The 220,618-nt window shown below is 39.2% G+C and overlaps 2 protein-coding genes across 7 annotated transcripts; one reads left to right on the top strand and one right to left on the bottom strand.

Annotated features, from left to right (window-relative positions):
* Positions 1 to 52,645: 52,645 nt before the first annotated feature.
* On the bottom strand, positions 52,646 to 147,452 carry PHKB (phosphorylase kinase regulatory subunit beta). 5 transcript variants are annotated; one of them, XM_061347093.1, is made up of 32 exons: positions 147,350 to 147,421; positions 145,096 to 145,190; positions 139,414 to 139,503; positions 135,131 to 135,269; positions 132,416 to 132,515; positions 128,037 to 128,144; positions 126,021 to 126,101; positions 122,427 to 122,542; positions 106,013 to 106,076; positions 101,683 to 101,778; positions 99,507 to 99,704; positions 98,709 to 98,766; positions 95,411 to 95,488; positions 92,984 to 93,142; positions 90,514 to 90,608; positions 85,607 to 85,662; positions 85,335 to 85,428; positions 75,935 to 76,018; positions 75,360 to 75,464; positions 74,427 to 74,509; positions 74,250 to 74,340; positions 72,132 to 72,193; positions 71,879 to 72,041; positions 71,015 to 71,096; positions 67,798 to 67,855; positions 65,994 to 66,084; positions 64,446 to 64,648; positions 60,438 to 60,572; positions 57,573 to 57,702; positions 57,064 to 57,171; positions 55,638 to 55,778; positions 52,646 to 53,642 (listed from the first exon to the last, which is right to left on the bottom strand). In XM_061347093.1, the coding sequence occupies exons 2-32, from the start codon at positions 145,148 to 145,150 to the stop codon at positions 53,505 to 53,507; spliced, it is 3,261 nt and encodes a 1,086-aa protein (XP_061203077.1). In that variant the 5' UTR covers positions 145,151 to 145,190; positions 147,350 to 147,421; the 3' UTR covers positions 52,646 to 53,504. The 5 variants fall into 5 exon arrangements, with proteins under 5 accessions (XP_061203077.1, XP_061203075.1, XP_061203076.1 ...); XM_061347091.1 differs by lacking the exon at positions 145,096 to 145,190 and having other exon boundaries at positions 147,350 to 147,452; XM_061347092.1 differs by lacking the exons at positions 65,994 to 66,084; positions 145,096 to 145,190 and adding an exon at positions 66,925 to 67,015 and having other exon boundaries at positions 147,350 to 147,452.
* Positions 147,453 to 148,808: 1,356 nt separating this feature from the next.
* ITFG1 (integrin alpha FG-GAP repeat containing 1) lies at positions 148,809 to 212,403 on the top strand. 2 transcript variants are annotated; one of them, XM_061347098.1, is made up of 14 exons: positions 148,809 to 148,969; positions 150,286 to 150,343; positions 150,928 to 151,002; positions 153,893 to 153,987; positions 162,930 to 162,991; positions 165,301 to 165,385; positions 176,195 to 176,289; positions 182,598 to 182,770; positions 189,360 to 189,510; positions 189,935 to 190,043; positions 194,637 to 194,680; positions 196,149 to 196,227; positions 208,927 to 209,051; positions 212,268 to 212,403. In XM_061347098.1, exons 1-14 carry the CDS (start codon positions 148,882 to 148,884, stop codon positions 212,352 to 212,354), a joined length of 1,326 nt encoding a protein of 441 aa, XP_061203082.1. In that variant the 5' UTR covers positions 148,809 to 148,881; the 3' UTR covers positions 212,355 to 212,403. The 2 variants fall into 2 exon arrangements, with proteins under 2 accessions (XP_061203082.1, XP_061203081.1); XM_061347097.1 differs by lacking the exons at positions 194,637 to 194,680; positions 196,149 to 196,227 and having other exon boundaries at positions 148,811 to 148,969.
* Positions 212,404 to 220,618: the final 8,215 nt, after the last annotated feature.

The raw sequence follows: 220,618 nt of genomic DNA on the forward strand, positions 1-220,618 counted from the left end.
GACCTGTGGAAGATGTGATATCTGGTATTAGACACACCAGCCTATCAGCCTCATCAGTATTGATGCTGTGGACTCATGTCAGTGGTTGCTTGAACTGAAGAAAAACCCAGTTCTTGCTCCTAGGTAAATACAAGAACCCTTCTGTTTTGGAGCAGCGTGCACTTGTGTGGACATTGTGTGTGCCAGAACAGACCCTTTCAGGAGCTCCAGAAGTTTTTTTTAACCTCTTTCTTTCAGCTGCAAGACCGAAAAGGAAAGAAAGGTTTCTGCTAATGGGAAGCAACAGAGGAGAGCGGAGGTATGTCTGGTAATTGTAGCACATACTCCTCTGGCCTTGCCAGGATAGGAAATGCATTTACCCTCTGCTTTCCCCAACTGGTCTGTAATTGGCCTGTAGTTCTCCTCCCCATTTCTGCATTTTTTTATAGAATCATGGAATGGTTCATGTTGAAAGGGACTTTAAAGCTCATCCAGTTCCAACCCCTGCCAGGGGCGGGCAGGGACACATCACACTAGAGCAGGTTGCTCCAAGCCCCTGTATCCAGCCTGGCCTTGAACGCTGCCAGGGAAGGGGCAGCCACAGCTCCTCTGGGCACCCTGTGCCAGCGCCTCAGCACCCTCACAGGGAAGAGCTTCTGCCTGAGAGCTTGTCTCAGTCCCCCCTCTGTCAGGTTGCAGCCGTCCCCTTTTGCCCTGTCCCTACGGGTCCTTGTCCAAAGCCCCTCTCCAGGTTTCTTGTAGCCCCTTTAGGCACTGGAGCTGCTCTAAGGTTTCCCCTTAAGGAGCCTTCTCTTCTTCAGGCTGAACAAGCCCAGCTCTCTCAGCCTGTCTCCAGAGCAGAGCTGCTCCAGCCCTTGCAGCGTCACCGTAGTTTCCTCTGGCTCACTCGAGCAGCTCCACATCCCTCTTGAGTTGGGGCTCAAGATCGGGATGCAGGCCTTTGTTTCCTCTTAACATTGGCGTAAATGCAGAGTGACACTTTTTTAACAGCTGGACAGATCTAGATCCTGCTATAGAAATACCTGGGGCCAGTAAATCAGAGCAAAAGCACATCCTCTGCTTGAACAAGGAAGAAATTACTTTGTTCAACTTGTTTACGTGCTTAATTCAAGAAGTTTTTTCCCTTCCAGTCAGTTACATTCATGTGATTGAAAACATTGTCACAGGAAATCTCAGATTGATTTGCTTTCCTGATTTGAGATCATTGCAATGGAGAAAGGGAGGGAGAACCAGGAGCTGTAGGTCAGCCCCATTCTTTTTCTGTACTGAGGGTGGTAAAGCACTGGCCCAGGTTGCGCAGAGGGGTGGAGGATGCACCAGCCGTGGAGACGTTCAAGGCCAGGCTGGATGTGGTTCTGAGCACCCTGATCTAGTTGAAGATGTCCCTGCTCATTGCAGGGGACGTTGGACTAGATGACCTTTAGAGGTTCCTCTCAACCAGAACCATTCCGTGATCCTGTGATGAGAACCCTAGGGAATGCAGGCGTTTCCCTACAGCTGCTGAGGGTCTCTTTAATACCCCAAAGCCACAATTACCCTTCTTTCTTACGCAAGGGCTTCTCATCCTCACGCTCTTTGGTGTGTCTGGTGGGATTGTGCCCTTGCTGAAGCTCGTCTTTGGTACCTAGAGCTAAAGTGCTTTGCTGACACGAGGTTAAATTCATCTGGGGGAACATATTTTAGTGCAGCCAGGGAGGGCAAACTGGCTTATTTGAAATCCTGAGGTCTGTTCAGCATGTGGTTCACAATAAATGTTTGCTACCACAAGTAACAGTACCAATGCAAGTAACACCCAGCTCTGGGCAAATTCACTTTTATTTCAACCTATTTGAGCTGGTCACGTACCAGCATAGCAAGTATCGCATCTTGAAAGCAAAGCTCCTCTGGTGCAGCTGAAGGACCCCTGATCCCAGCAGGAGGCCTGAGGCTGCTTTTCCATTTACCTACGAGAACAATGGCACTTGAACCGCAGGAGGATGTAGAGCTTTCGTGTGCATAACCCCAAATGCATCTACCTTTCCTAGCCTGCCAGGCGTGCGGCGTCAGTGCAGGTTTCTAGTTCACTAAAGGGTATTACCTGCTAAACATTTGACAGTGACAAGGCTTCGTCTGTACCATAGCTGATGGGGTGGGGGGGGGCTTACAGACCAGAACACACACAGCCTGTTCCAGAGATTGGCTTTCCCGGCAGCCCCGGGCACCACGCGCTCGCAGGGACAGAGATGGGTATTTAGCCCCTGATGTCAAGAAGACGCCGTAACGGAGCGGTGCCTGCAGGCAGACAGCACATTTCCAAGGGACCCCTCTTTGCTGCTGCCTTTGCCGCACCCTGGTGATCACAGAGCCCTGCAGGTGATGCATGCTGCCCAGCAGGCAGTGTGATGATGAACCCAGCCGTACAGGGATAAGGTCCGTGGATGCTGCCATGAAGCATGGCAAAGTGGCACGGGAGGAAGAGGTAAGGCCACTGGGGATGTGAATGGAAAACTCTGTGCTTAGGGCACAGGCAGCAAGCGCTGTGGGCATGTGCCTCTGCCTTCCGTGCACGCAGCAGCATCCCCTCCTGTTCGGTGCCTGCTGCCAGAGCCTGTCTGCTCTGTCGGTGGCATTAGTGTCGCAGCACAGCTCACATAGATGGGTGGCTATAACAGATCACTGCTCAGCCGCTTCCCTTAGAGAAAGGATTCCCTTTGTGCAGCTGCCTCTCACGGCTTGATGAAGCTCCGTGACAGACAAGACTATGTATATTTAATGATTCCTGCTTTTAATGCAATTAAATAGTTGCCCTGAAAAAATAGATGTCATCAGGCCAGGAGCACTTGCCTTTTGTCCTCTCTAATACTCTCTTACTAAGTCTCTTCCCTTCCCGTCTGTCTCTCTTCCCTTCCTGGTTCCTCTTGTACTTCTCTCCTGTATCCTCTTAGTCTCTTCCATTTCCTTACAGTCTCTGCCCTTCCGGTTCTGTTTTCTTAGATTCTTTTATATTCTCTTTCCATATGTTCTCCTAGTCTTTTCTAATCTCTGTTCTCTTCCACTCCCTTCTCTTCTCTCCTTTTGCATTTTCTTCTCTTCCCTTCTCTTTACTGTCTTCAGTTGTCCTATAGTCTCTTAGTCTCTTCCCTTCCCTTATGTTCTCTAATATTCTCTTACATTCCCTTCTCTTTTAGATTCTCTTACGTTCTCTTCCCTTATCTTAGATGCTGTTATAGTCTCTCCTCGTATATTCCTCTTACATTATTTTCCCTTATGCTCTCTTAGAGTCTCTTCCCTTTTTCTGTAGTCTTACATTTTCTTATTTTCTCTTACGTTGTCTTATCCTATGTAGTGTTTTCGCTTATTCCCGTCTCTCTTCTATATTTGCTTACGTATTCTTCTCTTAGATTCCCTTCTTCCTTTATTTGCTTGTATACCCTTATAGTCTCTTCCGTTTCCTTTTCTTAGATTCTCTAAATTTCCCTTTTCCTGTATGCTCTTCAATTTTTCTCTCTTGTCTTCTCTTAGATTCTCTACTCTTCTAATCTTAGATTCTCTTCTATTCCATGATATTCTCTCCCCCTATATTCTCTTCTTAGATGCTCTTCAATTCTCTAATCTTAATCTTAGATTCTATTAGATCTCTCACGTTCCCTGATACTCTTTTCCCCTAGATGCTCTTCTCCAGTAATCTCTTGGATTCTGTTCCCTTCTATTCTCTTCCCCATATTCAGTTGTACTCTTGCCTTCTCTTCCATTCGATTGTCTCAGAACCTCTGCTCTTGTATGCACTCTCATTCTGCAGGAAGGTGGGAGGGAAAAAGGAGACAGGGAAGCAAGGAGGGAGGGGAAAAAAGGAAGGATTGAAGGAGGGAGGGAAAGAAGGAGCCATTTATGGTCATTTCTATCCGGGTTTTGCCCATTTCTGACAAGTTTAAGCCTTTTTTTTTGCTATTTGCAACCCGTTTTACATCTATTTCCCCATTTCTAAACCGGTTTTGGCCATTTCTAACTCAATTTTGGCCACTTCTAACCCATTATACGCATTTTTTTTTTCCCACTTCTAACCATTTTTTGATCTTTTCTAACCTGGTTTAAGCCATTTTTGGTAATTTTTAACCCATTTTAAGCCATTATTTTTATTTTTTTTTGTATTTCTAAACTGGTTTTGGCTGTTTCCAACCCATTTTTGCTGAATTCTGACCCATTTTAAGCCTCTTTTGGCTATTCCTAATGCATTTATGGCCACTTATAAACCGTTTTAAGCTTTTACTTGCTATTTCTAAACTCTTTTTGCCGTTTCTGAGCCATTTTTGGCCACTTGTAACGCGTTTAAAGCAATTTTTTTTCAATTTCCACCTCATTTTGGCCCATTTCTAACTCGGTTTAATCCACTTTTTTCTTGTTCTAACCCATTTTTGCCCATTTGTCCCCAGTTTTAAGCTGGTTTTGACCATTTCTAACCTATTTTTGGCCACTTCTAACATGATTTATGCCATTTTTAGCCATTTGTGGCTAGAAGCTTTTTTATGTCCCATTCTAACCTGTTTTAAGCCAGTTTGGCCCTTTCTAAACCATTTTTCTTCATTTTGAAGCAATTTTTTGCCACTTCCAACACATTTTTGCCCATTTCTCACCCGTTTTAAGCCATTTTCCTTGTTACCCATTTTTCCCCATTTCTAACCTATTTTAAGCTTTTTTATTTATTTCTAAACTATTTAGGGCCATTTCTATCCCATTTTTTTGCCCTTTTCTTACCGGTTTTAAGCTATTTTTGGCTATTTTAAACCCAACTTTCCCATTTCTAACGCATGTAAAGCTTTTTTTGGCTATTTCTGAACAATTCATGGCCATTTTTGTCCCATTTTTGCCCGATTCTAACCCGTTTTAAGCCATTTTTTCTCTTTTCTACCCACTTTTTACCTATTTTAATCCATTTTGGGCCATTTCTATTCCATTTTTGACCATTTGTAATCTGCTTTAAACCATTTTTGCCCGTTTCTCATGTCATTTTAGGTATGGGACGCTCATAAAAAGAGTTACTAAAGGAGACTAAAAAGCAGGGACAGCTGAAAAAAAACTCCAAATCCATACAAACGCATAAAGAGAATAAAGAGCGCAAGAGCAGAATGTGATTGTAAACTGCTGCAACGCAAGCACAGAGGGATAAAAGTGAACAAGCCTGAAAGAATCTCTAATAAAAGTTCCCTTAGCAACTTAGCCCAGCCCTGGTATTGCAAAGTCTTCAGGTCCCCAGTCGGCAGTTGATGTCCCCGGGGGATGTAAAGTGGGATGGGAGCAGCCGTTGCTCTCAGCCCTTTGCCATCCCCATATTACCATCGGCGAGTCAGAGCTTAAGGCAGTTCAGCTATCTGGGAAGCATCATTTCCTCGGATGCCACGATCGACAAAGAGATAGACAACAGAATAGCAAAGGCATATAGAGCCTTCGGAAAACTCCATAAAAGAGTCTGGTGTAATAAACACCTGAAGAAAAGTACAAAGATCAGTGTCTACAGAGCCATTGTATTGTCTACTCTTTTATATGGGTCTGAATCATGGGTCATCTACCGTCATCACCTGCGACTCCTGGAACGCTTTCATCAGCACTGCCTCCGACAATCTAAACATCCATTGGACTGACTATGTGTCTAATGTCACTGTCCTCGAACAGGCAGGGGTCACCAGCATCGAGGCCACATTGCTGAAATTGCAGCTGCGCTGGGCAGGGCACGTCTCTAGAATGAAGGATCACCGCCTCCCCAAGATCGTGTTTTACGGTGAACTTGCCACCGGTAGCCGCAAGAGAGGTGCCCCAAAGAAGAGATACAAGGACTCCCTGAAACAATACCTTAGCCTTGGCCATACTGACTACCATCAGTGGTCCACCTTGGCCTCCAATCGGGAGACTTGGAGGAACACCATACATAATGCTGTTGACTCTTTGAGAGCTCACGAAGAACTAGTCTCGAGGAGAAAAGACAACGCAGAAAGAAATCGCGCCCCACCTGTATCACCCAAGGAGACCTTCTGTTTTGCTTTTTGTAGCCGGATTGGCCTATCCCACATTGGCCTTCTTAGTCATCAGCGCGCCTGTAGTAAGTGTGGGTAAACCCCTTCCCAAATCTTCGTTCGTGAAGTCAAGCCATGATGATGACCGAAAAGCGACCGTGTGCTGCCACCACGTACCAAGAGGTCGGTACTGCAGGTGCTGTAGGTATGGGGGGGGGGACATGGCGTGGCGCGGGGCACGGTTCGCTGCTGCCATTGTGACTCTAAATTCGGTACTGCAGGCAGCGGAGATGGGGCGGGGCAAACGAGTGGCTCAGTGGAACGTTAGCTGCTGCCATCCTCTTGCCGAAAGCCGGTACTGCAGGAGGCGGAGCTGCAGTGGCACTGGAAACAGCTTGCATGCAACCCGCGGACCCCAGTGGCTGAGCAGCCCGTCAATCACCCCGAGCTCCGCCCCTCTTCCGGTCTCTTCTGGCCACGCCTCCCCCTCTGCCCCCATTGGCTGAGGCGCCCGTCAATCACTCCGAGCAGCGCCCCCTTTCCGGTCTCTTTCGACCACGCCCTCTCTTTACCCCCATTGGGTGAGGCACTCGTCAATCACCCCAAGCACCGCCTCTCTCCCGGCCTCTTCTGACCACGCCCCCCTCTGCCCCTATTGGCTGAGGCGCCCGTCAACCACCCGGAGCACCGACCCTCTTTCGGTCTCTTTCGACTCCGCCCCCCTCTGCCTCCATTGGATGAGGCGTCCGTCAATCACCCTAGCACCGCCCCCTTTCCGGTCTCTTCTGACCACGTCCCCTGTGCTACCATTGGCTGAGGAGCCCGTCAATCACCCGGAGCACCGACCCTCTTCCAGTCTCTTCTGACCACGTCCCCTGTGCTACCATTGGCTGAGGAGCCCGTCAATCACCCGGAGCACCGACCCTCTTCCGGTCTCTTCTGACCACGCCCCCCCTCTGCTCCTATTGGCTGAGGCTCCCGTCAATCACTTCGAGCACCGCCCCTCTTTCGGGCTCTTCTGACCACTCCCCCCCCTCTGCCCCCATTGGCTGAGGCGCCCGTCAATCACTCCGAGCACCTCCCCTCTTTCGGTCTCTTCTCACTCCGCCCCCCTTCTGCCCCCAAAGGTCACTGTCTGCGAAAGAGGCCCAGCACCAGATTTCCCTCCTGGCTCTTCGGCTGTGGGAACAGAGGCCAGATGTTCTTGCTCTATCCACTATTCTGCAGGACAGCCAAGATTGGGTGCTGTAGAGTTTGGTTTCAAATGGACTTTGAGGTGGGAAAGCGAGCGACATCAATGTGGGTGGCACTGTTGCAAAGCTCATTGTCTGCAGAAGAGGCCCAGCACCAGTCAATTCCAGTTTACCCCAGTCCAGCCCACTTCAGCCAAGTTCATCCCAGTTTAGCCCTGTCCAGACCAACTTAGCCCAGCCCAGCCCAGCCCAGTCCACTCTAGTTCAGCTCAATTCAGACCTGTCCAGACCAAATTAGCACAGTCAGCAGGGTTTAGCCCAATTCAGGCCAGTCCATCACACCTTAACCATCTTGAGCCCACTTTAACCCACTTCAGCCCAATTTAGCCCAGCACAGCACATTTTAGAGCATCCCAATGCAGCCCAATGCAGCCCAGCCCGCCACAGTTCAGCCCACCTGGAATTCTAACTTGGAATTCCTGAACAAGGGAATTCTGTTCTGGCAAATGAGTTTCAAAGAATATCCTCCTGCCACCTGGGAAAAACCCAGTTTAGCCCAGCCAAGCACAGCATTGTTTAACACAGTTCAGACCAGTTTAGCCTGCCCCAAACCAGTTCATTCCAGTTCAGACAAATTTAGCCCAGTTCAGAGTGGCTTACCTCAGTTCAGACCAGTTTAGCCCAGTTCAGCCCAGTTCAGACCAGTTTAGCCCAATTAAGGCTGGTTTAGCACAGTTACATTCGGCTTAGTCCAGTTCAGATCAATATAGCCCAACACAGCACAGTTTGAACCAGTTTAGCCCAGTATACTCCAGTTTAGCCCAGTTCAACCCAGTTTAGCCCAGCCCAGTTTAGCCGAGTGCACACCAGTCCAGCCTAGTTTATCTCACTTCAGACACTTCACCCCAGTTCAGCCCAGCCCACTTTAGCCCAGCCCATTCCAGCTCACCCCAGCCAGTTTAACCCACTTTAGCCCAGCACTGCCAACTTTAGCACAGTCTGCTCCAGTTTAGCCCAGCCCCGCCCAGTTTAGCCCAATTAAGCCCAGTTTATCCCTGGCCAAACCAACTTATCCCAGCCCAGTTTAGCCCACTTCAGCCCAGTTTAGCCCACTTCAGAGCTGTCCAGAACAATTTAGCACAGTTCAGCATGCTTTAGCCCAATTCAGACCAGTCCAGCACATCTTAGCCCTCTTGAGCCCACTTTAGCCCACTTCAGTCCAGTTTAGCCCAGCACAGCACAGTTTAGACCAGTTCAGCCTAGTTTAGCCCAATTCACATCTGTCCAGACCACTTTAGCACTGATAGCGAAATAGACTCCACAACTTGGTTAAAGTTGTAAAGTAGGTATGCTTTATTCAGCTGAAGACGCACGGGGGATTGGTCCTCCAAAAGGCATGTGTGCCTCAGTGCCATTTTCCTTTTACATTTATCCTGTAAAGTCAAACATATGTATTAGGTCACACAATATGCCTATACATATTCATATTCTATCCCCGCTTCGTATTATAATGAGCAAAAAGGCTCTCCACGCATGCGCAGTGCCTCCTGGTGGTCTTGGGCAGGGGTCTTCAGATGAAGTAAGTAGTCTTCCTCTTGTGGGTAGGGGTCTTCAAGATGAAGTAAACGAGTCTGCCTCAGGCTTGAACTTTTTACCTCTGGTCCTCACGCATGCTCTTTAGGAGCTGGATGGGTCTGGTCTATGTCCAACTGGTTTAATGAGCTATTCCCTTCATTAGGAAGTTTTATCTTAGTACTGCCTGATAAGGCACCTGCTGAGCTTGTCAAGACAGCTATGACTTAAGCAGTACTCCTTGTACAAGCCCCCCTATTGTCCTCATTAGGAGGTTCTGTCCTGGTACTGCCTGATAAGACATCTGCTGAGCTCGTTAAGCCAGCTATGATTTAAGCAGTACCCCCCCTGTACATTTTGTCTAACCCCCTTGTACAACTCCCCTGTACACAATAGGCCACATCAGTTTCAAGCACAGTTAAGCCAAATTTAGCCCAGTCCAGCCCAGTTTAGCCCAACACAGCCCAGCCCAGCACAGTTCAGCCCACTTTAGCCCTTCCCAGCCTAATGTAGTACAATTTAGGCCAGTTCAGTCCAGCCCAGTTTAGCCCAGTCCGTCTTATCCCAGCCTAGTTTAACACAGTTCAACCCAGTTTACAGCCCAGCCCACTACAGCTCAGCCCAGACAAGTTGAGTCCAATTTAGCACGATTCAGCCTGGTTTAGCTCAGCCAAGCCCACAGGACCTGATCAGCCACTTCAAACCCAGTATAACCCAGTTCAGGCCAGCCCAGCAAAATGTAATCCAATTCATCCCAGTCCAACCCCATTTAGACAAGCTCAGATCTGTCCAACCCAGTGAGGCCCACTTCAGCCCAGTACAGCCACTCCAGCCCAGTTCAGTGCAGTTTAACCCAGTTTGGCCCACTTCAGGAGAGTTTAGACCAGTTTGGCCCACTTCAGCCCAGTCCTACCCAGTTCAGCCCAGTCCAGCCCAGTTTAGCCCAGTTCAGCCCAGTTTAGCCCTAAGCCCAGTTTAGCCCAGTATAGCTCAGCCTCGTGTACCCCAGTTAAGCCTACTTTGGCCCAATTCAGACCAGGCCAGCCCAGTTTAGCTCAGTCCAGTGCAATTAAGCCCACCCAAGAACAGTTTAGCCCACTGCAGCACATTTTAGCCCACTTCAGACCTCTCCAGACCAGTTTAGCCCAGTACAGCCCTCTTTTATAGTTATTTTCTCATCATTTAACAGTTACCACACAGACACTTCATTCATGAACAGAAAATTAAAAGAAGCTTTACAGAAGCATAACATGCTCCACAACGGACCTTATATTGAGTGCTTGTCTTTAAATATTTCATAGAAAAAAACAGAGGAGAGTGGGCACATTCTTTATGTCATCTTTAAAATCTGTACTACAAGTACCTTAAGAAAAATGCATACACACATCACAGACATACCTTGTATTGCAGACCATGATGGAGTCTTCCCTCTGTTTTGTCCTTCCATGGCAAAACAAAGGGTGATCATGATTAAATGGTGGCAGTTGACATCCAGCTGGGAGAAGGAAAAAATACCCCCAAACCAAATTCTTTACCATCAAGCTGGGTGGGAGCCTAAAGCTTCCCTTTTTTTTTTTTTTTTTTTTTTTGTGAAGGCTACAACTAGGCAGAGGAAAAGGTATTTTGGACCACCTTTGCTACAGTTACTGAAAGAGAAATAGCAAGAAAACGTAGAGCACAGGACCAGGACATAAAGTGGTGGGGGAAATGAGAGGAGGAAGAAAGGAGAGACAAGGACAGTGGCAGGGCACAGGACATGCAGACAGAGAGAGAAAAAGGAGAGAGAGAACAAAGAGAAACAAAGAAAGGGTCAGATCTTTAAGAGTCCAAGAACAAAAAAGATCCTAAAAGCAGAAATGGGCCAGAGGACAGAGAAAGAGAAAAAAGGGCCAGGGAGCAGGACAGAGGAGGAGAGAAAGGGAAAAAGGGAGAGCCGGCTGGATGGAGAGACATAGCGAGGAATAGGCAAGGACATCGATGCATAGCAACAACAGGCAACAGGCAAAGAAAGACAGAAGTAATGAGCACAGGAAGGACAGAGGGACAGTAAGCAGGACAGAGGTGGAGAGAAGCATTGGGGCAGAAGGAAGAGACAAGGAGCAAGACAAGGTGATACAGAGAGATTAGAAAATGGACAGGGAGGCAGGATAAACTGAAAGGCAGCAGGACAGAGGCTGGAGTAAAGCCTGGGATGCACATCAGGAGAAGCATGTGCAGCAGGACAAGGAGTTACTTCAGCAGTTACTGCTGAAGCTGTTCGTCCATGGCTGCAAGAATTCTGTGTTTTATTATGTGTGTGATGTGCTGGGGAAGCAGGACCCTTGCAAAAGCCAGATTACAAAGGACGGAGGTGGATCCATTTCTCAGCCTATGTGGTAATCTCCATGTCAGCAACAGCAGCTGGTATCCTGAATACAAACAGCAGTACCTTAGCTGCAGCTGCGGAGCCCTCCTCTTCCATCCAACTGGAAGCCTTGCCAAGCTTTCTGAATATTTCTTCTCTCTGCTCCCTTGTTGAGACAAGCTGATGCTCCTCTTGGTAAAGCTTCTCCTGCAAAGAACAAAGCAGGCTTTCCTGTCAAATACCACTGAGTGTGGAAGCATAAAACCACCTAGTCACCCTCTTGCAGCTGGGCTGGACTGTGGATTCCTGGGGCACTGCCTGCTCTGACCAGGAGTTCTTCACTCAACCCTCCCAAATCTGAGCTCCTTCTCTCAGCATTACAGGAGCATGATGGCAGTACAGCAGGTGTATAGACACATGCATACCAGGTATGTGATCATAAAGCTGCAGCAACCATAATTTCACACACACTTAACATTAGTTCCCTCTTCTGCACAACAGTTCTTGAAAAGCTGTAGTTTCTTTACAGACTAAGTACAATTGTTTGAAAACACACAGGTAAGAATACAGAAGAGATACTGTGACCCTGAAGTTTAACGTGTTAAGACATGCTTGGGGAAAGTCTTGCTTTTATAACAAGTCCACATGGGCTTGCCAAGTCTAAAGGCAGCAGAAAAATGACCAAGACAAAGCTGGGGTCTTCAAATCATCTTTCCCCAGCCCGAACAACTCCCCTGCATTCAGATCAACCAAGCCGTACAAGACACTTCTACGTGCTCCCCAGGAATTCTGATTTCTTTATGTCCCTCTTACCTGGGTCTCAGATATGAGTAACTCCAAGCCATTGGTTTATTTTTCTGTTTTGTGTTTCTCTAGCCCTCTGAGCATCAAGTCTTGGGGCCTAACATGCAAAAAGAACAGGAATCAAAGGTAGTAAGTTCCTTTAGCTGAGCAGCACATCATACACATCAGTTTCTGATGACAGCAGTGCTACATGAGCCACCACCATTTCAAAGTAACTCATTTTGTTTATCTGGATCTTTAACCCAGCAGAGGCACTTCAAACACCTTTCTTCATCAGCCTCTTCATCTTTCAGCAGGTGAAGCATATCATTTACATCCAGTTCCATGGGGAATCTCATGGACAAGCTTCTGCTTCTTGGCTGCTTTGATTTTCTCTTCCTCCAGTTTGGTAACTGTGCTACCACCAGAACCTTTGGATGGTTCTTCCTCTTTCACAGCTTCTCTATTTTCTTCAGGATCCTGTTACAGAACAAGTACATTCTCAGGAAAAAGAACAGATTTGCATATTTTCCAACTTTCTTCCAGGACAGGGGGCAAACAGGAAAAGAGCAGCACACCTGAGGAAATTCAACTTCTCAAGACACCAAAATCCAAGACCCTTTCCTTCAATCTGATGCTCACCCAAGACTCCAACTTCTCACCTTCTTCGTTTTTCTGGGACTCTGCTCTGGGAGAGGTCGTTTCTGCCTGACCTGAAAACTGCTGTTTCTTTTCTCCCTATTCTTCACTAGCATTTTCCACATTGCTTTTCTGGTCTTGTTTCTCCCTGTGCTCTTCTTTACCTGTTTCTGCTAGGCATTCTTCTTCCTCCTGGTCACCACAGACAAGCAAAGGGGAAAACAAGATCGTTTCTTTAATATAGAAATGTCATGAAAATGTTTCACAGAAAATGAATGTTTTCCTCTGCAAAAAAAAAAAAAAAAAACACGTATGTATGAAAAACAGCACTCACAGCAATTTCAGCCATTAGGGAGGGCCTGTGCTGAGCTACAGTATTAACTAAGAGTCACTTCAGTGCAGGACATGACTCTGTGACAAAGCTAAGAGCCTGCTACACACCTGCAGAGACAATAGACAGGCAGAAGCCTATCCATAGAGAACCAGGACAATCTAGAAATGAGAGACTTCCCCAGAAACAAGTCCTGCAACATCAGTCCACCCCTGCTGGACTTGCCAGCAAAAGATCATAAGCTTCTTTAAATGGATGCTACGTGAAACTCAAGAGGAATATAGCACTTTCTGAAAATATTTAAACTCTTGCTGTGTTGCCAGACACCTTTAGTTCTGGTTACACAAATAACTCTCTTTAGCAGCCATAGGCAGACCCATGGTCCCCCTGCCACTAGCAATCACCCTGGAGCTCACATGAACCAAGTCTGTCAGGTTCTCTCCATCACACAGTATCACAGTATGTTAGAGATTGGAAGGGACCTCAAAAGATCGTCTAGTCCAATCCCCCTGCCGGAGCAGGAACACCTAGATAAGGTTACACAGGAACGTGTCCAGGCAGATTTTGAATGTCTCCAGAGAGGGAGACTCCTCCCTGCTGTTGGGCCACCACCTCCAAACAGGCTTGAGATGTTGTTTCCAAGTTCTGTCAATGGGAGACCAAAAATTCCAGAATATTGTGTACCCAAAGGAGGAAGGAAGCAATCTTCAGCCCTCAGTTCTTCCCCTCACAACTGTAACAATCACCAAGGAGCTCCCTTAGTCCCTAAATTAGTCACCTACACCCCAGAAACCCATCCTTCCCTGACTGTACTTCATGGTAGTGTGTGCACAAAGTGGGGCCTGTGCCACTGCTGGAATAAGACTTCTACTAAAAAGCGTCAAGCTCCAACCTCTGGCTGCAGTAGCCATCCCTACACCTCCGCTTTACATCCAAACACACAGATATAGGGAAACTCTGTGCTGTAAAATCTGAGCAATGCAAAGCCAGAGATCAGTGCATCACAACCCAAGCAAGATGAGAGAATGCTGTGGGGCTGCAGATGCAGGAATTCCTTCAGGACAGACCTCCTGAAATCAGCAGCTGTGGCTGAACAGAGTAAACACTCCCTATTTTTCAAGTTGCAATGCATGCCATGGTCACCTTTGGAGCATATGACATTTCAGAGCTCCTGGAAGCACCCTTCAGCTACTCACAAGAAGCTTTAAGGTATTTTGAAGCTGTTTGCACAATCCGAGGCTACGGCTAACTGCCATCCCCCTGTAGCCTCATGGCAGTGAGAATGAGAGAAACAAAAACCCTGATGGCACAGAGACAAAAAGAAGAGAATACTTAAGATAATAATGCTGCAGAACAGCTAAACACCTCTCACAGTCACATCTGCAGTGATGGACAACTGCACTAAACGAGGAAGTGGCAGGGTTTGGTTTGCTAAAGCATGTAATGATCTGGGATAAACTAATAACATGTCATCTTAGTTCAGGAAAGACAGATCTTCACAGCTGACATACAACTCAGTAATATGTAGAGGTTGCAAGAGACAGTTTTTTGTTGCAGGTAGGGTGCCATGTGCTGGAAACAAAATCCTTTTTCTGTGCTTTAAACTCTTGGATTTATCACCCTCAATTTCATGAGTAAACTCCAACTGCATCACTAACAGAAAATGTCTCAGCAACTGCAAACTTCCTGTATGGTACCTTGTGTCAGAGGTTTCCGCAGCATTTGGCTGCTCTGCCTCATGCAGAAGCCAGGGCACAGGCATGTGCTTATCAGCAGATGTTTCCACTTGCCTGACTTCTTATCTATTGCACTTCTACACCATAGGAGCATTATGCATGTGCCCACAAGGTACAGCTGCAGTGCTTCTCCAGCAGCACCACTCTCCCCCTCTGCTCTTGTAAGAACACCCCTGCAGTCCTGCATCCAGCTCTGGGGCAACAATACAAGAGGGATGTGCAGCTATCGTAGTTAATCCAGAGGAGGCCATGGAGATGTCCTGAGGGCTGGAGCATTTCTGCTGTGGAGACAGGCTGAAAGACCTGGGAAAAGAGAAGGCTCTGTGGAGATCTTAGAGCTGCTTGCAGTGCCTAAAGGAGGTACAAGAAACCTGGAGAGGGGCTTCTGACAAGGGCATGTAGTGACAGGACAAGGGGGAATGGCTTTAAGCTGAAAGAGGGTGAATTTAGATTAGATACTAGGAAAAAAATTGTTTAGTCTGAAGGTGATGAGAGACAGCGGCACAGGTTGCCCAGGGAAGCTGTGGCTGCCACATCCTTGGCAGTCTTGAAGGTCAGGTTGGACAGGGCTTGAAGCAGCATGCTCTGGTGGAAGCTGTCCCTGCCTGTGGCAGGGGGTTGGAGCTACATGATCTTTAAGGTCCCTTCCAACCGAGACTGTTCTGGGCTGGATTCTATAATTCTATCATTCATATCTCTTTACCTTAAACCATTAGAAAACTCTACTATCTACTTTATAAACAAGACTATGGTTTTGAAGCAGTGTGAAAGGAGAACCTGTACTTCTTCAATGTACATATGATGCAAGCAATTACTCAGTGTAAGTGCATTATTATTTCTGTAACCTTTCCACATTAAAACTATTCACTTAATAAAACTGTTAATTCTTCAGATTTTGCTGCAGAAATGTCCTGGTTCTCTACATTTTTAGGGGCATCCATCAGGATTCTGGCAGCAAAAAGCAAAGAAAAAGGAAAGCTTGACAGAATAATAAGGAGAAGTAGAGGTATATATGGTACAATCTCCATTCTTCTCTTTGCTCTTCCAATTAATTAGCCACCTTTGCAGACTCATTGGCAAACATCTAAGGCAGCATGATGGGACAGCAGAAAAGAACCCTAAACCCAAACACCCCTAGGGGAAAGTTGCAAGTATCCTGAAGGTATTTAGTGACTCCCTAGGGAGCAAGAATACACATATCTAGTATGCATCAGTGTTCTACTGTAAATGGCAACACTGCAACAACATAATGAATATTCCCTTTCCTCAGCAGATTTTCATATCATTACTTAAAAATCACCCTTCCAATACAATAAACTTTCAGCAATTTCATTGGGTTTTCCACACAACAATAAAAGATTCAACATTCATGCAACTGCCAAGATGAATGTAAAACTTAAACTAAGCATTAAATTTTTTGTTTTTAAAAAAGGCAATGGATGTTTTTCTTTGTTCCAGTATGAATGCACATAACCAAATTTCCTCCATTTCCTAATATGATTTGAAATCATTGCAGATTCACTTTGAAATAATTATCTTTTGCTTTTTAATGCCTTTTGCACTATCTCATGGTGCAGAAATCTTGAAGAGTAAACTGCGACACTGAATTCCTTTGCATAGCTGGCTTTCAACCTCATGAAATATTATTTGCACTTCTTCAGGCATTCCTTTTCAAATAGATCAATGTATAGGCTAGTTCCCTGGTCCTGCAATAAGCATCAAGTATTTGTTCAGAGGGAAAAAATATGAACTATTGTAAGAGCTAGTAAATAGATACAAATTACAGCTTCAGGTAAGATTCTGAAAAGCAACACTGATAATCCTTTAAAAGGAAGCAAAACAAGATTTAAAGATACTGCAAATATAGTTTTTAGAGCAAAGAAAATACACAAAAATATGTAATGAAAACTTATGAAATACAGAAAGGTAGGGAACCCCTGAGGTCACTCATTATTGCACAGGCATAGGAACTGTCTGTATTACAGGAGGAAATAAGAGTGAACAGTAATGACAGCTACTAATCTGTGATGCATTTAGTCACCAGGGCAAAGCAGACATAAGGCATATTTTTCACCAATGGTTTGGAGAGTTTAGAAATAGCTATTCAATCCATGTTCAGTGGAAGGGAAACATTAGAAAGCTTCTCAAAATTAGCAGAAGGCATGTTATTCAGTCAAGGTTCTTAAAGTTTCCCTTCTTCCAATACCTTATATATGAAATCTTGATAGCTTATATATAGCATTGTGCAAATTTCTATGGATTATCAGTCAGTGAGAACTACATATACACTGAATGTATGCATTTATTCCACTTTTTACACATATATGATACCTGTATGTACCTGTTATATCCCTAGTTAGCATCTGGCTTCTGCTTTGGGTTTTTGTTCTGAAAGTCAACAAACCTGGTAGCATCTCTTGCACCATGGTGGAACATTGAAATCATTGAGACTGCAGTCTTCATAATTCTCTTAACAGATGACTGATGATGGATTGTGTCTTGGCCCTGAATTGTAAAGCAAAGAGAGGAGACCATCTTAAAAATCTGAACGTGCACAAGCCCATAGTTCCTGATGAAATCCATCCGCGGGTCCTGAAGGAGCTGGCAAATGAAGTTGCTAAGCTGCTGGCCATCATATTTGAAAAATCATGGAAGTCAGGTGAAGTTCCCGATGACTGGAAAAAGGGAAATATAACCCCCATTTTCAAGAAGGGGAAAACGGATGACCAGGGCAATTACAGCCCAGTCAGACTCACCTCTGTGCCTGGCAAAATCTTCGAGCAGATTCTCCTGGAAGGCATGCTAAGGCACATGAAAAACAACAAGGTGCTTGGTGACAGCCAGCATGGCTTCACCAAGGGGAAATCCTGCCTGACCAATTTGGTGGCCTTCTATGATGGGGCTACAGAACTGATGGACAGGGGTAAAGCAGTTGATGTCATCTACCTGGACTTGTGTAAAGCGTTCGACACTGTCCCACACGACATTCTTGTCTCTAAATTGGAGAGACATCAATTTGATGAATGGACCACTCGGTGGATAAAGAACTGCCTGGATGGCCGCATACAAAGTGTTGTGGTCAATGGCTCAATATCCGGCTGGAGACCAGTAACGAGTGGTGTCCCTCAGGGATCAGTGTTGGGACCGGTCTTGTTTAACATCTTTGTCGCTGACATGGACAGTGGGATTGAGTGTGCCCTCAGCAAGTTTGCCGATGACACCAAGCTGTGTGGTTCGGTTGATCCGCTGGAGGGAAGGAATGCCATCCAGAGGGACCTTGACACGCTTGTGAGGTGGGCTGATGCCAACCTCATGAAGTTTAACCATGCCAAGTGCAAGGTCCTACACCCGGGTCAGAGCAATCCCAGACACAGCTACAGGCTGGGCAGAGAAGAGATTCAGAGCAGCCCTGCAGAGAAGGACTTGGGGGTGCTGGTCAATGAGAAAATGAGCATGAGCCAGCTTCAGTGTGCGCTTGCAGCCCAGAAAGCCAACCGTATCCTGGGCTGCATCAAAAAGAGTATGACCAGCAGGTCGAAGGAGGTGATCCTGACCCTTTACTCTGCTCTCGTGAGACCTCACCTGGAGTATTGTGTACAGTTCTGGTGTCCTCAACATAAAAAGGACATGGACCTATTGGAACAAGTCCAGAGGAGGGCCACGAAAATGATCAGGGGACTGGAGCACCTCCCATATGAAGATCGGCTGAGAAAGTTGGGGCTGTTCAGCCTGGAGAAGAGAAGGCTGCGTGGAGACCTCATAGCAGCCTTCCAGTATCTGAAGGGGGCCTATAGGGATGCTGGGGATGGACTCTTCATTAGGGACTGTAGTGGTAGGACAAGGGGTAATGGGTTAAAACTTAAACAGGGGAAGTTTAGATTGGATATAAGGAGGAAATTCTTTCCAGTTAGGGTGGTGAAGCACTGGAATAGGTTGTCCAGGGAGGTTGTGAATGCTTCATCGCTGGCAGTGTTCAAGGCCAGGTTGGATGAGGCCTTGGGTAATATGGTTTAGAGCGAGGTGTCCCTGCCCATGGCAGGGGGGTTGGAACTTGATGATCTTGAGGTCCTTTCCAACCCTAACTATTCTATGATTCTATGAGTACTTCTTTTTCAAATCCACAGTTGTAATTCTTCTCTTTCAAAGCTCAGGAGTGAATTTAAAAATCCAACACCTTTCCATAGACAGTTTAGATCTTTACAAATCTATTCTTTCAGAATCGTGCAGGTAAGAGGGGACCTTAGTCCAACATCCTTATTGCAATGGGATAAGGACTGACTGACCAGGTTGCTTAGATTTGTGTGTAGTTGGCTTAGAGAAATTCCCCAAGACGGAGATTCCACAGCCTCTCTGGGCAATATTTTCCCTCAAACCTATCTCAGTCTCCAACCTTCCCAATATCCACAGCCTGGCAAATCTAACAGAGAACAGCCTTGCAATGTCATCTGCCAGCTCTCCAGGCACACTCAGACTCAGATCCTACTTGATTCTGTAGACAAACAAAGGTCAAGATTTCTTGGGAAATTCCTGTTAACTTCCTCACGTACACACTTCCATTCATCTGGAAAATGTAGTCCTGCGTGATACAGTGATCCTGTAGAGCAAAGAATCAGATTAAAAATTAATCTCTTGCTAAAATATCAAAAGCCTAATGAGCAGAGGAAGACAATGTTTTCTCTTCTTTGTTGCTAACGTTAAGGGAAGCAAGATAGATAGCATCCCATTAACAAGGGTTCAAAACAAAGGAGATAAGCTATTTTAGTGAGGTAGAAATTTCTAAGTGTTAGATCTATAAATTCAAGACTAGATAAAGTAAGCACCTGTAAAGCATTTTTAAGTTCTTTTTTCTAACCAAGCATTGAATTTTTTTTTTTTCTTAATAAATTTTGTTCACTGGAGATAGTGTTTTAAGCATGCAATTGCAGATGAAATGTATTTTAACTGTAGGTGAAACAACGATACCACAAAGGAGAGCCCTAAGGACTGTTCAAAGTTCAGACTAAAATAAAATAGGAACTAACAGAATAGATACTGAGAAGCACTGATGATGATGAACATCACCATGAATTATAGCAAGTGCACATCAAGTATCCAATTGCAGTCAACTGCAACTACCAAATCACAGTATTTGTCAGTCTGAAGAAGCTAGACCCACTCTCAGTATCCCAAGAGTGTTTAAAACATCCCATATATGACTTTTTTTTATTTGTGCAGCTGGATCTTATATTTCGTCTACCTGAAGAATAGACCAGTATCTGTATCCACTCACTTGGATACATTCATTTCAGAGTGAAACTGGCCATGAGAATTTTGGTTTCTCCCTTTTACAGAAACAAAGACAGTTAAATAGAGAAAGTTCAGGTTTTGAATCTCTGACTTAAGTATTACAAAATGTTGTTATCTAGGTATAAAAAGCCAATAGTTTTGTGCAAATTCTGCAAGTGACCTTATTATTCTGCCCGCCTTACCTTCTCAGTCTGTTTTGTTAGTCTAACCTCTGTAACACAGTCAACACAGCAGTCTAACACAGCAAGCTACTACAAAATGAAAAGTTTTCACAAAAGCCACACTAAAGGTACAGCTGTCACCAGACTCCACTGTGGTGGGGTAAAGAAAATGCCAGAGTATATGGCAGTTTAAGTTGGATAAGCTGGCTTTTCAAATACAAGATTACGCAGAAAGGAAACCTGTATAATTGGTGTAAGCAGTAGGAGATGTAATGCATAGGTATAAATTTTAATGATGAGGTACCCCTCAGCCACTTCTGAAAGAAAGTTTATGTTCAGGAAGAACACAAGGTAGACGTTATTTCTCCTAGAATTAGCATGTATCAATAAAGGTCACTCCATAATAAAATACCATACAGGCCAAATTCTAGATTTTATTTCTCAGATCATAACTGCATCTAAGAACAGTAATTCTCATGAGACACAAAGTATCAAATGCTGTAAAACCATGAAGAAAAATGTAGACCCTTCAAGAATTTGCTTAAAAGTGCAAATGGAAAAAACAGACATAAGAAAAAGAAAAAAAAAAAAAACAACCAAAAAAAAAACCCGCAAAACCACCAAACAAAAAAACCATTAGCTAAAGTACTAGGAAGATCTCAAATTCTAATGTTAGTGCTGCAATTTACTGCTCACTTAGTATGCTGATGTGCTTAATTTTTCCAATGGAGTTTTGAAGAGAGGACAGTGCAGTGGGAAGAAAAGAGAAGACACTCATGTGAAGGACAGAAAAGCTTGCCCATGACTCAAGAATTAAAACATCTGCTAAACAGCCATTTGAGATTTCATTTTGATTTTCCCACTTTTGCCTTCCCAAAGTGTTCCAAAATGATTGCATAGACTGCAGCAGTTCCATGGGGAAGAAAACTCTTTCCAATCTGAAGTTCAGATTCCTTCCCCAACCTCTGACCACAATTATAAGTTTGCTAAGCGAACACAGACAGGTTGCAGTCAGTGAGGTACTCCAGTAGGTGACCCAGAGCATTTGTGTAAAAGAAAAAGGACTGTCCTAAAAGGACAAAACTGAGGGCTACAAAAGCAAGAGCTGCCACCTATTTGGCTCTGAAAAATGTCCTCTTCTGGTACCCAGAAATAACATTTAAAGCAGTTACCTTTTCATTTAAGGACTATTCACTTTTTTTTTTTTTTCCTCCTCCTCACATTTCCTCCCTTTCAACATGGCCATCATAACAATATATCTAAGTGTCACACATTTTTAGTGGGAAAGGCCAAGCAATTACATATGGAAGGGAAGGGACTGGAAGAAAAACAGCATTCTCAAGTGCTGAAGCTAAACAAAATAAATTCCTGCTTTTTACCACGTTCACTTACATGCATGTTACCTCATCTTTAGAGTCACTTTGATTTTTTCCAGGAAAACCCTAGGGTCTGAGCTACAAGACACAGTAGTGGAAAAATTAACCTATATAGGGCCTTTAATAAAATGCTGGCAACTGATGTAAAGAATGAATCTCTAGATAGCAAGCACAACAGTAAAACTACAATATAACGATTCAGAATGGAGGAACTCTTCCAGATGGCATGAAGACAATTTTGACATTTAATCCAGCATAGCATAAAACTAAATGAGATCTGTGGGAGTTCAAAATTATAGTTCCATATGGCTGAACCACCAGAAATTACTACCAAGTTTGTCAAGGTGCTTAAAATAAAGATCTATTTTCTAAACAAGTAGGTTATAATAATTCTTCAGATAGGTGGAAAGCCTAGCAAAGAAGTTGAAATTGAATCAGTTTAACATTTATGGTGCTACAAAGAATACATGACTGACATTTTTATAAATCAATGTCATTGAAAGATTATGTAGAAACTGATAAAAATATTGGAATAATATCAAACGGGTGTTGGGTGTCAACGTCACATAGATTCAAAGAAGCAAAAGGTGCTAAACCTAGCATGCTAAGTCCTTCATGGGTTTTGTATATTGACAAACTGTGGTTATATTTGCTTATAAAAGCATTCTACATTTAAACACATATACTTCCCCCCCCCCTCCCCCCCCAAGCAAATTGCAATCAGGATCTGTTTGGTAACAAAAGGCATTTAACATTACATTTCCCTGATCAGAAAATAGATTAAAATAACAATAACCACAAAATGGGAGACAATTTCACAACATGTGTGTCCCCTATTTCTTACGGGGCAGAAGAAACCTAAGCAAATAGCTCTGGCAGCACTGACAGTAGGAAAGATTGCAGGCATCTACTTTTTTCTGGAAGATGTAAGTAGATGACAGGGTTATAAAGTCTGCTGTGAGAAGAGCAGATGAAACCTCCTGTATTTTTTAAAGTGCATTCTAGATACCTGCTAAAAGGAAGAAGCAGGTCACCAACAAGATGTGCTAACAAAACCCAGATAAGTGATTCAGTCTGACCTAGAAGGTGAAAATCCATCTCTGAGTGCTACGTGCTCAATCAGCAATAGAATTTCCTACTTTGTATTCTTCCTTTCTTCCCCTCCTCCAAATAGATCACTCCACAGTATTTGTGTTCATCTTAATTGAATAGTGTAGAAGCATAATGTAAATAAGATTCAGGATTATGTAATTTTATGGTCTCATATCGATAGGACTCAATTTTTTTTAATTACTGTATTGATAAAACCCCACATGCTTATGTCTAAAAACTTTAACCAGCATCTTCTATCTACTTCAAAGTGTTTGTGATCTGGTCCTGTTACATTTGAATATATTTACGACTTGCTTTGTAATCTAGCTGTTCTTCCTATCTAAGTAAACACTTATTTTCACCAGCAAATCTTATTTATTTGATCCATTTATTGGCTCTTAGCTATCTCTAGTAATTTATCAATGGTAACTTTCCTTTTTCTGCTTTTTATAGTTTCTCTTTCACTGGAATTGAAGCATATAGAGAATGCTTTCTATACCAAGTCTTCCCCAAGCATTTTAAAATGCAGATACACAAACTCTGTAAAGGAGGTGCCAAAACTTAGCTATCTTAATTTCCAGTGCTGCAAAACAAAAGTGGCACTAACTAACACATTTCTCTCAATAGTTATGTTGTTGTTTTGCTTTTTTAACTACAGGCTGAAGTAACAGGAATAGCATGATGTGGTCTGAAATACACACTAGTTTATAAAATGCCATCTTGATGACTTACTACAGCATTTTCAGACATTGTAATCTGGGCATATTTACACAAAGAGTAACTAAAAATTAATCTGTCTCAAGGCAACAGCTGAAAAAAATACATTAAATACATAAATAAGAAATTGTGGAATGCAACTCAGTGTTGAGGAACAATTCTAGACAACATCAATGTGCATTCAGAAGAATAATCGTAATTACATCAGGGACAAAAGAAAAAAAAAAAGAAAGAGACACATAGTTCAGTAACAACAGGCGATATTCCCAGCCAGCCATCATATTCCATACATCTATTTCCTTTCATCACTGGGAACTGATATGCAGCTCTGAGACCATCTGTACAGTCAAAGTGAGGTTTTTAAGATGCTTTCAGTTCTTATATGCAGTACAAGAGGAAAATACTCCATTATGCCATTTAGACACTTCATTTGGCTAAACTCGTGCAGTATTCATGGAAACAGAGGATCACACAGAGCCTAAATCTAGTTCTTAAACACCATTCCAATCATCTCTGTCTTCTACACTGGCTATGAAGCATGTCTGTGAAAACTATCTGGCTAACTTAAACAGCTAGACAGTAGAAGTACTTCCCAAAATGTCCACCCAAGATTTTCTACATAAAGAGCAAGCACCACATCAAGGGATAGTATTTGAATATATGCAGAGCAAGATCTGCGTGAAGATGCATCTTTGTTCTGTTTATGTTCCTCCAACATGAAAAGATCACACTGCTATTTTAATAAACCTCCAAAAAACCCCACAAAAAAAAAAACCCCTCCAAAATGATACCTCAAAGTAGAATCTTGCTAAGGCAGTACTAAACGGCTAGAAAATCTTTTGTCATACATGAGGAAAAGTGGGGAAAACCAAGTGAGGAAGTTCCAGTAGCGAGAGTGTACTCTGACTAGTCAGAGCAGCCAAACACAAAATGCATAGTTTGAATAATAATTCAGAAGTTTCTGATAACAAGTATAGTTCATTAAAATATAAAATTATAAATGTAAGCTTTAAGATATAATTTAAATTCTCAACTACAACTTTTAATCCCACATGCCAAAAATGGAGGTGGTAGAGTGCTGATTGGTTCACTTAGTTTTCCTGGAAGGTGTTCTCTACATTCAAAAGTCTTGATGCAGGGCAAGGAACCAAACAGAAGTGAGATGACTACTGATTACCAATGTGACACAGAAGATAGATGCACACCAAATTACCAAGATCATTATGTGTTGGATGCTGATTACCAACTTGCTGAGCCCGATGTCACTTATCTGTTGCATTATGAACCTCTAATCAGGAAAAGTGTTGGCAATTTGTTGAACTACTTTTTATTGAGAACCTGTAAAGATTACTGTTTAGAACTATAAATTCTGACTGCTTCTCAACTGTTTTCTCTGTTTCCATCTCAAGAACAATGACTAATGAACAAGGGGCATAAAATGAAATAAGCAAGAATCAGATTTATCTATTTTTTTTAAACTGTGTTTTAAAAAGACAAACTGTGGATGCCAGAGACCATTCTTCCTGGTCTAATCTCATTAATTTTTCTGATCAAATCTTCAATTAATGTTTCAGACTGGGTAATATTTCCTCTGTTCCTCTCCAGGCTCCCTGTCACACCTGCTCTCTTTGGTATGTGCTCAACTTTGAATGCTCAACTGGACAGGCTTCAGCCACTTTGCCTCCTTTGTTAAATCCTTGGGAGTGTGAGAGGTGTAAGTGAGGGAAGATCACTAGGAAAAGGGGTGTAGGAAAATACTACGACCGTACTTATGGTGTTTTCTCCATAGTAATCCTTCATCACAGTGCTAAGCACTTTTCCTGAAAAGAACACCATTTAAAGCAGAAGAAGTTGCCTTGAGACTATTAGTAGCAATAATATTACATGAAATAGCTCTTGCACTTCAATATAAACATCTCCTTAACTTGTCATTCTGTATAACTGATGACAAACCAGTAAGAGAGAAATTGGCACAGAGAAATATCTAAAAAAATGAAACAACAAACTAGCTTATGAACAAAAAACATCCAGCCTGCACTTGACTAGTTTATTGGATATATCTAATTCTGTGATGAAAGTTGGAAACATACAGTCCATTTATTCTTCTCGTGAAATAGAATCATAGAATAGTAGAATCATAGAATAGTTAGGGTTGGAAAGGACCTTAAGATCATCAAGTTCCAACCCTTTCATCAGGTCCCATGAACTTGTGTAAGTTCAGGTTTTTAATATGGTCTCGAACCAGATCCTTTCCTACAGTGGGCCCAAGGTCTTCATTCTCCCAGTCCCTGCGTCTGCCTTCCACGACTTGGGTGGTGTGGTTAGAGTATTTGCCAGTGAAGGCCGAGGCAAAGAAGTCATCGAGAATGTCAGCCTTCTCCAAATGCTGGGTAGCCAGTTCCCCCTATAGCTTCCAGAGAGGGACCATGTTGTTCCTAGTCTGTCTTGTATTTGCTACATACCTATAGAATCCCTTCCTGTTATCTTTCACAACCCTATCCAAGTTTATCCTAACCTGGTCCCTAGCTTCCCGGAGAAAATCCCTGCATTCTTCCCAGGCTGCCTGTCCTTGCTTCCACCTTTTATAAGCCATTTTTTTTCCCTCTAAGTTTCCTCAGCAGCTCCTATCCATCCAAGGAAGTCTCCTGGCCCTCCTGATGCACTTCCTTCTAGTCAGGACAAAACACTCTTGAGCTTGTAGCAGGTGATCCTTGAATATCAACCAAGAGTCTTGGCCCCCCTCCCCTCTATGGCTATGTCCCATGAAAACTTACTAAGCAGGTTCCTGAAGAGGCCAAAGTCTGCTCTCTTGAAGTCCAGGGCAGTGAGCTTGCTGCATGCTCTTCTCACTGTCCTGAGGATCTCAAATTCGACCATCTCGTGATCACTGCATCCAAGGCTGCCCTGGAGCGTCATATTTCCAACGAGCCCTTCCCTGTTGGTGAGCACAAGGTCAAGCATGGCACCTCTCCTTGCCGGCTCCTCTATTACTTGCAGAAGGAAGTTGTCTTCCACACAATTGAGTAACCTCCTGGATTGCTTGTGCCGGGCCATACCGTCATTCCAACAGATGTCAGGGTGGTTGAAGTCACCCATGAGAACGAGGGCTTGTTAGCATGAGGCTTTTCCTATCTGTCTATAGAGTGCTTCATCCACAGATTCTTCTTGATCAGGCGATCTGTAACACATCCCCACAGTAATGTTTCCCATCGCTGTTTTCCCTTTAAGCCTGACCCACAAACTCTCTGTTAACTGATCACCTGTCCCCAGACAGTTCCATACTCTCCAGCGTATCCCTAACTCCCCCTCCCCGGCTGGTGGGCCTGTCTTTCCTAGAGAGCCTAGTTTTAGTTGTTGCTGAGTAATGCTTACCCTGATCAAGGACTTTCCAGTCTCATGGTCTGCCAGTGAGGAGGGGCACAAGAAACCTGGAGAATACAGAGACAGGACACCTACTCCAAACTAGCCAAAGGGGTATTCCATACCACAGTACATCATGCCCAGTACAGAAAGTGGGGATAGTTACCCTGAAGGCCGGATCACTGCTCACGTCTGGCTATCAGTCAGTGGGTGGTGAGCAATTGCATTGTGCATCACTTGTGTTTATTTTTTTTTTTACCTTTGTCCTCTTAGTTTTATGTTCTTTCCACTTGTTATTTCCCTTATTATTATTATTATTATTGTTATTATTAGTGGTAGTAGCAGTGGTTTTGTATGGTACCTTAATCACTGGACTGTTCTTATCTCAACCCGTAGGACTTGCCTTCTTTTGATTCTCCTCCCCACCCCTCCAGGAACTGGAGGGGAGGGAAAGTGGGGAGTGAGGGAGCTGCATCATCGTCCTGAGTTATGAGCTGGACTTGAACCATGACATCTTTATATGAGGTACTGTGACAGCACATTAAGGTAATGTAGCACCTTCCTTATGAAGGTGATTTCTGGTCCAAGTTTATTAATGTATGGATCATTTAAATTATATAGTATTTAGGGTATGTGGTGATAGATATATCTGAAATATTTTTAAAAATAGTATGTTTTACTTAATCTAGTTCTGACCTTTTCTAATAGTTAACTGTTTTGTGTGTGTGTGTACGTGGAGCTAAATAACACAGTGCAACAGTTTTGTTTGCATAACTATATACACTCTTACCATGGTATATTTTAATCTCATGTGATGCATGATATCTTCAAATTTTTACCACGGATAGTCACTGTATGAATATACCACATTGCTATAGATGTATTATACCAATTATCTTCCATATTGGGGAAAGTTATTTTCGTGGAAGGCAGAAAATCTTTTTAGCACTTCTATTAATCCTTTTGTTTAGAATTATCTTTAACTTGTACTGTTGTTTACATTTATTAGACCATTCTTGATTCCTGCAGGGTGATAGGTAGTCCCACCTGATCTCAACTGTGTGCTGAGAATGGCTACCATCTTCTAGGCATGAACATACTGCAAAGATCCCAAGTGACAGTAAAACAGCGATTACTTTTTATGAATTTATCAGAAATAGTTTTAAATTGTAGTATAGGCCAATACAGTAAAGATGAAATCTTGAGACTTTGGAATGCTGTTGGAGAAGCTATTTTCCTCTATAGCTTAGAGACAATACTGGAGAAATTCTGTTAGGCCTTCACTTAAAAAAAAAAAAAAATGCAAAACAGCATAGTTTTATACTCTGTAATACCAAAACACGCTAAGATGTGAAACTTTTGGCTCCAGGAAAGCTTGTTCTAAAGCAATTTGTCCAAGGGGACTTTCATTCTGCAAAATAAAAATCAGATATAGGCATCCTGTTTTGCCATGAGATCGGAGAATAACTGTTCAAACAATTACCCTGTTGACAAACAATTTTCTGTCTGGTGGATGAGCTCTCTTTATGTTATGGGGACTGTGGGATTCCATTCGTTCAGGCTCCCTGTCGCAGATCAGTGAAATACAAAGATGCTAGCTTCCATCTTTCTTTTTGTCACAGAATTTGAAGTACTGAATGAATGCCCTGACTTTTCTATGATTCTATGATTGCATTTCCTTCCATATAGCATTATTGTGCTCTACATAGGAAAGACTCTTGTGCAACAACTGTAAGCCACAGAAGTGTCACACTGTTCTGGTTTCAGCTGTAGCTATTAATTTTCTTCCTAGTCGCTATACAGTGTTTTGGCTTTAGTCTGAGAAAAATGCTGGTAAAACACCAATGTCTTAGTTGTTGCTCAGTAGTGTGTATGATGAAGGACTTTTCAGTCTCTCATGCTCAGCCAGTGAGGAGGGGCATAGGAAGCCAGGAGGGAGCTGAGACAGGACACCTGACCCCAGCTAGCAAAAGGCGTATTCCATACCACAGCACATCATGCTTGGTATAGAAACTGGGGGGAGTCACCCAGAAGGAACCGACTGCTGCTTGCGTCAGGCTGGGTGTGGGTTGGCAGGTGGAGAGCAATTGTATTGGCATCACATGTGTTTTCTGTGCTTTCATTTCTTCTTGTTCCCTGTTAATTATTGTTATTGTTGGTATTCTTACTATTATAACAATATTTTATTTTATTTTAGTTATTAAACTGCTCTCATCTCAACCTGCAGGTTTTAAGTTCTTCTGATTCTCCTTCCCATCCCACCCAGGGAGGGTAGGTGTAAGGGGAAAAGTGAGCAAGCAGCTGTGTGATGCTTAGTTACTGCCTGGGGTTATCCATGACACACCTCTAGAACATAAATATCATACAAGTTCACTTGAGAAGTCACACTGTCAAGGGCTTGTTCTTGATAAGAAGTTAAATATTTTGCATGTAGTCTTGCGCATATGGTTATAAATAGTTTTCACTGTTTTCTGAAAAGATGAATGATTCACAAGGATTGAAGTGTTCACCTTAAAGCTGAATGTCATAGAATCATGGAATAGTTAGCTTTGGAAAGGATCTTAAGATCACCTAGTTCCAACACCCCTGCCGTGGGGAGGGGCACCTGACACTAAACCATGTCACCCAAGGCTCTGTCCAACCTGGCCGTGAGCACCACCAGGGATGGATCTCTATTTTACAGAGGGCAAAACAGGTAAATATTTCTTTCAAGGATGGCTTCGCAAGTTTTGGAATTGTGCTCTCACTACTAGGTTACTTTTCTAATTATGACTTCTAGGCTCGTTCGTTTCAGCCTAAAAGCTTCCAGGTTCTCCATGCTTGATGTAAGGTCTGTAGCGGGAATCTTGCAGACAATCAGGGGGTGTAATGTATGAATGAGCAAGTTTCTTTTCTGGTTTCACTGCTACGTAACATTCAATAACACACAGTTCAGATGTGCATCAAAATGGTTTATTAAGCAGAAGTCAAAACTGCATTGCTGAAGGAAATGGAAAATCGTAAGAGCTGGCAAGCGCAGTGGTAAGAGACCTTGTGTTGCTAAAAGAAGCACGTTAAAAGCACGGGAAAGTTTTTGGAGGTAAGTTTTATAACCTGAGTGAAGGCAAGAGCCTTACTGAAAGGTTGTAAGTACAGTGAACCCAAATGGCTAAGAACTGTGTAGTGCCCATAATTGCTTACAAAAGGTTTTGTCATTGCCACATTATTCCCCCAAAGAAATGCAAGGTGCCTTGAGAGATCTGGTGTTCAGATTCACATATTCCTTAGCTGTCTCAATTATATACAGCTGCTTCCTCCCTCTTCAGATTCCTTGTACTTTGTAATGCTGATTGCAAAGGAAGTATTTAACTGTTAGTCACACTGCACCATATGTAATTTTTTATTTCAATGACACATTAAGCCATCTTTTTACTGCAAGTTTAATTTATATGGATTTAATTTACAGGCACCTAATCTAAAAACCTGCCTTTTGGAAAGAATAAATCCTTGACAGAAACTTCCTATTCAAAGCAGTGAAGATTAGAAGCATTAAAACTTGGAAAAAAATTGAGATGTATTAAGACATAATTTATAAAAAATAGAAACCCCAGAAAGTCACTTTTTTTTCCTCCTGAATTTAATGAAAATTGTTTTCTTTTTCCACGTCTACTGAAAGAAGAAGTGGAAAAAGTGAATTAATCAGGGACACCACTGGGTTGTGCATCACTTTGCTCCATTTATTTTCAGACTTTAGAACTGAAAACCATTTTGGGATTTGTCTTTAGGATTTGGGTATCATTCTAGATTTCCTAATAGCTGGCTGTTAAAGTGATGACCACACACACTAATTGCTTATTCAGAAATTCCATATTTGGCTTGGCTTGATTGATACACTGATAACATGAAAATTTAATGAGGTAAGTTTACTTGACTATTCAGTAATACGTAGTATTCAGTAAATATTCAGTAACTCTTAAAATGTAGAGACTATATTCGGTACAACTGTGTTTGTAAGAATTATATATATAAGCAATATCACACTTCTAGTTATTGGGGCTTGGGGCATTACAGCTCAATTTCTATGTCACATTTTGTTATACGTCATATAAAAGTTGTGTATTAGTTATACTATATACTAGTATCCTATCAGTAGCAGTCAAATGGTGGAAACAGTGCTAATGAAACTGTTCATTTAGTTGGTACAAACCAAGTAAATGGTACTGTTATAACACAGAATGACAATATCCTAGAATGGTCTGTCAAGGGAGAAGAGATCACATGACAGAAAAGAACATACTCCATAAAAGAGGAAGATGAGTTATGGTGGTGGTTCTCACTATTTCAGAATGGCCTCTGCACAAGTTTGTAATCAGGATATTAGAAGTCCCAACTGGTCTTTAGCCACAAGATCAGGAAACACAAAAACAGGAAAAGTTTTATCTTATGTCAAATATTTGCAGTAATAAAAGTTTACAGAAAACTCAAATATTGTAAAGACATCAATACCTTTAGCAAAAGTACAATGTAAATACATATTATATATTATGTATTATTTATTAGATATTATATAATACATATTATATTTATTAAAATTTATTAGTAGTAATAAGGCTAGGTTGGACGAGGCCTTGGGTAATATGGTTTAGAGCGAGGTGTCCCTGCCCATGGCAGGGGGGTTGGAACTTGATGATCTTAAGGTCCTTTCCAACCCTAACTATTCTATGATTCTATGATTCTATATTAATTAATAAAATTAATAGTATAATTATGTCTCTATTATATATAGTATATTTTATTTATTATATATATTTTTATATATAATATATATTATATATATTTTTGAGGGAAAAAAAATGGACACTACAAGTTTAAAAGGTCCAATTAAACTTTTCTATTCAGTTTTACTAGGGAGTAATTGCTTAATGTTATTATATAATGTCTATTGACTTGAGGTTTCTTAAGAAATCAGGCTTTCAGCATTCGTTTCTAGAAAGCCTCTTTTCAAGGGTGGGAAGATTTATGAGGCTCCCCGTATCTGATTTGTCCCATTCAGACTACACCATATTATTTTCCTTATGGTTCATCTGTGATCACACTGGTAACGGACCTCTGAGAATAATACAAATTACTTCAAACATGGCAATTCAAATATTCTCACCTTTATACTCCTTAAAACTTAATTTATAAAGTGAATTCTAGCTTATTCTAGTTACATCCTTCTCCCTTCCCGTTTCTATGGATTGTCTATAGTGCTTTTTCTTGACAAAATATTTTCCAGAAATGCGCCAAGTGTGGTTTCCTGATGATGAAAGTGAAATATGAGTGTAGGGCAGTTTTAAATATGTGTATCATATGAGTATTTCCTTTCTGCATTTGACTGTCTTTCACCTTTTTTAGAAAGTGAAGGTTAGTTCTGAGGAAAATGCAAAATATTACATACTTTTCTAACTTTGAAGAAAGATCTTTATAAAACTTGGCATGAATCAAGTTATTAGAAATATTTTTATTCATTCCAGTCATTTTTTTGTTCCCAGAAGTAGTAAACACATTATTATAAAAATGGGAATAAATGTTAACTCCTAAGTACTTGCTACTTAGAGTGAAACTATGTCTTGGCTTCAGCTGTAGCAGTTATTTTTCTCTCTCTTACTAGCTGATGCAGTGCTGTGTTTTCAGCTTTAGCCTGAGAACACTGATAACAAACCGATGTTTTTAGCTGCTAAGTGATGCTTACTCTGATCAAGGACTTTTTCAGTCTCATGCTCTGCCAGTGAGGAGGGGCACAAGAAGCCAGGAGGAAGCAGAGACAGGACACCTGACCCAAAGTAGCCAAAGGGGTATTCCATACCACAGCACATCATGCCCACTATATAAACTGAGGGGAATCACTCAGAAGTCCAGATCACTGGTCAGGTCAGGCTGGATATTGGTTGGCAGGTGATGAGTAATTGTATTGTACATCACTTGTGTTTATTGTTTTCTTATCCCCTTTTAGTCTTATATTCTCTCACTTTGTTATTTCCCTTATCATTATTATTATTGGTGGTAGCAGTAGTGATTTTGTATTATACCTTAGTTACTGGACTGTTCTTATCTCAACCCATGGGATTTACAGGCTTTTGATTCTCCACCCCCTCCCTCTGGGAGCTGCGTGGGGTGAAGAAGGGGAGAGTGAGTGAGCGGCTGAGTGGTTCTGAGTTACCAGCTGGGCTATGACAGACTAACAAAAATTAAATGAGTTTCTTATCTGGAAAAAAACCCACCTTCTATTAGAAAGGAAATACTGGAATATATGTGTGTTCAGTGCTAGAGAAATACTCTATACTGATATTTTCAGAGATAACCAGTAAAAATACTTTTCATACCTATGCAGAAAGAAACATGTTTGAGTATCCCAGAATGTTATTGAGCTTTTCTGTGTGAGTCTATTGAGTAAGTATTTATGTTTTTCTATAGGTTGTATTTGAATGTGGTTTTGTATGGATATATATATATGAACTATTTTAAGAAATTATAAAAGAAATGCTATAGCTGTACTTCCTCTGTTAATGAAACATCTTTTATGATTTTACTGATTTTCATCAGTTAAAAAGGGTGATGTTTTAACATGCACTGAATGGATGTTACCCTGCATGAAATATATCTCATTTACTAACTTCCAAAGATATTTTTTCTTGTAGAAAATTAGTGTTTCCATTTCTGTGCTTGTTACTGTAAAAAATTATGATATTGTTCACTGGAAAATTGTTTTTGAAACTTGTTTTCAGATGACCTCCATCATGTTTGTTTCAATGAAAAATTCAAGATGCCATGGCACAAGACAAATACCACTTGTGCAGCTAATGTCAGATGTTAGAGGTAACTGAAATAAATTTGTTTTAGCTGTGTTGTGACTTCCCTGCCTTTCTCTTTCCAAAGGGAATTGTACTGGAGTCATGTTTTGTTGCTTCAGCCACTCTTGATAATGATCCTAATTAGAGTTGTGATAATTAGATAGAGCTAGTTTGCAGGTGGGGAGTACCAGACTTCCTCTTCTCTAAATTGCTCTATGTGTCACCCGTTTCACAAAATAAAGAAACTCTGTATGGCCCTGACCAAAAGTCTGTTGATATATCTGAAAGACTCCACATGATTTCATGGGTATTTAGAATAGACCATAAATTTCAGTATGGTTTTTGGTAGTAATATCTGCTTTGCATAATAGTGGATATTCAGAACTGTGTGAGAACACCATCCTGAGAAAAATGCTGTTCTAGGTGAGTTATGTTGATGTAAACTCCCTCTAAAACTCCTCTAATTGCACCCTTTCTCCCCTGCCACTCAGTCCTGAGGAAAACCTTTCTCCCTGCTCATTCTCATCTTTTCACAAGCTAGTAAAGAAATTCCTTGGTCTGCAATACAAAGGGATTACACAAAAATCTTCTTCAGCATAGTTTACCGTGGAAGTATTTATATTTATTATGAATCTTTTAGATAATGAAATCAGTGATTTCATTTTACTAAGGGGGCTGCTTTGTGTAAAGGTGGTGACAGAATTGCAGTGAGAAGATTTTCACTGTCTGGGGAGGTAGGGGACAAAGCTATTCTATGTAAGTCTTTGTATCCCAAGACAAAACATTTTGCAGTTTAGTTGTGTTTTCTGCAAAGAAGGCATCTTTAGATCTGTGGCTCGTCACCTGTTAGTTTGCAAACCAGGTAAAGCGTGAGAAAGGATTGCCATCCTGGAGGCGGCTGCATTTCTGATACTTTTGCTTGAAAAGACTTCAGTGACCTAGAAAATCTGAACCCAGCCTTCATCTACATCCAAGCTTCTGTTCAGGGCACTTCTCAGATGTACCATGAGAAGTTTCCTGTTATAAAATGGCATTAAAAAGCTAACTTGATTTAAAAAAAATTAATGTGATTAAGCTTTGCAATACTGATTTGTACGGTTTAGTTTTTTAGGGGTTTTTGTATCTGAAATTGCGGCTGCCTAGAAGGCCACACTTTGCAGAATTCATTAGTGTAAAGGCTAAGGATTTAGCATGGCCTTTAAACTTAAGTAATTGCATTTTTTCTTGCTAGTGTATTCTGGCAGCACCCAGCTTTTTGGCAGTGTAATGACTGCATGGTACCAGCAAAGATGTGTTAAAAGGGGTGTGGGGGAAGGAGGAATATCTTATTTTATTGCAAAATACTTGTGACATGATAAAATTCTTCCAATATCCTATAAAGACAGACAATACTGAAGATCTGTCTCTGTGCTCTTGTGCTTAGGAACTGACATATTGAGCAATCCAAACCCACCATTACCAGAACTTAAGTGCAGCTGAAGGAATGTATCTACTGCGGCTATATATATGTCTATATTAGCACACCATGCTGCTTTCATGTTTACATACCAGCACTTGTTATGCAGTGTGCACTTAAAATTGGTTTATGGCCAATCCTAGTATTGAATATATCTCTGCTAAGCTAGACAAAGAGTCTTTCCATATTGTATTTGAAATACTGAAACCTCACAAACAGGGGTACTGCTCCTTCTTTTCTTGCTCCTTAAACCCACTGTTAATGTCTATTCTTAAAGACACGAGCATGCTGAGGAGTGAATTTGGGTTGAGTTTGTCTGAAATTGACACTGCCTTGGTTGTATTGCTTTAGACTTTTTACATTGCAAAGCCCTTTTGTCCTTTTATGTGGAAGATATTAATTCTGCCTTTATTACACACTTGAAATGGCAAAATACTCTTGTCAAAGGGTACTGAGATCCAAGGAGTGTCTTGTCCCAGGATAGTATTCCTGCCACAAGGCAATATCTTAACAGATGGACTTCTCATCAGATATTTAGGTCACATCCACTGGGACTGTTACCTTTGGATTGAGAATGAAATTCAGTTCTGGCTACAGGTAATTACTTCCTCACCAGGGAGAACTGTGAGATCAAAGGTCAGAAGTCAAAACTTGTTAGATACTTTTCATTCTGTACCATTCCTTCTCCCCTCTTGGCTGTTGCAAATACCAGCAAGTGTGGAGACAGTGCTCTCACAGGAGAATGGATATTTGGTACGTGAACTCTGAATAACCCCAAAAGATACAGCAAGACCATGAGAGGCCTGAGGAAACATAAACAAGCAAGATAAGCTGGAATTCACCGAGTTAGGAGAACTGTGGACTGTTGGCAAGATTTCAGGGTCTAGTTCTCATAAATGTACCTGAGCAATTATATGTTAGCTACTAGGGGTCTTAAGGACATATATCCAATCATAATGTGCCAAATCATTGTGCGCAAATGTAAGCAACAATATATAAGGGGTTGATATTTTGTAATAAAAAGCTTTTGGTCTGATCATATTGATCTCTGACTGAGTCTATTCCACAGCAAACAAGTTGTGCAGATTCAGTTTAATTTATATGCCTTCAAATAAATCAAGCATACCAAAAATTTCCAAAGTTCACATAATACCAGGTATTATCACAAGCTAAATAACAGGGAATAGTGTTAGCATTAGGAAATCTTTATCTTGTGCCTCACTTTACCAAGAACTTTGCTTTGCTTTTATGAGATTTTCTCTTTTGTTCATTCTGTCAAAGTATAAATTTTTCATGCCTGGACTCTCTCTTGCTTGTGTATTTGTGATGGAGACACTCCTGTGACTACAATGTAAAGCAGGTCTGCCCAGGCTAGCTGCCTTGTGGGTGCATAAAGTCTAAATCTTACCTGTTTGTCCATCTGTCTGTCTTCGCTCTAAGTATTGCAGCCAGAAACTCACTGTGAGCTATTTATTCAGCTTCTTGAGAAATTTTACAGCTTGCACTGACTTGTCTGGTCTGTAGCTAATTTGCTACTGCTGTCTAAGCAACCCAGTTTAAAGCTAGCTCAGGTAGACCATTACTGCAGAGTAGCCATAGAAGACAGAGATGCAGCCACTCAAACATTTCATTTAACAAAACTCTCAACTTATCAGTGTGCTAAATCCAGACCTTGATTATTATTGCGTACTTTCTAAATACGAGTGATATCTTAGGGTTAGGTGGATCGAAAGTTTGGGCTTTTATTAAAGGTTCTGTATTTCCTTTTGCAGAGCAAATGTCAAGTCACACTGTGGATTTCTTTGCAATAGCTATGAAGCTACATCTTCAGTCCTTGATACAGACAAAACTAATATAATCCCCTAGCTGGGGTTGTGTTTATTATTTGCAATGCAAATATTGGATATTTTTCTATACACCTTATCAATAGGGTTTTATTAAGTTTTTTTCTTGTTCCTCCTCTTTATTATCACCCATCTTTTTCCAGTTACCCTCTCCTCCACTGAGAGGACCTCATTAATCTAACATAGATGTGTTTCAAGGTTAAATGAATGTAATTGTGTTTAAAGCAGTCTACGCTATGTTGCAAGGTGGTCCAGGGAGACACCATTTCCCTGGAAAATGTAGAAGCTTAAAAATAAGCATTAATTTGTCAGGAGCAGTAACCTCATTTATTTTATCCTCTACTAAATTTCATTGTGCAGCTGGCTGATCAGCTGTGGCCCAATGATGCCTGAGAGGCATAGCGCTGTGTGATGAACCATGTTCCCGTCTTTTCCTTGAATCGCATTCTCTTTAGAATGCTTTGCTTCTGAGGGACAGAGAAAGGACTCTTCTTTTGTTTTCAAGTGAATGTGTCTCTCCTTGGACTCCCACAGAAGAACTAGGCATTAAAGAATCTTAACACGGATGTCAAGAAACCTGTAAACCTCCTATTTAGACACGCCTGAAGTGTGAAACAGTCGAACAAAAATGGGGCCCTGCCCACCTCTGGGGAGCAAGCAGGTAGAGAAGCTGCTGTTTCGATACTTCATTATCACCCAGTGCACTGAATAGGAAAACTCTGATGTCATCCTGTTGCTATAGCCACACCGTCCTTGCTTATCTCTGTTTCTCTGACAACAATCCTTTACTTTCTACTATAATCACACTCTTTCACTATAAAATTTCTTCACTGTGTTTTATATATTCATAACTCAGATCAGGTCATTCCTTAGACTCGGTATCTTCCTTACGCAGAGAATTACTGGACTTGGTATCATTTCACATTAATTTTGTAGGGTTTGAAACTGGAAAAGAAAACCAAACCATTTAGGAGGCTATGAAGAGATCTGGTAATGAAGTTGTCACCCTATAAAATGAAGTATCATTTCTCTAGGATTCATTTAAGTCTGTAGTATTTGGATTTCATTTTGGAGCTACCCTGGTTTGAACCTAGAGTCCTGGGAGTCCTTGATAGAGTTTAATGCCTCTGTTCCAATTGGCTGCTCTCCCTAAGTAGATGAAACTTAGAGTCTGAAATCACAAGCTGCTTAAGGAAAGCAACCAAATGTGATACTTATGGGCTGGGCTTCTGTGAAGAGTTCAAGTGTGTGTAGAATTAATTATAAGATAAAATATGCTACAAACCTAATCCACAGGTCCTCATCTAACCCCTTGCTCAAAGCAGATCTAATCAAATCAGGTTGCTTGAAAAATTTGTTCAGCTCAGTTTTGAACACCTTTAAGAACAGAGATTCTATCCTTCTCTGTGTGCTTGTTGCAGTATTTGACCATTTATTTAAAAAAAAGATTAAAAAAAAAAAAAAGAAAAACAATGAATGTCTGTTGCTTTGTACGTCTTGTCCTTTTGCTTGCTGTGCATCTCCAGGAAGAGTTAATCTCTGTTGGTTTTGCATTGTCCTGCCAGGCAGTTGTCAACCTGACCATCATGATGGCCCTAAACTGAACTTATTCCAGTATATCTTGTACTTCAAAGCTCAAAGCAGTTCTCACAAGTGCCAAATAGAGGGGGAAGGAAAACCTTCCCTCAAACTTCTAGCAACACTTTTGTTAACAGCCAGGGATGTAGCTAGCTTTCTCTGCTGCAAGGGTGTGTCTTTCTTACTCATGTTCAACTTTACATCCATCAGGATACCCAACTTTCTTTCTGCAATGCTACTTCCCTGTCAGTCATTGGCTATATTTTTGAATGGATTTACTAAATTCTAGATGCATTTGCTTTTGTTGAACCTTAAGGTTCTTGTCATCTTGTTTTTTCTGCCTCCCTGGGTGCCTCTCAATAGCAGCCCTGCCCTCCAATGAATTGGCCACTCCCCCTAATTTGTGGTCATCCACATGCTTACTGAGAATGCCCTCTGTAGTCATTCAGGTTGGCAATGAAGACATCAAACAGATCCCTGAGGGAAGCCATTTGTTACTGGCTGCCAACTGAACAGGCTGCACCTGACACTTGGAGCCTGGCAGTCAAGACAATTTTCAGCATACCTTATTGTCCATTTACCTAGCTGGAATGTCACCAATTTGGTGATAAGGAGGCAGATAAAGTTTAGATACTAACCATCTTCTGCCCTTGCCTTGTTCACAGTACCTGTCACCTCATCATACTAAGCAATGAATTTGAGCAGACATGATTAACATGCCTAACGGCCTTAGCTACTAGGACAAACTCCTAACCAGAAGGTGCCAAAACTAGGTTCACTTATTTCTGTCCCCTTCTCTGTTTACTTTTTGGTTACAGTGAAGGATCTGGTTCAAGGGCTTAGGCACACCAGATGGGGAAAGAGAAAGTCATTGCTTTGAGTGTCACTAGAGTTAGTATTAACCTAGAATCTTCAGAACAAGTTAAAGATTTTTCTTGCTGCCTGATAGGTTGATAACAGTATTCTCTAACAGGCTCTAACTGTTCATAGTCATATTGAAATACTGATAATTAACTGAGTTGATAGCTGAAGAGAATGTAAAGAACCTTGATATATTGTTGGTAGCAGCGACTTTGGTCATCCCTTCCCAAAGATCCATTTGATCACAGAGTTCAGAACAATGACTTTTGCTAACCTTCAAGTGAGTCTTTCATGTAAGTATTCCTTTTCAATAAAAATTTATCACTTGGTATTCTACAAGTAGAATTACAATCTGCATTGTGTTGTGTATCTGCAGAGACCGACATCTTTATGTTCCTGTAATACAGCACAATATTAATCACTGGAGAAGTAAAAGGACTATTCCTAAAACTCTTTCATTACAGCTTTTACATATAGCTCTTTTCAGATTTATTTACTGATGGATACTGTGTATTTATTTATTGATGGATACTGTGTATTTATGTATTGTGTCAACACTGGAGCAATTTATCATATAACACTGCACAGAAAAGTAATATGCTTTCTCCATATTGTCAACGCGGGAGTCACGGACAACGCAGAGATGATCAATGTGATCAGCGATTGCCAATTTATTACAAAGCTTTAACTCCTTATATACCATTTCTTACAGGCACTTACAGTGATTTGGCATATTATGATTGGATACATGTCTTGAAGACCCTTAGTGACTAGTTAGACCCTTAGTTAAGCACAGGTGTGAGAATTTAAACTCGAAAGCTTGCCAGCAGTCCACAGTTCTCATAACTCAGTGAATTACATCTTCTTCTTATCTTGCTTGCTTAAACTTCCTCGGCCCTCTCACGGCCTTGCTGTATCTTTCAGGATTATTCAGAGTTTATGTACCAATTATCCATTCTCCCGTGAGAACACTGTCTCCACACCGTATTAAGTAATCCTTGAAACCCTTGTATGTAATAGAATGTGCACACTATAAATATATAAAGACAAATGACCTTCAAAATGGATTACTTCCTCTTAGGCAAAGTAACTACTTTGTCTTTTCTGTTATTATTGCTGTCTGATGCTTCAATATTCTGTCATTGCCTGTACAATTGTTACAGACTGAATGATGGTATGAAGAAGAAGATAGAGAATCACAGAATCATGGAAGCATATAGGTTGGAGAAGACATGTAAGACTGAGTCCATCTGAAAACCTAATGCTGCCAAGTCCACCACTAAGCCATGACTTTTAAGTGCCACATCTAAACACCTTTTAATACCTCCAAGGACTGTGACTCAATCCCTTTGCCAGGCAGCCTGTTCCAATGCTTGATAACCCTTCTGGTGAATAATTTGTTTCCTAATATAGAGTCCAAGTATTCCCTGGTGCAACTTGAGGCCATTTGCTCTTGTCCAATCACCTGTTACTTGGGAGAAGAAACTGACACTCACCTCACTATAACCTCCTTTCAGGTATTTGCAGAGACCGATAAGGTCTCCCCTCAGCTCCCTTTTCTCCAGGCTAAACAAGTCCAGTTCCCTCAGCAGCTCTTCATAAGACTTGTGCTCTAGACACTTCATCAGCTTCATTGCCTTTCTTTAGCCATGTTACAGCACCTCCATGTCTCTCTTGTGAGGGGCTCAAAACTGAACACAGGACTTGTGGTGCAGCATCGCTAGTGCCAAGTACAGGCACTTCCCTGGTCCTGCTGACCACACCACTGCTGATACAAGAATCAATGAAAGGCAGTTGCTTTTTTTTTTTTTTTTTGATAGGTGTTTACTGTCAGTATATTTCTAAGTGATTTTATGAGGGAATTTAACTAAGCTAGAACTTCTCTTTAAATTTAAATAGCTAAGTAGCAGTTGATGTTCCATTTACATACAGGAAACCTTCTTGATACTCTTTGTTTATAAGGTCATTATAAGTGTTTGTACTCACTCAGCTACTAATTGAAGAGATTGATATTATCTTTTCTTTAAGTTCCTCTTCATTTCTGCACAGTGGGCAGGGCTGCACTCGGTGCTCCCTGATGGAGGTCCTCCTGCAGCAGGTGGCTGAGCTGTGGGGTGCTATTAATAGGCTGCAAGATGTCAGGGAAGCTGAGAGGAAGCAGGAATGCTTGCTCCAGGCCCAAACTGTGCAGGGGCCTCAAGCTTCCCCTCTAGCTCATAAGGGAAAGAAGGTGGCCGTTAACCCGGGAAGCTGGGAATTAGTGACCAAAAAAAAAAAAAAAACAAACAAAAAAAGGAGGAAAAGGACAATTAAAAGCAAGGGATTTCCTCCTAAATCTATTGTCCCCACGCAGAACCGCTTTGCTGTCCTGCAGGGGGGTCAGAAGGAAACACACCAGAAACAGCCGGCTGGTGCACTGGTAAATATCTCTACTGGTGCTGCCAGGAAAAAGCAGTGGATCATAGTAGTAGAGGACTACGTAAGGACAGAAGCACTCATCTGTCGGCCTGACCCAGTCTCAAGGGAGGTGTGTTGCCTACCAGGGGCACAGATCACACATGGTATCACACACAGTATGCTAGAGATTGGAAGGGACCTCAAAAGATCATGTAGTCCAATCCCCCTGCCACAGCAGGAACACCTAGATAAGGTTACACAGGAATGCGTCCAGGTGGGTTTTGAATGTCTCCAGAGAAGGAGACTCCACAACCTCCCTGGGCAGCCTGTTCCAGTGTTCTGTCACCCTCACTGAGAAGAAGTTTCTTCTCAAGTTTAAGTGGAACCTCTTGTGTTCCAGTTTGTACCCGTTGCCCCTTGTCCTATCATTGCCACTGAGAAGAGCCTGGCTCCATCCTCGTGACACTCCCCCTTTATATATTTATATACACTAATAAGGTCACCCCTCAGTCTCCTCCAAGCTATAGAGACCCAGCTCCCTCAGTCTTTCCTCATAAGGGAGATGCTCCACTCCCTTAATCATCTTAGTTGCCCTGCGCTGGACTCTCTCCTGCAGGTCCCTGTCCTTGAACTGAGGGGCCCAGAACTGGACACAATATTCCAGATGTGGTCTCACTAGGGCAGAGTAGAGGGGAAGGAGGACCTCTCTTGACCTACTAACCACCCCCCTTCTAATACACCCCAGGATGCCATTGGCCTTCTTGGCCACAAGGGCACAGTGTCGGCTCATGGTCATCCTGTCGTCCACTAGGACCCACAGGTCCCTCTCCCCTACACTGCTCTCTAACAGGTCGTTCCCCAGCCTATACTGGAACCTGGGGTTGTTCCTGCCCAGATGCACGACTCTACACTTGTTATATTTCATCAAGTTATTCCCTGCACAACTCTCCAGCCTGTCCGGGTCTCTCTGGATGGCAGCACAGCCTTCTGGCATGTCAGCCACTCCTCCCAGCTTAGTGTCATCAGCAAACCTGCTGATAGTACATTCAATTCCCTCATCTAAATCATTGATGAATATATTAAATAATACTGGTCCCAGTACTGACCCTTGAGGCACTCCACTAGATACAGGCCTCCAACTAGACTCCGCCCCATAGACTACAACTCTCTGGCTTCTCTCCTTCAGCCAGTTCACAGTCCACCTCACTCCTCAATTTAGCTGTGAGGATGCTGTGGAGACTGCTTTGCTGAAGTCAAGGTAGACCACATCCACCGCTCTGCCATCATCCATCCACCGTGTTATTTCCTCATAAAAGGCTATGAGATTGGTCAAGCATGACTTCCCCTTGGTGAAGCCATGTTGACTGCCCCTCATAACCCTCTTATCCTTGATATGCCTTAAGATGGCCCCAAGGATAAGGTGTTCCATCACTTTCCCAGGAATGGAGGTGAGGCTGACCGGTCTATAGTTACCCGGGTCCTCCTTCTTGCCCCTTTTGAAGACAGGAGTGACATTTGCTTTCCTCCAGTCCTCAGGCACCTCTCCCGTTTCCCAAGACTTGGTAAAGATGATGGAGAGCGGTCTAGCAATGACCTCCGCCAGTTCCCTCAGCACCCGCGGGTGCATCCCATCTGGACCCATGGATTTATGGATGTCCAGATTGCTCAACTGGTCTCTAACCCATTCCTCATCGACTAAGGCAAACCGCTCCGTTGACCTGACTTCATCTGAGGTCTCAGAGGTACAGGGCTCTTCAGGACTGCCTCTGGCAGAGTAGACAGAGACAAAGAAGGCATTCAGTAACTCTGCCATCTCTGTATCTTCTGTCACCAGGGCACCCGTCCCGTTCATCAGTGGGCCTACATTGCCTCTGGTGTTAGTTTTATCTGCCATGTATTTGAAAAAGCTCTTTCTGCTGTCCTTGACCCCTCTCGCCAGCTTTAATTCCAAGGAGGCCTTAGTCATCCTAGCAGCTTTCCTACATCCTCTAGCAGCAGCCTTATATTCCTCCCAAGTGGCCAGCCCCTCCTTCCATGACCTGTAAACTCTCCTCTTCCACTTTAGCATACCCAGCAATTCCCTATTTAGCCACGCAGGTCTCCTGACCCTCTTCCTTGACTTCCTACGTGTTGGGATGCTCTGATCTTGAGCTTGGAAAAAGCAGTCCTTGAACGCCAACCATCTTGGGCCCCTTTACCTTCAAGCAGCCTAGCCCATGGGATTTCCCCTAGCAATTGCTTGAAGAGGCCAAAGTTTGCCCTGCTAAAGTCCAGGGTTGCGATTCTACTTGCTATTCTACTGACCCTACCACACAAGATCCTGAATTCTACCATCTCGTGGTCGCTGCAACCAAGGCAGCCCTCAACCTTCACTCCTTCAACCAGACCCTCCTTGTTAGTGAGGATGAGATCCAGCAGCACACCTCTCCTGGTTGGCTCATCCACCATTTGCATGAGGAAGTTATCATCCATACACTGGAGGAACCTCCTGGACTGCGGCTGGGTTGCCAAGTAGTCCTTCCAGCAAACATCAGGGAAGTTAAAATCCCCCACGACGACCACGGCCTGTGACTGTGAGGCCGCTCTCAGCTGCCTGTAGAAGGCCTTGTCAACTTCCTCACCCTGATCCGGTGGCCTGTAACAGACCCCCACAACAGTATCGCCCCTGCCAGCCTGCCCCTTAATTCTCACCCACAGACTCAGTGCATTGTAGCTGCTCTCGCACATAAAGAGCAACCCCACCACCCCGCCTGGCTGGCCTGTCTTTCCTGAAAAGGACATAGCCCTCCATGACTATATTCCAGTCATGTGAGCTGTCCCACCACGTCTCTGTAATTGCCACCAGGTCATAATCTCCTGACTTAACACAGGTTTCTAGCTCCTCCTGCTTATTTCCCATGCTGCGCGCATTGGTGTACAGACATTTCAGGGAGCGAGCTGAGCACACCGATTTCACCCTAGGATTACAGGAGGCCTCCCAGTCTTCATCAATTCCGGAGCGCTGTCCCACTGAGGCAAGCCCAGCTACAACCCCATCCCCCTTCGAATCTAGTTTAAAGCTCTCCAAATGAGCCCTGCTAATTCGTGCCCCAGCATCCTTTTGCCTCTGTGCGATAAACCTTTCCCACATGCCAATGTCCAGACCGGTGCCCTATAAAACCAGCCGCTATCAAAGAATCCAAAGCCCTGCCTGCAGCACCAGCCTCGAAGCCAATTGTTTATGGACTGAATTTTCTCATTGAGTCCCACATCATCAATAGAAGATGGAAGGAGCGAAGAGAAGATCACTTGAGCCCCAGAGTCTTTCACCATCCGCCCCAAGGCCCTGTAGTCTTTCTTCATCCCCCTCAGACTGCGGGAAGCAACTTCCCCTTCACCCGTCTGGAAGACCAGCAGCGGGTAGTAGTCTGTCGGGTGCACCAGGTTGGGGAGCGCCCTGGTGATATCCCTGATCCGGGCTCCAGGCAGACTACACACTTGCCTATGATGAGGGTCAACTCTGCATATCGGGACCTCTGTTCCTCTCAGAAGGGAATCACCTACTACAATGACCTTTCTTTCCTTCTTATCAGAAAGGGATGTTGCAGAGAGGCTGCCTGCTCTAGTAAATCCCATGGACTATTACCCACTTCTAGTGATACATGTGGGTGTGAGGGATATAGGCAGTAGTAGCCTGGGGAACATAAAGAAGGACTACAGAGCCCTGGGAGAGGTGGTTAGGGGCTCTGGAGCTCAGACTTGTCTTTTCTTCAGTTCTCCAGGATACAGGGGAGGACCTAAAAAAAGCTAGGATTGGCCAGGTTAATAAATGGTTAAAAGGGTGGTGTCACAGTCAGGGGTTTGGGTATCTTGAACATGTGACCTGATTCAGAGAAAACTCCAGGAACAAACTCGCCAAGTTTTCAAGCTGACAAGCAGGTATTCTTTATTGCGGCGCCGGGAGACACGGGGATAGCTCCACCTAGCGTGTTATCTCCCTAATTGCCACACAAGCCGTCCTTTTATAGTCCCTGGGCATGCATACATATTCACGAGGCTACGTATGGATTACATCACTTTCCAGAGAGTTCCCGCATGCATACAGAATTGTGGTGGTGGTCTCTGAGGGTCGTTTACTTCTTCCAACAATCTTCATCACTTCTGGCAGCCTTTGAAGCACACGCAGTAGATGCTCATACCAGTTTAATTGGTTCGTTAGCACCAGAGACATAATAATCCTCCTGTCCTCCTACTTATCAGTTACTTTAACTGTAGCCCATCCTGGACAGCTGCCACTCCCAGATACTCCTTATCCCTGTGTCCTATTCTGCTTAAAACTGTGTCAACTATAATGATTTATCTTGTGAGAATTCTCAGTATGTTCTCTAGCTGCACTGTTTTTTTTCTCTCTGTATTATGCACCTCAGTAATTTTCCATTGCTACTGTTACAAAGCCATCAAACTTAACATTACTCAAAACTGATTCTAAAGGTTTATATATTCCATTTTGTAATTTTGTGCTTCCCCTTGTCTCAGACACAAGTTTGTAGGCCAGGCCTCCTGGGGGCTGGTGGAGCTGGTCTGATGATGAAGAAGGGGAATATGATAATGATAAGGATGATGATGAAGAAGGGAAGAGCAGTTTTGGTAGGAGGCTTGCCAGACTGGTCAAGGATGCTTTAAACTAGACGTGCTGGGGGGGGGGGGGATCAGCCAATGAGCCGGCTTCATCTGGAGCTCTATACAAACACCCGCAGCGCGGGGAGCAAACAAGAGGAATTCAAGATGTGGGCACATCTATGGGGGTATGATGTAATAGACATCACAGAAACATGGTGGGATGGCTCCTATGACTGGAGTGTTGGAATGGAAGGTTACAGACTCTTTAGAAAAGACAGGCCTGGCAGGCGGGGAGGGGGAGTTGCCCTTTATGTTAGGGATAGGCTGGAGAGCATGGAATTGTCTGGGGACAGGGGAGCAGTCAACAGAGTTTGTGAGTCAAGCTTAAAGGGAAAACAGCAATGGGAGACATTACTGTGGGGATCTGTTACAGACTGCCTGATCAAGGAGAACCTGCGGATAAAGTACTCTACAGATAAGAAAAGCCTCACGCTCGCATGACCTTGTTCTCATGGGTGACTTCAACCACCCTGACATCTGTTGGAATGACGGTATGGCCCGGCACAAGCAATCCAGGAGGTTCGTCCATTGAGTGGAAGACAACTTCCTTCTGCAAGTAATAGGGGAACTGACAAGGAGAGGTGCCATGCTTGAGCTCGTGCTCACCAACAGGGAAGGGCTCGTTGGAAATGTGATGCTCCAGGGCAGCCTTGGTTGCAGCGATCACGAGATAGTTGAATTTGAGATCCTCAGGACAGTGAGAAGAGCGTGCCAACCTCATGAAGTTTAACCATGACAAGTGCAAGGCCCTAACCCTGGGTTGGAGCAATCCCAGACACAGCTACAGGTTGGGCAGAGAAGAGATTCAGAGCAGCCCTGCGGAGGACTTGGGGGTGCTGGTTGATGAGAAAATGAACATGAGCGGGCTTCAGTGTGTGCTTGCAGCCCAGAAAGCAACCATATCCTGGGCTGCATCAAAAGGAGTGTGACCAGCAGGTCGAAGGAGGTGATCCTGACCCTTTACTCTGCTCTCGTGAGACCTCACCTGGAGTATTGTGTACAGTTCTGGTGTCCTCAACATAAAAAGGACATGGATCTGTTGGAACAAGTCCAGAGGAGGGCCATGAGGATGATCAGGGGACTGGAGCACCTCCCGTGTGAAGATAGGCTGAGAAAGTTGGGGCTGTTCAGCCTGGAGAAGAGAAGGCTGCGTGGAGACCTCAGAGCAGCTTTCCAGTATCGGAAGGGGGCCTATAGGGGTGCTGGGGAGGGACTCTACATTAGGGACTGTAGTGACAGGACAAGGGGTAACGGGTTCAAACTTAAACAGGGGAAGTTTAGATTGGGTATAAGGAGGAAATTCTTTCCTGTTAGGGTGGTGAGGCACTGGAATGGGTTGCCCAGGGAGGTTGTGAATGCTTCATCCCTGGCAGTGTTCAAGGCCAGGTTGGACGAAGCCTTGGGTGACATGGTTTAGAGTGAGGCGTCCCTGCCCATGGCAGGGGGATTGGAACTTGATGATTTTAAGGTCCTTTCCAACCGTAACTATTCTGTGATTCTACGATAATCCTTATTTGTGCAGTAAGGAAAAAAAAATATTCTAGCTTTTATTCCTTCTAATAGTAGTGATTAGACATCCCAATTACTACTAAGAACATGAGATAAACTGTAAGTGGAAGTCTGGAATCTGGAAGCATTGAGGATATTGACTCTCCCTTAAATACAGGGAGAAAGTCTAAATCTGTCATATGAATGCTACTTAGGTTCAGCTCACCTCTTTAATTGAGTAGACATAAATGTGGACCATGACAATGCTGTAAGTAAGCAGGTATCTCGATTAATTGCTGATAAGGTGCAAAGCTTGAAAAAGAACATTTTTCAAAGTAAATAGTTTTTCCTTCTGCGGTATTAGTAAATTATTTATTTGTCCAGCATTGAAAGCATACTTTCAGAGGAAGTATCTTCTCTCTCTCCCATCTGTAGGTCCTTACTTTTTCCTTGACATTTATTTATACCAAGTTGTTATTCTAGACTCCTTATCTTTTGTACTGTCCTTTTTGTGAAATCATGTATTTTAAAAAGACATAAAGCTTTTGCTGACAGTACTTGGATGAATGCTTTTGCAGTTTGAAAGAGGGGGCTGAAAATCTATTTTTTATTTAGGTGAGCAGTTCTTTTAGCAGAGAATGCTATGGCCTTTCCAAAGCTAGAAAAGCAAGGAGTGCTTGCTCTGAATTTGCTAAACTTCAAGTCTCTAATACATGTGAGGAAGCCTTCATTACATTTTCTTACAGTTGTTCAAGGAATTTGGATTAAAAGTATGCCTGCTGTGATTTAGATTACAGTGGAGAAACTTCAATTTAGGAAAAGGTTTTAAATTCAAGACTCACAGCCTGTGATGCACGTCTCAAGATAACGACACCAATCTGTTCCGCACAAATTTCATCTAAATAATTATCAATTCAAAGTTGCGAAAGTTATTTCAGGCTATAATGTCCATGTAATACTCACATCAATAATCTGTGAATAGTTTAAGCAAAAAGAATTTAGTAGTATTTTACAGCAGGTCGAAGGAGGTGATCCTGCCCCTTTATTCTGCTCTCGTGAGACATCACTTGGAGTATTGTGTACAGTTCTGGTGTCCTCAACATAAAAAGGACATGGATCTGTTGGAACAAGTCCAGAGGAGGCCACGAGGATGATCAGGGGACTGGAGCACCTCCCATATGAAGATCAGCTGAGAAAGTTGGGGCTGTTCAGCCTGGAGAAGAGAAGGCTGCGCGGAGACCTCAGAGCAGCTTCCAGTATCTGAAGGGGGCCTATAGGGATGCTGGGGAGGGACTCTTCATTAGGGAATGTAGTGGTAGGACAAGGGGTAATGGGTTAAAACTGAAACAGGGGAAGTTTAGATTGGATATAAGGAGGAAATTCTTTCCTGTTAGGGTAGTGAGGCACTGGAATAGGTTGTCCAGGGAGGTTGTGATGCTCCACCATTGGCAGTGTTCAAGGCTAGCTTGGACGAGGCCTTGGGTAATATGGTTAAGAGCAAGGTGTCCCTGTCCATGGCAGGGGGGTTGGAACTTGATGATTTTAACGTCCTTTCCAACCCTAACTCTTCTATGATTCTATGATTCTATGACAGTGCTCACCGAAGTAGGCCAGGATAACTCATTTGTATAAAATTCTGAAATTCTGATTTGAAAGGACTGACTGAAATGTTTAGGCTTTAACTGGTGGAGAGATTTCATGTTTTGTAATCACATGATACACAAATGAGCAATACAGCAGTTGTAGCTGAAAAGAAAAACGTGAGCATTTCCTAGAACATACAAACAAGGAATGAGGTAAGTGTTCTAATGAACAGTACTTGTGCAGAGTGATTCTACAGACACCTAACTGTCAAGATGAGACATTATGATGAAGGGACAGGGTAGGCACAATGCTGGTGAGCAGCAATTCTTTTGAGGTTCCTCATGAAAACTTAATATTCAATAGTTATGTTGTGCTGTTTCTCAAAGTGACACCAAAGCAATAATCTGCAGACTTTAAACGTCTTTTTGCTTACGTAATGAAATTATATGAGTGTAAATATCACAATTTAAGGAAAATTAAGAAATTAATCCTGTAGCTTTAATGTTTTTTGCATTCCAGGGCATAGTGTATTTGGGGCGTTGCTGTTGTTTTTGACGGGCAGAAGACCAATAAGCTTGCTGCATGATTTTTCTGTCAGTGACCTATTTTCTGTTCTGAAGTCTTTGACAGCAAGTTCTCAAAGTTTGTGCTTTGGGAACAGACTACGTTAAAGCTTAAAGTGGTACGTGTCTTTGAAAATGATTCTGTATTTAATAGCAACATTTGACATGAGATATAAGGGGAAAAGCTTACTTGAAGGCAGGCTTCACTACTAAATGGACTCAAATTCCTTAAGTATTTGGGATCAGGAAGAACTTCACAGGATAAGTGCATCTCATCTTCTGTCGTACATGTGATATTTAATATCATCTTAAAACTTTAATCAGTAAAGTCACAGAGGAGCATTAGTATAAAGGTTTGTCTCTGATACTGGAAACAAAGCAGTGAAATAAAAAAAAAAAATCTTAATCCTTTATTAATTACCCTACAATTCCCTAAATCAGGGAATGACGAAATCCATGAGTGAATTATTCTGTGTAAGAGAAAACAGAAACCACCAAGGGTAGCTGGAGAATTTTTAGATACAGAATATGTCAAATTTCAGACAGAGGATAGATTTGTTGTTCTGCAGAGTATATTTTAGTAAAACAGGAAATGCTGTCATTGCATCACTTTAGGAAATATAAGGGTAAATCTGGAGAGATCATCTGCATTTGGGAAAGACGTCTGACTTCTGCTGACCATTAGTTACTCGCTGTATGAGTGAAGAAGAAATTATTGTGGCTTTCTGGTTTGTTTTGATGAAATACTGCTTGCTTACTTTGAAGCACTTTCTGAGCATTGCACTCTATAATACACTATGGAAATGTAATCTGTTTTCTGAACATTTAAGGTGCTTAAACAGAGGCACATAGAAGGCAAGTGGATCAAGCAAAGCTTTAAGAATTACTTGGAAACATGGGTAAAGTACCTAAACATCTGAAATTCGTATTGTGCGATTTGACTAAAGACTGGTTCTGCAGACTTAAAAACACACACAGACACTTCAATAGAGGCTGTTTTGTGTACATGTTAAAAGGTAAAGGCCTATTTAACCCTTTGCACCCATACAAATATGCACAAGTATATATAGACACATACACACATCTATGGATCACAACACAGTGTAATAAACTGAAGCCTGAGGTGGAGAATGTGTATGCTAGAATACTGATGTTTTTGGCTCTTATGGTTGTTAGCATTGTCCTATTTCTGCGGGTTCTCTCTGATGGTTTCTAGAAATCATACACTGACTTGGCTCTCACATTTAAAAGAAAACTGAGAATTGAAAAGACTAAGAAATCTCCAAGTCAAGTTGTACATTAATTAGACTTGGTCTTTTATTGTCTTTTAAAACTATAATTTAGCAGGCATAATATGTCAGAGCCATTTCTGTCAAGCTCCTTTCTTGTCCCTGCTTCAGGAAGAAGAGAAAAATTAATGGCATTGTCTTTCCAGACATGAGGTACTTTGTAGAAGTTGAAAAACTGTCACAATTATATTTCCATAAACAATGTTCAGGGCTGTAAAGCAAAAAGAGTTTGCATGGATTTTCATTCGAAGTTTGTATACAGAAAAGTGGTGGCTGGTTTTCATTCATTTACAGTGACGCAGTTCAGACCAAGATTAGCAAATCTGAGGAGGGAAGAAGTGGTAAGTCATGTAAAAAAACCCAACTGCTATCCTGCTCTTTGAAAAATTAATGTCCAGTTATGTTTAAATCACAGGCAATTGCAAACCCAAATAACAGTGCTACTGTCTAGCAAAATGCCAGTGTTCCTGAAGTGATCTGTAGGTTTTGTATTTTGCATTTAAAGGATTGCTTCCTTTCAATAGGATTTACAACTTGTAGACAAGACTTATGTCCTGTGTTTGTAAGGCAAGAGATACCTCAAATTTTAGCGTATTTTTAAAATCACTAGAAATAGACATGCTTGCTACCAATATAATCATTGATCCATGACCAGCTGTAGATCTACAAGTAGTAATTAAAAAAAAAAATAAGGCAAGTCAAATTTATTGCATTTGATAACTCATAAGGCAGTGATGAAGTAAAAATTTTGAAGCTAGGTTGGATTGCTGTTTAAACTAGTGGCTCATTCAGGATTTTGAACTGCTGCAAAATGAGTCAGCTGTTTAATTGTAGCATTCTTGCTGGACTTCAGAGCAATGCTGCAGCCCTTCAGACAACATTCTACTATTAAATGTACTATCACACTCCAATGATGTCCCCAACAGTGAGTTACAAGTGTGTGTTTCTTCTGGATTTTTCTTCCCCATCTCTCCTTCCACCTCTCCACTGTTCTTTGAATGATAAATATACTACAGCAAGGAAGAGGAGAAGGACCACTACTCTGTTACCCCCAAATTAACGTTTCCAAACTCAATCTCCATGTTATTTGACAAGAGATTCATCTATATTTTAGTGTCCTCCTTCAACAATAAATTCTTCCGTTTTGGTTTGATTAGCATTCATTCTGTGATTCTGGAGAAGTTCTGAAAATTAGGGAAGTACTAACCACATTGCCTAAGTGTGTGCAAATAAATTACCCCTCTTATGCCCAGATTCACTCTATCACTTTTGCTAGTAGTTTTGCCCTCTTACTGGTAAGTTAATTTAAAGTCTGCTTTTATAAATATAGGAGTAATGTATTGACAGGTCAGTTGCAGCTGGTCACTATTAATTTAATTATCAAAATGTTTGAGGACCAGTTCTAAAGCTTTAGTATCTTCTGTGCTGCTAAAATAGGCACTTTAATGATTCATTCAAGGTGTGTACAGTAGCATAATACAGACTGCCACTAAAATCAACAGGAGTCTTTGCATGTCACTTAAAAGCATGTCACTTAAAAGTTTTTTTCCCCATTTTCTTTTTATTACTGTCACTAAAATACAACATATAACATACAGTGTTTTCACACATTTAGAAGTTAAATAAGTGTATCTTCAATTCTTTCATGCATTGGTAGCTTATGGAATAAAATATCTTTTCTTCATTGATGTTAATTTTAAATACAGCTTGTTTGCCCCTTTTTTTAAAAAAAATTTTTTTTGTTACCATTTGTTTACCTTGTTAACTTACAGATGTTTAAACAACAATTGGGAAACTGCAGTGATATTTATTGCTAGAGATAAAATGTTGCTTTATTAGGGTGAAAACTGTATATCAAGGTATCAACTGGTAAATTAAAAAAAACCAAACCTAAATGTATGCTGTCAACTGAATTGATGCAGAAAAAAAAGAATAACAACTCCCTCCAACGACAACCATCACCTCCAATTGGTGTGTGAAATAGAAAGAAAATAATCCAATTCTCCTACTTCCACAGTGATTAGTATGCATGTTAATTACAGCATTTACTGAATTTCATTTTGGAATTTACAATAAACTTGTTTGTAATTATAATAGAGGTATAAAGACAAAACCTCATACTGCATTTCTCTTTAAATTACCAACTATTTTAAAGGCATAGTTTAAGATCATCAATATAATCCCACTGAATTTAACCAAATATCACACGACTAACTTGCTGCATAGTGGGACAAAAGAAAAAAATAGGTGGCACTTTGTACCTTTAATGGCACTTCTTTCAACATAGTTTGCATTTTGTATTACTAGCCAGGTTTACTCTTCAATATAGTGTTAATATATACATGAAAAATACACAGAACACTAAACAAAGCAACAATCCCTATGTTGTTTTTCAAGCTTTAGCTAACAGTACAAGGATCATCATTGCTTGGTTTCATTTCCCCTTCCAGCAATAAAGTAATCACAGCCTTACTCAAGTAACTGCATGTTCCCTTTTTTCCAATTGGGTGTGTGTTGTAGAATGCAGTCATGTCATCCTGAAGGAAAGGGAAAAGATGTTTCTATTAGAGTTGATTATGTAAAACAGCCAAACACAAGCGAATGAGAGAAACATCACAAATATGCTAGAAATGCAAATGTGTTTTTCAGGCTTCTAACTTACAGTAATATAATTCTGCTCAGTTTTCAGACGTCTCCCACATATACTTACCTAAATATGTGGAAAACAGATTACTGAAATGTATTTAGTATTTTTTCTACTGAGTTTTCCAGTCCTGTAGACATACCACCACCTTATTATTTTTTAAACAAAACAGGTGTCAGAGAACAACTGCTCTCTCAAAACATGCAGTGAGAAGATTACTATGTGGTTAACTTACTGTGCTGCCACAGTATGATCGTGAGCCAGGCCCTCAGATGTACACATAGAGATACTGACTACATGTTTATTTGGAAGAAAAGAAAAATTTTAAATCAGAGAACCTATCACAGGTAGCACACTAATTCATTAATCAGATGAACAAAATAAGTGTTCTCACTGAACATCTGTTTTGTACAGTTCATTATGTTGCATGTCTGCTTATTCTCAAATCATTTATTGGCTGCTATAATAAAGGTTTAATGCTTTAATCCAGAAAATTGGTTATTTTTATTAAATCAAGAGCAGAAATTGCGTGGTGAAAATATTAGACCTATAGTTTTAGGATGTATTTAAAATCACTAGAGTAAATACTTTTGACACTAATTACATGGTAAGAGGGAAATAAGAAAGTTCAAAGTACTTGCAAGTCAATTTAATGGAAAACTGTAATTCAGACAGATGAGTTCTTTTAGTTAGGAAAACCTGAGACAGAATTATCATCAGAACAATCCTAGGAAGGCTACATTTAACTGCCAGCAGGCATATATATTCAAATATGGGAGAGTCTGATTTTAGAAAATTTTATTGTAAGGAGTTGGAATTTCCAACAACAATCTTACAGATATTATTCACAACTATAATTTGAAATTTCCTTCTGAGACAAAAAGGCAACATTCTGTGTAGATCTGGGCTTGGAAAAATTCCATCAAATCGTATTTTTGGATCAAATCCTCCCAAATGGAGGCTAGGGCAGCACCATTAAAAATTGGGGTTTGCATAGGATTTTTCTTTGTTTTTATAGCCACTGGGGACTTCCAGCTTTTCACAGAAGTCAGCAGTGTAATCAAGATACTGTGCAGAGCTGGCACGTAATAGCCATTTGTGTGGGCGGTAATTCTGATTTTGCTACAGCTACAAACGCTCTACCCCCCAAAATGGCCAGGCCAAAAGAATCAAACTTTCAAGAAAATTGTGTCCTTTTAAAAACAAAGGTGTTGTGCAAGGTGGTATGTTGCTAAGGTAGCTTGCCTTGCTTTCAAATCCTGCTATAGAAAGTACTGCAAAAAAAGTGAACCTTGAAACTTTTGAAAGAATTCTTAAGGAGCACTTCCTCATCTTTTACAGTAGCTAAATTCAGCAACAGAAGTGCTGCTGTGTATAAGGATGTTATGCATAAAGTGATTATTCAGAGCTAGCACAGGTATCTCCAAGTATATTGTGCACAATAAAACACCAGACAACAAGGAAAATCATCCTCAGTAGCACAGGGACTTGTCCCACTGCTTCACACATATTTCCTCCCTCAACCAGTTCAATAAACCTGGCTTTTGTACAGAATTTAAAGCTTTGAGGCACCAAAACTTGCAGCAAGAATGTTTATATGTCTTTAAAGGACAAAATCCTAGTTAAGTAAATCTTAAAAGCTACATAATGATTTAAGTTTCATTTATTTAAGCCCTACCAAATTCACAGTTTGGTAATAAAGTAAGTGCCCATCTTTTATCTCTGCTCTCTGCAGGCTTAGGCAGCACTTGCATATATTTATTTCTTACTTTTGTTCCATTCTGAACTCCTATTAATTGCTTTTTATTCTGAGCCTCACATAATTAACATTTATAAACACACTTCAGTAAGAATAGTAAAATCTGTAAATTAGTAATTTTTTACTTACTTGCTTTTCAAATCCCTTTGGAAGGCTGTGCTCTTTCTGAAAGTCATGAAATGCTTCTTGCACCACTTTGTCCAAGTCCACTTTGTCCTGGAACTCTAGCTCAGGATTTCTCTCCAAAATAACAGATATGACCATCAACAACTGGGAGGCAGAAAAAGACTGTAAGACTTTAAAATTGATTTATTTTTTTTAATTCAGATTACATAAAAGCACTCTTAATAATTACATATGCCTCTTTCATGCAGGAGGCCATTTAATAATGGGACAGGTAATAGTGCACAGATAATAGAATTCTGATTTTGATAAACGAATCACTGGAAAAAGCAGGCTTTTATGACAATTACATTTTTTGGTGACTACCTAGTTAAGGGCACTATGTAATGATTGACATCAACATCTAAGTTTGCTGGGAACCAGGGAAGTGATTTTAGTTTATTCAGTTCATTGTAGGGCTACACAAATGCTAATGCTCAGCCAGTGGAGAGGGTGAAAATCAGCAAACGCTGAACCCTAAGCATGTGATATTTAGAGGTATAATCATGTATGTCATAATATGATTATACCAAAGTTTATAAAAAAGATCAGTAGACACCAATGAAAACTCGCAGTTCGAGAGAATTTATATTCCTTGTACCTGGAAAGAGGTTTAAAAGAGGAAGGTGAACATGATGAGTCACCTGTCATAACTACAGGTGGGCAGCAGAGTCTATATTGGTCATCTTGGGTTTTGATAATTGTGTTATCTTTTAGCAAAAATTGGGAATGCTCCAGCAAACAACATGACCATTAGTTGTTAGCCAGAATTGAGATGGATTTGATTTTACTGTGGAGGAATACTCATAAGCACCAGCACTTGGGAACTGAGCGCTGCTGACAGCACAGATGCCAGTGACCAACAGTTCGGATGCTCTTCATCTGTTCAAAAAGAGTATGTTATATGCAGTGGTGGGAAGGAGTTTAAATAGCCTCTTACTTTACTGCTAGGTATAAGGAAAGCGAAAGTTAGTTGATTCAGTAGCATAAAGATAGACAGCCACAAAATGGGTAAGAAAATCTACTGCAGGGCAAACTGATATTTTAGAGGAGTTTTTCCTTAGACCTAAAAAATTTTCAGGAAAAGGCATGGCTTAAGGACTTGAAGGAAATCTACCCTGGAATTACTAGTTTTCACCTGTGACCTACCTGTATTAGTGCTGTCCTTCATATTTATCTATTTACTAAAGGGGAAGAACATCAAGAACTTAGTAAATTCTTAACATGTGAACAGCAACCTGACTAATCACACAAAAAAGATCGAGAAACCGATGTCTGTATTCAAAGTGCTATTTCTTAAAATATTTGAGAGCCTTTGTTACTTTTTGTTTTCCTTTTAATCTGTAACATATTCATGTACATTATAAAATTTCATTCATTATAGGCCACACACCTCTACAATAATTTGCCTGTATTCTGGTTGGTCGATATTTTGCAGCATATCTTCAACTAGCAGGGAAAAATTCATTTCATACATCGTCATATCCGATAAGGTTGGTTGCTGAAAAACAAATCATACTTTTACTCAAAATCCATTTAAGCTAAATCAAAATCACCCTCAGCTAAAGCCTATTTGCTGGCCAAAAAAATAGTACTCAACTAAGAAATATGACCACTTTAGGATCAAAAAGGGAGCCATTTTCAGAGTCCTTGACTTGGAAAGGGTCTTCTAGACTTACACTTACATAAATATGTATAAACTGACCTGCATTCTATTCTAATGGTATTTTACTCAGAACCAACATGAAAACTTGATTTTTTTTCCTAATTATTTCTTTTTTAATTGTAACAGGAATAAACCACCCTAAATAATACATTACAGCATAAAAGAGACATTAACAATAAAATAATTCAACATTAATAGTCAGAGTAGAAACAACTGATCATCTCTGCTGATTATACCTGTGGTAAAAACTTCCCTGCTACTATTAAACCATTAGGGGTTCTCTCCAAGATCTGCCACACCCGATCATAGAATCCAGCAGGAGCTCGATTAAGACACCCATCTATCTGTCTTCTGTTTAGCCAGCCTCTGTGGAAAAGAAAATTGGGAGTTTGAAGTAAGAAGCTGTTACAAATACAGAACCAAGCCACGCTCTCTCATATAAGCCAGTGAGGTAAGTGGTGACATCAAATATACTAATAATGCATATACAATATATGTTGTCCTTTCTGGCATGTTATGCTCTAAAGCAAACAAAATCAAGATTCTAAGCCTGTAGAAGTTTGAATGTTATTCTGATGTGTGGGTTTGTGGTTTACCTAACTAGAAACTTGCGAAACCTATACAGCACAGTACATAAAATATAAAACGTACATAAAATATAATTCACTGTACCTATGACAGTCTTAATTTACACACACTGGAGAAAATTACTGTGAATGAGTAGTAATGAGTGATGTCCCTCAGGGATCGGTTTTGGGACCGGTCTTGTTCAACATTTTTGTCAGTGACATGGACAGTGCGCCCTCAGAAAGTTTTGCCGATGTGGCTCAGCTGATCTGCAGGAGGCAAGGAATGCCATCCAGAGGGACCTTGACGCGCTTGTGAGGTAGGCTGATGCCAAGCTCATGAAGTTTAACCATGTCAAGTGCAAGGTCCTACACGTGGGTGGGAGCAATCCCAGACACAGCTACAGGTTGGCCAAAGCAAAGATTCAGAGCAGCCCTGAGGAGAAGGACTTGGGGGTGTTGGTTGATGAGAAAATAAACAAGAGCTGGCAGTGTGTGCTCACAGCCCAGAAAGCCAACCGTATCCCGGGCTGCATCAAAAGGAGAGTTACCAGCAGGTTGATGGAGGTGATCCTGACCCTCTATTCTGCTCTCGTAAGACCTCACCTGGAGTATTGTGTGCAGTTCTGGTGTCCTCAACATAAAAAGGACATGGAACTGCTGGAACAAGTCCAGAGGAGGGCCACGAGAATGATCAGGGACTGGAGCACCTCCCGTATGAAGACAGGCTGAGAAAGTTGGGGCTGTTCAGCCTGGAGAAGGCTGCATGGAGACCTCAGAGCAGCCTTCCAGCATCCAAAGCGGGCCTATAGGGATGCTGCAGAGGGACTCTTCATTAGGGACTGTAGTGACAGGACAAGGGATAATGGGTTAAAACTTAAACAGGGGAGGTTTAGATTGGATATAAGGAATAAATTCTTTACTGTAAGGGTGGTGAGGCACTGGAAGGGGTTGCCCAGGGAGGTTGTGAATGCTCCATCCCTGGCAGTGTTCAAGGCCTTGGGTGATATGGCTTAGTGTGAGGTGTCCCTGCCCATGGCAGGGGAGTCAGAACTTGATGATCTTAAGGTCCTTTCCAACCCTAACTATTCTATGATTCTACGATTCTAACTGTAATATTAAAAGTTGTTCCACTGAATTACAATATGCAAAAGAATTATATAAATAAAGCTCAATGAAATTCTGCTTCTATAAAATACAAAGCGCTAATAGATAATGGATTAGAAACACCTATCATACTAATTTAAATACCAGGTTAGAAAAACCATTTCAGCAGGATTGCTAAAAGTAGGGTTTTTATGATGGTGTGTAGAAGAACAAGTGTCCTGTAAATCTGGAAAATTAGACAGAATGGTTTTCTTAATCTTTAGACACACTGAGTTACATTCTCCATAAATTACAAATTTTGTTTGCCTTCAGAAGTATACTTTACCTTCTTTAAAAAAAAAAACAACAACAAACTTACAACCATGAAGTCTGAAATTTAATTTTTGTATTTTTCTTTTTCAGTATTACTACAGCAAAGTAGCCAAAATGTTTGAGGCACCAGCAACAGAACTCTGGGAGATTCACAGTACAGAATTAAGTCCTATGTAGCAGTACAGCATGTATTTGAGAGAAGTTTTCCTAAAAGTTAATGTTCTTAGTTGGTTTTAAGTAGAAAATCTATTTTATACATTAAGACAGTACTGAGCTTCCCCTAGGAAGAAAAGCTCTGACGAAAAGCAACTAGTACTTTTGTCTCTTAGGTTAATACTCCTGAACAAGGTTTTTTTTTCTAAAAGAAGTTCCGTATCTTCTCTGGTAGCAAACAGCTTTTCTATCGCCTTAATAAAAGCAAACAAATACTGCTGAAAGACCTCATGCAGGAAAGGTGGGAAATTTCTACACCTACATATTTGGATATTTGCAGCACAGGAATCAACACACTGTTATTATTTGCCACTGTAAATACGTTTAGATGTGGGGCTTTTTTTGTTTGTTTGTTGTTTTTTTTTTAAACTACACTTAAATTACTGCTTGGCAACATTGCTTTCTGTATTTCAAAGCTTTGGTTCTGCTAGGCTGCTCAAAAAGAGAGAAAAAAAAAATAGGATAATTCCATGATGAGTTTTGTTAAATTGGCTATTCTGCAGAACTTTCGTAGCCTAGCCTAGCTCAAATGAAATTCAGCACTAATATATTTGCGTTTTTTAGCTTTTCTCTCTTTGTACTGCTAGATACAAATCTGCTAGATATTGCTAGAATATGGTATGTTCAGAATAAAATTACTTATCAGTAAAATTAGTTGTTTATGTAGATGCCAGTATCCTTCCACAAAGATAAAGGTGAAAAGGGAAGATGCAATATAAAGGAAACAATTGTAGTATCTGGAAACAGGTGAAAGAAGTTAAAGCGCATCTTTGCTGTCTTTCCTTAAACAAGTATATTACTGATTGCAGATGCCCGGTGATTTCAGATGTATACAGAGTAGCTCAGAAATTAAAATTACTTGAGCAGTGAAAACAGGTGACACAAACCCACACATCTCATTACCTCCCCTGCTGCTGTGGTTGAAGAACATCCAGCAGAAGTTGCTTCACTTCACTAGGGGACATCTGGTATAAGTCCTTAGCTGGCATATCCCCAGCCCTGATTTTCAATTCATACTTCATAGCATGGATAATCCATCTGAAGTAAAGCAAGGAATACATTTATTAATTATGTATGAAATTTCCACAGAGGAAAAATTAGTCTCATAAAATAGCCCATAAGAATTCCATATGATCTTGCTATGTGGTTGTCAGGACAGGCATAAAATATCAAACAAATACTATACTACTCTTACTGTATTGTGGAATTTACTCAGATTTTGTGTTTGTTTGCAATATGGCACAAACTAAAAGGAGTAATGCATTCATTTTAAGAAATGGGTTCTGATGCATCTTTTCATAGGGAAGATATATTGGACCACATATTCTCTTACGTCCCATGTTCATTAAGATAATCATTTACCTGCCTTTTGATGTTAAAATTCCTACTCAAAATTATGCTCTGAAAGTGTATGCATTTTGCTGATCAGTTAAAAAAAACCCACAAAAGCCACATAAAGTTTAAATTATTTAACATTAAAAAAGACTTCAGGGCTTATTTATGGGTTTAGCCTTTGAAATTCCTTCTTGAAGTCTATATTTTTCTTTCTTTTGCTACTCCCTTTTGAAAAGATTTGATTAAATAAAAATACACCACCAGTGAAGATTTTTCAGCCTTAGGTATCAGAGAGACAGAACTTAGCAAATTATTGAAGGAAAATGCTGAATTTTATTCTATGTATTAATCCAGAAACTGTGCTGCATCCTCTAACATTAATGATGAAATAATGCATAGCTACATTTGAAACAAGGGAACTCAAGCACAGATCTCAGTCTCTTACCACCTACATTGATTCAGTTCAAGCAGGAATTACTAACAAAAGGGAAAAGAAACTCCACTAGTTTTTCCTTGAACAAGTCATCGTGTAACACTTGATCAAGTCAGTGTTACATGAGAGAGCCTTGCTCTCTTTATCAGAAAATGCATAATATTCCTAAAAGCATTACCTTGTCATCAGTATAGCCACATTCTTTAGGCATTTAATTATTCAGCCTACAACATACAGAATGTTTTTGTTTATGTAACTCAAGTCACAGTCTTTCTTGAAGGATTCCTAGTATTCACAGAATTCAAGGAATTCTGAGATGTCAGGCCATTCAAGGAATTCTGAGATGTCAGGCCAACTCACTCAACATTCCTTTAAATTTGAGGTTCTAGGACTATTCATTGAAGGTGCAAGATACAAGAGATTATTAGGCAGCATGGGCATTCTACATAATCCAGAACACAGAACTTTCATTTTAGTGGGTGAATAGTGTCCTCCTCTTGTTACTAAGACTAACAAACAAAACTGGCTTAGGAATTGGTTCTTTTTTCACTGATGACTCAAATTATCTGTGTGGAAGTCATTCAGTGGTCTTTTCTCTTTGCAGTGTCCTGCAAAACACAGCAAAGTCAAATGGACCTCCTACCACATTCTTCACTGGTAAGAGGTGGGTAAAAGTCCGTTGGTTCAAGTTTTTGTACTCATAGGGCTGTCAAGGACTTGATCTATTTCAGCATGAAATCCTGAAAACAAGTCAGTAATGAGACACTAAATCAAATCATTATCGAACTGGAATGATATTTCTGTTTGAGAAGGTTAATTTTGCTCACTGGAGTGAGTGATTACACCAAAAGAAAGGAAATGGAATCCATAGCACTAACCTTGGAAGAAAAGAAAGAGAAAAATTGCAAAAGGATTAGCTACAAAGAATGAGGAAAGGGATGAAAGAGTAGTAACATGGATCTGTAGGGGGTACAAAGTATGTAAGTGCAAAAGGATAGATGTAGATGCTACTGGTATCTACCACCACTGCTGAAAGGCTCTATCTTCTCTATGAAACAAATCCGGAACATGGAACACTTACTTAAGCATGTGTACTAATTCTGTAAATCTCATTCAGTAGCACCTGGCCTCCTCAAAGAAGTGCTTATTCAGATGTATGTCTCTTCCTAAATGTGAAAACATTACCAATTTCTGGATAGCAAAGTAAATGCAGATACCATGGAATATGATAACACTCCAGCACAGACTACTTGTTGTTCACCTCATCAAAGAACTAAGTAGAACAATCCAGTAGGTAAATGAAGTTTTAAACTTAGTTCAGGTTTGTGATTCCTGAGCTATGTATAGCTTAGCCTAATCTATTTAATAAAGAATTGGACAACTATTTAGCTAATGAACAGTCAAGAATTGTTTTATGTATCTATAATCGGGATACTATACAGTTGGATAGGGTTACTTGGGGATTTTTGAAAGAACAAAGACATTTTTAGCAACCTCATAGGACAAATCAGGTTTTTCTTTACCATGGCAGTTAAGCATTTCTGTGTAGAGAACTGCTCTTGAACAGTGTCTTCATTATGTGACATATCACATACTCAGGTTCACTATCAATCAGAAGCATCCCTTGGTGCCTTAAAATATTTTAAGAGCTGTAATGGTAAGTACATTTAAAGTGTAGAAGACTATTATTACAAACAGTATAAAGGAACAAGCTATCTTTTTAGGCAATGATTGCGCTAAAACTCTGAAAAGAAAGCTTAAGTATCTTGAAACACTGTTTCCAAGGGATTTGTTGCTCATGGTTGCCAGACTTCGAAGACCGATTTAGACAAGTCTCTATTGTGAGCTGAGCACTGACTAGAAACTGGAGAATGAAACTAGAGGCATATGTTGATTTGGAGGATAATTGTGTGGTTTCAGAAGGGAATTAAATTTATGCTGCATCCTTCCTAGATAATCACATTTATGTAATCTCTAGCTGTTACTAATTTGCCCCAAACCTACATGACACAGGTGACTGCTCAACTGAACAAAAAGCTTTTAAAGGCCTAATCTAGGAGCCTTAATCCTAGACTGCCCTCTTCCCTCAGTTCTTCCTCCCTCAGGTCCTGAAAATCTGATAGTAAAAGCTTTTACTGTCCTCTGTATCTCTCAGTTCTTCCCTTCCTGACAATACAGTACACCCCCAGTCTCTGGCCATGTCTCTCTAACCTGTCTTGATGGGTGGGCAGGCAGCAGCACACCTGGTGTGCCTTTGCATTAACAGTGGGGCACTGTAAAGGATGAACCAGCATTTGGTCTGGTGTAATCCATTGTGCTCCTAGGACACTATGTTGAGATCACATGCTTACCAGTAAGGAAATCTTTGCTAATTACCAGCCTTAAGCATGCACATCATACCTGTACCTAGTACAGAATAAAAAGATCTCTGTAGAGATTGTGCTGCTGCCCAGGAACAGAACTGTGAGCAGAATTTGCATCCACTCTGCAACTGGGAAACTCTGGACAGCACCCAGTGTCTGCTGCCAGGTAGGAAATAGGCAACTTGTCTCAGAAGCACCACTAACACACTTGAGTGCATACTTCACTACTTCAGGTATGCCTGTAAGGCTAGCTGCAATATGAAACAGAACCCCTTCAACCCACTGCACTACTAATGGAGTGTCACTGTGTATATGATAGAGCTACACACGGTCTGGTCAGCCAGCTGATCATGCTTCATTGGGCACTAGAAGAGCCAGGCAGAACATTCTGCTGCCAGCAGGACAGGGTGACCACTGTGCATTTGCTGGACAGAATGCACCCAACTCCGCTACCCTGTTTTTGGTTTTAAAGCCCTGACATGATAAGGGATCAAGGTCTGAAAAATCCTGTAGTTCACTGTGCTAGCTGCAGAAAAGCTTCAAAAGGGCTACTACAAGTGCTGCTCCATGCCACTTCAAGCTCTTCAACAGCAAACTTGAGCTTAGCTGTGTAACTTGTTTTGGTACACCAATTTAAAGCAATGTAGAACTGAAGTATGCAAGTTTTGCTGCATCATCTTACACAAACCATTTTTGCAGTGTAGCAGCAATCTCTCTTAAAGTCGGTATCTTCCCCTGCAATACTAGCACTAAGAACAACAAAAGATTGATTGTACTGACCCAATCCGTATCTTCAGCATGCCACTGAAAAGTTCAGGTGAATTGGAGATGATCCAGCCAATGTGTATGACAAGCTCCTGCTGAACTACAGCTTCTCTTTCATCTTGCAAATGACATTTTTCATAGATGATTTCCTTAATCACTGCTGGGGATAAGGGATTAGAAATAACTTCTTCCTCTTGGCCAAAGGCTCCAAGTGTCACCTGTGGTATATTGAAAACAATTCAGAAGATATAGACAGGAATAAAAGCACCACAGAAGCAATTCTGAAATGAAGCTTCATGAACTCTCCTTTCCTTGTTAAATTCTCACAATTAAAAAAAAAAAAAGTCAATGGCTGATGCTTGTTAATATTGTTGGATGCTATTAAAATAACATATTGCACTACAAGCCACAGTAAATATTAGATATATTTGTCCAAATGAAAATAAAAATATAAGCCCACTTCTTTGGTTTCAAATCTGGGTGTATAATCATGACTGCACACTAGGTTTAGATAGCCTTCCATTTCTGACCTTTCAGCTGTGGAGATCGCTTAAGGTCCCAAATGAAATTCATAGTTTTGTTTTCTTATTTCTTATAGCATCCCAGAAGTTACAGACTTCATTTTAAGAAAATATATTGCTGGTACTGGATTGTTTAACCACAAAAAAATGAATTCTGTTAAAGTGCAATTTGCTTTTAATGATGACAGTAAACCACAGCAACACTTCAATTTTTCTCTGACAATAAAGATCATTATTATAAAGGGATCAGTGAAGGCAAGTGAGGTTAAAAAGCTGGAAATGAACAGCTACACATCCTGCTGCATGCACATGCAGCTTCCTCTACAGCTATGTGTAGTGCCAAAAGCACATGCCCTGACCTCAGTCTGGAGTAAGACAAAGACAAACCTGTCATACTAGTGTACTGTATAGATAAGTATACATACAGATGTATTCTAATACAAAAATACATAATATTCTGTTACTATTATTTGAAAACATCTCTTCATGAATGTAATTAAAATTGTGCTGGAAGTTAAAAAACAAAAGTCCTCCTTAGGAAGGGAAAAAATAGTGATAATTAAACTTTGGAACAGAAAACTGAAATCTTGAAAGAATTTACTCAGCTGCCATCCGTATGTTACCAGAGAGAGTGGTAACATCTGAATTAAGTAAATCTTAAAAATAAGCTTTATCACTTGATTCCATCTACTTTTGTGAAATAAAAGGGCATATATATATAAATAATAAAGGGCATATATATATATATAATATATAAAATCTAAGGAATTATGGGAATCATAATCTTCCCTTCTTATGTAGACGGGGAACTATATTTTGAGTACTGGTCTGTAATTAAATAAAAGTAAATTTATTACCCCATACTATATGCAAGTACTAAATAAATCCTTATCTTCCCCATGGCTTTTCTTCTTCAGTAAGGATTTTTTAAGTCATTGGCTATTTTTAAAAGAAGCATCAGAGGCCTTAAAAATTAAAAAGCCTATTCATTTAGTTTCTTTGTTACCATTCCTTAATATATTTCTGAGGAGTGAAGACTTACCTGCTTGCCCTGAACTAAAACATTAGTAATAGATGGTGCAAGGCTGTCCACTAGTTTACCTAAAAGACTTGCTGCGAAGCGCACAACAGACCTGAGGGCAGAAAACAGAGCAATCCCACTACATATCAAAAGCTAGTTTAATGAATTCATGTATATTTGAAGTCTGCAACAGCAGAGATCTCAAAACTAACTCTGTGAATACATACATTATTTATAATACAGAATTTGGATCAGATTTTATGTACTCTTCTATGAATTTTAAGTTTTTAGTCAAGATACAGGTGAATGGATCAAAATTAAATTTCATTAGAACTCATTAAACTACCAGCTCCATAAAAAGTTTGTCAACTTTTCTCAGCAGCATCTTGAAAACAGACAGATTCTCTTCTGTGCCATTTTTACGGTTTTGCAAGATAACCTTGGTAATTTTTACTCTATTTAAGGAAGACTTATAAAGATTCTGCAAGAAGTACAACACACAACACGAAGTCTTTGTTTTGTTTTCCATGCTGAGGTAACATTTTGCGTGTGTAGCACAGAAAGTAGAGACTTGTGTGAATTGCTAGACTGAAAACCAGCTGTAACTTCTAAGAAAACATTTTACCCAGTTAATGGTTAAAGATATAAAACTTTAAAGAACAATTTGCTGACAAAATACAAACCTAACAGGCTTGTATTTGAGCTTTTCTATCATGGGCTTTGAGGTGCCTAAAAATCATTATCCACAGAGAACGACTGTGTTGTAGTCATCTACAGTATTAGTAAAAAATCCAGACAGTTGATGTTGCTTCCTGTGAAAACTGCTACGCACTTCCTGAGATCAAGAGCAAAGCATTTAAAAAAATTCATTAGCTGATACTATCAGTATGCAAATAAGCAAAAAAAAAAAAAAAATTCACAGAGCTGCATTTCAGACTTCTGGGCACTTTACCTGTTTGCCATGTACCAGTAAAGTAGTAATATGTGGGGTTATAGAAGAAGAAAATTTCTGTGCAAATGCAGCACTGTAGCGCAACACCAACCTATATGTATGTCACGTGGCAACCATGGAAGAGAAATGAAAAACAGTTTACATGCTTTATTTCTAAAAATACTTTTGATTTTTATTCTTTACAAAAAATTACCAGCAAGGTATTTTGGTTCTACCTTATTATTGCCAAAGGCCCATTTACGTGTATGAACAGACTAAAATGAAAAACGAAAATTAATTTTTATATTTACAGCCTCATTTTTTAGGAATAGTGACAGAGCAGAAGAACAGAATTCAGGACAGGCTCAACTCATTTCTTTGGGAGAAGGAAATCAGATTTCTACTGAGCTTAATTAATAAACAACATGTAAATACCAACTGACTTGCTGAAACCTTTTAAAGTTACTGTGACAAAGTCAGCCTGAATGTAAATTATTTCAGGGCACTAAACCAACTGATTTGATCACCAGCTTTGCTGCACAAAGCTATTGATACTATTTTATCATCCCCTGTAACAAATAAGAATATTAGTATTTTTTCTCATTATTAAACGAGAACTGTACACTTGCAATAGCACTCATAGCAAAACCAGCTTATTGCTCCCTTTTTGTATTTGAAAAGATAACAGTAGGAAAATGCTTTTTTATTTTTTCTTTCTTTTAAGCATTATAGACCAGATCTTCAGCTCCAGTGAACTGATACAATTTTGTTAGTAAAGCTGTCCTTTTCCCCCTGTTTAAGTGTGTAAGGATCCGTCTTCCAGCTTTACTGTATAAACACATTAGGAAGAAAAACTGGTGCAAAACAAAAGGAACATGATATATGTATACAGACCAGAGCTTTTTGCTGCCAGCTCGTCTATAGATTCTTTCAATATGTTCAGCAACAGTACCTAAATGCATTAAAAACAAACCAAAACACAAATAAAACACATGCAGAAAGACGCACATATGCATTTTATAGTAATAAGGTAAATTTGATGAGATTGGTTAACTTTGAAACAGCTTTAGTAAAGCACTTACCCACTTTAACATCTAAAATATAGATGCAATCAAGTCCCCTATAATCCAGCTGTATGCTGTTAGGCAAGAAGCCAAACCAGGTTTCAGCTAAATTTGCTGCCTGTGCTACTAAGAGACCTCTACCACCTATTCTTGCAATCTTGGGGGAAAATTAATGTATGTACAGATTAGACCTATAAAAATACATTCCTATCAAAAGGTACAGCCTCAACTGCTGTTTACATTTGGATATGGCATGTAGATACAGCCTCCACTGTCTTGTTTCTTTGTTGAGCTAAAACTGACAGGGTCTTGTCAAGTCTCGTACAGTGTAGTTCACTGAAGTGGCGTTATGTTTGGACAAAGCTCATAACAGCTGACATCCAAGACACACATTGTTTTCAGCTTAGTATATGAACAATGACACGAGTCTTTAGTTTTACAGAAGTTGGGAGAGTGTGAACAAGATCTTTTACCACTTCATGGCTCTGCCCTGAGTAACTACAATAGAGTGTCCCCCAAAATACCTAAGTGACTGTGTGAGCTAGCTTTGATGATCAGGTGTGTTACAGCACTACTCTTGTGAAACTATTTATTCCTCTTGAAAAGTACAGCAGGGAATACAAAACAGATAGATATGACATTTTATTACTGATCAATTACTCCTTCTCAAAGCTGATTGTGTGTCAAAACCACAAAGAACATTTTGTGAAGTGTTATGGATTAAAGTAGCATCATGCTGTACAGACATCACCTAAAAGTGGAGGGCAGGAAATGGGAAGAGCAGTACTTCTAAGTAGGTAGCTCAGGATTCAGAAAATGCAGGAAGTACATGAATTAGATTAATCAGAATAACAGATACCATTCTTCTGTAGCCCATAGTTGACCATAGTGCATCAGTGCGTGCTACTGACATCTCTTCAACTGTGCATGGCTCAAGTGGGGACCATTATGTTAAAGGTAAAAGTGGTGACAAGCATTCCACAATTTTGACCTTATTTGGCTTCTAGATCTTGAGCTCTTGGATGGAATGGCAGTGTTTTTCATGCCAGGCACTTACCAATGAAGTTCATCTGTAACAACAGAAGTAGCGGAAACTGACCCACAAAAATCACAGCCTGTGACTGTCAGCTGGAATTCTCAAGGTTCTTCAGCTTTTATTTTTAGATTTATGTTTTATTGATGGTGTTATTATTTAATGGTGGTTTCTGTAGTCTCCAGTCATAGGAGACTCAATGACTCAGACCATTTGTCTGAGTTACCATCATCCACTATTCCATGTGGGATGGCACCAAAAGGTCTATAAAAATTACCTCTGAACAGCCAGAGGCACAGCAGTACTATTTTTTTTTCAGGAGAGTTTTAAAGTAAGTTCTTCATCATAATCTGCTGGTCAAAACTTGCTATTCTGGTTGAATACAGAGGTCAGGAAGTCTGCCTCAATTTCAAGAGCACAGAAGAAACAACCTACAAAGGACTAAAGAAATCTATGGAGGCTTTCAAAACCTGGCAACAGCACAGGTAACAGTGGCTTCAGAGGGTACACCTGCCTAGCACACAGATTTCCGACTGTGACTCTGGGGTCATGCTGTATTTCTCCAATGCACTGTGTATCAGGCAACGAATCTTATTCCAATTCATGTTGTTTTTCATAATGTTTTTAATACAGTGTTGTGGTTTAAGCCCAGCTGGTAACTCAGAACCATGCAGCCACTGGCTCCCTCCCCGCTTTTTCCTCCTGGCTCCCAGAGGCATGGGAAGGAGAATCAAAAGAATGTAAATCCCACGGGTTCAGATAAGAACAGTCCAGTCAGTAAGGTACCATACAAAACTACTACTGCCACCACCAAAAATAATAATGATAAAGGAAGTAACAAGGGGAGAGTATGTAAAATTAAAAGGGGAAAAGGAAAACAATAAACACAAGTGATGCCCAATACAACTGCTCATCACCCGCCAACTGACACCCAGCCGGACCTGACCAGTGATATGGGCCTTCCAGGTAACTCCCCCCAGTTTATATAGTGGGCATGACATGCTGTGGTATGGAATACCCCTTTGGCTCGTTTGAGTGAAGTATCCTGTCTCTGCTTCCTCTCAGCTTCCCATGCCCCTCCACACTGGCAGAGCATGAGAGACTGAAAAGCCCTTGATCAAAGTAAGCATTACTTTAGCAACAACTCAAAACATCAGTGTGTTATCAGCACTGTTCTCAGACTACAGTCGGAAATACAGCACTGCACCAGCTAGTAGGAAGGAGAAAAATAATGCTACAGCTGAACCCAGAACATACAGCAATATGTATATAATGTATATTTATGTCAAAATGACAACTCTACATCACAAGAACCAGCTGCCTTATCTCAAAGTTATGAAGCAGGTTTCTATAACATCAGATGGCAAGTTACAGTACTTGACAAATAACTAAGATATTATTTGATCTTAACACCCCTCTTTTTTTCTCAGGTAATATATACAAAAGCAGCTAATAAGCAGTCTTTGAGGAAAAAAAGCCCAACACCAAGTTTTGTGCTACAAAAGTCACAAGTCTCAGTAGCCTCATCTGAATTATTTTACGTGAATTTAAATCCTGTGCTCTTAATACAAAACTATAACACAAGAGTAAGCTTCACAGATACACTGAACTACTTACATAAAGGGAAAATCAAAATTCAGCATAAAGCTTCACACATTTCAGTGTGTTACAGACACACAACTTGTCTTTAGTTTCAGGTTTTTTATACAAGGTCAAGTTCCCTACTTTTTGTATCTGTGTGCTCAAAATTGCAACCAGCTACAGCAATAGCCTACAAACAGCCTAGAAGAATTCATATATTTAGCTGCTCACTCCCCACTACACTATGAATTTGCATGTCCCATTTAATGCAGAAATAGCTTTAAATGGCAGAGAAAATAGCTACACAACTGCTGTAGTGTAGCTATTTATTAGTGTGGCTAATGGCACAATGGCCATTATTCATGTTCATTACAACTAAACATACAGCTGCTTCCTGAAAAACTCAGAATAGTCAAATGAAAGAAGGTCTTACCGTCCTTGGTGATAAAATTCGGTCCTTCCCTTTTAAGCAATATACTTGAGAGTAATGCTTGGCTTGCTAGGCAATTGCAGTCCTTAAAAAAAAAAAACCACAGTCCAGCAACAACATAACCACAAACAGCCTTCAGGTTTTCATAGGGCCTTTCTTTTTAAAAAATAAATACAAAAAACCCTACAGATTTTGTTGTCAAGGGGACATCAGAACAATTTCAAACCCTATGTATGCTGTATCTTTGTCACAGCTGCTTGTAGACGCTTCTCAGTGGATCAAATTAAGTTGCACTTATTTGGCCATAGAAATGTTTCCTGATTTTCTGCTCCTGGGTACAGTCATTTACAGCAAAAATGCTTGTAATGACATAGGGAACCAAGCAGAATATTTTGTGTGTTCCTACTAAATGCTGGATCTAGAAACACTTGGTGGTAGCTTTATTCTAGACGAAAAGAAAAAAAAAAAAGGAAGTGCCAGACTGGACTTGGTATCGTTAAAACGTTTCTAGTCTATCAAGTGAATACCAACTGCTGAAGTCTTTTGAATTTTAGTCTAGCAATAAAATATATAATGATACGGCAAATGGGTCCCCTTTTAGATGGTCGTTTATTACCAGAGGAAGATTTGGGTAGATGGGAGAATGGAACCCAAGAATTACAGCATGAAGTACCAGAAGAGGAAAATGTAAAGAGGAAGATTCCCCAAGCACGAAGCAGAACACTGGACCTTTCATGTTCCTAGTTATACTAACAACATTGAATCATGACACAAATCATGTTGATCAAAGAAGGCTGCTGTTAAAAATAACAGCATATTATTTCTCCTTTCATGAAGTTATACTGTATTTTTATCAAGTTTTCTTACATTAAATTTCTGCAGGATCTCATATGTTGACTTGCTTTTCCAGTCATTAATATTTACATCTGGTTGCTGCTCAAGTTCAGAAGCATTTGGAGTACTAGACTGTCTCTTGACCTTTGAATGTTTTGGAAGATCCAACTCTTCCAACCTCTTAAATACAGGCGCCCTTAAAAAAAAAAAAGCATTTGGTTTCTTCATAGTACAAAAAATATCTTGATTATAAAATATCATCATTATTACTTGCACACAGCCTTACTCTTCTGTTTCAGTGATTCTTAGGAAGTCAAGTTGTTCAACAACTGCTCCAGATATTAGCGTCTGAAAGGAAAAATGGAAAAAAATAAAAAAAGATACAGAAAGGTACATAACTATACAGTTATCTTCTGCTCTCAATGTGCTGGTTATTGTTTTCATTGAGCAATTAGTTTCTTTATTTCCATTTTCAAGTATCTTTACCCTTTCAGAATATCTTGCCTCTTAAGATCTCACTTAAGACAGCAGAAGTCTGTTGGACCTGCTGCCTCTCTTTTACTGGTGTTATGCCGTTCTTTTGCCTGCAACATACACTGAAATCAAGCAATGTCCACCCCCCTGCCTGCCAAAAAGCTGAGGTCTAATGAGAACATCTGAGATCAAGAATTTGCATATCTTAAGAGTCCTGCATGATACCCATGCTCTAGATGGTAGGTAATGCTTGTTATTTCAGGGATTGCAGAAGAATGGATAGTTTTTCCTGTCAGTCTCAGTGATGTTTCAGGAAGACACATCATGGCATTTCCTACCCTGTAGTTGTTCCTTAATCTAAGCATACCTGCCCTAAATCTGCATGTAAAATGGAGCTTACAGAGACTTCTGTCTCGGAATATGACATACTGGAAATTCAACATGGCATTTATCTGATATAGTCATTACAATTCATTAACTCCAAATTATTATGGACTTCCTATTTTGATACTGCCAGAAGAAACATGGTATATAAAGCATTTTTAAGACTGCTTTTTGCTGATTCTCATTAGCTAAATAAAACTGTAGTGTCAACTTCTACGTTTCATTTTCATTGTACAGAGGTTGCAGTAAAATACTGATCTCGTACACTGTGAAATCACTGAACATAAAACAAAGCTTTGATTTTATTGCTAGCATCATCCACTCTTTGACTTGCAGATCTGCTTGAGCACATAACCACAATGAAGGTGAAAACCAGAAAAGAGCTTCAAGTCTTCTAAGCATACGCATTTTTAAATTAAATTAGGTTTTGTATGTTTATAAGTCAAAATGAACGTTCATTCAATTAGACCCACCCATTCTGTCTCTAGGCACATTGACACATATGCATCTAAATGAAGTAGTGAAATTCACAAAGATTCCACACAGATTTTGTTGGAATAGATGAATTATTTAAGAAAACAACATGAATTAGCCACGTCCCTTCTTTATCCAAATCCTCCCCAATGAAACAAGTAACAGTGCTTAAAATAAAGACACATTCTATTGATTGAAAAATATCTCATCTTGTAATAAATCAGTTTAACCAAATGTAAGGCAAGAAGCATATTACAGTTAAAAAAAGCCAAACCAACAAACAAAAAAACCCCAACCCAACAAAAAAACACAACAAACAATGCTGTAGACAAACTGTGCACAGAACATGTGGCATTTGCTATGGTAAAAGTCAATGGGAGCAGGAGAGTCTAAAGGACCTTCATGTGATCAGTAGAAATACATCAGAATTTTTAAGATTACAAGGATATCTTAAATCTTTATGGCTCTGAGGATTTAATTTACAAATGACCTAGCTCTTCTACAAATGCCTGATTTTCTAGGGAACAAGAAATCATAACAGTGTCTTTGGCCTTTTCTTCAGTTGGTATTAACTAAGATTTAACCAGCATATACAGGTATTGTTAAAACCAGCACCTGACTCTGTAATCTTCACATTTTAATGACGTGCTTTAAGATTAATTCAAAACAGCACAGATGTTACAACTAGATCTTACTAATTGTAAGAACTTTAATATATATATAAAGCATCTTTTTTTCACTTTTCATTGATTATCTAATCGAAAGAAATCCCTCAATGTTTTACATGGTGCACTTTCTTTCAGTGGTAATACTCAAGACTGCCGAACATAAAAAACACTTTTTCCCTTCTGAAAATTCTGTATGATGATTATCACTTTCAAAAGACTCAGCAAAAGGAATGAAGATAAATGCGTGCTTCGAGATAAAACAAAAACTGTAACAAATGGCTTCAGTCTTGACTCCTTAGTTTTATGATACTAAAGGAAATAAACTTTTTTCCCCATGTACTTCTAAGTAATACATATACCAATAGTAGGAGGTAAGAACACAGCAGTCAGGAAAAATACCATACCTGTACTCTGTCAACATGAACTTTTACTCCTCCAACAATTCCCTTCCTAAAGGCTGCCAACATATCTAATATTGGATTGAATCTGCTCCCTCTGAAATTTGAAACAGAACTCCATTAATCTTGCAATTAGGTAAGTGTTACCCTACAAATAATGCACATCTTGCTCTTGCTGTCTACCTTATATTGTCTTCACGGATAAGCACAACAAACAGTGGACGACCATGCATTTTCCAATACTGCTTAATGAACTGCAGTGCATTCTAGGTAAGAAATAATACATTAGTCACCAAAAAATCTCTGAAACAAAGCAACCCCCTAAAAGAGCAAACCACAACCCACAAGCTAACGTATCAGAATATACAGTACAAGATACTAAAAAAGCTATCTTAAACTAACAACACTGAAAAACCAAACAGATTAAAAAAAGCTAATAAACTACTAACAAGACTCCTTCAAAAATTAGAAGCTGCTTTCAAACACTGGTATTTCACCAGTTTTCTGAAAATACTCCTAGTGCAGACTGTACTACGAGACAGTGTGGTGTACTGTGCTACCCGCAATGACCTAGTGAGTATGTATGGGAATGCAGGGCTTGAATCTTGGCCACTAATACAGATTAACCAATGCCACCTCCTAGCACTGAAAGTACCTGCTCCAGCAGAGGAGACATGGCAGGTCAGCTTTACTCTGCTGCCTGACTTGAAATCAGGAAGGGAGACAATCTGTAATATTTGTGCAAAGCTGAGCAATGTTTCCTCCAGGTAAGGCTTTGGTATTCCCCTTAACCAGATCCGTCTCATTCCTTTTTCAGCCAAGAGCATTTGTTTTCCCAAAGCAACAAATGATAATTTGTTTGCTGCATTACAGCATTCCCAGTCACTTCTGGGCAAGTTTTTGTGTCAGAGATTCTAGCTAGAACTCCTGCTAGGCTGACAAGGATATTCACCTTTGCAGATTTTCCAGCATAAGCTGCAAGTTTATTTCTGTACTGGAAGAATACACACTGTAGAGTATTCCCCTTTCAGTCTTTACATTATAAAACTTCACCTTTTAATCCTCTACAGACTCTATTTTCATCAGTTTCCCCAATGAAAAGTTATAGATAAATACCTTAATGTCATCAATCAGCATCATAACATCCTGAGACATGTAAAAATCACTTAGATCAAAAATGATCGAGTAGCAAACTACAGTCTTTCCTAGTATCCGATAAATCTGTGGGAAGACAAAGTTTCAATTAATCTTTTCTTTAAAATATTTGAAGCAGTGGATTAGCTGAAAAGGAAAAAAGATATTTTGAAACTATGAAAACAATACTCAACATAGAACAGCTGACTTAAAAATCCCCAAAATATTTAAGATAAAACCTACACATCTAATTTTAGGTACTCTGGTTTTTATTAGGCATGCAGGTTTACATTCTCCTTCAATCAAAGCAGTTCACTTCTCCACCATCCAGCCTGTTTTGGCCCAGTACTGCTGGAACTGTATGTCTAGGAAATGTACAACAGTTTAACACTAAAACAGAGCACACACATGCATCACAGCAAAATGCATTACAAGGACTTTAAGGTATACATGTAAGATAAAATTTCATCTCAATTCTATTTAAAATCACTCAGAGGCTGCTAATTCAGTATTTAGCTGAAATATGCATTAGTACCAATAACATTTATTGCAATAACCTTTGATGTTCCAAGGCATCCTATGGGCCTGTCCGGTCTTCCAGATAATCCCAGTTTGTCATTCACTCCCAAATGGAAGTAAGCCTGTGAGAAAGAATCAAGAAAACTGAGGGAAACCTAGACAGACGGCATTGGTAGGCTCCTGCTGGTGCTTACACAGAAAGCTGTGTGTATTCTTTCACTTAGAAAACAAAATTCATAACGTGGTCATTACTTCTATTGGGATCATCTATATAGAATAATAAATCAAGTGAAAGAGCACTGCATTTAGTAAACGCACAATTCAAAGACCAAATTGAATTCTTTTGATGATAGGCAACTTTACAGCAAAGGGGAACCAACAAAGTAATTGAAGAAAGAAACACACGATGCAAGTGCAAGCATCTTCTTCCCCTTCTTCCACAGCAGTACTCTGCTGTAGGTGTGGTTTAACACTCCCCCTCCCCTTCCTCCCTTCCTCCCTTCCTTCCTCCTTTCCTTCTTTCAACAGTGCTGGGAAGATGAAGGATTTTTACCTTACTTATGAAGAAGGAATACAATTACTATGGGTTTACCTTAGAAGACAGCTGTTCAGTAAGGGTGAGCACAAGCAAATTATGATCCTGATCCAGGATTAGGACAGGATTAGGACATATGGGTGCAACTCTGGGTTTAGGCAAAGCCCTGGAGTTCTGCTCATTTGCAGTTACAAATCCAACTCAAACTTGCTGTTTCCTCCATTATGCCTTACCTTTGCTTTCTTACTCTTACGATACTTTCTGGTTTATATAATTAAATATTTTTAAAATCTTCAACTTGCTCACTGAAATAATTTTTAAAGGATTATTTGCATTTATTGTCTGGCCAGTCTTGCCTCCTGTAATGCTTTTCCAATTGTGAATATAAAGGTAAAACAGTAATATAGAAACCCTTTAAAGACCTTTATTTTAATTTTAGTAAAGGCCTGCATCAACAGCACAAGAGGGAAGTGTCTCATTCATTGCTGATTATTTGAATTAGATTATGTAAGTTAGTGTAACTTCAACTGATATAATTTTATAAGACTTCCATGCTACAAAGAGAATCTTCACTTAGTACAGTGCGTGAGAATAAAACTATAAAAAAGCCCAACTAAGCTGTAAGCAAGACAGTACAAACATATCAGTGAAAGCAGACTGAAAGTTGCCATTTTTTCCTTATTTGGGCTGGTTCAGGTAAGTAACCCACCATGACTAAAACTTCAGAACACACAGAATTCTGATTTTTTATGTTATAGGAAGGTAATTCAGAGGGAGATGAAAGAGAGCACTTGAACAAACATAGCACAAAACAACTTTCTACTGCTGCCAGCTTGGGGCCTTCCTGACATTGCCTAGGCCTCTGCATTACTACAAGAACTATTCAAGAAGGAAAATAAACATTGCCCCTTACACCACCTGTTCATCCAGACTAAGTAACCACACTCAAGTGGGAAAGGAATGGAGACATTAAAGCCCTAACACCTTTAAATATCTCATCCATATACATAGCAAAACCAATGCTGAACCCCTTCTTGCAATAAGGGATGCTGGGGACAGCCTCTTCATTAGGGACTGTAGAGATAGGACAAGGGGTAATGGGTTAAAACTTAAACAGGGGAAGTTTAGATTGGATGTAAGGAGGAAATTCTTTCCTCTTAGGGTGGTGAGGCCCTGGAATGGGTTGCCCAGGGAGGCTGTGAATGCTCCATCCCTGGCAGTGTTCAAGGTCAGGCTGGACGAAGCCTTGGCTGAGATGGTTTAGTGTGAGCCATGGCCAGGGGGCTGGAACTAGATGATCTTAAGGTCCTTTCCAACCCTAACTATTCTATGATTCTATGAATAAATAATGGAGACCAGAAGAATGGCAGTAGGCATTGTAATTTAACACTAAATATCACAAAAATAAAGCTCTAGTAGTAGTACAATATTGTCTCTCCCTCTGAAAATTCCTTCTTTCACTTGAGACCTCATGCTGTTCTACAGTCTGCTACAGCAGTTTCACCTTCTAGTAATAGCTTCCCATCTTGGTCTGTTACAAACAAAGCATTAGTTCAGATTCAGCACCAAAATAATCTGAACATGACATTACAGGCAAGTCCAGCTGCTTCAAGCAGGCTTTGTGGATAAAGTGCTCTTCAATTCTGGAATATCAAAGCTGCTAAAAGCAAGAATGGGCTGTGAAAGCAGGGGGGACTGGGCTTGATTTCTGAGAGTGAACCAAACTAGAGTGGTCTTTCACACCACCTGTTTCTGTGTTCTGCTGTTACCAGTCTATGCCTATGGAGTATTGTGCTACTCTACTGTATTTCCACTACAGAAATACTTTATTCCTATATATTGCATACATTTTTTACCAATTTCTTGTTCTCCTCTTCCCCCTTTTATTCACACCCACTAGACTTTGTGGATCTGTTTCTGTGATCCCCAGTCTTACTTTCAATCCGTAATTTTCACAGTATCACAGTATGCTAGAGATTGGAAGGGACCTCAAAAGATCATGTAGTCCAATCCCCCTGCCACAGCAGGAACACCTAGATAAGGTTACACAGGAATGCGTCCAGGTGGGTTTTGAATGTCTCCAGAGAAGGAGACTCCACAACCTCCCTGGGCAGCCTGTTCCAGTGTTCTGTCACCCTCACTGAGAAGAAGTTTCTTCTCAAGTTTAAGTGGAACCTCTTGTGTTCCAGTTTGTACCCGTTGCCCCTTGTCCTATCATTGCCACTGAGAAGAGCCTGGCTCCATCCTCGTGACACTCCCCCTTTATATATTTATATACACTAATAAGGTCACCCCTCAGTCTCCTCCAAGCTATAGAGACCCAGCTCCCTCAGTCTTTCCTCATAAGGGAGATGCTCCACTCCCTTAATCATCTTAGTTGCCCTGCGCTGGGCTCTCTCCTGCAGGTCCCTGTCCTTGAACTGAGGGGCCCAGAACTGGACACAATATTCCAGATGTGGTCTCACTAGGGCAGAGTAGAGGGGAAGGAGGACCTCTCTTGACCTACTAACCACCCCCCTTCTAATACACCCCAGGATGCCATTGGCCTTCTTGGCCACAAGGGCACAGTGTCGGCTCATGGTCATCCTGTCGTCCACTAGGACCCACAGGTCCCTCTCCCCTACACTGCTCTCTAACAGGTCAGTCCCCAACCTATACTGGAACCTGGGGTTGTTCCTGCCCAGATGCACGACTCTACACTTTCCCTTGTTATATTTCATCAAATTATTCCCTGCACAACTCTCCAGCCTGTCCAGGTCTCGCTGGATGGCAGCACAGCCTTCTGGCATGTCAGCCACTCCTCCCAGCTTACTGTCATCAGCAAACCTGCTGATAGTACATTCAATTCCCTCATCTAAATCATTGATGAATATATTAAATAATACTGGTCCCAGTACTGACCCTTGAGGCACTCCACTAGATACAGGCCTCCAACTAGACTCCGTCCCATAGACTACAACTCTCTGGCTTCTCTCCTTCAGACAGTTCACAGTCCACCTCACTCCTCAATTTAGCTGTGAGGATGCTGTGGAGACTGCTTTGCTGAAGTCAAGGTAGACCACATCCACCGCTCTGCCATCATCCATCCACCGTGTTATTTTGTCATAAAAGGCTATGAGATTGGTCAAGCATGACTTCCCCTTGGTGAAGCCATGTTGACTGCCCCTCATAACCCTCTTATCCTTGATATGCCTTAAGATGGCCCCAAGGATAAGGTGTTCCATCACTTTCCCAGGAATGGAGGTGAGGCTGACCGGTCTATAGTTACCCGGGTCCTCCTTCTTGCCCCTTTTGAAGACAGGAGTGACATTTGCTTTCCTCCAGTCCTCAGGCACCTCTCCCGTTTCCCAAGACTTGGTAAAGATGATGGAGAGCGGTCTAGCAATGACCTCCACCAGTTCCCTCAGCACCCGCGGGTCCATCCCATCTGGACCCATGGATTTATGGATGTACAGATTGCTCAACTGGTCTCTAACCCATTCCTCATCGACTAAGCAAACCGCTCCGTTGACCTGACTTCATCTGAGGTCTCAGAGGTACAGGGCTCTTCAGGACTGCCTCTGGCAGAGTAGACAGAGACAAAGAAGGCATTCAGTAACTCTGCCATCTCTGTATCTTCTGTCACCAGGGCACCCGTCCCGTTCATCAGCGGGCCTACATTGCCTCTGGTGTTAGTTTTATCTGCCATGTATTTGAAAAAGCTCTTTCTGCTGTCCTTGACCCCTCTCGCCAGCTTTAATTCCAAGGAGGCCTTAGTCATCCTAGCTGCCTTCCTACATCCTCTAGCAGCAGCCTTATATTCCTCCCAAGTGGCCAGCCCCTCCTTCCATGACCTGTAAACTCTCCTTTATTTTCCTTAATCAACGTCTTCCCTCATCCATTTATTTTCACACTACTTTTTTTTGACACATGCCTGTTTATAAGTCTAGAGGTTTAAACTGTTATCATGTGCCACTAGACCAGTTCAAAAGTTTCTAATAAAATTAAATGGAACACTACTGAGAATGGAGAGCATCAGAATTGTAAATATTGAGATCCATGTTCTCTATGGATCAACCCTCTTTTCCCCAAAATACAGGCAACTGTTTCAGCATTAGCTTCCCTTCCCCACAAATTTGTCCTGGTAGGACAAATATTACCAGGGTTTTTTTCTTTGCTTGCTTTTTGGTTTGTATTGGTTTTTTCAATAAGCCCAGAGATACAACTTCATTTCTTGTAATTCTCATTTTCATTACTTCAGCTTCACGGCTAGAGCATTGCCTATTTTCCAAGCCCAAAAGGATGATATTCTGCATAAGGCAATTCAATAATTTCATGACATTCTTTTTAAAAGTAAACTTTGACAAAGCAGATGTACCTACCCATCATGAGTACAAAGAAAATGTCAGAATTGCCAGCAGGTCGAAGGAGGTGATCTTGCCCCTCTATTCTGCTCTCGTGAGACCTCACTTGGGAGTATTGCGTACAGTTCTAGTGTCCTCAACATAAAAAGGACATGGATCTGTTGGAACAAGTCCAGAGGAGGGCCACGAGAATGATCAGGGGACCGGAGCACCTCCCATATGAAGATCAGCTGAGAAAATTTGGACTGTTCAGCCTGGAGAAGAGAAGGCTGCGTGGAGACCTCATAGCAGCCTTCCAGTATCTGAAGGGGGCCTATAGGGATGCTGGGGAGGGACTCTTCATTAGGGACTGTAGTGATAGGACAAGGGGTAATGGGTTAAAACTTAAACAGGGGAAGTTTAGATTGGATATAAGGAGGAATTTCTTTCCTGCTAGGGTGGTGAGGCACTGGAATAGGCTGCCCAGGGAGGTTGCGAATGCTCCATCCCTGGCAGTGTTCAAGGCCAGGTTGGATGAGGCCTTGGGTGATATGGTTTAGAGCGAGGTGTCCCTGCTCATGGCAGGGGGGTTGGAACTTGATGTTAAGGTCCTTTCCAACCCTAACTAGTCTATGATTCTATGAATCTATGTCTCACCAGCTTTTGAAAAACAATTCCTGACACACAAGTTGTCACAGCTAGGAATGTAACTGATAACAATAAAACTTAATGCAGGTCTCATCCTTCTGTCAGGGAGACCAAAGAAATGATGGATGACTGAGAGAAACAATACATATTTCAACAGTAAATTTATGGAGTATCTATTTGCTAAACCAGAATTTCAGGTACAAAATTTCAGAATAAGACAGAGAATCCATTTTGAAATAATTATCAAGACTAATGAGCAAAACCGGGTCAAGAAATGAAGACATCTGAATGTATACAAGAGTGTTTATTTCCTCTTTGTTTAACTACCACTCAGAGGTTAGTGGAAGTCTGTATTTGGGGCAAGCACTTTTCTAAATAAGCCAGCAAAGTCTTGGTACATCAGTTATCCTCACAAACTGACAAAGTCTGAAATATGTTGCTGTCTTCTCTGGTTTTGATTTTGCTTTTTTCTGGGTCCTACAGATTTCTGATATGGATAATAGCATCAGCCATAAGATCCTGATACCAGAAGAAGAGAAACACAGAGAGTCTGGAACTTCAGGATTGATAAGCTAAACACATTCATTATACTGCCCCCAAACATTCAGAATTTGTCACTCTTGTTTGAGAGAATTTGCATAATTCCAAGTTAGACAGAAGCTTTATGTACCTGATTCACAATGGAACTTCAGTGGTGAAGCATGAAATACATCAGGTGCACTCCCATGATTCTGCACCAGCTTACTGGTCTGCCAGCTTCCTGCAGCTCATTGAGGCTTGTTTGTGCATAGAGGGACTATTTTCAAGAATTTTTCAGAGGCAGGGTACAGGTGTATGAGAGACAGAAGTAAATCAGAATCTAGTAATCATACAGATATTTATTAGGGTTTGTGGCAAGTTTACCTACAAATGTTGATCAATGCATTTATTGTTTAGAGCAGCATCTGTCATCGTCTTTTATATGTATTTCCAGGACAAACAGTTGTGGACAGCCTGAAGCACCTATTCAGTGTAGCAGAGTGCTTTCATATAGAGAGCACTGAATAAGACTGAACAAGAAGAGGATGCTGAAGTAGCCTGTAGCTGCCATTCATAGAATAATAGAATGGTTTGGGTTGAAAAGGACCTTAAGATCATCTAGTTCCAATCCTTCTGCCATGGGCATGGACACCTCACACTAGACCATGTCACTCAAGGCTCTGTCCAACTTGGCCTTGAATAGTGCCAGTGATGGAGCATTCACAACTTCTTTGGGCAATCTGTGCCAGGGCCTCACCACCCTCACAGTAAAGAACTTCCTAATAGCTAACCTGAATTCCCCAGTTTTATGTTTAAACCCATTACTCCCTGTCCTACCACTACAGTCCCTGATGAAGAGTTTCTTTCCAGCACCCTTGTAGGGCCCCCTTCAGATACTGGAAGGCTGCTATAAGGTCTCCACGTAGCCTTCTCTTCTCCAGATTGAACAGCCCCAACCTTCTTAGCCAGCCTTCATATGTGAGGTACTCTAAGCCCCCTTATCATCCTCATGGCCCTCCTCTGGAAGATCTCCAACAGTTTTATGTCCTTCTTATGTTGGGGACACTAGAACTGCACGGTGTACTCCAAGTGAGGTCTCACAAGAGCAGAGTAGAGAGGCAGGATCACCTCCTTCAACCTGCTGGCCATTCTTCTTTTGATGCAGCACAGCACACAGTTGGTTTCTGGGCTGCAAGTGCACTCTGAAGCCTGCTCACGTTCAGTTTCTCGTGGACCAACACCCCCAAGTCCTTCTCCTCAGGGCTGCTCTGAATCACTTCACCTAGCCTGTAGCTGTGCCTGGGACTGCCCCAACCCAGGTGTAGGACCTTACAGTTTGCTTTGTTGAACCTAATGAGGCTGTCATTGGCCCACCTCTCAAAACGTGTCAAGGTCCCTCTGGATTCCTTCCCTCCTGCGTGTTGACCACACCACGCAGCTCAGTGTTATCAGCAAACTTGCTGATGGTGCACTCAATCCCACTGTCCATGTCACCAACAAAGATGCTGAACAGGATCGGTCCCAACACTGGTCCGAGTGACTAGTGACACCACTCGTCACTGGTCTCCACGTTGACACTGAGCCATTGACTACAACTCTGTCTGCAGCCATCCAGCCAATTCTTTATCCACTGATTGGTCCATCCAACAAATTTATGTCTCTCCAATTTACAGACAAGGATGTAATGCAGGACAGTTTTGAATGCTTTGCACAAGTCCAGGTAGATGATGTCAACTGCTCTGCTCCTACCCATCAGTTCTGTAGCCCCATCATGGAAGGCCATCAAATTGGTCAGACAAGATTTCCCCTTAGTGAAGCCATGTTGGCTGTCATCAACCACCTTGCTCTTTTTCATGTGCTTTTGCATGCTTTCCAGGAGAATCTGCTCCATGATTTTGCCACGCACAGCTGTGAGACTGACAGGTCTGGAGTTTCCAAGGTCTTCCATTTTCCCCTTCTTGAAAATGGGGGTTTTATTTCCATTTTTCCAGTCATTGGGAACTCTGACATGATTTTTCAAATATGATGGACAGCAGCTTAGTAACTTGATCTACTAGCTCCTTCGGGACCCATGGATGGATTTCATCAGGTCCCATGGGTTTGTACACATTCTGGTTCAATGGAAGAGCTTGACCCTGCTCCTCAGCTAGAGTGTGCTTATTGTTTTCATTCTCCCAGTCCCTGCATTTGTCTTCCAGGACTTGAGTGACATGGCTAGAGCACTTGCTGCGGAAGACTGAGGCAAAGAAGTCACTAAGAACCTCATCCTTCTCCAAATGCAGGGTAGCCATGTCTTTCATTTCCTTCCAGAGAGGATCCACATTATCCTTCTCTTTCATTTGTTGGTACATACCTTTAGAAGCCCTTCCTGTTACCCTTGACATCCGTGGCCAGACTGAATTCTAACTGGGTCATAAGCTTTCCTGACCTGAGCTTCCTGGACAATGTTCCTGTAATCCTTCCCAGGGTGTGTCCTCCCTTCCACCTTCTATAACCTTCTTTCTTCCGAGTTTGCTCAGGAGCACCGTGTGTATCCATGAAGACCTCCTGGCGTTCTTGCCCCATTTCATTTTGTCAGGATGCATCGCTCCTGAGCTTGCCGCAGGTGATCCTTGAGTATCAGTCAGAATTCTCTGGCCTCTGCTGCCTTCTAGGACTTTACCTTCCCCTGCTGGTTTCACCTGGCCTTGATAGTCACCTGAGCAGATGCATCTAAGCCAGCATCACCTGTGAGGCCCAGTACAGACAAGGCTACCAGGGCCAGCCTTTCTAGTGAAGGGGTATAGCACTCTGGTAGGAGGGCACTTGCCTGTATAGAGAAAGGAAAACCCACAGCCTTTGCAGAGGACAAAGGAGATTCTGAAGACTTCCTTCATCCAAGTAATTTCTGACCAGAGTTCTTTAAATGTGCTGAGTTAAAGGGGTAAATGAGAAAGGGTTTAAACACCAAACTTACTGGATATAGTCAACTCAAGGGACTTCTAAAAAACAGTTACAGAAGACTGTAAAATGCCTGTTACAGGATCTACACTATGAAAGTATCTGATCTTTTATGCCTACTGCCTTATTCCATTTCTTTAACTATTGCTCATTTACTCGTTTCTCCATCACAATTCACGTCATCTACTGTGCTATTATCAAAATTCTACTATTTATTCCCTATTTGTTGAAAGTGGCTCAGGTCATAAGCCTATTCAGATAATATAGACAATCTGGACATCCATGATTCATTGAGACTCTAAAGAGGCATGTATGATTGACCAGGGTCAGCATGTCTTACAAGAGAGTTAGAAGTAACACAAAACCTTAAGCAACGTGCTTCAGGACATACAAGCCTAATTGCTTGATATAAATCGCTATTGTTATGAAAGGAATGTATAGACAGAAAAATAATTTTAAATACAGATTTCTTACTTTGACAAGTTCTTTCTGAGCCCATATCTGAATTGGTTCCACCTGTTGGGGAGTCTGAGTTTGGATTCCATAGGTGTTGAGAAAAACCTGTAGGCTACAAATGAAATAATAGATTTAATGACAAATCACAGAACAGGCATAGTTTTAACAACTATCTTGGCAGCAGATACAGAAGTAGCTGTACGCTTCCTGGAGTACCTTTAGCTAATTTAAGATGTCTGTTGTTGAACACTTCCCTAATGCATACATTCATAATAAAAGTAAATACATACCGCTGACTTTCTGCTATCAAGGCCACATGTACTACCAAATCATTCTCTAAAGGACCCTAGAAAATAATGAAAAGTATTTATTAACATTGCTAGCTATCCATTTAATTAGATATAGCATGAGTAGGGACAATGTCTATTTCAACAATTCACTAGTATGCCAGATATCACTGCAGTGTTTTTTCTTACTATGCAAACATATTGGAAGAGCAACATGGGAGTGAAACCTGTACATCTCAAAATCATGGGAAACTGGTCCTGTCAATAATACTTTGTAAGATGCGTTTTGGAGAATTAATCATAAATAGGTTTCTAGTAATCACTTGCCCTGTTTGGCTTTTTTTAATTAAAAAACACCACCCCGACATGTTAAGAAAAATGCCTGATATGACAATGTTTCAATACACATTTTTGAAAGAGTGAAAGAATTCAGCTATCTGGGTAACCAATAATACCCACTTTAAAATAATGAACTGATTATTTCAACCCTTTATTCTGAAATATTTTGATCAGACAACCTCTCTTTACAGTTATATGAGAGGTATATTACATTTTACAGGAGATAACAGCATTTCCTTGCATTGTCTGTTATACACATACTTCATGTTTGAAATGAATACTAGCTAGTATTTTACATCAGGAAACCATGCTAACAGGAATGAATTCAGCATGTTGGGAGAAATAACTGACTTGACTCCCTGAGTATGGAAATGGCTAGTCACCTTTCTTTTCACTGGCAGCATGTATCACCAGCTAAAAAATTAGATGCCTGTGTTACTCCTTGTTCATTTCTTCTCTGCCACCTCACAGATTTGCAGGAGAAATTTGTGATCACGTTTTCTCAAAAGTCTATCAGCACTACGTTTCCACTAAAAATTTTGAAGTTTTTGCCACATGAAATAAATTTATGATAGAAGTACATGCACGAAAAGAACAAATAAAGAAGTCATAAGTTCAAGTGACATTAAAAGATGGTCTGTCTCATAATCAGGAAATCATGCTACCAGTTGCATTTATACAAACTCAAACCAATTCTCTACCATAATCAGAGCACTGTGTTTATAAGATAAAAGCAAAGAACACCCCAGAACCCATGAGTGCCTCCTCCAAGACTGGACTGATCAGCAGACATCCTGTGATCTAACTTGTCTAGTGGTCTTCAAGTGAATTACCACTGGATTAATGATGCACTGAGTGGGATGGTGTAACCACAGGGTGTAAACTGAACATAAATCTGTGTATTTGCACCTCCACTGAGGCATGTCCTTCTCAGATACCAGCACAAAGTCTCTCACACCCAGAGACAGCAGTGACATGACTTGTTCATAGCAGCCCGTAAGTGGTGGTTCTAACACGGACTTTAACTAAGCAAATGCATGTCCAGCATAATGGGCACACCACAAAATCTGTGTGAAAACTAGCTAAACTTGTAAGAGTATTTGGAAAGATATTAACTATAATTTATGTGCAACAGCAGGATTGTAACCTTACACAGAAAGTTACTTTCACTGTCATGTAACATGCCAAGGCCTGGCAGATCGCAAGTAGCTGTCTAGAGAAAGACAGATCAAAATAACAGATATAATACTCATGAAAATGCTGCCCTTTTCAGTAATGATAGTGATATGCAACATTTGCTATATACTAAAAAAAAAAAAATCCAAACCCCAACAATTTAGCAGAGAAGTATATTCTCCACCACTGCTTCAAAACTACAAAACTAGGGTTGGAATATTAAAAATATTTTCCATTGCTTACATAAATCTATACCATTATGAGGGCATCAGACACATTTTGTAGTTACATTGTAGACACAAATAAACCAAATAAATCATGTTTTTCAATTGTAAGTGTTTATAGGGATTATACCCAATGCAACCAAAATATGAAAATATGACTTCATGGAAGATACATTTCCTCAAGAAATACTTCCTCAGCACAAGGCTTCAAATAAAAATATAAAAAGCCTTCTTTTTGGTACCTCACCTTCTAAAACAGCGCATCTCAACAAAATTTATATACAGGCATCTGAAATGCTTACATACTCTTGTTTATTCCTTACAGTAATGAAATTTATTAAAAGTGGAAATACTTTTCTGTTCCACTTAATCAAATATTTCTTTAGCTGTATGGAAAAGAGAAGACATCATTAAAGAGAAGAAAATACTTTTGATTTCCAAAAGCATAATTAAGATGTGGTTTCATATTTAAGTCATTTCTCTAGCACTTTAAGGCAAATACTAAGTACTGATCCTGCATAAATTAGCTGTTTGATAAAACAGCATCATCAAACATTCAAACTGCTTCACCAAATCTAAAATGTGGATTAAAATAAGGCAAGGTCAACACTCTCAGCTGAAACTTCAATTTGCTGACTTTAACTACAAGACTTTTGCTGACAAAGCACAACTCCCTCACCTTGACATACCTGTGCATCTACCTTTCATCTTTAATCTTTTCTTAATGATGACAAAACTGGAACAAACATATGTATCTACAAGTATTTTGCTCCAATCCTAACGTGATAATAAAACCACACAAGATAGACCAGCACCTGTTTCAGCAGCAGCAATCCCAGTGAAATTCCACAACCACCTGGTTAGCAGCACATGGACACCAATCACACTTGACACAAGTTCCACACTGCTGCTCAGAGGCTACAAGCACAAAGGCTTGATGCCACAGTTAGCTGGAATTCCCACTGATTCCAAAATGCCTCTCTTTGTTCTCACCCACATCATAAGCACATGCAGTATCTTGGGATAGTTTTATCATTTACATGTCAAAGAAAAGCACAGCCATCTATAGCAAAGAAGTATCATCACTTGGAATCAGAGAGGTGTAAGCAGACTCAAGTGATTCCAGAGCTTCTCCATTTACTTACCTGTAAGCTACTGAACAACAGACAATCCATCTCATCACCTCTTGCTTAGAAAAGAAAATGTACAACTACAGGAATTGCCGAATTGCTCTAAGTCAGATTTCTATGAAGATTTTTAGGTTTAAAGGGAGGAAAAAAAAAAAAAAAAAAGGAAAAATAAACTTATCCTTTCTTGATTTCTAGCTTTCAAACTTTATAACTTCAGTCTTGCCCACCAGATTACGCTCAAGGATAACCCTGGGAAGGTCCTTCTCTTTCCCCTATTCTGATAACAACGAAAATATCAGTGGTCCCACAGATGAAAATTTCTGCCAAAGCTTCAGCAAATTTCAGCAGCTAAGGCATCCTTTAAAGGTAAAGATTAACAACCATCAGCTCAGCCGAGCTGTCTGAGTAAAGCTCAACTGCTCTTTGAAATAATTCTAGACAACTGTTGAGCACTTAAAAGTGAGGAATGTATAGCCACTTGACAGTGACAAACCATCTAGTCTGATCTCCCTTTTAACAGTGACAAAGCTTTTTCTTTTTTTTCATCATTTGCAGATGAAGCAAAACATCAAAACAAAGCTGCTTAAGTTATTTTTTATTCTTTCAACACTGTTGAGCTTTTAAAGCCCCTATTGTATTGCTGAATTTTATCAGGTAACTGCATTTTACTAAGTTCTTTACTGACCCACAATGTGGCCACCAAGGAGTAAATTATGAGAAAATAAATTATTATTGTATTATTTATAATCTCTTCCAGGAAGCTCCCAGGGCAGAGGCTATTTCTCTCTGAAGATCTGGAAAGTCCCTATCATGTAACAGGTATCCCCCAGAATAGTAAAAGTATTAAAAAAAAAAAAGGTATAAAAAAAGTAGTAAAGTAAAAATGCTTTTCTGCTATAAGAATTCCTGGTAAGTCATGAAGTGTCTTTAAACAAGCCAGCATTTTCTTCGAAGTGTTCATCTGTGGTGTATTAAAAATTACTGGTTTCAAGAATCAAAGAAGAAAAAACAAAGAAGTTGGATGTGCCGCACACAGCTCTGATTTGCTATAGGCTTCTACTGGCACTCCTTAAAGGGCATGTGAATGCAGCACCTCTCACGGTCTGTAGTGTTCATCATCCCATGATGTAAGAACAAAGAAGGAAACTGGGAAGAAATGAAGTCACTGAGCTTTCATTACCTCATAATAACATGGCAGAAGAGAGCACTGTGAACAATGAAAGTCTCATTATGAATGAGACACCTCGGTGACAGGACATAGTGTTGAAGCAGGCATTTTAAGCCGCATTTGGATCAAACATGAAAAACATTCTTCATTTCTGATCTTGGAATAAATCTTAGGATAAATGCTTGGAATAAATCTTAGGGTAAGTATTTTACACTTCAATAACATATTCACAATGCTGAACAATGAACTTACCAAATATATATTCCTTATACCAAGAAATAAATGACTGAAAACATCTCTTAGCTACATGTTGCTGTACATAAAGTTCTTACCTTTTTAATAAAAGTTCCTACATATAGACCACGTTTCTGTATTGTTACCCTATCTGCTGCAGACTTGAATTACACTGTTTCAAGCATTTCCGGTCTTTGGGCACTCAGACTCACTGCGCATTTAAGGCAAAATCAGAAGCATCTTTATACACCATGCACACCAAAAAAGAACCTCATCCTTGCACCTCTTAGGAGCTTTAAATGAAAAAAATATGAATACATTGAAGTGGTAATTTGAAAGAACAAAAAATGAGGCTCATTCTTGCTTCCCTGACATATCTTAACCCAAAGAAACACACATTACCTATTAGCAGCTACTTAAACTTGAATTTTATGTATCGTTTTGATTGCACCATTTAATTTAAAGGCAAAAACTGCAATGTTATAATCTTCCTTTTAAAAGCAATAGATCATCCATCAACTACGATAGACATATATTTAAAATTTTCCTAGCACTTTAACTGTAACGTTAGAAGACCATGAGTAACACAAAGGTCACATTTTTTCAGTAAAAATGTTTTAATTTTAAGCTTATGCTTACCTGATTTGAAAATCTCATGCTAACATTCCGCTGATCTTGTGGAGCTACATAACGTCCAATAGGGTCAATATCTTTAGGACTTATTAATTTGTCAGCTGAAAGGAAATAATAATAAAAATACAGAATGATGTGAGTACTTCCCTGCAGCTTTTGCGAAGGAGGCATACAAATGTATCTTACATAGTCAGTTCTGCTGCTATAATCTTTGTTTTAGATCAATAATTTACATATCAAAAGAACATTGTGAAAAATTATGTTAATTTTAGGACTAATTACTTAAGCATCATTCTTACTACAGCTAACTTTAATACTGTAGTAAATAAAAACAATCCTTTATTTTTTTACAGAGATGTGCTAAAAGAATATACGCAGATAACAGACTCCAAAGTACACAAGTCGCATAAAAAGCCCTCAAATCCACAACTGTGGAATTATTCTGGAGTTTTAACATGAAACTTAATGGTTACCATCAAAAATTGTTTAGCTTTGAAGAAAACCAGTTAGCCTTTTATCTCAAAGCAGTCTCATAACAATGTGGAATGGGACGAGGGATATCAAAGACAACTCTCAATATGGTATCTCAAGAAGAAATATAGAAAAAACCCAATTAAGTATTTTTGAAACCTAGCACTTTCTACACAGAGTTTTTTTACATGGAAGAATACAACCCCGACAACTCTAGAACTGCATTATTTTAACCTGCTCGGAGGGAGGGACGGAGGGACAACAACAAGAAGAAGAAGTACTCCAATAAAGGTAAGGAGGCTGAGCAAAACAAATTAACCATTTCCCTGGAGGCAACAGCAGTTTCTGAAGTGGATGATTAAATGGGAAACCAGTACTTCTCCAGAGATCAAAGTGTTTGAAGTCAGTCTTCCATTTAATTAGAAAGCACCAACAAGCAAAGCAACACACATGAACTCTTTCACTAAGGACAAGATTGCCACTGAGGTAGGTTTTCACCCAGAAAAACGCAAAGTTAAATGCACCAATTATAAATTAGTATGGATAAATTTTGCCAGTAATTCAAAGTTTATCTGAATTACTGCCAAACAGATTTAGGTCTGTGATGAAGCTTCCAGACCCTATTTGCAAAGACAAAAGAAAAAAAATATTTTGAAAAAAAGGAAGGGAGGAATAAGAGGTAGTGAATACAGTGGAGGGAAAGTTTTTAAACAATAAAGGAAACAGTTAGTAATGAGAATAATTCAAAAAGAGATTTACTGCAATGACAAAAGCGTGCAACATTGTTCAACAAAGGAAAGAACTGAAACAAACCAGAAGAAAGTTATGTTACTCAAACAGCACTTAGCAAACAATAAATACAAGTTATTTAACCAGTCTTTTGCAGGCACAGAACTACACAAATGTTACTGTAAGAGGAATACTAGCAGAACTACTACAGTATTTGATATAAGCACACACATTTGAGGATTACTTGGCTAATACTAAAAAGTTAAATTAATTTTTTTTCTGTTAAAGGTGAGACTCCCTGCATTTACTTTACAGTGTTGACTAAAAAAGGAATTATGCAAGGAATACAATGAAACAAAACAGGTGGAGCACCAAACAGACCAGAGTTCCATACCTGAAGATACACCTCTTGTCAAGTCTTGCATTTTAAAGTCCCCTTCAGTGTTTCTCATTTTTACTACCAACAGCCTGTTTCCCTTCATAGTGTTCACAGAAAAAAAATTTTATAACTCAATCTACTGATTACTAGGTAAACGTTGACCACATTAAAATAAAGGAATATATCTTTCTCCCTAAAAGAAATACTTAGAAGAAGAAAATCTTAACTGTGAAGACTTTCTAAGCTTAACAACTGCTTTTGCATTAGCCTTCGAATTCTCTCAAGAAAGATCACAAGTTCATTTGTGACTGAAATTCATTATAACAGTTTTCAACGACCCAACTTTGAAATGCACTTTCACATGCTGCTCATCTAGTTTCTTCCAAAAGGTAAAAATAACGGAGACTGAAGATAACATCAACTTTTCCTGAGACTGTAACAAGGACAAGTTATTCAAAATTTAAACGTGTGTTGCTTAAACCAGTAAATTTTAATTAAATGCTACAGATCATCTACAAACATCACTGTACAGGGGCAGCTGACACAGTTAATCCAGTGTCAATGTATTTTTGCCATGAAGAAGAAATAAGAGAGAAAGCCAGGAAAAGAAACAGCAGAAAAGAAACATATGTTTAGAAGATGTAAGTATTCTGAAATATTCCAGTAAGCTTCACACTATGCTGCATGCAGCATACTGTGCTTTTAACATAAAGAATAAAAAGCAATTTTTGCCTGTCAGATACATACCAAAACAGAGTACCTAAACCATGCCACCCACAGTCCAATCGAAACGCAAGCCAATGTATATTTGTTCAGATTCAAGAAATACATCAACAAAATAAATACCCTTCATTTGGGGGTAAGTTAAAACCTGATAGAATTTCCTCAGCCTCTTACCCAGGAGTTTTGCAATGATGTAAACTGCCTGTCCCCACAAGAAAAATTTTCCGTCACATCCACTGTTACTGGGAAACCGTTTCTGACTGCCAGGGTTCTTCTTCTCCAGTTCAACGAAATCAGCTGGCACATAGTAATACTTGGGTACAACAGGACACCCTATGGAGTTTTAAAATAAGTAAAGTAAGCAAATAAATTCCACTTCCCTCATTATTTGTTTGTAGCTTCATAATAAAGCTAAAGTGGATTGAAAACCAGGAAAATTCGTATCCTAGCAACAATCTGACTGAACAGAAATGACTGCTGCCATTCACTGTTATCTTGCAAAACCTTAATCACCGTGGGAAACCCAGAGTAATAATAAACTACTTATTTGTTTACTGAACATTTCCACATAAAAAAGGACATGGATCTGTTGGAACAAGTCCAGAGGAGGGCCACGAGGATGGTCAGGGGACTGGAGCACCTCCAGTATGAAGATCGGCTGAGAAAGTTGGGGCTGTTCAGCCTGGAGAAGAGAAGGCTGCGTGGAGACCTCAGAGCAGCCTTCTAAGTATCTGAAGGGGGCATACAGGGATGCTGGGGAGGGACTCTTCATTAGGGACTGTAGTGGTAGGACAAGGGATAATGGGTTAAAACTTAAACAAAAACAAAAAAACCCAACACAAACCAAAACCACCCCACAACACACACCAACAAACACCCCCACAAAACAACAACCCCAACCCAACAAACAACATAATTCCTCCCCAGAACGCACACGCTATCTGTGTAGCACTTTACTGTGCAAGAAGAAAAACAATAAAGCAAACTGCAGTACAAGTAACAAACCATAACCGAAACAAATGAAAAATGCATCACGGTGAAACAGTTAGGGTGTTTTTCCCCACGCTTACCAGCAGCTCAATATCCAATAAATTTTAAAGCTAAAATCTTGGCCAAAAGTAGTCAACCATTTAATTACATGAAATTTATAATTTTTTGGATGTACAGAAAAACAAGTTAAAATGAGGATTTTCGTTTTGAAGCATTATGAAACAAAATGGCGTAAATTCTTCATAGGAAGGCAGCGTATCTTGCATCTAGAGTTACACCACAGCTATTACTGATTATTGTGGATCAACAACCTCTGCTTCAACATTTTTTAAGTGGACAAGACTTACGAATTTTGGAATATAATTACAATTGACTGACCTAATTATATGCAATACAAAAACAAATTAATATGCTTTTTGCAAAATTTTGAATTTATCTGGATAAAGAACATATCATGAAGAGAATGTTGTAGTGTCTATTTGATTAGACAAAAAAAAAACCCCAAACTGTCAAGAAGCTGAAAAAAATTGAAAACTGAAAGGTCCCAGAGATGGAATATTCAAATGAGTGAGGTATCAAAACACACCCAGAAATTCTGATATGAGATACTCATGATGATATTCAACAAGAGGAACCACAAGATTAATTTAGTGTCCATAGAACTTCACACATCCATTAATAATTAGAAAAAAGAAATTATCAGCAATGTCAGAGTATTTCCTATGCAATAAAAATTTGGCAACAAAATTACAGAAACTAGTTCACTTCAAGACAGTCTAGGTTTAAAGAACAAGTCAGACTAAAATATTCTGCATCTACTTCTGTAACTGTAGCACAGATGTCAAGAACAAGTGACTAAAGATGCTGAGATCTAAAATTGGATCGTCGGTATATTGAAGCTTGTCCTGTTCTCAGGCCATTTTTTTTCCCCTCCCACTCAAACTTACGGCCTTTCTCTTGTTTCTGTTCTTTTATTTCAACAGAATTTTGGATGGATGTGCCTGTAGGCCACCAATAGCCTTGTCTGCAGTTCCACCAAAATTCTGGAGCGCACAATTTAAGAGAACATTTGTATTAAAATTAACACATTGCCACTTTCACTGCTCTGAGCCAGAAACAATTTCATATGCACACACCAAATTATTTTTTAAGTCTTGTGAATTTAAGTGACAATGAATGACATGAGTAATTCTCAGCTGTATCCAGGTGGAACATTGAAACAACCTGACAGTTGGTAGTTAGTTTTTTCCTGCAAAGTCAAAGTGAACTTTGTACATAATGAAGAATAGGTGAAAGAGGGCAGGAAAGATGGGATACAGTGTAAATCTTGTATTTTATAAGAATCATTTGTATAATGTAATGTACATAATATATATGTCAATCTCACATATATCAAAAGCATTTTCCCCTATAGCATTACTTTTATTATCACACTTTATGATACAAGGTACCTACATGAAAGAGGTTATTTCACTGCTAGTATTTTTATCATCAGGAAACACTTCTCCTTTGCTCTGACTGCAGTATCCATTAATAGAAATCTCAATATTTTAATAATTTAAGATTCATAAAAAGCTACTGTGTTTCAGAAGAATGATTATCAGATAATACCTTCACATGTATGTTGAAGCAAAGGATCCAGAAGATCCTGATACTCCTTTACTTGTGCAGGATTTCCTCTAAAAACTCCTAAAAATAACAGAAAGAAAGAATTGATTTAATGGAAGAAAGAACTTTTCCATCAGCTTAATGTTCATAAGAGAAGAAAACTCTTGTGTCTATTTTTCAATGGGGTAGTGCCTGCACACTAAGTAATTCATGGAAAGTAAAAGACTAAACTGTAGATCCTCAGTTAGACTACTGTAGCTAAATCTCACAAGGATCATGAGTCAATCACATTATTTATTAGCTTAAACTGAAATTGATGGCAAGTTACATAGGGTAGTAAAGCTGTGAACTTACAGAGGGTCAGGAACAGGACACAGACAACCAGCCCAACAAGCTGCAAATAACCTCCTTAACTATAGCAGAATGAAGAAGCAGAACTTGTGTGCCGGTGTGGTGACAAACAGGCTGGTTCTAAATCTTTAAGACAGAGATGAAAACTGACCTAGGAGTGAGCTGCCTAGAAATCCTCATGAATAAATACAAAAATGAATAAGAAAATGAACATAAGCTGGCAGTGTGCGCTTGCAGCCCAGAAAGCCAACCGCATTCTGGGCTGCATCAAAAGGAGCGTGACAGCAGGTCGAAGGAGGTGATCCTGCCCCTCTATTCTGCTCTCGTGAGACCTCACCATGAGTATTGTGTGCAGTTCTGGTGTCCTCAACATAAAAAGGACATGGATCTGTTGGAACAAGTCCAGAGGAGGGCCACGAGGATGATCAGGGGACCGGAGCACCTCCTGTATGAAGATAGGCTGAGAAAGTTGGGGCTGTTCATCCTGGAGAAGGCTGCATGGAGACCTCATAGCAGCCTCCAAAGTACCTGAAGGGGGCCTATAGGGATGCTGGGGAGGGACTCCTGATTAGGGACGGTAGCGATAGGACAAGGGGTGATGGCCTTAAAGTGAAGTGGAGAAAGTGCAGGTTAGCTAGAAGTGCGGATGGTGAGGCACTGGAATGGGCTGCCCAGGGAGGTTGTGAATGCTCCATCCCTGGCAGTGTTCAAGGCCAGGTTGAACAAGGCCTTGGGTGAGATGGTTTAGTGTGAGGTGTCCCTGCCCATGGCAGGGGGGCTGGAACTTGATGATCTTAAGGTCCTTTCCAACCCTAACTATTCTATGCTTCTATGATTCTAAAAGGAATCTGAAGTAGTTAATGGAACAATTTCCCTCCAAAGACTTTTAGATGGAGTGTTTACACTGATAAGCTAATAGCTATTTTATCTTCACATCATAGAGGTTCAGAACAGCTGACACACCTTGATATATTGAACAGAATAGACAACTCTTTGTGATAATGTTTTGGGGAAGAAACTGTTACATTTGGCAGTACCAATATCTTAAATGTTTTTCTACCAGAACTTAAGTGATTCCAAAACAAATCTGATGAACATCATCAGTGTTCAGTTCATCAGAAGTTCTATGAAAAGATGTATGAAAAATACTGAAAGCATTTCTGTTCAAGCAAAACATGGATGAGCCTGACAAGTCACACTGACATTTTAAAATAGAACATTTAACACTGAAAGGGGAACAACTTAGATGAAACCTCTTCATTGCAGTCCCAACCCACACCATTCTATGATTCTACCTTTCATTTCTTTCCAGTTTTCCTTTGCAATTACCATATTCTTCCATATTATTATAAATAGCTAAGTTTCCCTCCGTACATTATCCTAGAATGCTACCATAATCCTCTACATTCAATCTGAAATTTCCAAAATGCTATTGAAATATGTCTTATCAAAAAAAGTCATGTTGATTTAGTTTAATCCATTCCCACAGCTATAAATGCATAGCTGCTACCAAGAGAGTCCTAATCATTTCCTTTGGAGAGAAATCCCAACGAGGGGAAAAAAAATTCCCCCAAAAAACCCAAGAAGAAAAACCAGCTTTTTTGAATTCTTGTGGGTGAACTCTGAAATACAAAAACAAGACAAAAGAAAATAAGAAACTAACCCACTGAGAACAAATATACCAGACCACCTTTATTACAAAAAAAGTTTAGATATGTTTTTTGTTAGATAAGTTTAGGTGTATCTGATATATATTTATCTGTATATGCACAGATGCATTTATGTATATGATGTTTAGATAACTTTGTTGTTCATTTTTAAGTTTTGAGATACTTTGTTTGTTTTTGTGGGTTTTTTACATATATGTATATTGTTACATACAATTCACAAGAAATTACCTTTTGTTATTTCAAGAAAAGCCAACGAACATTTCTACTGAAAAGACAGACTGCAATAGAAAACTGGAATTTGACTACTGTATACAGATTTCATTTCGTAGGTCTTCAACGCTCTATTAAAAACCAAAGCTTCACAAGTTTTGTTCATGACATTTTAAAATCTTCCCAAGTATATATATATATATGTATATATATAGGAAATGAAATCACTTGTTACAAGAAACAAACACAGTAAAAGTTTGCACACAGAAAAGACTGTTAAGTGACATGCTGCTGAACTATTTCAAAACACTTGAGCACAGCCAGAACATGCTCAAGTTTTCTGAAAATACGATATTCTGAATATCTGTAATTTAATCTTATTGGCTGATGCTATAGGGGATGATAAGATAACACTTATGTGATAATACAATTGCTTTGATATCAAGAATCATCTAGACAACAGTTGGATAGTAACAATCATCATCCATGAAGAATAAAACAATACTATTATAATAATATTACTATATAATAACAACACCAATATAATTACATAATACTAATATAATACTACTACTTAGTACTATTAAAAAATGCATAATCAATTCAGTAATTCAGTAATACCTACTACCAGAACTGTTTTAACTCTCCATGTCTAAGAAAACCTAAAAGGCTGTCATTGAGAAACCAGGAAAGTTGAAGACTAATTAGTTTGACTTACAAGAGAAAAGACAAGTACATATATAGTTACTTGACCATGCTCTGCTAATCTTTAAAAAAGTAAATGATGAAAGAAATTTTGCTGATGTGAAAAAACCGAGGGATTAGGGGCTATAATTTACAGGACACTCTCCTTCCTTACTGAACGAAGCACTGTCCCACCATTACACATGTAACAAAATCCAGTTCTCAGGAGTTACCTAGATATTCAGTAACTTAATACACCGCTGAGATATTTAGTGTCACTGCATTACAATTTATTTTGGCAGGACAGGACAATCATTTTGTACCTTTCCACTAAGGGCTCATCTCTCAAATGCCTTTAAAGAACAAGAATGTAAAGCTATACTTACCATCAATTATCATGAAAATAAAAAACAGAGGGAATTCACACTCAATGCCATCAAAAAGCTGAAAAGAATAAAAATTAATCAGACATTTAATCTCTTTTTTTTTGGTTTTTTTTTAGAAATATATTTGAGTATCCCATTGAATAATTTCAAAGCAACAAAATACAAACAAAAAAAAAATTACAAAGCAACAAAATATTTTTCAAAGACATCAGCTTCTCATTTAGGTTACAGCTTCTTAATTCATGGGCACTTTAACTGTCCTCTGCCTCATACTCAAGCAGAATTTTTATATAATCTATATATTTTTATATATTTTTATATAATCTATGCTTTCTTTTCCAGAAACTACTGGGGAGGAAAGAAACGTAAATTTTGATTTAGATAACCTTTACTGATAAATATTGTGGTCAAAAGCAGCATTGTTTTCTATACACTCAGGCTGTAGGCAGCCGTGAAATTAAAATAATAAATAATTTCCTTATTTATGTGAAATCAGCTGTACCCTAAATGCACATGGAAGCACATTCACTACAAAACAATCAACAACCAACTTGCTGACTTAGCACTCTCTCAAAACTGCACATGACAAACTACAAAATGCACCTCCTTTCACTTGAAGCAATTAGGCATCACTGTGCAATTCTAACTGCAAATACTGGTGGGTGTGTCTGGTTTGGTTTACTATTTCTTTTCTTTTTTGGGGGGGGGATGATGGGGAAGGGGATTTTGTTTTGGTGCAAGTTTTCTGTTGTTTTTTTGTTGTTCGTTTGTCCTTACATAGGCCACATATGCTTTTACCTTAATTTCTGCTGGTTTATAATAACGTCGCGTTTTGTCCTCCAGTGCTGTTCCATACCCATCTCTCAGAAATCTTTTAAACCCATATTTTCCTTTCAATTTTCTAATAATTTTATCTAGTGTTTGACTGAACAAAACCTCATCATCCAAAGCAAATGCAGGATAACTAAGACAGGGCAGAAGAGCTGCATCAGTATTCTGTAGAAGGAGAGGGAGAAATAGCATATGACAAATTCAATTAGATCTCTGACAATTATTTGACGCACAAAACAAAACCTGTTTAACTTACTACTGAAATATACATTTGGAACATTATCAAAACTGCAGAGCAAATACATTAGAGTACAAGACATACTAAAGATGCATAAGGATAAATGACAAACACGATATTCGGGTATATGATTTAAAGGAGATCTCATCTGACCCAGAATCTAACCTGATTTACAGTTGATAATCTGTAGCAAGTAAGGCAATACATTCCTGAACTTTGTGGGCTTAGAAACCCAAAGTATCCTCCAGGTTATTCCTGGAGGCAACACAAACATTTTGGTATTCCATGCTCAAGAATAATCACATTTTATAAAGGTGCAATGCTGAGAAGTAACTATGATTAAACCATCATTTCTGAAAAGCTTCTTCAGGAATGTTCTTCAGGTGCTGTAACAAACAAGCCCATCTGATTTACAATTAAGGTGATACGGGAATGTTTTCCAGAAAAAATATGAGCAGCATTTCTCAGGAACCATGTACAACTACCATGATTAAAATCACAGATTACTAACTAGTGCATTACCTGTACAAGTAAGCTTGCAGAAATACAAATAGAAGTAATTTTAATTCAGGTATCATGCACTGTTCTGATACTCCTTTCTGCTGATACATCCAAAATACTCAGCCATTTAAAATACCCATTTGTGGCAATATTATTAATGAGAACCAATAAAAGGAAAAATAAGGACACAAAGATTGCTTTCATAGCATGAATAATTTACGAAACCACCTTCTCTTTAAATATTTCAAGTCTTCAGCGACTAATAAACAGCAAGAGTTCTAAAAGACCAGTAGACTCCACAAAAGTAGCTGACAGTGCCTTTTATTTTTATTATCTAGTATCACAACTCTGCTATAATTCTTCTACACAAGTAAACTACTAATGTTGAAGATTAATAGTCTGTTTCATGAATAAAAATGTCACTATACCCCAGAATGAACAAAAAAATCGCAACTCCTGGTGCTATCAGTGGCTAACAAGGCAGGAAAGGGAAAGACCAAGGGTGTTGTGGGGAGCCAGACAGGCAGGTCAACGCCCCCTTAGAGCAGGGTACAAGTCACCACACATCCTTATAATGTGATGAGGGGTGATGGTTTTAAACTAAAAGACAGATCTGAGCTGGATGTGATAAAGAAATGAGGGTATAACACTGGCACAGGTTGCCCAGAGAGGTGGTAGATGTGCTATCCCTCCAGACATTCAAGGCCAGCCTAAACGTGGCTCTGGGCTATCTGACCTAGTTGAAGGTGTCCCTGCCCATAGAGGGGGTTGGACCAGATGATCTCTGAAGGTGCCTCCAACCCGAACTATTCTATGATTCTTTATTATCACTCATTTTAAATTACTGATTTTCGAAGAACAAATTTACCTTTCATGCGAGTACTTAAGTAAGATATTTTTAGTCTATGTCACTTAGATTTACTCACTGGGGAAATACTTATTTGTAGCAGTAGCTTATAATAAGAAGAAATCTTCTTTATTCAGCAATTTATAATAAACCAGCCTTAAAGGCGTTATTTTCTAGACAAAAGAACAAATTAATGCTAAATCAAGGTATTAAAAAAAACAGGAAGTGACTATATAATGGAAACTAGACCAAAAGAAAAACAATCATCAAGACTGCAACCCCTACTTAAGTTACTGCAGTTCATTTTAAATTTGTTTAGAAAGCTACCAACAGGCTGCCACTTTAACTTAAAAATTTATAAAATAAAAAATGCCATTTTAGTTGCACTTCAGAGAAACACCTACATCACAGTGACATTTAGGAAGCAAAAATATAACATCTTCCCAGCAAATGTCTTGTCCTAAGCAGAACTTAATGGCCACCATAGAACTAAGGATTATGTTTGTATCCATTTTCTTTTTCCACACTGTTAAGGTGAATTTCAAGTAATTACTTACATGAGACCTTGACTCGCGAGGTAGCAATGAACAGAGAGTCTGCCTGTTACGGTTATGGGCATCAAAATCCACAAATATAACAGACCAAGAGCAGCCCTGTAAACAGAACACCAAATTTATTTAAGTGGAAGGGAAGAAAGGCTATCATCTCCTGTTGAAACTAACTGGTTCTTTGCTTTTATTTAGGTTATGTTGTAATAGTCTGGCTACAGGTAATTTTAATCAGAAAATGTAACACAACATCAAACTGAAAATATTTTATATGTGCAAACGTATTTAAATAAACCTGAATCCAATGGCTTTATCTAATACTGATTATGAATTATATGATTCATTAAAGCTATGAATTCTTCCATTAATTCCTGCAAAAATAATTATTGTATAAGGACAAAAGAACCCCACAAAACAGTTGTCCCTGTTTGTGACTGAAGGAAGTGTTCCAAATAGTGATATTTCCTTACAAGTCCCTTAGAACACAAATAATTGGATATTTACCTGAGGTAGTGCTTTGGAAAAATGCTTTCTTAGCAAATAAAAATGTCCTGCTTTTCAGCTAGTGCAATACCTGTTATCAGCATCTACTCCTTAGCAAGACCCATTTCCTAGTAAGATTCTGTAGTTTTACAGTGCATCTGTCTACTTTTTGACACTTCCTGAAACACTCAGAAAAATTCCTGCAGCTGAAATACTGTTCAAACAGGATCAACAAAAAATAATATCAGTAGGTTGCTTCTTGGAAACTCAGTGCAGTATGCTATAGAATCATACAATAGGTAGGGCTGGAAAGGACCTTAAGATCATCAAGTTCCAACCCCCCTGCCGTGGGCAGGGACACCTCACACTGAACTGTGCCATCCAAGGCTCTGTCCAACCTGGCCTCGGACACTGCCAGGCATGGAGCATTCACAACCTCCTTGGGCAACCTATTCCAGTGCCTCACCACCCTAACAGGAAAGAATTTCCTCCTTAAATTCAACCTAAACTTTCCCTGTTTAAGTTTTAATCCATTACCCCTTGTCATATCACTACAGTCCCTAATGAAGAGTCCCTCCCCATCATTCTTCATATGGGAGGGGCTCCAGCCCCCTGACCATCCTCGTGGCCCTCCTCTGGACTTGTTCCAACAGTTCCATGTCTTTTTACGTTGAGGACACCAGAACTGCACACGATACTCCAGGTGAGGTCTCACGAGAGCAGAATAAAGGGGCAGGATCACCTCTTTCGACCTGCTGGTCGTGCTCCTTTTGATGCAGCCCAGGATACGGTTGGCTTTCTGGGCTGCAAGCGCACACCAAAGCCAGCTCATGTTCATTTTCTCATCGACCAACACCCCCAAGTCCTTCTCTGCAGGGCTGCTCTGAATCTCTTCTCTACCCAACCTGTAGCTGTGTCTGGGATTGCTCCCACCCAGGGATAGGGCCTTGCACTTGTCATGGTTAAACTTCGTGAGGTTGGCATCAGCCCACCTCACAAGCGTGTCAAGGTGCCTCTGGATGGCATTCCTTCCCTCCAGCATATCAACCGAACCACACAGCTTGGTGTCATTGGCAAACTTGCTGAAGGCACACTCAATCCCACTGTCCATGTCACTGACAAAGATGCTGAACAAGACTGGTCCCAACACCGATCCCTGAGGGACACCACTTGTTACTGGTCTCCAGCCAGACACTGAGCCATTGACCACAACTCTTCGTGTGCGGCCATCCAGCCAGTTCTTTATCCACCAAGCAGTCCATCCATCAAACTGATGTCTCTCCAATTTAGAGGCAAGGATGTCGTGTGGGACAGTGCTGAATGCTTTGCACAAGCCCAGGTAGATGACATCAACTGCTCTACCTCTGTCCTTCAATTCCGTAGCCCCATCAGAGAAGGCCATCAAATTAGTTAGGCAGGATTTCCCCTTAGTGAAGCCACGCTGGCTGTCACCAAGCACCTCATTGTTTTTCATGTGCCTTAGCATGCCTTGCAGGAGAATCTGCTCCAAGATTTTGCCAGGCACAGAGATGAGACGGACTGGTCTGTAGTTCCCTGGGTCACTAATTTTCCCCTTCTTGAAAATGGCGGTTATACTTCCCTTTTAGCAGTTGTCTGGAACTTCACCTGACTGCCACGATTGTTCAAATATCATGGACAGTGGCTTAGCAACTCTTGGTGCTCAAGAGTGTGAAGAAGGTAAAGATTGTAGATGTTTTCTTCTGAAACACAGACAATGTGTGCATAATGTCTGATCATTGTTTAAGATCCTTACTAGCTCCTAGCTCTTAATGCATAACTTCAGCTTTTACGATGTATATAGAGTAAATCAAAACAAGACCAAATGGCTAAGTCTTTTTGAAACAGTGCATCTGTGTATGCATAAAGAGCACTCTAATACTTCTCCACTGAGGCAAACAGCCATCAAAATTTCCTGAGGAGTGGATTCTAAACACAACAACTCACCACAGTACTAGTACAAATACATAGATGCAAAAAACCCCCTCCACAAACTAAACCCAAACCCTCACAAACCTCTCCACAAATACTGAATGCCTAAGTCTACAGAATCAGAAATCCTTGTTTAGGAGGTTCTCCTGTTTTATGGCATAAGACAAAGAAGGTTCTAATAACAATAAGTGCTACAGCTTTTCATCAGTAGTTAAGTTTTTTAATAGACTGTACTTCTAGATCAGCTGCTTACTATTTAAATCAAATTGTAACTTACAGTTTTCATCACAGGCATCTGAATAGGTCTAAAAAGTTTTAGTTTAACGTTTAGTTTTAGGTGAATAAACCATAAGGAAGAACTTTTTGTTTGACAGTGCTTACAATTACTCTATATTGTTGTTTTGATCCATGTGTTCCATTTTACCAATAGAAAAATGGCAACACAAATAACTAGGAATGTTTTAACAAATCAAGCAGTACAGAAGGGAACTTGGAACATAATTTGGACTGTCTCCAAGTTACACTTTTATAGTTTACACTCATTAGCTTATACTCATTACCTCACACAAAGAGCACCTGAGAATTTCCTTTACTCACCATTTACAACTTCTCTCCTTTATACTATTTACCTTATGGCAAAGCAGTGCATTTAAACAAGTATATCTGCAACAGCTATATTTGCAATCTGACTTACAAGATAAAAGGAGAGCACAGATATTAAAAAAAAAATACATACTGCAGCCTGAAGCCACCAAGAATATGCAGAAACTTTATTCAAAAATTAAACAAATATAACTTCAAGGGTTTGGAACTACATGACCTTTAAGGTGCCTTCCAATCCAAACTATTCTGTGAAGTTCACAATATAAAATTACAAAAGTTCAAAAGGACTGTACATCACCTAACTGAAGAAAGAAAAAATAAATACGCTACTCATGTAAATGCACACCATTTTTTTAAACTAAGTTTTGAATGCTATTCAGCCCTAAGAGATAAAGCCCGTTTCATCGATTAATGTTTAATTTGTGATGATACAGACATTTGGCATACTATTTTTTTAAACTAAGTTTTGAATGCTATTCAGCCCTAAGAAGAGATAAAGCCTGTTTCATCAAGTAATGTTTACTTTCTGACGATACAGACATTTGAGCATGTGATCAAGGTCCACCAGTTACAAATAAAAAAGGACAAGATTCCAAGGAATCACTGTCATATAGAAAGCTTTACTTAGCATACTAAGCCCACTTCATTGTGACTAACCTACCTTCCCTTCTCACAACATACAGACAAAACTCACCAACAAGTTTTCCAACTATTCTACACACACTGACACTATCCAGCTTTCTTTAGCTGCACTCCTACCCCCCATTTCCATTCGTTAATAGCACCAATAGCTTGACAATGACTTTTCTATCTCCATATTTTCTGGACTATTAATCTGGAAGCATATTCGTTTATTTTAGCTACAGGCTACTGTAGAGAGACACCTAAAAAAAAGATGCACGTAGAAGGGGAATACAAGTCAGAGATAAAAAGCTAAGAAAATGCTTGCTTTCTTAACTGATCCAAGCCATCTGATGGGAAAATTGAAGATTTCATTACTATGCAACATAATGAAATTAAAAATCAGTAAAACAGTGGAATTACATACAAGTACCTTCTTTAATATATGGATCAAAAGACATATGAAGGAAGAAGACAGAAGTAAGGTAATGGCTGTAGGTAGAGGTATACTGTATTACAACCAACCAACTCGTTTTCAGAATAAGCTGTGATAATTTTAGAATTTTTTTAAATAAATGTAAGTAATTCTTGTTCCTTAAGGCCACTACTGAATTCTGTACATGAAACAGGAGCAGTTTCCAAACTGACTTCTTTAATGAGAGAAAACAAACATTTGTATTACCTGTTTTCCAAAGAGATTGAAACCATTAATTGCTTCTAAAGCTGCTTTTGCCAGCCCCACAGAGCTGAGAAAACAAAAAGACAATAAAAAAACAGAGGTATCATAATTCAAGCACATACAAAAAAATCCAACACATCTGACAACTTCCAGAGGTATGATCTTTTCTTGATTTTAATTTCATATTTAACCTTTATGTTAATGAAGCGATGAAACAGCAAACTTAGGGTGGTCTGGTGGTGGGTTGTTTTAGGGTGTTTTGGTTGTGTGGGGAGGTCTGTTTGTTTGCTTTAAACAGTTTTCAGCATTTGTCCTCAAATGTCAGAGACTAGCTGGAAAAAATACTTCAGCTCACCACCACCTTGCTACTAGTCATCTGGCATATATTTCAAGGTCTTGCTAATAGTGTATTAACAGAAAATTTATTTCAGCACAATTTTTCAACCTAACTCTCCAGCGTTAAAATTTAAAGGACTGATTTCTGACTAACTTTCAATATAATAAAAGAGCTCATCAATCTGGATTCAGAAAAGGAGAACTTTCTGATGTCAACCATATAGTGAAACATCTTTTGTTTGACTTACTTCATGACTAGTATGCACCGCAAAGAAAACAAGACCCTTCAAGTTATCAAGCTCATGCTTAAAGACACTAAGTACTAAAACCGCTAATAATAATTTTAAAATCAAAATATATACTAAAATTTATTAGATTATGAAAACTACATAGTACATATAAAAATATACACAAGAAGACCTTTATGAGGCCTTTTTATTAGAAAAGGTAGTATCTTACTTTCCTTGCATTAAAAAAAATCCTAGTCCTTCTCAATGCACACATACACTTTGGTTGATTTTGGTTTTGGGGGTCTCGCTTGTTTGTTTTTAAAGAAAAGCTCAAGATAAACTAACAGATACCTACATGCATTTGACAGGTTTATAAGAAATATGATGACAGCAAAATTTTGAAATAGTTAGGCAACTTCTCTTGTGCCCATTCAACTGCAATGAGAAGCAAAAGCATTAACATACTCACATAAGAGACTCAATTTCTGCACATCGATTCAAAAATCCTACATGTTAAAGTCACAGGGCATCAAAAAGTAAAATAATAAATGAGCTAGTCCACCACAGAGTTTAAAAACGTAATATACAATACTACCAGATTTCTGACAGTTCTTACATCGAACACAAGCATTTCAAGTAGGGAAAGGATTTTGCACTTCTTACTAACTGGTGACATAAAAGTATAGCAACTAGATATACCACAAAAGTCTAACAGATTAAACAAGTATCTTTTAACTTTTTTTAGGTGACCTGGTAAAAAAGAGCATCCAGTAAAAAAATCCAAACAAACTAACACAAAAAGCCCACTATAGCCTAGTGTAATTCTCCCAGTTTTACTCATAAAACTAAACTTTAAAATATGCCTTTGTCTCCACTATAGCGCCTCTGACAAGGTATCTTTATCTGTCTCTGCTTTGTTTCTACATAAACAAATGCAGTGATTTATTGACACCTAAATGTCTGTCCCAGTTTTGAAGCTTCTCCTTCAGAATCAACTTTCATCTTTCTCCCTAACTGCCCATTTCTTTAGATAGCAGCTCTGCTTTCTAAGTAGTTTGCAATTAATTTGAAATATTTTTAGTTTAAAATGACAATAATAGAAAAGGAAGACAGCATAGTAACAGAAAAGTATGTCTACCTTGTTATCTTTAAAACTCAACAAATCCGAAGCCATATATCAAAAGGGAAAAAAAGAAAAAAACAGAATCAGGCTGACACGACAAAAGATTCAGAGTTAAGGGCACAGATCAACACTGCAGGAAGCCTCTCACCTTAGCAAGGTTAAAATGAATGGAAACAACTGAAAGGTTCATCTTTCCATAAAGCCTTTTCCTATACAGGAGAGAAAGTTGTTCATGCTGTCCTCAGGTAACAATCACTCAGATGCAGCTACCTTGTTTTTTTCCAACTGGGCACAATACCCAAATTTGGAAAAAAAATAAAACAAAACAAACCTAAACACACACACACACACACACACACACACAAAAAGAACTCTCAAACATCTGCACTGCTACGTATACATGTTTGAAAAGCCTGAAGTTTAAAGAATTTGAAAGAGCCTGGGAAAAAAGGAATATGCCATTTAATAGTTTATTTATTAACATAGTAATTCCATGAAATATGCTTAAAAAAAGCCACCCCGGAGGAACACTGGAGAAAAAAAGGTTTTAAAAGTTTATATTCTTCTTTCTCTAAAACTGATTATCCACTTGACCAACCACACTTTCCTTTTTCTTGCCATCTTTGGAATACAAATTATGCTGTACTGCCAAATAACGAAAGTGGAGGGGGGAAAAGTCTGTCAGAGGATCCATGTGACCAGACAACAAGAGAACAACACTGGCAAGGAGATAGTCATGATTATAAAATTGAAGCATTCTTAAGAGTCTGAGGGCTACACTCCGCTTGCAGGGAAAAACAAAATTAACAGCAGTTACAAAAATGTACATTCTGGACAAGACAGCCCCAGATATTTTGTTTATAAAGATAAATAATGAAGTAGCACTGCATTAGAAAAAATACTCAGAAAATACTCTCTAATCCCCAACTTCTGTGTAAGAGGAGTTGTGACAGCATGGACAAACAACTTCACTATTTGTCATAAAAAAATAAAGCAACCAGATTGTCAGGAAACTGCACACAGGAACTGTGCTTTAACCTTTATTCTTCTTTACTCCATGCAGCATCTAGGGATCAGAGCAAACTTTTCACCTTACTGGAAATAAACTGATTTGAACTGTTTACCAATGTAAAATATCAATACTCAAATGTTTACTAGCCAATCCACAATTGATGGGATCCAATTATAATTTACACAGAAATTACTGAAGATAATGGAAAAAATGTAAAATCAGTGCAGTTACAGCATTTGTTTACTTTAAATACTGTTTAAATACATGGCTTGCTTTCAATATTACAAGTACTGTAGACACCGATTTCAGACTCCAGAATTCTTTTTTAGCTATTACCACAGGTTTATAAGCCTCCATGTTTCTTTCTGAAACCCTGCCAGAAATAGTACTCATGGAATTTAATTCTAAATGGTTCAACAAAAGAAAGATGATTTGGTTTACTAAGTTCTGCTCTGAGCAGCTGATTGATGTCTCTCAAATTTTGAAACAAGGATGCAATGCAGGATAGTGTCGAACACTTTGCACAGGTCCAGTTAGATGACCTCAACTGCTCTGCTCCTACGCATCAGTTCTGTAGTCCCTCTGATGAAGGCCACCAAATTGGTCAGGCAGGATTTCCCCTTGGTGAAGCCATGCTGGCTGTCACCAAGCTCCTTGCTGTTTTTCATGCACCTTAGCATGTTTTCCAGCAGAATTTGCTCCAAGATTTTGCCAGGCACAGAGGTGAGACTGACTGGTCTGTAAGTCCCTGGGTCATCCTTTTTCCCCTTCTTGAAAATGGGGGTTTTATTTCCATTTTTCCAGTCGTCGGGAACTTCACCTGAGTGCCATGATTTTTCAAATATGATGAACAGTGGCTTGGCAACTTGATCTGCCAGCTCCTTCAGGACCCCTGGATGGATTTCATCAGGTCCCATGGACTTGTTCAAATTCTGGTTCTTAAGATGATCTCGAACCTAATCCTCGCCTACAGTGGGTCTAAGATCTTTACTCTCCCAGGCCCTGCATTTGCCTTCCAAGAACTGGGGAGGATGAAGACTAAGGCAAAGAATTCATTGAGAAACTGCCCTGGATTCAGCAGTAGCAGTCATTTTTCTCCTTCTCAGTAGCTGGTGCAGTGCTGTGCTTTTGACTTTCAGCCTGGGAACAGCACTGATAACACCGATGGTTTTAGTTGTTGCTCAGTAATGTTTACTCTGACCAAGGACTTTCTGAGCCTCATGCTCTGCCACGGAGGAGTTGAAGCCAGAAGGAAGCAGAGGAAGGACACCTGACCCAAATTAGCCAAAGAGCTATTACATACCAGAGCATGTATTGCCCAGTATATAAACTGGGGTCAGGTACCAGGAAGGGCTAGATTACTGCTCAGGTCAGGCTGGGTATTGGTCAGCAGGTGGTGAGCAGTTCTATTCTCTTCCTTTGTTATTTCCCTCATCATTATCATTATTGGTTGGATCACCGCCTCCCCAAGATCGTGTTTTACGGTGAACTTGCCACCGGTAGCCGCAAGAGAGGTGCCCCAAAGAAGAGATACAAGGACTCCCTGAAACAATGCCTTAGCCTTGGCCATATTGACTACCATCAGTGGTCCACCTTGGCCTCCAATCGGGAGACTTGGAGGCACACCATACATAATGCCGCTGACTCCTTTGAGAGTTCACGAAGAACTAGTCTCGAGGAGAAAAGACAACACAGGAAGAATCGTGTCCCACCTGTTCCACCCAAGGAGACCTTCTGCTGTGCTTTTTGTAGCCGGATTTGCCTATCCCACATTGGCCTTCTTAGTCATCAGCGCACCTGTAGTAAGCGTGGGTAAATGCCCTTCCCAAATCTTCGTTCGCGAAGTCAAGCCATGATGATGATGATCATTATTGGTGGTAGCAGTAGTGGTTTTGTGTTATACCTTAGTTACTGGACTGTTCTTTTCTCAACCTGTGGGAGTTACATAGTTTTGATTCTCCTCCCCATCCCTCTGGGAGCAAGGTGGAAGAAAGGGGGAAGTGAGCAAGCGGCTGCATGGTTCTGGGTTGCCTGCTGGGCTTAAACCATGACAGAACCTCAGCCTATTATTCTACAATAACACTTACTGCAACTTACCAGTATTTTTCTACCTCTAGGTATTCAAAGATCCTGGAGACTTCAGTACTCTCACAAATACTACTTGCAAATGAAAATATAAATGCTTCAACATTAGAATACTGCTTTCTTTTCCATGTCATGTAATATTTCTTCATATCGTGAGGTGTATCAAGAATTTTCTTCACAGTACACATCTGTACTACTTCGCTAGAAGCTTCATGGGTAACTGACAGTAGAAAGTTATTCTAAAAACCAAAAAAGTCTGAGAACAGCCACAGCATCAAGAATGTCACAGAAGACTGAACAGTCACACAACACACCACACTTCAGAAATATAATCACACTTCAGACATGTGTTTCATTCCTGATTAATACCTTCCTGTTAAGCAAATTAGAAAAGAGGTTTCATAGTATTATGCTTATGTCTTTCTATAGAAAATACATTCTTTATACTCTACAATTTAATAATGAAAAAAAATTGACTGTTTCAACAGTATGAATTGAAAGCAAAATGTATTTTGATAAATATGTTCCTTCCTCTACTCAGCAGCCCCCTGTGAACACAATGTGCTCACCTGGTAGACTCTATTCTCAGACAAAAAGATTCTTACTTGGAGATGGCCCCAAAACGAAGTCTTACCCAAACCCTTGTTAGATAGTCCACTGAAAAGTTCACAGGATCATGAAGTCATTGGTTGGAAAGGATACATGAAACTCATCTAGTTCAACATGAAATCTCAATGATGTAACAATAAACCATAGCGTCATCTAGACAAGTCTCGAAACCTGCCAAGAATGGAGAACCTGTAACTTCATTTGAGTATCCTGCTCTGGTACTCCACTGTGCTTCAAGTGAGTGAAAAGGTTTCTTCTTACATCATACTGAACCTCCCTAGGTGCAATCTGTAGGCCAATTTGCTGCCAGTTACTGTGATTTGTCAAGGATTATCAAGAGCAGTCTTGCAATCATAAGACTATGGGTAATATTTGATTTGATCCAAGTTTTGGGCAGAGGAAGATGAGACTAACCTAGAAAATCAGACTTCCTGCTTGCTAAAAAAGCATTATTATTAATTCACTTAAACATCATTCATATTCCCAGTAACTTTTGTAAGTTACCCTTCAGCTTGACGTGAGGTCAAGCACTAATATTTGCATACTCTTAGCAACTGCTAATCAAAACACACCTTAAAGCATCTACATCTTTAATCCTCCTCCCATTTATAGTTTCTTGCCTCCACCCAATAACTCTGCAGTTCAACTGGAACATCAAACATCACAAGGGATGTTAAAAAAACCCACAGACAACCCAAAACTATCTCACAATAATGATTTCATAACTAGACAAAATAGCCCAAGGAAAGAGAGCACTATAATAATATACCTGCACTGCAGAGAAGACCAAAATCCAAGGCTCTAAGGTCTTAAATCTGGTATGTGAAGACACTGCACTTCAGCAGCTACATTATTCTCACAGTACATATGAGAAACGTCAAAGACAATTTGCAGAAGTACTCAGCAGATGCCTGAGCACCTTGATCAGATGGTTACAGGAGAAATTAATTTTTCAGAAGTTCAGTAGTATAGGAAAAAGATCACACTATACTAAAAGCTTTTACAAATCTTGCCTTTGAAGCAGCAGAAGACATCAATTTGCATACATCTGGGAATACCTAGTAAACAGAGTGTTTCACTATTCACCATTTACTAGAAGTGTTTTGAACTGTACTAAGATACAATACCAAGACTGTGTAAAAACTTAAAATATCTGCATCTTCTAACACAGACTATGATTTGCAGTTAATTCATGGACTTAATATTATAAAATGACTTCTTTAAAAAGGAAGCCTCTTTCAGAATGAACTTCAAATTCTGAAAGCAAACACACACAGTATGTAGGCTTACAGTGTCAGTTTTAAGGGCCAAAGTACAGCATATTCAAGGCTGAAACTGAAGTAACTGCTCTGGAGTCCTTAATCACTGAAGACTTAGCTACATCATTTATGACTAAAACCAATTAGTTATCATCACTTCTTGAAATTTTAATAATTTTTTTAGCTCTCTCAGGTAGCTACATTACAACAGAAGTGTAATAAAGGATAAAGAATATTATAGTGTACCCAGGGCTTTCCTCAAAAATGTCTAAATACATCTTTTTAAGCCTTCAGCAGCGGAGCATAAGGAAAACACACCATCCAGGAGTCTCGACCCTGAATGGCAACAGCCACCAGAGGAGCCTCAAGTCTTTCTCAGGACTTGGCCAGAAGACGTCAGCTCTGCTGACGCAAGCAGCTGACTCACAGGGGGCAACGCCATCCCGGAGTGGGTGGAACACCATCCTTGGGAGCACAGCGAATGGAGCACAGTGCAGCAGCTGGCACCAGCAGGGCGAGCAGGCAGGTGAGTGGAAACGGTCCAGTAGCCCAGCAGTCTGCAGAGGTGAGCTCAGCAAGTGGTCATCAGGTAAGTTCTTCAAGATGGCATTCTCTCGACAGAAAGCAAAGAAAACTAAGTCTTCTCTGCTGGCCAGGAAGGGCCTGGCGACCCAGACAGAGGTCCCATATAGAACATGTAATTGTCCCGGTGTCTGGCTGTAGTAAGTGACAGAGCCTGTTGGCAATGTTAGGTGGTGGCAACCTAAAAGGTCAGCAGGCTGATGATTTGCTCTGTATAGAGTCAGAGCTAAGGGAGAAGGTGGAACAGCTAAGGGGCCTGAGGGAATCCAAGGAGGAGCTTGACTGGTGGACCCACACCCTACCACCCCTGGGAGTAGCAAGCCAGCCTCCCAACACAAAAGAACTTCAGAATCCCCTACCTTCTTGCCATCAGGCAGATGGAAGACAAGGAGACAAGGGAGGTTGGAAACAGGTTACTCCTTGGAGTAGACAGCATATTACCCTCCAGCTCGTGTCACATTCCCTAGTACCCCTTTACAATAGATACTAGGCCCTGGTACTTCAGGATCAGGAAAGTGAGGAAGGTGATGATAACAGATCATCCAGGTTAGAAGAGTTCCCACAGGAAAGTCAGAGAACACCTCATATTATGATCAGATGTACTAAAAAAAAAAAAAAAAAAAAAAAAGTAGTGGTGGTGATCGGTGACTCCACCCTAAGGGGAACAGAGGGTCCCATATGCCAACCTGATCACACAGAGAAGGCTGCTGCCTTCCAAGGCTAGGGTGACAAATATCAACAGAAAACTCATTTGTCTGGTACAGCCTTGTGACTACTATCCTTTATTCATCTTCCAGGTGGGAAATCAAGAAGTCTGAGGGGATGCAAGAAGGACTTCAGGGAACTGGGGTGACTGGTTCAGGGGCCCAATCAGTGCTGTCATCCCTCCTGCCACTTGCAAATAATGGGAATGTTTACATCAGAAAAATAAATTTAATTAATTCCTGGCTCCATGACTGCTGTCAGTGCCAGAATTCGGGGGTTTTGACCACTGGTCAGTTTTATACAGCACCAGGCATGCTGGTGGCAGATGGGTTATGCCTGTTCCAAAGCAGGAAAAGGATTCTAGCCCAGGAGCTACCAGAGCTTATAGAGAGAGCTTTATGTTTGAAGGGGGAAGGGGTAACACCAGGCTCACTAGACATAAGCCATCAGGTACTGTGCTGCTGCTGTTGGGAGTTCAGGTTCACAGGGTAACTAGAATGCACCTGCGCCAATGCCTGCAGCATGGGCAACAAGGAGGAGCTGGAAGCCACTGTACAGCAGGGCATCAAGACATAATTGCCATCACAGAAACGTGGTGGGATGATTCACCTGATTGGAGTGCTACAGTAGATGGCTACAGGCTCTTCAGAAGGGACAGGCCAGGAAAAAGAGATGGTGGGGCTGCGTTGTATGTCACGAAGACTATAGACTGCATTGAACTCAATGTTGTGAGAAGGCTCAATGCTTGTGGGTGAAGATCAAGAGGGAGGCCAATCAAGCTAATATCCTGGTAGAAGTCTGTTATAGACCACCCAGCCAGGATGAAGCTACAGATGAAGTGTTCTTCACACAACTGGAAGAAATTTCACAATCGCTTGCTCTTGTTCTCATGCGGGACTTCAACCTACCAGATGTCTGCTGGAAGCACAACACAGCAGAGAAGAAACAGTCCAGAAGGTTCTTGGAGGGTGTGGAAGTAACTTCCCGACGCAACTAGTGAGTGAGCAAACTAGGGGAGGTGCATGGCTAGATACACTGTTCACAAACAGAGAAGGATAGGTGGGTGAAGCAATGGTTGGAGGCCATCTCAGGCAACACAATATAACTGAATTTTCAGTCCTTGGAGAAGTCAGGAAGAAGATGAGCAAAACCTGCACCTTAGACTTCTGGAGGTCTAACTTTGGCTTGTTCAGGATGCTGTCAGAATTCCATGGGAAACATTGAAGAACAACAGGGTCCAAGTAGGCTGGACACTCTTCAAGAATTAAATCCTTAAGATGCAGGAGCAAGGGGTCCCTATGTGCCAAAAATCAAACCAGCAGGGAAGACCATCAGCCTGGCTGAACAGGAAGACAGTCCTCAAACTCAGGAAAAGAGAGTTTATCACCTGTGGAAGAAGGGATAGTCATCCCACTAAATGTGTAAGGATGTTGTTATGTTATATAGAGAGAAAGTTAAAAAGGCAAAGGCACAAATGAAACTAAATCTGGCCACTGCCATAAAAGATAATAAAAAGTACTTTTTCAAATATATTAGCAATAAAAGGAGAGCCAAGGAGAACCTCAATCCTCTACTGGGTACTAAGGGAAACCTAGTAATGGAGGATGAGGAAAAGACTTGAGGTACTTAATGGTGCTTTTGCCTCAGTCTTTAATAGACACACCAGCCATTCTCAGGGTACTCAGCCCACTGAGCTGGATGGCAGACACAGGGAGCTGACTGAACTCCCCATAGTTCAGGAAGAAATGGTTAGAGACTTCCTGCTTCACTTAGACATATGTACGTCTATGTGGCTGGATGGGTTACACCCAAGAGTGCTGAAGGAGCTGGCAGAGAAGTTTTCTAAGCCACTCTCCATCATGTATAAGCAGTTCTGGTCTCTCTGGTCCAAGGGGATTGGAGGTTGGCCAGTGTGACACCTCTCTACAAAAAAGGGCAGGAAGGAAGACCCTGGGAATTATAGGCCTGTCAGCCTGACCTCAGTGCCAAGGAAGGTCATGGAGCAGTTGATCCTAAGTGAGATCATAAAGCATGTGTGGGAAAACAGTGATCAGGCTCAGCTAGCGTGTGTTCATGACGGGCAGGTCCTGCTTGACCAACCTGATCTCCTTCCATAATAAGGTGACCAGCCTGATTGATGAAGTAAAGGCTGTAGACATTGTCTATTTGGATTTAAGTAAAGTATTTGACACTGTCTCCCACAGCATTGTACTCAAAAAACTGGCTGCTCATGCCCTGAACAGGATTCTTCACTGGCTTGGAAACTGCCTGGATGAGTAAATCCAAAGAGTGGTGGTAAATGGTATCACAAGTAGCTTAAGACTGGTCATTAGTGGTGACCCTTAGGGCTCAGTTTTAGGGCCAGTGTTGTCTAATATCTTCTTTGATGATCTGGATGAGGGGATCGAGTGCATCCTCAGTAAAACTGCAGATGACACCAAGTTGGCTGGGATTTGTTGATTTGCTGAAGAACAGAAAGGCTCTGCAGAGGGATCTGCACAGGCTGGATCGATTGTCAGTGGCCAGTGGTGTGAGGTTCAATCAGGCAAAGTGCTGGGTCCTGTATTTGGGTCGCAACAACCCCATGCAACGCTACAGGCTTGGGTAAGAGTGACTGGAAAGCTGCTCACGAAAAAGGACCAAGGAGTGCTGACTGATGGAGCTGAACATGAGCCTGCGATGTGCCCAGGCAGCCAAGAAGGCCAACAGCATTCTAACCTGTATCAGAAACAGCACAGCCAGCACAGCCAGGGAAGTGATCATCCCTCTGTACTGGGCACTGCTGGCGCTTCACCTTGACTACTGTGTTCAACTCTGGACACCTCACTGCAAGAAAGACGTTGAGGTGCTGGAGTGGGTCCAGAGAAGGTCAAGAGAGCTGGTGAAGGGTCTGAGAGCAAGTCTTATCAGGAATGGCTGCAGAAACTGGGCGTGTTTAGTCTGGAGAAGTGAAAGCTCTAGGGGACCTAATCATCCTCTACATCTACCTGAAAAGGAGGTTGTAGTGAGGCTGGGGTCAGTCTCTTCTCCCAAGTAAGAAGTGCTAGGACAAGATAAAACAGCCTCAAGGTGTGCCATGGGAGGTTCAGACGCAGTATTAGGAAAAATTTCTTCATCAGAAGGGTGGTCAGTTACTGGAACAGGCTGTTCAGGGAAGTGGTGGAATCACCATCCCTGAAAGCATTCACAAACTGTATGGATGAGGCCCTCTGATTTTTTTCTGATTTATGGTAACAAGGGAAATTGTCTGCTGACTACAGTGAAGCAGAGCATCAACTAGCACACAAGGAAAGATAAATAGGGGCAATACCTGGTTTTGATAACCACAGTCTACTTCGTAGACTGCCAGGTCAATGACCTGTTTCTTTTGTGCCAGGTCAATGACCTGTTATATTGTCTCAGTCCACCTCACAATACTTCACCCTTAGAAAACCCAACCAGTAATTGTCAGTCTATATTAAGACAAAACTATGCCCATTTCCATCTACTTAAAAAATGTTCAGTTTCCGCTGGAGGAAATTCACATACTGAATAACCAGAATGCTGCAAACACCAGGAAACACAAGCTGCATACAGAGTTGCAGTCAAGAGCTCAACGTCCATATGGGGACCGTGACGAGTGCTGTCCCTCATAGGTCAGTGTAGGGACAGATCCTGTTCAAAAGCTTTGTCAGCAACATGGAAACATTGATGTATCCTCAGCAAGTCTGCCAACCACACTAAGGTGAGTGGTCCAGCTGATACACTGGAGGGATGGGAAGGGATCCAGAGGAACCCTGATACACTTGAGAGGCAGGCCAGTGCCAACCTCATGAACTTCAACAAAGCAAAGCACAAGGTCCTACACCTAAGTTGGGGAAATACCAGACACAGCTACAGGTTGGGCAGAGAAATGATCCAGAGCAACCCTGAGGAGGACGACTTAGGGTTGCTGGTCCACAAGAAACTGAACATGAGCCAGCTTCAGTGTGCACTGACAGCCCAGAAACCAACCATGTCTTGGGCTGCATCAAAAGGAGTATGGCCAGCAGGTTGAAGAAGGTGACCCTGCCTCTCGACTCTGCTCTCATTAGACGCCACTTGGAGTACACTGTGCAGTTCTAGCACCCCCAACATAAGAAAGACATGGAACTGTTGGAGATTGTCCAGGAGGGCCATGAGGATGATAAGGGGGTGTAAAGCACCTCCCATACAAAGACAGGCTGAAAAAATGGGAGCTGCTCAGCCCGAAAAAAAATCTGAGTGGAGACCTCATAGCAGACTTCCAATATTTGAAGGGGGGCTACAAGCGTGCTAGAGAGGGGCTCTTCCTCAGAAACTCTAGTCTCCGGAGATGACTTCAGTGACAGAATAAGGGGTAATGGGTTTAAACTTAAACTGGGGAAGTTTGGGTTAGATATAAGGTAGAAGTTCTTTACTGTGAGGGTGGTGAGGCACTGGCACAGGTTGTCCAAAGAAGTGGTTAAATACTCCATTGCTGCCAATGCTCAAGGCCAGGTGGGACGGGGCCTTGGGTGACAAGTGGTTAAATACTCCATTGCTGGCAATGCTCAAGGCCAGGTGGGACGGGGCCTTGGGTGACACAGAAGCATAGAACAGTAGGGATGGAAAGGACCTTAAGATCATCTAGTTCCAATCCCCCTGCCATGGGCAGGGACACCTTGCACTAAACTATGTCACCCAAGGCCTACTCCAAACTGGCCTTGAACACTGCCAGGGATGGAGCATTCACAACTTCCACAGGCAAACTATTCCAGTGCCTCATCCTAACAGGAAAGAATTTATTCCTTATATCCAATCTAAACTTCCCCTGTTTAAGCTTGAACCCATTACCCCTTGTCCTGTCACTACAGTCCCTAAGGATCATCCCCAGCATCCCTATAGGCCCCCTTCAGATACTGGAAGGCTGCTATGAGGTCTCCATGCAGCCTTCTCTTCTCCAGGCTGAACAGCCCCAACTTTCTCAGCCTATCTTCATACGGGAGGTGCTCCAGTCCCCTGACCATCCTCGTGGCCCTCCTCTGGACTTCTTCCAACAGTTCCATGTCTTTTTTATGTTGAGGACACCAGAACTGCATACAATACTCCAAGTGAGGTCTCACGAGAGCAGAGTAGAGGGGCAGGATCACCTCCTTCGACCTGCTGGCCACACTCCTTTTCATGCATCCCAGGATATGGCTGGCTTTCTGGGCTTTGAGCACACACTGAAGCCAGCTCATGTTCATTTTCTCATTGACCAGCACCCCGAAGTCCCTTCTCCACAGGGCTGCTCTGAATCTCTTCTCTGCCCAGCCTGCAGCTGTGCCTGGGATTGCTCCCACCCAGCTGTAGGACCCGCACTTGGCATGGTTAAACTTCATATGGTTGGCATCAGCCCACCTCACAAGTGTGTCAAGGTCTCTCTGGATGCCATTCCTTCCCTCCAGTGTATCAACTGAATCACACAGTGTGGTGTCATCGGCAAACTTGCTGAGGGCGCACTCAATCCCACTGTCCATGTCAGCCACAAAGATGTTAAACAAGACTGGTCCCAACACCAATCCCTGAGGGACACCTCTTGTTACTGGTCTCCCCCTGGACATTGAGCCATTGACCACAACTCTTTGCGTGAGGCCACCCAGTCAGTTCTTTACCCACAGAGGGTTCCATCTATCAGACTGATACCATGCAGCAGAGTGTCAAATGCTTTGCACGAATCCAGGTAGATGACACCAACTGCTCTACCCCTGTCCATCAGTTCTGTAGCCACCAAATTGGCCAGACAGGATTTCCCCTTAGTGAAGCCATGCTGGCGGTCATCAACCACCTTGTTTTTCATGTGACTTAGCATGCCTTCCAGGATAATCTGATCCAAGATTTTGCCGGACCATAGACGTGGTCTATGACATGTGTAAGGTGTCCATAGTCATTCACTGTTTTGCTGCAATGACATAACTGTATCTGCAGGTTAAAATGCATGCCTGTATATGGACTAGGAAAAAGTATTTCATTCTAAAATGAGAACATAGATTCAGCTGATAGCAACGACTGGAATGTAGCAATGTAGAGATATTCCAGTCGCTCCAACCAATGAGTCAGCTTCATTTGGAGCCCCGGGTCAGATGCCTCTTATACAAAAGCCCACAGCATGGAGAACAAACAAGAGGAATTAGAGATGTGTGCACATCTACAGGGATATAATAACTACCACAAAAAGATGGTGGGATAGGCTCCTATGATTGGAGTGTTGGAATGGAAGGAAACAGGCCCTTTAGAAAGGACAGGCCCTGCAGACAGGGAGGGGGAGTTGTTATTTATGTCTGTGATAGGCTGGAAAGTATGGAACTCTCTGGGGATGGGTGATCAGTGAACAGAGAGTTTGGGGGTCAGGGTTAAAGGGAAAACAGCGATGGGAGACATTACTGTGGGGATATGTTACAGACCGCCTGATCAAGACGAATCTGTGGATGAAGTGCTCTATAGAGAAACAGTAGCAGCCTCACGCTCACAGGCCCTTGTCCTCACGGGGGATTTCACCCATCCTGACATCTGTTGGAGCGACAGTACGGCCCGGCACAAGCAACCCAGGAGGTTCCTCAATTGTGTGGAAGACAACTTCCTTCTGCAAGTAATAGAGGAGCCAGCAAGGAGAGGTGCCATGCTTGACCTCATGCTCACCAACAGGGAAGGCTGGAAATGTGACGCTCCAGGGCAGCCTTGGTTGCAGCAATCATGAAATGGTTGAGATCAAGATCCTTAGGACAGTGAGAAGAGCGTGCAGCAAGCTCAGTGCCCTGGACTTCAAGAGAGCAGACTTTGGCCTTTTCAGGAACAAGCTTAGTAAGGTTCCATGAGATACAGCCCTAGAGGGCAGGGGGGCCCAAGACTGTCGGTTGATATTCAAGGATCACCTGCTACAAGCTCAGGAGTGTTGCATCCCAACTAGAAGGAAGTGCAGCAGGAGGGCCAGGAGACCCCCTTGGATGGATAAGGAGCTGCTGAGGAAACTTCGAGGGAAAAAAAAAAAGTTTATAAAAAGTGGAAGCAAGGACAGGCAGCCTGGGAAGAACACAAGGATGTTGTCCAGGAAGCTAGGGACCAGGGTAAGAAAACTAAGGCCCCGTTAGAATTAAACTTGGCTAGGGATATTAAGGATAACAGGAAGGGATTCTATAGGTATGAAGTGAATAAGAGACAAGACTAGGAACAACATGGTCCGTCCCTGGAAACTGTAGGGAGAACTGGCTACACAGGATTTGGAGAAGGCTGAGATTCTTAACGACTTCTTTGCCTCAGTCTTCACTGGCAAAGGCTCTGACCACACCACCCAAGTCTTGGAAGGCAGATGCAGACGACTGTGAGAATGAAGACCTTAGGCCCACTGTAGGAGAGGATCTTACTCAAGATCATCTTAAAAACCTGAACGTGCACAAGTGCATGGGTCCTGATGAAATCCATCCGCGGGTCCTGAAGGAGCTGGTGAATGAATTTGGTAGGCGACTGTCCATCATATTTGAAAAATCATGGCACTCACGTGAAGTTCCCAATGACTGGAAGAAGCTAAATATAACCCCCATTTTCAAGCAGTGGAAAATGGATGACCCGGGAAATTACAGACCAGTCAGTCTCACCTCTGTGCTATAAGTTTGGACAGAGCCTTGGGCGACATGGTTTAGTGTCAGGTGTCCGTGCCCATGGCATGGGGGTTGGAACTAGATGATCCTAAGGGCCTTTCCAGCCCTAACTATTGTAAGAAATTCATGTGTACTATTTGCAAGCCAGTGATATTATGATGACCAATAATATTTTAAAAACCCTACAATATGCAATCTATAGCCATTCTATGAATAATGAAAACTCAGAAGTCAAAGTGTGAAGAAAACAAGAGTAACAAGTTGTCAGATTACAGATTTGATCCTTCAAGATAGACTATGTGTGAGCAATTCTACTGAACTGAACTGGACCACTCTAATGTTAAAATGTTAAGAACATTCCTAAATGTCTCACAGGACCTGAGTCAGAACACCCAGTTACTCGTAGGATCTGAGGAACCTGGAACAGAACTTGTAGAAAAGGCTATCCTACAGTGTTCAGCATACTCCTCCCAGCATGGTGGGAGATAAGAAAATTTAGAGTCGTAATTCAACACTTAAACCAAGATATTTTTAAATATTTTTGTGTATACAATCTACTGCACATGCCTCAAGACTCTGAACTGTTCTGAATACCATTTTCACAATAATACGCATGCAGCTGCACATAATTATTGCGTTTGAATATTCAAATAGGAAAGCATCTATGTAGTTATTTCAGCATGCACAGGATGATGAAATTACGCTTCACAGTTTCCCAAAATACATCTCTTAGTCTTTAGAGAACTTTAATTTATCTCAAGCAGTATTTTAATGAGTAACTATTTTTAACTCACCCCACAAATTCTTTTTGTTCAAATCACATTTACTTGCTTTGACTGAAAGAACTACATTTGCTCACATACCTCGAATGCAGCTCTGGACTGCCATTGTTGTATTTACTTCCTCTTTCCCAGACACCAAAATCTGGCACACGATAGGCTCTTTCCACACAAAAGACAAGATTTTGAATGAAGGAAACCTATGGAAAACAAAGCATTTACACTGTTGCAAGAGACATTTGGAGTTTCTTCATTGTAGAAAGGTTAAATTGATGATTAATTTTTATACAGAACTTACAGGAAATTTAACCGCAAACACAACACACGGGTTTATCCACACTTCTGTGGCAAAAGAGAATATTATAATGGCTATAAACACAGTCATATTGCTCTAGTGAGACCCCACTTGGAGCACTATGTGCAGTTCTGGTACCCTCAACACAAGAAGAACATGGAGCTGCTGGAGATCATCCAGAAGAGGACCATGAGGATGATAATGGGGCATAAAGCACCTCCCGTATGAACTAAAAAAGTTGGAGCTGCTCAGCCTAAAGAAAATCTGCACGGAGACCTCACAGCAGCCTTCCAGTATCTGAAGGGGGCCTACAAGGATGTTGGAGAAGGATTTCATCAGGGACTGTACTGATAGGACAAGGGGTAATGGGCTTAAACTTAATAAGGGGAAGTTAAGGTTATATATTAGGAAGAAGTTATTTACTGTGAGGGTGGTGAGGCACTGGCACAGGCTGCCTAAAGACATTGTAAATGCTCCATCACTGGCAGTGTTCAAGGCCAGGCTGGACAGGGCCTTGGGTGACATGGTCTAGTGTAAGGCACCCCTGCCCATGGCAGAGGGGTGGAACTGGATGATCTTAAGGTCCTTTGCAACCCAAACCGTTTTATGATTCTATGATCTACAGAGGACAAACCACTTTAGTCCAGTCAAGCGCTACTTAATTTTTTTTTTATGGGCTATGAGATAAAAATCAAATTTTTACTAGAAGTTATTTGTTTTAATCTTAATTTACCTGTATACCTACCTGTTTTGTCCTTTTCGCTCAAATTTTCTGTAAAACTCAAAATATTACTATTTCAGACACACTCTTTATGCTAATAGCAATCCATCAGTGATACATGTAATTCTGTTCTTATTTTTGTCTCTACTTATTACATCTCTCTGCTAAAATTTCACTGTGCGGTGCTCATGTGCAATATTCTCTACACTAAATCTTTTCACAGCTAGCATTTTCAAGGAAACAGCTCCAGTCTTTAAAGATGCCCACCATTATTCATCCATGTAATTCAGCACTTGCTTGCATTGACAGGAACTCTTTCTGAATGAAGCTAGAATACACAGTGATTAAGAGTGGGGCTTCTCCTGTATCTATCAGTAACTGAAATTCAGATGTATCAGCTAAATGAAGAAGCAAGGACCACTACACAGAAACACATAATCTTACCAGTGACTTTCAACCAGTGATGACGTTCAGAACACAAGAAAAAAAAATGGCCAATTACAGATACTTTATGAGACTAAGGGCTTCCAAACAGCAGATTTACAGAAAAAAAAAAAAAAAAATGCATCAGATAACTGGTTGCAAACCAAAGTCTGCAGAAGGCAACTATTCACATCAGTGGCATGTAAATACTTTAGCCAAGTCAATGATAAAGCACTTACGGAAATTATGGATTCTGTGTGTTAAGCTAATTTATCCAGAAACCGAGCATGTGGAGAGCAGGGTGTAATAAAGAATACACAGGCAACATGAATGACTGCAAATACTAGTGCCACTCTGTTTTAAGTATAGCTAACTGCTCTTAAATTCATCCATTTGCACAATCAAATACTATTCTCATTGCTATGGCTGAAAAGATGAGATTAAATTCAATTTCCAACTGCAAAGACATGCAACTAGATGTTAACACACTCACAGCTGCCATGCCTGACATCAAAGAACCTGGTATACAATGACTGCATTATTTGGAACCAAGAATTCTGTGTGCAAACATACCCATGTAGACAGCCTGCCAAATATCAACCATCTGCCAGTACCTTCCACTTCACTAGCTCTGGTTCAAAACCCTCTCTATAAAAGGAAAGACACTAAACACATCCAACTTGACACTTGGGTAGCAAGTTGGCACAGCAATGGGGCTGCCAATGCCACAATCTTGCATATTATCTAGACACACAGGAAAACTTGGAAATACCATAATTATGTGGTGCTAATGAGATCTGAGAATATATGGAACTGTTGAAGCTATACAGAGACTATCAGAATATACAGGTCTGGGGTAAGATAATCTTAATGTAAACATTCATAGTCCATAGATTTCTAGGCCGAAGTTGCAATGAAAACTACATCCTGACATTGAAGTAGAGAATATCCACTGACTGGAGAGTCAATGCACATGCACTTTTTCTGCAGATTCTATTATGACATGCAAACATCTGGAGGATAATATAAATTAAAAGTCAAGCTAAGTAAAAATATCATCATATACATTTGCCTCCTCACAGACATAAAGGCAATTCAAGGAAAATAATATAGACCTATCATATAATCTAACTGAGAAAGGAGACAAGTTGCATCATTTAGGCTTCTCCTTAGCTGTCGTGGTTTAAGCCCAGCCAGTAACTCAGAACCATGCGGCCGCTAGCTCACTCCTTTTCTTCTTTGCCCCTGCCTCTGGAGAGATGGGCAGAACTGGAAGAATGTAAACCCCATGGGTTGAGATAACAACAGTCCAGTAACTAAGGTACCATACAAAACCACTACTACTACCATCACCAATAATAATGATAAGGGAAATAACAAGGGGAGAGAATATGAAACTAAAAGGGGAAAAGGAAAAGAAAACAATAAACACAAGTGATGCACAATACGATTGCTCATCACCTGCCAATTGATACCCAGCCTGACCCCAGCAGTGATGTGGGCCTCCCAGGTAACTCCCCCAGTTTATATAGTGGGCATGATGTGCTGTGATATGGAATACCCTTTTGGCTACTTTGGGTCAGGTGTCCTGTCTCTGCTTCCTCTCAGCTTCTTGTGCCCCTCCTCACTGGCTCACCCCATTTTAGAGCAGGACAGCAGATTGTCCTGACATGACTAGTCCTTGAGCCAAGGCTATTATCATCTTATTTACAGGACAATTAACAATCTTATAAACATCTCTTACCAAGACATAAAATTGTTATTATTTTAAATTAAAGATACAAGGAAACTTCTTAACACACCCAAAGATTCATATGTATTTGAAGAAAGTGATTCAGCTTTCCAGAAAATTAATCCTATTATTTATGATACTGAAATTCCACTGGACAGAAAGCACTGACTGACAGGCTGAAATAAGAAGAAACATGAAAAAAAACATAACTAGAACTTAACCATCCTAACAGATCTTTTAAATCTTCACCTTGTACCTTGCAGACATAGCAGGGAACTATAAAAGTTTTCAATGTCATTTTACATTCACTCTTTTCATATCTAACACTTTATTAGCTATTAATTTATTTCACTATCCATTCGCTCCTTTCATCTGCTCTGACTTCCATTAAAAAGGGGAGAGTATCTGCAGTGTATGTCCAGAACAATTATTTTACAGTTAAAATCAAGAAACAGAAAAAAACAACTTAATACAGCATGCATTTTAGCATCAGAATTCTATTCATACCTCATCTGTGTTGTAGATGACCTGTAGGCCCGAAGAGATCATCTCAACCAAATAGAGGAGAAATAATGACACAGCATTTATCTGAAGTAATTAAAGACAGAAAAGAAACAATAATTAACTTTACGTTTATTGGAGTCACATAAGCAAGGTAAATGTGGTACGACTTATGAACAGAAATGGACCCACTATAACACAGTTCTGGTTCTTCAAAAATACTATTCCATTCTACCAGTATCGTAGATGTAATGATGTGGCAACAATCAACAGGAAGAAATCCCACAAACAGGCACTGTCCTATAAAACTGCTGCTGCAGTATAGTTTTTTTTAATTATTTGAAACTATGATAGTAAAATGTTTGCGCTTAGGCATGCTGCTTTGACTCACAGGCAGTCACTTCAGTCACGAGCTGTTTCACAATTTATTAGCAAGTAGAGCACCAAGAAGGCAAGTAGCATATTGAATAGTACACAGCATATTTGGTCCAACCCTAACCATTCCATGATTCTGTGATCCTTAAAAAGCAAGTAACTTTATCCGTAACTGGAATTTTAGCATTATCAATTGACAGAAGTATAATTACAACATTCAAATACAGTTATATTTGTGAAAACTGTTTTCTTTTGTAGCTGTATGCAGCATTTATTATTAACAGTAATCACCTTTAGCAGCTGCACAGATGAGCACCATAATATCAATTTATTAATCAAAGACAACTGCTTTTGTCACACAGAATTCTAATATAACTGAGAATTTGTCCAGTAGGAAAAGTAAGTTTATAACAAGCTGCATTAATGAGCTGTAAAACCACAATCTCAGCATATGAAATCCAGAGAAAACATCTAGAACAAAAAATTGGATTCTCATCTGAAACACAACAGATTAAGAACAAAATCCAAATTCTAAAAATTCCAAAAGATTTAAAGACCACTGAGTCCGATTTCTTCATACAATTTGAAAAGCACCAAGTACAGCAATAACAGCAGGCCAACTGTGTAATATTTTCATTCTTCCCAACTGAACTGCCTCAGTTACTCTGTTTGCTGTTGTCTCCACCAAGCTTAAATGGCTCTATTTTTTGAGATTTCCTGATGAAAGCAGGGAATATGCATTCACAGCTGCCACAAAACACAGGAGACTTTGAACTACTCAATACTCCCAGGTCCCAAAATTATTGTCTCCTCCTTCAGACAGAAAATGTGTATTTTCAGGAAGCTTCACGTTAAAGTTCAAAATGCTAACTTAGGATAACCCCACAAATTGTTTTTCTCAGTACATTTACAGTACAAACTATTTAAGTGATGTCACTATAGAATTAAATAATTATCAACCTACTGTCACTTCTGAATAATTTCACTATCAATTTCTGAACTAAAAGGAGTATGCAGAGTTATGGAATATAAAATAACAAGGTCATGAATGCAAAAAAGCGTCTGAAGGTAAAGAGAAGGAGAAAAAAAAGAGCAAACCAACACTCTGGAAATTGAAAGCCAGTAAGACCATCAATTATGCAGTGAATCTGACTAGGAAACACTACACAAAACAGTGAACAACAATTTGTAATCAGACAAAGCTGTTAATCATACATTAAATCTTCACTATGAATAAAAATTGCTCAGACTTAAGGGAAAAAAATAAAAAGCATTAAAAAAGTTAATAAAAAGTTATAATATTCAATAGAAGATTACACTAAATCTTTTGCTTTACTTCTTCAATATTTTTGTGCCAGGATTACTTATTGACAGTCATCTGTTGCTCTCAAAAACAGCAACTTCATAAGCAACCATCTACCTCCACAAATCCCGCAGCTGTTTAAGTACCTTCTGACCAAAACATACCACTGAGTTGCATTTCAAAGTCTTTTTCACCAAAGATGCAGAAGGATTTTCAGTTTTATCAAGTACAAGACATTTAACACAAATCTAAACAGAGACAGCTGCATTGTGAAAGAATTGAGTCAACAGTAACATTATTTAAAATCATCCAAACTTTCACTTACATGCACATGCCTATTTTACCTGAAGGTGGCCGTACTCCTCATGGGAGAAGACCTCGTCTCCAGTGTGTGCACTGAAAACAGAATGAAGACATCCAGATGGTTTGGGGTCTTGCTTAAACTGCTGAACCTAAGGCGAATTTAAAGGCAAAACATAAATCAGAGTCAATAATTTCAGTATATTTGGTAACCACAGATTCATTATGTAGCTAAAGTATTTCAAAATTTATTGCTATGACCACCATATAAAATTTATAACAGTTACAGAAACTTACCAGAATATATACTTAAAGTATACATAAAGAATATCAATATTCAACACATCTATCTAATCTGTAATAGATAGGCACAGATGCTTAGTCACTTAGTTCTTCTGGACAAACACCACCTCATTTTGCTGGTGCTGAAATCTCAGTAGAAAGCATATCTTTCCTACTTTGAATTCACAGGTCTGAAATGTACATACCAAATTCTGACCCATGAGCTCCCAGCTGGCTCACCATCTTTCCCTAGCAGAGGACCATGAATTCCAGCTACTTCCTCATATATGGGGCACCTCCCCCTCTCACCTTCCTGCCCCGTCCTTATCCATCCAGAGTGTTCCAGTCAACTGAGCTATCCTACCACACAGCTGTGATCCCATGACAGCCCTGGAGCTGCACACACTGTTCTAATTCCCCCTTTTAATTCCCCATGCTGCATGAACTAGTGCAGGGCATTGCTGAGAGGCACCCAAATATGCTGATTTCCCAGAAAGGGTACAAGAGCTTTCTATTCCATAATGCTGTCCCACAGGTACCTCCTTATTTTCACACCTGCTCTTGGGACAATTCCACTTGAGTTAATGTCGTGTGCCTTCTGTTCACATTGCCTTAAAACTCTTTGCTTGCCTACCCCATCACCACTTGATTGTTGAGCAGTCTCTCTCCCCCTCACCATTCCTAGTTTAAAGCTCTTATCAGAGTGAAAAAATTATGTTAGCAACAAGAATTTTAGTAATTTTTGTTAATTACAATCAATAAAATCTAATAATTATTGTTGTACAACTTGACAATGTGACAAAGGTTTTAAAACAAAAAAAATATTGTTATTATACTAATTAAGCTATTAATATTATAATTTTTAAGCCTTCTGGATTATGGTACATAGCAAATAAAAAACAGATTAGAGAGAACGTAGGCCCCCTCACGAAGCTCTCGGGTGAACTAGTTACACAGGATTTGGAGAAGGCTGAGGTTCTGAATGACTTCTTTGCCTCGATCTTCACTGGCAAAGGCTCTGACCGCACCACCCAAGTCTTGAAAGGCAGACACAGGGACTGTGAGAATGGAGACCTTGGGCCCACTGTAGGAGAGGAACTGGTTCAAGACCATCTTAAAAATCCGAATGTGCACAAGCCCATGGGTCCTGATGAAATCCATCCGCAGGTCCTGAAGGAGCTAGCAAATGAAGTTGCTAAGCCGCTGGCCATCATATTTGAGAAATTATGGAACTCAGGTGAGATTCCCGATGACTGGAAAAAGGGAAATATAACCCCCATTTTCAAGAAGGGGAAAATGGATGACCCGGGGAATTACAGCCCAGTCAGTCTCACCTCTGTGCCTGGCAAAATCTTCGAGCAGGTTCTCCTGCAAGGCATGTTAAGGCACATGAAAAACAACAAGGTGCTTGGGGACAGCCAACATGGCTTCACCAAGGGGAAATCCTGCCTGACCAATTTGGTGGCCTTCTATGATGGGGCTACAGAACTGATGGACAGGGGTAAAGAAGGTGATGTCATCTACCTGGACTTGTGTAAAGCGTTCGACACTGTTCCACACGACATCCTTGTCTCTAAATTGGAGAGACATCAATTTGACGAATGGACCACTCAGTGGATAAAGAATCGGCTGGATGGCCGCACAGAAAGAGTTGTGGTCAATGTCACAATCAATGGGCTCAATATCCAGCTGGAGACCAGTAACAGGTGGTGTCCCTCAGGGATCAGTGTTGGGACCGGTCTTGTTTCACATCTTTGTCGCTGACATGGACAGTGGGATTGAGTGCTCCCTCAGCAAGTTTGCTGATGACACCAAGCTGTGTGGTTCCGTTGATAAGCTGGAGGAAAGGAATGCCATCCAGAGGGACCTTGACACACTTGTGAAGTGGGCTGATGCCAACCTCATGAAGTTTAACCATGCCAAGTGCAAGGTCCTACACCTGGGTCAGAGCAATCCCAGACACAGCTACAGGTTGGGTAGAGAAGAGATTCAGAGCAGCCCTGAGGAGAAGGACGTGGGGGTGCTGCTCGATAAGAAAATGAACATGAGCCGGCAGTGTGCGCTTGCAGCCCAGAAAGCCAACCGTATCCTGGGCTGCATCAAAAGGAGCGTGACAGCAGGTCGAAGGAGGTGATACTGCCCCTTTATTCTGCTCTCGTGAGACATCACCTGGAGTACTGTGTACAGTTCTGGTGTCCTCAACATAAAAAGGACATGGATCTGTTGGAACAAGTCCAGAGGAGGGCCATAAGGATGATCAGGGGACTGGAGCACCTCCAGTATGAAGATTGGCTGAGAAAGTTGGGGCTGTTCAGCCTGGAGAAGAGAAGGCTGCATGGAGACCTCACAGCAGCCTTCCAGTATCTGAAGGGGGCCTATAGGGATGCTGGGGATGGACTCTTCATTAGGGACTGTAGTGGTAGGACAAGGGGTAATGGGTTAAAACTTAAACAGGGGAAGTTTAGACTGGATATAAGGAGGAAATTCTTTCCTGTTAGGGTGGTGAGGCACTGGAATAGGTTGTCCAGGGAGGTTGTGAATGCTCCATCCCTGGCAGTGTTCAAGGCCAGGTTGGACGAGGCCTTGGGTGATATGGTTTAGAGCAAGGTGTCCCTGCCCATGGCAGGGGGGTTGGAACTTGATGATTTTAAGGTCCTTTCCAACCCTAACTATTCTATGATTCTATGGATGTACAAAGTGTTCAGAAATCACCACAGGCAGACGACGTAACAAATGAAAAGCTATAAGAGCCAAGAATCTGGTATAAAAGAGAACGTGGCAAAATGCTGGAAAACATGGGACCACAGTTTGTGGCATTCAGATATTCAGTGAAATGTTTACAGATACTAGATGGCAAAGCTGATAGCTTAGAAAGAAAACAAAAAGATTATAGATAGGAAGAATAATAACTTAGATTAAAATGACTTTTTATTCATGGACACTATTACTGGACCTCAGAAAGAGCCTCTATGATACGGAATTTCTTACAATAGAGATGGAATGCAGTAAGCCAAGTATTAATACAAGAAGTTAACAATAAAGGAGTGAAACAAGAACTACAGTGGTTTTAAAGTAGTTTTGATTCCCTTTTTTCGTCACGAAATACAATTTTTGTGACATCAGGAAACCATCTGAGTAAACAATTTGCACTCTCGAGGAGTTGCCAGTAGGGCACAGAAAGGAAATCAAATTCACACACACACAAAAAAAAACAACAACAAAGGTAACAAAAGAAGATCCTTCTCCGTATTTCCTCAACTTACGGTATGCGCTCCAACAAACAGTTAACCATCATTGTAAGTACTTGGCCCACATTTAACAAAACTTTCAATATTGGACATATCTTCATGACATGTTCTTCTGTACCAACAAATCATACATGGCATGTAACTACATGCCCCAGAAGCAAGCAAGTGAATAACATCTTGTGGAGTTCTCAGGTCCAGTCCATGAACACATTTGACATATTTTAGGTCATAACTCATTTATTTGTTAGCAATACAATGTAACATCTGAAATTTTTGTCACAAGCAGTATCATCTATTCAAGTCATGCTTTGGGCATATATAATAAATATTACTAAAAAATATCTTCCTTCTACACGAGGCCAGCACATAGAGTCTCTCAGAATAAAGTCCTGTTTGACTTAGGTCTGTTAGGTACTAGGGACTGATTATTACTACACTGTAGGAAGACCTCATAAGCTCAAAGAATACTGAGAAGTGGCTGCCAAAGTAACCAAGTAGTATAATCAAAATTATCACCTAGGTGTGGATAACAACTGCAAGTACAATAACCAAGTAAACAGTATCCCGCCTTAGCCAGAAGAATTCCACATCTTTCCATTTAAGCATGAAAATGACATTAAAACCCCCCACATGCTTTATGTTTAAACAGGACAGATAACTGAAAAAGGAACCCAAAGAAGTTTCAAATATACCCTGTAGTTTACCTTGCAAAATGCTTCTCTCTTCTCTGTCCTGCAACCTGACAATAACAAAGCAGCTGTTCTTAGCTGGGCAACACAGTAATACTGCATTTCCCTTTTGAAATTTATCTCTATATTTAGAAATCAGTTTTCTCAGTTCAATTAATTCCTTAGAATTAAGTAAGAGCTTGTGTCCACACTGTAGTGTGTTACCTTATCGGCCTGACGCATGTAGCAGTAAAGAATTCCTCTCATACACTTAATAGCAGAATGCTCCAGTTCATGAGTCCTTCCCTTGTCATCATCAATACGCCTGGGCAAGAGAGAGAACTTGTAAAACAAATTGGAAATGCAGTGAGGGTGAGAAGACACATTAGTGCTTTGGAATATTAAGTATATAGCTAACAGTGTTCCACAGTGGTGCCCATACTCATATCAACATATTTACAGCCCTACCCAGCCTTCCTTAATAAAATTAAAAATTAGTTTATGTTGCAACTTACACATTCACGTTTCAGAATTTAAAAATAAAAAGAGGCCTGATATTTTAACAGCCTCTATTCTGTGTCCCTTCAGAGATCCAAAACACCAAGGCAACTTCTCTTTAACTCTACAAAATATCTGCCATTCATAATCAAGCAGTTACTTTCCTTATGATGCTGATAAACTATAGCTGTACATGTAAGAGTCTCAAAAGTTCACTACTCTGAATGTTCAGAAATGTTTCAAGATGCCTTAACATTTTTATACCATAAATCACTCACTACATTACTAAACATATATTTAAAAAAATGCCAAATCCAAATTTTTTTTAACTGTGTTGTGTGTATTGTAACCTTCACCACTGCATTCACGTGTTCTGTCTTTTCAAGTTCTCAATTTTTGATTGACCCTTTCAGAGGGAAAACACATCTGTTAAGTTACAACAACATGTCTCTGATACAAATATGCAAACCAGCACAATATCCACTCTGCTACTTCTCAGTCCACTTTAAAGCTGTTACTAATTTGATGACAGGTATGTGGATGATAACTATACTGCAAGCAAAGCATATCCTTTTTCATTACACTTAACATTTTAGTAGTTTATGCTGTGGTTCTACTAACTACACGGAAAATAAGGAAGGCAGTGGTAACTTCAAAATCATATACATCCAGAAATCATGCTATTTAAATAATAATCTTAAATTCAAGAAATGTACTTGCTTTCAGTTTGAAACGATGAGTGAAAAAACAACCCCTTAAGTAATAAAACCAGAAAATGTAAAATTAATAGGTTAAGATGTTTTTTTTTAGCAGGAGGATTTATTCTCACTTTTATCAGACCAATGAAGCACACGTGAAAGCTCATGGTACAATATTTTTCCTCTATTCACAACAGCAGCACTGGCATGAATCAAGCACAGTAATCTGCATGTAGTAGATAGTACAACCTTCCACATGAGTCTTATTTTTTGCTTGTTTAGCCTTTCACTTAATTTCAAACATCAACCTTTGCCAACCAAAGTTCATTGCACAGCATCTGAAGTTCCGGGCCCTGTTCTGAGCATAACTGGGAGTAACAAACTATTTGTCTTGTTACTTTGCCCACTCTTCACCCTGCAACAATTTCATGTATCATCTTTTATGACAGTACACAACGAAAACGAAAGACTGAATAACTTGAGTAACATCATATCATGGCCTCTTCTATGAGCTGCTGAAAATTCAAAATAATCACCCATCACTTTTATTTTTCCTTCTTTTATCTGTTTTGTTTTCAAATGCTTTTATTTCAACAACAATAAAGAAGTATTACAAGAAAGATGAAAGATTTCAATAAAACAAAATAAAGCCGCAATTACACATTCCGACTATAAATTTCCTTTTATTTTTTGCTAGCTTATCGAAACCTATTAGATTTTAGGCACAGCAACTCCAGAAGTAACTCTGCATCTTCTATTTCAAAATGCATAATTTCATCACATTTCCTAGAAGACAACTTTTATAAGTTCCTTCAGAGTGGTGTCAGATACAGAATCTAAAGCAATAAATGGAGACAAAAAAGAAACTCAAAATTCTGTCTGCTAAGCAGATTATCTTTATTTCAACAGTAGCTCCTCATATTGTTTCTGGCCCTACTTCTATAAAATATACTAGAATTTTGTCCAAAAATACGATCACTACCTCAGTACAAGAAGTTGATTGCTAAAAAGAGGAAATTATCCAGTATCTGCACACCATCATCTTTTCTCAAAACTGCATTTGAGTTATCACCTCTGTGTTTTCCTGGGTGGCTGGAGTGCCAAGGTTGGAATCAAAGAATACTACATCTCAGAAAGCAGTTCCCATAATTATATGACCTAAAGGAGAGGGCATTATGAACAAATTATCTCCCATAGCTCTTAAGGTCATACTCCACCACACAAATTCCTAACCCACTTCTCTAAGGAGTAAACAGTGGAAATGGAAGAAACAGAAAATAAGAGGAGCTAACACCTGAGACTGCCCACCCTTTGTAGCCAGAGAGGAAGACAGCCACTATTATTTCCCAAATATGCTTTTCTCAGTATTCAAGGATTCAGTCTGCTACAAGTACTCAGATTGTTACTGCCTGGAACAAACCTGCTTCTGCTTCCTGCTGTTCTACTACATTTAAAATAAGTGGTAATCCTTGAATGCAGTTTGCCTCAGTAACCTTTATTTTTAATAGCATGCATTACTTCCTCTGTTTCAGAATACTGGTACCAATTAAATTATATGAAAACATGTTTACTTACCAAAAGTAGAGTGGCATTTTTTAACTAGTAGCTACATGTATGTTTTTATTGAGATTTGGAAACATTATGAGTTTACAAAACTTTCCTGTTGAAGCTTCATCTGCAAAAGCATTCCTGGGAACTGAGTAACAGAAAGAATGTGAGACACGTGAGTTTAGAAGTTATTCACCTGTAAGCAAGGGCTAATGCCCAGGCACATGCAGCACAGTAAAGACTGTCATGTACTTTTGCCTTTTGGTTATCCCCATGCGTCTTTGTAGGAAACAGACCTGTGGTTGGGCTTTGATGAAGCAGCAACGTTGACTTAACTGGAAAAAGGGGAAAAACAACCAAACCAAAAACAGTATTAACACTTATATTTCTTTCAGTTTCTACACAGATTTTCAGGAATAAATCAAGATGTAAAAAATCTGTTAGAGCATGCACAACATAAAACAGACAACAGAGAAAGGTAAGGAGAAAGACATATACAAATTTTTGTTATGTTGGGTTTTCAATCAAATTAGACCTTTTTTATAAACACCCAAAAGCCCCCCAGTATTCAAAACTATTTATATGCCTCTGTTCTCATACAATCCACTCCAAACAGAATCTCTACAATGTAATCCAGTAACTTTCCTTTTATGAAAAAAATAATAATAAATAAAATTTTAACAGTTAAACTCTGAAGAATCCTACATTTATGAAAAGTACATCTTTAACTGAGGCCAAATGATTGCATGAATTTTTTTTAAAAGGAATAAGTAAGGAGAATGGCTGACTACAATTATTTAACTCAGTACCTTTAAAATAAAAATGCAACACAACCCCCAATCCCCCCGGTCAAAATATACCATCACTTCTTTAACGTGTTGGTTTTGGCTTAAAATGATCTCATAATGAAAACAACCAAAATTTACTTAAAATAAGTTAGCTAACAAACAAAACGGTGGCACTGAAATTAATAACAGAAATTAACTTCTCCCAAATCACCTGTCCAACTGTTACAAGTACTACAAGAAAACTTCTATCCACTTAAGAGTTTCCTCAGCTGTAGCTGGCTAAAGCCACAATACTAAGTTACCACTTTATCCAAAATAATTCTAAATTCCGTCTTAAACCTGGACTGGATTTCCAAGTATACATTTTCATTTTCAACAAGTGTAATTCAACCCTCAAGTTTTTGTGTCTTCCAAATACACAGCAGAAATTTAGGAAATTATCCTCAAGTAGGAATAATGACACCTAAAATGTAAATATCAACTCTAATTCATAATTGGGTTAGTTCAAGCATCAGAAGCTGTCAGCAAATTGCCTTTACCCCTCCCCATCCAAGATTATCAGGTGCAATAGCAGTTTTTCTACTATTCAAAAAATGCAGATGATAATTCTGAACACAGGTGTCATGGGGAAAATTGAAAGAATGTAAATCCCATGGGTTGAGATAAGAACAGTCTACTAAGGTACCATACAAAACAACTGCTACTACCACCATAATACAAGTGATAAGGGAAACAATAGGGAGAAAATACAAAACAAAAAAAAAGGAAAAAAACCCCAAAACAATAAACATACGTTACGCACAACACAATTCCTCAGCACCTGCTGACCGATACTCAGCCCAACCAAAGCAGCAATGTGGCCCTTCTGCATGACTCCCCCCCAGTTTATATACTGGGCATGATACGCTGTGGTATGGAATACCCCTTTGGCTACTTTGGGTCAGGTGTCCTGTCTCTGCTTCCTCTCAGCTTCCTTTGCCCCTCCTCACTGGCAGAGCATGAGAGACTGAAAAGTCCTTGATTGTGGTAAGCATTACTTAGCAACAACTAAAAACATCAGTGCGTTATCAGCAGTGTTCTCAGAGTAAAGCTGAAAACACAGCACTGCACCAGCTATGAAGGATAAAAATAACTGTTAGAGCTGAACCCAGGACAACAGGTCATGATTTTTCAAGCTATGTACAAAACACCCAAATACATGCATTATATTATCAAAGGAATATTATTATGAGAAATTATAAATAGAATCATAGGTTAGGGCTGGAAAGGACTTTAAGATCATCAAGTTCCAACCCCCCTGCCATGGGCAGGGACACCTTGCTCTAAACCATATCACCCAAGGCCTCATCCAACCTGGCCTTGAACACTGCCAGGGATGGAGCATTCACAACCTCCCTGGACAACCTATTCCAGTGCCTCACCACCCTAACAGGAAAGAATTTCCTCCTTATATCTTATCTAAACTTCCCCTGTTTAAGTTTTAACCCATTACCCCTTGTCCTACCACTACAGTCCCTAATGAAGAGTCCATCCCCAGCATCCCTATAGGCCCCCTTCAGATACTGGAAGGCTGCTATGAGGTCTCCATGCAGCCTTCTCTTCTCCAGGCTGAACAGCCCCAACTTTCTCAGCCTATCTTCATATGGGAGGTGCTCCAGTCCCCTGATCATCCTTATGGCCTTCCTCTGGACTTGTTCCAACAGATCCATGTCCTTTTTATGTTAAGGACACCAGAACTGTACACAATACTCCAGGTGAGGTCTCATGAGAGCAGAATAAAGGGGCAGGATCACCTCCTGCGACCTGCTGGTCACACTCCTTTTCATGCAGCCCAGGATATGGTTGGCTTTCTGGGCTGCAAGCGCACACTGCCGGCTCATGTTCATTTTCTCATCGACCAACACCCCCAAGTCCTTCTCTGCAGGGCTGCTCTGAATCTCTTCTCTACCCAACCTGTAGCTGTGTCTGGGATTGCTCTGACCCAGGTGCAGGACCTTGCACTTGGCATGGTTAAACTTCATGAGGTTGGCATCAGCCCACTTCACAAGTGTGTCAGGGTCCCTCTGGATGGCATTCCTTTCCTCCAGCTTATCAACGGAACCACACAGCTTGGTGTCATCGGCAAACTTGCTGAGGGAGCACTCAATCCCACTGTCCATGTCAGCGACAAAGATGTGAAACAAGACCGGTCCCAACACTGATCCCTGAGGGACATCACCTGTTACTGGTCTCCAGCCGGATATTGAGCCATTGACCACAACTCTTTCTGTGCGGCCATCCAGCCGATTCTTTATCCACTGAGTGGTCCATTCATCAAATTGATGTCTCTCCAATTTAGAGACAAGGATGTCGTGTGGGACAGTGTCGAACGCTTTACACAAGTCCAGGCAGATGACATCGACTGCTCTACCGCTGTCCATCAGTTCTGCAGCCCCATCATAGAAGGCCATCAAATTGGTCAGGCAGGATTTCCTCTTAGTGAAGCCATACTGGCTGTCCCCAAGCACCTTGTTGTTTTTCATGTGCCTTAGCATGCCTTCCAGGAGAATCTGCTCCAAGATTTTGCCAGGCACAGAGGTGAGACTGACTGGGCTGTAATTCCCCGGGTCATCCATTTTCCCCTTCTTGAAAATGGGGGTTATATTTCCCTTTTTCCAGTCATCAGGAACATTACCTGACTGCCATGATTTCTCAAATATGATGGCCAGAGGCTTAGCAACTTCATTCACCAGCTCCTTCAGGACCTGCAGATGGATTTCATCAAGACCTATGGACTTGTGCACGTTCAGGTTTTTAAGATGGTCTCGAACCAGATCCTCTCCTACAGGGGGCCTAAGGTCTTCATTCTCACAGTCCCTGCGTCTGCCTTCAAAGACTTGGGTGCTGTCGTCAGAGCCTTTGCCAGTGAAGACCGAGGCAAAGAAGTCACTCAGAACCTCAGCCTTCTCCAAATCCAGCGTAGCTAGTTCTCCCAAGAGCTTCCTGAGGGGGCCTACGTTCTCCCTAGTCTTTTTTATTTGCTATGTACCTGTAGAACCCCTTCCTGTTATCTTTTACACCCATAGCCAAGTTTAATTCTAACTGGGCCTTAGCTTTCCTAACCTGGTCCCTAGCTTCCCGGACAACATCCCTGTGTTCTTCCCAGGCTGCCTGTCCTTGCTTCCACCTTTTATAAGCCTCTTTTTTCATTTGAATTTTCCTTAGCGGCTCCTTATCCATCCAAGGAGATCTCCTGGCCCTCCTGCTTCACTTCCTTCTAGTTGGGATGCAACACTCCTGAGCTTGTAGCAGGTGATCCTTGAATATCAACCAACAGTCTTGGCCACCCCTGCCCTATAGGGCTATATCCCATGGAACCTTACTAAGGAGGTTGCTGAAGAGGCCAAAGTCTGCTCTCTTGAAGTCCAGGGCAGTGAGCTTTCTGTATGCTCTTCTCACGGTCCTGAGGTTCTCAAATTCAACCATCTCGTGATCGCTGCATCCAAGGCTGCCCTGGAGCGTCACATTTCCAACGAGCCCTTCCCTGTTGGTGATCACGAGGTCATACTTCACCTCTCAGAAAATGAAAATCCCTATTATATGCTGCAGATACTATTTTAAGAGAAAGCTAATTACTGTCATAACCATAACTGTAAATATTGTAGTCACTTACACTAGAAATCTTTCATGGTAGGAACAATTGCTAACTTACCAATTCTATAATAATGATCCAACTTATCCCACAAACTTCCCCCCTCTGGTTTTGGAAGGTTAATACTTTTAAGTGGCTCATAAATTGAACCTAAAAAAGAGAAGAGAAAACAAAATCAAGACAGAATAGTTTAATAATTGTACTACTGCTAACAATTACTGTAATATGATTTTTTGATGTTTGTTATACAAAAGCACAACTCATCAAATTCAAATTCAAACAAAAGTAGTTGGAATATTTTGAATCTCAGAGAATAATTTTTATACACATTTATTCTATAAGACCTGTCCAAAAAAACAAGACCTCCATCTGGATCTCTCATGCCTTGTAGATATTTAGCTACATAAATGTCATAGTTTAATTAGCACATGCTACGTAAAGATAACAGATTAATTATTGAAGACAGACTATTAAACGTTAAGGATTTTCTAGGAACATTTTCTTACAAGTATGTTACATACAGCATTCCTAAGGATTTGTAGAAAAACAGAAGGAAGAGGGCCAAAAGTATCCCAAATTTAACTATGACTTCCCTACATGCCTTCTAAAATGGTGAAGTGTGCAAGACCATTAACATTTGACCCATCCTAACCTCATTTTTACCCACCGTAGCAATAACCTTAGCTAATTTCATGAATTGAATCAAAAAAGGGGTTATCTTTTTCTCATGTACTACCAAAGCTAAATAACCTATTCAACACATAAAGCTCCCAAATTACCTGTATTCCAGAGAAATACAATGCTATCTAATCTACATATTTCCTTCTAAATATCCCACAAATTGACTGCTTTCCTATTTGCACCTGAAAAGCCTGTTTTCCTGATAGCTGAATTGAGCTACCTATTCAGTTTCTTAAAAATTACAGGGGTAAAGCAGTTCTAATTTAAAAGTAACGTATTGCTCTGCTTCCATAAATCACTTCAGCTTCATTTGGTTTTCTGGATGGCAAGATCTCCCAGAGCCATCTGGTGACAGGAAGAATGAGAATTTTCCTCTTCTGGGCTGCATGATGCCCTTCTGACAAGCTCAGAAATCAACTGCTAGGGAAGCCGAACCAACAAAGCAGTCTGGCAGGATGCAGCACAACAGCATGCTGCTATTCAAGCTGCCTCTTTCGCACTCACAGCACATATCCAAGCATTAGACAGGAAATTGTCCATACACAAGGTCTCATCTAAATGAAATGAAAGCATGTGGAGTGGTGACACAAACTTTATTAATCAAGTCCTGTGGTGGGGAGACTGGAAAATGCTTCTTGCCTCTCAAGAACTCAAACCTCGCCCTCCAAATCAGTATCACTTTTGCTTTGCAATCATAGTGGTTAAAAAAAAATAATAAAACAAACAAACAAACAACAAAAAAAACACAACAAAAATCCACCCTTCTTTGAGCAGACTCCTGTGGATCTGTTGTGCCTGGATTCTCCAGTGACATTTACCAACACATCTGAGCTTACCCACAGCCTCTCCTCACTGGGAGAGGCTAAGTTACAAATAACATGTATTTGGACCAGAGAAGGAAGCACAGAGAGCCCAATTTATTTGAGTTGCCTATAGAAACAAAGCTAAAAGAAATGAAGTTGGTCTATAGTGGAAAAGAAAAACAGCGTATCACAGCTTTTGTATCTTCTCTTTAAAAATCAACAGAATGAAGAGCATGAGAATGCCAAAGCACCACGTACATATTATATTCTTTTAGATGCTTGAAACTTTACTAGAAGAAATAAATTAAAACAGCCAGAGTAGACTGTTATTGAAACATAAAGGTGAAAAGAATTCAAGGTTCAAGAAAACTGACCCCCCAAAAAAATCTGATGCCTTGAAAGTATCTGTTACATTACTCCCCCTACAGATAGGAAAACTTGGTTAAAGGAATACTCAAAATCAAAAGGTTCCACATACTCTTCATTAATTCCTCATTAGCATCTATATAGTTCATGTTTTGCTGGGTTGTCTAGAACGCTCTGCTGGAAAAATTCTGGGTAAATCATATTTCATTGTACTACAATTTAAAAAAAATTCAAGAACATGAAGCTAGCTGTTCCTTCCATGGGTTCTTGTAGTGAGACCATAACTCAGCAGAAGCTATTTTTAGGATAGCTAAAAAAAGACCATCTGTGCTCTTTTCCAACACCTAGTTAAAAGCTCATTTAAACAAAATAAAAACCTGCCAGAGAAAGCCATTTTCAATTAGATATTTAAAATAGGTTTTCAAAATGGGAGGAAAAAAAAAAAAACAAACCAAAAAACAAAAACAGCAGCAAGACCTCAACACTTAAACATGAAAGAATGAAACATGCTAATAGTACCCTCGAGTTCTCAGTTTGTACCTGAAAAGCGTTCTTGAGAAACAGAACTAAGATATCAATTTCAAATACTATTTTACATAAGTATCTGACTTCATTGTAACCATACAGTGCAGTTTTATTGTAGATAAGTAAGTAGATATGCTAGGAAAAATATAAAAAATATTTTGTTCACTTAATTATTTTTTCAGCTGTTTACCAAGGTAACAACCCTACACAAAACTTAATTAGGGTGCATGGTCCTTCCACAATGAAGTATGCCCATTACTTCCCTACAGAAGTATACTCCTGCAAGTCTGTAAAAAAAAAATACCAAAAAAAAAAAAAAAAAAAAAAACAAAAAAACCAAACCCAACCAACCAAAAAAAAAAAACCACTAAGAAAACATATATATAGGAAATCAAAAGTATTGCTTCTTGCATTAATATAGAATCATAGAATAGTTAGGGTTGGAAAGGACCTTAAGATCATCAAGTTCCAACCCCCTGCCATGGACAGGGACACCTCACACTAAACCATATCACCCAAGGCCTCGTCCAACCTGGCCTTGAACACTGTCAGGGATGGAGAATTCACAGCCTCCCTGGGCAACCTATTCCAGTGCCTCACCACCCTAACAGGAAAGAATTTCCTCCTTATATCCAGTCTAAACTTCCCCTAAGTTTTAACCCATTACCCCTTGTCCTACCACTACAGTCCCTAATGAATATATTTAATGTCTTATATGAGAACACTCAAAATCTTTACCATATGTCCAATTAAATCCCCAATTGCCTCCAAATACTGAACTGACTAAATAGTATAATAGGAAGTTCTCTTGAGGTAAGCTATTAGCAGTGTAAATACTTATGCATATACAACCTTTGGAGCTGAGAATATTATGTTACCTTGAGGTTACAGTACTTTCCCATTCATTTCATTTTTATTCCAGTTACACTTGAGATTAGTTACGAACTGCCTAGATGTTTAGATTTAAAAGCTATGGCAAACATTTTGAAACACTTCTCCCATATTCATATATATGGAAGCTTTGAACACTCACACATTCTTCAAGATGGCATCAACTGCAGATATTAAAAACATGTATCAGAATGGAGTACTGGGACTAGTCTATGGATATGATTTGTGTACTTCAATGATTGATTATTCAAATTTTTCAAAGCACAGAATTTATAAAAAAATACCAACCAACCAAATACACACCTCCCTGAATTTTGCTTACAAACAAATGGAAGCAACATGACAAGAATTATATTTTTAGAATGAAAGAAAATGGTTACTTGCATAATTAAATCAGCACAGATGCTCAAAAACCCTAACAAAAAATTAACAAAAAAAAAGAGCCAACTACCAGATTTCTTTCTAGATTTTGTAAGAATAAAAACTGACCATAGCGCTTTAAATCTGACACTAGCTCTGGATGCAAGCCAACAGAGGAGACGTGAACAAGTTCTGGACTTCAGATCACAATTAATTTCATTACCCAGAAAGTCACTGGGACTAAAGAGGATTTTATTTCTTCATACAGCAAAGTTTAAGAAATGATTTCACATGAATAAATCAAATCTTACCAACATCACATTTCCTTTCCCTCTAGACTTCTCAATCTCTCCTGAGCTCAGACTTAATACAGTACTGGAGAGATATAATACAATTGATTCTAATAGTTTTCTGCCATGAAATACCTCTGCTTTTAGTCCAAACCCATGAGCAAGGCGATATCAGAAAATAATTGTCAGAAGCATTTCCACTAGAAGGAAAGTTCACTTCTCACATATGTAAATATGTGAACTCTGAGTCCAGGAACCGAATGTGCACTAACTGTGCTGTTGCTGATAGGGATTTTTAATCACTACATAGAGGAGGAAACTACGATCTCACAGCTGACTCTGCTTTGAGCAAAGAGCTTAGAGTAGATTGCTTCCAAACTGAACTGTTCTACAATTCAGTGAAAACATGGCAAAGAAACTCCCTGAAAGGGGCTGAGGGAAGAAAAAAGAGGTATTAAGGTATTCCTCTATCTGAATAAACAGTAGGAGTAAACACAAGGTACAAAGTATACCTACGTTGAGTGATAATAAAAACACAGGTAAAATGAGTAAAACCTTGTAGTAGTTTCATTTAAATAGTATTAAAGTACCAAAGTTTTCAACTACCACTTATCAAGAAAAATGTGTTAGACTGTGCATACAATTCAATTAGACTTTCATGGAAAAAGAAAAAATATGTATCAATTGATTCTGTCCTTTATTAGTCATGTGAAGTGATTTCTCTCTACAGTACATTAAACTTAACAGAACTTACTGATTTCAGGATTTACCATAACTAACAACATATCAAAATTAATGAACACCAGAAATAAAACATTGACTATCATGTCAGTGCACAGAAGCTTCTCATAATCAAAGTACACCAAAATGCTAAAGTCTGCAAAGCAAGGCCTGTAAATGCTACAAGCAAGACAGGAAACCATACAGGATACTCAAGGCAGTCACTGCCACTTCTGAGAACTCAAAACAATAGCTCTTAAAACTACTAAAAATGATAATTTTGCATAATAAGCATCAAGTACCAGTAAAACAATTAGGAAAGAGTAAATTGTTTTTGTTACAATGTCAGTACTTCACACGTCCTGTATCATTAAGACAGGCAAAACAGAAATGCCACAGGCATGGCAGGGTAGCTAAAGTGACTCAGTTCTAGCAAGAGACAGCTGAAATCCCCTTACCTGGCTAGTCTCCCTAGCACCTTTGTTGCTCCTGTGTTTCAACACAGACTAAACAAGAGTCCTACATCATTTTCCGCAGATCAGCCAGTATCACATGTGGATGCATCTGTTCCAGTCAAACTCTTTTCAATATATATGTAGAGGTAAATCAGTTAACAGCCTTGACAACATCATATATTCTAGCCTGTGCTGTACTTAAAGAGAAGCTGCACCAGGAGGCTTTATTTTGCCTCCACGTGGTTTCCAAAAATCAAGCTTTGGAACAGTGTCTGACTTATTGGAGATTTTACTTCTTTCCACCAAACCAGTCATATAGGAGGTTTTTAGGGGTTAATGCTAAACACCATTCTTGGTGCACCTTTCAAACGACAATCATCTTACAAAGAGAAACTTTAGTTCAGAAACTGTTCCACTGAGACACTTCTAAGAACAAAAACCACAAACAAAATGAGATCTGAGCTGTAGATCTCAAACCTCAGTAGATTCCAGTTTTCAGAAATTTCCACTGAAAGAGCTCAAATTTTTAGGTTCTGTTGTACAGTTCTAATAACTGCTAGCACAAAACACTGCATGAAACACAAAACACAATTCTTTTTTGTTGAGTTAAAAAGCCACAAACAAAACCAAAACACACAACTGCACACTTACCAAATTTTGAAAAAGCATGCGCAGAGACGGTTCTGTCATCATCCAAATTGGCCATTTCAATTTGGCGCAGCTAATCACAAACGTCTCAGGCTAAGCTACAGTGATTTTGAGAAGTGTTTAGTACATGTTAAAGGCAAGCAGCGTTAAATTAAGTTAAAGCATGTTATTAATATGACAGAGTGAAAACAAAAGGGATAGGAAAGTGTCATTACATTTTACATTTCTCTCTCTACCCTAAAAATTTGTTTTATTTTGCTTTTACTTCCCTAAAACTTGCCAGACTAAAATGACAAAGTCAGTCTGCACAAAGTCCATTTTATGGACATGAGACAGTCGCTTTGTTATTCAACAGGAAATTTGCACTGATGTCAAAGGGTGCTGAATAAAATCTATTTGATATATTTCAAGATAAAATAAAAACACTGATTTAACTAGTGCATATAAAAGTGTTAAGTAATAATAAAGAGAGCTGAAATCCTGCTTATACTTAGTGCTGCTTTTATCTGCTCCTAACAGTTAATTATCAAAGCAGCAACAAATAAAAGGGTATTTTATTGCTCAAGGTAGCAAAAAAAAAAAAAAATCTCAATTAAATTTGGTTTTACTGGCAAAAACATAATACATAAACATGAAGATACAGATTACCTCCTACAGCATAGAGTTTTAAAAGATACTTTGCTGTCAACTACAAAACATGGACATATGCATTTCATGCATACATGTCGATATTCCATGTTTATTATATCTTACTCCAAGCATCATACTAAAATAACCAAACCAGACCGCTGTGGTTGCAAACTGTGAATCTGGAGCACAGATCCCAGCCAATTCAAAACATTATGGTCGAGTTTCAGTCACCTTTAATGACTATACCAATAATGCCACTTTCTGATAGTGTCTGATAGTGTCAGAAGGTTAAGTATAAAAGCTCTGAAGTTAAACCAATTTTAGCATACTTATGAAGACGCAGGAGTAAATTTGAGACACAAGAACATGATTTGCATTTTTAGACAAGAATGTTACCTGGAAGATTATGTACAAAATTTGATTTTAAAACAAGTCTTTTATCAGAAAAGCATTTCAACTAAAATAATTTTTATTTCCTGAGTAAAAAAAACACCTCTTCAGTTCTGTTTAAGTGACAAAAATCTCTACAAACAGGAAGAGAAAATGAACTACAATAACAACCTGTCATTTTTATAGGATACCCTTTCATACTCATTTAGCAAAAAAGTAGAAAACTCAAGCACTTAAAATTATCCAAATGCCTTCTGCAGTCACAAGGTCTAATTTGCATAGGTTGGCATGGTGCCCTGTGCCTCAGAGTTCACATACACCCAACATGAAGGTTCCAGACTTTATTTTGTGGGCTACATTTGTAAATCAATTTTCAGATAACAATACCATGCAGTCATAACTAGCCAAAAGCAATAACTCATTTACTGGATAGTCTTAATCACAGTATTTTGCAAATTCATACTACACATAAGTAGAATCTTTAAAGCCATATGAATTAAACCAGTCTTCAATCAATCAATTCTCTTTATGAGTGCCCTCAGAAAGGCCCAGGTTTTTTTCACCGTCTGATCAGTCACTACCACAACAGAGCTAACTGCAAATAATGCAATAGTGACTAAGCTTTACAAGCACATACTAAACACCACAGAGATAGTTTAGAAAACTGTTTCCATTAGAGTATTGACAATAAAACCTTAACTAAGGCTGTGTTTAATTAAAACAAAAAAAAATATATAAAGGTGTTTTTTTTAACTTTGGAAATTCAAGCCAACGCAGTAAACATCATCCTGTCATTTAGACCAGCATATAGCTGCCACGCAGTCCAGAAGTTCAGAACAAAAAATTCCCATGCTAAAAATAAGTGCCTTTACCCAATGGAAACCTGGCACTTCGGTGTACGTGCCTCCAATTTTAAAATATTTCACCTGTTCGGCAACCTTAGAAACAGCTGAAAAACGGCTGTGAGAGCTAGCCACCTGTACAGCGGCCTGCGAGCCACCTATAGCTCGCCACCGCGCGAGGCCCGACCGCCCTTCGGGCATGGCGGCAGGAGGCCCCGCCGGTCCGAGCGTCTGCCCTAGCGGGGATGGCAGCCCAGGGACGACCCCGCGAAACCGCCCCCGCCCCGCGCCGGGCACGACAGCCACAAGGACTAAGTCGGCCAAAACCTCCTGGGGCGCGAAGAACTTGCGGTGGAGCTGGCGAGAAGAGGGAACCCGGAGCAAAGAGGTCAGACCTGAACGTTTAGAGCGAGCGCGCAGCTCCAACATCTTCCAGCTCACGTCAGCCATATGGGCTGCTGCCGCTGCCGCCGTCGCTGCCATGCCGGTGAGGACCCGCCACCCCTGCCACTGAATTCTCGTCGGGACAGCAGCTCCCGCCTCACGCACGCACACACCCAGCTGCACAGCGACCTCCGCGCGCTTACTGGCGACAGCCGTAAAGAAACCAGCGGAGGTCGTGACGCTATTGTCGCAAAGCCATCGGGTAAGTCCCGGAAGTGAGCAGCTGTTGTGTTGGGCACGCCCCCGTGCTGCCGTAAGTGAGGCGGGAGGGAGTGGGGCTTTGGGCTTCGGGCTTCGGTGGTGCAGGAAGGCGCACCACCTATTCCTATGGAATTTCTATCTTTCTTTTTTTGGTCCTTTAACTACTATTAAAAATACCAATATCTTGGAATATTTTTGCAGTTGACCTGTTTTTTTGGTACTTTATTTCCTAGCAAAGCTAACCATTATTCCATGTCACAGGTTAGGTCTTTTTGGCAGATAATATTAGTCTCTGTTCCAAGATGTGTTTTCAGGGAAATTCTTCTAGTTGCTCTAGTTACTAATAAAATCAAGGCGATGTCATCTGCTTTAGAAAGAGATGGGGAGAATGGTGTTCTGGTATTTCTGTGTTTCCCTTCTAACCTTTAGATACAGCTTTTAAAAAAGCATTGGTTTTTAATAAATGTGAAACAATCTGTGTGTTTATGTACATATGTATAAGTTTAATCATAAGAATATTACAGGATATGTTACCACTTATGAATAATGCTTAGTATTTTGTCTATGAATAGTTTAACTGCGTGTGTAGCTCAGCTTCATCTATAGTTCTGTATATTTTTATTTATTCCCTCCTATCTTGGAAGGAGCTAATTTGTTTAGTGAGTTAGAAATTATCTGATTCTAATTCTTAACAGAATGATCAATGTTTGCATGTGTAAAACAGTCTGAGTGGGTAACCAAGTAAAAAAAGATAGAAAGAACAAATAAATTTAGGGAGGAGAGGCAGTACATGGCAGAAGATAGGAGGTGATGCCATTGTCTTAAAAAAGATCCTGCTACCTGTCTGACTCCTGCTATTTAAACAGCTCCTGTTGTGTTATGGTCTTGCTCTTGGAATGCAACCACAACACATTTTTGAAGACTGGTTCTACAACAAATGAAGGTTTGCAGAAGTCTATACAGCATTACCAAGCAATATATGGCTGAGGAATGCCTGTTAGCCAAAGTTTAGAGCTAATGTCTTCCTTCCTTAGAGGAGGACAGCCTGCGGAATATTGATTTAAAGTTCCTTTTGCAATAGATAAAACCTTTATGAAAACCAAGATTGTACTGGACCAACTCATAACAATTGGGATAAAAAAGCAAGCCTTTGAACGCACAAATACAGTTTCAATTATCATTCAGTCATTTGCATGTGGGCTTTTTGTTTGCTTTAAATTCTAGGTCTCTCGGTGTTGTTATAACCAGCGTAGTTCCTGGAGATTATGATGGTGATTCACAAATGGATGTCCTCCTGACTACCCGGGCACAAAATCATGGCAGAGATGAACTTTCAGTGTTTATTTTCTGGGGGCACAACCAAACATTAGGTGAGTTGCTGAAACTGCTTATTAATAAGATTAATAGAATTCCTAATAATTCAAAGTGTTGTCAGAAAGTTAAAACTCATTTTGCATTGTAGTGGTTGTTTTAACAGCTATAATAGGGATTCATACCTTGCTGTTATCTTGCTGTTAAACTGTATTCAATAATTAAGGAAAGAAAACAAAGCCAAATTCTTTCTCTAATGAGCAAAAGGCATAGCCAAACTATTACAGTTTGACAGTAACCTACTAACTGAAGAGCTGCTTCCTGTAGCTTCACCACAGAGCATGTCAGCCTTGGAAAGATTATCTCTTATCTTGGATTTAAAATGTGCTGAGAACCTGCTGTAAAGTTTAGTTCATGAACTTCAAAAATATCATGCCTAAATAAATAGATATAGCTGATTCTGTCTTTGGGTAGAGTCATGACCTGTGTGAACTCTTGAAATCTCCTGTTTTTTGTCAACTTTGCTAGGAAATGGTTTTGGGAAGAGTTCTGGTTGTTAAGGAGGATGGAAAGCAAAATACTCTTAAATCCACAAAAACTAAGTAATCACTATTATAAACAACTGTGTTATAAAATATTTGCAGCTCAGGCAAGTGATGGTATTAGATACCGTTGCTTCTGGCTTTAATCGGAGGAATTTAATCGTGGAAAAAGCACCCTGGGAAAGTGCACTGATTCAAGGATTAAGAGAATAGGAGTTATCTGTAGCACTGGGAAGATTGTGAAGGATTTGAATTAATTTATACTGTCTTGCTTCTGTATAATCAAATATTGTGAGAGGCACAAATGAGCATATGGTGCTTAGAAAAGGAGTCGGAGGTAAAAAACTCAGGCAGTGGATGGTATGTAGTGAGGTTACTGAGAAGGAATATGGTGCCTACTTGGGTAATGGAAGTATGACAGCTAAGTCAGTAGAGGGTACTGTCATAAAATATGGAAACTGGAGAGAAGAGAAACATGGAGAGATGAAGGAAACACAGATGATGTGGCGAGGAGTTTGGATTACAAGTAAAAGTGAACCCAGAGGTGTTACAACCTGAACAGGACTTAAAATCTTCATTTCCCATTTAGGCAGTCTACCTTTAATTCTTATTTCAGACACTCAGTGTATATGATTTAAGTATGGCTTTTACAGTGACAAAATGTTAAACAGAGGCCTTGTGTTAAATTTTAGACTGTCTTCAGCCCAAATATTTCAGTTTCATTTGCCTATGTGGTTGCAGTTGTGAATTGATAGAAGAATTACATCTAAGTTAAAAACACAAATGTAATAAGATACTGGTAACTGAATCAAAGTAATATTTTCTATTTTCAGATCTTCACCATAAAACTATGTTAAATAAGACTTTTCAGGATGAGCCTCTAGTAATGGAGTAAGTATGACCTACTTTTTTAGAAAGCATTTGTAATGGTGACTGAGCAACTTAAATATGTTTTAATGCTGGAACTTAGAACACATGCTCTTTAAGAGTAGCATTGTATTTGTAATGTTGAGTGGTGTAACAGAAGATGACAAAACACAAGCCATCTTTACAAGTCTTGTCTGTAACATCATCCTGGCAATGGTAACTGGATTTTAATTTTAGTACTCTGTTTTATGCAGAAAAATAGCCATTCAGTTTTTGTTGAGTTTTGTAAAGTGAAACCCCTACTGATTTATCAGACTGAGCAAATAATCCCTTTCACAGTGCGCTTACTTCTTTGTTAAATGCTGGACAGAAGAGGGGGGTTGGAAAATACAGCTGGAAAATCAAATGTATTGTATAGTGTAAAGTACTCAAAGAGGCATACAGCTACCAGCCCCTCAGACAAGAGCCAAAATTCGGAAAGGCTACACAGCTGAAAAGTCATCATTACTTGGAGGGAAAAAGCTAAACAAGTTCAAGTTAACTTAAGAACAGTTAATTTCAGCTCCTATAATGGCTAAAGTGATACTGAAAGAGTTATGTGTTTTCAGCTTTAATGGAGACTTGATTCCTGATGTCTTTGGTGTGATAAGTGATTCAAGTAAGCCACAGATACTGATACGCGGGTAAGCTAAGTGTTTGTTTATTTACATAAATTTCGTAAGTTAAACATTGTGCATTTACTTCTGTTCTTAGAGGCATAAAGCTCATGTTTTAACTGGAACTGCAGACGCATGAATCTTTTCTCATTTCCGTGTGTATCTTTAAACATTCTGTGGCACTCTGCATCTAATTTTTGAAGTGTAGCAATATCTCTAATACTGGGCAAGATGCCGAAGAACTTCGAATCTGTCTTTTGGAAAGAAGTTATAAGTTATTTGTTAAACACGCTACTGGACCCTGGGGCAGGGCAGTTCACAATCTATTCAGTTTTCCTGATAACTGCTTTCAAAGTTTGTAATCTGATTAAAAGAACAGAAAGCTTTGGCTTCTGAGAGCAGTTACAACACTCATTGGTGTGACTCTTCAGTTAGTGAAAGCTTAATTATTGAACCAGATGACCTTAATTTTTTTTTCTTAACAACTAAAAATTTGGGTTTGTACATCTGTGACTGTTGCCAAACTGAACTTTGCGTATGTTCAGTCTTTGACTTTTGTAAGAAAGAACTTGATTAATAGTGTTGTGGGTTGGGAGTTCTTTCAAAAAGAAAAAAAGCCTTAAAGAGAGGATACATGAACTAGAATTCTTTCCCTGATTTAAGGATTTTTCTCTTAGTTGTTAAAGAATGTGCTCAAAAGAGCAGAAATTTTTAGGATGAGAGTTGGATTGTAAATGTCAAAATAAACACGTTCTTAGCTTTACGAATAATATGAAAACTACTCTCAACATTTTCTTTTTGAACTATTTGCTTTTGACTGGTAACAGATAATTTCCAATGAGTTACTGGAAAAATTAGGTACTAGGCTTGTGTTTTCTTAGAGGATTGAGCCTTTAAAATGGTTGTTTGAAGAACTTTGCATCTCCTGGCTTGCTATTTTGCAGCTTTTAATTGGAACTTATTGTTTTGATTGTTACTTAGCAGCCTTAACAGAAACCTGCAGCTCCATGCCTTTCAGGAGAAATCCAGGCTTTGGCTGCACAGCTTTTTTGGGTTTGCCTAAAGTCCACACTTAATACTTCTTTTAAAAGCAAAGGTGTGTTAAGAAACCTTTGCATTCCTATGTGGCTTCCTTTAGATACTGTTTCAAGAAGAATTCTGTTACTACTGTAGCAATCAATAAGATGACTGTGCTGTCTCTGTGGCAACAATGTATCGGCTTTCTGCTGTGTATTTCCATGGCCCTTTAAAAATGTTGAAATAAGGCTTTAACCACCCCACACCCATCAATGTGTTTTGTTAATCTATACTTGTTCCTGGCTGGCTATTTTCCTTCCCACCAAGATGGTTCAGAAGTGGCATAGGGTAAACAACATCTAAATGTGTAAATTGCAACTATAAGCAGTGTTGGCAATATGGTTTTGATCTTTAATCCCACCTTGAATTTTATCACCATTACTCTTATTTAAATTGATTGCTTATGGAACACAGGTTTCAAATTGACAAGGGTGTTTCTGAACACCTTGCAATGATTGTATATTGAAAAGTTTTATGAACTTTTGAAGATGTGGAAAAAATTGAGAGATTTGTTCTGTTTTGTTGAAGAAATCCTTTCAGTAGTATTGAGATACAAGTTACTCATTACAGCTCAATAAGACTTGAATGTTATAGATAACAGCATAAGCAGTTTCTTGTTTGTGGACAACAGTTCTATGTCATCTGCTTAGAATGTTTCTGTTATTAATCTGAAACATTTTAAAATTTATAGAGCTATGTAACTTTCTTGGCTACCTTCAGAATGGAATGCATGGAAAAGCCTATACAAAATATTTAATTATTTCTTTAAGATTAAGTGATTCTTTTAAGCATTTTCAAGACTAAGTTCTATGATCTCTGGGAAGTAATCAGAAGCATTTTTGTTTCTTACCATAAATGAGTCACGAGCTCGTTTTAAAAGTCATTAGAACATCAGTAATATGTATACAATGTCACTGAAATAAAGAAAGGATTCTAGATTGTAGTCATATCGCTGTCCTGCTACTGCATAGTGCATATTCGTGGGTGACATGGTTTAGTCTTGGGTGACATGGTTTAGTGTGAGGTGTCCCTGCCCATGGCAGGGGGGTTAGAGCTAGATAATCTTAAGGTCCTTTCCAACCATAACTATTCTATGATTCTATATTGAGATTTTTTCTGAGTGTATTAGCTAAGGAATCTGAAAGTAACTGATCTGATGATTCAACCGCTGTGACTTTTGACAATTTGGTATATTCCAGTGTGCTGCTAATAGGAAGGTTTGGTAGAAGTTCGGTCATTTTTAGAGCATAAACCATCAGGGCAAGTACATTTATAAATAAATGTATGGCCTATGTGGGAAATGACATAACTAGCCTGCAGGTCATCAAAATGTGAGAGTTTAATTCTCGTATTGATTTTTTTACGTGATTGCAAATAAAGTCCAATTACATGCAGCAATGAGCTGTTCTAACAGCATGTGATTGTGTCCATTTTTGCTCATCTTTATTAATCCTAAAGTTGATTTCAGAAGTACTGGTAATAAAACTGCTTCAGGAAACTAGGGAGGATAGTAATCAGTGTCTCAAGATTTACAGTTGAAGTCTAGGCACTAAATTTCATTTTGTGGAAGTGACAATTTGCTCTGTACAAAAAAATAAATCCTTTAGAAAGTTAATAAAATCTAACTGAAACCCCTGAGCTATCCTTGTCAGAACCTTTCAAGCAATTATGCTAGTCACTTAGTATAGTGTAAGCTAAATAGGAATTTTAGCTTAGTATTAGGAGAACATGGTTTCTGTTCAATTTTATTTAAAGTTTCAAATTAAAAAAAAAAAAGTCTGTTACGATTAGCAATCCCTAAGCATTGATGAAATGTATTGCTTTATATTCTTGTCTATAGGAACTTATCATGGCATGCTGCATTGGAAACTCAAAATAAAATGTATATACCACACTCTCATGCGTTTATGGATTTAAATAACGACTTCACTGCTGGTAAGTCCTAAAAACATTAAATACATTCCTTAAAAATATTTATCGGTAAGTATACAATGTAATGTATATCAGTTTCCTTCTAGTATCTTATGATGGTTGTAAGAAGTCACTTCTGGAATGTTGTAATGAATATGACTTCACTACTTCTGATTTTTTAATTCTTATTTTAAATTATTTTATTTTAATATCGGTGGTTTGAAAATTCTGGGTTTTAAAACAGTAACTACCAAAATTAGGAACCTGGTAACATCTTCTAGTTCTTGATGGTAATTTAATTGGAGCTGGTATTCCAGTTACTGCTCTGAACTGTTTTGCGTTTACCATTAAAGCATTTTCCTCTTCCTGATACTGTACTAATTTAGTTTGCAATGGAATTGGAATTGAAAGCAGGTCTACATTTTCCTCATCTTGAATCTGAAAATAGTTTTGTAGTTTGTTCAGAAGAATGTTTTTAAGACTGGATTTAGAATTTATTTCTTGAAAATCTCAATATGACTTTATTCTATTTTGTGTTGTTAATTCTATCACTAAGAAAATATCATGTCAGTCTTTATTCTTCTTTTAGTATACAAGCAATCCAATAAGCTATTTACAATTCAGTATTCAAAAACAAGTACTGTAGACAACTTTTCTTGTTGCAGTTAAACTGTATTCTTCCTTTGGTGGTTGTGGTTTTAATTTGGGTTTTTTGTTTGTATATTTTTATTCTAATTTTGGATGGGGGTTTTTTGGAAATACACAATGCAATTTAGCCTTCAATTAACACAATGAATCTATACTCTGTTCTCATGAGACCTCACCTAGAGTATTGTGTGCAGTTCTGGTGTCCTCAACATAAAAAGGACATGGAACTGTTGGAACAAGTCCAGAGGGGGGCCACGAGAATGATCAGGGGACTGGAGCACCTCCCGTATGAAGATCGGCTGAGAAAGTTGGGGCTGTTCAGCCTGGAGAAAACTGTGTGGAGACCTCATAGCAGCCTTCCAGTATCTGAAGGGGGCATATAGGGATGCTGGGGAGGGACTCTTCATTAGGAAGTGTAGTGATAGGACAAGGGGTAATGGGTTAAAACTTAAACAGGGGAAGTTTAGATTGGATATAAGGAGGAAATTCTTTCTTGTTAGGGTGGTGAGGCACTGGAATGGGTTGCCCAGGGAGACTGTGAATGCTCCATCCCTGGTGGTGTTCAAGGTCAGGTTGGAAGAGGCCTTGAGTGATATGGTTTAGTGTGAAGTGTCCCTGCCCATGGCAGGGGGGTTGGAACTTGGTGATCTTGAGGTCCTTTCCAACCCTAACTATTCTATGATTCTATGACTCTATTTATCACTTAAATACCTGGTTCAGACCTCCAAGCACATTTAATTGTTGTGTTAATCATTTTTTTTCCCCCACAGTAAATCAGTTCTGAAATGCTTTATCTTCTGCTAGATGTGCAATGTATGTTAATTCATATATAGTAATTTTGGAAAGAGAGTTTATTTTTTTGTCCTATTTAGTAGCATGGGAACAAGAGAGGAAAGAGTCCATAATTTTAATTAAGATGCTTATAAATGTTGGGGATTAAATTAATTGCTTTAGCTTATAGATAAACCTTAATATTTAGTTCTGGCACACTGCTGCATGAGCTGTCAAGTGGAAATTCCAACTGGAAAATTAAATATACAGCTGCTTACCCTAATGAGTGTAAGGTTATAAGCAATTCTAACACATCTAGTTCTAAAAACACTTTGGAATTTTATTTTAGTGGCATGGGCAGCATAGATGAACATTCCAAGTAGCATTTGAAGATAAATATATTTAAATCTAAACTCATAGGTAGGTAAAGATAGGAACTCAAAGTTGCTTCCAAAGATCAATCACAGATTGCGCAATTTTTGCAAGAGTACACAGGTTTCTATGTCTGCTAACAGCCTAAAGAATGTCCAGAGAGTTCCAGTGAGTGCTAATTACACACAGAAGTTCCTCTATGAAGCAGAAAAGAAAGTCTGAATCTTTGTGTGGGGAATGCTAGGAGCTTTTACAGACTCCCATCTATATTCGTATATCAAGACATGAATAAAAGTTTCTATGAAAAGAAGTCATTCTGAGAAGAAAACCTGAGAAAATAATAGTAATATAATAATTTTCTTTAAAATAGTATTTTTCTTCCAAGATGGAAATGGTAGATTGCTGGGTTTTTTTCGCTCTCCCTATGAAAATTGGACCAACTGTGCACAAGGCACATGTTGCTAAAAAATAATAGCTTATCAGTGATATCTTATGGCTGGCAGGTAATGCAGTTCATTTTCACTGGAGCTAAGCTGATCTAGCTTGCTGTGCAGCTTCAGGATTGCCAGAGCTAATGTAAGCACAGAGAAGGTTTACTTCTCTTTCAGTAGCAGTAGCTGTAGCCTGCCTTTAACCAAGCATGAAATTGTACCTTGAGTTTCATTGTGCCTTTTCCAAAAAATACCCGTTTAGTGTTCTCTCCATGTCTCCTTTAATTTGTGTTTGTACAGAGTGGGGCAGGTGACTCATAGCAGTTGTCATAAAAGTAGTCAGCTGATATAAATTAAAAAAAACAAAGCAAAACAAACATCCCATCTTTGTATATAAATATCTATACAGTACTGGCAGTGCTGTGATTCTAAATGTGTTCTGCCAAACAGGGCCAAAATAAGGTGCTGATATTACTTTAGTATGCCTATGCTTAGTTCTGTCTTGCTCTGCAGACTGAATAGACTTTTCAGAAGATTGCTAAATGCTCTCATCTTTGTCTAGTTTTGTTCCTTGTCAGCTTAGCTGGGGCAGTGCAGCCTAACTACACCAGGAAAGACGAGTGTGAATCATACTGTTATTTTTCAGAGGAATCTATTACTTACAGGTTGGTTCAGGTAGAACTAGTGAACAGAAGAGGATTATTTGTCTCGGTATTCACCTGCACTACCATTCTTGAGTTGGAACAAAACTTGACTAAGAATGGGTTTTGGTACACCTAAAAATTGTATTACTTAAGAGGCAGGCATTGATGTGGATGCAGAGGAACAGTCTGCATGGTGAAATACTGTTGTCCATTTGATGCCGCTGTGATACGTTTTGATTGAAAGATTCAGCGTATTTGCTCACAGGCAATGATACTATTTATGAATATGAAAATATAGTTATACCTAAAATGGATACACTGTTTTGTTGTTTTTCTTACATGATGAAAATCAAACCTCCAGAATATGCCATCTTTAGTCGTTGGGTTTCTGGGTTGGTTTTTCATTAAGACTTTTTCCTAATATTCTGCAATGTTTTGGAGCTCTTTGTTTTCTGTAATAGATGCAGCCAATTCCATGATTTTTAGCTGGACTATTTTTGGCAACTCTATCATTATAAAAAGCTTGGGAGATTTAAAGTGTGCTTGACATCAAAAAAGAAAAAATCCTCTCAGGGCTGAATCTTTTTGCTGGTTTATTGTCTAACCTATTTTCAACCTGCTGGTATTAAACCCTCAAAAGAGAGCTTTTAACTGACATGCTTCTCTCCAGATAAAAATAAAGTTGAATTGTTACATTTTTATTACATGAGAACATGTTCATAAAGATGTTTTTAATCCCTAACAGTGCTTCATGAAAGCCTAACTGTGTAAGGACTTTCTAATGCAGAAATCCACTAAACAGAACAAAGATAATACTAATCTTTCTTGGTGAGATAAAACCTAGGCTGTTTCAGATGATAATGCTGCTGCTGGTTTGTGGTTTTTTTTTTAAAGCATCCTCATGTAGAAATCTTGACTTTTAGAATTTTAAAATCAGTAAATAATTTTGAGTAGGCCAGGAATTTTATTTAATCTGTGCAAAAATTTGCAGCATGAAATTTTTACCAAAGGGTTTATATGTGCTTTACAGGTAAAGGTGAAGTAAATGAAACATTTTCAAGTGTTTTCTGCATGTATATTAAATGTGTTGCTCCAGGGAGGAATACCTAGTTCACAGAATGGCTGAGGTTGGAAAGGAAGTCTGGAAATGGTGTAGTCAGCCTACCTACCATCAATGTTACTTTCTGTATGTGAACTGAGACTGAAAAATAAGATCATAGTGTTGTGGCTCTCGATAGGATAGTAATACTTATATGTGTTATGAGCTGGTTTTGACAGCTAGCTTAAGAAAATAATCTTGAAGCTAGTAATAATAGGCTTGTCTGAACAGATTAACAGCAGGTGTATTTTATAGAGCATGAAATTCCAGGTGAGCATTTCCAAAGCAACCTCTTCAAGAGATCTTTCTTACAAACATCATGTCCTCAAACTGAAAAACGTACATTGCATGAGTTAAGAAGTATTTGTACAGTATATAACTTTAGGATAGCAATTATTTTTGCTACGTGTAAATTTTTTTCTGATTAGTTAACTTGAATAAGTTAACTTAATTGGTTCTATTTCAAACACCTTAAAATATCAGATGTTCATTTAGGGGTAATGCAGCCTTTCTAAGCCAAAATTGTAGTACTTAATCTTTTTTTCCTAAGTAATTATTATCAAACAATAAATTTGTATGCACTCAAAAGTTGCAAGCCTCCTAACAAAAACTCAGGCCATGACACTGCAGATACTTGTAAAACATTAAAACGTGTGAGACAAACTGGCTTGGATTCTGACTCATACTGTAACATCATACTGTACATCGGGCAATGTATCCTTGCTAATGCTAAAAAAAAAATAGCTAATGTATTAAATCTGTCTTATCTGGTTACATGATCCCAAATTTTGAAAATAACTGCTTTTACAACCTGCCTTGTGTTGAACGCTAGCACATGGTGTGTATAATTGCAGATAACTCAGGAACTGTTTATATAAAATGAAGGAAAAATCATAAATTTGATTTTGGGAAAGCTTAAGTGGAAAAAACATTAGTCATAAACAGCTTGCTATAAGCTAATTGCTAGTCTCTTTAATTATTTCTGATGGTTAATTTTCTTATGGAGTGTTGTGTTGGGAATCCAGAAACCTAATATACCAGAACATTTACAGTGTGTTTTCTTTTTAATTCTTACTAAGTTTAAAAAAATAAATGTAGATAGTTTTCTTCTCTACCAGTCATTCAAATCATGGGTGATATTTCTGTTGTAACCATTTAAACCTGAATTTTGAAGACATGGCAATGCTTGATGTCATACACTGATTATATTTTTGGTGAGTTTCCTCTTGATGGAAGCTTGTAGACTCTCTGTATGTTATAATTAAAGCTTATTTAATGCAATAGATCTGCATTTATTCTCTAATAAAATAACCCCTTTCATTATGTTTGCAAACAAATGAACTGGCCTTTTAAAACTTGAGTGGCATTTTAAAACTTTGTGTGTATGTGTTGGAAGTCAAATTGCTCTCTCTGCTTTTGCCCCCTACCTTTTTTTTTTTTTTTTTCTCCAGAACAAATACTAAATAATGCCACAGCAGTATTTCATTTCTTGAACAGGTACATTTTTTAATTTCTTAACTATTTTAAGCTCTATTATGAGAGCTTACCTGAAAGTTTTACAGCAAATAACGGAGACAAAAATGTATCATGAAAGATACATAAGATCTATTTTAGAGAATCTCACTTTGTCTCTATAACATTTTCTTTGGTTTTTATTGCTTTTATTTTCATAATTTACAGATTTGTTATCTCTAATTAAAAATGCTCTGTGTGACATGATCTCCTATTACCTCTATTTCCCACTTAGTCCTGTACAGTGTTCAGTACCACTGGAAGTTCCTGCTCAAGAGATGAAACCAGAATTGCCAAATTAGCTGCATCTGCTCATGATGCTGAGATTGGTCTACTTTGACAATACCATTTTTGTTATTCATTGCTTGCCTCACAAAGAGAGTTAAATTAAAGAACAAGCAGAGACTTCTAGGGAAAAGGAATAGCTATTTTAACTTAATTTTTCCCCATTCTTTCTAAAACAACTTGTGACCTGTTGTTTCTTTTCTTCTTTCTAAATCAACTTATCCACTTGACAGTTTTAATTTTAAAATTAAAAGAAGTATGAAGGATCTCAAAAGCTATTCTGTTTCTAAATTTTTACTGATATGTACACCAGGAGGTACTAATATGATTTTTTGTGGGAATTCATAACTTACTATTTGTAAGAAGTAAATTGGATATGCCTCAAACAGCATTTTGTTGAGAAAGCATGAATGTGAAAATGGATTCTGAAAGCACACTTTAACACTGAATGGTCATCTCCTATTGCTTGAAACAATATTGTTGCCTTTATTCTGAAAATAAACAGGAGTTTCTGTAAGAAAACTCATGCGTGAAGTGCTAAAAACCAGAGGAATATTTCCACCTGCTCTGCCTGTTCAGAAGCATAACTATTCAGTATAAATATAATTTTTTTCCCTGTGGTGTTTTAAAATTAATACATATGGATTCTTTTCTGTAGTAATTTTTAATAAGGGAAGGGATTTTAGTGCCTATGTTGTCTATAATTATCATCAACATTACTAAATAGTTCCAGTAACCACTTACTAAATTATGAAAGACCCATTAGAAAGACAGGGTAAATTCACAACCTCGTTTATTACAAGCACATTTAAAAATTTGCAAACACAAATTAGCTTGTTTGGAACATATAAAGTCCTTTTGTTTAATTTTTTCAGAGGAAGTTGTTACTGGAAGGCGTGGTTCCTTCACTAGTAGGTGTTGGTGTAACTAGCACTGAAAATTCATGACAAGTGAACAGCAAACTCATTAGCATTGGTACTTTATCTATATTGTATATAGCTTTAGGTAGGCAGTACATATATTAATTTTCTCTACTACTGTACTAATGCCAACTTGCAAACCAATCCGAATATGATATGGTAGAGAGTTTTTCTACCTGCTCAAAAAACCAAACAGTTTTGTGATTCTGTTGGTCAGGTTTGGTTTTCTGATTCCTTGTAGAGAAATAAAACTGACTACGCTAACTTTTTTGTACAAAATTGTGCGTATTAAAATTACTGCACAACTAATTGTATACATACAACTGAAACAACTGTAAATAACATTTTTAATCTAGCTCTTAAATACTTTTTTTCTACTGGTGGGTCAGTCTGTGATGTAGGCAGAAGAAGATTTCTATTGTAGCGAAGTTACCTTTTACTTGACCTTAGGATTTATGACATTTAATGATTTTGACACAATTGTTTCCTTTCCCATGCTGTCAGCACACTAAAATGCAGAGATTTTTACATCAGCACATAATTTATGTGTAGTGAGTCATACAAGCAGGCGAGCTCATATCCACGAGTAACTTCTGGTTAAAAAGCATGCACACACACCTGTTCTGCCACATTAATTAAAAAAAAAATGTTTAGGCATGTTTGGAGTGTACGTGTCTGCCTGTCCTAACCGGGTAATACTTTGTGCATTTTGATTGCCTTTAAAAAAGGGTTGGTTGGTTGTGGTTTTTTCCCTACTTCCCTACATGTAAATGTGAAATCAAGCTGTAACTTAAGAATGTTGCTTATGCCCTGGTGACTTCTGAAGACAACTGTAGATGCTGAGGAGTGTAATTCTGAAATAAAGCCCTCTGACATTAAACAGAAAGGTCAAATCAGTCATTAGTGAAATGAACCCTCCATCTATAAATAGTAGCAGTTTTTATAACACTCAGAAGCGAAGGAAAATAACAAGAATAATCAGAAGAGAACATGGAGCAGATTCCATATAGTTATATTTTATTGCTATTTTCTTGTAGTTCTAATAAGAATCTGAAAACATAGCTCTATTTTCTCTCAAAATGCGGAACAAATGTTCACATGCAGGTACCTGGTTTGTACAGCAGCTGAACAAAGATGTTAAATCTGTAAGCACCTCCACATACTGAACGTTGTAAACAGTTTAAATGTTTTAAGTTACCATATTTCTAGTAGCTCTGTAGTTTGACTTGCATTTTAGTATCCTTACTTATTCCTCCTACACTGCAGCTAGCTAAATGTACTCTTTGGCTTTATTGTGTGACATCACCCCTTTTTTTTTTTACTTAGTGTTTATTTTAAAGATACTTTTGATTCTGGTCCCAACATCTGGGTTTTTATATACCTGTTATTTCTTACCTTTCTGCATTATTTCAGTTCCCTGTGCAGCCATATTTCTCAATATTTCTCTACACTTACTACAAAATCAGATTAAATGAGGAAGGCAAAGAAAACCTGATGTAATATGCTTCAGACTAAGAATGGAAAAAAAACTTTTTATTTTTTCAAATGCATAAGAAAAATCCATTGCAAATCTGTTACATGCTTTTACAAAACGTGTGTGTGATATACAGTAACCATCCATACTGTTATGAGCAATTCATCAGTACTGGAGTGAGGTCATAATGGCTGTGTCTCAAAACTAGGGTTAAGCCTGAAATAGTTCTCCATCTCCTTTTCTACTCTTGTCAACAGTATATCTGTTGCTTAATTCAGCATCCACAGATTATAAACATGTTTGGTAGCATTTTATGTTTTTAGTAAGTAAAAAAAATCATATTTTTAGTAAGTCAAAAATATGTATACTTTTTTCTAGCTTTGAGGTCTGTCTCTCTTTACCATTAAGAAATGTTCTTCAGTGTGCATATATAATATCCAGCACTTAATAGCTCATAATGCATAATTAATTTGTGCAGAAACTATAAAATGCAGAACAGTGCCAAAAGTATATTGATTATACAGAATAGTATCTGGTGATAAAAATAGTTGGTGTTGTGGCGTGGGGTTTTTTTGTTTGTTTGTTTGGGTTTTTGTTTGTTGGGGTTTTTTTGGAGGGGGGGATAGGTGGAGTTTTTTGTGTTTAATCTTTCTTGCTTAATATATATATACATCTAAATATCACTGGGTTTTAATATATTTATAACTTACAGGTAATACATTTTAAATATGTATCTTTATTAAGTGATCAAATATTTATGTGTGTAGTCTAATGTTAAATGTTTTATTTCTGTTACCTTTTTCCTTGCAGATTTGTTCCTTACTACATTACCAAATTCAGAAAACATTCAGTTTGAGACATGGGTAAATAAGGTAAGAGTGAAAACTCAATCATTCTGTTAAAATACAGAGAAGCTTAAAAAAAAAAAGAAAAAAGTTACCTGATATTTATTGTTTCAGGAATGAGTGGAACTGATGTTGAGGCACTAACTGCACTATTTCATTTAGACTCCAGAATATCACTGGAGATGTTTTTCTCAGCATAAGCTCCTCTGCAGATTTTTTTAATGTGACTGTTAAGTAATTCAATCAGATTGCCTTCATTCACCTTAGCTGGACTCCTGCTGTGTCATCAGCTCTTCTAGGTTACTGATACTTAGCGTGGTAATTTATGAAGAAACAGCTGATCAGATTTATTTATACTTACTATCTGGAAGAGCTGATTTCTTTTAAGCTTTCTTAGAGCTATGACTTCACGTCTTGGATAAGATTTTGTGGGACAGAAGTTCACAGTTACAGTATGTATGCAAGTCAGAGTTGAGAAAATCCCAAGTTCTACATTAACCAAACACCACAAATTCAGTTCAGGGTTGGGAAGCAATAGGTCAGTGGGTTGTTTTTATTTATTTATGGAGATTCTGCTTTTGTATTGCTTGACTTGGGCAGGGATTAGTGAAGAACCTCATTGTTATTAACAGTTAATGAAATCAGTTGATTTGAAACTAAATGTATCCTTTATATTAAATCTGTTATCCAAAAGGACTATAATTAAGAATCATAGCATGTGTATGTTAAAAGTTTACTTGTTTGTTATAATAGGAGGTGTTTCACATGTTTCTTATTAGTTAAGGAATTGGTTTTTTAGGCTTTATTTGCCTGAAAATTTATCCATTATATGGCAGTGAGTCACTGTAGAGAAGACAACAGAACTGCTGAAGTGGAGGAAAGGAGGAAAAAAAAAAAGAGAGGCAGAAGTAATGAAAAGTAGTGAAAGCTGTACTAGACACTTTTTTTTTTTTTTACAGCAGTAGGTCACGAATTCTGTATTTCTAGCTTTTATGTAGACTTTAAAAATGAACAGTTTTTTACTTTGATTAATTTCATTCTTATGAAATTAAATGTTAGTAATTACACAAGCTTTAGACTTGTCTCCTGTAGGTTAGTTCTTTTTTCAAAATTTTCTTAATTTTTTTTTTTTCCAAACTCACGTATTGTAAATATTATCCTACATGATAAATTTTGCATGCATAGATTTTCCTGTGTTTAGAAAGAAGGAATTTTATTTTATGCAATCACTCAACACAGTAAACATGTCATACATATAAAACATGTACATATATATCAATCTTAATATATATGAATTAATCCATTAAAAGCTGTTAAATGGCTCTACAAACATAGGCAATGTATTTTGTTGTACTGATGCACCATAAAATGAACTGAAAAATATTTGCCTATATGACATATGCTTTTCTGGCCAACTGAGCACAGGGCGTGGTCATCTTTTCTGTTTGGAGATGATTTGCAGCTTCTCTCCACCTCCTCATCAGAGTCACTGTAAAACATATGTCAAGGTAAAGATAAATAGTCAAACATTCATGTACTAACAGTTTCCAGAGTTGCATCTTCAGCAGCACTGGAGTCTGCAGACAGAGTATGCCATGAATAAGCAATATGGATAATTACACAAAATCCACAAAACTGTCATTTGTCTCAATGGCTTCATGTATACCTGTGTGCAGAGAACTTGATATGAGCTGATTGCAATGACTAGAAAAGTGGGCCTTACATCCTCTCAAATGTCTATGAAAACTTAACATTTTAAATGGTTTTCTTTCAGTTGTGATCCAGGTCTATGATAAACAAGGATCTAGCCAACACTCCTCTCTTGTTGTTGTGATGAAGTATTGGAATATTGTTCTCTGCAGACCTAGGTTTTAATAATAGACATACAAAATGAGACCTAAACCAGACATAATGTAAAATCAAGTTATTTCCTAATTAGGAGGATCAGAAGTTATTTTTAACAGGTGTGCAGGTTTGGGGTTTTTGTGTGCACATATCTATAAAATCACATCAGTATGCATAAATACACATTAGTATGCACAATCGCTTAATTATGATTTAGATTGTGTTGCTGAAATAACCCGATCTGTTCTGCATAGTACAGCAAAATATATGGTCAATTAGTATCTGAATATTACTGTTACTGGATTTCCATAAGTTTCCATGAAGGATTAGAAATACAAAAATTCAGTCCCAAATTTCAAATAGCACATTTTTTTCCATAGCTGAGATGTCTCTTTATCTGCTTCAGCACTTTTTGCCTTTTACTTCAAAAGTCAGATCTTATCCCTTAGTCTGCAGTTCAGTTTTTCTTCCATCTTTGTCCTGTCTGATAGGATGGGAACTTCTCTAAAGCTGAAAAAATTCAGAAAATGCCTAGTGGTGTGAAAGTTGTTGGACAGTCCGTGTTTGCAGATTTTGGTGAGTTCTGTTCTTCTAAACTATCCTGAATGTTTTTTTTTTTTTTGCATGTTTTGATTAAATACTCTAAATCAAAGAACAAATAAAGATATTTAGGTCTAAAAGGTTTGTTTGGTTTTGGTTTGGTTTTTTTTTGGGGGGGGGTGTTTGTTTGGTTTTGGGTTTTTTTTACTTTGAACTGTTATATCTGTTTGTCTGTAAATCTTGAAATATCTGGGACTAATTATTAATAAATGAAACCTAATTCAACTTTGCTATCCCAGTACATTCTGCATCGCATATGTCTACTTTTGAATACCACACGTAAGGACCGTTGCTTTGAACCATGGTACAACGCCAAAGTCACTTTTACCAGATGTATTTAGTTACTATTTTTTTCCCTGTAATCTTGTTCAGAAGTTATTGAATAAATATTCATAAATTCTTCAGTTGTACAAACTAATATAGCCAACATGTAAATTAATTAAAAACTACTTGTAAATATTGCTGAAACATGATAAAACTTAAGTGGTTTTAATTGAAAATTCTGGAAGGCTTTTGGACCGAAGAAAAACTGAATTTATTTATAAAGCTATTTTTGTAGGGATTAGCAAAAGCCTGTATTTTTCTACTGGAATGTGCATTTTCAGTCAGTTATGGCTTATCAATGTGTGTCATGTTATGGAGAACTGGAAATTTTGTGTTTGTAGTCAAAAAACCCCTTTCTTTTCTGTGCATTTAAATAAGAATTTTGCAACTCAAGGAAGAGTGCTACAGGCCCAATTCTGCTAACAGTATTGAATGTAAATAATTTATTGTATAAATATAGTAACTTAATTTTTAATACACTTTTTAATTGTGAGACTAAGCCTGTCTTTAACTGTTGTCAAGTGGTAAACTTTTTGGTTTAAAATCTCTTTTAAAGAAAATTACAGTGGTTTAAATCAAAAGCCAGAGTCTATATTAGGCCCAGAGTCTGGTTTTCTTGCTCTATGCTGCCATTAAGAAGTATTCTTAAGAGTTCTAGCAAAGCAGTTCACTGACAGATAACTAGAAGGCACCTCTGCTGGGTAGTTAATTATCCTTACATCCTCATCTATTGACTACGAATAGGTTTACGGATCTATAGTAACTGAAGTAAGGTAGAAGCTGGACTTTACGTTCTTCTGTGAAATGTTTAACATGTTTTCTAGAACCTTTTACTGATGATCTATAGATATAACCACTTGTGTGTATAATCTCTGATGATACAGGTTTTGCAGTTTATAAAAAAAAAGTGTTAATGTGTTGGGGTTTTTGGTAACCATTTTCCAAGCTGATGTTCTGAATAATGTGTCTTAATAGGTGATAAGTAGAAATCAGTAGAAAATACATTTATTTTGTTTTTACAAGGGCAATGTGGAAAGCAATCTTCATGTACTATAATTTTATCTGTTAGGTAGCTAATGAACCTGAATGACATATCATAATTTTAGAACTTTATGACAGTTAATGGGATTTTAATAAACCCTGGGATATCTTTGCAAAGAGAAGTCAAACTGTTCAAATATTGAAGTTAAAATTTTGAAAATGTGAATAAATTGAATGCACAGTGATTACAGCAGTGTGGGGCACTGTGTGGTTTTGGTACAGCTAAGGTTGTGAAAGACAGTGGCTGGTACAGCTAGTTTAGCTATGGGATTCTGCAATTTTGGAGTTCCATCACCAGCTGTTTAATACTCTGCTCTGCTAATTACAATCAAATTAATAGGCAAAGCACTAACATGAGGCAGTTATGGAGCAATCTTTCTAGTAAGGTTGAATACAATGGGAGGCATGCAGGGACTTAACAAGTGCATGCAAATAAATGTAGAGGGACAGAATATATGACAAAGCAGATGGAGAGGCAAGGAACCATCAGTATCATCTGTGGGAAGAGATGCTGGTTTTCAGGAACTGACTTTTCGGAGCTGGTTGTTCTGAAAGATCCCGGCCATTTCATCTCTGAGAGGCTACCTTGCAGTATGAGGGTCTTGCTTCCAATTCCTGAACAGCTGCATACACACTCTCATCTTAAGCTACATTCGAGATCACTTGGGTTCATCAGGGTAAAGGATGGGGACTTTTAATTTTTAATGGCCTTTCTGCCCATTAATTTTCCTAAGCAAGTTAAAAGATTGTTATACATGTAGGTGTGTGCGTTGATAGAGAAACAATTTTATTCTGACAACTACGAAAATACTCAGAACTATGTTTTCAAATTTATCGAAGGCTATCATGACTTTAATCTTTCTTCTAACAGTGGGTAGGAAACAGAGTAGTGCATCAATTTATTTATTTTTTCCATCTTCCCAGCATTAATTTAAAGTAATCAGGACAAAAAATTTCAAATGCAAAGGAGGATCTTGAGTTCTGCTCATGTTTTTTTTGTGTTTTTTTTTTTTTTTTTTTTTTTTTTCTGCACCAGTCTAACAATAAGGCAAATATGCAAAACACTGCCAGGGATGGAGCATTCACAACCTCCCTGGACAACCTATTCCAGTGCCTCACCAAATACTCCAGGTGAGACCTCACCTGGAGTATTGTCTGCAGTTCTGGTGTCCTCAACATAAAAAGGACATGGAACTGTTGGAACAAGTCCAGAGGAGGGCCACGAGGATGATCAGGGAACCGGAGCACCTCCCATATGAAGATCGGCTGAGAAAGTTGGGGCTGTTTAGCCTGGAGAAGAGAAGGCTGCATGGAGACCTCAGAGCAGCCTTCCAGTATCTGAAGGGGGCATATAGGGATACTGGGAATGGACTCTTCATTAGGAACTGTAGTGGTAGGACAAGGGGTAATGGATTAAAACTTAAACAGGGGAAGTTTAGATTGGATATAAGGAGGAAATTCTTTCCTGTTAGGGTGGTGAGGCACTGGAATAGGTTGCCCAGGGAGGTTGTGAATGCTCCATCCCTGGCAGTGTTCAAGGCCAGGTTGGACGAGGCCTTGGGTGATATGGTTTAGTGCAAGGTGTCCCTGCCCATGGCAGGGGGGTTGGAACTTGATGATCTTAAGGTCCTTTCCAACCCTAACTATTCTGTGAGTCTAGCATTCTAAGTAGCACTCCCCTCTGTTACATGATAGTAAGGATTTGCACATTACCTAATGAAAGGACTGGGAACAATTGACGTATTTGTATTGCTCTTTTAAAAATAAATAAGACATGCTTTATGGTATAGTTATTACAAATGGCATTTCAGTTAATTAAGGTGAGCAGAGGCAGGCACTAGAGAATTCTGCACTTATTTGGCTGACACATTGCTGCAAACAGTTAGAGCTCTTCATTATTACTTTTTCTCTTCTTCTCATGTCACTATGGTAATTGCAATGCAGTGGTTGCTATAGCAAAAATGATTAAGCCTCCATTGTTGTTATCTGTATGCTAGCAGAGGCTTTTTATAAGATCTGCTTGTACTGTCTTTAGAGGAAATCATAAATGTTGGATAGAATCCTGATAAATAATTGCAATTACAGAGTTCTAATAGTTGTCACTTGAAACAGTGGGAAATCTTGTATTTGTTAAAAAAATTAAGGATTTCAGTGGGATGCTCTTAAAATAACCAATTTTTTTAGTAACAAGAACAATGTGAACCATATTTTGAACACACGAACCTGCTATCTTCTTGTTACTTTGAAGATTCATGAAATACGCCTTTAAGCAACTAGCACAGAATATTGTGAAGTTTATCCAGTCCATTAATTAATTTTTATAGGAAATTGATGTTATAACTGCCATTCAAGTATGATTGGTTCAGTTCATTAGTGGAGATTGATAAAACATCCTCTATAACACCCGATCTAAGAATGTAGAAGGTTGATCAGTCAGTCATTAATTTTGATTAGTTTAGGCAAAAGATTGTTACAGTCTGCATTTTATATAGAATAAAAGAATAAAAGTAGCTTTTTAAAATCAGTCTTGATCATACTGTTGACATTGTCCTCATGAATAAATACAACACAGCTCCTACTTTCTGAGGGTAGCATTTAGTCATTTTCACCTGAGTTCTTTGTCTTTTACTCACCATTTGTTTTCATAGGCGCTGCTCAGTCTCTCTGTTATCCAAGAGTGGTGTGTGATGGGCTGACAGTGGCTGTAGTTGCAGCCTTAGATGATGTGTTACTCAGTACTCTTAAGTAATCTTAGGTGTGTTCTTGAATCCCTCCAAAATACAAACACTAATTCTGTTACTTCTTTATCTCCAGGTGTTTAGTATGGCTTGGATGTAGTGAGGTGTTTTTGTCTGCTTAGTTTTGAATGTAGTTCCAAAGCTGTGTCTTATTTCTGAGGGGAAAATTGTCTCCCATGTTTTGCCAAGTTCTTTCATATGTTGCTGACAAAAGCTAACATATCCTGGGGGAAGGAAAAAAATAGTTGATGTCTTTTAATGTTAATTTTTGTCAAAGGGGCTGGTACATTAAGAAGTACTTTGCTTTCTTTCCGGTACTAAAATTAGGAGTGGTGCATGTGCGGGAAAAAGTTGAGCAGGGTCTTTGGTCCGGAATCAGTGCTACCTTTTCTCGGCGGAGGAAGAATGCAAGCAGACTCAATATGAGGTATAAGCAGACTTCGTTTATTTGCTCGGTACACTCCCTTTTATATATAACTGTATCCACTAGTCAGCTACTGATTGGCTATTAGCTTCTACTTGGCATAACTGATAGGTTATAAGCCTAAAGGTATTAACAAAGTTACAAGTTTTGCTCTCGGACCTGGCGATAGCTGATAGGTTATAAGCCTAAAGGTATTAACAAAGTTACAAGTTTTGCTCTCGGTACTTTCCACTCCGGGGCTTTCCACTGTTGCTCAATCCTCAGTGCTTTTCCACTGCTACAACAGTCCTGGCCTCGTCAGCCTGCAGCAGTAGAAATGTTAAGGACTCAGGCCTATCCTAGGCCATAACTATCACAATTGACTTTCTGGACACAGGGGATTTCTGGATCCACTGTGACCTTTCTCCTTGAGCCATTCTCCAACAGCATGTGCCACCTGCTTACCCATTCTTTGTTGAACAGCTTAATCTCTTCATGATTTCCCTGCCTATGGCAGGGGTTTGGAACTAAATGAACTTAAGGACTTTTCCAACCCAAACCCTTCTATGATTCTATGACTGAATTCTTCTTAGAAAATGTGCATGACTAATATAACAATAACTCCCAACCCAATGTTTAGTCACAGAGGTGGCTTTCTTTTATTAGTGTTATCCCCTTCTTTTGTTGGCATGTGAAAGCTTAATGCCATATGATCTTTCTAAATGTCTAGCAGTAGATAGTTCCAAGTTGTACAGTCAGGCTTTGTAGTTTCTGTACTAGCAATATGAGATAGTTGGAATTAATAGTTTCCATCATTAACTCCGAGAGGAATGTCAGTGCTACTGCTTGCTTAGTGTGCAGGGAGGTTCTTGTTCTGTATTTAATTTTGGTTTGGATTCTGGTTAGTATATTTGATGCAGTCTTCCCATTTAAGATAGAAGACTTTCCTGTTGGATCAGGTGCTGCCCGGAGGTCTCTTTGTGCAGTTTGCTGGTGCAGTTTGTTCAAATGCTTTTCTTGCAGTGGAGGTGTGAATAGGGTTTCTTTGGAAGGATACAGGCAAAGTCAGAATTGGGTTTAGAGTGCTGGAAGGGTTTCTTTAATGTCCACAGAACTTTGAATCATCTGAAAAAGCTCTTTGTATCTGTTTTTTGAAGCTGTGATTCACATTTTGTAAAAGCAGCTAACACTGATTCCTTTAATAATGCATAATTATCTTAGTAATTTATTATAATTGTCTGTCATGACCATCTTGTTAAACACCTACAGGCAGAGTGTGACAAAAGAATTCTAATGATTTTATTACTTTAGAACATAAGATAATCAAACAAACCTGTATTTTGTTTGAGTATCAAACTCAGTCATACTGGTTGTAGTCTTCTTGCCTGCCTCAGAAGGGTATTGTTTCGAGCACTACCATAACAGGGCTTTTTCCTCCTTGTTTTCCTACTATTCATTAGAACTTTAAATGAAAGGCTCATGAGGAAGGAGAATGAGAACTGGGCAAAGCCATGAGAGAGAAATGTGAGTAAGTTATATATACGGTGAAATAAAAAGCATATAAATATTCATTAGGACGTATTGTATCAAACAAGAGATGCTTATGCATATTTGGACTTAAAATAAGCAGCAGAGAAAAACTTCTTGGCTTTTACAAAACTATGATGAGGACACTTTTTTTCTCATCTTTTTGAAGGGAACTGGGGAAACTGCACCAGCAGATCTGTACCAATACAGGGACTGCAGCTTGTCTAGAATCTGTATTCTCAAGAGAGAACAGTCGGTTCTCTAGGCATGAGGACTTCGTGGTATATGAAGGGTCTTACTTTTATGTCGCATCAGACTCAGAATTATGAAAGCTAGACTGTTCTCACTGTTTTAGCTTGCATTGTTAGCTTATTTCTATACTTCAGATAGCAATTTGTTTTTCTTTAACACAACTGTAATAAGTTATAATAATCAGTCCAAAAAAAAAAGTTGATTCCATTTTTGTTTTTAAAGGCGATTACACTGCAGCAGAACTACATAGCTGTTTAAAGTAAAAAGACTTGGATCATACGCCCACCAAAAGCTTTTTTGCTCTTCATAACTACATCTTCATCTTGCTGTATTACAAAACAATTTTGAATTCAGTGATTGTGGTTCTTGCAGTTTCCCCAGGTTCTGTTTTTTTTATTTCAACTTCCCATGTTGGAAAGTGCATTGTACAAGTGTGCGCAACAAATGTAATAACCTTTGAACTGGTTGCAAAATACCACTTTTCTGACACCTTTTTCTGGTTTTGAAGGAATTTGAAGATCTGAATTGAATAGGTTTTGCCTACGTTTACTCATGCTAAGTAAATTAACTGCATGTTTGCTTTAATATCTTGGCTCTGATACATCTTGGTTTGGAAAGGAGTCCACTGTGTATGCAACTTAGTAGTCTCTTCAAAAGTCCATTTGGGAGTGGAGAGTTCTGTTTTGTCTTTCCTCTACTGTAGGGCCTGCTGCCTAATTGCCTATTCAGCCTAGCTATGTTATGCATATTTCTCTTTAATTATGGGTAGATGTAGGTGATGAGTCAGCTGTCAGACAGAATGGATCCATCCCGAAAGGTCTGTGCCGCTGTGAGGTAATAATCCAGTTGGTTCAGATTGAAAGACTAAAAGCTAATTGACCTGCTACAGAAATATCTTAGCCATCCAAGCTGAAACTAGACAAAATCTAGTACCACCATTATACATTGGCAGACAGCACAACTTCCGTGTGTAGATTAGCAGTTCAGTGAGATGCCAAGACCTGGGGGCAATGAATCTCTTGATAACCACCAACATACAGTTTCATATTTGTACATTGACTATAAAACATGTGCCTACGCTGTGGTACATTAGCACTGCATTTTGAACATATAACACTTTTTCATAGCATCATGTTGTTCTTCATCTGATTTACAAGGTTTTCTTCTGCTTTCTCCCACTCAAACTTACTTTCAGAATTGATTGAAAATGTTTGAGCTTGTGCTTTTTTCCAAGTTTGAGCATTCACAATCAATGTTAAAGCTTCAGCTGTGAGTCATTTTTCTCATACAATTTCTCTGTATGTGGTGTGCTCCTAGTGAGCTGCACAATCTGTGTCTTTTGGGTTACTCTTGTTCTGGATTGGATTGCTTTGCAGACAGGCAGAATGTTGGGAAGAACAGAGTATCCCTGGCTTGCCTTTAAAATACAGCGAACAGGCAGTTGTAAGGAGGCACTGGAATAGGTTGCTCAGGGAGGCTGTGAATGCTCCATCCCTGGCAGTGTTCAAGGCCAGGCTGGATGAGGCCTTGGGTGATATGGTTTAGTGTGAGGTGTCCCTGCCCATGGCAGGGGGGCTGGAACTTGATGATCTTAAGGTCCTTTCCAACAACTATTCTATGATTCTCACATGATTCTTCGATAGCATAAGACTGCTAATTTTGTCCCTGTGTGTTTTGACAGAAGTACTGATTTGCAGTTGATGAGTATGTGGGACTGTTCTTTTTCTAGCCTTTTCCACTGCCTGTAAAATTTGATCTTTATTAACCATGTAGTTCTTTATTATTACCGCTTAAGCCGGAATCGTGTGTTGAGAACAGACTAGCTAATGGTTGAGATTTTATTTAACGGTTGAGATTTTATTTGCATGTTAAACATGCTTTCAGTCAGATGGTAGTGGCAAAAAACACTTGGAGTCTAGGGTATGTCTAGCCACAGCTACTGCTAGAAATTACATAGAAATAGCAAGTAAGGATAACCTTGGGATTTATGGCAGTTTGGACTGAGACTGTTTGAAATGTGTATAGTAATGGAAAGTAGACTCTGAGAGCTGAGTGAAGACTGCAGAGAATCTCCAGAAACAGATTTCTTAGGTAAACCTAGGCTGAAATACACTATGAGAGACATGTTGTGCAACGTGTTTTTACATTTGAAACTAGTGCAGCTTATTTCAGCTGGTCTGATGGGTTCATCCAGCCACTGTCACCAATGCATGTGTTGCCATCTATGGATGGCTAATTGCAGTAGAGCAAATGGCTAATGATACTTCTTTTTGATTTCCATTTTCTTTCTCCTTTGAGGAGGAATTTTAATTCAAGATTAGAGTTTAAAATTGAAGGGTATTTGTTTAAACTGAAATTGAAACCAAGCATGACAAGAGTTAGCATTAGTAAGGTAAGTCTGTTAGCAAGGTTGAGCTCTTCTGTGAGCAGCTGCTGAGGTTTTTATGTGTGGTCTTCAAGATCAGTAGAGTTGTGACAAAAGTTTGTATTTCAGATTTTTCAAAAGGCTGGAATTGCATAAGGATTAGGAATATTTTTTTTTCTTTCAAAACTGAAAAAGCCGCTGTATCGCTTTGTTGGTTTTAGATAGTGCCCTTGAAAAATCTTCCGAAATATGGGAAAAAAATGTGCTTCTGGTTACTACAGATGAGAACAGTTTCAGATTGTAATGGATAGTGGAAAAGATTCTCCTTTAGGTTTGTGCATAGTGCTGGTTTTGTGGAGGGTTTTCTTGGGCTTTTTTGAAAAAAAGTTGATGGAAGATTTTAATTTAAATAAATTATTCTACAGTTTTAGCCAATGTTCCAGGTGGGGTTTATCCTTATTTTTGTAAGAAATGGTAACTGCTGCATTTGACTTATAAAATGTGGGCTAACAATTTTGACAGTCTCTGATTTTTCTTCAGAAAACTGATTTTGATCAAATAATCTCAACAGTAAAAGATTTATCTGTACATCATAAGATGTGCATTAGGAATAAAAACTAGAGAAGTATGAGTTAATAGTACGATACAGATGAAGAATGTTGGGGTTTCCTTTTCTTTATTGCTACTTTTCTGTAATACAATATATAACTAAACAAGAAAACACCAGTTCAGTATTCATAAGATGGATCTCTCTATCTGAAAAACTTTTGGAGGGTGGACACAGCACTAATTTGAGATCTAGGTGAGCTTAAGAACCTTAAACTTCTCATCTTTTTCTTGACAAATTTATTTATTTATTTATTTTTCTTAAAATTGTGCTGTAAATTTCCAACATATTTTTCTCTTATCTTATAATTTTATTTCAACTGAAAGCAGAAGTGTGTAATAAAAATTAGATAAATGGGCTTATGTTCTGGTCAGAGGAACTGGGGGAACTGTGTCCTATTAAAATATTAATACAAGCTCCTCAGAACTGTGTGGGTTAAGGAGCAATTTATAAAGATTAGTTTTCTCATTACAGTATGACCTTTGATTTCATAGCCTGGAAAAGCAGATTACTTGAGCTTCCCCCAAGTTGGGGCATACCATCTCTCCGGTGAGTCAAGTTTGGTTGCAGTAGTCAAGGACTTGCAGCAGTAGTCATTAATGCAGGAATTCTAGCTGCTGCTTTTTGGTGGCTTCTGTTAAGCTACTATCATCTTCCTTCTCTGACCATATGGGATGACTTGTGGTGGCCTCTCTCTGTGTAGGAAGGTGGTGTATTTCTGACTATGCTAGCCAGGGCTGTGAGGCCAGAAAGAGAATGTAGGGATCTCTCATGGAGTAGGAATTGAGCAGTGAATTCACACACACACACACACACACACACACACACACACACACACACACGCACATACACACACACCAGCATTATTTGCTCTGTGTGCCAGAATTCTAGATGCAAATAGACTTTGCTTGTTTAAACAATGAAAGGTCATCATTCTATTAAAGGTTTTGGAAATACGTGGATTAAAGGTGCTTGAGGAACATTTTTGAGAACCTGTAAATTACTCAGATTTGCCTAATTTTGTAAGGCTGGAATTTATTACCCATTGTGTTAATCAACTTTCCAGTGTTGTTATTTATCTTATGTGATAGATTAATGTATTCTTACCTTTGCACAAGAGTTTAAAAGTAGTTCAGAATATTAAATATGTTTGTATGGTGGACTTGTGATAGTGCATGTATATTAAAGGTCATTTTCTTCCCAACTAAACACAGGGATTAAGTAAATTACTAAGCACTTAGTCTTCTAAATATATCACATTATCATCAGAAATAAAATTTTTATGGGTCAAGATTAAAATACATCAACTGAGAAAATTTCAAATAAAATACCAGAATTAGATTATCAAGTTAAGGATTTTAAATAGATCTTGTTTCTCTCATGTAATTTTTCACATTTTAAAAATCAGTGTATTATTCATAGCTGGTGATGTCTTGCAAACAGGGAAACAGGCTTTCTGATTTTGCAAATACAAAGCTGACAGTCATATGTGGTTTTGGTTTTTGTTTTGTTTTTTTTTCTCTCACAGATGGAGACGGACAAAGTGAACATTTATTACCAGTCTGTGAAGATACAACATGTCAAAAAAGTGCCATCTACTTAACTAAGGTAGGAATGGATCAGGTATTGTGAAATTGCAAAGACAAAGGAAAATACTATTTTTTTATGAAATAAGGTGAAACAGGAAAGCAAAATAAGACTTTCTCACTTGTAATCATTGCATATAAGACTTTTATTTATTTACTTGTTACCTACCAATAACAACTCGGGTTTGATGGAAGAGGTTGCATACCTAGAATTCTATATAATGGATAATTCTACTCAAGAAAATTCCAGGTGTTTCAATGAGTCACTTCTTGATTGTAAAACACTGTATTCAAAGCATCTTAACTGCCTTAGCATGAGACGAAAATCCAGGTTTGTGTAAAGAGTTGGAAACAGATCTGATTAATTCAAATAATATTATTTAGTTCAAGGTATGGAGTTATTTTATAGTAAATATATATATGTAAATATATATTTATATAAATATATGTATGTGCATCCACATATATGAAGTTGAACCAGCTCACACCTCTTACACCTTTTTGCTGCTGTGTCTTTGATTCTTAATAAGTAAATTTCCAAATGGTATGTGAAGACTTGTTTTTAGGCTGTGTATCTTCAGGGCTAGGTTTCTATTTAACTATTTCAGCTTTGCTCACAAACACTACTTGTTTTGAGAGACATGGTCATAATTCATGTAATAGATTACTATATATTCAATTAAAGTGTGTCTTAATCTGTTTAAGTATTTATAGTGCCCTGCTTTATAATAAAGTTACAGTTTATGATAAATTAACTTAATATTTGTTTGATGCCTTAACAATTATTTTTCCTAAGTTCATGTTTAGCAATGTGAATGTAAAGGCCAGGGTGTCCTATAATGTACATGCTTATAGCTGACAGCAAAACCCACTATAGTGTACTTAGAATCATACAGTAGAATCATAGAATAGTTAGGGTTGGAAAGGACCTTAAGATCATCTAGTTTCAACCACCCTGCCATGGGCAGGGACACCTCACACTAAACCATATCACCCAAGGCTCCATCCAACTTGGCCTTAAACACCACCAGGGATGGAGCATTCACAGCTTCCCTGGGCAACCCATTCCAGTGCCTCACCACCCTCACAGTAAGGAACTTCTTCCTCATATCTAATCTAAACTTCCCCTGTTTAAGTTTGAGCCCAATTACAACTTGTAACGGGTTACAGGAATTGTAATGTGTGCCATACATATTTCTTCATGTCTGTTTGTTGTGATGTCAGATAAAACTAAATGAAAATCAGTTCCATGACAGCATATGATTCATTGGGATGAAATGTATAACAATCAGAAATACACATCTATACAACGTGGTTCTAAAACTTACGTTGTGGAGAAGCATGCAATGGCATGTCAGGCTTTCGAGTTTTTCCAGTAAGGTCATGTTTGATGTCTGTCGTTCTGCAGTATATTTCTTATGACGTCTTTAGCACAGCTGGATGGCTACTGGAAAGCCAAGCAGACCTAGGAGGATTATTTTCAGGGATGATGGTTCACCAAAGCTTTTCATTTATTTAATTATTTAATCTTTATGAGTATTAGAAATATCTCTGATAGATTTTCTTCTTTGGATGTCGGAGCAAGAGTAAGGCCAACAAACACTTGAGTGACTTCAGGAGATGCAGATCTACTAACGTTTCAAGAAAATGTGAATGTTTCCATAGTGACAGAAGAGTGGCTGACAGATCTGAAGTAGAATCCAATGTGCTGTTTCAGATTATGGTAGGCGTTAGGGTACTTCAGGCTTCTTTTAATTCACCTGCAGCAGCTACAGACTGATCAGCTGGGTGATTCAGATCTCTCATCTACATTCTGAAAATTAGACTGAGTTCTCCCTGAAAAATGTTTTGAAGTTAGTGATACTTCCTGTGGAAAGTCTGCATACTTAGAGGTGACTAACATTTATTCCAGTTTTGCCAAGTATTTCAGTGTTATTCTTCCTTTGCTTCCTAAAGCAAACAGCAATATTTTAGTCTCTTCACTGGAGGACTTCTTTATGGCTTGATGATTCTTATAACCTTCCCTTATACAATGGAAAGGTTATAGCTTTATTCCTCTTCTAAATCTAGCAGCTCTGAAGTAGAACACAGTGGTACATCCTACAGCAAATCACAGGTCTTTATCATGTCATTCTCTAGGCTAGAGAAGATTGTGACAACACTGATCATCAGCTGCAGTCAGTCAGTGTTAGAAGTTTGTCCTTCCTCTGTAACAGTTTAAGGGCCATCAGAAACTTGTGGAGGGGATGGGAGATTGCAGCTGCAATTTCATAAATCTCAGATTCTACAGGATCATCTCATTGTTTCCAAGTTGCTCATCTTTCTCAAAGCAGCTATGAGCCTCTGAGACACATTCCAACATCAAAAATACAACTTTTACTGCTCTGGTTACCTTTTCCTCGCTAAATCAGTGTTTTAGATTGTCGTCTTCTGGGCTTGAACTCTGTAAGTTAATGTGATACTGATGTATAGATAACTTTGTTTTTATGCGATAGTAGCTGCTCAATTGTATATGAAATTCAGGGGACCTTCATAAGCACCGGAAGCCTAATGCAGCCTGAAATCAGAGGATTTCTTTATGTGCAGCTGAACTGCAGTGCATGTGTACAGTAGAGCAGGAGTCCCCAGGGCAAAGAACTTCTGTTGCTGTGGCCAGTTGTTTCTGGCCACTCTTGATACTCATTGCTCTATAGGATGGCGAAGTGTTTGTCATAGAGAGGAGAGACCCTGACATTTCCAGATAATGTATTGGCCAAGAAAGGACTACCAGTCTCCAAATGCAAGCTGATTTGCAGATGGCTCCCTGCCCAAGTTAGGTGGTCTGGAAGAGGGAAGCTGGCTGAGTGGGGTTTTATGCTTCATAGGGTTTTAGCTACAATTTAAAAACTGAGGTGTGTTAATTCCACCGTTTTGGATCAAAGACCTACTGAAAGGCTTTAGAGCAAGGCTTTTATACATTTCCTAATGTCTAGAAGAAGGTGGAATGAAAGAAATAGGCCCTTTTCAAGTTCAGTAGGGTGAGTGCAACAAGCTTTAAATTTTTCGCCAGTACCTGAGAGATTTTTCAAAATGAAAAAGACCTTATTTTCACAGGGCAATAAAGCATTCTTTTTCTCTTCTGTGTCTTGAAAAACAGGTCGGTTTTGTTTTTTTAGGCTTGTTTTAAAACAAGAGTTGGAAAACAAATTTTGAAGCACTGAAATAAAGATTTTTTTTCTTATTTCAGCCTACAAAAGCATTAATTGAAGGATTAAAATATGTATATAATGTTATAAAAGTGGTGCTATGCAATTAAATTTTACAGAAAGGGAAGAAGTAAAACTGTTTTCTCTAAATTTTGTGTTCATCTAAATTTTCCTTTTGATACACTCGTTCCATTTTTCAGTATGTTTTTGCATCTGATCTAGGTAATAGAAATCATATGATCAGAAAACAGCAAAAAATAGCTTTGTGTGTCCTCATTATACCCACCTATTTATATCTTACAGTGAAAGGAAAAAAATCAGGTTTAGTCTCTTTGCTATTAAAATGATAACAGCAAACATGAACCCTAAAGTAATTGTCTCGATTATCAAATACAAAAGAAGCAGGATATTTATATTATTGACAAACATATTTTTATTTTTTGCCTTCTGTACTGAAATGTATGTCCTGAGGCACATGAACAATTACTCTTGCATTACATTGCACACGATTACGTTATACTGCTATTTATAAAAGAAATATGCAGAGTGAGTTTTACCAAACCACCTGGGTTACTCTGAATTTAAACTCTCAGAGTAAGTTACATGTGGTTCTAGAGCATGCTCTGGTTGCACATCAAACAAGAATGGTATTTTTAAAAGGTTCTACAGCTGCAGTTGTGAGTCCCACAACCGGTTCATGGGATGGATGATTCTTATTCTGAAGCATGCAGAGTGATGATGCTTGGTTGCAATAGGGGATGTTTCTGGTTTGCTCACCCGTTGTTTTGTATGTTGTAGACCTGATGACTGTAAATTGCCTTCTATGAATCACTCTAGATTAAAAACAGAATATGAATTCAAATTTATGCCTAAAAATTACTCTTTTTTTTCCTTTAAAATAGTGTTACCTTACATGGGAGCATTAGGAAGTATATGATGGATATAATTGGATTTCATTGCAATGACTGTGAATGGTACTGTGTAAAGTAAAAGCTGTATTATATTTCATGGTTCTGATTTCAGTCGGTATTTTTCAAAAATTACAGTGGTTTGCAATAATACTGTTTCATCTGTCTTCTGCATGACAAGTGCATGCTAAGAAATCTAACCCTTTTGAAAAATTTCCCTTGGGTTGAGAGTCTTTTTCTTATTTTCTGTTTCTTAGACTTTTCCAAACCTTCAGCAGCTAGCAGTAACTACATGGGCATGTGTGGCGGGGAGGGGAGGGTGGTGTGCTCGGGGGCAAGGATAAAGTATGTTTAGTTTCAGCTTTAAGTTTTCATCAAGCGTGGTGTAGGTCATCACTGCAGCTGAGATGCCACCACTCACATAGGCAGCCATACAGGAAGTATAAGCAGTGTCTGGCAGGACTGGTCTAGGCTTTAAAGCCATGTGTGTTACCCAAAGGTGACCTTAGCATACTTCTTCAATAACTCTGCAGGCTTCTCTAATACACACATGGCTGTAGGTAATCTCAAAGGACCGGTCCAAGTCTCACACATTCCTGCCATATGGCAGGAATGGTGTTGATTACTGAACTGTGTTAGTGGGGGAGTCTCTCCACAGCAGGCAGCCATACTGTCAGGGATCTCATTCTGGTTCCTGAAATAGCTAAATTAAGGCTTGGATGAAAAACATTTAAGGTGCTGTAAATGCTTTTGATGCTGGTGATACAGCCCTTTAAGATGGTACCCTTCTGTCCTTTTGAAGTCATTGCAAGTTAACTGACATATAAAACTACTTCTGGTTTTAAAAATGGCACTGAATTTTTCCGTAGCATTGAAATGTTAACCCTGGTACTTTAAATTCATGCCAACTCCTAAAATTACTTTTGATTTTAATTAAGATAAATTGTTGTTTAGCACTTCTTCAGCATTTGGTGGAAAGTAAGTGCAAATACACTCTTATTTCTTGTCCTGGAGAAATTATACTTTGCATTTCTTTTGTACTTTCTATTTGATTCAGTAATCTTAATTTCTTATCAAATGGTTCAATATCTGGTGCTGTTGGGGAGATAGGAGGAGAATTGAAGCTCTTGAACTTCTAAATATCCATGAGTAATAGAATCATTCAAGCTAAAATGAGCCTTAGGAGATCCAGCCTTCTGTTTCAAGCCAGGATAAAACCGAATTCAGACCATCATCTTTTGTTCTTACTATCTTGTATCTCAGTAGAAAGCCTGGCTTTATCTTCTCAGTTCTTTTTCCTGCAGGCATTAGAAGACCACTGTTAGGTCCCCCCTGAAATCTTCTGTCCTGCAGGCTGAACAAACCCTGTGCCCTCAGCTTGTCCTTTGAGTAAATGCTCACTGTCAGACCATCTTGGTGACCCTTCTGTAAAATCACTCAGTATTCTCCAATCTTGAACCATGGGCTCAAAACTGGATACAGAATCCAGATGCAGACTAACAACTGCCAAACAAAGAAATGATGACTTGCCTCAATCAGCAGGAGCATAGGCAGCAGTTACAGTGCAGTATGCTCTTATGCTGTCATAGCTGCCACGCTCAGCTTTAGCTTACTGCTCACCGGGACCCAGGCATCCTTTTTAGGAAAGCTATCCAGCTGGTGGGTCACCAGCCTGTACTGTTTGCAGGGATTTACTCCCCTGTACTGGACTTTCTTTACTGACTGTTATGAGGTCCCTGTTCACCCATTCTTACCATTCTGAATGGCCATCTGCTCCTGAAGCATATTGGTAGTATCCCCCAATTTTCTACAAATCTAATGAGGGTGAACCCCTTCTCCAGCTTTAATGCTGCCTATTGCTTGTCATTCGAGGAAAAACAATAGGACTTGTGATTTGGGCTTACCTATACTTGAGAATTAGTATTGATTCCTGGCAAACCTGAATTTCACTGAAGTTGTTCCTGAATATTTCCATACACTGGACACATTTCAAAACACAGGTCCTTTATTCTTACAACCTTGTACTATTTTTTATTTTCCAGTTCTGGAATAGAAAAAACTTCAGATCAGTTTTTTCATTTGGTAACAGAGCTAGGAAATAATCATTATTTCCTCTTTGGAAATTTTTAAATGGTTAAGAATCCTGATGCAGTGAATATATGTGAGCTGTTTTAAAAAGAACTAGGTTGTTTAAATGAAGAAAATGGATTTCTTTACCTAGCTGGGTTGGGTTTTTTTGTTTTATTTTACAGTGGATTCCAGTCTTGCAAGACTTCAGAAATAAAGAGACACTTTGGGGCTTCGTACCGTATCAAAGTGACAAATCTTCAACAGAAACTTCATTTCCAATTATACTTCATATTGGAGATTACAATATGGATGGCTACCCAGATGCTCTTGCTATACTAAAGAACACATCTGGAAGGTAGAGTATATGTAAACCTAGAAATAAAGATTATCAAATACATGTTCAATCATCTGTCATGCAAATTACTAATTTTAGTGCATCTTGTTCACTTTATCTAGTGAGCATGACTTTTGATCTCTGATAACTGTTTTATTTTTAAAAAGGTATGCATTTACAAGGTATATTCTGAATGCATAATTGTATAGGCTTGAACTGGGACTCGTGGCAGGGAATCACACCAGGGAGTGGAGTATGAAGTACCATTTTGGCCACTCATCCTGGATAATAGGAGATTATTATCTCTCTTTCCTTTCCCAAATCATCTGTATAATCCTGACTTCTGCTTTCAGTGTTGGCTAGTAACACTGCCTGCTGAGAGCTGGGGAGCCTGCTCCATGCTTTCACATGGAGTGAACGCTATCTGTTGACTACTGAAAAATGCAAGTGTTTTGCCCCTTTTGAGAACCAGGGATTTTAGACATACCTAATAACTCACCAGTGATATGATATTGTTCATATTTAACTGAAACAAATACACTTCCCCTTCCCCCTAAAAAAAGGGAAGGGGGGGGTGGGAAGCTTCTAACCTTCGCTGTTGAATTTGTCAGTGTAATCATTCTCCTTCTTTCTTTTGTCTGTCGTCATTACTTTTTTCCCAATACTTTGTAATGCTATCTTCTTTTGTTAGGTAGGAGAGAACATGCAGTGGTGCTTACAGGGAGGCTATTGTACACTGTGGAGTTAGTGATCCACATAACAGTTGACCTGAGTAGGTGCACACCAGTGCTGTTCTGCACACAACACTTGCCTGCAGGACAGACTTAGCTAGCTGATCGTAATGGAGAAGCCTGTAGGCAGGTAGCTCTCACTTGGCATGTGGTGATGATACTACTGGAATGTTCTTGTCTTTACCTTAAAGTGAAGCAGCATTGTTTTTGTGTGAACGTCCTTTCGCTTGACAGTAGAAATGATGAATAGACTTATTTACTTCTAAGGAAAACTTGAAATGGCTCTAGAGACCATAGCACCAGTGAGCCTCACTCACTACAGACAGGATACATGCAGCATGCCATGCCCTGACTCAAGGTCTGCTTGATGCTGCGTAAACTGGGTTTTCCAGGATCTGAAGAAATGTAAAGTTTGATATGGTATCCCCTTTTTTTTAATCAATACCTTATGGAGTCTTAACATCTTCTTTACTGAGATCTAAGACAAATACTTGTACTAGTGTATTAAAAGGCAAAATAGGTCTCTTACACGTGTATTTATTATCTTCCTCTGTATGGTGTTTTTGGTAAGCTTGGATGCACGTTCATAGTTTGAATGAATAGTAAGAAAAACAATTGAGGAGCTCACTTTGGTGCTTAAAACAGTATATAGACAGAATTTAGATGCTGAAGTTAAAGAATTCATTACAGATTCTCTAGTGGTTGCCTAAATATTAATCACCCACAGACATTTTTATACTAAGAGTTCTTCTGATACTGACACATACCTGAAAATGACCCAGTTTGAAGAGCCACATGCTGGGGTATTCAGCCTACATGAGGTGATTCAGAGACAAGTCAGTCAGCAGCTGAGCTCTGTCTCTGTACTTCTCAGCCTGAAAATAACTAGCACAGCAGCTGTTTGTATTCTGATACAGCAGAGGAGAAGGGGGTGTTACCAGAAGCTAGAGTACTGGGACCCTGAATGTCAGGTTTTTTACTCCATAGCCTTGTGCAACTGGGAGGTTGCATCTTCTGTTCAGCAGTCACTGAATAAAGACTGTAGACTGTCTAATGAGCAGGCTAGAACAAAAGTCCTCCTTTTTCCATGTAATACCAAGACATCTAAAGTGCAACATAGTTCTTGTCTTTGTTTTTCTGAAGCCCCACAAATCTTGGTTTGAGCTGTACTGTAGGCTATTTTTAAGTGTGTACCCTGATAGCCAGTACACTTTGGAAAGACTTTGTGAAGATTCATAGAGTTCAGAAATTTATTTGAAGTTGTTTTATCTTTTAAGATTTTAGGAGCATCTCTCCTCTGCCTGGTGTATAAATATGGCAGTGTAATATTGTGAACATTTAAATAGTTTGTAAATAGTTACTCCTGTAAAAGGCGAGGAAGTTACCTATGCCTTGTTGCAATGAAATACTGTGATGCACTCCATGCTTCTGAAATTTTTTATTTATTCATTTGGATGCAACTTGAGGTTATTTTGAAAATTGACTTCAGAGTGGAGTGACGTAGTAAGGCATAAGGGCTGAAGGTACTGGCAGATGGTTTGACAAGGTGTTAAAAGGGAAGTTCAGAGAGCTGAGGAAGTCTGCAAAAAAAAAAGTAAATGAAAAATTGAGAAACACGTTGCACATTAACATGGTGTACTTCCAGTATTTGTAGGAAAGTAATGAAAACAGATTCTTTTTACTTTGGGATGGGAGTGAAAATCATAGGTTTTTGTTCCCCCTGTAAAATGTCACTTTCAGAGTAGTATTAATTCATTGTTTGTGAGAAACTTATGGAAATTCTTTCACAATGCATAACTGGGTCACAGAGTGGAAAGAATTAAAACTGTGTGGGAATTAAAAGCTCCACTTAAATTAGAGCAAATAAAAATGAAAACCTTAATTAATTAATTTTAAACACTTCTGGATCAAGCTGCTTATTTCTTTCTCTGAAGCCTTTCATGCTACATCTACAGCCTTAATTTCAATGATTGATTATGGTGATTAAATGATAAAAGCATTTTTGTGAACTCTTGACCTTAATCTGTGCTATAGTCTAGGAGGCCTAGCTTCTAGTTGCCATCTGTAACTTAAAGAAATTAAAGGAGGCAGAATCCCTTTTATTCCTTTGAAAATATTTATGTCAGTGGAGCAATCACAAGATGGTCAAATTCAAGATCCTCAGGACAGTGAAAAGAGCATGCAGCAAGCTCACTGCCCTGGACTTCAAGAGAACACATTTTGGCTTCTTCAGGAACCTGCTTAGTAAGGTTCCATGGGATATAGCCCTAGAGGGCAGGGGGGCCCAAGACTGTTGGTTGCTATTCAAGGATCACCTGCTACAAGCTCAGGAGTGTTGCATCCCAATGAGAAGGAAGTGCAGCAGGAGGGCCAGGAGACCTCCTTGGATGGATAAGGAGCTGCTGAGGAAACTTAGAGGGAAAAAAGAGCTTTATAAAAGGTGGAAGAAAGGACAGGCAGCCTGGGAAGAGTACAGGGATGTTGTCTAGGAAGCTACGGACTAGATTAGGAAAGCCAAGGCCCAGTTAGAATTAAACTTGGCTAGGGATGTGAAAGGTAACAGGAAGGGATTCTATAGTTACATTGGAAATAAAAGACAGACTAGGAACAATGTGGGCCCTCTCTGGAAGCTATAAGGAGAATTGGCTACCTTGGATTTGGAGAAGGCTGGGGCTCTTAATGACTTCTTTACCTCGGTCTTCACTGGCAAAGGCTCTGACCACAGCACCCAAGTCTTGGAAGGCAGATGCAGGGACTGTGAGAATGAAGACCTTGGGCCCACTGTAGGAAAGGATCTGACTCAAGATCATCTTAAAAACCTGAACGTGCACAAGTCCATGGGACCCGATGAAATCCATCCATGGGTCCTGAAGGAGCTGGTAAATGAAGTTGCTAACGCACTGGACATCATATTTGAGAAATCATGGCACTTAGGTGACGTTCCCGACAACTGGAAAAAGGGAAATAGAAGGGGAAGATGGATGACCCGGGGACTTACAGCCCAGTCAGTCTCACCTCTGTGCTTGGCAAAATCTTGGAGCAGATTCTCCTGGAAGGCATGCTAAGGCACATGAAAAACAACAAGGTGCTTGGTGACAGCCAGTATGGCTTCACTAAGGGGAAATCCTGCCTGGCCAATTTGGTGGCCTTCTATGATGGGGCTGCAGAACTGATGGACAGGGGTAGAGCAGTTGATGTCATCTACCTGGACTTGTGCAAAGCGTTTGACACTGTCCCACACGATACCCTTTTCTCTAAATTGGAGAGAAATTAATTTGATGGATGGATAAGTTGGTGGATAAAGAACTGGCTGGATGGCCGCACACAGAGAGTTGTGGTCAATGGCTCAGTGTCTGGCTGTAGACCAGTAACGAGTGGTGTCCCTCAGGGATCGGTGTTGGGACCGGTCTTGTTCAACATCTTTGTCGCTGACATGGACAGTGGGATTGAGTGCGCCCCCAGCAAGTTTGCCGATGACACCAGGCTGTTCGGTTCAGTTGATCCGCTGGAGGGAAGGAATGCCATCCAGAGGGACCTTGAACTGCTTGTGAGGTGGGCTGATGCCAACCTCATGAAGTTTAACCATGCCAAGTGCAAGGTCCTACAGCTGGGTCGAAGCAATCCGAGGCACAGCTACAGGCTGGGCAGAGAAGAGATTCAGAGCAGCCCTGTGGAGAAGGACTTGGGGGTGCTGTTCGATGAGAAAATGAACATGAGCCAGCTTCAGTGTGCGCTTGCAGCCCAGAAAGCCAACCGTATCCTGGGCTGCATGAAAAGGAGCGTGACCAGCAGTTTGAAGGAGGTGATCCTGCCCCTCTACTCTGCTCTTGTGAGACCTCACCTGGAGTATTGTGTACAGTTCTGGTGTCCTCAACATAAAAAGGACATGGAACTGTTGGAACAAGTCCAGAGAAGGGCCACGAGGATGGTCAGGGGACTGGAGCACCTCCTGTATGAAGATCGGCTGAGAAAGTTGGGGCTGTTCAGCCTGGAGAAGAGAAGGCTGCGTATATATCAGTATATATACTGATGTGAGGAAAGCTGCAAGTTCAGTAATTTCTGGGAATTTAAAAAATGTGACTTGAAAGAAAGTATCTTTGTAAAACTTCCTCAAAATTTTAAAATGAAATGTATGTCAATATGATGAAAAAGAGAAATTGGAGCAATTTCCTTAGCTTAGGTTGTCACTTTATCTTATAGTTTGTTAATCTGTTACAGTATTTGCACAGTACATGAAGTGAATAGGAGTACTTAATGATTTCAAGCTATGATTATGAGTTCTCAGATGGAGACAATACGATGTCTTAAATATTGCAGATTGCCGTTTCATTTTGGCCAGACACTAGTCAATATACTCCTGCTTCTAACACTGAAGTAGTAAAAAGTGGGTTATTCCTATTAAGCTTCCTATTAAGCAGAAAAATAAAAGCCTGACTAGTATATTTTTCAAAGAAGCTTAAGAAATGTGATAACAAGGTTTTGAGAGAAATATTTAAATATCCCAATTTACCTTTAACACATCTTACAGAGAACTAAATCCTACATTTTTCCCATTGCAGGTTCTGAAGTATTAACTTGGCAGTAGGCAAAGAAACTCTTGCTTCAGTGTTGGAAACTTTTTTTCTCAGAGAAAGTGTTTTGCCTTTTCTATCTCTTTCAGAAATCAGTGTTTTAGGATATGATTCTTACAAGTAGCAAAGTATCTGAAATATACCATAAAGAAAAGTAAAACTTTCTTAAGGAGAATACTGGCGTGTGTGCCTATGTGACACTACATCCTGGAAGCACTGGATGCCTTTAAGATACAGAAAAAAAACCTCCTACTGTGAAATAGCAATATGTTCAAGGTCAGTGTGAAGAACTGGTTTGTGTTACTGTCCTGGGCTCTGCCATGTTTAGCTGACTTTACAGAACACTGTCTGCTTTATCTTGTGGCTCTGCCACCAGAAAGAGAGGAGGAAACTTCAAACGTCATCTGTTCCTGTTGCCAAGGCAGTGATGGATTCTAGCAGGCTCCCAGGATACAGACCGGAGTGGGACTCCTGGTTAGTAAAGTTGGAAGGTTTTCACAATTCCAGGGAGAGTGGCAATGTTACAGTGCTGGAGACAGTGGATTATGCTGTTAGTCATTGGGGTGCATGAACAAACCCAATTTCTACCACTGACCAGTGGGCATGTATTAGAGAAATTCTTTGGAAGGGAGATTTGCTGTACTAGACCTCATACTCTGGTTGGTTTGTTTCTAATTTCAGTATTACAGCCTATCTTTCTGTCTCTGTTTGTTACATGTCAGCAAATGTCCAATTTGGTTTATCATGTCCTGTTCTTACTGGGCTAGTAGGTTGGGTTTTGTGTTTTAGATTTTGCTTTGAAACAACAGAAAACGTATCAACAGATGTTTGGTTTAGTCTTAAATTTGTGTAAAGCATCATGCAGTGTGTAAGACGATTAATGGAGCGGGGGTGGGAAGAGATTGTCATAACATAATGAAAAAGCACTGCCACTTTTTAAGTATTGTTTAAGCTGAAGAACCATGGAGAGAGTAAGGAAGATGGCAGGTAAGTACACTTGTAATTGTTTCAGAAGAAAGTATACATACGTTCATTCCTTTGAGTTGATGGTGAATGAAATTACTTCTGCTGATTTGGATTCTGTATTCGTTCATTGTAAGTTAGGCATGACATAGTGGTTGTAATTCTGTAAAGTTAATGTATATGCTAACGGATTTTAAAGTATTCAGGGGCTGCTAGCTTCACTTTTATTATTTTTAACTTCTGGAGACTTAAACTGCTTAATTACAATTTTTTTGTAATGTCTATTACTTAGACTGTTCATAGCAAGTAAGTTATTTTATACATATATATGTATGTGTTTTACAGGAATCAACAGGCTTTTTTACTAGAAAATGTCCCATGCAATAACATAAGCTGCAAGAGTGTACATCGCATGTTTAAAGTTTTTTGGGAGCTCTCGGATCTAAATCAAATCAAGGATGCGGTGGTAGCAACCTTCTTCGACATATACGAGGATGTAAGTTCAACCCTTTTCTACAGCAGAGAGCATCTGTGTCGCTCTATTTGTGTGCCACTGGCAGACTTCTGTGTAGAAATGTTTGGAAATGGGCTCTTGAGATACTCCCTGGCAGGTGGGCAGTTTGCAGCAGCCCATCGCTGCCTAAAAGTTTGCTGACCCTCCATATGCTCTCCTTGGGGTGCCCTCTTCAACGGCAAGAAAGAAGCCACAGACCACATGCATGGTTCTGGTTACATGTGAATGGAGCACTCTGTTCTTGATTGCCATAGATTAGTGAGATTTGAAAGATCCTAAAATAATAGCAAACATGACAACTTTGCTGCGCACACTTCTTTCTTTGTATCTCGAAGGGAATTTTTTTGCTAAAGTCTGATATCTAGAGTAAATCAGCTTTCTAACATAAACGCTTTTATTCTCCTAGGGAATTTTGGATATCATTGTGCTAAGCAAAGGCTACTCCAACAGGGACTTTGCTATCCACACATTAAAAAATAACTTTGAAGCAGATGCCTATTTTGTTAAAGTTATTGGTAAGTTATCACTGTATAATCAAGTCAAAATGAGAAGTACATGATCATTTGAGTCTCTGTATATGATAGCATTATGGTAGTGATCTGTCTGATAGTTCTAGAAAACTAAAAACAGGGTGGAAAATATTAGGGATTGCAGAAGCCTTGTTGCAGAATCTGAGGTGCAAAAAATTTGGTTTGTTTCATTTCAACCTTTTTTTTTTCTTGTTTTTATTTTAGTGTACTTAACTAAAATTCAGAGTAATTCTGCCCACTGTTTTTGATACTTTTGCTGGTGTTTAATACCAGTGTTGACCTGATAAGTGTTAACCTTTAAATAAGTGTTCATCATCTCCCCAGTATGGTTTTGGTGGGTTTTTTTTTGTTGATTGGTGTTGGGTTTTTTTCGCACATATGGATGTCTGATTTCACTCAGTAACTAGAGGCAGGGTAAATATTTTTTTCATCCTGGACCTTTTCTTCTGCATCCCAGCAAAATGCTTAAGACAGATACTAGGCCTTTAAAAACTCATTTCTGAGCTAGCTTCTGAAGGAATCAAGAATTTAACTGTCTTAAAATATGATCTGCAGGGAAAAAGCACATGGAACCAGGTTATTCAGCCTAAAAGTGAAATGTCCATGTCTTCAGCCTATAATGATGCCTAACAATGGCGGAAGAATGTCCTGTGTGTCCATGCAGGTTACAACATAAAGAAACAGACTACGAAAAGTAAACAGTAAGAATAATTTCCTCAATGACAGCTTGCAAAGTACTAACATAAATTCCTAGAGAAACTGCAGTTACCAACATTAGATGTCCTGACAGCTAGATTAATAAATTATATAGTGTCTTTAATTGGTTTTGAGGGAAAGGGTTTTGCTGCTGAGCTTATGGGGCCCCTTCCGTGAACCTGTTGTACAATACATTCACATAATGTCAGTATAAAAGTAGCATTAGATCTGCACATATCTATCTTCAATGTAGATACTGTTTTTTTTATTTTTGATGCTATTTAAAATTTGAAGGAAGATTTACTAAATTAATGATTTGAGGAAAAGTATAATTATGTTTGCACATATTTATATGTATGGCATAGTGAGACAGAAAGGAAGAAATTGCAGCAATATTCACTTGAAGGAGCATGCTTTGTTTGCCTGAAATGACTGCATTTTTATCTTGCCTGTTTTCAGAAACCTGGCAAGAAACTATATCCAAGTGCACTTATTTTCATTTGTGCCTTCAGTGGTTGCAGATTTGCTTTCCAGCAGGGATTGCTTTACCTCTGTCATATCAAGCCTGCTTTACTGGAGTTCTTTTCTCTGTCCTCTGGAAATTATGCAGAATCTAGTACAAAATGGGCTGGTTTCATTTCAGCGATGACTGGCCTGGTATATATTTTGCTTATACTATGTGATCTGTTGCGAGAGCCAGTTTATTTCCACATGTGAATCAGTTTGGTGGTTTCAGCTTTAAAGGACCACCTGGCACAAAACACATTGTAAAAGTATAGAATGGCAGTGAACATGGCAAGGGTGTGTGAAGTAATGAAACACTTGGTTTAAAAGGCTAGAGTTAGATTACGACATTTGTAATTGAGAGTAATTAGGTTCTCAAATCACATACCCCACTGTGTTCTTCAGCTGCAGAGGTGTTAAGCTTTGTGCTGATTGCTTGTCTGTCTTCCTTGATTTTTTGAGAACAAGTAAAAAATCAGGTTGTTAATAAGCTTCCAGGGACAAAGCTAAGTAGGAACAAGTAGAGGTTCACTTTCAAAACTGTATTTTCCTTCATGTTATTTAAATGCATCTAATCCTTCTAAGCACACATTGTGCAGGCCATAGGATAAACAGAACAGCAGCCACTACTGGTGGCTGATGCATTTATTACTTTCTCCTTAGCCTGAGCTTTATTTTTATAGTAATACCCTAAAATGATTTGTTATACTGATGGAAGCCTTCTTTTAAATATTACTGTGTATGGGTAGTATAATTGACACAAGCATGCATAAAATTCTCTAGAAAAATCTCACACTTCATAAAGCCATATTAGAGTTATAACTGTGTGATATTTTAATGGGGAAAGGAGTACTTTGCAACACGCTTTTTGATTCAGCCTGTGTAAATCAAAAATTGGAACAAGCATTTTTTCAGCACCCTTTTAGGGTGTATTTTTGCATAGAAACCACAGGAAACGGGAATTAGTGAGTGGTCTAAAAACATTTTTACTATGACTCAGGGGAGAGTATTTCCAACTGTCAGGTTTAAGCACAGCTGGTAACTCAGTACCACGCAGCTGTTCGCTCACTTCCCCCTCTTCTTCCCCCCACTCCCAGAGGAGTGGGGAGAAGAATCGAAAGAATGTAACTCCCATGGGTTGGGATAAGAACAGTCCAGTAACTAAGGTATAACATAAACCACTACTACTGCTACCACCAATAATGATAATGATAAGGGAAATAACAAGGGAAAAGAATACAGCTGCTCACCACCCACCGACCAATATCCAGCCAGACCCGAGCAGTGATCTAATCCTTCTGAGTAACTGCCCCAGTTTATATAGTGGGCATGACGTATGGAATACCCCTTCGGCTAGTTTGGGTCAGTTGTCCTGTCTCTGCTTCCTTCTGGCTTCCCCTCCTCCCTGGCAGAGCATGAGACTCAGAAAGTCCTTGGTCAGAGTAAACATTACTGAGCAACAACTAAAACCACCGGTGTTATCAGTGCTGTTCCCAGGCTGAAAGTCAAAACCACAGCACTGCACCAGCTAACTAAGAAGGAGAAAACATGACTGGTACTGCTGAACCCAGGACATTAACAAAACATGCTTAGTGTAAGTTACTATATCAATAAACGTAGTGTTCCCTTATTTGGCATATGGACAATGAGAGCAATTTTGCGTATTACAACTGATGCCAAATGTACTTGGCCAGATTATTTGTTCCAGCAGTAAAACCGAACAGCACATCACAGTGTGCCATTTTGAATCAAAATGTGAAAGAGCTGGTTCCACTTGCATACACACCTATGTATAACATACAAAATAAGCTTAGAGCTTAAAAAGTCTATTTGTAGATACATACAGTCTTCAGAATCTGCTTTGTCACACATTCATCTTACCTGCTCAGGTTTTGGGTTCAGACGGTATAAAAATACTAGGGTTTTGTGTATTTGGAGATTTCAGGATTTTTAAATCATAGGCAAATAATGGTAATTTGGGACTCCTTGTTAATATTTGCACACAAAATATTAGAAATGTTCCTTCACTAGAACACTGTCATTTCTGATCCTAGCAGGGAATGATTTCTAATCAGACTATTACACTGTGAATATCTTAAATGCGCCTTTTAGTATATCACTGTCCCCAGACATTTTGTACCCAAAATTCCATTGTGCCTTATAGTAGACATAAAATGCTCTAAAAAACTGCTGGTGCTTAGGATGACCTGCCCTCAGATCTGATCCAAATGTCTTTTTTTTCCTCTCTGCCACACTTGCTTCCGGATACCATAATTCATGGGGAGGTTACATTTTCACTCAGCTTTTGTACTGCCTGGTCTATATACTCCTCCCTGCTCATACCCACTGAGCTGCCAATCAGAGTGACACCTTAGATTTTTGTGTGTATTTTTTTGTTTTAAAGCCATTTTAGTACTGATGTTCTAATACTCATGTAACACAATGTTCCATGTTACTGAACAGATGACTTTACTTGTCTCTCATATAGTTGATCATAAATAACTGTTATCAAGTATTTCTGTAACGAAACTGATTTTTGAAACTCTTTAAGTTTTAGAAAAGTAATTGAACAACTGCCATAGGCTTTAGATATTAAGTAGCATTTTACACTCTGCTTATAAGACTTTGAATTCATAGAAGTAATAGATAATGGGATTTTTGTTTGATTTTATAGAATAAATAGGTAATAAGATTTGTTTGTTACAGGTTTTTTGAATGCTTTAAAACAAGTTGTAAAACTATCCCTTTTATAGAAGGAAAAGCCTTTCCCTTTTTAGCAGTTAAAACAGTAAAGCTGAATCTCTGCCAGTATTTTTAAATAGTTGGAAATGAAGAATGAATAAAATGTATAGTCCACTATTTAAAAAACTGTTTTCATTTGGAATTTAACTGGCAAATCTCTCCTTGTGAAGGTGGTTAACCAGTGAGATATGATAAAACAGTGATTAGCTGATTAATGTCTGCAAAGAAATATGCTTCAAACAGATTGGGAAATTTATTATAGTATCACAAATGGTTTTGGTTGGAAGGGACCTTAAAGTTTATTCTTGTCCAACCCCCTGCCATAATCAGGGATACCTTCCACTAAATCAGGTTGCTCCGAGCCCTGTTCAGCCTGGCCTTGAACACTGTCAGGGATGGGGCAGCCACAGCTTCTCTGGGTAGCCTGTGCCAGCAGGTGCTGAGGGCACCCTCTCAGGGAAGAACTTCCTTCGAATATCTAACCTAAATTAGCGTAAGTCATATAGAGATATTTATTTTCTTTGTGTGTTTTAATGGATACTTGACCCTATTACTACACTTTAACTGATTCAGAGGTAGTGCTTATAGGATGGCTTGTAAACTTGCAAACTACAAGTTTACTTTTTGTTTTTCCAGTTCTCAGTGGCCTCTGTTCTAATGACTGTCCTCGGAAAATAACAGTAAGTGTAACTATACCTTTGCATGACTGTTTAGTTTCAAATTTCACTGGGAAAGTTGCCTAAAAATGGAACTTAGAGGAATCAAAGATAGTGTTAGCTCTACAGCTCTGCAAAAATACGAAATTCAGTTTTGACTTGAAAATACAAAACCTGCTTCAAATGAACCTACTTTTTCTTCAAGCCTACTTCAAGACAGAGTTTAATTTCTGATATAAAATAGTAAGGACAGTTGATACTATTATTAGCTTAAGCACAAAACTAAAGAGAGGGTTTAAAAAGCAAATCCTCAGAAGAGATGGTGGTGAAAGTTTCATTATCAAGTTCATTGAAACACTATTGCCTCCACTGTAGTAGAAGTTCTCTGACAGAAAGTAACATAATGTACATCATGGCCAAAATCAGCAACTTGGTGCAAAAATAATGATTTAAAAAAAAAACATACAAAACTAACAACCAACCACCCACTTTTCACCTTATTTAACCATCTTCCGTAGATATGCATTAACATCATCTTTGCAGTTGCCATACATTCCATTCTAATCATGATTTTTCAGGCTTTGATGCCATCTCTCATCATTATCACTTATCCTGATGGTTTAGAACTTACTATTTTTGGACGCATGGTGTGAAACGTGTTATCATCTCTTCTTTTAGTGTTCTTTCTGTAATTCATTTGAAAGATCTTTTCTGAATTTGATGCTTTAATATCAGCTTCAATTGAGCATTTAAAAAAAAAAAAAAGGAAAGCTCTCCCTCATTCCTTGCCTTCCAGACCATAGCAGATATTTGTTCCCTCTTCTGTTTTTCTTAGGTGTGTTTGTTATAGTTTATCACTCATAATCCACAGCTCCCTTTGATTTCTTTTTTCATTTTTTTATTTTTTCCTCATAACTGTACTTTGATGTTTAAGTGCATTTTCTCCCTCAAGAGATTTGCTTAAAATAGATATTGGTACTCGACAAGTAATTATTCAGCCGCTTGCATGAATTAAGTAAAAAACGGCTAAATAGTAACAAAATTTTGAATTTGTATAATATTTTTCATTACAGAAACACCATCAGGATAGTGCATTCTCTCATGCCGTATGAAATGTGTTATGCTTTTTCAGAACATGCAATTATGTCTTTGAATTTTTAGTTTTTTTCATTTTAGTTATAACTTCCAAAGAAACATTAAACCTTTTGCCAGAGGACTGAATAGTATTGCTTTCTTCATGAGAAACTGAGTATTACTTAGCCAACTAATTAGCCGTAGGGTGAAAATGAATTTCCATATAATGCTCTGACCAGAATGGTTCCAAAAATTTTAAATTATCCATATCAAAAGGAAATCATTAATCTAGAAGCATTTTTCTTTGGCTTATGATTTTATTACTATAGCTTTAATATAGCTTTCTCCATTCCTAAAACTTCACCTATCCTGTTGGGTTTTTTTCTTGTTTTGTTTGTTTTTTTCTTTCCCCATGTAGCCTTTCGGTGTTAATCAGCCTGGTCCTTACATTATGTACACTACTGTAGATGCAAATGGATACCTGAAAAATGGGTCAGGTAAGATAGTCTCACAGTGAGAATGCACATGGCATGGTCTGTCTATATATGCATGTCAGCAACCTAAAGAGTTGGGAAGAAGTTTACAGAGTGAAATGGGACTGGTTTTGAATTGTGTATTCAGTTTACAAGGCTAAAACTCCCTAACTTCCTCTTCTTTCTTTACCAATTGCGTATTAGAAACCGTACAATTGCATTATATTTTCTTCTGTCTCATGCAACTTGAGTTTGAACGGTTGGCTTTATCTTACCCAATCTGAAAAATCATTGGGTACATCATCAGTTTGTAAAATAGCTTAAGATCCTAATGACTTACTTTTTCTATTGGTTACTTAGTAATTACATACTAAGAAATAGCAATGGCCTCAAATACCTAAATAAAATCTTGTAGCCACATGAAAAAGAATCAACATAGTATTTAGTAAACACAAGATGTATTTTTCTGAAGTTGTTCACTATAGCTGGCAGGCTAACAGGCATCTATAAAATCATGAGTAACATGAGGAAGATAGAGGGAATGGCTGCATCCTTTCACGTAACACAGGAACTGCAAGGTATCAAAAATCATTAAGGTAACAGGATCAAAATAAATGGAAAGCAGCAGTGCTACATGCAACCTCTAGCCTAACTAGAGGTTTAATTGCATGAGATGTTGCAGATGCCACAGTTTACAGAAAAGGGTACAAAAAGAACCATTAGGCCATAATTCAAGCAGTGTCTAATGTTAGAATATCCTAGGGTTTATGCTGCTTTCTGGGGTTTTACTAGTGGTTCCTAGAAGACACAGGTGACTAAGTAGTCTGTTGGTCTAATGTATGACTGGTAAACTTAGGAACATAATGGACTCACTTCTTAAGGAAAAACATCCCAAACTCTTAAGCGAAAAGCTGGTTGGAGTATGCATGTCTGTAAGTTATGCCATTCTGACTTGAGCTCAATAGTGGCAGTCATCTTCATCTGTCACTCAAGTCTTTTTTCTAATTGAACTCAGATTTAGTGGAAGATTCTCATAGGTCTCTGGGAAAACTGTATTCCATATAACACTAATTTAAAGAATAGCAATAATTTAGGAAGCAAATTGCTAACATGTTAAGGTCCTCAATCAGTGATAATGCTCTCACGTTGAATACTGTGCTGAGAACTGTTAATTCCACCCTAGAAAAAAGAAAGATGTTACGAAACACAAACCTGATATTCTGTATTACTTCTGTATTTGTACATGCTGAAATATGGGTTTTGAAGCTTGAAAACATTCGCCTACATTTTAATCAGAAAAAAACTAATGCTAACAGGAAAATGCAAAGTATTTTTCCTAGTTATTGCACAAATTAATTTTAATAAACTTAATTGTCCTGCCAACTGTATACTCAGCTTCAGCAGTCTGAAGGTTTTCTGCATAAGCTAAATTAAAAAAGAGCTTACATGTTTACTTAAGTTCCCATGACAAGATTTCTAGTTACATTGTGATCCCTTAGAGGATTGAACCCACACCCTTAGGCAGCCGGCTCTGGTGGGTAACAACTGGCATCTCTCCTCATTGCCAGTTACCAAGATGAAGGCTTGCAAGCTTTGTCAGCCAAGTCATGGTGCAGTCCAATCTTGTTAACCATGTCAGAAGACACCAGTAAAGGCCTTCACAGGATCTTTCTCCAACCTCAAAAGCCTGGATTCATATGGATGGGAAGCTTACTTCAGTATGCTGCTGTTTTGTTATTTCTGGCCCCTAATACCTATGTTACTGCAGAATACAAAGTACTTACGAGTAACTGCCTAAGTAACAAAAAAGATGGGGCTTATCTAAGAGAAGAAACACATTAGTAAAACCATCAAACTGACTTTTTTTCTTATTTAAGAAAGTGCTATAAAATGGTTATATGTAAAGTAAACAAACAAAACAACAAAATTTCTATTATCAGATTTTTAAAAATATTTAGATTTGGGATATATACGGTTACTGTAGAAGACTGAAATTTAGCATAGCTGAATGATACGTTGCATGCTGCTTTTTAAAATAAATTTGCTTTTTATACATTGGCATCATTTTAATCAGAAGATGACAAAATAATCGATTTGTGGGATTTCAAGTGCAGAATACCTGTTAAATAACTCACAGCAGTCTAAACTGATTCTAAACCCCACTTTGAGGAAATATAAGTTTAGACCTTTTTGTTTTGTGTATATTTAACCTTTTGGCACTTACTATTTAAGCAAACTTGTAAAATAATCAATGACAAAATAATGTTCTTCCAACTACAGACCTCTGTGTCATGAAAGAATGCACAGAGCTTCTGTTTCCCAGTTCTCTCTTCCAAGAACAAAAATGTTTTTATTAACCATTATCTTTAGGGCCTGGGTTTTTCATGGGTTGTTTTGCAGAGTTCTTCAGGGGGATGGGTAGTGCTTTCATAGTGCTTTTAGAAATGCGATGTTTTAAAAATTTACTCTAAGAAACAGCTATCAAATATGATTTAATGCTGCTAAGTACCATTCATCTTCATTGCTACCATATTTACTATAAGAACCTAACAGAGTCCAATCGTGATGAATTTCCTTTCCTGTTCTGGCATTTGGAAATTACAGTAATGAATTCCAAGTGCATTTATGACCCTAATAGTATTGCTACAGGGAATTTCGTAATACTGTCTTTGATCACTGTCTCAACTGTAATATGTTAATAGATTTTTTTTTGAGTCTGTATAATTCTGCAAGAACTTTTCAAAGTCACGTTATCTGAAACAGATATATTGTTTGTATCTAAACTTGATTCTTTCACAAGTGCTAATTGTAAAATTCAGTACATGTTCTAACTAAAATTACAGGCCTAATTATCTTGAAAAACAGTCTGCTACATCAGAATCATATTCTATTTGACTATCAAGAAATACTTCAAGCCACATTTTGTATGTCTACTGGTGGGCAATACCAAACCCACATACATTTTTGAGCCATGTATAAACCTAAAAACCATCTTTTCCTCATTGAAGTTTTCAAAAGTATGGCATGAAAATACTATTTTAAAACTAATTCTCATCAACTTATTTGCATTCCTTATATAATATCATGGACAAACCGTATGTGTATTTGAAGCTTTTAATTCTATAAAATAAATCGTGTGATAATCTGATGGTTGATAATCAGATTTTTTTTAAGTCTCTTTTCCAAGAATTAAGGTGAATAATAACATAGGATTTTTCTAATGAAAATAATGCTTACTATTCCTTTCCCCTGCCCACATCAACTTACGCTGTTTGTTGTCTTTACCGTTGGTCTTAGCAGGACAGCAGGTGTAGGCTGGACCACTAAAACCAAACTGTCCAATCACCCTAAGTTTTCCTTTTAGGCCTGCACTAAAATCAGCCATACTCAAAAGAAATGTCCACCATCCTTCTGATCTTCCTAATTCTACAGGTCTTTAGTTCTGGTATCTTTCATGTATGCAACATTTGTGCAGAGAGTAAACTACAAAGGCACATATGGCTGTCCTTACCTCATTCACTGTAAGGTTCTCTGATCTGCCAAGCCTTAAGTACTGGAAATTTGCATAATTACAAGGGGTTTTTTAAAGCATTGTTATTTTCCCTTCTATTAACACTCCACTATGTTCTTAAAAGATAGCAGAATAATAATTATCACATTCTGTGCTGTTACTTTCACATTGCTCAATTCACTTGTAATCTTACAAGAAATGTAAAATTAGCTACAAGGAATAGTAACTGCCAGAATGAGCATTAGAATTGAGAAGTACTGGGTCTTACATCTGCAGTTAACATGTCCATAGACCTATTCTCTCCAAGAGTAAATTCAATTGCAACAGCTTCTTCAAATGTTTAGGGAATTCTATGCTTGAGATCAGATATGGGCCAGCTGTAAATCTAGGAGAAGCACACAAACTCAAGTTTGAAGTCATGCTGTGTGATCCATTTCCTGCTATCTGCCTCCTGCACTCCCCATTCCTTTTGGAGTTGTTATTTTAAGGAGACCCTACAGTTAAGAATGCTTGTCAACCTGGATTTTCAGCTCTACGTGTGCATTTCCAGGCTTTTATTGGCTTCTATGAAACTTCTAGTAATATTCTGACAGCTATAGAGCTCTATTAACAGTTGTAACCTTGGCTAAAATGCAGGGTCCCAGTAATCGCGGAGTCATAGAATCGACTAGGTTGGAGAAGACCTTTAAGATCAAGTTCAACCATTCCCCCAGCACTGGCAAGGCCACCACTAAACCATGCTAATAAGGGCCTCATCTACATGGGGTGGTTTTTTTTAAGAACTCCAGGGATGGTGATTTCATCACTGCCCTGGGCAGCCTGACAACTGTTTGAGGGAAGAAACTGTTCTAACATCCAGTCTAAATCTCCCCTGGTGCAGCTTGAGGCCATTTCCTCTTGTTCTACCACTTGTAAATTGTGAGAAAAGACCAACTCCACCTCAGTACAGCCTCCTTTTAGGTACTTGTAGAGTAAGGTCTCACCTAAGCCTTTTTTCTTCTGCAGACCAAACCCCCGCAGTTCCCTCAGCTCTTTCTCATGAGACTTGTGCTCCAGGCCCTTCACTATCTGAACATTCCCACCCCAGCACCTCAATATCCTTTGTGTTTTTTTAGAAGGCTACCTACCTAGTTTATTTTATTACCAATAGCACAGACTGGTTTTCTTAGAACTAATGTCCTTGTGGACCCAGAACAGCTTAAATAAGATCATATATTTTAAATTTAATATGGAGCAGCTGATAATTCACTGAAATGTCTTCAGAACGTGCACAGGGGCAGTTTCATATTGTAGCACCAGCACAAGACAGGCATTTTATATTTGTTATCGCAGTGTTGTCTGGTCAAGGGCTGACCAAGTCAAATAACAGGGTAGTCCTGTAGAGACTTCATACTATGAACATCAGGCTGCCTTTAGCCATCATCATTTTTTCACCCTGGTTTTCCTTCTGATACCTCTTTCCTTTCATAACTCAATTTTTTCTGTCTTCCTGCTAGCTTTCTCCCTTTTCTGTGTAACATCTTAACCCTCCAATAGCTTCTCTTTCTCTCTGTAGGAATTCCTAGCCTGGAAGCCTGCCTGTTTGCACAGGCAGACAGAAGGGTAAGACTGGTAGCTGTGCGTTGCCGTAATCACAGTAGTGCTGCCTGTCCCCTTGGCATGTGGAGAAGCCTGAGGCATGAACACTCGCAGCTCCATTTTGCCATCTCTGTGTTAAGGCCATGGGGAAGGCTGTTATTTTGCTCAGTGTGTCCGCATCCAGGTTTTTTTACGTACCACATGGCTTGGATGTACCAGATGAACTGTTGTGATTGTACAAACCAGGCTGAGCCTGGCTGGAGCTTCAGGTTGAAGTATTGTTTCACTTTTCCCCTTCAGCTTAGAAAGGGGGAATATCTGCTGTATTTCAGCCTGTGCTACAGGCATTCTTAATTTTCTTAAAGTAAAAATATGCTGATAGATTTTGAAATAAATAGGACCATAGTTGCAGTTTGTGTCTACCATATATATTAATCCTGTGGGCCCTGAACTGCAAAACAATAAAAGTTTAAGGTTTACTCTAAGATGAACATCCATAAGTAGGTGTAGTATATCATAAGAATAGATCCATTGAATGGCTTATATGGATCAAATCATTACTTGTCTAAGCATCTGTATGACTGAAGCTTTATGTATTAATGATAACCTTTGAAACTGCTACTTCAGAGCTCTTTCATTTTGCTGGTTTTGCTTTGTTTTGTTTTAAGCCTTCCATGGCAGAATGACCTTTCACATACTGTGAATTTGTGCCCTCTGGTTTTTTGAAAGCTGCTTACTCTTCCCTGATGCTGCATTGAATTCTCATACTGTGAAGCTAAATTGGATTGTGAGGTGAACACAAATGTCTAGCAGCTATTATACTAATGAATTTAAAAATAAACACTGCAGTATGCACTAGACAGAAGCAAAATAAGCTTAATTTTAATAGCCATTTGACTATTCAAGATTCATTATGTAGAATTCTGCTATATAGGCAGAAGAACATATTCATGAAACAAGCTGGAATAATTTAATATTTGAATAGCTGCATTTTGTTAAAAGGGGTTTTCTAGTTGCTATAGGTGGGAATACCTTGCTAGTGTGTTCTGTGTAACTCTTGTTTAGAAAAATAGTGTGATCTGGTAATGTTGCATGCAGTATTATCAAACTTCAACCATTCAAATTTCAACTAACAACAAATTAGACAACTCTAAGGGTGATAACAAGGCAACTGAAGTAAAGCTTTCAACTAAAGCCAAAGGAATCATATTCTCCAAGCTTTCAAGTTTGGAGGAGCTGGGATTTTGTTTTTCCTTCTGAAAGCTGCTTTGTACATTCCTATGCATATTACATGGGTATTTCATTACTGTTAGTTGTAATTTCCCTTTCTTTTGCAGTAACTCTCTCTGGCATATTTTCAAATAAATTAAGGAGCTGCCAGCTTCAAAACATGCGGAAACACATCCGTATGCAATATAGCACAATATCAGTAATCGCTGTAAAGTAAATAGCACTGTAGTGGTGCTGCTTGAGTGAGGCATGTTCAATGTGAAATGTCACCCAGCTCTTGAACTGGCTTCTGCAACTCCAGCTGTTGCAGGCATGTTGGTTACAGCTACACAGCAACTCATGCAACTTCTGCAGGTAGCTTTTTGGAATAATTTTCAGGTTTTCTAGGAAGCATTTGTATCTATAAAAAGTAGTTATTCATGCATTGACCTCAGTATTAAGGTAGATGATGGTACAGAAGAACTTAGATACAAATCTGAGACTAGTGGCTACAACTCAGATCCTGTGTTTTACACAGTGAAACATTTTTTACCAGAAGAGCTGCCTACATTGTCAACAGGTACAAAGAATGTGTGTGTAAAGCAAAGCAACACCTTGCTGTATTTTCTAACTCTGATAGATTTGGTTTATTCCACAAATATCTTCAGTTACTACTTTGGTGAACATACTAAATCTTCTGATAAATGCATCATTTTGCAAAATGATTAGCAACTGGGAGAAATGACACAACATTTTTATTCATGAAAATACATTTAACTATTCAGTCCTTTAACAAAATGAATTTGGGGGACTTTTGAAAGCCTAAATAATACTACTGTATTTTTAAATAATCTGAATGGCTTTAACCAACTATTTAAATGTAATTGATACTTTGTTAAGAAAAGCATAATTAAAAAAAAAATAGTGCTTTAGGAGACCACAAGTTTGTAATCAGTTTCCATTAGTTTTTCGACTCTGTGTAATGATTTTGTATGTTCTGTTCTGTTATTCCACAACATAAGCTTATTTAAACTGACTGAACAGTATCAGTGTTGTGAATGTATTTATTGGTTCAACTAGACTGATCATAAATCCCATATCACACATTATCAATTCTGCTTAAAGAAACAATAGAAAACATTGTTCCTACATGGAAATGCAATCCTTTTCCCTTCATAAAGGTAAACTGCCTTCATTTACAGACTTATTCTACCTGAAATAAACTGCTGACATTCCAGTTTAAACCAGGGCCGAGTGGGCTACTCTTAAACTTTCAGCAAGCTTACATCAATGTAAAAGAAATAGAAGGGTCATGCTTTAATTAAATAAAAAGAACAAGTACTGTATGTGCTATAGACAGCATATAATTCTGTTTCTTAGTCAAGGCTTTCAAAAAGTTAGTGATGTGTACTGCTTCAAGTTTTATATGCCAGACTTCAAAAGTAAGGAGATGATTGATTCAGAGGCGTTCAGAATGAGTCCTGAATATCAAACTCTGCAAAATTCTGTGAGGTTTGGCTGCCCAGTGTATGGGCTATTTCTCAAAAATTTGGTCTCTGAAAGGGTGAAACCACTGAAAACCATGTCTTAAACTGTTGAGGTTCTTTATTCTGCCTAAGGTTTTTGAAGCAGTAAACTTAGTGACTTAACAATTTAAAGCAAAAATAAAAATGAAACCTATACCGTAAACAAGTAACATAGAACACCAGGTTGGAAGGGACCTCAAGGATCATCTGGTCCAACCGTTAACCATTAGTGTGTAACTAATCCTAGAATCCAAGAGCGGTTTGGGTTGAAGGGACTTTAAAGCTCATCTGGTTCCAACCCCTGCCATAGGCAGGGACCCCTTCCACTGGAGCAGCTTGCTCCAAGCCCCCATGTCCAGCCTGGCCTTGAGCACTGCCAGGGATGGGGCAGCCACAGCTTCTCTGGGCGCCCTGTGCCAGCGCCTCAGCACCCTCACAGGGAAGAGCTTCTGCCTAAGAGCTCATCTCAGTCTCCACTCGGGCAGGTTCAAGCCATTTGCCCTTTCATCTGTCCTTCCAGGCCCTTGTCCAAAGCCCCTCTCCAGGTTTCCTCCAGCCCCTTTAGGCACTGGAGCTGCTCTGAAGTCTCCCCTTAAGGAGCCTTCTCTTCTCCAGGCTGAACAAGCCCAGCTCTCTCAGCCTGGCTCCAGAGCAGAGCTGCCCCAGCCCTCTCATTCACGTACCAAGTTAAAGTTTAGCACCCTCCCTGCCTGCAGAGCTCAGTGCAGGTACTATACCCAGTATCATAGCCCAAGATACCTGGGTGCTTCCCAATAACTTTTTTTGAAACAAGAAGTGTAATACAGAAGACATAGCATTAAATAGTCTTAAAAGTAGTGTTAAAAGGTAGTATGTATAGCATGGACAGGAGAAGGCTTTTTAATTCCAGTTCTACTAATGAAGCAAAACAAACGAGCAACAGCCAGTTTCTCCATCTTGCTTGCATAGACTTCCAAAAGCTTAAAGAACAATCTTAGTATAAGAAATAAACCCCATCTTCCTTCTTGAAGATAGAATGGTATTTTCAAATCTTTTTAGATCAAGCAGAAAACTCTTCACGATAGTTTTACAACAGGGCAAATTGCTAAAGTTGCTATTTCAGTTAAAGTTGAAATAGTTTCATAAGTAAATTAATTACCCATGACTGAGAACTTCAAATATGACAACTGTTGACAGTACTCTCTGTAATGCCTCCTTTTATTTTTAAGTTTGCTCTGGGTTTTTATGTTTCTCAGGTGAACATTTGTCATTCTTAATTACTTGTTTGCAATTCCAAGTGGAACATTTGAGTAGCCCTCAGACAGAATTTATGATTGATGTACAAGGAGTAAAGCAAGAAGTAGTCCCAGAGATCTCATATTTGTAGCCAGCCTTAAAGTAAACTAGAGTGTTCTATACACTATCATCCTGCTTAACTAACATTTCCCAATTGTAAAAGCAAATAAAAAAGATACGTGCACATTTTCTGCCTGTGATGTAGCAGAAAACATTCTCTCTGACTTTTGCAAATGATCTATTTACATTCTGAAGCACATGATTTCATTATCTTTATCTTTGTAGATAACTACTAACTTGTGTACTAACAGAAGAAGCAGTGTGAGTAGCCATAAAATTATTCAATGCTTTTAAGAATTCTAGCTGCACTATCTGACTTCTTTAAGGCTGATTGCACACAGTGTATTACACTTCCTTTTGTTTCATTTAATTTAGTTGAAATTCATACATTTCATTTGTATGATGAAAGAAAAGGGAAGATCTCAGTTGCAGTCTTCTCATCATGCTAAATGTTTCGCTCAAAAGTCCTTCTGAAAGCTTTTCAATGTTAAATGTTACAGCAGTACCTTGTTCTTTTGGGAGAAGTTCTTCAGAATGCAGCAAAAGTGAAAGAATATTTTTTTTTAATTCTTTATTATGTTCTAGCATGATCAAGTAACACATACCTTGTTTGGTTGTATAACCAAGTCATGTAATAAACGTACCTTTGCTCCTTGCTAATTTTATACTGATAACCAGTGCATTCAAATTTGAGTAATTCTCGAATTAGAGCTGGAAACTGAGACTTAAAGATTAAGGAGTTTAGCCACAATCATGTAAGGAAAGGCAAGTCAAAAAGTGGGGACAGACTCAAGATCTATACTGTTATCTCAGCTTACTGGACAAAATACCTTTTTTTTGGAGAGAAAGCTGCTGAGTTAATGCTTTCTGGCACAGAGTCCATAATCTAGGAATTCACCTAACAACATACGCAGTGCACCTTGACCTGACAACAGAGGACTGAAAAGACAAATCCTATTTAATTAGTTCCACATTTTCTTGCTTTTTATATGGTTCTGCATGGGGAAAAAGTAAATCTAAAATATGCCTAATCTTTCAGAAGACTCTATTTATTTCTGCTAAAAGCATTTTAGCTTAATAAAAAGGTAACTGTATCAGGCTGATTTTTCAGATCTTGTCTTTCAGCCTTGGAAGAAAGTGTGGTGAGGTAGTAAGGAATTGTCTGTAAATCAATTATAAATTCACAGAATCATAGAATAGTTAGGGTTGGAAAGGACCTTAAGATCATCTAGTTCCAACCCCTCTGCTATGGCCAGGGACATCTTGCACTAAACCATGTCACCCAAGGCTCTGTCCAACCTGGCCTTGAAAACACTGCCAGGGATGGAGCATTCACAGCTTCCTTGGGCAACCCACTCAAGTGCCTCACCATGCTCACAGTAAAGAACTTCCTCCTTATAGCCAATTTAAGCTTCCCCTGTTTAAGTTTGAACCCGTTACCCCTTGTCCTGTCCCTGATAAAGAGTCCCTCCAGCATCCTTATAGGCCCCTTTCAGATACTAGAAGACTGCTATGAGGTCTCCCTGCAGCGTTCTCTTCTCCAGGTTGAACAGCCCCAACTTTCTCAGCCTGTCTTCATAAGAAGGTGCTTGTGAATTTGTGTTCTTTAATTCACATTTTATTATGTTTTGTCACTTAGCTTACACTTTCCAATTGAGGCATGTTAGGTGTCAAAGCAGAGATAAATTTCAACACTTTAAAAATACAGACTACATCATGTCTCTGTGAAAAACTGTTTCTGCTGATCACATAAACCTGCTTTTGCTTGTCAAGTGTCCTTCACACTCATTTCTGTTAACCTGGTGAAGGGCTAAATTCATCGTGGTGCTTATGAGGTGCTGATATTATTCCTGCTTCCAAAATCTGAATCACTTCCTAAGAAGCTTTTTAGACAATGAACAAAGAATCGTCATAGGATCTGAATCAGTTTTACAGAAATTAGAAGATTACAAAAATTTTTGTTTAAATGGACAAATCAGGTATCTTGGAAAGGGGATGTTAGCAAGCCTGTTGATAGCTGCAACACTGTCTGTTCCAGCTATCTGTTTCCCTGCTGCCTTTTCAGGAAACATAGAGTGTTACTTTTCCCCTACAGTCTCTATTTTAATTAGTTATAATCACATGCTCTTACTGGCGCCTACCTTACAATCACTGTAATCCTGCTTTCGTTTAATCAATTTATTATGTAAGAATTGGTTCATACAAATTTACTAAGCTTATTTTGTGACACAGTAAAAATCAGCAGTTACTGATTAAGACCAAGAATAAAGTGAACTTTCACATATTGAGTATGAGATTGTAAATCAGTAGGGCAAAAGACTTGGCACTATTTCAAATAAAAACAAATGCAGATAGCTGATTTCTTCTCAACCTGTAAAAAATAGTTGTCCTGCGTTCAGCAGCAGCTGTCATTTTTCTCCTTCTTAGTAGCTGGTGCAGTGCTGTGCTTTTCACTTTCAGCCTGGGAACAGTGCTGATAACACCGATGGTTTTAGTTGTTGCTCAGTAATGTTTACTCTGAGCAAGGACTTCTGAATCTCATGCTTTGCCAGGGAGGAGGGGAAGCTGGGAGGAAGCAGAAACAGCACACCTGACCCAAACTAGCCAAAGAGGTATTCCTTACCACAGCACGTCATGCCCGGTATATAAACTGGGGGCAGTTACCCAGAAGGGCTAGATCGCTGCGTGATTCAGGCACTTGGCCACACCCCCCAAAGAACCTTGTGGTTTAAGCCTAGCTGGTAACTCAGAACCATGCAGCCGCTCGCTCACTCCACTCCTCCTTCCTCTCCCTGCTCCCAGAGGGATGGGGAGGAGAATCAAAAGAATGTAACTCCCATGGGTTGGGATAAGAACAGTCCAGTAACTAAGGTATAACACAAACCACTACTTCTGCCACCAATAATAATAATGATAAGGCAAATAACAAGGGAAGAGAATACAACTGCTCACCACCCGCCGACCGATACCCAGCCCGGCCCTAGCAGTGATCTGGCCCTTCCGGGTAACTGCCCCCAGTTTATATACTGGGCATGACGTGCTGTGGTGTGGAATACCTCTTTGGTTAGTTTGGGTCAGGTGTGCTGTCTCTGCTTTTTCCTGGCTTCCCCTCCTCCCTGGCAGAGCATGAGACTCAGAAAGTCCTTGGTCAGAGTAAACATTACTTGGAAACAAGTAAAACCATTGGTGTTATCGGTGTTGTTCCGAGCCTGAAAGTCAAAAACACAGCACTGCACCAGCTACTAAGAAGGAGAAAAATGACTGCTACTGCTGAACCCAGGACAGTAGTCTAGATTCAGTTTAACATGGAAATGTTGCTTGAAAGAATCATCTTACCTAGAAACTTAAAGCATTCAAGCTATTCTCCAAGTGAGTGGCACAAGAAGTTTTGGAAATGTGGGACTGAACCTTTAAGAATTAAATAATCATGCAGTTGATTAATATTTTTTAATTTTTTTCATGACTGATTCTGAATGTATACATGCAGAAAGTTAATGGTTTCAGGGTTACTTTTTTTTTCCCCACAAAATACCTATTTGGACTTCTTTTCTAATTTTATTTCAGCTGGACAGCTTAGCCAGTCAGCACATTATGCTCTGCAGCTGCCATACAACGTACTAGGCTTGGGACGTAGTACTAATTTCCTCGACCATTTGTATGTTGGCATTCCTCGTCCTTTAGGAGAAAAGGTCAGTTGAGATTTAATGATTGTCAATACTACAATTGTCAATGTATATGGTGTTACCTTTCTTGACAGACTTTGGATAGAAGTACTGCTAGGGACTTTTTTTCTGTTTTCCTTTTTTATTTTCCTTCCAGAAGCAAGGATATTCATAGAATCATAGAATAGTTAGGGTTGGAAAGAACCTTAACGATCATCTATTTCCAACCCCTCTGCCACAGACAGGAACACCTCACAAGACCATGCTTCCCAAGGCTCTGTCCAACCTAGCCTTGAACATTACCAGCAATGGAGTATTTACCACTTCTTTGGGCAACCTGTGCCAGCACCTCACCACCCTCACAGTAAAGATCTTCTTTGTATCTAACCTGAACTTCCCCTGTTTTAAGTTTGAACCCATTACCCCGTGTCCTAGCACTAAAGTCCCTGATGAAGAGTTCCTCCCCAACATCCTTATAGTCCCCCTTCAGATACTGGAAGGCTGCTATGAGGTTTCCATGCATCTTCTTTTCTCCAGGCTGAACAGCCCCAGCTTTCTTAGCTGGTATTTGTATGTGAGGTGCTCCAGCCCCCTTATCGACATCATGGCCCTCCACTGGACTTGCTTTAACAGCTCCATGTCCTCATTATGTTGAGGACAGCAGAACTTGCACACATTACTCAAAGTAGAGTCTCACGAGAGCATAGTAGAGGGGCAGGATCAGCTCCTTCAATCTGCTAGTCACGCTTCTTTTCGTGCAGCCCAGCACACAGTTGGTTTCTGAGCTGCAAGTGCACACTGAAGCCGTCTCATGTTCAGTTTCTCGTGGACCAACACCCCAAGTCCTTCTCCGCGGGGCTGCTCTAAATCTCTTCTCTGCCCAACCTGTAGCTGTGCCTGGGATTTCCCTGACCCAGATGCAGTACCTTGCACTTGGGTTTGTTGCACTTCATGAGTTTGGCACTGGCTACCTCTCAGACATCTCAAGGTCCCCATTGTTCCCATCCCTTCCCTCCAGCTTAGTGTTGTTTGCAAACTTGCTCAGGGTGTACTCAATCCCATGTCACTGACAAAGATGTTGAACAGAATGGGTCCCAAAATCGACTCCTCAGTGACACCACCTGTTACCAGTCTCCATGTGGACACTGAGCTGTTGACCACACCTCCTTGTGTGCAGCCATCCAGCCAATTCTTTATCCACAGTCTGGTCTATCCACATCAAATTAATGTCCCTTTAGTTTAGCGACAAGGATGTCGTGCGGGACAGTGCCAAACACTTTACAGAAGTCCAGGCAGATGATGTCAACTGCTCTGCCCCTATCATCAGTTCCATAGCCCCATCATAGAAAGCCATCACAGAATCATAGAATAGTTAAAGTTGGAAAGGACCTTAAGATAATCTAGTTCCAGCCCCTCTGCTATGGGCAGGGACACCTTGCGTTAAACAAGGCCAACAAGGATGTGGTTTAGTGTGAAGTGTCCCTGCCCATGGCAGGGGGGTTGGAACTGGATGATCTTAAGGTCCTTTCCAACCCTAACTATTCTATGATTCTAAACCATGTCACCCAAGGCTCTGTCCAACCTGGCCTTGAACACTGCCAGGGATGGAGCATTCACAACTTCCTTGCGCAACCCATTCCAGTGCCTCACCACTCTCACAGTAAAGAACTTCTTCCTTATATTTAATCTAAACTTCCCCTGTTTAAGTTCGAACCCGTTACCCCTTGTCCTACCACTCCAGTCCCTGATGAAGAGTCCCTCCCCAGCATCCCTATAGGCCCCCTTCAGATACTGGAAGGCTGCTGTCAGGTCCCCAGCAGCCTTCTCTTCTCCAGGCTGAACAGCCCCAACTTTCTTAGCTGGTCTTTGTATGGGAGATGTTCCAGCCCCCTGATCATCCTTGTGGCCCTTCTCTGGACTTGTTCCAACAGTTCCATGTTCTTTTTATGCTAAGGACACCAGAACTGTACACAATACATCAAAAGTAGTAGTTTGAATACAGAAAAAATGTTAGTCAGAAAAAAACTTGTGTGCTTGGTTCTTGTAGAGTGTGTAAGTTCTGAAGCTAAAACAAAAGATAACTGAATTTGTCTGTAAATGTTAGTATAGATATCTAGTGCTTGCTTATTTGGTAAATGTGTATTAGATCTGAAGATCCAGTTATTGTGGTCTCAGCTGTAAAACTTGCCTGGGATTGACCTGGCCAGCCTGTAAACTTACATAATCCTCTCTACCTCAGTTATAAAACCAGGATCAATATGGTGGGAGATAGAGATTACTCTGATTATCTAACCTTCAGATGAAACATAAAAGTAGGGTCCTAGTAATTTTCAGTCTTTAAAGATCTGATGGTACAGCTTTAAAAAGCAAGGCATTCAAATTAGCATCCTGGCCAAATTCTGATTTGGATAATTGCTTTGCCTGCCTCCTTTTTAGAATTGGTTCTTTTCGTCTTTTGCTATTATGTTGTTGCTTTGTACTTTATTTTACTTTGTTTTTTTAAGCACTTTGGAGCTTTCCGAATAAAAGGCTTATACAAACACAAGGGAATAATCACTTATATTTAAAATAAAAAGATGGAAAAAAAAACTGGATTGGGGTTTTTTGTGTGTGTTTTCCTTGTCATGTTTAACCCCATCCCACAACTAAGTACCACACAGCTGCTTGCTCATTCCCCCCACTGCTGGAATGGGGAGGTGAACCAGGAAAAGGGAAAACCCATGGGTTGAGATAAGAACAGCCCAATAATTGAAATAAAGTAAAATATTATTATAATAAAAGTAATGAAATAACAGGAATAACACTTCAGAAAGACAAGTAATGCACAGTACAGTTGCCCACCACTCTCTGACCAATGCCCAGCCCAACCCAGGCAGTGATCAGTCCCTTCCTTATTCCTCCAGCTCTATATGCTGAGCATGACAGCACATGGTGTGGAACATCCCTGTGAGGGCCAGCCATCCTGACTGAGTAACCCCAGCTCCAGCCTCCTCGCTGGCTGGTAAGAGGCAGAAAAGGCCATGGCTTTGTGAGCACTGCTCAGTGGTCAACAAACCACCGCTAGATTGTCAGCACGGTTTCAGCACAAATCCAAAACACAGTCCATACCAGCAGCTATGAGCAAAACTAGCTCAATCCCAGCCAAAGCCAGAACACTCCTTTTGCGTGTTTCAACAGAGAATTCCTTTGCTTTTAAATATATTGTTTCGTTATGAATTGACATAGCCTTTGTTTTTCTTTCAGTCTGCAAGAAAACATGAATGGACAGCTATCATACCAAACTCCCAGCTTGTAGTCATTCCCTATCTTCATAATGTTCCTCGAAGGTAACTTCATCATTTTGTTTTGCACTTCAAAAAAATCACATTAATACAGAGTTTACTTCAGGCAGTATGTGTAGTAGGATTAAAACCAGTCTCTTGTAGAGCAAGGAAATTTAAGAACAGTGGTGGCGGCCAGTTCTGTGGATGTAGTTTCCTCAGAGGCTAGGCAGAATACTTCTCAGGTATTTACACAGCTGCTTAGGTAGTGCCCATGAGAGATCAGAATATTACCAGCTCAACTCCTGTAAATAGTAAAATATTTGCTAAATTTACCAACATTCTTTTGACAAATTGCAAGTGTGGTAATGATCTAAGCAAGCACTTCTGTTTCACCAAACAAGCGATTTCTTTCTGGTTGCATATAAAACATTCAGTTCAGCTATTCTGAACACAGTATTTGTTGACAAAGGCATTAATACTTTAAGAAAAAGTGAATGGGTCAGTTACACAAGAGCTTAAACACGGAATTCACTTTGCAATTAAAATGTTTGTCCCAGAAAGAGAGCATGTTTCTGTCTTCTCCATTAGTCAGATATTCCAGCTACTTTTTGCCACTTGATGTATTACCGAGTTCAGTTGCATTTATCATGCAGAAATATTCTGACATCTGTTTCAGCAGTTAATTTTACTATAGGACAGATAACAGTTGAGAAGTGATATGCTGCTTAAGCTGCTAATTAAGAATGACAGGAATAGCATCTGCCAGATGAAGAAAATTTAGTTATAGTCTTGAGGTATTTAAGGGTATGTGTTATGCAAAAGATTTCCTGTCATTTTATCCTTAAATTATTTTTGCTTTCCTGTGAAGTTTATGGACACTACAAAAGCAGAGGAGAGAATCCCAAGAAGGAATCAGATTTCATAATAAACCTTTATAAATGTACAGTTTCTTTGACACTGATACATGGCCTCCTGCTGACAGCTTTCCCTTGACGGGAAGCCTGTAGTACAGAAAGGGTGTTAGATGAGCCACAGGACCCCAAAACATTCAAGGGATGACTTCCAGAAGCCCTTCAAGCGCTTAGGTTTTTTGCTTTCCAGCATTCTCCTGCCACAATCAACTGGTTATTTTGCCTACAACTGCCATTGTCTCTGGTAAACTCAGACTGAGCAATGCCCAACCAGCTGAGCTCCATAGCCTGTCCAAGAGGAGCTTCTTGCCTGCAGAAAACAACAGATCTTACAGGCTTACTTCACCCTGCTGCTCCCTTTCCCCAAGCCCCAGGCAGTTTTGTGGGAGATTCTGCTGCATCTTTTACTTTGTCCTGGGCAGGGGCAGGAGATAAATCTCCTAATGAGAAAAAAAAAAAAAGTCAGTCCCTGAGGATATCCATAGGTTTCCTGGAAAGTTAAACTGAATTTAGACATAGCATTACCTGAAAATAATTATATTAAGCCATATATTTTCAAGTAAGAAAAACCATTAAGCTTCAGTCTTTTAAGTATAGCCAGTAGTTCCTGTAGCCCAAGTTGTTGTCTGTCTCACACTGGGAATGGGTTGCCCAGGGAAGTTGTGAATGCTCCATCCCTGGTGGTGTTCAAGGCCAGGTCAGACAGAGCCTTGGGTGACATGGTTTAGTACGAGGTGTCCCTGGCCATAGCAGAGGGGTTGGAACTTGATGATATTAAGGTCCTTTCCAACCCTAACTATTATATGATTCTATGATCTTTTTAAGTTAAATCTGTTTTCTGCTTCCTGGTGAAGGGTATTAATGTTTCCTTGGATTTTCTTCTTCCATAGAGTGCCAAGCTGTATCTGACCCCAAGTAACATTGTGCTGCTAACAGCTATAGCCTTAATTGGTGTCTGTGTTTCCATCCTGGCTGTAATTGGCATATTACACTGGCAAGAAAAATAAATAAATTGGCATATTACACTTTTACTTTTATTCTAGTAAAAGAATACTAGATTCTTTTCTGTATTTTCTGTACTATTTAACACTTCCTAAAATTTTACAGTCTTGTATGTTGGTTTTTTGCATATTTTTCTACAGTATAGTTTCTGACACAGACTGCATTAATTCCCTAAAAATGTTTACTTATTGAGTCAGAATTTACTGCAAGCTTTAAAACTGGAATTGTTTTTATTTAAGCTCTAAGACACTTAAAAAGGGGAATGAAGACAACATGGATGAATTTTTGCCATTAAGCTATTATTCCCAAGTAAATGATATATTTTTGTTTCATATCTAAGCTTTCTATTATGCAGAGTTTTAAGGGGTGCTGTTTTGGAAAATGGAACATGAAATCAGTTTACTTATCTTGAGTTCTGCTAGTAATTTAAAAATAAGGAAAATGTCTCTTTTTCTGTATCTGTCTTTGCTGATTGTATTGACGTCATCATTCAAAACTGTATACGAAGTCAATCATGTACATACTGGCTGCTTTCCTCTGTGTGTCTGAATTATACATGCAGTGGATAAAAATCCATTGATTTGAAGAAGCATTTTGAATGGGGCCTTTCATTTCACAAAAGAAATGGTTCCCATTTTTCTTGACTATGCTCAGTTCTCCATCATATCCAACTGGCAAAATTGCCAATAAATGCTACTGTGTATCCAAGCCATAATCTGTCAAATAAAATTACTGCACAATTTGACATGGTAGAACTGTTTGTTATTTTGTGCTTGTGGAAATAAAATGACCTTGTTAAACATTCACATAGGCTTTGCACATTTAAATGCTGTCTGTCAGTCTTTACTCTTCAAAGTATTAAATACAGTCTCCAAATAATAGAAAAGCTGGAATAAAATACACAAAGCAAAGAAGAGCAAACTTCCACTGACTGTCCTTAGCATATCCTACTGTATCAAGGAAGCATTGCTAACTGATAGCTAGGACTGTACACTGGCTGGGTTTAACTCCATTTCTAGCAAATCTTAAGCAACAATAGCAGAAAAAATACTTGGACTTCGAGCTGGGGAAGGATTAACTGTATCTAATGCCATCTGGAGAAATGGAAATTCAATGTCAATGTTTAAAACAATTCTTCATATAATAGTTCATGTATTGTGATATAAAGAAGCACTCAGCCCAGAGTGCTTTCTGAGCCATTTTAAATCCCATTAGGTGTATGTGAATGAAATGGTGTATTGGTTGTATTATAAACACATTTCCAACAGCTGCATCTTGGTCAAAGTAGGCATAAATATTTGGATAAATTGTGTGTATTTTCAGACTACCATATAAACATTTGTTAATTCCTGTAATTTTCCAGTGCCTTCCTATTGATTTTAACCTTCACAGTTTTTAGAAGGAATGGTTGAGGTACAGAACAAATAAGACTCTTAACCAAGGCTGTATTGTGTATCACTGACATAACTGGGAGTTAAACTCCAAAATTCTGTGTCCCTGATCTTGTTCATCGTTTACTGCCTCTCTCGCTAGTCTTATAAAAATACTGCTCTGCATAGATGCTTATTTCCTTTACAGATCTCTAGAGCTGTAGATCTGTAGCAAAGAAAGGAAGGGGAAATGTACTGGCTGTTGCAATGTCTTCTTTTCCCCCAGAGGTTTTATCTGTCTGTAAAATGCAGTGTTTTATTCAGCAGTTAAAATAAAACATATACTTTGACCTCTGCAGATAAATGGTAATAGGAGCCCCTTTGTCTACAATAGTTGTTACAAATTCATCTGCCAGCCAAGTATTGTGTTGTTTAAATAACTGCAGGATTTAAGGATAGTATGTTTCTCTGTCATTCCTTAGAAATTTGGGATCCATTTTTAGTTTTTAGTTTTGATACATCAAATTAAATAGAAATTGAGGAAGAATTTAAACCATTATTCATCTTACAGCAAATATAGTCTGCTACATTAGCTAAGGACCTTGATACTCCTATGCTCTCATTCTTCATAACTGGCTTTGTGGTCTTGATGGTAGTCATGTGAAGACTACTCAATGGATGATAACACTGCTAGAGAAGTTTTGATAGATTCCTCAGAGTATCGGTTACTGTCAAATTTGAAGTAGTAATTTTGCAGGAAGCATACAAAAAACGGAGTGAAAACTGCCTTCTAAGTGAGACTACAAAATTTTGTCAAATGTGACAAGCATTTCAATGTAGGAAAGAGTATGGCACTCCCTTCTTCACATTCCATTTTTGACATTCAGAATACTACTGACATTGATAATCACTTCCAAAAAGCCAGACTGATACACCTTAAACTTCACTGACAACTGCTGCTGCCACAGCATGAAGTAAAATCCATAGTTAATCCAATGGAGTTGCTATCATACATAAACATTGTGTGATAAAGAAATCTTTGGCCTTGTGCCAAAGGAGAAGACAAACTTCCATGGCAGAACGCATGCACTGATTCCTATGAAAATTGTCATGTATATTTATCCATTGAGATACAAATCTGAATTCCCTTTGCAACAACATACTATAAGAGCTTTTCTTCATTTTACTCATTTAAAAAAAAGTTGGGGTTGGGATTAAGCAAGCTAAAAACCACTTAAATCCGTTTTGCTAAATTCTCTTATGCTAGGATTGACACATACTGGCAGTCATTACAAAAACACTGTTTCCTATAAAAGTTCACATTCTGTGTTCAAAATATCCTTTTAAAAGTACTTTCATACTCTAGTACTGCTTTAGAACACAAGAGGAGGCTTGTGGGAAAGGACATGTTTTTATGCATTACCTGGATCATAAGTACAATTTAAATATGCTGCTTTTTCCAGGCACCATCCAAACTGCTCTTTCAGCAGATCACTGTGTGCTCTGCATAAATAAGCATGGAAATGCATCCTCCAAACAAAACCACAAAAAGTTTTTAGCCTACTTGGTGCTGTTAATTGTTGGTTGAACTGCCATCTTTGTAGAAATTTGTATTTGATGGAATTTTTAAAAAGAATCTCATTAGAAGTGTAACATCTACAGGATGACATCTACATGATGATTTACATGCATAGATGACATTATTCCAGAGTATCTTCATCTCGTATTTATAATGCATACTAAATAAATAAATAAATACATACTAGTAAACATTCTTCGGTTTTGAAATACCACTTTTAAAAAAGCAGTGTTACAAATAATGGAAAATAATGGCACATAAATACTAAAACAGCTGAGCATTGACAGCAGAAGCCAATTTTGAGTAGATCTTGCTATTTCGAACTGACATCATTTAAAAGCTAATTATTGAGGCTTTTACTGAGCATTTTGCCTTTTGCTAACTGAGTGACATGGTAAAAAAATGAACCATTCTCTGAAATTTGACAACTCATTTCTGTAACAGTATTGCTGTAGATCCTACAAAGTGTTTTTTTATTATTATTTTTCAGAAAGCAGATGACAGAAGCCACAGAAGGCTCATCGGTTCCATTTTGATGCTATGTGACATGCCTTAATATTTATGAAGGAGCTGCTACTCATTTGCTTAACTGAAATACTAAATTCTGTTTTGTAAAATAATTACTCTGCAAATACTGCTGGTGTGCTATTTGTAAATGCTGCATTATTTGGTATTTATTTGGAAAGTATTAAAATCAGACCTGAATGTCTCACGAGGCTTTTCAGTTAACAGACTGTATATAATAGCATTTCATCTTTATTTAACAGAACTATAATTTTATTTTTCTTAGTAAAGGGATCAGATTGCATGTATCATTATTTATGTACCACCCATTCTTTAGTAGTATTTGGTAGAAAGAAACATGTCTAAATAAAGTTTAGTGTTTCAGTGAGCAGAATATGTTGTATCATCTGAATTGGTCTTGTCATTTACACATTCCTGGAAAGTAACATGCATTTCTGAAAATTAAGCTTGAGCAATTTATCGGATGACTTTATCATTAATTATTTTGATTGTAATCTTAATGGTGCTCAACCTAAAGTATTCTGTATTTTTTTTTAAATCCATATGTACAATAGTTAAAGAATTTAGCTGTTGGAGAACTTAAAAAAGCTGCAATGTTAATGCTAATTCAGTAGCTCATCATGGGACAGATGTAGTATTTGTGTGTGTTAGTTAAGAGAGAAGACAAAGCACTCAGAAATTAAAACCATAAAAATGTATCGGCATTATATAAACTCTTTTATAAGTAAACTATAACCACATTTATTTTAGAAAAGCCTAAAGTAATTATGAAAGTAACTTTTTTAAATAATAAAGGTATGGGATTTTGTTTTTAAAGAAGTAAAAAGAAAACATTTTGGAGTGGAAGATGAATGAGGATTGAATCCCCAGAATTTATTGCTATGGGATGAGATATACAAAGATTAAATTAAGAATATAGTAGGACACTTGGAATAAGCAATGTTATCTTTGTGCACTACTATAAGACAAGTAGCTCAACTTCATATGTTTAAAATGGTGAAGTTACAAGTTGCGCAGTGTACGGTCCTGGAAAAATCTCTAAAAATAATCATGCTTTTACTTAATAGTTAGTCCTTAGTGATAGAAGTTTACATGATTAACTGTGCATTTAAACCTCTCAATCTGCATGCCTAATAAATACCATTTGATAAACTAGGACATACTTTCTCAAATAACTACAAACTATTCATCTTAGAGGCACTCAGCTCTGCAGCTGGTTCTCTGCAGTGTGCTCTGGTCTGGCACTTGTCCCATCACATGCTGTCCTGTAACACTGCTTTTGCTTGGCAGCCCAGAAGCTGAAAAGAGAGTGCAGATACAATGCTGAACTGATCCCACCCACCCTGAAGGACAGTCAGACAGTTTGTTACCATGTCAGAGCTGAGCAGTGACCCATTCAAACAGCAGCACTAACCCGGACATCAGAGAGTACTGATGAGCAGTCTGCCAAGCTGTGACGTTTTACTGGATTTTCTAATATGAACTTGATCAGAGGCCAAAAAAGGAGACTTTCATATTACGCTACTGTCACTATTAAGCGTATCCTTAATTCACACCCTTAATATTTCTCTTAGAGTGGCATAAAAAAGTAAGATTTTTTTTTAGATATATACTTAATGCTACTGAACTTTTTAAACCCCATGACAGAATTTGCTCCTGACAGCAAAAGTAGTAATGGATTTCATAATTAAAAGGAAGCACAACTTAAAATATTTTGCAGTCTTTTTTAGATGGTTGGAGAATAAGGCTAAACACATGCCATTGTCAGCAAAGCACAGTTGTCTGTAGCCCTCTATCACAATACAATAAACATAGATTTGCCTCCTTATGTTTTTTGGGGAACAATTAGGAATGAAATCACCTCATGCTGATATTTAGGCTGTTGTCAAGTTAACAGAACAACAAACTCAGTATCTCTTGCTTTAAGGTATTTTGCATGGTCACCAGTGCATTGTTGTATCACATCTACAATACATCACTGGCGCTTTAAAAGCTTTCTTACAATAAACGTTTCTACACTCATAACTTGGCTCACAACAGTATATTTGTACTATTTTGAATTAAGGCATTAAATATTGTTAAACTTCTTGTCAAAGGTTTCATGTTGTACTTTGATTTTATATTCTGTAAGCATCCAAAATATGTTTGGATAAGTCTAGTACCTTTCCAGCAGTAAGTTTGAGCAACACCAATTAGAAAGTGTAGTTCCAGGTGACTGACACAGTAACTGAGAACTGAGAGAGAGTTACAACTACACCCACAGTAACACAGCTCTAGTGAGAAATGCTGTTGGAAGGCTTTCTCAGAGTGAAATCTCACCTATATAAAAATACTGTTGACATGGCAACTGACAGATGGCAGTTGAAATTACCATCCTTCTTTGTTCTCATTTTCCATGAGAAGCTTTAAGACTGAATCATCCTACCAGATTTATCATTAGTGCATTATAATCCCCAAACAAAAGAACCAACTTTTCAGCTGCAGATTAATAGGCAAATTCTATATGGTATGTTGTTCCTCCTATGATGAGGCCATTCTCCTGAGCAGAGAGTCATACTACAAATATTTGCTACAGAAAAGCAATCACTGTAAATGTAATTTAAGCATTTTACCAAGTCAGTTTTACCAGGTCAGTTCAGTATTTTCAAATAAATGACACCTAAATAGAACAGAAGTCAATCCATAAGTTTCTATTATAATCATTAGAGCTTAATTTTGTTAAAACAGTGTAAAAACCTTAACCATGCCAGTTTTGAAGGTACTAATAACCAACAGCATTATTAAAAAAAATACAGAAAATAAAATTGTGCTTAAAATAATCTCAAACTTTGCAATTAAACAGTACTAATTCTAAATGGATGGCCAAAGTATTTGCTCAAAGTCTGAGAAGTATGTTAAATCAAGAGCAATAGAGGTGTTAAATCTGGAACATTGCTAGGCTGTT

The sequence above is a fragment of the Neopsephotus bourkii genome, unplaced genomic scaffold (genome assembly GCF_033783945.1).
Source record: "Neopsephotus bourkii isolate Nb327-2 ecotype Australia unplaced genomic scaffold, CSIRO-AGI_Nbou_v1 NB_297, whole genome shotgun sequence".
Classification (NCBI taxonomy): domain Eukaryota; kingdom Metazoa; phylum Chordata; class Aves; order Psittaciformes; family Psittacidae; genus Neopsephotus; species Neopsephotus bourkii.

What these genes read in the sequence shown, in the direction of transcription:
- PHKB (XM_061347091.1), bottom strand. Translation starts at nt 147,437, where the DNA reads ATGGCAGCGACGGCGGCAGCGGCAGCAGCCCATATGGCTGACGTGAGC. An exon ending in GCATTAGCCCTTGCTTACAG is followed by an intron (nt 132,516 to 135,130) that starts GTGAATAACTTC and finishes TCTCTTGCCCAG; the next exon opens with GCGTATTGATGATGACAAGG. An exon ending in CATCATTGCAAAACTCCTGG is followed by an intron (nt 90,609 to 92,983) that starts GTAAGAGGCTGA and finishes ATTTCCTTTCAG; the next exon opens with CTGACAAATTAATAAGTCCT.
- ITFG1 (XM_061347098.1), top strand. Translation starts at nt 148,882, where the DNA reads ATGGATGTCCTCCTGACTACCCGGGCACAAAATCATGGCAGAGATGAA. An exon ending in ACTGTCCTCGGAAAATAACA is followed by an intron (nt 194,681 to 196,148) that starts GTAAGTGTAACT and finishes TTCCCCATGTAG; the next exon opens with CCTTTCGGTGTTAATCAGCC. An exon ending in CTCGTCCTTTAGGAGAAAAG is followed by an intron (nt 209,052 to 212,267) that starts GTCAGTTGAGAT and finishes TTTTTCTTTCAG; the next exon opens with TCTGCAAGAAAACATGAATG.